The sequence below is a fragment of the Camarhynchus parvulus genome, chromosome 5 (assembly GCF_901933205.1).
Source record: "Camarhynchus parvulus chromosome 5, STF_HiC, whole genome shotgun sequence".
NCBI classification, from domain to species: domain Eukaryota; kingdom Metazoa; phylum Chordata; class Aves; order Passeriformes; family Thraupidae; genus Camarhynchus; species Camarhynchus parvulus.
The window spans coordinates 21,572,527-21,860,884 of NC_044575.1; the positions used below are offsets into that span (position 1 = coordinate 21,572,527).

Genomic DNA, 288,358 nt, shown 5'->3' on the forward strand with positions numbered 1-288,358 from the left:
ACACCTTGCCCTTTCCCCTCTCTAATGTTAAGATTTATAGGCTTCCTTTCCAACTGCTCGTCTTTCTTCCACTGAAGGAAAATAAAAACAGCAATAAATTTCCAAATTCAGTTGCCAAAACTAATTCATCATTTGAACATAGGCACCAGCTCTGATAAGATATGGACCTGCATCATTCAGCCTATTCCATGAATTTTTATTTAGTTACTGCTCTTACTCCATTGGGAAAAAAAGTTCTACTGAAGCCAGAAATTGGTGGGTCATTTTCCATCTAACAATTCCATATGTTACCTGCAGGCCCCATGTGACAGAGTTGTGGCTATTTGGGAGCACTGTTCTGTTACTCTGTATTTAGCTCCAAAACTCTGTATTTAGCTCCAAAATTTAGCTGCCTAAACTGACAGCCTAGTCACAGCTGAAAACCTAATCTGAGCTGGGAGGTGAGCCCTTCTGTGGCTGCTGAAGGGAGCCTCAGACCAGAGATCAGAGTCATTAGTGCAGGGCCCTTGGTACCTCTCTGCCCCTTGTCTGTGGAATCTAAGCGTGGGTGACTCCATTACACTCACCACACACTGTTACCCTGCCCTTTGATTAATGTCAGACTTGGCAGGTTCTTCCAGGTTTCAGCTCTTGAGTAAGATCTGGAATGTCTCTTGGGCTACACTTGTGGCAAACATATGTAGGGGTGTAGACCACATGTGTGGGGGTGATGGGGGGAAAAAAAATAGTGTGTGGAAACTTCTCTCTCTCCCCTCCACCCTCTTTGTCACCAATCCATTTCCATGGTTTAACATTTGTGATCTGAAGAATCTGTTCCACAGGCCCTATTTCTGGCTCATTCTGCAAGTTATTCTGTTTAACAGGCCTTGCCAAAAGTGGTTGATGATAGCATGAGGAGAAGTCTAATGGCTTTCAGCTACACTATGAAACCCCTGCTACAGAGCTGACATTAAGTGAAATTATTGCTGAAACAGAACGTTCTTATCTCCTTCAGTGGAACCTGTTCTTACTGAGGTGTGATATCCTTCCCTCAGTGGCAGTGCATGCCATTAAACTGTTGAACATCTTCCTGATTTATGGGATTATCTGGCAAATGTTTTTGCTTTGCTGAGTGTACTGGAGATGGGCTCTTTCCACTTCACTGAGCTAACTAACTAACTTCACTGAACTTCACTGATCCCAGGTTTCTAGTTTGGGGTGGGTTTGGTGTTTTTTTGTTTTGTTTTTTATTTGGGGGTTGCACTGTAGGTGGCTTGGAGCTAGGCACCTCAGGTAAAGTGTTGCTCATATTGCCTGTGATGCCTGAGATGAGGTGAAAAAAGCTGTTTCCAGCACTATCAAAAAATGATTGCAAGGAGACTCCATAATTTCTTGAGGAAAGCAGGCTGCTGGCAATGCTGGTTAAAACTGGGGAAATCTGTGAGAAGGTCGTGAAAATTAATTGCTGGGAAGCAGAAAGGTAGGAATGGGGACAAGGTCACACAAGCACTGCTAATGTCTGATATCCCTGGCTCCTGAGAGCTTAGGTGCTCCTACTGGAACTCCAATGGGCAGTTTCAGTGCCAATACCTGAGGTGGAAGTGGGCAACCCTATGTCCAAGGAGAGCAATTCTGCTGCTCTGGTAGGGTCTCGATCTAATCTCTTCACTGCTGACCCATGAAAGGGCAGAAAACTGGAGCTTTTCTTCTGAGATCCTTACCAGACTGCAATTCTGATTAGCTGTGGCTGGGCAAGAATGCCAGGCTTCATTAGAAATCTCATCCTTTTGAAATTCCCCAGGAGCCAAGCAAGGATAAAAGGAGCATCTACCAAACAGGGGACAATAATGAGCATGTAGGCTGCTGGCAACAACAGGCTGAGTGAGGTACATCCTGGTGCTGCTCCCTAATATTCTCCATTAACAGCCCACAGGCATCCTGGGGAAGGAAATACAGCAGACCAAAGGCCAGGGAACAGACAAAACAGGAAAGGTACAAGCATTCAAGACCCCTTGCAAATGAATCTGATTTATTAAAATGTATCCCACCTTCAGTCAGAAGCTTTATCAGGTGCCCTCCTGACCCTTTGTCCTTCTGTCTCTCTGCTTTAAGCCTGTTGTCTAGTTGGGAGTTCTGCCTTGGCATTTGTAACCATCTCATTTTATCAAAATCTCATCTCATTTTAACAAAATTGCTTGTTCTTTGACTAGATCCTTTTCTCATGCCCCTTCAATTTGAGCCAGCTGAATTTTGCTTGGTCTCCAGTAACTATTTCTTTTTCTGCTGTCAGTGAGTATGGGAATGGAGGAGTTTGCCTTCTTTTTGTCATTTCTCTAACTCCTTCCAAGCAGCTGGAATTTATTTTAATAAAGCTCATTTCAGTGGAGCCTGGAGCCATAATACATGAGGCTGTGATCTCAGACGAGCTCATAAATTAAGAAGGGTCAGCTCTGGTCGCTGCATGCATAGGAGCCCTCCAAGGACACCCTGTGTGCTGCTCAGCCCGTGCCAAGGCTGCAGCGCCTGCCAGGCTGTGCCTGCCCAGGAGGCTGTCTCCTCTGGAATGCTGTCTCTGGCCACTGCCAAATGTTTCAGAGGGAGATACCCGATCCCTGCATTGGGTGGGTTGTTCTGAACTGATCTTAAGATCCTTCTAGACCTTTGTGGCACGAAGCTGCTGGTCTGCTGTCTCCTGTGTGCAAGGGTAGCTGGGGGCACTGGGCTCTGGCTGCTCACACAGCGCCTGGGCCACTTGCTGACAGTTGTAAAAAAGGTGCTCCTGCAGGCTGCTCTGCTGCCAGCCCCACCCCAAACTTCTCTGAATGGCTTGAAGGGTGAATGCACCACAGAGGTATCTTCACTTTGTGAGGGAAGGAGCCAACTTGAACATACCCTTGGCAGTTTTCCCCCTGAAGCTAGGTAATAACTGTGTGTTTTTACATGCAAAAGATATATAGTCTTGTCATAAAGACTCCAAAGGACAGTCACCTCTGCTGTTATGCTTTCCCAGAAATTACAACTTATTTAAATAAGAAAGAACTTTTCTTGTTGAACTTGCAATTGTTGGTTCACATTATGTCTCTGACAGAAAGACTGAAATGCCTGTCTGCTTGCCTCCTCCACTTATTAAATGCTTTTCTGTGTGTAAATCCCTATATTCAGCAATTATGTCACCTCTAAAACTTCTCTTCTGTAGGCTGAATTAATTGGATAGAATAAGCCTGACATTTGAAGTCTTGTTTTTCAGTTCTTGGGTCCCTACTACAGATAGCCCTGCTCAGCGATAAAGCCTGTGAGCTTTGATATCCAGCAGCGTGTTTTTAATTCAGATTACAATAAAATCCACTGATTAGCAGTAAAATAATCCTTTAGGCAACATTTGACAGTGGTTTTTCTTCATCAGTGAACCTACTAATTTAACCTTTCCCCTCCCAAGTTGAGGAAACTCCCAAAAATACTAAGCATATTTTCCTGTTAACATTTAACAGCTTTTCTAATACCCTGATCTTGACTTAGTGTTTAAAGCAACTATGAGACGTGGTCTCTGTTTTCTGGAATAGCACAATGTGGAAAGAGAGGCCCTCAAAGAGCAGGAAGGCCTCCAGGTCAGGAACTTTCAAAAGCTGTCCTGTGACCTTCCCACTACAGAGGGATGTACCAAGCTCAGGAGAACCCTCTTCCCTTTTTTTATAGTCCCTGGTGGTGTTGAGTGAGATAGAACTATTTGTTTTCCTTCTCTTGTTTTTCTAGTCCCTTTTCCTCTTGCCATAGTGTGCTACTTCACCAGCCATGGAGTCAGAGTTTGCACAAAGATATTATTCACCAGAAGATTAAATTTGTACCACTGCTTTGCTTCCCACTTCTCTTTCTTGGTGCCTTTTCTTTTGCATAGTTTCAAGACTATCTCAAAACTTTGGAAGAAACAAGCTAGAGTCAAATGCTGTTTGAGCAGGCATTAGGTGGGTTTTTCCACTCACAAAATTGATAACATTTCTCATTTCTGACAAGATATTAATTTTGTGACTCCCTTCAGGTTTTTTTCCTCAGCCTAGAAATCTGCTATTTGTCTGGAGTGCCGAGTGTTTCAGTTTTTATTGCTTTGAATGTGAAACACATCAATAACAGACAGGGAGATGCTAATCTCCAAGTCTCACTTGACTTTAAGTTTGTTTGGTGTCTGAATCTGAGTCTGCAAAGGGACTGTGACGAAAGAGTGTTAATTAATGCTTGTCACTAATTAGCTTCCTCACCTTCTCAGTGTCTGTCTGTGCCATCACCTGAGAAATATTGCCTGCATGGTGTCACAGGAGTGGCAGATATTCTGAATCTGGATACCAGTGCTGATGTACACTCCTCAAGTCCTATCTGGACAATGATAAGGACTCAGCCGGGTGGTTTTGCTTGAGAATGACTGGATATACTCTGTAAGGCTGTGTTTTGTTTTCTTCCTGCAGCAAAGATACTCTTCAGCATCCAGCCTGCATTTAGTTATTATCTTTCCCAGGGTCAGTGTCCAAGAGAGTATTGCAATATGTCTTTGTATTTTGTGATGTTGGTATCAGTAGGCTGTCCCTGATTTCAGGTGTTCTACAGGAGCTTTCTTAGTAGCTATTAGGTGTCCTGGATGAGCATGCTGAAGTGGCAGAGACTGTTATGCTGCTTATAAGGTTGATGCAGGAGAAAGGTATACTGAGTTGAGTCAAACCAAATGGAGAGTGGGAGGAAGTTGAGTCAGAGACTCAAAACGTGCATCAAGAAGGAAACTTCACACATTTTTCTCTTTCACTTTAGCAGAAACAAATAGAATTCTGTAATGACCTCAGATGTGTTGTGTGAATGGGTGTGGATGTGGGTGACTCTATGAGTGTCTCCATAACATGCTACAGATGTTTTTCTGTTTGCTTACTTGTTCTAGACATTTTGTTCAGTTCAGCTTTGTATTGTTTTGCAGACTGTTATAAAATAACTCATCCTCAGGCACTGGGCACTAGTTGGTGGAGGTATAGCATCCACTCATTTCACATTTACCACCTCCTGAGGTTAGGAAGAGCTGCCTTCCTGTGCCAGAGTGCACCAACAGGCTCTGCAACACTCCCTGCCCCTAGGAAGGGTTTTAGCTGCCTGTGCCCAGGACAGGGCTGCTGTGTGCAGCTGTAACCTGGGGTGAGATGCTGTGAAACAAGCTGTGTGAGATCTGTGTGGAGCCTTGGCAGGGTCCCCCCTGGAGAGGCCTGGGAGGGTGATGAGAGGCACTGTTAAGCTCAGGCCCCTTGTCCTTACTGCAGCAATGTTGCAGATATGCCTGACCACGTTCCTACCCCCTGGTCCCTGACCTGGTGACTGGAGTTCACAGCCTGGCTTGAGAGCTGCCTTGCCTTTGTGGACTTGTGTGGCAACTGCTGGCCTGGGTCCAGCCCTGATTAGAGCCACTGGACATGCTCTGCTGCCCTGCTGCCACCCTCAGCCCTTGCAGAGCAGCCCCTCCTGCTGCTCTGACACCTTGCATCTGGCAAAGCTACAGGGAGATATGCAGGGCCTCCCAAGCTTGTACTAATAAAACCAACATCCCTCACCACAGTGTAGTTTTGGAATGCATCCAAGAGGTTAAAGGCTTCATTTGGAATACTGATCACCTCCTTTGCACTAAGGCAAGCTTTTTTGGTGGTGTTCAAGCTTCCAGGGAAAGAAAAACCCTACATAAGAGATGGAGGGAGACATTTGAAAGACAAGATTGGCTTTTCGTACGTAATATCACAACCTCAAAGTCCACTAGCTAGCACGTGATTTATTTCAAAATAGTTCCACGTGATAAAGTATTTTGAGAGGTCATATGTGCCTTTTGTGGGATTGTTTAAATGTATTGGGTTTATGGAAAGTCAGTTAACAGCAGTCCCAGCCTCAATGCATTAATGAGTGACGCAAACTGTACAATAGGTACAGCATCTCACAGTGTTCTGCACATGTATTCACAGGGTTCTACACACAGAGTGTTTTAAAATAGAGCCTCCTTATGGTTTTTATTTCCAAATAACACTGACAGCACTTCAGAGATCTTGCAGTTCATGTGAGAGAAGCCTTCCAGTAAAAAATAGGAATTGCTCTGGTTGTCTTTCATGTCAACTGGCCAAACTTACCACAGCTTTAGAAAAGTAGTTTTCAGCTGCTTCTCTTTTTCTGACCAAAGCGACTGAAAACAGAGGCTGAAAGAAAAGCATCTTACAGGCCACTGTAGGAGACTGAGGGAGGCCATGTGAGGAGGGATTTTCTGACTGTGATTCACTTTTTTGCTTCCAAAACCCTTGTCATATTCTGCATTCCACCTAATCCCCCAGATTCCAATGCCAGCACCACTGGGGCAATCTGTGTGTCTTTTTCCAATCAGCTAATGGGGTAGCTTCCTACCTGGGGATGACTGACTCCTGCTGCTCAGAGATTCTCTTGACAGTTCCCACCACACTGACTGAATGGACTTTGCTTGGAGTAACCGGCCCTGACTTCTAAGATGAAGCAGGTAAGGAAGGAGGAATACAGCAAATGATCTGATTCCTGACTTTCCCACATGTAAGTGTCCTAAACTGTGGGAAAAACTCATCCACGCTTCTTGAAGCCTCCACAATCTCTGCTTTATGTCCTCTTTCAAGGCAGAACCGACAGGAACTAAGTGAGACAACAATCAGCCTGTATGCTTAATTAGTGCAATTTCCCTCGAGTGGCCTGCTGCTTCTAGGCATAGATATAATCTGCTGTGCATGACATCCATATCATTGATATTTGGAATAAAAGGTGGGAAAATATCTCCTTTTTCTGTGTGTTATCTCATCCATTCCTCATTGGTCACTGGGGGTGTCCTATACAGTCAAAAGAGGACTGAGGGATAGTACTGATGGGAGCTCAAAGGCACAGCCTAATGTATCTTGCCAAAATAAGTACCTGGGGAAAGGCACAGAACTACTTCTGTCTCTGTAGCCCGCCTTCCATGCTGCAGAATCCGGGTGAGTGGTTCTGTGTGACTGCAATTGTAAGGTCCATGCCTGTATCTACAAGGAAGTTTTAAATACCAAGAACATGAACCTGGGAGAAGCTTGAAGTTCCATACGGATGTGGCAGGACCAGCAACTCAAGAAGCAGTTGGAAGTGCATCACTGAAGAAGAAAGTTTATGTAGTGAGTATTGAATTTGTTTAACGCGGCAAACAGACACACAGTATGAAATCAGGCACTTGAGCTGCCTCCCAGTTCACCAAACCCACTGGTTTTACTGTATCCACACTACTACAGACCCTCAGCTGTCCCCCTGGGCAGCAGAAGAAGTCAGCAGAGTGTGGACATGGACGTTCCCTGCCTGGTGCCTCCTTGCTGTGGCCTTGCAACACAGGACTATGTGTCAAAGGCCTTGGGTATTTCCTTGCTTTTCCCTAGCTCCTCTTGAAAAGCTGGCACCCACTGAGCTTTGCCCAATGACTGCAGTACACAGCTATAATTTGTTTTCTGATAATCTCCTTCTTAGCCATTGGGCCATTAAAGAGCGGAGTTATCTACCTGTGGTCCATTATTCTACATGCCTCAAGAGAACTTGTTTGGATAAGGCCTTGAGTCTTATCCACAACCTGGGATGTTCCTGCCCATGGCAGGGCAGGTGAGACTAGAGGATCTTTGAGGTCCATTCCAGCCTCTTAACACTCTATGGTTCTATGATTGTTGAAATTATTTTTCCATGCCATATTCTGGTCCCTTTCTACAAGAAAATCACACTAAGCTTTGTCATCTTTGAGTCTAGGGGTCTGGGATCTAAGCAGCTGAGATTGATCCTGCTCCTATAAATTAGCTCTTTGGCCAATGCTCAGGAGAGCCTATGTGGAGGGATAGAATGTAAGAAAATAAAGATAGTGCAGAAGGCAGTCTCACACCTGAGGAGCTGCAGCTGTACTAATCACCAAAGATTAGGAACAGGCCTGCCCTTAATAGGCCACAGCTGTGTCCAATAAGAAGACAAGCGCTACAAAAGCGTGGGTTAGCTGGGTGAGGAGAGAGATGGAGTTTGTTGGCTGTGCTGTGAGGAGCTGCATGTAAGAAATCACCAAGAAGGTATGGAAGCTTTGCAAATAAGACAACAAGTCCAGTTCATACAGTTTAGCTGCATTTGGACAAGGGGAGGTGAGGAAGGTAGCTCAGCTCATCCTGACTCCCACGTGAGTAGTTTGTTGTGGTTCTACACATCCAGCTACTACTGTCAGAAATGGCAAATTCTATAATATGGTGTCAATTGCTCCACTTTTTTTCTTATCTAGTTGCTTTATTCCTAGCCGCATTTCAAATACATGGTTTCTTAAACTCTGCTCCTACTTCTTAATTACTGCCATTCCTGTTTCAGGGAGTAACCTGCATTGTCATAAGGAACTGTTGAAAACTCCAGGGGAAGATTAATCACAACATTAATTTAGAAACCAGTAAAATATAAGTGATAGTATTGCTTCCCCTGGGGCTGAGGAAGAGTTAACAGTTTGAAGACAGTCAAACACTGATTCTAAATGGGGCTGCAGCCCTTTCAGAATCAACTGTTCTTTTTTGATAGGTTTTTGAATGGAAGGACTTAAAGAGGCTTCTAAGTAGCAATTTGGAGGGTAAGTATTAACTAATGGTTGATACTTTATTACAGTGCTAGAGGGCACTGTACTGTTGAAGGTACTGTTTATGGATCAAATATAATAGCTAGGAGCTAGACAGTTTAATGGCTTGAGATTCCTTTGCACGCTTTGTTAAAAAGACATGTTAATCCTGACAGTGTTGTAACTCATAATAATTGCACTCCCCCTGTCGCAGACATTGTCTCTGTTAAATTCTTTGTTGTCCTGACCCTATGCACTCCTTTCTTCTGAAAATGTGCAAGAAAATGTAAAGTTCTGCCATTCTGGATAGAAAAACATTCTGCATGCCGTTTGCAGTGTTGCAAATATCTGTATGTGGCTCAGGCCACGTGAATTCTGCATTTGCTTGTCTTAGTACAACTTGGGCAGCAGCCCTCCATGAGAATGGCCTTCTATCCAGTTAAATCAGCTTTTGAGTTGATAGATAAGGATGCAATGCACTTCTAACTGCTGTCAGTTCAGATAAACACAACTTAAAGCCCTTTTTACAGAATGCCTCCCGTTGCCTTAGAACACTATCAGAAAGCTGGTGTCCATCTCTGTGACTCTAAACAGTTCTCACCTTGTGCACTTCGGTGTTACGTGTTTCTCTGGGAAAATTGTTTCATCTCTGCTGCTGGACTTTTAAATTGAAAATAGGAAATAGTGACACTATCTTAAAATTCATACCTCATCTACAAAGTTCTTTTTGAAAGTTTTGTTCACGCTTCTTTCCCTCTAAGATGTGTTTTCATAAACAAAACATTCATACATTTGTCTAAAATATTAAAATAGTTTTGTTTGTAGATTAGAATTCAATTTCAAAGTTAAACAGGAATACTCACTTTTTAAAGTTTGTCTGTTTTTTTCTCTTATTCTTGCTTTCATTTTTTCTTACTAAAAAGAGAAAAAAAAGGAAGTTGGGGGTTTTACCTGCTTTTTAGAAGTATTTGTAATTATCAAATTTTCTACAAGTATTTATTTTTTTGAAAACCCAATTTCTAAGTTTTTACTTAGAAATTTATTTTAAAGTAACTTGACTAGTTCTCTTTCTGAACTTCAGTCAGTGTTATCGTCTAAGTTCTTCCTGTATAATCAAAACATGAGGAAAAGTATGTTATTGCTGTTTCTGGCCATCACCAAAAATATCAGTCCCAGACAGTGATATCATGACAGCAAAGCAAAACCTTGAATGATGAACAGTCTGTGCTTTTACATGGTCCCAAACAGAAATACACACAGTCAGCAGACCCATGAAATCTACTGTCCAGAAGATTTGTTGCAATGGTTGGAAGTGTCTTAGGAAAGAGTTTTCTGGTGGCAAGTGTGTTGTGGGTTTGGTCTTGGGTCACTGCCCAAGTGCACTGAAGGGACAGCATGAAACTAAAGGTCAGGGAGACCCAAAGCTGTGAGGGTAAGCACCAACAGGGTAGCTGTTCCTATAAAAATAATAACTTTTATTGCCATTTTCTTTTATCCTTTTCTTTTCCAAATTGTGTGTATTAACTCAGAAGAAAGAAGATCACACTAAACACCTGAACTGTCTTCAGTGGCCTTTCCTACCTTTCAGAAAACGACTTTTTCTTCACCTTGCATGACTGTGCCTGCAAATCCCATCTTGTGCATTCCCAGGAGCCTGTTTACAGTGCAATTTCTGCTTGGCAATGAACTGCTATTTTTTTCTGCTTCCCCTCCCATCCCCCTGCTCATGTTTTAAGCAGCTGTGAGGTGGGCTGATCCTTCTCAGGAAAAAATCTAGCTGCTGGTCTGTCAAAGGAAGAGAATGAGCTCTACACACTGCTCTGCATCCCATGGTCCTTTCTTCTTTCCTTTTCCCATTCATCTCAGCTTACTGTTTTACTTCCCTGCTGCCACCTTAGAAACTATCATGCTCTCTCATTTTATTCTCTCCTCACCCATCTTCGTGAGTTGAAGACATCAGAATCATGAAGGAAATTTTTCCAAGTCCAAATAATTGTTTTGAGAAGTGACTGGTAATTTTTTACATATTGGGTTTTTCTAGGGAGATACTTTACAAATATGCTGGGTTTGATTAAAATGGCAGGTCATATCAGAAAAGTGAGAAAGGCACCAGCACTGTCTGACATTTACCTGGAAGGCAGACAAGGAACTTGAAGGTGGATTTACAACATTTAAGGAAGTTTCTTCCAAGTCCTATGCATCTCCCTCTCTAAAATACAAGTAATGTCAATGATTCCCACATATTAGAAAATGGTTTTTTCCTTACTAGCTGTTGCACATCTGTGATTAGTTTATAAGGGTTTCATTTTGGTCCTAGCTCCTTATCCTACAGTATGCTGAAGTGTTTGAGTTGTTTTGTTTTGTGACACTGCCAGCAGCTACAATCTTTATCCACAAAATCTTTCTTGTAGGAGTTCTTGCCATTCTGTTTTGCAGTGGATGGCACAGTCTTGGGTGCTACAAGAACTTGCAAAACTAGTGGACTAAGACAAGGAAGATGAAGATTGGTGCTCATTAAAAAGCCTCAGGTAACAGTGACTGCAAATGCTCCTCATTAAGGAATATGTGTTCCTGGATGTCTGGCTTACTCAGCCCCCTTACAGCACAGTTGTGTGCTCCTGGGTGCCATTTCAGTGCTATGATTTACCCTTTTCTCAAAATGTAGATTAATAATGGGATGCTGGCCAGCACACAGCGAAGCAGGCTAATGGCTGAGAGTGGGAAATAGCCAATTAAAGGATCAAAGTCAGGGAAATTAAGCCTTGAGAGGAAAGGGCACAAATAGGGTGGGGTTGGGAAGAGCAGGGTAGTGGTGGCCCTCAGGGGACACACCAGAGTAGGAAATGGGACCAAAATCAAAGCAGCTGAGGGCAGAATGCAATTGCTGTCCCTTGTAGGAATGGTCTTGAAAGGGAGAGAAGCAGCACAGGAAGAGAGAAACGGAAAAGCTGTGTAATATGTGCACCAATTTTTGAGAATTGTTTAGCTCCTACACCCTCAGGGGCACTCCTGGTGAGCTGGGCTGTGCACACAGAGCTTCCCGTGTGGTTCAGCACCTGCATTAGGTGCCTGCAAGCTCCTGCTTCCCTTCTTGGCGCTGCTCCACTTCCCCTTACTCTCTTTAGTTGCTGCTGGTGCCTGGATCCCTCCCTCACATGGTTCCTCCCTGTCATCTCACCTCTGCTTTTGAAGTAATGCTTACAAACGTCCTTACTGATATTCCCCTGCTTTTGACAAGCTGGATCCTTCATTTTAAAGCCTTAACTATTTAGGTATGACCCTCCTAAACTAAATCAGCTATTTTCAACCTGGCTCAGCATGGCAATGAGAGCATTCCCACTTTGGACTAGAGGGAGCCTACACTTACCCTGCTGAAGCCAACATGAGGTGGCTTGAACAGCACTGAAATAGGACATTCCAAAGAATGTGCTCATATTGTGCACAGAGTCAAGTTACCCGAGAGACACTTCTGTTGTAAAAGGGTTTTTATGGAAAATTAGATGTTTACAAAACAGGGAAAGTACTGAAATATTTGTTTGGGTTGATTATCCCCCCCTGAATCATTTAAATGGCAATATGCAAAGCAAAGTAATTTTTCTTGTATGTCACACTGTTTCATTAAGGCACTAACAGAAGACACTTGATCTAGAAATTAAGATAAGTTGCTTCAATCAGTACTAAGTAGCAGGTGCCCTTAGTGATTAAATGTAATAGAGTATTTCCATTATTCTATTAAGCTTTATGTCAGCAGTTGTCATAGTTCCTCTCATATACTGAAATACTGTAAAAACACGTTCAGAACAACATTTTGAGATCTTGGAATGAATGCTTTCTGAGAGTGTGGACGAATAGGATTTTCTTCATGTGGAAAATTTACTAAATTTGTGTTGGATCTATAGCAGATTAAAAAACAGGAACCAAAATATTTTCTTTTCCTGTGAAGGATGAAATATTAGGCTTAACAATACAGTATATTTCTGACATGGTGTAGGGGTTGTTTTGTTCTTTATTTGCTATATTTGTGAAGAACATAGAAGTACCTTTCTCTGAGGAGTACCTTTCCCTGCTCTTTGGTGCTTCTCACTTGTATTGAGGGTGTTGGGGATAAAACTAAACCTATTACCCAGCAAGACAGTTTATTACTTAGGTTGGAAAAGACCTCTAAGACTACCAAGTGCAACCCAGTCCTGCCAAATCCACCACTAAGCAATTTCCTTCAGTGCCACACCTGCTAAATGCCTCTAGGAGTGGAAACTCAGCCACTTTTCTGGGCAGCCTGTTCCAATGCTCGATAATCCATCAGGGAAGACATTTTTCTTGTTGTCCAGTCTAATCCAAGTACAGGGAGACAATCACTGCCCTGGTGCTGCTGGCCACACTGTTGCTGATCCAGGCCAGGATGCCATTGGCCTTCTTGGCCACCTGGGCACTGCTGGCTCATGTTCAGCTGCTGTCAGGCAGCCTTCCAACCCTGCTTCCCCAGACTGTAGCACTGCATGGGGTTGTGACCCACGGGCAGGACCTGACACTGGGCCTTGTTGAGCTGCACACAGTTGGCCTCAGTCTGTGGATCCAGCCTACCCTGATCTCTCTGCAGAGCTTTCCTCTCCTCCAGCGATCAACACTCCCGCACAGCTTGGAGTGATTTGTGAACTGAGGGTACACTCAATGCCCTTATCCAGGTTGTTGATAAAGACATTAAACAGGACTGGTCACACCACTGTGACTGGATGGTGTAACTCCAGGCACCACCTCTCTATGGGCCTGGCCATCCAAAGAGATTTGTACCCAGTGAACAGTGCAACCATCCAAGTCCTAAGCAGCCCGTTTCTCCAGGAGAATCCTATGGGAAATGGTGTCAAAGGCTTTACTGAAGTCCAGGCAGACAACATCCACAGCCTTTCCCTCTCCTTTTAGAGGGTCACCTTGGAACACCAAGTAAGTCAAGCAGGACCTGCCTTAGAGCAGCAGATGCAGAAAGGGAAAAGCAATAGAAAAAAATACTTGAATGATGAGTGGGGAAGTACCCTGGGCTTTTAGCTGCCATTTAAATTTAAATATGCACTGCAAAGAAATAAATAGACCAAACGAGTCTACAGAGTGCTTTGGTGATGTGCAGCCTGAGACATTCATAGCAACATGTCTTTGCAAATGCCTGTGGTGTGGCTTCCTGTGGCCAGCCACTGGGAGTGAGTGGCCTCCACACACACTCCTCTGTAATGCTTTGTGCGGAACAAAATGCAGCTGTAAACAATACCCTGAGCTGCGTTGTTGAGGCAACACCAAGGGGGCTCATACCTGGTGCACTGAGCTCCCTCAGCCCTCTGAGTCACATATTGTCTATATTTGGTACTGACAATGTCTTTTCAGGAGATATATTATATTACAGAACCTGACAACTGTAGAATTCCAAGTCTGACCATCTTGTGAGTTAATAATGGACTTTTTTTTCTCAAGGTAACAGGAAGGGAGGCATAGGCAATAACTTATCTACTTAATTGAAATCTGAGGAGTTCTGGTTTTATTTCTGTCAGCACAATCCCAGGGAAGTCAATCATATGGAACCAAGTGTGCAATTTAATTCTAAAGTGTTTGTTATATTCAGGATGACTGTGTCCACATGGGATGGGATCCTACTAATTCAAACTGAAACAATTTAATTTCTTTCTCAGCTGAACTTTAACTGATTTAAAAAAACATATTTTTCCAGACAACTGGTGCAAGACAGGTGAGGTAGCAATTGTGTAGGAAACAGGGGTGGGATATATACACTCCCCCACAGCCTTCTTGAGAAGTGGGAGAGAAGGGGGAAAGGTTTGTGATAAGACATGAAACTCATTTTGATTCATCTGCCATCAAAACAGTAATGTGATTCTGTTAATTTAGATAAATATCTAAGGGCCTGGTTCTACTCTGGCTTACATCAACTGTTTATTATACTAATGTGTAATACATATACGTGGCCAATTCTGAGATAACAGCTGTATTTCAGTGTCCATTCTGGCCGAATTAATGTTTAGAGAAACATGCTATTTTCTCAGAAATGTTACTGAAAGAAAGAAATCCACAGGTCAGGAAAAATGGGATTTTTTAAAAAAATGTTTCTCATATCTCCAGCTAGGCCATGCTGGCTGAATTCAAATGGACTGAAGGGATCCTAACTGCTGTTCCACATATTCAAAACAGAAAAGCAAATTCAGCAGTCATTTGATGGCAGGAATAAGTTCATATTCCCTTTCCCATACTCCCTCTAAGAAGGCTGGTCCTCCGTCAAGAAATGCCTGACTGGGTTAAACAATTCCCTGGCTGTGGTCAGGACAGAGATCATTGACTGAGATATAGATACCTAAACTGCTGGTTTTGCAAGGGATTATTTTGTATCAGCTGAAGGACTTTGAATTTGTCTTTCTTGAAGCTCCAATAAGTCCCTCTTGATTCATTATTCTGGCTTGCCAATGTGCCTTTGAATAATAACCCTGTCCTCTAACACTGAAATTTGGTACCATCCACAAACTTGCCGAGGTGCACTCTGTCCCTGAAGTCCGTCTTATTAACATAGACAGCACCTGACATCAAAAAACATTGTTCCCCATATTGATCCCTAGGGACAACCAGTCACCAGGCACAACCTTTTGAGCCCAGACATTCCTTCTGTTTTTCCCTTCATTGTCTATCTATTCAAAGAAAATGTCATCAGTTTGACTATGAGGATACCATGGAGACCATGTCAAAGATATTTCCGTACTTAAGCTAAAACAGTATTCACCACTGTCCTCTCATCCACAAGTAAAACATATAATTTGCTAAAATAGTGGTCCATTCATGACAAAATCGAGTCCTTGGGGAAAAGCAGTGCTGAGCATGTTCCCAGTGTTCCCTGGCTTCTGCCTTCCCTCCAGAGGTCTCCCATGTATGAGATCAGTTCCAGCATATAACTTCATTCTTCCAGTGCCCAAAGCCATACACTAGTTTCCCATGCAGAACTCAGCTTCCTCATGCTTTGCTTCCCTTATTAGCAGGAAGGAAGGATGCCAAGAACGTGTGTCCCAGACCACAGTCACATGTAGGAAGTTTCGTTTTGGTCTCACTTGATAGCATTTTGTTTCCTTTGAGTCTCTGTGCATAAAGTGAAGATGATAATGTTTCAGTGAGCAAAGCATAAATGCTCTGTGTCAACCTGATAATCCCATCTTATTTTGCACACTCAGCTAGGGATGTTTGTTTCCCTCCCTCCCTCCTTCCCTTTGTCTCCTAGCATCCTGCTAAGTGTCTCTTCCATTTTTCTCTAATGTACTAATCAGTGTGATCTTTACAGAACACATTCAATTATCATTATTGCTAAGGTGTCTGGATGTGCTGATGAAGTTCATGATGCTGCTATAGCAGGTTGTATCCAAGCATGCTTTACCCAGAGGTTTTTTAGCTAAGTAAGACAAAATCAGAGCAGTGAAGCAATTCGCACAATATTGTTTAAATCAGGTGCAGAACCAGGATCCACAGATTTAAAATCTGTTTGATCACCTGCAAGATCACAGTTTCTGTAAATCCATGTGGTGGTTGTCCACATGTCTGGATTGCTTGTCCAGGTGACAGAATGTTTTTTATATTCCTTTAATCCTATTTCCATGTCCCAAAGTTATTCAACTCTTCCCAACATCTTCCAAACATAAGGTGATATAATTCACCTCAGAAGAGCACAGGACTTGTGTAAATAAATCTTAATCCCTGTTCTTCCAGCAATTTCTAGAACCCAGGTCCTATGCATACCAAGTCTGACCTTGGAGTCCTTTTGTTTGCCTTCTCAGTCTTCTGTGCTGTGATTCAGTGCTATGAATCTCCATGCTATAAATACCATATTCATCCTCTGGTCTCAGGAAAAGCTGATGCTGAAAATGTATGGAGCCTCTTGTGTTTGGCAGACCAATTCCTCCACTACCTGCAGAAGAATGACTTCTCTTGTTGGTCTTGCCAGTACATTTTTCTTCCCTTCCAAAATTTAAATTACTATATTCTGCCAAAATTTCCTTCAAGTAAAATCAAAAGTATTCATGGTACAGTGTGATGAATCACTGGAGCTTTTTGCTGAGGTGTGCCCTCTGGGTATCTTCCTATAATCCCTACAAAATCACCCTGGATGTGGCAATAAAAGCAGCCTGCATTCAGCCACTGAACTGGTGTCCATGGAACCCTGAGTAAGGGGAGCTGGAGTGCTGGTGCTGAATGTGTACCCTGAGTTATGGGTTTGGCTTCTGTAGGACCTGGAGGTGGATCCTGGCTGAAGAAAAAATGACCCAGGAACATGTCTCTGCTGCTACCACAACCTTCATGGGCAGGAAAACAAAAGTGAGCAGGAGACCAGGCTGGCCTTGAAATGCTGAGCAGGGCTTTTGGAAGGAAAGGAGAGAATAAGATGCTTGGGTTGTTTAAACAGCTGCAATGAATCAGCAGCTCTCTTTCCCCAGTCCTCCCCTTGCTGCACAGCAGCCCCTGCTATGCCAAGGAAAACAAAGCAATCCCAAAAAGTGCAATCTACCACAGCACAGCCGAATCATGCTGCAGGACAGAGCCAGCCCTTAAACTAGAGACTAAGAGAAGAGAGGTTTTCAAATGAGGCCTAACAAGAACTGCAAAGACTTGTTGCAGGAGCAAAGGAGAACAGGAGGAAGAATAGAAAAGAAAATACAGAAAAGGAAAGGGCCAAACTTGGCTTTGCTGTAAGCAGAGCCAGCTGGGCTAATCACAATGAAAGTTCTTTTCAGCTGTGGCAGGGTGAGATGTGCTGCTGCTGTCACCTGTAACTCATGGTTCCTGGCATAGCCGGTCAGCACCACCAGCTAACAAAGGTGCTGCTAACCAGCAGAGCAGCTTCTTGTTCTGAGTCTGTACAGCTCTCTGGGAACTTAGAGCCTACGGAACCATATCCAGACCACAGCCAGAAAGTTTGAGACTTTGTAAGAACCACATTTGTCGTGGAGAGAGCTCGGGGGCTGCTGTCACACGGGGATCAAGGCAATGTTTTAAGGACAACCCCAAGTATGAGGGTCCATAGGAAATCTGCATGAGAAGCAGGTGAGTGAAAATTGCTCCCACTCAACATGCAGCAGCATTCAGGTCATTGCTACAAGGCATCCAATCCTCACCTGCCCCCCTGCAGCCGCCGGGCTGAGCTCTGTGCCTGGCTGCAGCTGGAGCTGTTCGGCCAGTGCCCATTTAAGGATAGTTACTGCAGGGAGTGCAGTCACTGACTTTGTAATTGCTCAGCTGATGCTGTAATGGTCTCTCTGAGGATTCAGCCCAGCAACAGTAATGATACAGCTGGCCTGTCTTGCCTGATGGGATCATTTCCACTTTATTATAACTGTGATTTTCAGCTCAATAATTCCCGAGTATTTTTAGACCCTTTGAGATGAAAAAGAAAATGTGCTGAATTTACAATGTTAGCTTTTTGTTCTTGTTGTTTATTTTGCTTTGTTTTTTGTTTCCTCTTAACTAGTGACCAGAAGAAAAATAATTTTCTAAGGAAAGTCAGGCAGGGGCTGCCCACCTGAGCTTTCTTCCTGCTCCCTTTCCCAAAAAGAAGGGAACTCTTAGTAAGCTGTGGAAAGAGATCAGTGGAAGGGCTCATTTTGGGATGAACTGGGGGCCAAGGCATAAAATGAAGAGGATTTTCAGCTAAGACTGCCTTCCATTCTCTTGTCTTATGGAAAAAAATCTTCCGAGAGAAGTGAGGTGAGCTTCACTTGTCTATTTAAAATTAGACCATAAGAATCTCTGACCAGAAAATCTCAGCAAACAGAGTCCTAGTTGTCAGCACCAGCACCCATCCTTGTCAGCCTCCAGTTGCTAGAATCACAATAGCTCTGTCCTTCCTCCAGGCCATTTGTGTCCCATGAGCCCCCAAAAGCAAAGGTGAGCTGTTGTCCTTTGGCAGCTCCCAGGACATTTCTTCCTTCTGGCACACATCAGGGTACCACAGCTCTAAACTGTTTTTCTTACACCTGCTTGATGTGGGATAAAGCCATGGCCTGTTACACCTCGGGGAGGAGGATACAACTGTGAAAGCTGCTTCTCCTTTGTTATGTATGGATCGGCAAGGGATATCCTGTCAATTGTCATTTCTGTGAACGTCTGCTTCATGTTCTGGTATTAAAGCTCAGAGCCTCAGGCATTTATTGGATTTTGTTTAAATGCTTTATTGGATTTTATGAACCTCAGATACACCAGACAGAGCATAGGAGACATGTCATGGTGCTATCCACAATAACCAATTAAAATCCCAGCCATGTTTTAACTCCATTTTCAGTAAACTATGGAGACACAACCCTCTTCTCTATAGGGTGAACAGAGATCTCATTAACTACATTTAATTGAGAGTGGCAGCTAGTGGATTTTATACATTAGGGAGCACTTCTGTAGACATTGGATCTTTCAAATGCATACACTGAAAAATTATAATGAATCCCATGATCGATAAAGAATCATCTTTCTTGTTTCCAGTGTGGTTTCAGTTCCAAGGTTACTTGAATAGATGAGTTTCAGTTAATAAAATTCACATTTTCTTCACCTTAAAATATTTTTTACAAACTGACTCCAATTCCTTTCTTTTGGCATCATCTTTTATCAGCTGAGCCTTCAAAATAACTGAAAAAATTTCTCTTTCTCATCTGCTTCATTTTGAGGATTTCAAAGCTCTTAGGATCTGCAGACAAGATTCTTTTTAAGTGTCTGATATGTATGATATTGTGTCTGTGTTAAAGAAAGATTAAGGGAAAGTGAGGTTAGGTGTTTCCCAGTGTGGCACACACAAGGGCAGTGGTTAAGCTGTAAACTGAGCTGTGAAGCCCCAGGACTCGTGTACAGCACTAATAACGACTTGTCTTTCCTGCATAATTCATTAGAGATTCCAGAGAAGGTGTGTGAGCTTCTTCACGTTATTGAGTGAGAGAACACAGCAAGAATGTCATTTGAGGTCAGTGATCCACTGACTGCAATGAAAAAGTTGCAGGAAGAGCGGCCATATGTGTGCTCATATGGAGACATATGCACACACCCCATACACCCGCTGACGTGCCTTCCCCTACCTTACTGTGACTCAGCCAAAGTAATTCCTTGGGTCACCTTCCCTTGAAAACTGTATGAGCGGGAAACAATGCAAGAAGAGAGTGTATTAGAGACTGTTTGAGATGGTGCAGCCTTTCTTCAATGGACTGTGCTGACCCACTTAATTCTGTGAGAGGCAATCATTGCTTCGGTCATTTCATGCATGGTCTTTAGAGAATCATTCACCACTGTAGGTCAGCTTCATCCTGTGAGTTATCTCTTCTTATGGATGTTCATTCCCTTTTGAGTGTGGTAGCTTTGTAAAGGTAGTTGCACACCTCCTTCAGGACTTTCTAAGCCCCATTTTGATGTATGTGCAGAGTTTTTTAAACATCTGCTTTTTGACTGAAATGCTTCAGGCTTGGTGTCTGTTTGAAGCTTAATTGTTTTGGAAAGTTTGAAGAAATTCTTTTCTTCTGGTCTTTTTTGTTGCTGTTTTTGGTTTTGGGTTTTTTTAGGTCATGAGAAAATGAATGTCTGCTTGAGAGTCTAGTAATAGTAATAACAGTATTCCACTGGGGACGTGCAGGTAGCAGATTCCCTCTAGCAGGGGAAGGATTGGGAACAGCAGAGCCAAATTGCTCCTTCTACCTCTCTTCCTGGTCCTCTGTGTCCTCACTGACTTCCCACCTCGGAGCAGTGACAGGAGGGGCATTTTGTGCTTAGGAAAGCTGGGGCCAGAGGGGCTCCCTGGCAGGAGAGAGGTGTGAAGTAGCTGCCAGGTTCTCATGCCTCAGCTCAGTGCCTAATTGTTTGCGTAGCTTTGCCTTTCCCAGTGATCTTCCCCGTGTCCTGTGCTCCTCATGTGGTTTCCATTAAGGTCAGGGTGTGGGGGAAGGGAAGCATGTGAATTACTGCAGTATTTACTCTCACTTATCATTCCGAAGCTCGGAGTGCTCTGAACTACAGAAGCTGCACAGGCAATGCACAGAGGCAGCGTTGGGTGTTAACTGCATCGATTGAAAGGCAGGAATCTGCCTCTTCCATCCCTTCAAAAGGCCCTGACCATCTCCTTTTTCTGCAAGCTGCGCAGCAATGACTCTAAGGTGCCTGAGGACCAGATCCTCCATCCACCTGAAGGGAACATGACAATCCGAACAAATAATAAGCAAGGGTACAATTTCCAGGTGGGAGGAATCTCTGCAGACTGCCAGCAGAACTGGCATGAGCTCATCCAAAACAGCTCTGATCTCCCTGTCTCCCCTCTGTGTGTGCTCTGGGGCTGGCCTAAGGACTGAACTGTTCAGTGGATTTCTTCCTGAGAGATGAATCTCCTGGTAATCATGGAATCTCTCAGAGTATCTCAGTTGTCACTCGGCCCCATCTTTTGCATAATATTAATGTCTTTCTTGCCTTTACTTCATACAACACTCACTTAAAATTACTTTCAGGTAGCTCAAGTAGGTTTTCTTTGCCCCACTTTTCCCTTTCTCCTTTCTGTGGGTGAGTATTCCTTGCCTTTAATGCCCATGGTGTGGGTCACTGCCAGAGCAAATTGGCAACTGGCACTGTGGGCCTGCCAACTGGTCACTGCCTTTGTGCTGGAAGTGCTGCAACTGCTGGAGGTGGGAGGATAGTCAGTCCTCTCTTGGGATGGGGTCTGATGATCCTCTTCTTAGAGGTGGTTCCCAACCATGTGCCTCTCCAGGTATTTTGAATACTCTTTTGCTAAGCAGAGTTCAGACTGGAAAGGGTGCTGGATATAGGTCAGAGACGCAGAGCAGCTTGATACTGACAGATGTTAAGAACACAAAAGCTTGAAAGGGAGATGGTTTCAGCCTGGCAGATCCTGGTTGGGTTTGCCTAGACAAACTCCCCATCCTCCTCGTGCTTAGTTTTTACTTTGATGGAAGAAAGGGCAGCATAATATGTATGAAGCAATTTTCCTTCTGTTACCTGGATAAGTTTCTTTCTGGGGGAGGTTCAACAACTTGCAGGAGAGAAAAAACTGCCCAGTGTAAAGATGGCAACAAGGAGGGTAAAGTAGATGAACTGGGAGCTCTTCTCTTTGCCAGAGACACCTGAAGAAGTGGTCCAGTCTCTGTGTATGGTACAAGCCTCTGTAACACAGAGGGGTTGCTCCTAAAGAGCGAATTGTGTCTCCCTCCTGCATTCTTGGGCAATGGTTACAATGGAGCAATTCATAAACTGGACTATCTCTGCCCAGGCCAGGAAGAGGGAACAAAAATCAAGGAGTGGAAGGCAGAAAAGGTCAATTTGTAGTATCTGTACAGGTTAGAAATGAATCATGAGGCAGACATAGCTCCAGCAGTAGCCTATGTATTGACTGCTTTATATCATGAACTTCACCTTGTACTGGCAGGAATATCCTGACATTTTCTTTGGAACAGTTATGGAAGTCTTCACACTCTAGGGCTAGAGTGATGCAGTGTTCTTTGTACAAAGATTAACATAGAAGCTATTGACAAAAATGGCAGCAAGCCCAGAGCAAATTGGTGCTCTGGGTCTGGAGTGCATCTGGGACTTGGCACATCAGTGCTTGTATCCATGAGGCTGGTGTGTGCCAGGGTACCACTGATGGTGGGGTCACAAGTGGCTGCATCACTGGGACTAGATTGTACCTGTAGGTGGCAAAGCCAGCTGCAAGCTGAAGTGAACTGTCAGTGTTTTCAGCCTATTCATGGTGCTGGTTTCCAACTGGACGGATTTCATGTTAACATTTTTGCAGAACTATGATCCTCAGTGCAATAGCACCCACATGTCTTTTATGTTCTGTGAAAATGACTGTATGTGTAAAAACCAATCAGCTGTAAATAACTTCAGCTGTGAAGGAATGCAGGTGGGTCTCCAACAGGCAGAAAGGATAGTACAAAGTACAGGAGGGATAGAAGCCAGGATGTCTAGGTCCCAGTTTCAGATCCGATTGTGCTATTTCTCTGTTTTTTCAAGTAAAGATGCCTGCATGCGTCTCTAATAGTTGTAGAACATCAGTCATACAAAAAAAAATTATTGCTAAAACTACATTGTTCAGTGAAAATCTGGTTTTAGTTAACATTATAGCTCTGCAAAGCAATCTAATGAAAAAAACTAATAGTCACATTGGGCTAGTGATGCCTGGCTTTCTGCAATTCTCTCAAAATTGACAAGGTTCTCTGATGTGTGATAACAGGTAAGTAGCTCTCAAAGGTGTTCTCATGGTGGGAGCATTTATAACAGTGTTTTCTCCCACAAAGTCTCTGGTATCTCCTAAGTCCCAAGCTCACACTGCAATTTTATTCAGCACAGGATAGATGCACTTGGCAGGGTTTCTCTCCTACACCCAGACACTGATTTTTTTTTTCTGAACTTCCATAAGCTGCATAGTATGGGGACAAAACCCCCTCTTCAATTTGGCTTAAACTGGCCAGCAGAATCAAAGTTTTGCTGGGATGGTAAATGGACAAAAGGATAACTGTGTTTCTTAATCCTTGTTTCCTTAGTAAACCAGGCTAAAAACAACTTTGAATGAAAAATTCCAGCCAGCTCCAGTCACTACTTGGCATACCATCAAAAGCTGTTCTGCTGTAGAGAAACAGGACTTCATGGCTTCATGAAGCTTAAAGAATACACTGAAGCCATTTCTGTTGTATAGACTATATTGTCTCAGATTCACATTTTTCAGGGTCATCAACAGAATAAAAAGACAATACCTGATAACAGGTTTTTTTTCTGGGAATATTTCTGAGTCTTTATTAGTGTGCTGGGAGGAAGGTGGGAGGGGATGAAGGGTGCAATTTTATGGTTTTTAATATTCCTGGACACATAGAAAGACACCTGCAATTTGTTAGCAAGTCAGTAAAGGTAGACTAGAAATTTTGACCTTTTCAGTAACATTAGGAATTAAACCCATAGCTAAGCACAGCTTATGGGGAGGATGTGGTGATGGTTTGTCATGGACTGGCCTGTGCCTTTCAGCATGAGATTCTGCAGAAACCCCAAATTCCCCACAAGGCAGTAAAGCCCCGTGCGTGTCTCACACATGATGCATTTTCCTCTCGCATCTCCCGATGAAGATTTGTTTGGTGAAGGAGAATCTCAGGGATGAGGCATTTGCTTGCAGGTCCAAGCTTTTGTAGGAAAGAGCTGCTTGCACGTCATTAGTTTGTGGTGAGCTAAGCCTCATGGTATCCCAATCCTTGTCCAGGAACCACTTGATACAAAGATGGGATCATTTTGTTATTCACCAAAGCTTTTTGTATGTCTTCTTGCAAATGAAGGCAGAGTCAGTGCCCTGTAAGGGACAGTCTGGCACTACCCCAAGCCTAGGCACCCTGACTAAACACTGATTTGGCCAAGAGGGTCCGAGGTGGCTGTTTCAGAGAGTGTGTGGCAGCCTCTTCCCAGCACCTCTGAGCAGCACCAGACAGGCAGACTGCAGGCAACCAGGGCTCTAGCAGGGATGGAAGATTGGTGGCTTGTAGAGAATCAATTACATGCACTCATAGTTGCTGTTTGCAGGGGGTAGGCATGCTTGGAAAGATCCTACAACATATTCCTACTTCAGAAAAATAGAAAGGCTTTATACTTAGGTGATTCTGTGGCAGGCCTTTGATTTCTGACTGAAACACTTCACTAAGTCTTTTGTCTGTTGTGGGTGCTGAGATTTTCAAGGATAATGAACCTTTCAGTGAATTTAGAGATCATCATTATAAGACATAGATCTGTAGAGCATACTTTGCTATACAAAATATACACTGTCTGTAAGCAGATGCCAGGCAGGTTTCTCACAACCTGACCTTCACTACCACATGCTGCACAGAAGTTTGTGTGACCCTTCTCAGGTGTTGAAAGCTGAATCAACTGTTGTAGGGCACTCAAAGTTTGTGAGATTTTTCAGCATGTTTTTTGTGATAATATTTTAAGCTTTTAAGTTTTTAAAGTTTTTTATAGAATTAGGAAATCTATCCACATTTTTTGTTTAAGGGACTCCTACCTGCCTATTTCATCCAGTAGGACTCATACTTCAATTATCCTGGGAGGAAATGCTAACTATTTTATTCATTCCTTTTTTGGAAGAAATGCACTCTCACTGGAATTCAGCCTATACACAATTTCTCTGAATCGTGATTTGGGAATTTTCTTGTGTGAGGTTCCTGTATTATAAATTTGCTTGAAAAAGAAATGAGGATTAAATATAGCCAGTGAGAATTAAAGACTTTGGACAGAGTTAAATATAATGTTTTTCTGAATTTCCAAAATGTTCCTGAAAGCATTTCAAGCCTTTCAAATGCAACTTTAATATGTCAGTCCAGGAGAAATACAGTAGTTAGGTCATAGGCTGCCTTACACACTGTTCAAAGCAAAGGAAAGGTGTCTTTCTCTGTGTTTTAGAGACACTGCACATGGGCTGAAGCAGAGTCTGAATTCACCAGCCATCAGGAACTGAAGTTTTAAGCCTCCTGTTTCCAAACCTAAGATGTAATGAAAATTCAGCAGACAGGGAGGTAGTGGAAGTGTGAAATATCATTTCACCTCTGCAGCTTTGGGATTAGGCTTTGACAAGTTCATGGCAGGAGAGTTTGTTTATCTGATCCTCTCAAAGCGTCCTGCTGCTGCAGACTCCCCCACAGACTTACTCACACTGTTTTGCTACAGTCAGTAACTTTTAGTCCACTGAGACTTTGGACTGGAACAGAAACAAAAGAGCTCAGGACTGAATCTGAATCGAGACAAGATTGGTGTGGGGTGCAGGAAGTCCAGTCCAAGGGCAGGGTCCGTCTGTGGGCACTGGCTGAGCTGAGGCACAGGGTGCAGTGGGCTCTGAACTGGAGCAGAGAAAGTTGTAAGGACCCAAGCTGAGCTGCAGAACAGAACCAGTCTCTGTTTCAGCTGGTTTCAGACCACACTGAAACCACCCTTTCCTTTCATTCATTTGCAATGATGCAAGGTTTTAAATGTGAGTGCAGGGTGCCCCAGCTCCTGGATAGACTTACAGCAGACAGTGGCTCAGCCTCTGCATGTGATTTACAGTATTCTGGGCCAAGAAACAGCTGGTTTGCTGTTTGGATGTTAATCTGATGTCTTGGTCATCTGAGGGTTTTGTGTGTGGTTGTCTGCAAGGCTCAGTCTTTAAACTATGGCCACAGCTTGTGCAGCCACTGCCATCTTTCCTTGGTTCAGTTCCCTGCTGCTTCCTCCAAGCCTTCTTCAGCAATCCTGTGATGGACACCTCAGGCAATCTCATTGCTCTCAACCTTTTTTGCTCCATTAGGATAAATATTCCTCTAAAGGCACTTCCTTCAGAGGAGCCTTCTCCTCTGCAGTTGCCCTCAGCACTTGCTAAGTCTTCCCTCCTCACACAGGACTTCCTTTTCTATCATTTCCTTTATTTGGGGGGACAGCTGGACAACTCCAGCTGTTTCCCGCCATGAGCACTTTGGGAAATGAGGTGATAACCTCAGCCCTTTGGAGCCTTGAGGTTAGCTGGGGGAGGGTTGCAGGTTAAATTAACAGTCTGCAAAATATTTGAGGTTAAGGGCAGAGAGGCTGAGAACCAGTGAAATTTTCCATCTCACCTGGCTGTGTCCCTCTCCCCCTGTGCTGCTTGTCAAGCTTCAAAGGAGCACAGCTTGCCTGCTTTTTTCCAATTATTTTAATCCTTTGGTAGTGTTAGAAGGGGAAGCTTCTAATTAAAGTGGGGCTTTGCACCTGAGTAATCCTTTAAGGGCCAGCAGGATGCACTGTCAGAGGGGCAGCACATTCTGGGGGAAGGCAATACTGAGAGATGGACTTGCTCAGGTGCAAGACTTCTGGATTTCTCTTAGAGCACCAGTAATAAGGGAAGGGTCTGAAGCGTTACTAGCTGGATAGGATATGCAAGTTAAAAGAAGTTTCTTTCCCTGTGGACGTCCAAAGTGGAAATAATGTGAATCTGATCCACACTTAGAACAGACAAAGAGCATTCAACAGTCCATATTAGGGCTTTGGGCCTTCTGCTTAGACTCTTCTTTTGTATGCTAAGAGGTAGTGATTAGCACAATTCAAAGACAATCATGATGAGGGTGAAATAAGTAGTTTTGGAATACACCTTTTATATATCTAAGATGTCACCAAAAGCAGAGGAAGAAGGTGACTTATTGTGTGTTTTGCAGTTTCTGACAGCTGTCAGAAATGTATTTCATCTTCTGGAAGTGTAAGGGATAGCATCATCTGTCAGGTGATACCCTGCAGCTCCTCGATATGCAATGTCATTTCTGGAGTGCTGGGAGGTCTGGAAGGAGTCTGGTATGACCTGACCTCATACTCTGCCCCATTTTAAGGTCATGACCACTGTGCCACTGCTCTCAGGGGGCAGATACTGTGGCAGCATTTTATGATCCTTGATGCCTTGAGCAATAGCCACCCCATCTGTCCAGGCTGTTCTTCTTTTGGGAGGCACATGACTCGTGCTGTCAAGAATCTGCCTGGAGCAACATCAGACAGGCTGGAAGTGGCCTGCTTTCTCCATGACTAAGGGCACATGTGAGGGAAGACTACTCTGGTTACTTACTTGTCAAAAAAAACTTAACAGGTGGCAGTATCCAAATGTCCTTTATGAGCACAGTGAATGACATGACAGGGGTTTTCTTGTGACCTGTCTATCAATGGGTTGCTACTTTGAAATGGTCAGTGAGAGGTAACTGAGAAACAAACCACCTGACTGACACTCGCTATGTAGGGAAATTAGATAGCAGGCTGCAAATTAATCTTTCCTGTTCTTTGGCTTTCTGGATTGTTCCTCAATAAAAATTAAGGGGAGAACAAGCCTGTCTGCCACATCATCCCTCCTACTCCATTTTTTTTGAGGATCTGGGGTAAGTGTTTGTGTTCATAAAACAGAATAATGAGGGTTTAGGAATGATGCCAGCCATGATCCTGTGGAACTGCAACACAGTACTGCTGAATGCCCCCCACAACAATCTGAAACAGATTGTGAGTGTATGAGTTGTTAATGGCCCTATGACTAGGAGCCTGCCTTTGAGTTCAAGCACTACTTGTTTATTTGCAACTGGAAGTTCCCAAGGTGTTGGTTGCCACAGACATGAGAGAAGAAAGACACAGGCTGGTGAATCCAGGCCCACAAAAAATGGGAGCAGAGAGGGTTTTACTGTATCATTGAGAAAGATCCTGCCTTAATTGATGACTCTGCTTCTTTGAGGCCAGCATTATCATTATGTGAATGCAGTCTAGTTCATATTTTTGCCAGTAACATAAGAATTTGTTAATGAGGGTGATCAGCAGGAGGCAGGACAGCTGAGGAGATTGGGAAGTTTTTATTTGTAACTTGCCATTTCAAATCCAGTTCAGCTCAGCAGTGACTAGTGGTTATTAGTGTCTTATATTTCTTGGTAGGCCCTGCATGAAATAAATTAGCAAATCCTTCATTCAGTTGCCCCTCAGAAAAACATCATCCATAGCTGACACTAATTAGATGCCTCATGGTAGTCTTGCAGGGACAGCAAAAACTGATAGAGACCATGCTCTGATTTTCCCTTGAGTTATCAACACCTTCAGGGACAGGGTCCTTGCAGGTCAGGTTGGGTGTAGAATGGTGACCTGAGCAGTAGTCTGGAAGAGCTTATCCTGATGTAGAGTTAAATGAGATTTAGATTTCCCATGCTGCAGTGAGACTAGCACTGCTTGTAATACACCAAAGGTTTTGTTTGGCTAGAGAGCTGGCAAGAGGTGCAGCCACCTACTGCTGGTGCCAGCTCTCTGGGAGTCTCTTAATCCAGGAGTAAGTATGTAGATGGTGAGCATCTCTTTCTTCTCCAGGAACCCAGCTGGCTCAAAGTCTCAGCCAGACCAAAGGACCTCTAAATATTTGTTCCATAAATGAGAGTTACGTGATTTCCAAAGGAGATGAGGATTTCCTATAAGGGCACACAAGTACAAACTCAGAGGCTGATAAGAATGCTGCCAGGTTTTGGTTCTTGGAGATTACTCAATGAAACATGGGAGAGTCCTTCACCTAATAACTGAAAAGGTGGAAGTTTGGAATTAGCTACCAGCAAGTGAAGACCATTCATTTTTTTGCCTTACAGACACATTTCTCCTCCTGCTTTACCTTGGTGGCTTGCTTATTTCTTTAGTGTCTTTACAGTGCCACTGTGGGATCCCTTGGAAAGTGTCCCACTTACACACCTTTTCCCTAGGATATGAGTCCCTGGGGAAGGCTTCCTGCAGACTGTTTGCTTAGGCACCTGTGTGCTATAATGTATGTCTAATTGAAATTGCATTAATGGTATGATTCCATTACAGCTGAGCAAGATGCTTGCTGCAAGAACACTCCCAGTGGGCCTTGAATCAGCTGCAATAGATAATTCATAAAGTGCTGTGGATCCGCTCAAAGCTCCAGTGTTAAGTACAGGAGACACAGGGCTATTCATTATTAACACGACATTATGCTTTTTGCTCAGCAAAAAGTCTGGGTCTGGGTTGAGCTGGGCTCTGTTGAAGGTGAGGTTTGGGACTCTCAGTCTGACCAAGCTATTCCTCAGACACTGCCTCTAAGTCTATGACAGCTTTTGAATTCTCTTTGAAAGGTAACTCAACTCTGCTCTGCCATGGTATTCTAAGTATTTTGTGGCGTTCTTTAGATTCTCTTGCTTCTCATTGTAATTTTTAAGAAAAAAGCCAGCACCTGCTTTGAGGTAGCCTGATGCACAGCAGCATGTCAGGCTGCTCTGAACACAGCCTCCAGGTACTGCACACCTCAGTTTCTCTCCTCACTTCCACATTCCTGCATGTATTTCCTAGTCTGCATCCTCCAGAAGCTTTTGCTATCACATAGACTGCCACTGTTCTTACAGCTAGAAAAGGGTGGAGAGAGGAATGGGGTTTTTGCTATGACAGTAGGGTAGTGAAAGGGTGTTTACCTTAGCAGTGACTATTTGGACTGAACTACGGTCCCACACTATCAAAGTGTCCCAGTGGGAGCAGGGCAAAAAGAAGAGGTGAAAGAAAGAGGATGCCATCTGCTTCTGAATCCTCAGCTTCCTGTTCCTCTTGCTGTCATTCTTTCTCCCCAGAGTCTGATGTCATCCATGCCTGGTCAACACTGCTCTCTTCGGCAGCTCCCCTGCCTGAAGCAGAGCCCCAGCTTCCCTTTGTGGGAAGTTCAAAAACACAGTCACAGGCAGCACTTGCTAAAGAGTCAGAGAGTGTGAAAGGGAGAGAGATGAAAAAAAAGCACTAGAGGCAAATTTGCCTCACTGTGTCTTGCATCCCTTCTCTCCAGAACTCTGTAAGTGTGCCTGTCCCCCTGCATTTTCTGTTATTATTCATTCTAGTGTCCTGTTCTTCAAGACAGCACTGGCAGGAGCTCTTCATGTGGATGTACTTTATTGAAGTGTATAAAGGTATATTAGCAACAAGAGCTGCTTCAATTTGGAAATTAAAACAAAATTCTGTGAAAAAAGGACTTTCCAAAAAAGCTTTGCATGCCTTGTGAGGGTGTTCTGGGTTAACCCTCTTCTCAATAGACTCTAGAAAACATTACATGTTTTAATCTTCTAAAGACAAGAATATTCTTTGCAAAATTCTCACCCTCTTGAGCTCTTTGTAATTAGCTGTACTAGCAAGTCATTAGCAATTATTTTTAAACAAAACTTGAAGTCAGAAGTGGAGAATCAACATGACCTTCTGATTCTCCATTCATCTCTCCACTCCACTCCACATGTGTAGTCAGAGCTACCACCAATGTTTTTAGTAATATTTTAATTTTAACTGTGTATTTGTGAGGAGAAGAAGGGAGGTTCTTTTGGCACTGAGTCTTCCAAGTCTACACAGAGCTTTGGGTATCTTGGCAGGAAGATGTGCATTTTTAAGGGGTCACAGATTGAAATTGTCAGCAGACAATTTGCCCTCTAAAAGAAGAAACTTAGAAAAAAGCTTTGAGGCTTTTAAAATGACTTTTTCTTTATAAATAGAATGAAAGTACAGGCTTCAGAGCTTGAGAGCTGAGATCAGACACACACCAGGAAGCATGGCCTTTTCAGTTATTTATTGAGTTGCATTTTTCATTTGTAGTGCTTGATAGTTGCTCTTTATGAACTTCTTGCTCTCCTCCTACTGTCTCTTCTTCATCTGCCCTTTACACAGCTTGAATACTTGTGGGAGCAGCTGGATTAACAGCTCTAGAAACTTGTAGAGAGAAGGGAACGTGTACATTTGATGGCTCCAGCAGCTGAGAGTCTGATGCAAACTCCACTAGAAGTCAAGGAAAAGAGGAAAGAATTGAAGTAGGGTCAGAGGAGCGCAGTGCATACCAGGTCTATCAAGACATACACCTGCATCTGCAGAACCCTCTCTGCTGGCCTCCTGACTCCCTCAGGAGGTCACTAGGGAGTATGGCTCTATCTCTGTTATATTGGCTGTCTGATGTTGTCTGATGCTTGGCTGGCCAGTTGGCTGCTTATCACTTTGGATTTTTTTTAAGGTAATTGGTGTCTTTTGGCTTTCTGCTTTGGTTCTTCACATAATCTATCAACACCAGTGGACTGAGCAGCAAAAAAATCTCTAAGAAGATCAGTGTGGCCTTCCCTTACCACCTGTCCTTGAAAGAAGCCCAGATAGGCTGCTATGAGCACAAACAGGTTTAGAGGCACTTTCACTCCTCCTGCTGAATTGGTCTTGTTTCCTCTCTCCCATCAAGGCATTAACACGAACCAACAGGGAAAGAAAGACAGAGGTTTCACTGTGGATCTGTCTGCAGCCAGAATCCCACCCTGGGAAAATGTCAAACAGCAAAACTGTTTGTCTTCCATTAGATCAAAAGCTGTAACTTCCAGTGGCTCAACTTGAAATATGCCATCCAAATGCCTTTCTTTGAGGTTTGTTTTTTTGTTTGTTTGGTTGGTTGGTTTGTTTATGAAGCAGACTTGTCCAAGAGGCTCAAAGTTGCCATGAGTTTCCTGTCAGGGCTGCTGCTACACAGCTGGGATCCTAGCAGTTCTGGTTGCTCTAGCTCAATCAGGGCTCCTAGGCTTCCAGGCTTCCTGCCAGGAAAATCTTTAATATCCCAGCTGGAGCTAGGTTTGCCAGGCTCTCAGTTCTGCCCACTGATCAGGTAGACTGGAGAACCTGTGAGGAAGCAGGCAGATTTCTGCCAGAAAATTCAATTAAGCAAGTACATTCCCATGAAATAGTTTGATTCTGTTAAACTGGCATTTTTCTAATGGAAAACTGTTCTATCTGAGAGCTTATGTCCAGCTTTGCTCATTAGTGCATCCATCCATGAACAAAAGGTAGGTTGTGCTGGAGACAATAATTGAAATGCTTAAATCCCTTCCATCAAGAGCAGAACAGAGTAACACTTCAGTGTCTGGTTACACATTTTACCAGTTTAATTTTTTCTGCAGATATTAAATCTTACAAGACGCCTGTTAGACAGGGATTAGTGTTCCCATTAGCAGAGACAGGACTGAGATAGGGCAAGGAATAACTTGGTCTTTATAGAGAGTCAGTGGAAACTCTGCAGAAACATCCAGTCCTGACTGAGTGTTTTTAGAAAAAGAGTCCTTTTCTTTTAAAGGTTCTTCAGGAAGACTTCTCAGGGCACTAAGATTTTTGTGGGGTTTTTTTTTTTTTTTTTTTGGTTTTTTTTTTTGACGTGGTATTCAGAAAGAGTCTTGCCTCATTCCCTTTACTCAGGGCTGAAATTGTCACACACTTTCCATGTGAATCACATTTCCATAGTGACTCTCTTGTCTGATTCTCTCAGCTGCCTCTGTCATTGTTTGCTGTCTTTACACCCTCCAGTGGAACTGGATCACACACATTTCTTGTGATAGGCCCAGGGCAAGAATTAGAATGAGAAACAAGAAAGATTGAGCACTAGCTCCTGTTGACATCCCACTCAGCCCTTCTATCACTGGCTGATTTAAGTGCTTCTTGTTGGTAACTACTGCTTTACACATTACAACTTTGAGAGGTTTCTTAATCCATTTCATCCTGATTGATGGAACATTGCATATGAAGTGGATGCAAGACATGGGAAAAAGGGCATATGAGAAGGGCCTCAAACTAAGTTGCATGTGTGTAATGAAACTGGATTTATTCTACTGCTCACATTTTGTGCTGCACCAGTTAACAGTGACATATTGATTCCTCACTGGTGCAGAGAACTGAGAGATTTGAGTGTTAAAAGCATCAAGACTCAGCAACGTTGAAGATATAATTTACCAGGCTCAAAGGTAAAAGGCAAACTCTTCCCTGGGACTGCAAGCAGAGATGAAGAGTGGGACAGCTTCATGATTTCACACCTTGTGATTTTTACATCGATGCAAGCTGCTACCATTCTTACTTAGCATCACCTTACAGTCACTTTGCACCTGATGTAAATGACTGCTGACAACTGATAGTCACACCAGCCATCCAAGTATGAGGTTAGTAAGAGTGTGTAGGCAAGTAACAAAAGATTCCCTTTGTTTTCTCCTGTCTGGAGGAGAGCAGAAGATGGACAGAGACACTTCATCTGCAAATAAAATCAGCCTCACTGAACATTTGCTATTGCTCCTTGAGGACAAAAATCAAAATGGGTTCTGGTGAGAATGATGTTGATTATTTCTAATTAGGATTTATTTGCTAGTTACAAACACACTACTAGAAATCAAGGCATTTAGTTTGGTACAATTGCATTTTAATTTTGCCTTGCTGCATTTCAAGTGCACTTTAAGTGGCATATAGGTTCTCAGTTAGGTTGAATTTCCTAAATAGGATATATCAGCTCAATGCTTTTTAGCAACAAAGCAAAGTTCCTGTTTAGGGAACAGGACTCAGCAACATGTTCATCATGTTCATAAAGCTTTATTATTCCTTCTAGAGAGAAGGGATAACCTTCCTTCCCACTTGCTGCTGTTCTTGTACCAAAAGCTGAACAGAAATGTTTTGCCACTTTTTTTTTTTTTTTTTTGCTTTTCCCTTTTCCTGCTTACTTTCTTGGGGACTTGCTTTATAAACAATAATATAATAGGGCTGTGAGGCCTTATACACACAGAGATTGGTCCCAGGGAAGACTATCTCCTCCATATGGCAGCATATGTTTCTGTGCATTTCCTGATAGAGCAGCCCTCTCCCTGTGGCATTTAAGTATGGTATAATTAGCTGTGTACAGCAGCAGAGTGTTGATAAGGTTTTGCTGGAAGAGTGCCATCAGCGTGCCTGTTCTCGCTGTTGGTTGCCGTCAGTAACGCTGTCTGCAGAGAACACTCACTGCAGATCTGTGGGCTGCTCCTGCACACCCTGAGCTCTTCCATGATTTTATCATTAGTGCTGCCTAGAGAGCACTCCTTTGAGTTTTGGATGTTTAACAGGAGAGAGGTTCTGGCCTGTTTGTTTAGCTGTGTATCTTCTTGATTGCAGTTTGACAGGATTAAGCCCAACTGCAGATTGGCATCACGACTGGTCTAGTCCCTGTTCCAACATACTTGCTCCCTGTTCTCTCCCAGCTTCTCTTGGCAGTACAAGAGTTGGGGAAAAAGGAAAAGTGAAAAAAATCCAGGAATATTTCTCCTTAAAAAGTTCAGTCCCTTGCAGCTCCCTGCTTTCCCTACAATCAAATCTTCCTGTCTTTTTGCCATTCATGCAGACAGAAAGCAGGGATTGTGGAGGACCATGCAATAACTACCCAGAGTGAGATATAAAAATAAGATACATGTATGTGAAAATAAGCCTCTCTCAGAGAGTACCCAAAAGCAGAGATTCAAAGAAGAATGCAGAAAATGTAGGGTCACCAATCATGACTAGGGCAGGGCAATTTCCATTTTCCTGTAAGCAATTATAGCTTGGTTTATAGGATTAGAACGTCTTTATCCATTTTCTGCTGCTTACAATAACCTTGCATGTCCCATTATCCATGGAAGCATCCTGTTCTGAGTACTCTCAATCTGTTGACTTCTGTGATAATTGTAGGAGTCAATCCCAACAGCTAATAGTATGATGGTCAAAATATTTTCTGATCATAAATGTACTGCTTTTGGCTTCCTGTTACTCAATCTGTAAAATTCCCTTCTGTGCTTACACATTGCTCAGCTTTCAGCAAAGCTGCTGAGGCATGTCTGTGGCTTTGTGAAGAAGGAGGCAAAGAGTCACTCCTGAGTTCTGACCCCACAGGTCTCTGCGGCAGAGCACTGTGAGTTCCCCTGTTTATTCACTTACCAGTAGCCCTGAATGCTGTGGCTGTGCTCCTCCTGAACCCAAGCTTATTCACAGCTTTGACGCCTCAGAGTGCTGTGCTCTCATTTTTTCAGCTCCAAGGCCATCATGCAAGGTGTGGGCTGGGTGTCCCCATGCCCATGGGGCATTGATATCCTGCTGGTGGTCATGACAGACAGCCAAACAGCACCAGCTCCTCAGCTGAATGCTCTTTAGCAACAGAAGTAATGTCAGCTCTTCTATTCTGCAGATAGTAGGACTGTATCATTTCACACACAGCCACAGCAGGCACCCTGCTCAACAGACATTCTTGTGCACTACATTGTCATTGAATAATGCAGATGGATTTTCAAAAGTAACAAAGGAGCCAGAACTCTGGTCTGGGAAAGGAGTTCTCTCTATTACCCTGCCTTCACTTGAAATATGTCAGGGCCTCCAAAAGAAAGCTAAAGACCCACACTGGTGGTTTCAACTCAGAAGGGCTTACTGAGGCTGAGGAAAGGAAGATTGAGTCCTTGAGGACCATGTAAAATCTATGCAAAAGGTGTTTCATTATGCAAAGTGATACAGATTTTAGAACAGAGTCCTTAAATGTATTTTGCTGAGGTACTGGTGAAAAAGACAACAGCAGCTCTTGTGTCTGTATGTGTACTGGAAGAGGCTTTTTTTGTGCTATGAGTTTTCTTGTGAGTTTAAAACAACCTGTACATCACACTAGAGCTTGATACTCCAAATAGCCTAGATAGTATATGGAAGGAGAGTGGCAGGGAGCATATGCCCACTTCTCTGTTTTATTTGTAGTCTAATCCTGGGGGAAGCATTTATTTTGACACCTTGCTTGGCTTGAATTTGGAGAAGCTATCAGGTCAAATGGGTGCAGTATTTCAGTTTGTTCTCTGTTTGTTAACATCATCTGAATAAATCAGCACCCAGGAAGAGCAAGTCTTATTGAATATTTTGTCTGTAGATGTAGATAAATTTGGCCTGACCTTTTGTGGTTTTGCAGTATTAATAATGGTTTCTTCTTTGCTGTGTGTGCAAATGTGAGTCTGACTGCTTCTGTGTTCTCTGTGGTAGGTACATTTGCTGGCGTTGTGTGTTAATCCTAGAGTTTCTGCAATTTTTTTCACTTTATTCCCCAGCCCTTTTGTAACTCTAGAAATTGAGAAAATTAACTTTTAGACAAAGTATGGCTGCAGCCTTTATAACAACAGAACAGAAAAAATGATTGAAAAGTATAAGATACTTCATTTTCTCAGAGGTTGTCAGCTCCTCAGAAAACCCCAGGGGTGCATAAAATTCTGCCTTTTGCTAGCAAAATCACTAAAGAGATGCCTGGGATTTGTGAAGCCATAAGAAAAAAACAGTGTTTTGGGGATTTCTGCCGTGACATGGACTGGGAAAGCTCAGGAAAGGCAAGGTCAAGTCCTCCATGTGTGCTGTGGCTGTGAGGCAGGAATGCTGGCCTTTCTGGAGCAGTTGGAAAAGCAGTCTGTGTCCCAGCTCCCACTCTCACTTGTGTTAGTCTGGGCTGCTGGTGTTGAACAGCCACGAGTGCCCAGGCACATTCCTCTTCCCTGTCCACTTGTCCAGCACTCTCCTCCCCACAGAGCCTTGCCCCAGAGTGCAGCTGGGCTCCCTCTGAGGCACGGTCCCTGGGCACACCATGGCAGGCACAGAGGTACAAAGAGATTTCCGGCCTTTCTGACCTGCACTCTTGGCAGGAAATACAGTGGGGGGAAAGATAAAAACAACAAGAGAGCAAGTGAGGTTTTCGCAAGCCAGGGTTTCTCTGCCTTGAATTGGTGCAGATAGAAGAATGGGAGGAAGCAGCCTTTGAGGGCTGCTGGAGAGGCAGGCTGCTATTAATAACCTTGTTTATGTGATCCCAAGGCATTGTTACAGGAATTTCTGTAGGCTGCAAGTTTCTGCTCTTGTTGCTTAGGATTTACCCACCTCAAGTTTTGACTTTACTCCAAGCAGAGAAATTTTAGACAGCACTTCTTTGGAAGAGGCTGTCTTTATCTCCCCTTTCCCCTACAACCTTTGGTGTCCTCTAAATAGGCATGAAAATCCTCACATTGCCTCATACTTAAACCTAAAAGAGCTTCCCTTTTTAGCCCCAGTCCCAGCTGAGAAGATTCCCTCCTTTCCACTGCAGAGCAAAGAATGTTGGCATGGAATTGCAAAGCCTTTCCGTGCCAGCTCTTCCCTCACCTGTGCTATTTGCAGGCAGGGTTTCCTTTGAGCCCTCCCTATTTGTTCCCACCATAGCAAGCACTCAGAAAGGAATTGTGGTTGTTTGTTCCACATCCTTGTGAACTGCCATTGTTTGAAGCAGCCTTTGGACAAAGGCTTGGAGAGTTAAAAAAGAACATTCTGCCAAGTAATTTTTGGTAGTGCAGTAGAGATGGAAAGAGCTGCTTTTAGGTAGTGATAGTGTTTAGTGGGATATATTCTAAAGTATTGAGTTTGGGCCCTCTTTAGCCCTCTCAAAACAAGGCATCTGTGATAAACTACCCTGCTATAGCTTTATTTCCCTTTTTCTGCTCTTTGCCCTTCTCAGAACAGTGACATATTCTGCTATTCTGTTATATTTCACTGATGATTATGCTATATGCAAAAAAAATTCCATGATACACCACAGGGATGTTCTAAGCAAGTAACAGGGCGTCTCCAAATCACAGTTCCTGAGGAGTCTGTGAGTATCCCTTAGATCTGCTGCTATCAGACCAATCCTTTCACACCAGAGCAAGAGGAGTTTTAACCCTTCCCAGGAAGTGACTGAGGGGATGCAGAGGTGCACAGCTGTACTTGAAATGAGCATTTGAATTTGGTAAGAGGTCTGTCATCTTCAAGTTGCTGCTGAAGAATTTTGAACATAGTTGAATGAGTTGGAAAAGACATTTACTTTGGTGCTGCTAGGATGGGAGAGCTCTTCTGCAGGGCTTGGATTTTTTTAAATCTTTGCTTTATATTTTATTGAGATACTTTCTGTATTAAATGGGCAGCTGCATTTATTCAGACATGCAGCTTCCAGGAGAGGTCCCACAGTCACAGGAGTTTCTCTCTGCATTAAGATATCTATGTTTAAAGCTAGGCCATCTCAGCAACTTTTAGAGAAATATACTGTATAATTTAACAGAAAACAGAAATGTCACAAAACAAAGAACTATGGTATGAGAGAGAAAGGAAGGAGAGAATATTAAGAAAATCCTTTAAAATAGTACATTTTCCCCCGATTGAACTAGAGGAAAAGCACTACAGTATGCTCATAGCCCCAGCAACTATGTAAATTTGTGCCACTTTGAGGTCTGCTGGCAGCAGCTTCTTTTCAGTTTTGAAAAACTCAGAGATCCAAAGGCTGACCCAGCTGTTAGAGAATGGAGGCAGGAGCATGTTTATAGGACAAACATGCTATATTAAGTGCAAGTGTTGTCTGGTGACCAGGCTTGTACCTCTGGCTTGGTGTAATTTGAAAGGTGAAGTCCAGGCAATGTGGACTGCAGCCAGACCTACAAAGTCAGAATCATCTGCTAAAGCAATTTTTTTTTTTGCCATGTGCCTTCAGCTGCAGCCAATGTGAAAGATTTTCAAAGGAAGATAAACATGTCTGACTGCTGCCCTTGACTCAGTGTAGTGAGTGGGTGGCAGATATCTTAGGAATTCCTCCATGGTGATACTTAAGATTATTTTAGAGTGCACCTGTAAAGATCTGGGATATCAGAAGTCTCATGTGTGTCCTCTCATGTGCCTCCTAGGAATCCCCCACATCCTAAAGGAATTGCCTGTCTGAAAGGTTTACAAAAGAGCCCTTCCCCTACAGCCTCTGCAGGCCTCAGCCAGAGCAACGTTCTGCTGGGGGTGTGCTCTGTGTCTGGGCCCACAGGGAACCTCTAGGAAAATCCTGCCTTCCCCTGCTAGTAATGAATGAGTGCTGGAGGCACTTTCCTGTATGCATTGATGCCATGTCCTTTGAAGCTGCAGTTCCCACAGTGCATAAAGGCTGTATCCCTCCCTTTGATGCCAAATGAAGGCTAGGGTCACTGTATTTGACCTCAGTAACTCAAGGTTTGAAATGGAACAAAAAAGAGTCAGTAACCACTCGAAGTGGCCCGTGAGGTTTTATCTTGTGTAATGTAATACTCCATGACAAGAGCTTTGACTGCTGCCAGAGGAAAGAGTGTGACATACGACACAGGCAATCTCAGTTCTTCACAACCCACAACTGGGGCAAGCATAACTAGAGAGACTCAGAGATAAACAACTCCCCTTATCCCATCTGTAAATCCCTTCAATGTGATGAAATTGCCACTACAGGTCCAGTAGCAGAATGTGCAAAGCCATCTGGCAAAATGAAAATGAGTGGGATTTTCTCCTTTGTGCAAAGAAAATGCCTGTGCACCAAATTCCACAGTGTTTCCAAACTGTTTTACATGGGAGAGGGCTGTAAAGGGCTCCTTCTCCAGCTGAAGGTCTACTAACTAGCAGTGCTGACTTTCATTTCTTGAATAAATCATTCTCATCTGGGTGATGATGCTTCCCTGGACTGTGGCATGATGCCATCTCATTTTCCATAAGCCAGCCTGCAAACACAAAGGCTCTGGATTGCTGGCCAAGTGTTCAACAAGGAGAAAATCAGCAGTCTAATGTTGAAATTATTGATATGATTTTAAAGCAGTCTTGTAAATACAGTGGAATTAGTCCTGTCATCTCAGTCAGAGCAATCAAAAGAGTCATTAAAGTTTAATAAAGTTGAGTGATTCATCTTCTGCTGTAATATTTTCAAAAAATTATCCTACTTAAGGTTTAAGCTCCTTGATAGTGTAGAATCTAGGCAAATGTGAGAAGGGCTGAGAAACCCTGAATGCAGTGTTACCTCCTGCTACCTATTGCCTTCTAAACTTTGTACCTTTTATTCCTACTAATAATGTTTTGCTGTGCTGAGAGATACAAGCTTGTTCTTGGTGAACATGTTCAAGAAGCTGCAAAACCCAGATGAGTGCTTGGCCTAAATAGTCTAGGAACTCACCTCTGCCACCCCCCCATCACACCAAGCCCCCTTGTACCCTCCTGGTGGCAACCATCCAATGCCCAGGATTCCTGGGGAACACAGCAGCCTGGTCACATGCAAATGCAAAGCAGGTGCTGCCCAGAGCCCTGCAGGTGTGGAAGCCAGCCCAGGGACGCCTACAGCCTGGGAGAGGATAGAGCTGTACACCTCAGCTCTCTGCTACAGCAGATGGCAACAGCCACTGTTGTGGTATGTTCCATGGTTAGATGTTTCCAGAGCCTCAGGCTGCTGCTTTACTTGGCTGAATTCCTCTTTGTGAATGTTTGCTTTTGAAAGAGATTTATTTAGAAAGGGGAAAATATGGCACAGATAACTGTAGTCACCAGAAGAAAGGAGTTTAAAGGCAGGTCCTTATTTCCATCAACAATAAAAAGACTCAGCGGGTTAGCTATTATATCTGTGTATTAAATAAAGGCATTCTCTGTGAGCAGGGCAGCTGATAGACACTCATTAAGCTGTAGTGACTAATTGACTTACAATTGTTTCACCAAACCCTAAAAAAAGGCTTGCAAACTGCCACACCTTCCTTTCCCTGGCCTAAAAGGAAGGGCTAAGACATCGATTTATCAGAGACAGGAAAAACAGCCCTGGCTAAAACCTGAGTTTAAAAGCATGCCTTAGATCACAACTAGGCTTTTCAGCTTTTTCTCAACCCAAATAGGAATTGAGTTCATACAAAATTTTGGTCATGGGGTCAAAATGTACTTTCCAAGTTTTTCTCTCTGTGTTATACATAATCCTTGGTGATGGGTCACTAGAAAATGTCCCCATATCTATTTTGCTCTAATGGAGTCTTCCTCCAGAAGAAATCCCATGTGCTTTTTTTGTGCCCAGGCTGAAATTACATTTGTTCTAAGATGGGCTTTTTAACAGTGGAAATCTTTGCTGTTTGCTAAGAAATGGCACCAGGCATCTTGATAAAGACTGGACAGCTTATCTTGTTCCTCAGCACCCCAGAGTAAGCAAGATTCAGGCACATGCCCAGACCCTGGAGTACAAATCAGCATTGCAGTAATGACTCCAGCTACTTTGATAATGATTGTAACACACAAGGGCTAAGAAGTGACTGAAGAGGAGGTGGAGTGGCTTGTTCAGACCCCATCTCAGCCATTCTGCTGTCTGCTGTCACTGAGGCACCAGCCTGGCTGGGTATGATTAACCACTTAGAGCTCTTTCTTCACGCTGATGGGAAGTGATTCCGAGCTGCATTTCTCCCCTTTGAGTGAAGTGGAGAAAGTGTGTGGAGAAAACAGGCACCGCCTTGTTGTATTTCCTGATGGCTCCACAAAAATGGAACTGCCTGTGAAAAATGTTCTACCAAGAATGAGGGAGGATTTGGCTTCAAATCACCCTGGTAAGGTGCTTTAAATCCCTAAACTAGATGGTCAGATATATCTGGCTTAACCATGGCAGTCAGAGACCCATATATGAGGTGTCTTTCTTTGAGAACTGTGCATCCGCTCTGCTTTTCCAGGATTATCTGGTATTGTATTGGACTGATAATGCAGGAAAAACACCATGCTCTTACATGGGCCATGAGCTTGACCCTTAGCTAGAGAATTTTGTTTTCCACCAGGGAGATGGCATCTTTCCAGGTAGAATGGAAAATCCCTTTCTGGGGAAAACTTGTTCCTCAAATGTCGGACCTTTGTGTTAGGACAGAATTAAGACACATCCATGCAGCTCACACAGAAATTAAGCAGCACTGAATTGCAGTTATCTTGCTTTCTAATGGTGAATTACATTTGGGCTTGAAAAGCACTGCTTTCAGTGAAAATGGAAGTCTGTTAAGGCCGCCTCTGGACACATGCATTTCTGTATTCCCAGTGCCTAAATGTTTGCCATTTCCCACATGGGCATGCTGACATGGCATTAACTTTCTGCAAACAGTCCCTGAAATGGCAGTCTGGGGACATTCAGCAAAAGGCTTAGTCTGGGTTATGGAACTGAGTGTGCTGTGCTCTGCTGCTTGAATCAGCAAGAGAAAGGTTTAGGTCCATTGTCCCCACACAATTATTTTTTTTCACTTTGTGCAACACATGATTTTGGCAACTATATGCAAAGTAAAAGCTTTCCAGAGCAGTTTTAGGGTTTTATCTTTATTTTCAAATGTAGGGGGAAAAAAAAAACAACAAGCAGCTGAGGATGGTAGTCCAAGATTAAAACTTAGGATCAGCTTCTCAGTTCTTATTCTGTAAGGGGATTTGCTGGGTAGCTTGTACCCTTGTACCTTAATTTTCTCCTAGCAGCTCCCATAGTTCTAACTTTGATGCTGCCCCAGCATATTTTGCTTTCTTGTCTCTCACCAGGAGGCAGAACATTTTGTCAAATGGAGTTTGGTTTTTTTACCTCCATTGAGGGATGGGTAGAAAATGCAGAGTTGGAAGATTCAGCAGGAACAGCAGGCACCAAGCCTTTTCCTCCCTGATAAGCACCATGAAAAGGAAGTAATCTTGACCCCATAGAAGAATGGCTGCATCATGAAAACTGCCTGGAAATCCTTGGCCAAGCAGCAGCAGCAGCAGCAAGGAAGCATAGATACATTCTTGCTGTTCACTCAGAACTCCTCCCCATATGTTCAACCGGCTTTTTGAAAAAGCAGACACAGCTCTGTGCGATGCTTGAAAATTTACCCATACAATTCCACAAGAACAGAGACAATTGTACTTGGAATTGCAGGCCCAATATTTGTGTTCCAGGAATAGATGAGAAGAGAGAGTGCTCCCCATCCCTGCCTCTTCCTGTATCCTTAGCTTCCATATAGTGGTGTCTGTTTATTTGATACAATCCAGAAAATGTAAACAGTTGGTTTAAAATTAGATAGAAAACCTCTAGGGGGATGATGAAATAGAAACATCGTAGATGGCTGCACTTATGATATATGTTCACTTAGTAAAAGAGGCACAAAGATGAATGCAGTGGCTTGTTTATCACTCACTAAGTGTATGTGAACAACTTGATGAAGTGACATGAGCACGATGTGCCCCTTGCCAGCAGTCAGCTGAGAATGCATCCGCCAGTGTCTCTGCCCAATTGAATGGAGGTTGGAAGTAGATGATCTTCTTTAAGGTCCTGTCCCAACCAAATGGTTGTATGATTCAATAACTTTGGGAAATTAATTTATTGACAATTAAAATTTAAATTTAATTATTAATTTTGGTAGTGGAAGGCAAAAAATACCAAACATTAAAACAACAGCTTCATCTGCTCTTGTTCAGGCTCATCTTCACTCTTTCAGTGAAGAAACTGAAGAAGCTGGTCCTGGGACTGAAGTGATGTCTTGGTCATGAGGTTTTTGTGTGGGTTTTTTTCTCCATCCACTAACCACACCAGAGCCACCCTTGCTGGTTGCTAGGTGATATTTTCATTATGTGGAGTCATCATTTTGTGTGAGAAGTGGCCTGAGCAGTGAACCTTTGAGAGTAAAAGCACAGGAAGCTGTGTGCAAGAGATGATAAATCCAGGGAAGCGAAGTAGGGTGGAGACAAGAGGAATATGCAGTATCATGAAGGGAATGATGACTGGCAAACTTTTCCCAAATTGCCTGTTAGCAGATGTGTAGGATGAACACAGGTGTTTGGATATACTGAAGAAGAAGATTGAAGATTTACTGACATCTGAACCTTGGATCCCTGGTGGGTATGGTTATCCTCTTACCCTTCTTCAATACCACTTCCTTTTAGCCTGTTTTCAATCCACCCCTCCAAACCTATCACGTCCCTGTAACCACCATGATTTCCTTGTCATGCTGTATCCCTGTCAGTCTTATCTCTTGGCTGGTGCTTCAGCTATAAGATAAGATCTTTGGGGTAAGAGGACATTAGTTTTATCAGTGTAATGCAGGGAAGGTGGCACAATCCACAGTTTAAGACTTCCAGAGGATGCAGCACTATAAAGACAAGACTGAATCCAAGCTTCCTGTCATTCTGCATCCCCATATCCACTCATTGGGGTCTACCACTCTAGTCCCAAAAAGCTTGTCATCTTCAGCTGAAAATTCACAAAATCCAAATGTAGTTCCTAAATTGAAAGCTCATGGCAGAGCAGCACTAAGAAAGCAGCCTGCTGAGCTGTGACTGTGCAGATAATGAGGGAAGTGAACCTGGCCCCTTTGTAGCTCCCTTATGCTCTTCTTCCATCCAAACCCAAAAAACGTAATGGCATGTTTGTGGCAAGGAAGTAGTAAATTACTTTTTTTTCCACCCTGAGCTACAAGCTGCAGCAATCAGACCCCTGGGAATTCAGATTTCTTCTCCAACTCAACTGGAAGGATTAATGCAGCAGACTTGAGGGGGTTCCGCTTCAAATCCCAGCTCCCTTGCCTGCCTAATTACTTCCATGTGTATTTGTGCAAGGCTGCATGTTGTCTGGGGTCTGCAGGTGGCACAGTGACCTTTGGGCTATAGGTGAGCTTTCCATACCTTGCCATATGTTTCACAAATGAGCCAAGCAGTGAGAAACCAATTGTAAGCATCCACGGCCCAGCAATCTCTCTCTGTACAGTGACTGATGGGTTCTGTTCCTCTACCCACACTTCTCCTTTATGCTTTCTCCAGCTGTGAAAGAAGAAGAAATTTCTGGCCTTAGTTTATAATGTTTAATTAAAAAGAAAACTTTTATGCAAAGATAGCTTGTTTCTACAGCTTTGATGTTGGTGCCTGTGGGAAATACATGAGTTGGAACTGCATTCTGGGAAACAAAATGCAAATGAGCAGCTTCAAGCATTCTTGTGAGTTTTTCAAATCTCAGAATCCAAAGAGCCAGATCAATATATTTTTCCAGTGAATTCAGTTGTGCTGGTGCGCTTGTACTACTGATAGTACTGCTTTCTTCAGCTTTCTGAAAGGCCTTTCCAGAGGTCTCCTCAGCTATATTTTAGTTTGTCCTCAGTGAGGCAGCTGCACTCCTGTGTGTGTGCTCTGTAGGGAATGTTGTGTTTGTGGGGAAAAAGAAGCAGCAGTGGGTGGAATTCTGCCCATAAGTACTCCTAGGGATTACCCTGTCCCTGGGGAAGCATCTAGCTTTGCCATAATTTCCAGTTGTTCCTTACTTATGATGGGGTTGGGTAGTGCAACAGAAATTTCTGTTTGGTTTTTGCCCTTTTTCATCTTTGGGAAGTCTGACAGAGGGAAAAAAAAATAAAATGTGAACATCTATTTAAGAGAATATGGAAAACCTGTCAAGGGCTTTTGGGGCAAAGGAAGTGCTTCAAAATAATGGTTCATCTCAGAAGTTTGGAGTGCTGGCTACTGATTCCAGTGGGACAATTCGCATCTGCCACACAGGGATATGAATGTTATGCCTTTTAGACAGCCTGGAATAGAAAACGTGATAACTTCTAATTTATGTTTCTCAGCAGTTTCTTCAAATATATTCTGCTAAGATTTCTAGCCTAGCTGCACAGGATTTCTCTGTTCAGTTTTGTAAGACTCACCTAAGGCATGTTTTATACATGAAAACAGATATATAAAGGCTGTATAAAGGGAAGATGTTCACTGCCTTGACTCTTCCTGGAATTAATAGCAGCCCCTGGTTTGCCTCCTTCCTGCTGTAAGATTGCCTCCAGGTGGGAGAGGGCTGAATGAGGAGGACTGCCCAGTAGGTCAGAGAGACTGCCCTCAGTGGGCATTGCCACAGGAGACGGCTCAAGTGTCCAGCTCAGTGAATGGCCACATGGAGGAAGTTTTTGGGATGGGCTGTGCTAAGAAAGATAGATTTTTTTTCTTAGTGTCTCTGCAGCCTCGATGGCTACCTAGTTGCTCAGCCCTGATTTGAAACTCCTCTGTATGTCACTGGTCCTACAGCCTAACTCTGGAACGTGTCCTCAGTGTACCACCCAAGAGCTGTCTTCAGGCAAATCACCATTCCCCAGATCTGATGGCAGCGCTCTTTTAGCCCTCTCACACCTGCACTGGCTCTGATTCTCTTCTGCCAGGCTTTGCCTGGGAGCCACCCAAGGAAGGCTGCCCAATATGTGCTGCCTGACTAAAGCTGTTCTCCATCTGTGTCCCAAGAAAAAGGGCATCTCTGCTGGGGACTGCTGGGTAGGGACAGCTCCCAGCTTCCCTCTGCGTCCATGTCCTGTCAGCTAGCTGGGATTGTGCCTGGTCTCTTCTGGCTAAGAGAAGGTGGAGCATGGGAGATGTGTCTGAATAGGTATCAGGGAATTTCTGACAACCTCGATTCAATGCTTGGTGTTAGAGGAGGGTTCCCAAACAGGTCTGTGCTGTTTATGATGGCTGTAACGGAGGCAGCATCTGTGTCTGTGCCAATCTGCCACCAAAGAAAACTCCCTTCTCCTCATCACAGCTGGGTTCTTCTTCTGAACAAGTCAGATGGGGACTGCCACTTTGATGTGGGATTTCTTTTTGCTGACATGCATCCTAGGACAGATGTAGCTGACCAGTGGGCCCTCAGAAATGGAAGCACTGACAACTTCCCTGTGATATAAAGGAAAAATCTTCACATATGGAGTGCTGAAGTGATTCAGAGCCTTCCAGTCAAGGTGCTGTGCTTTCTGCTCTGGTGATTTACATAAGTGCTTTAGGTAGTGGAGTTTGTCCAGACTGCATGTGACAGTATACTGCATCACCACTGTGCATGGGGAAAATGGAATGAGTCAAGGTTGCACAAGCTTTCTTCCTAGGATTTCAGCTGAGGCATTCTTCCCCTTTCCTTTAGAGCTCAGCAGTGGAGACAGTGAGAAAACTGGCCCCAAAAGCACTGTGGAGCCCCTGTAATGGTCTGTTTGATGCAGGCCCAAATCAGTGATATGCTCTGCTCTGCAGGGTGTCAGGCTCCCCACTCCCTTGAGGACCAGATGGGATCCTAACGATGCCCTGATTGTGTTTGTGGGCAGGCTGAACTGGAGGGAACAAGCACAGAGAAAGGACAGGGTCTGACTAGATTAGGTCTGTTTCAACCCATTTGTTTTCAAATGCACCATGTTTGGTTTGGGCCATGTGGGGTTTGTTTGATAAAGGAAGAACCATCCTAATTGAATTCGCTGGGTCAGTGGCAGTTCACCCGAGGGGGAGGGCAAGGACTCTGCTGGAGGGATCTGCTATTAGACAGGAAACTGCACGAGCTTGGCTTTTCATCCTGGCAAAACTCATGGGTCTTATCCCCCAGTGAGCCTCACGTAACAGTGGGAAGCCCAAGACCGCAGAGACTCACTGCATTACAAAGGCCTTTGCCTGATGCAGGAGGATAAAATGAGCTCAGGTTGAGCCTCTGAACTGCTAGTCCAGTTTTGGTCATGAGGAAAGGACCAAAGCTGGCTGAAGAATGCTCCTTAGGCATTTCAGGGCCAGTCCCTTCCCCTTGCAAACCTTAACAAAAGGAGTCTGGGGAGCAGCAGCAGCTCCCCTTCCAGACTCCCTTAGCACAAAGGCTCTGTATGCCTGCACTAGTTGTGAAGAGTGAGGAAGTAAATGGAAAAAAATCAGGCAAATAGGGAAGAACAAAATAATTTGTCTCTACCACAGGCTGGAGATGGGATTAGTATGACTAAAAGCAACAAGTGATGCAAATCATTATTTAAAAACCCAAACAAATGAGAATAGCATCTTTCATTTATCTGCTGGAAATTGCCACAGGCTATGTTCAAAGGCAAAATCTATAGCTCTGCGTGTGCATTCTAGTGGGGAATATTCCATCTGCCCCAGTAACCTTTCTTAATAGTCCCCACTGGCTTCAGGGGAGGCTGGCAGTGTTCACTGAGCACAGCTCTTGTCTGATGTGATTGCCCTACAAATGGGAGGCGAGTGGAGAAGCAACGGGGAGTCCCTAATTACTTCCACAGAATATAAATCCATGATGGTTTTGACAGCTTCTGGAGCTGAGGGCAGTATCCCACTGCCTGGCACACCTCATGTCAGAGAACAGCTGGCTGTAGTCCCACCTTCATCAACAGCACCATCAACACCCCAGGAGGAAAGGGCAAAGCAGGAACATGTGAACAGCGTGACACTTGATGGAGAAATTGCCTATTAGCTATAGCAGTTCTGACCTTATGGATCCTGAGGCTCTGACAGTACCCAAATTGCAGTGAATAGCTCTGCCTTTCCTACTTGGCCTGTGATTTGTGCTCAGTACCTAATGCTCCTGTGAAAGACATGGCCTCACACGTGTTGAGAGGCTGCCTTGTTATTGTACTATCACACTTGAATGTGAAGATGTTGGTCACCCATTCCTGAGGACTCAGCCTCATTAAAGTGGTGGATAAAATTATTCTTCAGGACAAATCCTGGAAAATGGCATGTCACAAGTCTGTACTCCTTTTCCTCCTCTACAACTGCCCGTTATAGTCATCCTGCTAAAGGAAACAAGCTTTAATGAACACGCCTGATTGATGAGGAAACCTATTGTGAACAGAGCAACAACATTTCCTCCTGCCTGCTTTGGGAGCTGCTACATCTTCCTCAGGTACACTGGCATATTCCAGTGCAAATATACAGGTAGCAATAAATTGCTTTGCTGTAGTTTTATCTTGAATTCAAGTAATATGTTATGACAAAGCATTTGTGTCACCTAATGGTGCCTGCAAGGCATTGTTGAGACAAAACTGCAGTGTTATAGAATCATAGAATGGTTTGGGTTGGAAGGGACATTAAAGATCATCTCATTCCAACCCTGCTGCCATGGGCAGGGATGCCTCCCACTAGACCAGGTTGCTCAAAGCCCCATCCCACCTGGTGTTGAACACTTCAATATGTGCAGCAAATGTAGCTGTATGTAGCAGGCCAGTATTTATCACAGAATCATAGAATTGCTTAAGATGGAAAAGCCTTTTAAGATCATCATGTCCAAACAAGGCAGCAGCATCAGGCTGGTACCTCCTGTTTGGAGGGCACTTCAGTGCTGTCTCTAGGAGCAGCAGTTGTTTCCAGGTGATAGGATCAATGGTTGCTAGAATGTGAGATCAGAGTGCTACAGGAAGAGAGTCTTACCATTGTTCTGAGAAAATTATTTTAGTGACATATACTCTCCAGATACAAACAAGAATGCTCATGTCATTCATGTACGTGACTGATTTGTTGCTTTGTTCCTGTAATAAAGGATTATTGCTAAATTCACTGACCAAAATTATACTGAACTACTGAACCCATGTAGCTTCTTGAATATGTATATAAATCTCATTCAGAATCACAGAGTTTGGGCACATCTCTAATGTAGTGGAGTTGCTTTAGTCTTCACTGAAATGCGGTTTTCTTTGAGCAAATCACAGTAGACCAGCAAAGCAGTGTTAAATGACACTCTGGCAGGAAGTAAAGAGGATAATATTTCACTGAAGGAAAATTGCAGGAAGTCAGTAGAATGTCTGTTATCTTAGCTGGAGCTGGCATTTGGCCTGGTTACTAAAGATAACACCTTTTTTTCCCTCCAAGACTTGTCACTTGCTGCTTTATGACCAAGTATCTTGATTTACATCTCACTCAGAACACCTCCAGCTGCAGAGCCTCACCAGTGCCTGGGGGTGACTCCAGGCTTCTCCACAGCAAACAGAAAGTTGAATTTTTCAGCCCCCAAGATGAGGGACTGGTGTAAATCTGCTGTTTCCACAGGCAAGAGAAAAGTAGCAGGAATGAGTGCAACCAAAATTGCAGGCTGAAGAGGTGAGCACGGGGGAACTGGGATGGCTACAACCACTACTGCCAGACACCTGAGAGAGATCAGGTAGGTGACTACTGCATCTGCTCTGAATAACACTGACTTCTGTCTGAGCATCCACAGCCACAACCAGCCTGCCTTTGCAGAGCTCCCACAGAGACTAAGCAGGCACCATGGTGTCCCTGAGCACACTGCTGTCCTAGGCAACTCTGTGTTTTCTTATTTCTGTGACTGGCATCATGGTCAAGTTGTGAATTCTTATCTGGCACAAAAGAAGAAAATCACGTTTGACTCATAGCAGTTGTTGAGATCTGGATTTATTTTCCAAGGCCTAGTCAAAGGTAGAAGCTCATTGATTTCCAGGATCTAATGGGACTGCTATCCCCAAAGGATGAGTACAAAATGTGCACAATTATCAGCTGGATGCTTCTGATAATTTTTAGCAAGGACAGTAAATAGTTAATTTTCTAAATTGTTGATTATGGAAGGAGGTGTATTTTGTGAAATGCACACTGCCTGTCATGCTGAGCACTAAGCAAATACCACTCTTGGTTCATAAATGGTTGATGGGTTACCAGGAAAAGTTACTTGTCAAGGGACATGCATTTACTCTACAGCTTGGAAAGTAAAAAGGTTATATCTCCAACTGATGTTCTTGTAAATCAATTTGTGACCAAGTCCCTGCTGACTCTGACAGGCTGTGATGTGAACCTACAGCTTCTATTGGTGGCTGAAGGAAGTTGTTTCATTTCTATCACAAAAGTCTCTACTGACCTTGACAGCAACTGATCTTTGATGACTGATAACAAAGAGTTTAGAAGTAGATGCTTTTCTGTTTGTGTATTTTTGTTCACGCTCTCTTCTGAACTCTTTTCCTCATTTCCTTGAACTTCTCTCTCTCTGTGCTGCCAAAACGTCATGTGTGCATCTGGGAGGCTTTCCAGCTTGCAATTGCAGAAGTGGGTCAGTCCTCATCCGTGCACATTTACAGTCTTTAGCAGATGCCCAGGCACTCAGCACAGCACTGGGACAACTTAAGCAGTGCTGTCATAGCCTGTTGCTCTCAGAGGTTCACAGTATTGCCAGCCAGCATTAACTCTTACATTTGTTCTCTCTGACTGTCTGTCTACAGAAAGAGATCTTGTAATGATCGCCCAGCTAAGGATGAATTATTAATTTGAGATGCTGAAGGAGATTTGTGTCAGAGCCCAGCTTTGGATGGGTGACTTGCACAGAGCTTAAAAGCATCTCTAGCTCATCCCACTGCCTCATTCTGCATTCTGTGCCATTTCTCTCACTGCCTCAGGGCAGAACGCTTCAGAAAGTTGGAGTGGGAATATTTTTATTCATCCTGTTACATGAAGTTAATCTCGTGTAGCAAAGCAGCTGTGTAATGTTTTGTATTAAATCTCATGTCTTCCCTTGGGTATGATTAAAATTCAGGTGAAGGGTTTCTTTAATTTTATTTTATTTCCCCCCTCCCAGGGTTCTCAAGGGGCCATTAGGCTTCATTCTTAATAGCTTGCCGTCCCCTTGCCTCTGCTCGTCCTGCTGCACACACAACTGCACTTGTCTGACTGATGAAGGGTGAAGGCTCTTTAGTGGCTTGTGCACATGCTGCACATTAGTGAAGACATTTCTAGCTCAGGTGAAGGGATGGCTGCTCCCTGGCATGTGGAATAAAGCCTTGGTTGGCAAATTCTCTATTTGCTTGATTATAGCCCTGAAACATGGCAAATCCCAGTTGGAAGGAGACCAGCTGCTCTACCAATACCCTGGGCTTCCCAAAACTATTGCTTAATTTCAGTGGCTGGTTCCAAGAAAGGCAGAGTTCCCATTCTCATCCTTTCTAGCATGTCATTATTTTTGTTTGCAACAGAGGGATTTGCCCCCATTTGTCAGTTCAAAGAGGAAAATCTCTTCTGACTTTTTGTGACCCCCATTCCTCTACTATCTCTCTGCTTTGTGTCTTTACCTGTAGAACCAAAATGAGACTATCTGGAAGACAACATAGAGACCTGATTATGAGGGAGGGTTATCACAGGGATACACAGGGGAAAGTAAAGAGTTAAAGAGCTTCAGAGAACACAACAGGGCTGGAGATACTGAGAGAAAATGAGCCTAGAGAAGTGGAGATGAAAGCAGGAGAGTGAGATGCACTGAAAAGGAGGAAGATAGAAATGTACAGACTGGGTTGTATACTGCACAGAAGGAGCTAACCTGAGGGCTTGCGCCACTTGTTCCACTCTGCACCTCTTCTAGAGCAACTGGAATCATCTTAAAAGCAGTGCTGCAGAAGTGGTTTGGGCAAACTCCTGTTTCCCTCTAAATTCCCTAGTCTTGACTCAGCCGTACAGGATTTCAGGAAAATCCAGATAACAATTTCTTCTTAAAGACTTTAACTTTCACAGCCCCATCTGCAATTTGGTATCACAGCCAGGAGGATCAGAAAGTGCCAAAACATGGCATGAAATGTTGCATAGAGGGCCTGGTTACATCAAGAGTGAAGTGCAGGATGCTTTAGAGCCTTTGCCAGGCTTTCAACAATTCTCAGGTTTCAAGGGCTTGGTGGATTCAACCTTTTAGTGGACTGTAGGTCTACAGGACTAATCTTGATAATCTTTCAAACAGAATCTGGATTCTGAGTCCTTCACTGAGGGTAGCTCAGAATACAGAAATCAAGAAGATGGTTCTTTCCTCTGGCTTTGTAAGCTTTTGTGATGTATGTACAATAAGTTAAATGCGGTAGGTGGCTAAGGGCTACTTAGCTAAAGAGCATGTGTCCTTGGCATTGTTTCATTGAAATCAGTCCAGTAAAATCAGGGGTGATATTGGCTCCAACATTTATAAATCCATAGTTTATCTCTTCCTGATAGGAAACAGCAGCTAATAACTCACAATGTTGTTTAAAACATTTGTAGCAGGAATCAGTCATATAAGTGACTCCCATAGTTCCAACCTGTGTTCCATGGTGGTCTACAAAAATCCACATTTTAAAGCTGCAAAATAGCATTATTTGTATAGCAGTTGTTCTGACTAATGAATGCCTAGCCAATGAAAGGATTTTCATCTTCAGATAAAGAAAACTCACACTTGAAGCAACTGACAGAGGTGCAATCAAGTTTGGATCACAGGTTAGGAGCCCTAAATTCTAATAAATCTAATCCTACTGCCCACTTGGCAAAATCACTGCATATTCCTGGCATTCATGTACTCTCACTTGTAAAAACGGAAGGCTGATTAATTAGTGCCTGGTGAAGGGTTCACAAGGACCATTAATTTTATGACTACATTTTTAAAAATAACTGATCTTGCCCTAGTACCAAGTCAGCCTCAGTCCCGCTATCGAGCATTCAGGAATTCCACAGCTCCCATACCCCGCATGGCTGCTCTGTTCACTTACCAGTTCCCTTTTGTTGACAGAAGATCAGGGCTGCCTTATGCACAAATGCACAAAAGGACTCTTGAGATCGAGGAAAAAAGAAGCAAAACTTGTGCAGTTTTGTTCCTGCCCTCACTGTGTGTGTGCTTGGAAGGGGTGTGAATGACAAGTGAAAAGAGGTCTGCAGAGAAGTACTATCTTTTATTATAGAAAGTAGCATATCTGAGAAAAACAACAGAAGCCTCAGGAAACAAAAGAAAGCTGTGTAGTTTTTGACAGCTATCCCAATGAGGTTATAGTAGTATCACCGTCCCATCATTGCTTTGTGGTCTTGTCAGGATATGTCATCTCCATTTGTCACTAGAGATCAGTTCAGATCTGGAAAGCTACATCCCACTTAGGGCATGGAATGTGATCATGAAAAATTCTGGGATCATGTGTGATGTCCAGCAACCTTCACACCATGAAAATTGACTGTCACCACTCCAAGTCATGCATTTCACAGCCTTTCTGAAATCATTTTACACAGCCATGAACATCCATCCTGGTGTTTAGGCATCGGGCAGTCCAATTTTCTGGATGTAATAATGTTCTATTTTGTGTGATAGTGGGAAAAACATTAGGTCCTTCCATGGCCAAGGTCATCATTTCAGCAGTCTCCCAGCTAACCTGGTAGTGCCCATATAAACTGATCTCTGCAGAATGGGGATCAGTTTTGCTGCAGAACCCCATGCTACCTCCTTCCACCTGAGGAGGGGAATGCCTGCTTTGGAGTTCTGATGATGTGCTGTTTTATTTTTCTCCTTAACCATGCTACATGTGCTTCAGCAGAATTTACTTGGATAGGACCTTCTCCCAGTTCCAGGGGAGCTATCACCACTTTTCTGGCTGGGGATCCCTTTCTACATATAGACATTGGAATCCTTTTTTTCAGCTGGCTCTCTGGAGGGAGTCATTTGGGGAGAAGGGAAGCAGTGAAATAGTTTGATGAATGGCATTGTCTTACATCCCCCAGGAGGATTCCATATGTTTTTAGCAGATGTTTAACATGTTATGGCAACACAACTGGCTGTGTCGAAACAAATTGCAGGGTGACCATCTAACTGTTGTCAGAAGTGAAGTTTTCAACACTTCCAGCTCCCCCCTGGCAGTTACTGCTGCTTTCTGTGGATACCTGTGAACTACATACCACATTTTTGAAAGGAAAATTGTGAAGAACTTTAACTGTCCAACAAGGTGTTATTTAATTGGAACATCTCAAGGAACAATAAACCCTGAAGCTATTTTTGTTAGTTTACCTATATTTTTTTCTTTTTTAAAGGAGAAAAGTGGTTTGTAAAATCTTATGAGAATAAAAATATCTTCACGATTTTAGTGTCATCTGGAGCTTTAAAAATGCATTTGAGCCTCCTCCCTTTGTGTTATAAGAGAAATGCAAATGCCAAGAAGAGTCAAAACATTTGAGGATAGATATTTGTATGAGTAAGGAATTTGTCTGTGATCCAGGATCTCCCAGCTCGTGTCCAGGAGCTGACACAGACCTCTAGTACTTCTTCAGCATTTACTCTTCCTTCAATTTCCTGTTTGTAAATGGGGATGACTGTTCCTCTGTGTTTGTGTCTCTTGCCATATTTAAACATGTAAAGAATTGCAATTCCTGGTACAATGGGGATCTCCATTTTGCTTTTTCTTAGTGAAAATTACTAAAAAGTCTGTGAGAAACAGTTTCCATAAGGTTTCAAGGAGTACAGGAAAATCTCAGCTGCACATTTCAGAGGAAATGCGAATGCTGATAATTTTCTCAAAATATACATAGTTGGAAATCTTGATGTTTTGGTTTAATCTCCATTTTAGAAAACTTCTAGGGAAAAAAACCCCGACCAAACAGGGCACAGGATATTTTCTGTTGGTTTTTTTTTTTTTCCCCAGTGATTTACAGCTTTACCTGCTGTTAGCTGTGGAAATGGCTGTCATCTTAAATATATTCATTTTGCCTTTAAAGTATCTCTTCAATGCTACAGATTAAAATTATTACAAAGAATTCTCTTAATTGAGATTTTTCTGGGCAGAGTCCAAGGGTTTGTTCAGTCATTGCTGCTACAGTTTTGGGTTTAGGCACTGCTGCCAGTTCCTTTGTGTAATCTTACAACTTCAAAGACGAGGAAAGAGGGAGGTGAGCATGAAAGCTTTTAGGAAAATTATGTCTACCTATTTGAGTATCTCAGTGAGCATAACGTGTTGTTTATGGGTTGGATAATCTTAAGAATAGCATGTCTCTTGCCCTGGAAGCTTGCTTCCAATCTTGTGGTCTGTGGGTCAGAAAGACATGAGGAGGTGATATGTGAAATAATGACAAAACATGATTTTTCACTTCAGAAAAACATGCATGTATGTTCCCATGTGATCAAGTGAATATGAAAACAAAGCTGGGAAAAATAAATCTGTAAATGAATATTCAAAATGTAGCTTAGTTCTTGATTTAAGAAACAAAAACAAAAACAAAAACAAAAACAAAAACAACATGGCAAAGGGAGGGCCTGTGATTTTTTTTTTTCTCCAAAATGTTAGCTGTTGCTTGGATGAAAATGATTGGGATATGCTGATATTGACAAAGAAACCAACTCATAAACAATTTAGATTGAGTTTTCCCAGCTGAGCCTGGGAAAGCAAAACTGGGTTGAAAAATACACTGGCAAGTTTTTAATTATGATTTTAATAATGAAGCTTGAACAAACCTCTCGCTACCAGTACATCAACTGCCCCCTCATGCTGTTTTCCCAAGCCTGATGGAGGGGTCCTGGAAAAGCAGTCTGATGGCAGATGAGAGAACATACTGATCAGTCAGCATCATAAGTGCTTGACATTTCGGAAAAACAAGATCTCTTACTTTGCTGTCTTCATCTGGGAGCAGGTGATCAGGTTCAGACAGTCAGTTTGTCATCCTAAGCTCTTTATGGCTGAGACCTTGTTTGTTTTGTGCTCTCAGAAGTGCCATTCAGTTTCATGGCAGAGTTAATAACACTGTGTGATTTCTACTGAGCACAGATTGCTCCTGGAATGTGCTATGGTTATCTGGAAATAGATTGGCATTCAGGTTCCAGCATGCAGATGCCAGAGAGTTTCCTTCTGCCCATCTGTCTAGGCAATGAGCTGGGCTGTGTGTCAGTCCAGCTCTAGGAATCACAGCCAAGCTGGATCAGGGTTGTATTACTGCTTTATCTGCCTTCACAGCAAATTGAGAAAGGCATTAGTAGAAATACTGAGAGAATAATAGGAAAAGAAAGAGAACAGTCTGAAGGCAGAGGAAGCAGGAGGAAAGCTGGGGAGGCCAGGGAAGGAAGGAACAGGGAAATTGTGAAGTTGAGAAATAAGATGTGAAGCACAGAGAAGAAAGCTTTCATAAGTAATAGGTGAGTTCTGTGGAGTGAAATTTATCTCAAAATCCATACAGTTACAGTTACAGTTCTATGAGGAACCTGCCATAATTTGTTCATGGTTTTCCAATATTGCAATTTCTGCTGCTGAGAACTCAAGCCTATCAGAAGTGTAACAGAGAGGCTGTTTGGATTCTGATACATGTGATGTAATATTCAAGGGACAGATCCTTCAGACAGTGGGAGGGCTGCAGCTCCAGGCCCTTCTGAAATGGGAGAAAGTGGCTTTAGTGTTCTGGGCTAAACCATGGAACTCTTTGCTTGTTCTGATTTCAAGTCAATAACCTATTTACCAGAAAACAAGTAAAACAGCCCTCTCACATGTTGATCTGTCATAAAATTGGCTTTGAGGTTGCTGTTATGCTTTAAGTTCACAGAGGATATACTATGTTCTTTACACATAACTAAGAATGTAAACCCTAGCTTTAAATGCAAAACTCAGTTCAGTGCTGGCTGGGATTCACAAAGCAATTCCTTCATGACGGTGAAAGCACTGTGAACTCGGGAAGCTAATTTTCAATAGTGGCCCCTTAAATTGCACAGTTGAGCATGTAAGAGCACTATTGTGTCTATGCTAGCATGTGGAAGATTTGAAAGCTGGGGTCACATATAGTTGACTTTTGTTCATTTACAAAACAGTTTCATAGAATCAGGATGGAAAACAGAAAACACATACAAGCCTTTGGATACATCACCCTGCACTTTTTTTCCCCCCAAAATATCAGAATAATGATGTCACTGGAGAGGAAAGGGGTGGCAGTTGTTGGAAAAAATGCCAAGAGTGTCCCTGGTGAGGAGAGGATCTTGTCTGTAGAATCTGGGGCTGTTTAAAATGGTGGTGTTTCCATCAGGACTAAGCCCAGCCAGTTTACTGGAAACCCTCCACATGAGATCTGAGCATTAGGCCCTAAAACAAAGGTAAGTGTTGGGCAGCCGGACAGATGCACACACTCTTTCATGTTTTATGCACTGGTACAGCAAAATTGCTTGGCATGTGAGGTCCTGCAGCAGTCCTAGACAGTGCAGGGGTACATGTGTGAGATTGTTACAGAGGGTGCAGAGGGAGGACCAATGGACCCAATTTGGCAGGTCTGTAGAGCAAAAATGTAATCTTTGCTTGAAAGAGCTATGATCTGCTGCTTAAGGGGCATGACAAGCCAGCCTCCTGGAAAATAGCACTGTGAGTCCTTTGCAAAGGAATCAAATAAGGAACAAGGCTATTACCTCGTGTCACACTGTGTCTAATAAAGAAATGGAAATCCCCTACTCTGCCACAAAGACCAAGCAGAGCTAGGATCATGCTGTGTGACACAAATAAATGAATAGCAAAACAGAAATGGAAAAACATGGGCCCGAACATTACAAGAAAATATCAGACCCTGAAATGATTGCCTGTCTTAAGCAATAGACTATAACAAAACATACGCTTCAAATACAGTCTGGTTGTGTAATCTAGTTTTGCCATAACACAGAAATAGATTTGGGACCATAACTGTTACATTCTATGTGTATCTCCCTATTTCTATTTCACATTAGGAAATAAAAGAAAGCCACTGCCAACAAGTATCTGCACCTGGGGAGCCTTGTAACTGTTCATTACCAGATATATGGGGCATTAGCAGAGATTACGCAGGGATGCTGGCACATCTATTTTTCCTTTGCATTGCACTGTTAGACATTCCTGCTGTCTCTTGTTCTTCTACTAAGCTTTGAGGGTCCAAATCTGCATCCCCCATCTTGCAAAGCATCATGAAATAAGCAGGACTTCTTATCAGCACCAGGACACATCTGTATATGACTTCCATGATCTGGCCCTTGTCGGATTGTTCTCTCTGTTGTTATGTAAGAACGTAATGTCCAATTTACCAAAGTCCAGTTTACTAATCCTGAGCTATTGATTGTTATTGAGAGTAACAGCGTTACTTCTGCACTCTTTTTACTCTCTCAGTTTCTTTTGCTCCAACCCAGTAAGGACTTTCTAAGTATTAGGAACAGTGGAGAGTAGTTTTCCTAGGGGATAATTGAAATGAACCCCCTTGTGGATTCCCTTGTCAGATGCTGTTGGACTTGAAATACAGTCACTCTATGTGCAAGAGCAGTAAAAATGATGACCTCTTCTAGACAGTTATCTATTTCTATGGAATTTGTAGCTGTCAAATGCTATTGAATTTTTTTGACAGGCTCAGAAGTTATTGGTACACACACACAGCACACACCACACAATGCACAAGCCTTATTTCCTTAGGCTTTTCCCATGTTGCAAACATGGGCTCTTCCTTTGGTTTGGTATGCATTTTGGAAAGGCTTCCCAGTCCCTCAGCGTCATCCTTTGAAGTTTCTCCAGCAGATCTTTGAAGGCATTTCAGCAGCTCTCACTGAGGTACCGGTACACGAGTGACCTCTCTCCCACCTCCCAGGTCTTCTCCTTTTGCGTCCCGAGAATCCCCCCGGTGCATCAGAAGCCCATTGGATGTTACCGGGGTCACCCCGCAGAAGAGGAGCAGGCAGCACTCCTTCCCAGCGGTGCCTGCTGCCAGCTCAGCGGGCTCAGGGCTGCTCTCGGGTCCCAGGTTAAGCTGCCCCTGGGCCGGAATTCCTGCACCCCGAGCGGCCGAGGCACGGTACGGGAGGGACGAGTCACCCCAGGCTGCCCTTGGCGGCTGCTGCCGAGGGCACCCGGGAAGTTTTCTGGCCAGGGAGAAGGCAGGCGAGAGGCACGGGCGGGAGCGGCGGAGCGCGGGCAGGGGCGCGCCCCGCCGGAGGGGCCGGGGGGCCGGGGCCGGGCCGGGCCGGGCGGGGGGCGGAGGAGGGGCACGGCCGGGAGGTGGAGCCGGCTGCGCTGGCGGCTCCGGCGCTCCGCGGCTGCCGGGCACGGGGCGCGCACGGCAGTGGGAGCCCAGCGCTGCCGGGAGCCGCCGCCGCTCGGTCCGGCCAGTCCGTGCCCGGAGCCGCCGCCGCGGGAACCGCCGCCGCAGCCGCCAGGTAACGGGCGGGGCTCCCCTCTCGCTGCCCGCGGCCCCGGTGCCGCTCCGGCTCGGCGCCCACCGCCCTGCCGTGCCCCGGGGCGCTCGGGGGTGCCACGGGGGGCTGCTCGCCCATCCCGGCGCTGCGCTGTTCCCTCGGGGAGGGGAGGATGTGCGGGAGAGCCGTGACTCCCGGGGGTGCTGGGCGTGCAAGTTTGTGGGGCTGAGAAGCCAGCCCAGCCCGCCCGCCAGCACCCGCCGGCACGGGAGCCGGGGGAGGGCGCCCCGGCTGCCCCAGCCAGCTGAACTCGCCCCGCTGGTAACACCTCTCCGGGGTAGGGCCTCGGGAGCGTTTTGGGGAGCCTCAGAGCCTGTCCTCGGTGTTTCTGTGTTCCGCTGCCTCCGCCCGGCACCCCTCCCTCCGGGATCTCTCTTACGGTCAAGACGAGCGGAGGAGCCGGGGAGCGCGGAGCTGTGCCCGGAGCGCCCTGCGCTGCGTCTGTCGCGGGCTGGGGTGTGCCACCGCCCCCGAAATTCGGATGAGGAAGGTGGGACGGTTCCTCGTGTTTTTTACTTCAGCCCGGGCTGTGAGGAATTTTCTCTTTCACACTTTGCTGATCTTCCATCCCGCTAGCCTGGGTCAATGCCCGCTCTTTAATAGAGATTTGTAGCTGCAGCAACATGTTAGCGAGGTACCACATGGGGATTTGGTATGCTGAACTGGGCACTTCAAGTTTTATCGTAACTTTTGTATTTAAAGGTTATAGTGAGTGAGTAAATAGCATTTTCATGTGGGTTGTACTTGGGTGGTTTTCTGTGAAGTATGTTTGATAATAATAATTTTTTTTTCTCTAGAATTTCTCTCAGCAATTAGTAAGCTCGGCCTGATTAGTGCTTGTATTTCTGTAATAAGAGCAAATTTGGACGCAGTTAATAGACCCTAGGCACATAATTCACTGAATAGCCAGTGGCTACCAAAGCTGGTTGGGCAGAAATGTGCTGGAGAAGGCTGTGTGCCTGACAGGGTATATTCTAAGTTTGACCACGGGCTCGCCTTGGACTTCTGCTAGTGGGTAAAAAGTTTGAGTTGTTAAAGAGTTGTCTTAATTCAACAGGATGTATGTAAGTGTTTGATGGATTCTACCAGTAAAATGCTTATTTTGATACTCAGTGGTTTTGTAAGGACCAGTAGTTGTTCCGTCACAAAAGTAAAGAAACAGAGCAAACGGTAGGGATGTCATTTGAAGAAATGGGTACTTTCTTCTTTTATTTTTTTTTTTGTAATTTGGGGGGAATCTTACAAATTCGACTGTGTAGCATAATGTAAATATCCGCTTCTTTATCATCTGCTTTCACTGAAGTATTTTTATAGTATGTTAAAATGATTCGAATGTTTGACCCTCCTTGGAAGGCAGTTAATGTTTCTGTATTTGTTGTGGCCGAGGTACAGCTTTTGTTGGCGCAAGCTAAAATACCATGTGATACAGTTGCCACGAATTCAAGCGTAGCGGGGTGAGGAGAAAGGAAGAGCTTTAACTTCTCTGAGATGTTGCGACTGCCAGCAAAATCCACACCAGATCTCCACCCTTTCTGCAAGGCAGAGCTGTGCCGCAGATCGCTCGGCTCCCCGCGCTGTGCGCTGTTTAAGCCTGTGAGATGCGCAGGTGAGCGCGGAGTGGCTCCTTGGGGAAGGGGCGGACGGCGGAGCCCGCGGGAGCCGCGATCAGCGGGGCTGGGCCGGGCCAGGCTGGGAAGGGCTCGGGTGGGTGATGCTGAGGCTTTCCACGAGAGGGCTTTCTCGCTGTGCCGTGTCAGCCCGGCCGCCCCTCCGCTCGCTCTTCCGCACGGAGGAGCAGGATGGGCTCGGGGGTGGTTTGCGCTCGCAGGGTGTTTCAGATTTCCTTTGTAAATTATGGGGAAATCCCTTTATTGCCCCTGAGGTGTAAGGATAAGACATCCTGGGAAGAACACCAGTCTTCAGTTTCCAGGCCCCTTAAAACTCCCAACAAGTTAATTTCCCCACAGTGGAAACCGAGAAGAGGCTGAGTATGCTTCTCACAAAAGAGGAGAGGAGTGTTTGCATCCTCGTCGCAGATGATGGCAACGAAGTACTCTATCCTGCCGTGATCTCATTTTTGGCTGCTTTAACTTCTATTCTACTTCTCGGGGTGGGGCTGGGTGAAAGGGAAGCGGGAATCATTGTGTGAGTGAGAAAATGCTATCTGTAAGTCCTTTGCCAAGTTGTCTGTGTGTTAGTTCAAATAATTTCACACGCACAGGGTTGCAGGTCTGTTTTAAAAGGCAGAAACTGTGTCTGTAACTAGTAATAATATTGCAGTTCATAAAACATGAGAAACATCTGTTACTGTGACTTCAATTTGTTTCTCTCTCCTTGGAATAACCGAGTTGACAGCTCAGTCAGGTTTAATGTCCTGTTCTAAACCTTTGGTCGTGTGTCCCACGGCTAATTGCGACTCACAGAATCAATAAACCCAGCTCCTGCCTCTCTGCAGCGCCTCAGCGGGGGAGCGGGAAGGGCTTCAAATCACAGCAGCAGACTGCGGGGGACAAATACGGGTTTTTGCAAAGCTAGGCCTGTCATGTGCCCTTGCCTCTTTCAGTGCAGCAGAGCTGGCTGGGGTCTCACTGTTAGGGCTGAGCAAGTGAGGGAGATGGTCTGCACTGCTGTAGGGGCAGTATTTTCCCTCATAGCACCTTTTGTCTTGCCTTAATCTATCCCAGGTTGAATACTGTAGGCAGTTGAAGCAGAGCCATCTCATGCTTTGATGTGTGTTTATTGGCTTTAGCATCTCATTCCCATGCCATGTTGTTTTTTTGGTTTTTTTTAAAGTTGTGTTGCTCTCTTTCCACCCTACCTCCCCAAACAAAAAGAATTAGAACAGAGGCAAAATGTGAATGAAGTGACTTAGTATTTTTTGTGAATGGGTTTTCTTGCATTGCCCCTGCCTTCCTTGCTGCCTTCTGTAAGATCATTTCATAATTAAAATATTATGACTGTGCTTATGGTAGCCCTTCACTCGTGGCAAGGATCCTAATTTGACGTCAATGAAAAAAATAGTAGTTTCTGGCATAAGGGCAGATGACATTTCATCAGCTAGTGCATGCCCATTTTTTTCAAACCACAGTGCTAAGACCATATGGACAGATAATGAGTTTAAGCTGATAAACAGCTTACAGATTTGCCCAACTAAAGGACTTTCTTCCTAGAAAACACATTTTCCTTTAAAATAAATAATGAAGTTCCTGTGTTTTTATTTAATTATCTTGAGTCCTGTCTGTTCTCACCAGGCTGCAGGAAAACAGGCACAACTGCTCTGGGGACAGAAGCTACTGGATTTATGGGCCTGTAGGTCTTAGCGGAGAGGAAGGACTTGAAAAGAAAAGTTCAGATGCTACAAAATTGAGGCCTAAGGGGCCTGAGGTATCTAAAAGAAGCAGATGGTGGTCCAAGTTGTATCTAGAGAGTTTCCTGGGGTAGTGCATAGTTCTTGACATCTTGAAGATGAGTCATTGCATGAGGTACTAGTAGGTCTGAGGTCTGTTTGGGAGTTATAATTAAAACAGATGGATATCTATACTCCTTGCTAACCCTGTGAGGCTGCTGGAGCAGTCTTTGTCTGGGAATACTCTTGCAAGACAATCCCTGCTTTTACTTTCTCAAGAATTTTTTACTCATTTCAGTACGATTTGTTTGTTTGTTTAAATTAATAATTGACATCAACAAAATAGATCCATTTTTCTTGGTTTTTATAGGGGGAAAACCCCACAAGTGGTACAGTGAGAGTTCAAAGTACCTTGTTTTGGGAAGGGGTGGTCTTTAGTTGTCACTTTAAAATCATGACTCAAAAGCAAGCAGTGTATTTGCATGAGAGGGCAAACCCCGTGTGTTTCTCCCTCAAGAGGCATAGAAATGAGCTGTTTCACATCTGAACCTGCTCATTCCCTTTTAAGCTGTTTCTTATGTGTTCTCTCCTTTTCTTCTTCTTTTTTTCCCCCTGGAAATAATTATTAATTTTAATTGGAAGTGGCAAATGAAGGAAGAAAATAGTTGCACAGAAAAATCAGTACAGACAACTCCATTCTTTCTCATGCTCCTTATTCCTTCTAAAACTTTAATGTTTTGTGTTGTTCTTTCCCTTCACACTGTCCACTTCTCAGCACTGGGAACATGATTGGGCTTTAATTGTGTTTCATTTGAGGATATATGCCAGATGGCCAGAGCTTAGCTTTCAGATGGTCACTGCTGCCTCATTGGTAACTGATGTGGCAGCCAGGTTCTGTTTGGTCCTACCTTAGCTCATGACTGCACAGTTCAGCATTCCACTTGTGTCCATTCCTTCCCCTACACCTACATTTCTTATTTTCTTTTCACTGTTCTTTCAGTCTTGAGCTTCCAAACTGGTGAGTGAGTTAAGCCATCCCCTGGGAGTTTCAGGGGATTCAGGTGAATTCAGTGCCTACCAAACAGTCCATGGGTCTCCTCCCCACCCACCCTCTTGTCTTGGAGCATTTAACAGCTGCTTTGCTGTTTATCATTTTTGCATTGGTAAATATCTGTCATGGGCTAATGCAGTGTAAATCTTCTGAGACTGAAAGAAGTGGCTATAGGAAGGCAGTGTGTTGATCTTTTGGTGTTAACCACACCATCTGCTAAACCAGTTTGTTAGCATGTTTTTATTTATTTTTGCACAGATAAAATTTAAAGAAACAAGCTATTATAAAGATGTTTTACTCTTACAATGGGATTTGCTTCTGCACCTCTGCCACCTTCTGTTCTTTACCAATGGGCTGCCCTTCACTGGTCTTCCTCAGAGCTAGAGGCAGAGAGTCTCACCATCCTGGTGAGCTGTGTATGGGCAGGGTGTTTTGGATTTGGATTGCCTCTGCAGGTGTCTTGATACCAGAAGCTCTGGGTGACCAAGTGCCTAATCTGAATGCTTCTTTTCTGGTGGATTGATATGCAGCAAATATATGACAATTGGGAGTAGTCATGTGGTGTCAATTTATCCCCACCAAGTTAATTTCAAAGAAAGCCATAACCAGTATCTTGTCATTGTCCTCAGAAGTGTTGGAAGTGGGATTCCGACTGCCTGGGTTTTTAGCAAGGATCTTTTTTCTGCACAGGAATCGTCCTGACTGTGTAGCCCTTCCAAAAAGGGCTCCAATGACTAATAAGTCTCTGGTGGTTCTTGTGTTTTGGGCTTTATTTACTTACTACTATCAGGATCTTCCCTTTGCTATGTGTTGACTAAATAAATCTGGTCTAAAATGGATTTCCTGTTTCTTGAGAAATAAATTAAAATCACTGTAGAAGAGTCCATTTTTAAACTCAAATGGAGTTCAGATTTTTTTAGACCAGTCTATCACTTCAAGCAGAAAGAGAGGATGCTTTTTGATGAAATAAGTAGTGCTGAAACTGAATCTCATCTGTGTGCTTGATATGACTTGGTTATCAAATGCTGCATTATTATGTGAATTAGGGTTTAGATCTGAGTTTGCTAAGTAGTTCAGCTTCTGATTGACCGTCTTTAGCTCATCTCTATTCCTGCTTTTCTTGCCCTCATTTAGTTGGTGCATGGCTGTGCTAGAGAAGGACTTTGTTGGGTCATCTGTGGTGCCAGTGTGATCTGGAGTTTGCCCTGATTACTTTCCTGGAAGCAGTATAACCAGTACCCTCCTTACTGCTGTTGCTGTGGTGTTACTGTCAGGAAATAAACCTTAGAGTGGTTGTTGGTTCCAGGGAAGTGGAACCAAACCAAACTGCTAATGTGAAAAGTTGTGTAGTACAGCAGAGTTAATAACAGCTCTTATATTTTCTCAGGCTCCTCACTTGAGCTGTAAACAGCTTTAAACACATCTTATGCCATCCCAGATGTCTGGAAAGCCCACAAGACAGAGCACTGGAATGGGGTATGGGACTGTATGGTGACTTGTTCACTGGGTCAGTGGCATGGCTTGGCAGGGGCTCAGGAGCTTCGAGGCCCTGATTGCAGCTCTGGTTCTGTGTATTGTGCATGATTACTGTACTGACTGTTTCTGCAGCTCTGTGCTGCTCCTGAGGCTCAACACTGAAATTGTAATGCTAGCAGCTTTCCTTTCATGGCCCAATGCCCAGTTTGAAGAAGGGTGATTTTGGTCATGTTGCTAGACGTACGTATTTATGGCCCTGTTTCATCTGTTGAATTTAATCTGTTGGGGTATTTTTAACATTATTATGGAAACAGTTACTATATTTACTCCTTACAGAAAGCTCAGTGTAAGACAGTCTATGAGGAGAGTGTTCTAGAGTAATAAATATTGCACTAAATTATGGTGTCTACACTTCTTCAGGAAAAATGGCCCAAATGAACTGACTGGCATTTTGCCTGTTCTGAGACATGGACCTCACAGGGCACTGAACTGGAACACTCTCTGCTGGGAAAGCAATGATAGAGTTTGTTCTTGGCACATCTCATTTTCTTGTGGAGTGAAAATAAACCAGATCTTCTTGTACAGAGAGATCTTGTGCCTGTACTGGACTGCTTTCTCAGGCCTGCTGAGAACATGTTTCCCATGGAAGTCTTTGGGACGGGTGGGCATCTTTCAGATGAAGTCCTCAAAACCTGTTGCCAGTATAAATGAGACAATGGGATTTCCACTGAATGGAAATCAGTGGATTTTGGAGTGGGAGTCACTGTCACTGTTGATGTGTTTATTTCTGTGTTCATTTGAAACCAGAATGTGTTTTAATGTTGGTCTTGCTGATAAAAATTGATGGAGCTTAATGGTGATAATGATGTCTTGGGTACAACATGGACATGTTTGAGATATGATGGCAAATAAAGGATTGAATGTCTCAGAATATCATTGAGAGGGGTGAACTTTAGATATGATGTATTTTTAAACTGCTGACTGCCCCTTTTTCCTGTTAATGTCAGAGGGGATTCTCAAAGCTGCTTATGTTGAGGCGCTTATTTTGTGTTGATCAACAAAACTTTTCTTTCTGATGGGAATATGGCATGTAACACGAATATTCTAGAGTTACACTAAGCTGTTTTTCAGAATAAGTTACAGGAAAAACTGAGAGATAATTCTGGAAGTGCTTGAGGCACAATGCTGGAAGCACCGAAAGATCTCTTCGCTTTGGTAGCCTGAGAGTTGACAATGTAATACCTTGCTGATGTGACAAATCACTCTGGGTTCATAGCATTGGAAAAAACCTGCAAAACTGATAAGGATTTCAGCTTACAGTGATGCTTTGTTAATTAAGAACTGGTTTTCTTCTTTTAAATGTTAAGGGAAACATCAGTCAGGAACAGCATTCTGATGCGATTAAGAAAGAAAAAACAGAGAAGACACAGAACAAAAGAAAAAAATCTAGTTAATCCAGCCAGTCTCTTGGAAGTCTTATTCTATCTCCTCACTGTGCTGAAGGGAGCAGAAGGTTTCAGGCTTTGCAGTTTGTGTTCATATTTTGATACTGCAGTGGGGAAGGTTTGGCAGGAGAAGAGTCAGAGTTAGTTTAAAAACATTAATTTTCTTTGTTAATGCTGCTGCAGATAGTTCCAAGTTTCAGTTTATAGAGGATTTCTTACAGTATTTCTGTAATATGATGCTCTTTGGGAAGTGCTTTGAAGCTCTGCACTAGCCTTGGGGAGCAGAGGGCTTTGGGAGGGGGGTTGGACTCTCGCTCCCAAGCGCTATCACGGATTTTAGTGCTCAGAACTGAGGTGGGTGAATGCCAGCATTCCTAACATCAGCCTGCTGTAGACACTCCTTAGCTGTGGGAAAGTTGCGTTGCTTTTCTGAGCATCTGTTTCACCAGCTGTGAAAATGAAGACAGCACCCTCAGCACTGGGTATGATGAACATTCTTGTTAGCTAATCTTGCTAAAGTGCATTGGAACTGTGAAGCGTTGTGGGTTGTTGTTTGAAAGTGTGAAGGTTTAAAATGGTGTAAGCCATGAGCTTGCATCTTTGTTAGGGAAGAGAAGTATCAGCTGGGAGACCTTTGGCAACAGGCAAAAACGGTTTGTGGAAAAGAGGAGAAATTTGCCTTTAATGCAGGGACATGAGTAAGAATTATGCCTCATTCTAACCACTTACACAAAATCTAAATAGATTTATTTGGAGCTTTTTAAAGCACCTGTCCAGGGCTGGATTTTTCCCTAACACCTTTTGCTATTTTTGCAGCCCCCCCCTCTCCTCCACACACTTGCTTTTTATGATCAAAGCTCCATCCTTTAAAGATATGCCAATGCCTTGTAATAACGCTGAGAAGGTCCCCTATGGACAGCAGTTCTGATTAGACACTGAAGAATTCTTTAATTCTCTTCATACTTATTAATGTTAGGAACATTGTGCTGATAAAAAGTGTAGCTTTTCTTCCCATTGCTGTTACTACTTTTTCTTTGGCTCCCCTCCTCCCCAGACACTGCACTTATTCTTTAAGCTTTCACATTTTCTTGTCTTGTATAAACTTGGTTCCTTGGTTCTTGCTTTCAATTCATTCTTTTATCTTCTACAGCACTCAATGAATGCTTAAAAATAATAAATATTAATAATAGGGCCCTTTGAACCAGCAGGTTCTTTGCAGCTTAAACTCACCTTTCCCTGCTGCTTATCCCCTATTAGAAGTTGCTATAATCTGCAGATTGTAGCTGTAATAAGTTCTGAAGCAGTGGCTGGGTTTGTGACAAGCGTAGGATTATAGCTCCAGGTGGGGAAGTGGCAGCAGGAACAGAGAACCTCAAAGGCACAAATATGTTGTTCCAGTTGAAATATTCTTAGCAATAAAGGAAGAGAAGCCAACAAAATTTAGTGTGGGAATAGAGCTATTTATCTAGGTTTCCATGGAGTGTCAGTGACCTATATAGGGTAATCCTGTACTGCACATAAAAAAATGCTGTGTTTAGAAATAGAAAAACATTCTTTCTGGAGGACACAGTTTAAGAAGACTGCACCTTTGGAGATTCTTTCAAGCCATTTCATAGGAAGTGTCTTAAATCAGCAAGACAAACTATGGCATACATCTGTGGTATTACTGTGTTTGCTTTGAATTCCTTGTAGAGACAGGTTTACTACTCCTTTGAGCTACAGAAGAAAAAGATGCTGTCTGCCCCTGGTGAGCAAAATTGACCACATCATGTACAGCCCAGGCTCCAAAGCTTTTGCCACACACACAGAGGCACATGCTTTTTTTGATATCAGCAACATTTTTACAGTCCCAGACTAAGGAATGAATAAAGTAAACATGAACAGAGAGCGTAAGGTTTTCCCACCATACCTCCTTCCCTCTGTTTAACAATGCAAGCTGCTGGAGTAGAAGAGAAAGACCGAATCCTGAGCTGGCAGGGCAAATTTCATTAAGCTTTATTTGCTTCTTCTACACCGTGTTGCAGTGGAGACTCCCCTGCTCAGGGGAGACAAGCTGTTCCTGAGCAGAACCTCTGCTGGGTGGGCTGCTTCCAGGCTTATGTCTTCAGCAGAAACCACACTGGTCACTGCTTGCGGCTAGGACTTGCTAGGAGTCTTCAAGGAAACAATTTGCCTGCAGAAGATGCTGATTTACTGAAACCATTACTGCTTTGTGGGAAAGGATTGGTCTCCACTCAGTTCTCCTTGGGTGAATTTCTTGCATATAGGATAGAATTTCTTAGTCAAAACAGACAGGAGCCAAGTGGTTTGGGGTTTTCACCTATGCTGTCACAAATCCAAAACAGGGTCCTGAAAGCAGTTTTCCTACATGCCAGAAATACCAATCCTAACCACAGAACTGCTGTTCTAGAGCATATGTGTTTATGTATGAAGGATTCCAAGGTCTATTCCAAGTTTTCGTCCCTATGTGAAAAAAAAAAATAAAAAATTTCAAGTTTCAAAAAATGTGGTTCCCTCCAAAAACTGAGTTCCTATCCAGATGTCCTTGTGTCTTCTTCAGTGGTCTTACTGTCTTTCCTCACTGGTTCTGCAGGTTTTGTCTCTCCTGGATGTGCTCTTATGGAGTGGAGCAAAGAATCCCTGGAGACCCTGGCAAAGCAATCAGCTTGTCAGTGACAGGGGGGGGAAGACTGACCCTGAAGCACTGCTGGTGTATTTTGTCAGGGTCAAGGCTGTACAAGGATATATAACTCCTAAACCACTGCTGCCTCTGAGGAATATTATTAGAGAATCAACTTGAGCAGCCAAGGAAAATAGAGCTGAACACTGCTGCTATGTTTGGGCCATTGTTATTGGGCAGGGTAGGAAAAATAATGCTTGGGGCAAGAGAGGAGCTTTTTGGAACAGCATGAAACACTCTTGTGCTGATCTGATTGCAGTGAGCCCAGCAAAGGCAAGGCTAGCACATGGTTTCAGTAATAGGCCTCTTTCTTCCAATTTCTTCTTGCCTTGTGTTTTATAGAGAGGAGGAGAAAATAGTCCTGTCTTGATCCTTTCTTAATTCTCCTAGGAGAGTAAGGAGATAACAGGAAGAAAGTCAAGAGGAGATCTCAGCTGAGCTGGGTGTGTGCTTAGCAAGGGTGTTTGTTCTCTGTGGTTGTGCTCTGTTCCACCAACGACCTGAGCCTGGTTATTCCAGGGCAGCTCAGCTCCCCAAACCATGATGTGCTCTGTGCTGCTTGGCTGCCAAGGGGACCTTTCAGGGGACCCCTCTTTTATAAAAGGCGGGATTGCAAAGCTGAGGTGCACACTCCAGTTCTGATTATATGGGAATGCTACTCTGCCTTTACTTTGTATTTTGTTCTTGCCATTTTTAGAAAAGGGAGGGGAAAAGGCTGAAGGTTGAAGCTTCATCGTTGCGTAGAGAAAGACAAAACACTCCTCTTAAAGGCAAAAAATTCCAAGCCCTTGCTGTGTACTTGAGGTTTAAATAATGGAAGTTTCCTGTTTCAGGGAAGTCAAATTCATCCTCAGATGGCCTCCACTAACCTGTTTTAAGAGGACTTGTGTTCACCTTGTGGTGGATGAGGAGTCTGAGCTTGCCCTTTTGGTTTCACCCCTTCTTTTCATTCAAGTTAAATGAGGAGGCATAAGGTGTGTTTACAGCAGCACACAGGAGCAGCAGTGGAAGGCCTGACCTGGTAGAAATCAGAACCAGGATTACCATACAGCTTTTTTTGGATGCAGCATAGCATTTGGATCCACAACATCCTGCTCTGGAAATCATATAATGTCAAAGCAGTCCTGGATGTGAGATGAGCTCCACTGTCTGTCTGCAGAGATGCAGACCCCAGATACAGAGTGTTTGAAAGAATAAATTAAAACACCATAAGCCTTGCTTTTATGGTTGGGTTTTGGTTGTTTGGTTTTTTTGGGTTTTATTTTTTTTTGGTCACAATACTTATCTTAAAATATAAGATAACAATAATATCTTAATAAGTTTTCGCAAAAAATTGACCTAAGAATATATTTCTCTTAAATTAATCAAGTCTAAGACCTCTAGGGCTGAAATGACAGCAGATTTTTGGTCTTGCTTTTGGTTACAGTCATCAAAGGAACCTTTAAAGGAACCTCTAGGAGGCTGATTGCTAAGACTCCACAGATCCCCAGGAAGACAAAGGTAAGCTGATACCTTTCTTCAGAGCCTTCACCTGTGAACCTGTTCTCTCAATGACAGCTGTAATATGAGGCCTTTTTAAGGACTGCACCTTTTGCCCTATAAAGTCACTTTGCATCTTCTAATCACAGAATGACCTGACTACTTTGCATCCATTTCACGCCTAAATTCTGCCCATTTTTTAAGTAGGCCTAAAATATTGGGAAAAGCAAGCTATTGATGTAAGACTTCACTCTTTTCCTCTGAATCAGGGATGATGAATTGAAAAAAAATAGGTTAGTCTGAAAATAGTTCCAGCAAGCTGAGATCTTAGATGTATGATTGAGCCACACTCTACATTTGTCCTGTTGAAATACAGTCAGGCTGCACTAGGATAGTGTTGTAAGGGGTTTGCCATAACACAGAGCAGGGCTGCATGCTCCAGCCATTCCCTGAGACTGGCTTGCAAAATACTTTTTGCGGCTGGAGCTGTATTCTTGTGGACTTCAATGTCATCGTCTAGGACTTTCATTGAAAGCTGAAAGAGCCCAAGAGAAGCCATGTAGGGGATCTGTTTCCCTTAACATCCTACAGGACTACATCTGTAGACTGTGCTTTAACAAGAAGCTACAATCTTCACCTGTAATCCTTGATTCTCTGTGGAGTGCAACAGTGTGGAGTCGGACCAAACACTGATTTTTTTTAATGGAATATGATTAAATGTAAGACTGCTTGAATCTGGCTGTCTTGTAGGTTCATAGGTAACTCTTCATAGACAAGATCTGTTTCTTCCTTTCCCCTTTCTGCTCTGCTATACCTGAGCTTTATTCCTCGAGATGAATTCTGCCTAAAGTGAAGCAGAGATTTGTCCAGATACACTATTGTCTAGCAAGGAGGTGGTGAAACAGATGCAGTTGTTGGAACTGATGATAAGGTAATTTTCTCACCCTTCCAAAAACTGCAAATGCGTTTGAAAGGGGATTTGCAGTGCTGGTAGCATTTGGTGTTGTGTGTGCACCCTGAGATAGAGATCGGAGATTGGCTGCTGGATAATGAAGCAGAGCACTCTGCCTGCAGGAACAGATTGGGCAGGCATCTGAACTATCCTGGACTGGCCCACCAGAATGAGTCAGTTGCTCAGAATTTTTCTGGCAGATGCAGCCTCTCTGTTTCATGTCACAGCAATTATCTACCACTTGTTTATTGAGTGTCTGTGTGGTCCACATTATCTGAACCTCTCACAGTTGCAAATGGCTTGTATCCTTGTAGCACCTTTTTGAGGCAGAGAATTCCCATTTTACTGATGTAAGTGAAATCTAAATAACTTGCTGAGGGTATTATGGGAAACCTGTAACACACTAGAAAATAACAGAATAACACCTATCCAAATTTTTCTCCTAGGAAAAATAGCTCATGTTTAAAAAATTGGGAGGGAGTATTTCCTGTGTCATAAGAAGAGTTTTCTCAGCTAGGTTTATCCCTAACAAATGACTTGCTCTGCTGTGCTCTTGGAGCTAAATGTCCTAAGTAACTCAGTGATATGTTTGAAAGGCCTTTCTTCTTTTTGCCGTGTTAATTGTGCTTTTACTAGATTTGAATAGGACAATTTTTTCTCTGTAAACGAAGCTCAATTTGTGAGGTGTTTGGAATTTTTTTGCAGGAGGCAAGGCTTGGTTGATTGGTTTTTTCTCATAGAAAATAAAGATCTTCTGAAGTTTTAAGGAAAGAATAGAGTTAGGGGTGGGGAAATTTTTTCCTCAGCCAAAATAGTCAATATTTCATGGTTTGGGATATGCACTAGAGTGTGGGAGACTAAAGGTGGTGGCCCTGAGATCTCAACCTTCTTTTCCTAATAGTACTGCAGTGCATTCACTGCTACTCTTTCTTTCTTTGGAATGTCGACTTCATGCCTGTTAAATTTCCTTAGAAGTGTGCAGAGCTTCATAACAAGCATTTTCCTTTGAACAGACTGGTTTTTCAGACTGATTTCCCCCCAAAAAAGTGTTTGGGAAGAGCATATTATCAGGCCTAATAGCCCTTAACAAGTTAGTGACTCCTTGAGTCCTATACTTTAGTGGTATCTGAGGAGTGACGTGGTCCTGCAGCATCTGCCTGTTTTCACTGCAACAAACCTAATCAAAGCCACAGAGTGAGATGGCCTCTTTCCCTGCCCCGAGGCACTCCCGGGTGCTTCCTTGAGAAAGCAATTTGCTTTGGAGTTATTAAAACAGCACATGCTGTAAAAAAAAATAACATCCCAGGCACAGGTGGGGAGCTGCTGAGTATTAATGCCAGTTGTGCAGTTCAAAATCACAGCTTTGTTCTCGAGATTTTTTAACACTATTAAAAAATTCAGCCTTGATCTTGATGAGAGCTCGAGTCCCTGAGCTTGAGTGGAATCAGGGTCAAGGTTTTTAATTTGTTCATTCCTCAGAGATGCCGAGCACCTTCTGTGGCAGCTGAAATTAGTGGGAGCTGTGTGTGCTCAGCATTTTGGAAGGAAAACAGCGTGTGCATGTTTTGTGAGCTGTGATGTACAGAAGCCAGGATCTCTAGGGGTTTGCAGTATCTAATAAGATGCCCCCTACAGCTGTTTCTTAATGAAGCCCCAGACACCTTACATGGCTTCTGCTGAACTTCAGGACTCTGCTTTTCTTGAGCATATATGAGACTTCTAGCCTGGCAACTCCTTGGAGCTTTCTATTAAGGTATTAAGGGGAGGAAAACCAGTTGGTTGCCTCAAGCTGAAGAGGAAATGCTAGACTTGAAGGATTATCTCAGTGCAATGAATTTTAAAGACTTTTTGCTATACATGTGTGGAAAGCTATCAAAATGCTAATGGTTCTGCTGTCTTTTTTAACCCTTTCAATATATGGAGCTGATGGAGAGGAAGTGAGAATGATGATATTCGACTGTAAAAGGACGGTTCAGTCAGAAATTAAGTTTTAAGTAGCTTTTCATCTGTTAGCCATTTCTCCCAGCAATAAGGAGGACTGATGCATCCATCATCTGGATAGACCAATTCTGTATGAACAGTTGAGCCCATCCACAGGGTGTGGTGTAGGCCAGGTACTCCCTGCAACCAGCACCCTACCGGAAAGGCTGAAGAGCTCACATTGGTGCCCCTCCTGCCCCCTCGCCAGACATGTGGGACATGCCTGCAGTGCCAAGGACACCTCTGTTGTGGGGGAGGTCTGTGCCTACCACAGCAACTCATCCAGTCATGCACATTCCTGAGGGCCCTGGGACAGGATGGATTTATGTCCTCCCTGCACAGATGGAGCACGAGTGTCCCACAGTGGCACAGGATACTGTGTTTCACCAAGGAGACTCTGATTCTCCTGGGTGCCTTGCCTCACCATCCTAAGCCAGGGAGGACTCGGGCTCCAGGTGGACATACAGGATGGGAATGTTTTCTCCATGGCTGCCCTGAGCTGGGCAGCAAGGCTGTCTAAGGTACTGAGCAGGTGCTGTGTTTGCAGTGGCTCTGCAGTGCTGGGGCTGCTCTGCTGCTGCTGCTGCCCTGAGTGACTGGGCTGGTTAGGTCTGTGCAGGAGCTGCTGTTCCATTTATTTAGGTTTTTGGCTGAAGTTTTTGACCTGTTAGGAATACCTCATTCAACTCTACAGAGATTCTGTTAAAGTTCTGCTTTGGAACCAAGTAAATACTTGGCTAGCCAATGATATAAATGGCTGAAACTGTGCATTATTAGACTCATGAGACTCAGTCATTCCTTTAGCCGTCTCACAAATATTTTAGAGCAATGGATCTGTCTGTGCTTATCTTTTTAATCAGGACTAGTCAGGCAATTTTAGCCCTCAGGAGAGCCCAAATCACAGAGCTGCAGGGCTATCTAGGCCATTAAGCTTATGGCTTTCAGGTTTCTGTGAACCTGTAATGTTATTTGTTTATTATTTTTAAGGGATATTTACTGTTAAATAAGAGGTGCCAGCTTATTTCAAATCTTCAAAGCATCAATCTTTTCCATTTTGCAGCTGAAGTGTTTGCTCCTGGGGGCAGGAGCACGGGCAGGCAGTATGGAAAGGATTGGTGCAGGGATTTGTTTGGGCTTGGGACAAGGAAGACACTTGATGGAGCAAGGTAAAGAGAGAAGATAGCCCTGAGACACTGTGGAATGGGCTTTTCCTTTCTCATTTGCCATGAGTTTGTTGAGGTGTCATATAGGTTGGGGCATCCTAAAATAGATTGGATAGGACATTTGGGAAGCCAGCTTTAGGGAAAGCTGTTTTAACGTGGATTGTTCTAAATAATATGAAGATATGGCTGGTGCATGGTGCACTAAGCATCATGTTGATCATGGTTTCCTGTTTGGCTTTCAGCAAATTTATTACTTTAGTCAGTGTGTGTGTGAGAAGAAATAGATATTCAGCCCATCCCCTTGTATTTTTCCCCATCATAGACAGTTACAATTCACTTGCCAATCTCATGTATATTAAAAGGCTGTTTTCAGTGGACTCTTTTTTCTTTAATTCTTACATTTCTCAGTGGGTGGCTTTAGAAATTGCAAACAATAGATTTTTTTATGAGAAATGATTCCCCCTGAAATTTTTGTGATCATTGGGAAAAAAAATCTCTACCTTTTCCTAATTCTTATTTCTCACAAAAAGTGCTTTTTGCTTAATCTTGAAAATTTAAGGTTGCATGAATAAACAGGTGTCTCTTAATGTGTCCATAGTTGGTTTGCAGACATGAATTTTAAACCGTGCAACTTTGCATTTTCCATTTGGGTTTTCATGTGTGTGAAGAGAAGGGAGCTTGAGCTGTATTCTTCCACCACAATCCCTACTTGCATGCTACAAGATGAAGGTGTTGGCGGTGGGAAAAGCAGGATTTACAGTGGAGTGCAAGTATATGGCATGTCAATGTCACTTCTGTGATTAAGTGTGCAGGTAATCCCTGCAGATTAAATGCTAAGTACCAATGCAAAACAAAATCCTCTACTATGTCTGAAGGAATGTGCCATGCAGAGTCAGGCTTTTGGATGAGGCTGTGAAGCAGGTTGCTGGACCAGCCGAAGGGGCAGTGGGATATGCAGGCATGGTCTGTGAAGGGTATTTATTGGAAGGGAACAGGTCACCCCCTTTGATAGATGGCTTCTGCCTTTTTTTTTCTTTTACATGCCTGCCTAGTTCTGAAACCATAATTCTCCTTTGTTTTGACTGCATGAGCAAAGAAGGGATGGGGAAGGGCTGGTTAACAGCAACCACAGTCTTGATCTTGCAAGTTGCCATCTTTCAGAAGTTGGCTGTGGATTCTCTGCATGTACTAGTCTATGTTTCTGAGGTGAGAAGAGTTGTAGGAGATGCAACCATGACAGTAAACAGGCAAAGTTCCCTATTTGCTCATACTGGACATATCTGTGCTCTCCTCTCAGAGAAACTGACATGGTTTAAAGCACTGGAGTTGTGCTTTGAAAGATTTCAATCTTCAGTGTAGCAATAATTATTTCCACCAAGAGTCTTTGTGTTTCCAGATTCCCAAGACTGAAGACACCTTACCCCAGGACATGTAGCAGCATGATGGGTAGAACACCTTCTGGGAAAGAGAAAGTTCTCATTTCAAATATTGGCTTGTACTTTAGGCAAAAAGTCTGTACAAACCAGTCTGCAGTATTCCAGAAGCCAGGCACTCAGTCAAATTTCTTGTTGGATGAGCTGTGGTTGTTGTCCATGTGTGTGGTCTTAGCCCATGGCAAATGAAAGATAATGCAATTCAACTAAGCTCTATCATTGCTAAATTAAATTACCTCACATCATCTTCAGAGGATGAGCATGCACATGGAGAGTTACCAGAGCTCAGCTGATGCCCAGCCTACTGTTACTGCAGTGCACCACAACTTTATTGGGATCTCCACTGGAGAGTCCCTTTGGGCAAGCAACAAGTAATAGCCACCTGCAAGGAGAAGGAATTACAGCTGAGCCTTCACTTGGAGAATATAGTCCCTAAATCTCATCACATTTTTAGTTTGGGAAATTCAGGAGTTTTTTTTTTTTAAAGCTGATGGAAAGAGAGGTTTTCACCAATTACTGTACTTACTAAAAAAAAAAATTTTTGTTGTTGGCTCCCTTGCCTGTCCTTTTGCTTGTAACAGGCAGTGGTGCCAAATACATTTTTTGTTCTCTGGGGAATGTTTTTCCTGAAAGATTTCTTTCATCTGCAGTGAATTCCTGTGCTTTAAACACAGGAAATATTAATTTTTTTTCCAAATATCTGTGAGAACTTTGTAAATGAATTGAAATTGTCCCATTTGATAGCAGATGAAGCAGCAGTCTGTCCTCAGTTTCAGTTGCTTTGTCTCTGAGATCAGTATTCCTTGTCTAGGAATACCAAGAGGCACTGAATGATCTGACCTTGCTATGGATGATCCAGCAAGCTTGGCAGCCTGGAAATGTGTCCAGTTTGGCTGCCAAAATGGGATTTGAAAGGGAATTGCTGTAAAGTGATGTTAGAAAGGACACAGGAATAGCCACTGTGGCTCCTTGGCCTTTACACTAGTGTCCTGGTTTAGGGCAAATTTGGGAGGAAACTTCCAAAGGGGTTCCTCTAGAAAGCAGATGCAAGTGACCCCTCCCCCAGCTGGTTTGGGAAAAGATTTCCTTGGAGAAAAATGGGAAAAAACCTGTTTATTTAACGGGCAAAGCATTCAGCAGCACAAAAACAAAACAAACAAAAAAAGGACAATATTAAACAATAAAACCTCTTGCCAACCTAAAGAGATGACAAGCTCAGAAAGTGCCCTTGGTGGGCTGTAGCTCAGCTCACTCAGTCTGCTATCAGGTGTGAGCTGCTGGTGCTCTTCTGGGTGTTCTGTCCAGGGCAGGTTTAAACAGTTCCAAGAAAAAAGACAACCACAGTCCAGGGAAATTCTCTGCCTCAGCTAGCTAAAAACTAACTAAAAGCAAAGGACAGCTCTGTCCTGCTGTCTGTCCATGCTACAGACAGCACAGTCCAGGAGCAGGATGCAGGGAGCAAGTGCAGTTTCTGATAATAAGCTCCGCACTTCTTCCCCAGCTTTGCTCTCAGAACCAGTCTCAAAGGTGCAAAACTTATTTCTGGGCTAAACAGATGAATGGGGATACAAGCATCATAAAGACACCCCAGGACAGCTAGGAAGAGACAACTTTAGCAAGAGCCTCTGTAGCCAGTCTGTGAGCTCAGCCTCAGGAGACGATGGCAGGCGATGCCTTTGTTCTGGTGGGCCCCGCCTTGGTCTGACCTGACACCCTGGGGCTCGTGGTGTGAGGGTGGCAAGGTGGGCTGTGCCAGCTGCAGAACCTCTAAGAGGAGAGAGGAACAAGGGCTTGCTCAGGGGAAATGCCGAGTCTCTTGGCCCAGAAACTTATCCTGGCAGTGACCCTGATCATGGTGATGACGGGCAGTGCTTTCTGCAGGCCCAGTGGTTGTCATGCGATGGTTTGGTACTGGTGGGGTGATGCTGGCAGCACCACTGCACCTTGATTATGGAGTCAGGGTCACAGGTGCTTCTGTGTCCTTGTGACCTGCTTGTTCATCCTGTTTTCTTCCAAGCCAGGACTGAAATCTCCTGTTATTGACTGATAAAAGCTTTTCTGCTGAAAATTTCCCATTCATGCAATCTCTCAGAAATCATCCCAGTGTGACAAACTCTTTGTAGCTCCAGTCTCTCTTTTGCTGTGATTTTCTGTAAACCAGGGGTGGAATGTGTTTCTTAAACATACATGAAGTTTAGCATCTGTTGTTGGTGACACAGATCATTGCACATGGAAGAATGAACGTGCAAGTTCATGTACAGCCGGCTTTCGCTGCACAATGAAGATGTGGGTAAATGGGAATTAGGATTAATACTGGATTTAAGATTCTCATAGCTGGCTGGTAAAAGCCTAATCTCCTCAAAGGCTGCAGGCAGGCTGGCAGCATTCAGCTCAAGGCCAATGTTGTTTGCAAGACCTGAAAGAAATTGAATTTTGATTCTTAGAGCACTTTAATCGTAGCCTTTCAAGATAGGGATGGGAAGAGCATATACTATCTCAAATGCAGCCTTTTAATTTCTTTAATGTATGACAGTCACCTAGGCTTCTAGGTCTGATGGATGTTTGACAGTAATATTTTTCATTTCTTTTTGTAAAAGCTTAGGGATTCTGACTGATTTTAGAAATGTATAAATTGCATTCTGAAAGTTGATATACCAAAGTCTGTATAGGCAGAGCGAGATAAATCCAAGCAGGGCAGCAAACACTTCCCAGTTTAAAGTGTTAGGAGTGCTAAATCTCTTTCAGGTAAGCAGGCTCAGGAGACCATAGAAGTGTGGAGCTCCCGGGTGTGATGTGGTCAGCTCAGTCCAGGCTGCTTTGTCTTTTGCTGTGGTAGAGATGACTGGTGAGAAATGCATTGCTGAGTCTGTGCAGGTCCTAAAATGAATCACTACATTTGACATTAAGGCCCATGTTGAAAAATAACATGTTTTAACGTGTTCATGTTTCTCCTGTTTATTGTGGCTGCAATTTTTCTGTGTGCCTAGTCTGTTCTGAAAGTCAGACATTAAGTTATCCAAATAACTTGTTTTTCAGTTAAATCTTAACATAGATTTTATGTAGGCTTTGTCCTGCATTGTCAAACAGGACAGAGGTGTGTAAAGTTTGCCTGTATAGCTACTTCTGATTCCTTGTTCCCAGCTTTCTCTTTGATAGCAGTTTTGATTGGCTCTGCTAGTGAAAGCCTGGCGAAGTGTGTCTGCTTTCCCTTTGTTTTAAATCAACAGCCCATCCTGTGGATGGGTCCCCTTTATGGGGGGTATCAAAGATCTCTTCAGTATGATCATGGATGCCCCTGTCAGTCAAAAGGGCTTTGAGCCACTGAGGATGGAAGGAGCAGAGACACATTGACAAGATTTGAGTGGAAAGCTTGTGGAGTGCTGCTGATACAATTCAATGCTGCTAACAAGAATGACTTTTCTGCAGATGATGCCGAAACATGGTGAAGTGCCTTTAACTACACCTGGATCCAGTCTTATCAATTTGTTTTTTCTCAAGCCTACATATTCAAACTCCACCTAGATAGATTTCTTTGGATTGCTTCTCTTTCCTTCTATGCTGGTCCTCCTTGCTTAGGCTGCTTTTCCTCTCACTGTTGCCTTGTGCAGAACCTGTTATCAAATAATCCTATTACTCTTTTCAGTAATCTCTAAAACACTTACCATCAAGCAGGAGATTTTTTCTGAGGTATGAAGTTTCCTTGCATACCTTAAGTCACCTGGCTCTCAGCATGTGAAATTGAGAAGTGCACTGAAGGTTGTTCCTTCCAAGGCTCAAGGGCCCACATGATGACCTGATTAAAATTTGAAAGACAGTGACTTTATTTAATTTAATAATGCGTGTCTCTGCCCCCATTGTTCTCAGAGTTAAAGGGAGCATCTCAACCATCAGGCCAGCTGGAATTCAGGTCTCTACTGGGGCTCTCAAGTCCCTAAAAGCACAAACTGGTTGAGGTCGTGTTGATGGGAAAATTTCTGCTCTGTGTTGTAACAGCCAGGAAGGTCTTTGGTCTTTCAGTTCTACTCCCTTTACTCTTCAACAGAGATTAGTAGTAAGGAGCAGTGAATAGAGAGGGAACCTGGGCAAGCCTGGCATCCAGCAGCAAAGGTCAGTAGAGATGCCTGACCTCTACCAGCACAAGAAGGTTTATTTCAGTCGGCAAAAATCATCCAGCTTTTGCTGACTGTAAGAGACCTTATCCCTCTGCAGAAGTCAAACAACTTGGTTTAAAGCATGCAACCATTCATGGAAGTGCCTTGTGAGCATCTTAAAACTGTTGTTTTGTTCAGTGTTATAGCTGGTTGGGAGGTTTGGTCTGTGGTGTTTCTGGAGTGTGGTGGGAGTTGGCAAAAACTGCTTGGAACAGCAGTGTGTAATGAGACAGTGCCATGCTGGGTGAAGCTCAGGGATTTTTAAGCCTATAAAAATTCAGGAGAACATGCATTAATGCTATTGCTTGTTGTTGTGCCTCTAGCAAGCAGATAGGGAGCTATTGAACCTCTCTGAATAGAACTAAGGGTGAGGGGGAATATCTGATAACTTCAGTTTGCATCAGTTGTACAAATTACTTGGAGGAGAGCAAGCACAGGCATAGCACTTAAAAAAAGAAACAAACAACAACCAAACCAAACAAAAAAATCAAACCAACAGGAACAACAAAGCCCTCTTGACACATGTCAGTGTGTGTCTACCAAAAGGATACAGGTTTTCATGCTGGCTGAAATATGCAAGGGGGAAAAAAGTGCCGTGTATGTTAGGCACTATTTGAAGTCAATGAATTTTTGATTGCTGTTTTGGCCAAAGTCTTGGCATTATAAAAAAGCAGTTGTGCTGGTAGAGGTGAATGGGTGTGAATAAACTTGTGTCTTGTTCCTGGTACCTTAGAAGGCCCAGTGATAGAAATGCACCTTAGACTCCACAGCAGCAATTTCCTATTATCCACCAAGGAGTGCCCTCTGGCTCAGCACTGAGACTGGCAGAGGCCCTTTACCAGCGCTGAAGCTGCACCTCGAAGCTAAATCTGCTCGGAGCAGATCTCACTGCTGATGCTGTGCTTTTCAAAGCGTTTGCAGCCTTGCCTCTGGAAAGCCAGCCAGCATCACCAGGGCTTGTGCTGCTCCATCACTTTTTCTTTCAAATTCCCCAGCTGTGGCCAGGAATGCACAGCCCCTGCACCCTGCCAGCCCGGTGTTTTGTTGCAGATGAATGTGGTGGGACGATCTGTAAACACTGCTGTGTGTTCTGATGGTGAATGTTTGCAAGCTGTTTGTACAGCGTTACTCATTTATCCCCCCAGCCCCTCCAAGACCAGCCTCTGCTTTATCACTCGCGATAAGCTGGTGTGTGATCTGAGGCAGAGCCACCAGCCAGAACCGAAGGCAGGCAGGAGTCCCGAGTGCATAGTTTGGGGGCAGGTCGGTTTCTTTCCTGATAAGCCCGAGCCTCTTGCGGCAGTACAGTGCACACTCCTTTTAAACTGTGATCATAATCCTCTTTGCAGCCGGTGCTGCTATCCCCACAGGAAGCATTAGCAATATCACAAAGTGCGGAGACTTCATTGTTTTCCCCTAATCTGCAAAGGGAACTAAGACAAGACAGAGGAAACTTTAACCTATTCTATGCCTCAGTGGCAAATAATTAGTTTCTTACTGAGTGAGAAAACGGGGGAAGCCTCTTAGTTCAGATAAAGTAAGCACAAGGCTCGCAGGCTTATCTTGCTCTGTGGAATTCGGGAAAGGACATGTCCTTGAATTCGCCTGTCTGCCGTGCCCGGATTTTGTATTTGGGAGTAATGAGTCTATTAGAGCTGCCCTAAGTGATTGCAGAGTATGAGACACCTCTTGCCAGGAAATGCAGTAGCCATGCTTTTGTTTAAGGACCTGAACAAAAGGCTCTGGATGCTTAATAATGTGCAAATTTGGGTGGGTGGGATATGGAGAAGGTTAATAGGGCAGGCTAACAGAGGAGGAGCTGAGTTTGAGAGAGGAGGAGAAGAATGCTGAAGACATGGCAGCAGAGAGAAGCAAAACAGGAAAGGCAGCCCCTTTTTGCCATGTTAAAGTTAACTTAGTCCCCACTGAGATTTTTGGGGTAAGTGTAAGCTGTATCTGATGAAATAATATTTTCAGCCATGGCTGTGTGAGAGGTCACAGGGCAGCTCCGAGGGCAGTCGGTGTGCAAGGCTGAGTGCTGTGTACGTGCTGTCCAGACACTGACCCATCACAAGGTGTGACTGGCTGTGAGGGTGCTTTTGTGGGTGGGGATTCACTTTGGGCCCATGCTTTATCTTTGCAGAACTCATCTTAGCAAGCTGCCTGTCATGAAATTTTTCTTGTTGTGCGTGGGTCTGAGGCTGGGCTGTGCTTTTATTGAAAAGGAAAAGCTGAAGTGGGGGGAGTTGCCCTGGCCTGGCATGGCAGGCGCAGATCTGTAATGGTGAGTGGTTTGCTTGCATATGTGCTGCCTCTGTGAAAGTCCTTTAATCCAAAAGATGACAAGAGCAAAGGAACAAAAGAAAACACTCTCAAAAATAACATGAGATAAGGATCTGGAGAATTTGCTTTTTATTTTGCTCATGAGTCCCTGGAGACTTCTTCTTTTAAGGGAAGAAATGCAGCTTTCAAGGTCGAGCTTTTTTTTTTAATATGCTCCCCCAACCCCTCCCACCCCTCCCTTTTTCTTCAGACTTCAAAGGCAGTCAGCTGAGAGCTTCTTAGGAATGTTACATCTGTTCAGAGTAAACGTGGATTGGTGGAAATTCTTCCTCTAAAGTGTCTGAAATTTGTACACAAATTTTCTTGAGATTGTGGTAAACAAAACACAACCTCAGTGGGGTCAGAGCTGAGTGATGTGCAGTGGTGAAAGGTGGAAGTCCAGCAAGTGAGAGTAGTGTTCTGCAGAGGCATTTAATTTAGACACAAGTGTGGTTTTTTTTCTTGATGCCTTAATAGAAAACAGTTTAATGTCTGTTCCTTTTAATAAAATTGTTTCAGAAATTGAAACTGTACAAATGGACAGAAATGTGAACGAATGCTTGGCCACTCCTCCTCAACCCCCTAGCTTGTGCTAGCTGTGTACCTGCTGGCATACCTGCCTTATCAGTTTGCTTTCAGTCTTCATCTGTGTATCAAAGAGTGAAATCAAAATTTTGCTTTTTGTGTCTAGTGCTTGGTCCTTCACCGGCTGATCCAAAACCTACTGGCAGTGGAGGGGCCTTAGATCAGGGACTTGATATGACACAGAAAATGTCACTAAGCCTGGAGGATACAGCAGGTGGGTGTAGGAACTGGACTTAGTTTAACACTGCTTTGCCTGTTATGGATGGGAATTTATTGCTGATTTTGATGAAAGCTGATGAGTGGCATTGCTGGGAACGTTTGGAAATCCTCTCCACAGTAGGACTTATGGACACGCTCAGGTCCCAGACAGCCTTGTGCATAACTGCCTCTTCACATCACAAAAGTGTAACTGAACTGTAAATGGTTTTCACACCAATTATTTCTCTCTTGTTTTTGAATAGAACCAGGAGGGGGGTTGTTTATCCCATTTCCCTGGTGCAGCTGAAACTCAGAGCAGCAAGCCTGTGCTGAAGCTGTTGTTTCCTCTGCGTGTTTCCCATAAGGAGGCCAAGGAGTGTGAGATTTGTGATTCAGTGTGGGGCTTTGTCACATGCTTACCCAGGCTGAAGATGATAGAAATCTTGGTGCTATCTCACTTCAGGTTGGGTAAGTATATTATGTTTGTTGCTTTTGTGGGATTTTCTTTTAAATGAGGCTTCTTAAATGAAGAGCAGCAATATTTAAGCTTGTGTGTAAATAAGCAGAGAACTCTGGCTTCATCTTGTCTAATCTGTTTAACCTTCATCAACCCAAATATTTACTCTAGGCACTGAATATCCAGGCAGTGTAACTCTGATGCTAAAACTCATGCCCTGAGAATGCTGTAGATTGACTAATCCTGCAGAATTCCCCAAATCCCTGTCTGTATAAATAAACTTCCTATATGAAGGATTATAACTAAATGCCTTGAATTCAGATTCAAGCAAAGCAGAAGTACAGCAGTTGGCCCATTTCTTCTGCTGCTTACTTATGTATTTTTATAAGGTTATTCACCTCAGTCTAAATAGATGTGTAAAGAGAACTGCAAATACTGAAGCATGATGCTGTCATATACTGCGTGAGGAAAATTTAACCCTCTGCCTTTTATCAGTTTTCAGATCACCATCAGCTTGATTTACCCAGATTGTTGAAATTGTTATTCCTTTTGGGTATGGCATGTCTGGTGAATCCGTGGGGGGTTTTTTTGGTCTTTGACCTCTTCCTGCAACTGTGCAATGTAAAGTGTTCATTAAACAGTACCAGCTCCGTTGCTGAGGGTGTCCCCACCCCTCCACAGGCACATTCCCGCAGCTGCAGAGCAGAGCCTGCAGCATCCGGATTTACCGGCCTTAAAGCTGACATCTCAGGGCTGCTGTGCCGTGCCCACTGCACGCAATACTTACAAGACCCCTGTGTGAACCTCTTGGTATAGGCATGGTGCAGGCAACCTTCTGAGCAGCTAGGCTTCTGTCCTGTTACTGTATTAATTATCTGTCTTTGTGAGATTAAAGTGCGGACTGATTTGGGATCCTTATCTTGGAGAAGTTCTGTTAATATCCCACCATGTTGCCCTGTCTGTTACTGTTCATTGTTCCAGATGTGTGAAGGCAATAAACACTCTGGGGACAGGAGTTAATTTGGCTATTTTAAATGGAATAATTAAAAAAAAATGAGATCAAGTTACAGAAGTACAATCAAAACTGGTCATGGAGGATTTCACAACAGTATTGGTCATTAGGTTCATGAGAAGCTAATTTGTACTTTCTAAGAATTTTGAGAGTAGACTTGAAAAAATTAAATAACACAAGAGCCAACAGGATGAACTTGTTCTCTATTGGCAGGGAAGGGTCTCAGCCTATTTTACTCTGTTTTTTGCTTACAAGATTCTAACAGTTGGAAGCTAGAGAGGACAAATTGCTCAGCTGCTGCAATATCAGGAATATGTTTAGCCTGGAACCTGTGCTGTTCATGGTCAATGTGTCCCAAAAGATAATTCTCTTTGCTGGAAAAGGACTAGCAGGGGAAGAATTTCACCTCACTTTACTTGCCAACAGGCTCCACAGGGAAATTCCTTCCCTGTCCCATGCTGGGTTAGTCAGAATTTAACAGTGTATCTGGGTAAGAATCACTGCAGTTAGGCCACTAATCTCATTTCTGTCCTCAGATAAGATTGTTATCAGAGTAATTGTCTGTTTGCTCCCCCTTCCGAGTCCAATCAGAGTGGATTGTACCAGTACCTCCTGGGGCAGAGGAACTTGGATGTTGATTACTCTCAAAAGAAAGAGAAAATCCTCAGTCTATATTTAATGTAAACTTCAGTTTTGTTAGATGTTCACAGGAGAATCATGTGGAAATAACTTGCTCAGACGCGTCTTGTGCTTTTCACAGCAATATATTTGTTCTGGTTTAGAGCCCAAGTTTAGTCAGGCAAGTGCATGTAGTGCATGATGTGGTGAGTTTTTCAATAGATAATGCTGTGCACCAGCAAAACTGGTATTTTCTCAAGCCCTGGGACAGAGCAAGTTCATGTCTGCAGAGAATGCATACTCTTAGGTGCTGCAGCCAGCAAATAAATCTGAACAATTAGCTTTTCCCCTTATTTCAAAGCAAATTGCAGGAGTGGGTGGATTTTGCTGGTGGGTATAAAGGAGACTCAAAGATATTAACTTTTCATATATTCTTCAAGTTGGGACTAGAACTTGTCTCTTGATGTGCTTACCTGAGGAAATGTGCTGTTTGGTCTCTCTGTAGGAGTGAGCAAACCAAATTTATACATTTCTAAAATCAATCAGCACCCCAGTGAGATACAGAAATGCAGCACTCCAGTGAGATACAGAAATGGTGTGTGCTGCCCATGGTACAGGGTGAGAAAACTGAGATGCAGATGGACCATGGGCTGCTATGGGAGCTGCCAAAGCAGAGCTGTGTAGATAAGGTCTGTGCCAGAGCCACACTGCTAGTGAGTGCTCCTGATTTCTGGTCTGGATTGCCATCTCCCAGCTCCAATCACCAGTGCTGCAGGGAAAACAAGACGTGGACCTGCCCTTAGTGGTGTTGCTGCTGTAGAGATGTCTGGCTTGATCAGACCTGTGTCTCTGGATGGTTTGAAGAATCTCTAGAGCTTTTGAGTGTGATACCTAAAGCAAGCTCAAAGGGTAAGGGTATGCGACTGAGGAGAATGCTCAGAGCTGCTGAACTTGCATGGCTTGTGTGTGAGAACCCCTGAAACTGTCTGATTCAATCAGGTTTAAAGGATGTTGAGTGAAGCAGGTTCTTTCAGGCACAGGCAAATGTCATTTTGGGGACTTTGAATTTGGTACGGCCACAACTGCATCTAGCCTAATGTGTGCTTAGTGTGGATATTCCCTGGAAGTTTTATTGCATACTTTGCTGCTTCCTGCTCCATTAGACTTCAAAACACTAATTGCAGTGGTAGTTTCACGGCTACAGTGTCCCTTTCAGCAGAAACTGTAACCAGTGTCCATTTGCTGGATGACTTAACTGATGTTGCACTCCTTTGTACAAAGAGAAACAGACTTGCAGAAAGAGAGGAAGAGAGATAAAATGAGATGGAGAGCTGTTTTTACCTTTGCCTATATTGCACTGAAGAGATGCCAGAGACAGTGTTTAGAAAAGTGCTTCTGGAACTGGAAGTAATACAGTGACATCAGGACAACCAGTAAACAGAGCCTTGGATGTGTAGGATGCTGTGGCCATCCTACTGCCTCCAGAACTCGAGTTTGCATGTCCACACAAAGCTGCAATATTGACTTACTTGGACCTAGCTGTGGTGTGTTTGACTTGGCCCTGCTGAACATGCCACAGACATCAGTGTCCAGCAGTAGAGCTTGTGGTCTTGAGGGCCCCTTTGTATGATTTGTGGCCTCATGCGATGGAATTTTTTTTTTTACCCTTTTTCCATTACATGTGTTGCTTATGTTTTTTTTGTTTTTGTTGTTGTTTTTTGTTTTGCAGTTATGCTTCGTTTTTTCACTTGAAGCATATTTTTGGCACCCCTTGGTCCTTTAATGGGCTCTCATGTTATCAGACACCACAGCTCTACATACATTAGCTGTGCTTTGTTATCTGGATTTCTTTGTGAGCCATTCATATTCCAGGATCTTGTCTCCAGCTGTTCTTCCTCTGTAATGATCCTGAGGAGAGAGTTGTAATTTACTCAGCTACTTCTGCTGGCAGAGCACTCCAGAGCCATCCCTGATTGGATGCATCTCTGCCCATGTTGTGGTGCTGTGGGTGAAGTTGCACATTAAGGAGCTGTTGGCTGATTTATGAAAAGCATGCTTTTGGAGGCTGGGAGCAGATTTCTCTGGAGGGCTGCAGTCCCTGCCTGCTCCCTTTCTCCAGCCTTAGCCCTGTGCAGTGCCCACAGCTCAGGGTATAACCCTGTGTCTGCTCCCTCCCCTCCCTCAGCTCATGCCTCCATCTGCCCTCTTTAATGCTACCCTTCCCTCTGGCACCCACTGTTCTGCTTATTCAGTCCAGAGTAATGATTTTTGATGCCATAACTTTAAATATCTGTCTATAGCCCCTTCGTGCTGGACCTTGGACTGACCCACCAGTTTTCAGAGTGGGGAATCACAGTTACTCTTTAGCAAAATCACAAGGCTGGTCTTAGAATCCTTTAAGGTACCTGCCCCTGTCTAATCTGGGCATTCTATAAGGGGGTCTACCCTGAAAATTTATGGAAGTACTTCATTAAACCAAACACTAGCAAAATAAGTGGAGCATGAACCTGTCTTAAGTTACTACTATGGCTTCTGTCAGCTACCATAAAAAGCTTTTCTAGACTCTATTAACAAGAGATGTCACTGAGCTGTCAGGCCCAGACTGTCAGCCTGGTCTTGCCATGCTCAGGAGTACAGGATGTGACTGAGGAGTTCCTCTGTCGGAGTTGATCTGAGGACAGCTCTCTCCCTTGACGCCTCCAACTGCTATGCTGCCTTTCAGTAGCAGTTGGAGATGCTGAGATAGTTGAGAATTCACCATAAAAAAGCTCTACTTAGCTATAAGAATAGGCATGCACAGTGTGAATAGGGGTAACAAGTCTTGATAAGCAGGAGTTTTAAGAGAGATTACATAGAGAGATTTATTGTTGAGTCCAACAACAAATCCATGTGGGAAGCACGGTATGAAAGAGCAGAAAATAAAAGAATAAGAAGAAATATTTTACTTGTAACCTCTTAGATATGTTGCAGGGAGATTTGTCTCGTTTTGTATGGGTCTTCATTTATCTATGATAATGATCTCTATTTGGTTGGGTTAATCCTCAGAGGATCTGTGAGAACTATGGACAAACTTTATATGCATACACACCATTTCAGTTAAGATGGCTCCAGCTTGGAACTTGGTAGAACTACAGCTGATTTCAGTGAGAGCTGCAGAAGGCACTAGCCTGCTTTTGACAGAGAACTTCACAAGACATTATTTTGTGTAGGTGGGCACTTGAGTCCTACAGCACACTTCCCTCACAGAAGTTGCCTTTTCCCCTTAAAGCATAAAGGTCAGGAGAGAGGAAATACATTTCTAACTAATTACAGGGAGGCATCAACAGCACATGGGAAAATACAGGGAACAGAAAACGGTTCAGGTGATCTGGGGAGTCAGGATTCCTTTGAAGGGAAGCCAAATGTGAACTTTCTGGTTACAACGTGTCATGGTCTTTCCAGGGCAGAGTTTCTAGCCTTGCTTCCTATTAAGCACATCATGTTGTGAATATTTAAGGCTGGCTTGTGCCTTTGGGTGTTTCTCAAATGGCAGATGCTAAAGAACCCTCCTTTCTTCTGTTGAATACTAGAAAGGGGCCCAGTTTATCTTGTTATTCAAGTTTTATTTCTCTTCCATTGCTTGCAGCAGTTTAGGTCTGTTAGTAGTATCACACCAGTGGTGGATCACAGCACTGGCAATATTTGAAGCCCCACAGTTCACAGTTTGTCCCTAGTGAATGTCTTGTCCACTTGAGCTCTGTTCCAAGAGAATTGTGGCAGAGAAAGTCTAAATGGAGCCCTGTCTTCCTCCTGTATCCTTCTGCAGGGATCATGATTGCTGCCATTATAATTAGTACTGCTCCATAGGTTAAACACCATACCTAGAAGTTTCAAGTGATGCTCTGACTTCTCAGAGATAAGAGTGCTGGCAAAACATGGCTATGGGTCCCAAAAGCATCCATCTTTGCCTTGGACACAGTTTGTAGGAGAATTCTTCAGTAGTAGGGAGAAGACTGATGCTCTGCCAGACTTCTGAATTAGAAATGCTGGACTAGAAGTTCCCCAAGAACCTTTCAGTAAGGTCCTTGATTCCTCCAGTAATTTCTGTGCTCTGTTTCAGATTTGTACCTGAACAAAGACTTTGTTCCCCCCATTCAATTGTAAAAATTGGCAGCTCCATTCTTGATGGCTTTTTGCTTCATTTTTGCTGCTGCTTCCCATCAGCAACAGCAGTAAAGTGCCATGGGGTGAAAATCAACACTAATTTGGGAGTTAGATTGCCTGTGTAATAAGCTTTCTGTTATTCTTTGGCAGGAGCAACAGCTAATATAAATTTTTTACTGTCACTTCTGCATGGGCCATGTACCAGCGTCAAAGTTAATCCCTCAAAATTATGTTCCATTATAAATCTCTCTTCACAGATGAAGTGAGTGCAATTAGGCAGAGAGGTCCATTACCAAACAAAAAAAGCTCTGAAGGGCAAAAAAAGTCTCCCAGTGCATCACAAAATGATGTAACACCTTGTCAGTGACCTCCAGAAAACAGAAGCTCCTTGGCCACAGTGTTCTTAGGGCTTGTTTGGCAGTGAAAATATGTTCTGAGTTGACCAGAACTGAGTCCCACCTTTTTGTAAATACCAGGTGTAGAATCTTAAGAGGAATTTGAAGCAATTCGTGTCAGTTTTCTTTTATTTCTTTTCTTCCAGTAACACACAGAATGTTTAATGTTGTTATTCCTACCTGAGCCCTGGGAATTCAGAAAAGATCATCAAGACCTGAGCAATAGGCTGAAAAAATCCCCAGCATATTTAATTGGAGATTATTCTTTTGATGTTTGGGTTGATTTTGAGGTTTGTTTTTTATCAGGTTACTCTTGGGTAACCCTCTGTATACAGAACAACTTCCCTGCTTTCATGAATGTCAAAGACTCTCAAGGTTTAAATATACTGGTGTGGTTAAATCACTTTCATTTTTTAAGTTTCATGTTGAATTCTTTTTCATTAGAGAAAATGAAAATATCCCTTTACTGTAACTTTCTGAATACTCTGGGCAGGGCTGTACCATGTTGGACTTCTTACACCCAATTTAGAAACCCAGCCTAAAATTTGTGTCTGCTGAAAGATCCTTCTTTGCCCTTTTTATAAGGAGATAATAAGTGCCTTAGTTCCTGGGGGTGAGGTTTTTCTCTTTTTTTTTCTCTTTTTTTTCCTCTTTTTTTTTTCTCTTGATTTCCTTTTTTTCTCTCTCTCTTTTTTCCCCTTTTCTCTCTTTTTTTTCTTTTTTCTCCTTTTTCTCTTTTTTATCTTTTTTCTTTTTTCTCTCTTTTCCCCTTTTTTCCTCTTTTTTTCTTTTTTCTCCTTTTTATCCTCTTTTTTCTCTTTTTTCTCTTTTTTCTTTTTTCAATTTTTTTTTTTTTTTTCCTTTTTTTCTCTTTTTTCCCTCTTTTTTTCTCCTTTTTCCTCTTTTTTTCCTCTTTTTTCCTCTTTTTTCTCTTATTTTTATTTTTTTTCCTTTTTTTGTTTGTGTTTTCTTTGTTTTTCTTTTTTTTGTTTGGTTTTGGGGGATTTTGTTTGTTTGTTTTTTATTTTGATTATTTGTTTGGGTTTTGTGTTGTTTGGTTGGTTTTTGGTTTGTTTGGGTTTTTTTTGGGTTTTTTTGGTGGGTTTTTTTGAGTTTTTTTTTGTTGTTGTTGTTTTTTTGTTTTTTGTTTTTTTTGTTTTCCCTTCTGGAATAATCCTTAAATATATTAAATTAAGATCCATTTCTATTCTTAGGGAACACAAGCTCTCTTAGTTCCTGATTGGTTTTTCTTGGAGTGCTGAGCAAATGCTATCAAGTTTACATTGAGAATGGCACTGGCTGTGCAGAGAAGTGAGAAGTTTGTTCCAAGGTATGGTAGGGAGAGTGCCCTATTAAAAGTCCCACGTGTGTGTGGCTACATGTATTGAGTATTATCTACCCTTTTCTAAGTGTGAAGCTTCAGAGACACATCTGCTATAAAGTAATTCAACTTAACTTTACTCAAACTCAAAATCAAAGACAATGGTAATATTTTGCTTTACTTTCTGTTCACTGCAAACATTCTGAAAGGTTTTTACTTTGAGCAATATCTAGTATTTCAGTTTGAATTTGATAGAATTTATTTCAGAAAATCTGCAAAAATGTCTCTCTGCTTACATGGCAGTCAAACACGAGTTACAATGCTGAGACATGGATGAGGTAGACATGAGAAGCTGCATCCAGTTTTTGTCATAAAAAGCTCAACACAATAATCTGATTTGCCAGAGAAAGCCCTTTTATTTTGTTCATATCTGGCCTGTTGAGCAAATGTGGGAAATAAATTTATAAATGAGAATGGCTTGCACATGAAGTACTTACTATTCTGCATATCAGTCATCCATCATCTTGTTAAATTCAAGCGTACTAAAGGTTTGCTTGGTGTGCTCTTGGCTCCGTTCTATCCTCTTCCATGGCAAGAGGATATGTGTGTCCTCCTCTTAATTTACATAACCTTCAGAGGCTCAAGTCTCCTTCAGGCTGCTGTGTTCTCTGAACTAGGCAAGAAATCATCACTGATCCTTCTTGAGAATCCAGTGGCTGCTCACTCCAAAAAAGCCTCCTTGACTCCTCTTGCTGTGTTTTGTCAAGTACCAGGGGGAGCTTGCAGCATATGATTACAGCCTGCATATGCTGTTCTTCTTCATTTTGCCTATGAGTTTTCTCAAAGCGTTTTCTCCAAGCATGCTAAAATGTCTAAAGAAAGGGTCAAAGTTCTTTGTATATTAGAGTAAAATTGGGTTGATGTTCCTTTTCTGTTAGAGTAAAACAGGGCTGAGGTCACCACCCAGTTCTTACCGTTGTCAATTATGACTTACTGCATCTTTTGTCAGCTACATGTGAGAAAAGTGTAGGGAAACTAACTGGGGTTTTTGTAGTTGATAAAATCTCCAACTGTGGCACTGAACTACAGAGTAAAAAGCTGACTAACAATGCACTGACGTCAGGCTGCCTTGATGTGACTGAGAGAGTTTTTGTCTGCGAAGACAAATACTGGAATAAATCACTAACTGGGTTTTAACAACTGTGGTGGTTTTGGCCTCGTTTCTGAACTTGGAGATAGACAAAGGATTGCAACACAGCATCTCATTTTCAATCTGTTTTGACCAACCAGCCACAGGGTCCTGTATGTGCTGGGAGTCTACCAAGACACAGATCTTGACAAGGTCCAAACCGATTAATTACAGTTGATGGCTGATGCTGGAATATGGAATATGTCAATCACAGGAATGGTTTCCTCCTGCTGCTGTCCAGAACAACTCCAGGCTGGTATTTGGGGTGGCAGAGAGAGTTCAGCTGCCTTCCACACCAGACAGCTTGAGTGGTGAATAGCTTTTGTACACAGAATCCATCATCTCTCATGAGGGATGTGACTGTGAAGTAGCTGACTTCTGAAAACAAGCTTTCTGCAGATACTTTTTTCCACCCAACAACAAAGGTCTTGTTTGGGAATGCTTTTTGGCTGCAGTCTTTGTGACCCCCCTGGGAAATGCACTGTGCATTTGACTTGCACTCACCAAAGGAAAAAGTGAAAGTAACACAGCTGTAGTGATTTACTATGAAGTTTTGAGGCTAATTGCCTCATATGTTTAATTAATAACTGACACATTCTGTCCCTCAAAGAGCTTGGAGAACTTCCATCTGGACTCCTAGTGATTACAGCCTGGAAGCCATCCCTGTAATTAAGGAGCAGGCTATAGGAGGCCTGTTCCCATTATGGGCAATTATTGTGCTTGCTACTTTTCCCCTCCTTTCTTACAAAAGGACTCAGAAAATAGGGCTCAAAGACTAATCTGACATAAAACCCTGACTAAAGGGGTGCTTTGTGCTACCCCATGGTAGAATGATGGGTTATGTTTTGGTGCCAGCACTCTTTTTTCCAACAGGCTGTCGGGGGACAGGTTCTCCAGAGAGCAAAATGTGTCTTACACCAAACTGAAGGACATCCTGGTCAATATTAACTGCCAGTGCAAGAAGATGATTTTTGCAAAGAACCAGGCAACTGCGTATTTCTACTGTTACTTCTCTATCTCTCCTTCCCAACTTTAGACTTCCACTGGATTTGACAGCTGCTCATCTGCAGACTCTGGCTAGCTCAGGAGCCCTCAGAGTAGAGGATGCTGTGTCTTTAAGCCTTCCATACAGTGCTGAAATGTTATGACAGAGCATCTCACAGGGGGATGCGGTTTCCATGGCAACCCCACACTGTAAGATAAGCAAACTGGATTATTTTTTTTCCTGAGAGGTTCAAGAGCAAGGAAGGAATGAGGCGATCTGTCAGCAGGCAAGACTTGAAAAGAGGAAACCATGTTCATTAATCCTGTAGCCCTGGCTGCTTTGTGTTTTAATTAGAGAATGTTATTATGGCAGAAAGCATGGGTGCCTCACCCTGTTATGGGGTTTTGAGGACTTTTTTGTTTGTTTCTCTTTTTGTATCTCCAATTAATAAAGGGCGGGGGGCGGGGTGGCTGTGGGGAACGAGGAGGAACGAAGATTTACTAAGGCATAAAATGAACTTCTGAAATAAAGAGCCTCAGGATCCCTTTTCCAGAGCTTGTATCCCAAGCCAGATATAGGAGGTAGTGGGAATGAATCTACTGTTCTCAAACTGAGAGTACATCTTAAATTTTTTTTTCTGTCTTGCTGCTGTGTTTAGCAAAAATGAAAATCCCCCATACCCTTACATCCTGCACATGTAACCATGTGAGTGTGAAGTAAAGTAGGGGAGTTGTGACTAGTTGTTGTCTTCCACAGTCTGCCCAGAGGCGTCATACCTCAGAGCTATACTGCCTTCCCCTGCCTTGGTTTTGGGGTAGCTGATAACTTTGGGATCACTAGTTACCCCTACATGAGAAATCCTCCACTTCCCAAATGTTGCCACTTGTGAGAATGCAGGGCACTGTGCATGCTGAGAGATGTAAGGACAAGGAGGGGCAATGCTTCAGCCCATCCTGAGAAGGCAAGCTCCCACACAAGCTGCAATGGCATCTTAGTAATCAGATAATATCTTGATAGCAGCTAGTGCACCAGCTGGGTAGGAAACTGTGCTGGTCTTGTACATGTGCTGTGCGTAGGAGTTTATTATGGAAAATATTTTGACAACCTTTATTATTTTCAAACACTTGTATGTGTCACCAGAAAATTAGAGTTAAAGTAAATGTTAACCCAACAGCAGTCTTGTCTGCATACTTTCCATGTCCATCCCTTATGGAGTACTCCCTGCTCCTTTGCAGGGAATAAGAGCCCACTATAAATCTTCATGTGTAATGAAAAGAAAGTTATTCCAATCCTTTGAGAAAGCAATATACCAAGAGCATTCATTTCTACTTTCCTATAAGCAGCAGTATCCCAGTCTGGTTTTGAGGGGCTGGTGCTTACAAGGAATTCTTGTAAATGCAGTTCTCCCTACTTTCCTGTCAACGTCTTCTTCAATGTCCTTGAAGAGTTCAGCGAAACAAGGTGCAGAATCAAGAGGGCCAAAGAGCTTCAGAACCATTGTTCTGGATTTAAGTAGCTCCTACCCAAAATAATTTTCTCCTATGGGAATGATCCATGTAGCAGGAACAGTTGTTAGCAAATTCTGAAGTTGTGAGCCAAGCAAATGTGATACCTTGTGTGGGAGTTTAGGGCTAGGGCAGAATGATACTTAGACCTTTGTTGAACGAGCCATCAAATGCTCTAATTGACAATTAGCAGGGTTACAGGCAGCTTAATTTCTTTGGAGACTGCTCTCTTTATTCCTTTTTTCTGGCTGCATAGATAACCTCAACACTTTGGTGTTGATATCAGCTTTATTTGATGTTTTGAGCTAAGCTGCCCAGAGATGACTTTTTGGTTGGACTAATAAAGAAACTGCTTCTGACAGCTTAGGTCAGTCGTACTTCACTGCCAGCCAGCACCAAGTGGCAGGCTGGGTTTCTGATCCTGGTGGCTGGGGCAGAGTTGGCTAGCACAGCTTTCTCTGCCCCTCACCCCTCCTCTCAGGACCTGCTGGGCCTGCCGGTGCCTTACCAGAAGAACCCCTCGCACATCTGCTGCCTAAAGGGGGCTTCTCAATTCACACCGCTCTGTGGTCCTCATAATTTGCCTTGGCCTGAGTGTTGCTAAACCCTTGAACATTGCTTGGGTTTGTTGTCCCTTGAGGCACTGCCAGATCTGAATCACTGCCAAACAAAATTATTCCACCTGCTTCTTGGCTCTAAGCATTTAATGACCCAAGCCCAGCAGAGTTTTGTTCAGAGAAGAGAAATAATTGCGGTGCTGCACTGGTTCCCAGCAGAGCTAGCGGTGTCCATGTCACCTGGTGAGCTGTGGAGTGAAGGAGTAGCTGCATGCCTTGTTTCTGATGGGAATATTGCTAGGACTGACTCTCCTGGGCCTGCCCCAGCCTTTTTGGTCAAAATTAGTGCCCCTGAGTTTATGGTGGAAGGGAGCAGCTGGAGAGTATTAGGCTCTGCTCCAAGTATGATTTTGAGCAGGCCAATGCCTCACAGCTAAAGCCAGAGGTTTTAACCAATTATTTGCTGACTCATCACTTCTCCTGGTTTCTTTCCCACACCATTTTAATGCCACACCCCTCTTCCTAGAGATAATGCATTACTTCTGCATTTCAGTAGCTCATTCTTGGATAATTCTTCTAGCTAGTTCTGTTTCATACTCATATCTTCTTTCAGTTTTTCCCAGCACCCCAGAGGCACCCAGAAACTGAACTTTTGATGATCCAGATGTATCCTTTCCAACTCAGTATATTCTATGATTCTAAAGTAGATAGATTTCTGACCATGATTGAAACACAGTATCTTTTAAATCAACTAATGTTATCCATCCAAGCTTTTTCTTCCTTGACCTGCTTGCCAGCCAGAATTCCTTAAACAAACTCTTCAGGAAAAATGCAGGTCCTTAAATTCTTAAGCCCTTCTTTCTTACCTTCTGCTGGTGGTCCTGAATTAAGTGTGTGTACCTGCACACCCTAAGGAGCATAGTGCTGTTTTAGGGTCTATCACAGCTGACTTGGAGAAATTTTACTTGCTACTATTTGCATGCTATCTTAACCTGGAAGTCATTTAGACTTAGAAACACAGAGTTCTGCTTCTATGAATAAAGAACTGTCTCCAAGAGGCTCATTAGTGGGGCTGCTGGCAGGCACTACCCTGGGTACACAGAGACCAAGCACGTGGTTGCAGAGTGGAAGTGCAGGGATTTCTGGGCAGCCAGAGACCTCTGAGCTCTGTTCAGATGCTCTCTGTACCATCTTCAGTTTCCCTGGCTGGTAAAAGCATTGCTAAGAGAGAATACACATAAGATATTGTAATCCTGGTGCAGTAAGGGAATGCACAGTCTTGAAGCAAACTTTTCCTTTGTATATTTTGTATTTAATTTCAACACGTGCCATGCTGGTGCATCCTATTTACATTCAGGTCTGTTTTAGACATCCGGCATAATTCAAGAACACTGTAGTTCTGAATGTATGCAATGAAAGTATTTTCATACTCTTTTCTACAAAATAATCCTCGGGTCTGCAGTTTGCCAGTTTGTGGTAGCTTCAAGGCTCTTCCTAGAGTACAGAAGTTTTTGAAAAAGGAAAAATGTCTGGCAGTTGTATTTATGTTCTACAAGTCCTTATAATAAAAGAGCACTAATTTCTTTTAAACCTCTCCAAGCAATTTCTCCAAAAACTTCCCTGTCCACAACAGTTTGTTGAAGCTCATGTGAATGTATCTGTGCTCTTTAACAACACACTGAAGAAATATTTTGGTGCTAGGACAAGCCAGGACCACAAATTAAATTAGATGAAAACAACTAGGTTGATATGTTTCATGACATAAATGAAAGCTGCTTTGGAAAAAACAGAGGGGCAGTATTCTTTCTGGATAAGGCCTCAGCATGAAAACATGAACAGCAAATGAGTTTATTATTGAAGACATGTACATCAAAGCCAACTTGACTGAGAAACTTTTTGGCCTAACCTACAGTTGTTGTCTTTGCTATTATTAAACGTCATGTGTTGGTGAGCAGCTAAGAAACCAGGATATTTTCCCATCTAGAGTTTTTAAAATCTGATGTAAATAGTCTTGGTTTCAAAACCCCCTTGATGTTTGCATTAAGCCTGTATGACTTCAGTGAACCCCAGACCTCAGGCTGGCCTCTGCCTGGGGTGGTTTTCACTCTTACAGGGTGATGGTGCAGAGCCACAGAAAGTGGGGAGGCACCAGCTGGAGGAGAGAATGACCTCAGGGTCTTTGGATTGTAGGTTAGAGAAAAAGAAATAGAGCATTTCCCTAAGACAAATATTTTCTTTTGACTATTCCAGTTGATGGCATTTGTAGGGGGAAAAGGCTTTCTTCAGACAGAGTGGAGACCAAGCGTTTGTCTCTATTGGCCTCTTACTAACATCAGACTGTGGAAGTCTTTGAGACAAGTTTATTTTCTGCAATTCAAAATAATTAAATAAAGTCAGGAACTGATCTCGATTTCTCTGCCGCTAGAGCCTGTCTATGACCTGGACAGAGGTTTTAGATTTAGAAAAATTCTGAGACCTTTTTTTCTCAAAAACTGTTCAACTTGAATTTCTATATCTTTGGGAGGTGCAGTGAGGAAGGGAGTCAGCCCAGTTTCACGCACATTCATTGATTACAGCACTGTAGGGCTCAGCTCTTCCCAGACGTCTAAAATCATTGTAAGTAATTGAGTTAAAGTCAGAATTTATCATACTTAGTTAGCCCAGATCTAATCGTTCTTTCCAGAATTGTTTGCTGAATCGCTTGGCATGTCTAACCTTATCGGCCCCGTTAACTTCTTATCCCCATTTGACAAATCTAATCTGTCTTTACTTCTGCAAGGAGAGAGACAGGAATCATTAGAGACTTCTGTGTCTTGCTGCGTAGCCTGCCAACAGGCATCCCAGAAATGATTGAGAAGATGCTTGCAGCTGCTGGAGAAGATTTGGAAAGATTTAAGGCTTAATGGGCATGGAAAGTAGGGTTTCTTGTCAAGATGGTTGACTCATTTACTCATTTTTATCTATTTTAAAAACAGAAAGTCTGCCAAAGTTAACAAATGTCAGCAGTCAGATTGCTACACCGAGCCTAGGGTGAAGGGTATAGATGGTGTTTTGTGCATTTCACAACCCACGCCATTGTATCTTGCTTGAGACACTTTCCTCTAAGCTTATAAAATCACTCTCAGCTCTAGTTATTTTCTGAGAGTATGACTGAACCACTTTACAGGAAAACACTTGCAGTGTTGTGCCTGAGTTGCACACTGGGGACCTGAGATTTCCCTCCCTCACGAAGCAGAAGTGACACCACCAAAGCAAACGGAGCCACAGGGTTGTGAAACTGAAGTCAGCTAGCAGAAATCCAGCCTATATTCTCTAGTGTATGCTCATTGCTGGCTATTTTTGCTAGGAGAAATTTTTGTGAAAAGGAGGGCAGGGAGGAGATAGGAATATGCAAGGCCAGAAAGATGTTCTTTGAGGATTTTAAGGAGTTTGCAAGCCCATGCTGAAGACCTAATGTCTTCCACAACTGGGAGAAGAAGCTGAATGTCCTCATCCCCTGTGTGTTTGTGTGCATAATTTTACATAATTCATGTTCTGATACATAATGCTGTCATTCGCCACCCTGGCTTCTGGTGTGCTTGGCTCAGCTCAGTAAGTTGGAGGATGTTGTTACACTCAGATGGAAAGGAGGCTCATCTTCTGCGCACACTTGGCACCTTTAGGGGATAGCTGTCCATGCACTGGGTGTGATGATCAGTAAGTGCTTGATTTGCTACACTGCCAGTTGGGACTCTAACTTTCTGTGTGCTTCAGGCTGCTCAGAAAGGCGAGGGCTTAATGACTGGTTTGGATTTTCCAAAGGGATGTTTGCCCGGATGTGAGCATTTCCCCCGAGATCGCTCGCTCACAATGGAGCTCTGCGTCAGCGCTGGGGCTGGAGGCCCCGGGGATGGAGCTTGGCCAGCAGTGCTCGGCCCTTCCCTGCGTGACTTGGCATCCAGAGACAGTGCCTGCACCCAAATGTAAACCTGAAATCACAATCTGAATGTAGCCTTGAGTTCAGCTCTGTCCTGGGCTGCTGACTCTGCTGGTGGCTGTCCTCTCTCAGGCAGCTGTGGCTTGGCTCAGGCAGCACCCTCTGGTATTGCCTCTGCGGAGATATGGGTGGGGCAGAGGGCCAGAAGTCTCTTCTTTTGCTGCCTAGAAGAGTGTAGAAATAGGGAATACAGTGTATACCTGCTCAACTACTGCCTGTCTCCCCTTTGACTGCACCTATGGAGTGTGCCAGGGCTGGGCTATGTCTCTTTTTAACTTTTAAATTGACAATTTCACACTGGTGCGATGTCACATTGATGTGGCTGCCCACAGCCTCCAAAGGGCACACTCTTCTTCCAGAAGATGCTGATGAGGGTAAGAGCTACTCTCCCCAGCCTCTCTAAAGTCCCTGGCAGCACCCATGGTGCTTGTGCTAGGAGAGCAGGCAACAAACTCAACTCAGTTCTGCCTAAGCTGGCTAGGTAAAGTGGCATAGAGCTATAGGAGGGACAGGGCAGTTTTTCAAATTCAGAGGCAACATATGGGATGAAAGAGAGAAGAGAAAGAAGGAATTGCCCATGGAGTAAAGCCAGTGTCTTGTGAGAGAGTAAAAACTTCAGGCTTTTTGAACTTCATCCAGTCTGTCTCTTTTCCTTGATCTGGGCTCTCCTTTACATATTTGAACAAAGACCAAAGGGGGATAGAAATCTCCTTGCATTGCAGGATACTTTCTTTTTAGTTACTCTGCTATCCCTTTCTGCTCTCCATGAAATAAAGTCATTAGATGTTTTGCCTCAGAAACGGAGGAATTCAATATGTGGTGTTTACAGTCAAGTTGATTCAGCATAGCTGTTAGCTACTCCTGAATGATTCCCACAGAATGGGAAAAACTGCTGGCAAAAAGAGCATTTGTGTTCAGGGGCAACAGGAAGTTGTTTGCATTCCGACAGCACCATATTGATGGGTGTTTGTAGCTGTGGTCTGGGCATCCAAAAATTATATCCATAAAGGATAGATATGCTTGTTAGAACCAAGGAAGTGATGGAGAAAATTGTAGCAATGTAGTCAGCTGCTGTGGCTGCATACATGGTTGGATCTCTGCTTCCTCTAGCTCCCTTAAGTGGGAATTGCAGCAGGTTTCCTTTCAGTAATGTTTAAAGCACTTCCCTCGGGGTAGATTTCCCCTTGCGTTCATTCTTGTGTACACATTATCACAGACTTAACATCTTGGAGAATAAAACCAGTTCTGTTTATTCCTATCTACCCTATCAGATGAAGGCTTTAGCTCATCCTCATCTGTGGCCAAGAAGAGAGAAGTTTGCTTTTGCAGCATGGCTTGGCACTGGTGTGGCTCACAAAGTGGAGCAAGTCACTCAATTGCTGGCTGCCATGGGGGACTGACCTGGCTCGTGGGTGTCAGTCAGGTAGGAGGCTGCAGCTCAGCACACACAGGCTTGGCACATCAAGGTGTGAGAAATGCTACTCACTTCCAAAAATTTAGAAAGGTTTATTAAAACCTGTGTTTATCAAAAACACAAGGGAAGACTGAATAGAGAAAATGTTACAGTGCCGGGAGCAAAGGACCTTTCTCACCATGTGCTCACCCACACAAAGGATGTTTCGACTTTTAGCCCCTCTCGAAGTTCTGTCTGTTGACTCCTTCTTCTCTGTCCAGTGGTGGAGTGTACTTCCTTAAATCTTGACTGGAGGTCAGATGTTGCCATAGCAGCAAGCTGACCCTCCCAAATGTCCCAAATCCAGGCTGTCCCCTGATAACAACACAAGGGTGGGTAAAACATGTCTATAAAACTTCTCTTAACATATATACAGGATATTTGCCTTCTAATTGTGAGAGTCAACCATTGCATTACTCATCTATGACAAAGGTCACTACCTTGGCTAAGTCAGCACAAAGTTTCTTTCCATTTACCTTATCCTATCCCCATAAATTAAGATACATTTGCAACTAAATCTACCAAGTTTGGAGTGCCTCATGGCAGCCCTGCAGAGGGTTTCCTGTCTCTGCTTTTGTAGCAATCACATTAAAACCAGCACCTCCTTACCAAGTGAGAATCCGAATGCTTCGAGCTCTGCTGGCTCCTCATAAGCTGTGATCTGTTAGCTCCAAATATTCTTTGAACACTATCTTCTTCAAAGCTGCTTTTCAGGTAGAGTGAGTTGAAAACCAGGAGAGATTACCAGGGGGTGTTTTTTTCCTCTCTCATTTTGAGAGGAAGTATGAATTCAAAATGTTTTGACCAGCTTTGTTTTCATAAAAGAGTCCCTAAATGTAGCTGTGTTCTCTTTAGTATAAGAAAGGTAAAAAGGAGGCAGTGCTTTGACAGTTATCTATCTGCTGATTGCCACGTGTACCAAGTGTCAGGGTGAGATTGATGGCCTTAGAAAATAAATCCACAGAGGCAGGAAGAGTACCTTCCTTTGCTTTTTTACAATGCTAAGTGTGTGTATTGTCTGTGCTGAGCCAGTGCTGAATAATAATGAGTGACTACAGTTAGAGTCTAAGCTAAGGGAAGCCAGGCCTCCAGCCAGCCTGGGGTTAGGAGCTCTGCTGATTATTCAGTTTGGGCCAGCAATATGCATTTTGCCTAAATGCCTGAGTCTTTTCTTCCCAATTATTTCGTGGTCTAGGAGGATACACTCTTTTCTGTGGAATTTCTATGAAGTCAAAGTGTTAAAATCTAAAACCTGTAAGATTAGTGTTTAAATGCTTTGAGCATGTTTGTTTGTTTGTTTGTTTGTTTTGTTTTTAATCTGAGAAGAACTTTTGGCTAGAAAATATGTTAGACCTGTGATTGAAAAAAAAAAGGCCATCACTAAAACAAGCAAATAACCTCTCCTCCTTCCAACTTGCTTTGTTTTGAAGGGGGTGGAGTGTGACAGGATTTTCTGTTCGACATCTGAAAATCAGAAACTGAAGGTTTCTTGCAAAGTCTTCTTTCCTGTCAGCCTAGGCCTCTGTTTTTCTAGCCCACACTAGTCCTGCTGTTGTGCCTGTGTCTTATAATAGTGCTCATCTGGTCCATCTCTTGGGTGCCGGTGAATTTGCATCCTGTCATCCAAAGAGGTGACTAAGGTAAGGACGTTCTAATCCCACCTCTCAGATCTCATTTTAGACATCCTTGAAAATGGATCTCTGGCAGTCCAGGATCTGACTGGAGTGGATGGAGGAAAAGGATCAGTGATTCTGCCTAATCCAGCTCAAAACTCCTGAGAGCACCCCATAAAAATGATACCCTGGCTGCTTTTGAAGTCTATTCCCTACTCAAAGCAAGGATTTGTCCATGGTGCCCACTGTCAAGTAGAGAGCTGGAATTCTGACTCTGTATCCCTGAATTACTCTGTTTCATGGCTACTTGGGGTTTTGTTAGGTATCAGCTCTTTATTATCAGTGTTTCATTTTGGAAAGAGGATTGGCTCCCTGAAATACAAGGCTCCTGTTTCCTTTGGGGAAGGGTGCTTGGTAGGTCTCCATGTGGTGGCAGGTGGGTTTTGGCAGCCTGTTTTCCATTCAGATGCTTATGATTTTGAGCAGGTTCATAGCTGCTCTTTGTAAAATCTTCTTCTTATTAGGTTAAAGCACTTCAGAGTTTCAGGACCTGCTCTCTTCTTCTCTTATCCCTTATTTCTTTTCCTCCCCAAGCAGCTCCTGGTGTCTCTGCACTGTGCTGAATGAGCCCTGTTGCTCTTGCCTGCGCCTGGGTGCTGCACATGTTATCAGCACAAAAGCCTCTGGATGGAAGAGCCCCAAGGAGAACAAGCTGGAGCAAAGATGTGGTGGGAATGTTTTGCTGGAAAACCCAGCTGGGTCATTTGGCTTATCCTTGCTTGGGGGACTGAGGTGGCTGCTTCTATTCCTTACCTTGTTGATATCTAATGAGAATTTTTGCTGCTTTGGTTCAAAGGGGAGGCCACTGTTCTGAGAGTTTCCTGACTCGGGCAGAACAAGCTGTGCTTGCACATCTGCTGGGTGCTGTTTTAGCATGGAAAAACAGGAGACAAAAAACACCTACCTTTTGTTAAGAATGCAATGTAATATTTAGAATTTCCTCTTCCATCTTATTTCGAGGATTTTATTAGCTTATAGGAGTTGTGGTGCCCATTGAAGTTTGGAAATAAGGTATTATGTTCTGAAAATATAATATTTTGCTCTAAAGTCAGTGTGGATAAAACACAGAACTTAGAAATAAATTTTTGAGAGCTGAATTTCTAGTGGGAAAGGAATTATTTTTGCTTGCTTGCTAGCTGTTTCTGCTGGACTAGGAAGACAAATTAAGGTGAGACTAGACCAGCAGAGCTGCAGTGGGAGGAAATGAGAAGACCCTCTTTGATCCCAAATGCTCAATCAAGAAGCATTTGCCAGCAATGTCAAATGAGATTTGTCAAGTCCTAGGTAGAGGCCAGCGGGGCCTAGAACTGAACAAAAGGAAGAGGTTTCATACTATAAATTTGGTTTCAACATATTCAGAGTTAATCTTCCTTTACCTACATAATATGAAGGTTATTAACCTGACTGCAAATGGACCTACTGGGGAGTTAAGTGTCACGTGGACAGGATTAGTACATTTTGAAAAGAATTTGTGCTGGTGACTGTAACATAATAAATGTAATAAGTGCCTCTTTAGATCTTCTGTAAGTGGTAAAGAATCATTGATCACCCTGTGGGATGGGGGCTGGGGAGCTTGTTTTTGATGTTTTAGTTCCAAGTCAGAAATGAGAGCTCAGAGTTGTTGATGAAAAGAGCACATAAATTTGTTATTATTATCATTATTATTATTCATTTTTCTGTCTTAAAGAGACCGAGAGGGAGTTGGTGCCAAGGGGTGAGAAATAAATCATTAGCATCTTCACATTTGCACTGCAGATTAATCTGGGGAAATGAGGCTAGTAGTTTTTAAGCCTCTTGCATATTTGCTAGGTGAACTATTTAACTTGATCTCTCCTTTTACATTTTTTTTCTAACCAGAGAGTTTTCCATGTACAGATTTAAAAGGTCACAAGGTTAAGCAGAAATCAGAAGCTGATTTATTGCATAAGTACCCTTAGCGGGCATTTTGGCCAATGCTGTATTAAAGTTTGTTTTAAATTAGGCTATTTTTTTCCTTCCACTGAAAGATGTGATTTGGGTTTTTTTTATATTCCTGCTCCACTCACTTTGTGCTCACTTTGCTGAACCTGACAAGGTTCTCAGTGCAAGAATGATTTTCTGATTGTTTCCAAGTAAATGTCCAGCTCAGAGGGCTGGTGGTGGCAATTCTGACATTATTTTATGCTGCCCTCAGTATTCACACTTGATTTCTCCTGCTGGTCAGTATGTAACAGGGAAATCTTGGAGCTGCAGGAGCGGATGGCAGCTCTGAGCAAGGCTGTGCTGTGCAAGGCAAAGGAAAGTGGTGGCTGTAGCAATACAACACAAAGTGAAAGCTTTACATCTTTAATGGAGACATAAAAAAGAGATCTGACTGCTTGTGAGCACTGGAGATCCCCTAACATGTGTTCCAAAGCAGGAGTCTTAGCCAGAGTATTGGAAGTAATTAGTCAGTCTGCCTGCATTCCTTCTGCAGCCTCAATTAATTATGAGGCTCTTGCTAACTTCTGGATAAAACCATTCTGTAATGGTGTTAGAGGATGTTAACCAGCTGCCACCTTCAGTTTCCATTGATGCTTTATAAATATACTGTACAAAGGACTTGAAAGCAAGCCCTCTTGCTTGTGAGTGCCAGCTCAGCTCCTGCTGATCTCTTCCTTCTTGAGCACTTGGTCTAAGAGGAGGAAGACACAATTCTACCTGTACTGGTAGCAAATACAAATGCTACAGCAAGAAAATGCTTTGGTATGCTTCAAGGGGGAAGCTGTTGCTTTTAGTGTTTCATCCTTTATTGACTGAAATATGAACACAGGCCGGCAGAGACATGTAAGCAGATTCAGTGGGAAGAGCTGTACTGCAACACAACTATCAGTGTCAGTATCTTGGATAAGGGTGACAGGGAAAGTAGGTTGGATCTTTTATTAGGTCTATTGATACTGTTGGGGGAGGTGGTCTTTTAAACATGAAAATGTGGTTTCTCATATCTGAAATAGAAGCATCAGGCTTTGAAACTAAATAAGTACATGTTGAGAACACTTTACCCAAGTTTAGCAAAATTATGTTAATCACTTAGACCATCTGCTGGAGAAAATGTAGTTGTGAAGCCAGGATAGGTTAGTGGCACATTAGTGAGAGAGGAGATAATAAAATTGTTTGTTTCTCTACGACAGAGTAAAGTTTTTGAGAATTACTTGCTTTTCCTGGTGGTGTTACAGTTCCTTTTTAGAAGTAAGAAAGATGTTTTATTCATTTTTAAAAGATAAATTTTCTGCGGGGCTCCAAAATTGTGCTGTATTGGCTTGGTGTTCTCATGACAGCAAAGTTTCTCAGTTTAGCAGGAGGATGAGGTTAGGATCTTCCTTGCTTGTAGCCCTGCCTGGGCTGGGAAATCTCCAAGGGTTCCTGGGCAAATTCTGCCCAGCCTCTGTGGCTGGAGGGTGCAAAACAGCTACACTGCTACTTTATCCTGAGAGGCAGGAGGGCAAGAATTGTACAGAAAAGAGTTAAAGTCAGTCACCCCAAGAAGTGTGGCTGGTTCTTAATGGCCTGCTGCCTGAACTTTTCAGCCTGACAGCATCTCTCCTCCTTAAACACATTGTGAAATGTTGAAAAATGATTTGGACATCTTTATGACAGTGGCATTTGCTCAGGAGGAGCTGTCTGTTTGTTTAAATACAGCCCCAAAGGAGGTGCTTGTTTTCCTAGGATTTCCTCTAACTGCTGACCCAAACAGGAGAAGAGAGTGTCCAGGGAAGGGACATCACTGAAGCCTGGCTGCGTGCTGGCAGAAGTGTGATTAATCTTGACTAGACAACTGTGCCAGAGCCTCTTCCAAAGTGCTGGACTGCAAACCAAACACATACTTGTGATGACTCTCCTGTCCTTTTCAATTACTTTGTCTCTCTCTCAATTCCAAATGCATCAGTCTTGTTTGAAGGCTTCGTTATACCCCACTGATGTGCTAATGTGAGTTGTAATCTGTCCTTGTTACAACATTTACTGCCAGTAAAGCTGATGTGGACAAGGAGAGGTACAATTGCAGGGAAAAGCAGTATTTAGCAAAAAGTAACCATTTACTTGAGTTGCCCTCCTGCTTTTTGGGAGGTATCAAGATACACCTGAGAGCAAGTTCTTCATCTGATCTAGTACTTGACTTGAAGGGAGCAGTATGAGTGTTTGAGACCACTTGGAAAACATACAGGAAATACAACAAGTCTCATGGTTTTTAATATTTCCCCAAATGTGTAATTCATAGAAGGCTATGGAGATATGTTGCACTGCTGAGGTGTAACAAGTAGGGATCTGAACTTTTTAGGAGGGGCAGGTGGTAGAACCCCAAATGAATGAAGATACATGATGCTATACAAAATCCCAAAACCCTCAAATTGTGTGGGAGGGAAGATGCTTCTGCCCGTCTGCTGCTCTGCTTTCTGTGATTTAGCAAACTGGGTTATTTAGTCAATGTGATTCATTCCTCTCAGACCATCCACTGCACTGCTCCTAATTTCAGGTCAAGAGGAAGGAAGCAAAGGCTTCTGTGTGAAACAAAGGATGTCACGTACTGATTTCCATTGTTACAGCAGTAGAGGAACTGGTGCAATAACCAAACAAAGATCAAATGAAATTCAAAATTGATGAGAGAAGCAGAATGATAAAATAATTTTAAAATGTTGCAAAATCTCTGCAGCAATGTTGGCTCCTGCCATTTATTACTGAGGTTAAGGAAACCTAGTGTTTTTACAAGATCTGTGGCTCCAAGAATTCTCCTTCAGAATAAGACCCTTCTAAAACTGTATTTCCTTTTTCTCCTGGAGTAGATGTCATTAAGTTGAACAGGGCCAGCTTTCCTTGTATTCCATAACCTGCTGTTTTCCTCATGAACTGGGAGGCTCATGAATTTTCCATCAGGAACTGCTGCCATGAACTTGGGGTACTGAGGCTTGTTGGTGACTGCTTGCTGCCTCTCCATGCAGTATTGTTGTAAATTCAACAAATAATTGATTTAGCAGTGCAAGAAGGTCACCAATCCTCTTTTTATAGCTGTCATGTACAGCTTGAGATCCCTGTTCTGCAGCTTTTAGCTCTTGGAAAATACCCTGCTAGGAGGGCTTGTGGTCTTTTTTTTCCCAACTGCACAGTGGTGGCAAATCAGGTGCTTTAAATTTTTAAAGGATTAAAGAGGGCTGTGCTGAGTATTGAATCACAGGTCATTGCTCTTCTCCAAATCAGAGAATGAAATTGTTATCTGGTATGGTCACCTGCAGGAATGAAATTGAATAATGACATTAGTACATTCAAGTACAGATTCATTGACGTCAGATTTTGCTCAAATTTGGTGAGAGCGAATCAGATTACTCAGCCATCAAGTTTCATCATCGTGTCTCCATCACACACTAATGGCTTATGCCTTGGGGATCAGCAGAATTATAACTAAGGGTATTATTCTAATGCACCTGATTGGTTATAGAATATAATACAAGAAAGAAAATGCCTTTTCAACCCCTGGTATAATTACTTATGTCTTTTCATGATGAATCATAAATGCTCTTTTGATATCTACACAATAATTTGTAGGAATTTTAAAATACATTTTTATGTGAGTTCTTCTATTGACAAATTGTCTACAAATAACTTACTGACTTTTCAACTGCACAACTTATTTGAAATTATTCATAGATTGCTTCTTGGTTTGCTGATTGTTTACAGGCAATTCCTTCTTAGTATTCAGTGGCTGGTATTCAAGTGTTCAGCTTCCAGCTGCACGATTCAGTTCGTATTTTGACACACAGGTCACACAATAGTATTTCTGCTCCCTGACTAAATGCGTATAATTCATAGGATCTAGCTTCTTGCACGAATATTTGCATTGAATTACAAAATTCTTATTCTGAAGCCATTCTTTAGCACTTGATTATCAGCAGAAACTGAAACAATCCTTTTTAATCTTATTTACAGAGTATTTATGGAAATGCTAATGCACAGTGGACATTACCATAAATGAACAAATTTGCTGTAAAGCTTCAGCTATGCACTCAGCTGCATTTTTATTAATTGCACTGTCTTTGCCCATCTTCTTTCTAGGATGTCAAAATATTAATCATCTAAATATTTATTTTTTGGCACATGTGAAATTAAGTAGTTTTATGAAAAATTTATACATTTATATTGTTTAGTTATAAACATTTCCTGTGGAAACTGCATATAGTGACCTCCACCCTCAGTGATGGTTGCAGAGTGCCGTATATGTGCCCTTCCATCTGATTTTGCAAGACTTTTCCTGTTACATGTTGCTAGAACTCCACAGTCCTGTTTAAAAGCACAATACCATGAATATAAAATCAATAGACAAATAAAATCCAACACTAACTGGACCAGCCAGAGCCATTAAATGAGCAGTAGCCAGCTGCTCTTATGGATCCCAATCTTTGGTTTGTGGTCCCACAGATCCCTTTTTCCTCTGCTGTCCCCAACTGCCCCTTGCTCTGTAGAGATAAAATGATTGCAAATGTGGAGACATTTCAGTCCAAGGATTTCACTGGAAAGCAGAGAGCATGTTTGAAATTTTTGTACACATTTCTAAAATAACATTGAGAAACATGCCCTTCTGCTGTTCAGAGATAAAGGAAAACTGCCCTCGAAGAACTAAGGTGTTCAAAATAAAAATTATCATTGCTGTTTCTTAGTATGGTCCACGCACCATTTTGAAAACACTACTACTATTTTTCTTCACATATTAAAATAACCACAGTGCAAGGCATTTGGCCTCTCTGGATTCTGTTTGCTGTGTTTCCCTACACCTCTCACTGGTCCCTGGGGGTCAGGAGGGTGTTTATTACAAATGAATGTTTAATGTCTGCCTTGGAAAGCTTCTTGTCTGGCTTGGAATTTCTGGTTGCAATGGAGAAGGGCCCTGTGGAGCATTATATGGGTCCTGAGAGTAGCTCCTGCATCTTGTTATTGCTTTTAGTGAGGGCTTCCTTGTTGTACTGGTTGGCAGCTCATTTGGCAGAGCTGACACCAATTGTTTTGTTTGACCTTCTCTGTTTCCAGTTAACCCCTGGTACAGGAGTCCACTGCAGTGAGAGTGAGCTGTGGAGACAGGACAGCCAAAGGAGATCCCTGACTCAGCTGCGCTGGGTTCCAGCAGGACACTGTTCAAAGGAGACACTGAGAAAGCAAAGCCCAAAGTGATCCAAATACTTCCTCCACCTCTCTTGCTCCTGAGGTGAGGCCCAGGAGGGAAAGAAGCCTTTAGCTGTAGACACTTGTGCTGTAGCATGGCTCTGACTGCTTTTACCTGGATGGCAGCTGTGCCTGAACCTTAGCTTTCCTTCCCACCTGCCTTTAATTTAAGTGCAGCTGGTTTCTGCTGTAGCTAGGAGATGGAGTGTTCTGAATGCTCTAGTAGCATGTAAAAACTCTGGCAAGCTCCCTCTGAGGTGTACTTAGGTGAGGGATCTGCATGCTACACCTCTCCTTACTGTCTTGAGACTGACATGCTTGTGCCTTGGAGGAGCTGTCTGGTAATTTGCCCGGATGGGCTGGAGCTGTGCAAGTGTTGAGAAAGCTCTCAAAGGCTGTAAATCTTGATTGCGACATCCATAGGTGTGAAAGAGCAAGGTTTCACAGCTGCCCAAGGCTTTGTCTTTTCTCCCAGTTGCTGCGCTCACTTTCCATGCTCCAAATAGCATTTTTCTGATAGAAAGCTCCTCCATGCTCCTAGCTTGAGCTCTGTGCTACCTTGCCAGCTGGTAGCTAGACATTACAGCTGACTTAAGTAATCACAATTATAAGCAACAGCTTTCCCCTGGTGAGTCAAAGGGAAGAAAAGTTTCCCCATGCAGGAGCTCTCTTTGGCATCTTGCAGCCAAGAGCTGCTTTCTGAGGGCCTTTAAACACCTAACTCCACCCAAAATGAAATACAGCTGTCTGTCCAGAGCAGCTGTCTTAGGAGCTATACCACAGCTCATCTGGAAGCCTTTTTGTGTGCTTGTGTGGCCCAAGAGACCAAGACAAATAATGCAGGAAAGGGTTTTTGTGCAGTTGTTTCCTTGTCATGCTTTCCTGATGGCAATGCCTACCTAATTAGTTGGGATGTTGTCCCCTCTAGATTCTTGTGGAATGCTGCAGTTAAAAGCTAAGGACTAGTAAAAGCTCTTGTTGCCAATTGTAAGGCCAATAGGCTTATATTAGTTCAAACTGTCTTTGCCAAACTGTTTTACAACTTGTGTTAGTCTTTTCTTTTTCCCTGTCTCTCAGTTTCACTGTTTCTAGGCTGGTACAAAACGCTGAATTGCAGATGTGCCCTTTATTGAAGTGCTGAAAAAAAATTGAAGCTGAAATTATAGAAAAAAGCACAGGGGAAGGTCAGGCAAAAGATAAGGCCGTGGTTATTTTCAAGACGTACCTTTCCAAGCAGCTCTGTAATAGAAAAACAGAATGCAGAGTCTTGGTTGGAAGAAATAGCCCTGGGTCCCACTTGTATGGAGGGAAACGTGAGAGTCAGAACCCTGCTCTATTGTTCAGGCTGGTAAAAAGTTGCATTTTGGTTTCCACAGACTATTACATGACCAGGCTTGGTAAGACAGGCATATCAGCATGTGCAGCATTTTAGGAATACTTCTAAAATTGTGGGCTAATGAGCAAGGCAGAAGTCCCACCATTCATGTCAGTGACATCTAAAGTTTTGAGAGTGGGACAGATTCTTTTGGTTTCATCTGAAACACTTCCAGAGGGCCAGGTTTTTCAGAAACAGTTAAGTATTTCTTGCCTCAGGAGGCTTGAACACCCAGACCCAGTCATTTGTACTGATGCATCCCCAAACCACTGACCACTTCTAAAACTTTGTGAAGCTAGCCTCTATACATCTGTTTGGGATATGTTTATGGTCCTATTGCAGACAGTGTTTTGCCCTCAATTTCAATGGAATTATAGTTTCCCTTGGCATCCCTCCTTCTCTTGTATTCAAGGCTCAGAATTGCTCCTTCTCTAATTGCCTGAGTCCTCCAAAAGGGTGTTCACTGACAATACAGTGTTTTTAGAACAGAAATCATTGTCTCATTTTAATAAGTGTATTAATAGTTGGGAAAGCTAGAGAAAGATGTTTCTTTGCTGACACACTGTGACAGTGAGCCAAAGAGCTTGATTTCTGCAGCTCCAGAGGGGTGGCATCCCATTTCTCCAGTTCTGGGGGATCCTTTGGGACTCATCCAGAGTTGTTGCAGAATCTTCAGAGTATTGTGCCATATAACAACAACAATTGTCCTTGATCTAAACTGCATGAGCAATTCCACACTTGCAACTTCCATTATGCTAGACTGGTTTTGATTACTAGCTCTTTAAACAGCTGAATGAGAGAACAGTAGAGAAAAACAGTGGGATGGGTTGGGAGGAAAGTTGGTGATGAAAAACATTTGCAAATATGGAAGATGCCCTTGTAATCAAAGCTGGTATGAGTCCTTAAAAGCACCATCAGCAGAAAATACCAGCAAGAAATTAAAATCTGCCTTCTCCCTAGTCAGTCCATTCTGATGTGCTATAATTCTCTGAATGCCATGCAACACAAAATGGCTGTAAGGTGCTCAAACAATCGAGCCTTAGCTAAAGAAACAATTACCTCATCCCTATGTTTCTAACATGTGCTGGAGTTGCTAATACACCTACTGATAGCCATGTTTCTTTTGGACCATTGAAAAGTTTTGAAGTTTTGATCATTTTTAACACTGAATTCCAGGAAAAAATGCTGTCAGATTTGTTCTTTCATGAACGATTGCTGGTCAGAAAGATTGTTGTATTTGTTTTGGGGTTTGGGTTTTTTTTGTTGTTGTTTTTGTTGTGGTTTTTTTTGTGAGGTTTCGTTTGGTTGGGTTTTTTTAGGGTTTTTTTGAGTTTTTTTGGTTGGGCTTTTTTTTGTTGGTTTGGTTTTGTTTTTTTTTTTTAATGTACAGAGAGTAGAAAGGAAAAAGAAAAACACAGCTCTTATGAAAACTTTTAGTTTTTGTTTTCTGGGAGAGGAATAGAATGGATGGATGTCTTTGCCTGGTGTTCACTTAGAGTTCTTTATCTTGCACAACTCTTTGTTTGGCTGATTCTGTATGTTCTTCATTCCTCCCAGTTACAGGAAGGAATTTCTGTCTGTATCTGATTCTTGGTACTTGAAAATCTAGTGGTTATTTCTGGAGGGCTCAGGTCTGCCTTTCCTCAGTTTTGTGCCATGGACAGCCCTGTTGTTCAATGACAACATGATTTCCATCCTAGCCAGTTAAACTGTACTACCATGGGTGGTGTGTGACTTTGCTGGCTTGCATGTTCCAAGGAAGTTTATTCACTGGTAATTTTTAAAGTTGCTCTAATTTGATTTATGGGGGTGTATTTGCACTGTATTCTTCCATGATAGCCTTTATTCAGAAGAAAAGTTCAGTAATTCGCAGGGATCAATATTTTATTGTGGCTTGCTTGTACCTGTGCCCAGCCAGAGCCACCCCAGACTCCAGGAAGAAGCAGTTAAGAACAGCACAAATTTGGACTGAGGTGATGCAGAAATGATGTAACGTGTGGGCAAGGAGACCTGACCTGCTCAGTGGGGAATACACAGAAGGATTTGAGAGGAGAGGGTGGTTTCCTCCATGTCTCGGAAAATCAACTTTCTTTTCTCTTCGCACTCAGCAATTTGATTTCATGTGCTCTTCACCAGTTTCATTACTTCGAAAGACCAAAACCTTTGAACCATGAGCTGGATGTTGGGAACATGATGAAAATGCCAAGATGTGCTACAGAATGGCTTTGTTGCTGTGGTCAGAGGATTTAGGTGGAGTAGCAGGCACTGGAATGGAATTTTGCAAGATTTAACTCTTCGTTTCAAGAGGATAATGGAACAAGATTGCATGTCCTTTTCCATAACTGACTGTGGCTTTCTCTTTGGCCTTTATCACTTGATTATTGGGTTTTGTGTACTTTTTCCTCTTGAAATACTCCTGCTAAGCCCTTTAAAATTATTGTGTGTTTCAAGAAAAACAATCAGGACTTAAGAGACATTTTTTTGGGAGTGGGGGAATCTGGAGTTTGTTTAAAGAAAGGGGATCTGAAGAAGATAAAACAGAGATGTCAGTTATGCAGAACTAATGACACATTCCAAAGGAGAGTTGAAGAGCTATACAACTCCATGAAGTGCTCCATTCTCTAGTAGCTTTTTCACTGGGAAATCTTTTGAAGGACCAGAATCACACACACATATATTATACATAAAACTCTGTAATACATGAAAGTCTATTTGAATCTAACACTGCATGAGGAAGCCCATGGCATTCTCATGGAGCAAGCAAACTACACTAAATTCCCTAGGCAGGAATCAAAGCCTTTCCAAACTAACCTCATTACCAGCAGATGTTTGAATTGCTATAATAGACATACACCCTTGCTGCACATACAGTGTGTGCTGCCTTGGATGTCTGGGGTTTTTTCTCCCCTTAGATGCTCCTGTAATTCTGGGAATATCCTGCCCAAAATTTTCAATGTTCCTTCCCAGGTGAATCTGAGGAAAAAGCTACAACAGATAGATGAGAGCCTTTAAAAAGTAGGAGAGAAAACTGCCAGATTGTAGAGCTAATAGAGTAACAGCTTGAGTGTGAAAACCCAAGTGCTGTGCTGCAGTATCCCAGGGATCAGCCAGCCCTTTATTCAAGGAAAGAGGAGAGAGCTGCAATAGCAAACCTAAATTAACAATTCAGGCTGACAGAAAGCATCATTTCTGAGTCAAACAAGAAAAAAACTTGAAAAACAGTTAGATTGACTGTTGTTTATGCACTACAGATATTTCAAACTCAAGAAAAACTGAGGAAGTACTGATGGTTGTTAAATGATGGTTTAAAATTATTTGAAGTAGCTATTAATATTGCAAATGCTTCTGTTAGGCAACCTGCTTCCTTGGGGCAGGTAATTTAATTCTATTGCTCAGAAGTGCAGTTGGTTTCTTCTTCCAATAGGTTTAGGGCACAGAGGGCATTTGAATTAATGAGAGGCAGACATAGTGGGGAAATACTCCATTATCCTTAGCCTTTGGTAAGTCTGGCTAATTAGTGAAACACTTGAAAGAGATGTCTTTCATTTCCATGCAGTTTCAAAATATTTTTTTCATCTGGTAGGGTTATCATGTGTGTTGACTGTTAACACATGGGTAATATATGAACCATCTACCTTGGAAGTACCTGCACTAGAGTGGTTCTGAGTTGGTAAGTTGAAAGCCCCATGATTAGGTATATCAAAAAACTTCACAAAACTGCACCTGCCAGCGCTTGTTCATTTAAGGGGATGGGGGGGTTGTGCTTTGGCCTCTTTGGGGCAATATTTGGGTGCCAGCTAAGAATTCCTTGTGATTATTTACATCAGAATTCCTAAATCTCCTCCCCATGAAAATGAGAAGCATTAGTAGCCCATCACCTTTGTTTTTAAGAGTGAACTTTACAAGCTGTAAAAGGAACAAATTTGAGTGAAAAACAGGAGAGCAGGAAAGGAAGATACAGTGATCTCCACGCTGGAGGAATAAGCTTCAAGACTGAAGATGTTTTCTTCCCAGTTCATCCACTGGCTTCTTGCCGGATCTTTACTGCCAATGTCTCTCTGGATTTCTGCTTCCCATCTGTAACAAGGGAAATACAATTTTTTCCCTGCTTTTTATTTGTTTAGTCAGCTAGCTTTTAGGGCAGGGAGCCCTTTTATGCTGCGCACAGTAAGAAGCTTGGTTCTGTGGGACCAAGGGATATCACCTCTTGTGATATGAGCAGTAACAAAGGGGCAGGAAGATGTGCAAAGGCATGTTTGGGAAAGATGGCCAGTAGTTCACTTTTTTTTCCCCCTTTCTCTTTTGGGGGGAGGGGACAAATTCCTTCACCTTAGTTGCCAGGGAAGTTAAAGTATTTCCAAAATGTAACTTTGAATAGTTTGCTGCAGTTCAGCATGGTGGTAGGATCCCCAGTAGCAGTGGTTGCCATGAATATGATTGCCATTCTTGTCATTGATCCCAGATCAGGTAGTTTTTCCATTTCAGGGTATGGGAAAAAAAACCCTGTATTATTTTGTTAGCATTAAGTAGTAATTGTGAGTGTTAACAGCTGAGCAGCCAGCAATGTTGATGGGGAAACTCCTGGGTGTGGGGCTCAGTGCAGTGCTGTGGGTAGAGGTGGTGGATTTGGCCAGTGTCTGATCATGTCATATGATGTGCACCCAGATGTGTGCTGGCTGTTCCCCACAGCATGTTGAAGAACTCTCTCACATACTTGACATATCTAAACTCAGGTTTCAGAGGTGAGTCAGATTAACCTGAGGCATTGGATGTTGTGACTTACAGTCTCCCTGGCCAGAGTTTCTGTGGGAAAAAATTATTGTGCAGGTAGATATGTACCTTTAATTTTCAGACATTGTCACAAGACCGTTTTCAGCAGGGCAAAATTTATTTTGCCCATAGTCTGGTCTGTAACTGGAGTTGCATCTGGTGCTCCTGGGAATGCCAAATCTCACATCTCATCTGAAATGCCAATGAGCCCATATGAAGCTGTTAATGTTTGTGTGAGGTTTTTTAGTCCTCATTACCAACCTGATAGAAAGATAATTCCTCAGCTGTTTTTCCAACCTGTGGGATTTTAGCCACTTAATTAATTTTCTTTCTTGTTAAGAAAAATCTCTTTATGCAACATGGAGCTGCACTTGACTTGCTTTTCAGAGACCCTTCTCATGTCTGTGTCAAAGGCACAGAGGCCCCAGAAATGGGAGGGTGAGCCCTAGGGGCAACATGCTTGTGGAGGCTGAGCTTGGAAATGCTGCCTTGCATGCTAAGGGCAGGCTCCTGGAGGGGAGTTAAATCTACACAGTGGAGGGGATCCTGGTTCCTTCCCTGCTCCCATCTTTTGCTACCACTCAGCAATAAAATGGAAGCTAGTGACATGACCAAAGGATAACAGACCATTTGCTGAATGCCTGCTGAGTTTAAAATGCCAGCCTACACCACCCTCCCCAACCCTTCAGCATGTCAGCAAGCTGTCTGTGTAAATAAATACACATATCAAACAATAAGCAGACACCTTTTTAACATGCACTGTTTCAGGCTGAGATACTCAGTTCTGGTGCAGCTCATCTCAACATCTGTCAAGCTAATGCCAACTCCACAGCTCCCTTTCACCTATATTTAATGCACAAAGATTTGTGTTGTGTTAAGTAATGAGGAATTGGTTTGCTTTACATCTGTTTTGGTGTTATTTCTGATGCATAAAATGTTAAATGGGAATGCTTTGTGTTCCTCCTGATGTCTGTGTCAGTGTGTAGTACAAACTCTCGTTGCTTATGCTTGATTAAGTGGCTGTGTGTGGCTGTGATAATGTGTGTGGTTGTACAAGTATACAAGGAAGAAAAAAAAGTAATTTGCAAAACATACCACTGGGGCCCCAAAGCATAGAAACATTGAGGTGGGGAGAAAGCTGTGACGAGGGTTAGATTTAAAAGAAAACTTTTTTTTTAGAAACTAAATTCCAGTAGTCATGCCCCTTAAATCAAACTCAGGAGCCACAGAGTCTAAAGCCTCAAGGGTGTGGGGCTGCGTGCAGTGCTGTGGGAGCAGCACCCTTGAGCTGCCAGTCCAGGTCAGGTCATGTCTAATCCAGGGTCTTGTCTCTGATAGCAGCCAGTGCTGATTGGGGAGAATGTGAGACTGGGGCAACAACCGGGAGAAATTCCACACTGAGCTTTTGTTTATTTTTGTTTTCATATTAAAAATGCATTGAGCCCAGATGATCCATAGACCTCTATTGAAAATTCACCTGCAGGCTAGAGGAGTGTTGGATGCTCTAGTGCTGCTGTCCATCTCTGTCCCTCCACATCAACCTTGGAGAAGAAGCCCGCTTTTTATTTCCTTAATTCACATTTCTCGCATGCTACTGCTTTTACTCTGGTGAGATACTAAGGAATCACATTTTTTTAAAAAATAAAACCAGCCAGACTCTTTATGCATGAAACAAGTGTTTAAGACAGCTCTCTATCAGACTTTTTGGAGTCTGCTGAGAGAAAGGAGAGTATTCCTGCTGCCCGAGACACTTTCAATTGGATTAAACAAAGCAGAGGGTAGAGGAGAGGCATGATCCTCCACAGGAGAGGAAGATTTATATGACCTGATATATCTTGTGTTTCTTAATGTTCCTTGAATAGAGATGATTGAAATCTTCTCATCTGAGCAAGCACACACAGAAGACAAAATACATTATTAGTGACCCTAAATATAGTATAGCTTCTGCTTCTGATCACAGTGGTGCATCAACTAGAATAGTAATAGGGGATGAATGAGGCTTGCTTACATGGATAGACCTGTTCTTCCATAATGGAAAGGGAAAATTGCTACTAAAGGTGCCATTGAATCAAAATTTTGATGACTCTTGGTATGCCTGCCTGAGCCACTTTCCATGTTGTGGTTTCAGATCACTTTACAAACTTGAATAAACTTTCCCCCTCACTGTCTCCAAAGGCTGGGAATTAGTATTCAATACCTTATGTCTGAAAGGACTAGGACTGTGTGTAACAGGATATGTTTTTGTTAGGCAGCAGGCACTTTGTCCTGTGCAGAAGCATATGGATGTGCATTTTCTGCATACAAGCACTTCACAAATATTTGCCCTTCCCCTTCGAAGAAACCAGGATGTGGCTGGTATGTGTGTATTTGAAACGCCAGGTTGTACAGAGCAGAGGAGTTCTGTAAACAAATACCCATGGGAGGATGAACCACCCTGAAAGTGCTGAAAGAGTCCACTGGAGACACAGGCATGGAGAACATCTGCCCAAGTACCATTTGGTGGGCCCTTGCTCTGCTCATTAGACCATGATGACCCTCTATTGCATGTAAGAAGAATGTCAGGGTGCAGAGCACTCCTCACCAATGCCCCTGTGTTCCCACTAAAGCCTCTCTCTCATCCTGGACAAGTGTGAAATAACACCTTTGTGCTGGGGAGCAGGGAGCTGCTGGACAGAGGGCCGATACCCTGTGCGGGGGAGGAATTTCCTTTCATGTGGTCTGCTGTGACATTAGCACTTTCCAGCTGGCTTGCAGGTGGCTTTGAAAAACCTGGATTGACAAATGGCAGTTCAGCTCAGTATGGCTGTCATCGTCAGACAGCATGACAGAAATGGGGAGCTTGACATGTCCTGCTGCAGCCCTGTCTCAGGGAGGAGTTTCTGTGACAAGACCCTCTCTCCCAGCTTTTCATCTCGATCCTGAAGGAGGTGCTAAGTGTTGTGTGATGCAGAGGGGTCAGAGATGCTACCTGATGTTTCACATGGACAGTTGGTGTTGGCCCTGAGATCTGGAAAGGCTGGGTAGGGCAGAGGATTTGGGCTTCAAAAGAAAGCAAATCAACAAGATGGACTAGAGAGGAGAGAATTAATATCATGAAATGGATTTACATGGCGCCATCTTCATATCTGAACTGAAGCTGTCAGGGAGAATGAGATCCAGACTCGCTGCTGTTCTCCAGAGAGGAGCTGCTATGGAAGGATTGCTCAGTTAAAGTGATGGCCCCACCTCTGTGCCCCGTGTCTGGCTGATTTCTGCAAGTAGAAAACAGATGCAATCTGGCATGATCCCTTCTCCTCTCCCACAGGCCTTTCATGCTGTTCTGCAGGCTCTGATTTACCTTCTTTTGCTTGCCTTATTGCTTTCGCCCCTGTTGGTATCTTCCTCCCACCCTTACCTGCCTCTTAACTCCATCACCTTTTTTTGATCCTCAATCATTTCTGGCTCCCTGCATTCAGAATAAGTGGTACTTTGGTGTCTATCCAGTAGGTGAACAGATGTGTGCATGTTTGTTGCCTACAATACAGAAAGGGGGTGTGTGTGTTAAACACTTAACTACCTATGTTTTATCACACACCACTCCATCCTCTGCTCTGGAACTTGCCTCCTGGGGACTCGCAGCATCTCTTCCTGGGCATGACTCTCCTCTGCTGTGCAGAGCAGTAAGAGGGGAAGATGCAGAGCAACTGTGTTGCTTCCTCCTTATTCTGCTAGAAATAGTCCTGTCCTCCTATTGCCTTCCAGTCAAAGCCCTTTTCTGGTCAGCCTTATGAACTGGAAAGTAAGGAAGAAGATTTTGCTTTTAGTCCTGACCTTGATAGGGTCTTCATGGTCATTGGGAGATGCTTCCCCTCATTTCCTTCAGGTGTACAAGAAAGAATTGGTCTTTCCCAAGCAGGAGAAAGTAAAACAAGGTGGCAGCCTTCTCCTCAGGTCCAGTATGTGTCTTATGTATTTTCTTTGCTGTTTCTGACAGGTTGACCAGCCTTGATCACAGTGTTAGAGACCTGAAGCAAGGATCCTGACAGATGCATATTCAGTACAGCCTGACTTCTTGAGGAGAACAAGCATTTCCCTGAAAGTCTGTCCCCTCAAAGCAGCACACAGGTAAGGCAGACAGTGCTTCTGATGCTCAGGCTCACTTGCACTAGATTGAGCAAATTACTTTTTCCATTCATTTGGCTCAAAAAGGGCTTTGTCACCACTGCCTGCCACGTCTGCAGGGATGAAAGCTTACGATGTATTTACAGCATGGGGAACGTTTCTCAGCAAAAATGTACTTTCAGAGGATCAAGACTGCCCATATGGTTGAGATAAATATAGGTTAAAAGCTTGGGAGGAATGTGCTGAAAAAAGAAAAATTTGACATATGAGGTATTAATAAAGCAATACTTAGATTTTGTATTCTAAAATAATTTTGTATAGAAAATACTTTAATTTAAACAGAAACCTTTTTAAGAAAAAGGAATAAAGGAATGTGTGTTGTGGAGAAGGCGTTTAGTAAGAAATTAATTTAATAATGTTGTTTTCAACACGGAAAGATGTATCAGGTCATCTGTAAGTGGAAAAAAACAAACACAAAAGCCTTGCAGTTCTAATTGCTATGACTCATGGAAACCAGATCTAGAAAAAATGAGGCCCTTTAGTCCAAACTCTTAATCCCCTACTAGTATGTAACATCGTTCCCAGCAGCGTCTACCAGCCCTGATTTAAATGATGGGATTTTCCCTTGTCCCCTTGGGATACTATTGCACAGACTAATAGAATTAATCTGCTTACTTCTCTTTCAACCCCTGACCGCTGCAGATGCAATTAGTAGTAGGTGATGGGGGGATTCTGTTTCCTAGGCTGTATTTTGAAGGCTTAGGGCTGTATTGTGTTAAACCAGACGTCAGTTGCAAGCGTGTTTGCATGAGTGTGGCTTATCTGTCAGTACTCATTACAGCCCCATAAACGTCTCTGAACTACATTTCTCAGACTTAGGAGCTTTTCTACAGTCGTAATTCAGGATCTGATAAGGTACAGACTAATGTATTTGAATGCCTGTGAGAAAGATAACATGATTGGGAGCTAAAGTGAAATGCAAAGTCATATGCTGCCTGTGCTAGAGACTCGAAGAGGCAATTTACTTCTGTGCTTCTGGAGCATTCTCTGGTCTCTTTGGCTTTTCTCCCAGACAATTTGGTAGGATGAAATTCCTTTTTGCTGTGTGTGGTGCTGCTGGAGGTACTACTTCACCTTTCCATCTGTGAATTTCAGGCTTGTCTTAGATGAATGGTGTGGGCTTCTTCTAATGTTTACTGAAAGGTTACAGTTAAATAATCAGATACAATCAAATAAATTTGAGATGGAAAACCATAGCTGGTTGTATTTAGTTAATACAAAGTAGAGAATCTTTCTGTGACATTTCACCTGGGTTTTCTTCCTCATATTGGGAAAAGTTTTATTAGGGAGAACAGTTCGTTTCTAAGGCAGATGAATGCTGGAATGCAGATGATTTGGTTACACCTGGAGAGTACAGCAACACCTGAGCTGTACAAATTCCTTGTGGGGATTCATCCACTTCCAAAGTGATTTAAAACCAACATCCTAATAAAAAAAGCAACTGCAATATAATTGCCATTGGATGTTTGAATGAGGCTTCAATGTGAAATGGAGCCTGGGGGTCTTGAAAAACTGGGCATGTGCCAGCCTTCCACATGGGCTCTGTCCTCTGGCACTAAAGGAGGAGGTTACAGTCCCGTTCCTCCTCCCTCTCAATAAATCCTGGCTCTAACATGCCATAGCTTTTCTGGAGTATTTCTTCAAACAGAAAGCCTAAATATAATCTTAGCCACTTAGCCACTGGTGCAATCTTTCATTATCAAGATAAGTTAATTAAACTTATTAAAATCTGACTAAGTTGCCTGTGTTTGTCAGATACAAAATTCTTAAACACTGAAGATTTTAAAGCTTTGATATGCTCAATGAGTCCTGCTCTAATTTTCCCATTGTTTTTAATTACTTGAAACTCTTTTCCAGTTTGGCGCTTGGCTGCTTCACGTGGTTTCATAATGTGCTTTAAAGCATGGAGAGGTGGAGCCTAAAGCCGGGGGTAATGATCCGTGGCACTCTGGATCATCTGCAGCTTATGTTCCCTGTCCCTGCTTTGCCAGGCAAGCTTTGTTCCAGTGAAAGTGTCAGTAAGCCCAAGGCAGATAGGCATTGCTCCTCCTCTCCCCTTCGCTTTTTCTTTACCCTGAAAGTTTATCTTGTGCTCGCCTTTTAAAAGCTTTGCATTAGCTGGGGGGCCGTGAAGTAAAAGGCATGCTTTAAATACAGATGCTGGTGATAGTCCTTTCAAAAGCTACATTTCTCAAGTTGGGAGCTATTGACCCCTTTCAGTGCAGTCATAAAGAAATTCAAGAGGAAATGGAGGGTGAGGGCCAGCGGGGAATATATATATATAATTTTTTTCCCCCAAGTCTTCTTCTTACTCCACCCCTGCCAATGGGATACCAGTGGCCATATAAGGAAAATGGCATAATGTTACATTCTTTCTAAGAAATCGATTTCTTGCAGTTACTTTTTCTTCCCCCCTCACTGAAAGTTGTTCTGTTTTGATGCAAGCTCTAGGCAAAAGGAAAGTGGTTGCCCATGCTACACATGGTATAGCATCTTGGGCTGTGCAAAAGATTTACTTTGTCTCTGTTATCTCAGTTCAGGTGATGAGGCAAAGCAGCAAAATGGCAAAAGATGAGGTCCAGCTACTATGACCGGAGGAGAGGATGTTGCATTTTCCTGCATCTTGAACTCAGTAATAATGAGTAATAATGATGTTTGTTTTCTTGCCTTCTTTTTCTTGCTTAAGAGGATGCTCAGGCCATGGGCCAGGCAGAGAGCACCCCTCTGCATCCCTTTTCATTCACAATCTCCCTTCATATTCATACATGTTTGCAGCTGAAGTGCTGAGTGAGTGGCATGCACCGGTCTGGGCCAGCAGCTTGCTCTCTGTTGGATGGCCAAGCCCACTGCTGGGGATGAACACAGCCTGATATCCCAGCAGGCAGGTGAAATGCTTGAGCCAGCAGGAAGCCAGGCTGCAAGCAGCAGTGTTTTGGGGATGAAGTTCTGTGGGTAGCAGGGGTCAGTCTAAACATGCACCAGCTCAGGGAAAGGACTCCTGAAGTTTGGGATTTTTTCCTGGTGCAACTGTCACTTGTTGATGAACAGAAGCTGCCTGCTTCTGACTTCAAACACATCCACTTACCAACTTCTACAAAGGAACAGCTGGAGCAACATGAGCACAAAAAAGGCCGAGTCCCCTGACTCCAGAAAGCAGAGGCAGAGCCTGGAGTGGGAAAAGCATAGGTTTGGGAGCTGGGAAAAAGATAAATCTTGGAGAGGAATGAGTGTGTCTTGTGCATGTGAGCATAAGATTTGGTCACTCTTCCTTTTGCATCCTCTTGTAACCTCTTGAATTGAAATGCAGTTTTTACTTGTGCTTTGTATGGTTGCTATCACTTCTGGTTCCTTGTGAAGCTCTGCTGATTGTCCCCATAAAAATCTGTTCAACAACTGATAACGTTGCAAACTTGTTAAAAATTTAAGCAGAAAAACCCAACTCCTTCTTAGAATGAAGAAGCAACAAATTTTGGGGTTCATTTACCACAATTATGTCACAATACTCAATATGTGTTTTGCTGAGGTGTGATTACAGAAGTGGAAAAAGGGAAAGTAGTTTCTATAAACACATTTTTGGGCAGAATATTAATAGTTCAATATTATTATGATGATTATCAGCATGTGCAGTGAAAATATACACTTTTTTTCCTTATTAAAATGTTGAACAGTTTGACAACTTCTAAAGAAACTGCAATTTTGTGAGAATGGAGTAAGGAATTTTTAAAGGTTCAGAATTTTTATATAAGCCTGTAAATGGAGGCTGCATTGACCAAAAGAATTGGATATCATACTGAGAAAGTTCTAATTTTCTTTAATTTTTCTTTTGACTGTGAATTAAATTGTTTGGAGAAGCTGTGCTCTCCAATACCTACAAAATTAGTCTCCAAGAGAATCTTCCTCTATCCTAAATTGTATTTATACTAGAAATAAAACTGGGGAAACCTTCTGGGCTTTACTTTACTCTGGGCTTGTTTTAGCAGGGGAATGAGCTCACTCAGCTTTTTCTTCACGAAAGGCAATTTGGTGCCCCCTAAATGCTGTCCACGGTGGTATTAAGAGGAGCTATCACAGCGAGCGGTGTGGAACGATGCGATGCCCCATGTGCTCAGTTCTCAAATTACCAGTGAAGCGGCAAATGGCTTCTGACATGTACATGGCTGGCATGGGATGTCTGAGTTAGCTCTGCACAGATAAATGGGATGCTCCTGGCCCGGCAGCCGTTGTTCCAAGCTCCCTGCAAGCTCCCAGGCCAGGTGTTTTGGTGGCAGCCTGCTCGCACTGTAACTGTCCCAGGAGCTGCAGGGGCTGATGTTTGCTGTGTGCGCTAACTGGGAGAGAGAAGCGTCGAGGGTGAGTGCCAGGTCAGCCATGCATCCCGAGCACCTTCTCTGAGCAGCAGACTTGTGATCTCAGCTGGGATAGAGGGAGGTTTCAGCTCTTCTGCTGCAGGAGGCGCTCATCTGGCTGTAAGTGGCTGCTGACAGCGTGGCACGGGTTTGCCACTTCTGTCTCTAATGGCTCTAGAGGACTCAAATGTCGCTACAGCTGATTCTGCCAGCAGTGGGTTGACCTTTTGGGAGGTATTGTCCCAGGGACTTGGAGCTAATCCTTCTGATGCTAACCATGGGGCATGTGGGGACTGGTTTGGGCTATGCTGTTTCCCTATGAAGTTGGGATCTTGTGTAACATGGAAACGACCATGATGGAAGAAGAAAGAAATTGTCATTAGAAATATATCTCTAACAGCTCCTGTCACTTACATTGAATGCTTGTTTGACTAACTCTATCATGGGTAAAGTGCTTTGTCAAGGGAAAATGAGGTCTACTCAATGTGACAGGACAGGAAAGCAGAGCTGCCTTTCATTGTTGTGCCATGTCCTGGGTGAGTGGCTGAGATAGGGTGTCCCTGAGAACAGCAGTGAAGGCTTTGCATTGCTTATTTTGAGACCTACAAAAGTACAGTCACTTTTGATTTATGCATTTTGAAAATTATTGAGTAAAGCTGGGGACTTAATTTAAAAGCTGCTAGAACGATTCGCTCACTGTAGAGACTTCTCAGGAAACAGATACATAAGAGGGGTATGTGTGCATGTATTTGAAGCTTTATTCTTGGGCTTGTAAGTAAGAGCTGGGATCAGTGAAAGGTGATAACTACTAAAATCAGTAATAAGGATAGTATTACACTCTAAGTAGTGAAGTGGTTTTGGGGAATTTTGCATTCAATTATTAGCTCTGTGCCTAGACTGCACACTGACAGTGGGAAGTAGCTTGATTCCTCTCTGCCTTCCTTCCTCATCTATATAAAGATGGTAAAATAGCTGATAAGATTTTTCTTGTAGGAGATGTATTTTCTTTTGTGTAGAAACCAGCTTTGTGGAACTTTGCATTCCTCTTCATAGAAATCTGATGATGAAAATGTTTTACTTCTAGAAGGTTTGTCTTCCTATTTTCCCCTGTTGTTCTTCCTTTCTGTGACAAAACAGGAATGGGAAGAAAAAATTAAAGAACTAATCCAGAAATTCCCTTTCCTCCCTTGTAAAACTGCATATCAAAAAAAATCTATTCTATTCTTACATTAAAAAGACAATAAATTGAAAACTAGTTGATTTTTAAACTTGCAGAGCATGCAAAAGGTTATTATTACTATCAAGTGCCCTGACCTGTTTTAAAGCTGAGGTTTCTTTCTTGCTTGCATTGATGCATCTATTTAGTCAAAATCTTGAGAGCTCTTTTGAGACAGGAGCCTACACACGGGTCAGCTGCTGGCCAGGCTTGTGCACCGTAAAGATAATGATAATCTAATGCCTGGTTTGTCCTTTGTAAGATGACTCATGTTCCAGTTTCCTTCTAATGGATGGGAGTTGCATCCTTGGCAGACATTACATTTGTTGGCAGCTGTTGGCAGATAAAAAAATAGGAGCAGCCTTGGACATGCTTGTGCTGGACATTCAGGGCTGTTCTCCTCAGAAGCAAGGGTCAGCAGAGCTAAGGTAGAGAGGACAGGCTTTTGTGGCTGGATGAGATGGAGGCAGTTATAAAGGCAGTGCTCTGTCTGTATTTTAGCTTCCAGTGCCCAGCACATGGAGGTCTTGAGCTGAACATGTCTGCAGCTGTTCCTGTCCCAAAAACAGGGAGTAGAGCACACATGAGTGGACCAATACCTCCAGCAGCATGTGCAAATATAAATGAATTTCAAAGAAGTATGTTTAAGACACATAAATTTGCTTTTTAAACATCTGTGAAAGGTTTATTTTCAAATGCCCAATCACTAACGAGGTGCTAATTTTCAGATGGACTTGTAGCACTGTCTTGGCATTTTAAAGTATCTAGGAGCACTAACAGGCTTAGTCCCTCCCTGAAGCATGGCGGGAGCCAGCCCCTGAGATCAGGAGGGTAGCAGGAAGCTTTTCCTGTGAACTGGCCTTGTGTAACTGCCACCTTGAACTCTTTCTGGCACTTTTCCCCGGTGACTGTTAATGACAGAATATTAGAGTTTGTGGCTATCCAACCCAATGGTTTCCCCATGCTCTGCAGCAGGGTTATCACACGGGCATTATTGCTGCTGTCTGGGTAACTCTTTCTGGTGCTAGAGAGAAAGATGGACACCCAGTGCAGTACAGAGGACATGTTTGGCAAGGCAGAATTTGTCACTGACTCCTCAAACTGACCTGGACCATTTATAACATTTCTGGCTGCAATGCATATCCAAGAGTACATTCCAAGAAAGCTAAAAATAATATCCTCAGCCTTAACTTATTTCTCCCACAAGGATTCAGTTAACAAGAAGGAAAGAGTTTGTTCTTTTTACCCCCATGCAAAACACTCAGCTCTCAGAATGGAGCTATAAGTTTATCACAATTATTGGCCTGTGAGTTGGATTCATGTATGGATCACGTTACTGGAAAGTGTAATTATTTGCCAGGATTGCCTTTGCTTTTCCATTTCCCTTTCCATCTCCCAGTTCTGTATGTTATCTGGTAGCAGCACTGAAGGCCAAAGTCTCTCTGAACTGATTGGAACCAGGAGTTGGCATTCTGCTGTTCTGGGTCCTTCTGCCAAAAGCCAGTGTTCACGGTAAAGACTGTAAGTGCAGACTACTCACATGAGCACAATTTATGGTTGTTTAAAATACCTGAAGATCAGTACAGCAAAGCTCTGGTTCTCCTGGAGACTTAGTGTGACCACAGGGTGGAAAAAGTTGTGTATATTCCACAAATCATCTCAGGAAATGTGGATAAGTGATGGTGACTTCTAAAAAGCAGTGATGAAATGTTTTCTGTTTTTTGTTTTGTTTTTTGTTTCAAGATGTAGTTGGAAAGAACTAATTTGGAAAAGTGCAAATTAGCTAAATGTAAATCCAGATGTTTAGGACTAGCAATATAAATCCCCAGGGGTACTCAGTAGTCCTGAATGTTAGGTGTACAAAGCCAATCCCAAAGTGCTGCGTGAGCTCCTTGGGATCTTGGTCTTTTGCTCTGTGTTATTTTCTATTGGTCAGTAGTAATGACAATTGATGAAAAGTCTAGTGTTATGATGGTTCTTTTCCTGTGAATAGAAAATCAGCTGTGCATATCAAGTGTGTGAATCACATCTCTAGTAGGCCATTTTTATGAAAGACAAAAACTGCACAAACTTTTATATCCAAGAATCTTCACAGAGACCGTGATCTTCATAAAATCAAGTTAAAATTAAGTAAATAGATTCAGTCAATAGTAGGGCTACATATATATCTATATATTTGTTAACATTAAAATATTTACTTCCAGATTTTTTAATGCAATATATTTTTTTGTTTAGAAATGCCGAGCTGATCTTTTTAATATCGAAAAATGAAACCTACATCTTCCTATTAAAATTAGATCCAAACATTTTATAAAAAGAGACTTTGTGTGGTGTTTTGTTTGGGGTAGTTGGTGGTTTTTAAGCTAGAAAATGTAAAAAAATAAAATTTCATCTTAGATTCAACAAAACTTTGGGCAATTAATGGGAAGGAATACCTTTGTATTGTTTTTGTTTTAGAACAAAACAAAAAGAATTAGAAGAAGAAATCTTTACCAGTTCAAACTGAAGCAATTCTTCCCATCTGATTTGGCCTTTTTTTTTTTTTTTCTTTTTGTCATCCAAACAACAGAGTCTTTTGATCATCTTGCTATGTTCTTTCTGGGTATACTGATGCAGAGTCATTTTCGTTTGGTTAGGTTTTTTTTTAAATATAAAATTTCTTTTTGTGCCCCATTTCTGAAAGGGTTTGGGGCTTGTCTGGCAGGCATTACTCTTATTTCTGCTGATGAGTCGCTTTTGCCACTCTTAGTGGCAGGGAGACTGCTCTAGGTTTTCCAGTTCCTATTTTTTCATACACCTGTGAATTACTGAATACTCTCAGCTGCAGGTCAAGGAATAAAGCATGAATACTCGTTGTTATCATTAAATGTTTTCTTTGCTAATTCTCTTTTATTGTGTCCCAGTGACTTGCAGCTGAGGATTAAAATAACTGCCTTCAGCACCAGCAGTAGGCTCTGTTTGGAACCTCCAAAGGGCATTGTTTATCTTCCCTGTATCCCTTGTACTGAGCCTGCCCAGGATGAGCAGCTCACCCCTCCTCATTCCAAGTGGTTCTGTTACTGAGGAATGTTGGACAGATACCATTACACACATAGTAGAAGTGCCCCCAGATTTGGGGTTTGAGCTTGATTTAAAGGGGAGGAGGATGGAAGGGGAAGGGAATGTTTGTTTTTTGTCAGGAGAAACCCTGACAGTAGTGCTTTGCAGAACAGTTTTAAATACACTCCTCAGGCAGGGAGGTCTGTGGGTGCAGGCGAGCTGTTCAAGTGTTTCCATGCAGTGCTCAGGGCTTCCATCCCAGGCACGTACTTCATTATTGCTTCAGGGAAAGGCATTCTGGGAGTCATCAATCAGCATCACTCTGGGCTTCTTCTCAATCAGAGCTCCTCTGATGTGTCTTTCAATGCTGTTCATTTTGTTTTTAATTTCTGAATGAGGGATCGATTTGCAGAAAACAGCACCAGGCAGAAGAGTTGGTTTTGCAGTGGGTGAAAGCATCTGGAGTATTTTCTCCAGAGCACTTAAATGGGTATTTTAAGTTGTAGGTCCTCAAGAAGACAGTGGTGGCAGTTCTTTGCTGAAGTGTGCTCTGAAGATCTCAGTGGTTTCCTAACAAAAGATTAAGTTGTCTCCTTGGATCTTTGCTGTCACCTCTGATCTGGAGCACTTCTTGTCTCAGAAAGGACCCCTGTGCTTCAGCTTTACAGTGGTGCCATATCACTGTCCTGCCCCTTATTTATCCTTCTGTCCCTCCATTTACCATACCTCCAGATTCTTTGCTGCAACTCTTCTTGCTTTTGCTGAGGCAGTGTTGCAAAATGGACATTTGGGAAGGGAAAAGCTGTAAAAAAGATTTACGTGATTCAAGATAGTCTTTATGTACATAAGACTTTGGGGGGAAAAGCTTATCTGATTTAAAAGATAGAAAGTTTTGCCCTTCCTCTGTCAGTGGATGAACTCAGATTGAAATCCAGGACACCTACCTGGTACACAGATCCCACCTCACCCTTCTGACTTAAGCAAATTGCTGTAACATTGGTGTAGCTGGCTGGGAAGCCCCACCCTGTACTGGAAAGGATGGGAATTACATGCCCTGAGTTTATCTCCTCGAGGACATCTGTACAAAGTGCACTTAGGCCATTATTTTCTGATGTCCCATGCCATTGCCCACAAAGGAGAAAAGAAGAACTATACTTATTTTTCCCCAAAGTTCAACTGGAGTTGAAGGGAGGTAGTTCTTTACCTCCCTTAATGAGTAACTTTATACTGTGCTGTCTCCTACAATAACAGCTGTCAGTGCTAGAAGGAAAATTAGCTATTTGCCAAGACAGTGAGGCTGTAAAAGTTGGTAAGAGAGAAGGAAAGCTATGGGCAAGGAGCTGATATTGCAGCAGGAGTCATGAGAATTCCCAAGCTCTGAAGAGTGCTCCTGATTTTATCTTTTCATACAGCTCTGGGGGTAGTGTTTTTTAATGTTTCTAGTTATGGTGAATGAAAGTAAAAATCCTGACTGGATAGTGTATTAGTACTGTGGTGATGAGGAAGGTTAGGCTACCTGTTGTGTTTGCTGTGCAGTGTTGTTGTGTCACAAATTATGTTTATGGCTAAGAACCTCAAATGCTGACACAGAATCAAGTAAGGTAGGAAAGGGCTATTGTGACCCCTTTTTCATCCTAGACACAAAGTTTCTTTGAATTAATCCTGGTTTGCATCAGAGTATCTTCATGCAGCAATTTGTCATACCTTTTTTATTCATGACCGTTCTTCCCTGTATATCACAATTACATAATGTCCATATGGCAGGTTGAAGAATTGTTTGAGAGGCAGCTGAACACTACAGAAGCTCTCTGAGCATATTTCCAGTTCTTTTTCAAATAGCTTCATCCTCTGCAGTTCATGTTTTGAATATCAGTGGCCTATAGATTTTCTGAGAATTGAAGATGCTTGGGGACCAGGTTTGTCTGTAACTTTCTTAGTTCATGTTGTTCTTTGGTCTTTCCTCAAATACGAAATCTCCATCAGACTGTCCCAGTCTCTGTCAACATCAGCTGAAGCTGGAGGCTGAGCGGAACAGTGCATGATGAGTAAAGCTGCCCAAGGCACTGTGTACGAAATCTGAATGCCACTGGAGTCGGTGTACATACTCCCACATATCTCTCTGGCCCAGAAGTTTATCCCTTTGCCGATAAAGAACTTCTTGTGAATATAAGGATTGATGAATCATCTGTTCTCAGCTGATCTTTTCCTCCCACAAACCCTCTCTGAAGCCTGGTAATGTGGGTGCATGTCCATTAATCATGATACTGGTAGGGTCAAAACATGGCTCCAGGAATTGAGACTGCTGCCAATAAGGTGGCTAGTAAATCTGCAAAATTCCTGCAGCAGGAAGAGGTGTACCTAGGTGAGAACATACAGAGCCCTGAGAAAGAAAGGAGGATGTCACAGTAAGTGTTGCACCTTCCCAGTGAGCAGTGCTGGGGGACTAGGCAGGCCCAGGGAGACCAGGCAGCCCCAGGGAGACTTTGGAACATGCTTTCATTGACAGAAAGTAGTTTGGCAACCGGTTTTACTCTCTGCCTTTATTCTTTAAAACTGTAAAAGCTCCTTCTATCCCACACTCCATGAAGTCTGGGGAGGTACCTGTCCCAGTTTCTCCTGTTGTGCATTGCAGAGGTTTGCAGAGCCTCAGGGGTTGCCTGTTGCCTGGATACAGGGCAGTCCTGCATCTCAGCCCCCCAGCCAGCCCTGCGAAAGCAGAGGTCGTGGGGGGAGAGGTGAGCAAAGTAATCCCTGTGCACTTGGAAGCAGGAGCACAAAGTCCACCTGATGCAGTCTGTAAGCTCAGAGCTTCCTTTTACTTTGCTCCTGTTATTATTATTTATCATTATTATTGATAGGAGGAAAGTGCAGCCCAGCTGCTCGGCGCAGAGATCTGAGGGCTCCCGCAGGGTGAAGCGCTTGGTGCCACTTAGCAAAGCAGTCACTGTGCTGTCTCTGGCGTGTGCACTTTATTTCACATGCTTGTTCTGAGCCTCCTGCTGTTGCTCACACTACAGCTGCTGACAAGTAGCCTCCCTGTCAACATGGAATCACAGCCTGTGACTTGAGACCCTGTGAGTATAATACGAAGAAGGCACTGACTGCTGAATATTTAAAAATAAATTATTTAATTTTAAACATGAAAATGCTCTTTGCAGTTCATACACATCAGTGCTTGGCGACAGTGACTGGCCAAGTCATGCATTATTCTTGTGTTCAGAGTGGACTATGCTGACTGTAGGGCAAAAACCTTCTCTCTCCTTTGCTGAGCACATGAAGGCTTATTGATAGAAGGATGACCTGTTGTACAGTACATGGGTAAATGTCTATAAACTTCACTGACTGAGAGTAGTCAAAAATAATTTTTAAGCTCAGCTAGTTTAAATTTGGGCTATTTCATATTGCAATGGGTTTTGCTGTATACATCTGTAGAGCATTGTGCTATTTCAAACAGCACTTAGGAACTGTGTCAGTAGTGGTAATTAACCTTTAGACTGGGAGAGCATGAAAGATGTCAAATAATGGATCAGGGTCCTCTTGCTCAAAGTACAGTCAATTTCCATGACAGGAATACTACCTGATCTATGAATATGTACATTCAGCTTTAATATGTGAAAACAAATTAGTGTAATGAAGTGTGTGTGGCAGGGAGATGAGCACCTGAGCAAAGTCACATGAAAGTTTGACTCATCTTCATTGCTGAAGGAGGATAGCACCATACTTTGAAGTAATATTAGAAACAAAACTGTTAGAAGTCTGAAAACCTGAAGGGTTTCAAGACAAATGGTAGAAGGTCAGAAAATGTGGAGCAGTTTTTCCTAGGTCTTTAGAAAATCTTATTTATGAAGGTATTTGCATCTCTGCAAAATGAGTGCAAATGATTGACGACACAAGCGCATTGTTCTGAGGTTGCAGTCCACACTTTGTGTTTCTATTTACACATGTATGAAGGGTGTCAGAGGATGAGAGATGGGGCTCACTGAGATTGCTTACGAGGCAACTGTTGAAAAGCTGGGCTGAAGGTGAATGTGCTTTGTCTTGGCTCTGTGTGTGTGTATAAATATAGATATATATACATACATACATATATATGTATGCAAATATGCACACAAAGCCACTGATTGTCAGTAAATAGCTATTCACAGAAGGCTGGTGCCTATTGTAAGTAGAAATGAGAAACCCTTTTCTCTCTACTGAAGGTGAAGTTAGACATTAAATTGCTACACTTTGGTACAGGGGTTTTGTCATTTGAATTATTTATTGCTCTCTTCCTCCCACCTTCATAAATAAATTTCTTATGTGTTTTACCAGATTATTTACTTCGGTAAACCAAGTGTGTACTGACCAGGGGTATCAATAAAATTCCATCTCCTAATCAAATTTTAGTATTAATATCCCAACAACCTGTTGGATTAAGCACTTTACACCATATAAATATTTCGGTTTAAAATGGAAACTACACCCCTTTCTCCTCCCTGATTTCTATTTTTAGAAGTAGAGAAAATATGTGAAAGGCCTGTGTAATATCTGGAAAATTGAAATGGGAGGAGTGAATGTTCACTCTGGTTCCTGCTGAAATGGAGAGTGGATTAACAATTTTGGGAACCATATTAGTATCAATTAATTTAAAAAAACAGTGACCAGAATGGAGGTTGAAATTCTTACCTCTGTACACAGATCTATGTGACTGACAAGGCTGGGCTGAACACCAGTTTTGTTGAGAGTGCAAGGAATTATCACTACTCAACTACCTCTACTGGGGGGAAAAAAAACCACAGATCACAACATATAGGAGGACAAATAGTTACAGAACTGAAAGAAATTCTGATTGAAAAATTGTTTGAAAGTTCCAAACCAGACTTCGGTATGGCACACCACCTCTTCTTCCAGCCAAATGACAGTAGTAACTGGAAAAGAAATTAAATTGTACATGTGCAGTATTGAAACATTGGATTTAAAATAAAACTGCCAAAACAAAACATAAATAAAAAAACTCAAACCCGATTTCAAGTTTTGTTTTAAATAAGTGTTGGGAGTTTTTTTCCCACAGTATAGGCAGGCAGGTCCAAAATCTATAAAAACTTGTAGTCTAGTCTCAGATTTTTTGTTTAGTGAATCAGGGTACAGTCTCCACTAAAGAGTTCACCATTGCATTGAGCTTTAAATCCTTTGGGCAACTAAAAATAAGAAATTTTTTCAGGCAGCGCCAAAAGAAGCATAATTATTTTTCTAAGGTTAAACAATTAACCTCTCCTTCTAAATTTAGCACCATCCAAAACTGAAAACTTAAACTAATGAAAGGGAAATGGTACAGGATTAGTAAACTGCTGTCCTTCCCTCCAGCTGTGGGACATCAAAGATGTATAAACCTTCATGTTCTGTTGCTTTATTGAAAATTCTCTTGTATCCTTCTGAGTGATGTGGAAGGGATGGGATGTTACAGCTGTGTTTTGACAGAGCCTCAGTGCATTTTGCTGCTCTTTCATGACATTGCAGAAGTTTCTTTTGTCCCTTATTGATTTTTATTGTTGTTCTTTTGAGACAATTCTCCTGAAAACAAAAAGTCTTGGTTGCCTTCAGTGTGACTTATGTGGCAATGATGAGTTTGCAGCAGAGATATCATGTGCATACATTTGGAGTTGTCTTAACTGAATTAATTTTTTTAATGAGTATGACAATGTATCAGCCTAACAGTCACCCTCAGATCACTGATTAGAGGAAAATAATTAGGATTGAATGATAAATTTAAATTCAACTGCAATTTACAGGAGTGTTTGTTTAAAGAAGAGCCAACAAAAAGAATTTTGGCCCTGAGGATCATCAGGAAAAAGCCTCTTTATGTATTACAGCCACGTAGCAACCAACTCCAGAGATGAATTGCTGGAAGTGACATGTCTGATTTATTGCCCACTGCAGCTTTAAGAGTGTTTGCAAACTGAAGTGTTATGGTTAGGATGATTATTATTGGGGTTTATTTTATTTTAGAGAGAGGAAGAAAATAAATATATCTTTGTGGCTCCTGGATGTAGATGACTTTTGGTCCTTAAGCCAGCCTGGGCTGCAGGCTGTCATGTGCCTTTTCCCTGCAAAGGGAGCTGAGGCTGGGCAGTGGGAGGAGAGCCCCAGCACTGACCCCACTGCAGTGGGACAGCAAAGGGGCTGCACAGACACGGGGCTTTGCCAGAGACAGGCAGATCTGGTAGGGCAAAAAATGACACTGTTACCCTGGTGTGAAGTTCTGAGGGGATACTTGGGCTCCATGCCCCTGGAGAAATGTTCTGCTTTGTCTGGTATATCAGTAGGTCTGCAGCTGGTTTTGTTTCTGCTTCTTATAGCATGGATTTGTCAGTGCATTGGAGTTGGAATATAACTCTCAGTGTCTGGTCAGAGTGGCCTGTAGAAGATGCTAAGATCTAACTAGTTAGTTCTTTTATATACTACTCACTGTATTATTATTGTTCATCCTAAATTCCCCAAATGCTTCCTAACTTGTACACAATGGAATTCCAAGTGGTGTTTTAAGCAAGGACAGTACCAGACTTGAAAGATAAGGAACTTTAATCTCTGTAGCACATTGCAACATCTGTAAGTTAGGGTTGTGCAGAAAAGGTGTGTTCTATTTAATCTAATTTTAGCTCAATAGCCTGGCTAGTAGGTTGCTAGATCTCAAATTAGAAAATGCATCTCAGAAATTGTGTTTTCACCTTCTGGCTAAGCTGTCTTATAGAAATTATTCAGTTCAAACCTTTTTCTATTGTTTCTGTTTGTGCTGAGAAAAAAGAAAAGAAAAAATCCAGAGAGAGCAAATTCCTTCAGACATGATTCATCTCTTTGTGCTACCTGTATTGCCAACGTGGGTTTGTGCTTTGCAGAGACCTGGATAAAATCAACTGGATATCCAACATAATCAGAGAACATTCTCACTAAGTTAAGTAATAATGAAGAGGAGATGAACTATCCTCTCACTTTTCTTGAAACCCTCCTATTTTAATATCCTTCTCATCCTGCTGGCAAGATGCTGAAGCAGCACCAGCCATCCAGTTAAAACACAGAGTAGTCAGATGTTTCAATCAACTCAGATTTCCTTGAACACTTACTCAACATTCACTGCAACTCTTATAAAATTGTCTAGACAAGTCATTGCTTAGGATTCCAGCTCATTTTGTAGCAGCTGCTTTACAACATTCTGATTTTAAAATACAATTTTACAAGTGTTAATTTTACTGACTGCATTTTCTTTTTCATTGTGCATTTCTACATGCCAAAAGTATGAGCAGGCTGGAAAAGGGACCAGTGTTGTAACAGGTAATACAGAGCTCTGGCCATTCTTGGTTCTGCTACTGTTAAATATATTTCCTCTGTTTTGGGTGATTGCATATCATAATGCATATCATGAATATTCAAAATATATTGAAAGCAACTCATTATTTGGGAATAAACATTCTGTGTTTGGTCAGATTGCCTATAGCTAAACTATTTGCTGGTCCTATATCTCTGGAAAAGAATATTCTGTGTTCCTTTTCTGAGAAAAGTTGTGTGGATACAGCAAAGTATCTCTGGTAAATCAGACCTGGCCAAGAAAATGGGAAGGTTTTTACCCTACTGACACTTTCCTCTTTCACAAAGTTTCTTAGTCTGAGGATCCAGCAGTGAAGTGGGGGCTTCAATGCAAGTCATGGATGTGTTGTCAGAGGAAAGTGGGTGAAATGTGGAACCAGAAGAGGAGGGATGTGGTACAGGGACTGAGTGCCACAAAAAGAGCAATGTGAGGGTGCCAGAGTAGGACCTGTCCTGGGGATTGTGGGAGATCCTCCCCTTGTTAGAAGTGCTGAGAAAGTTGTGGCAAAGGGGGATGCATCAGAAAGGTGGCTGGCTCTGATGCCATTGCAGAGAGCCAGCACGCCTCAGATAGTGCCTTCTGTGCTTCATATCCCCTGCTTTCCTGAACAGTAACTTCCCCGTGCTCCCCCCACAAACCTATGAAGAAAAATGGAGGGGAAAAATTATTTATTTAAAGTCTAATACTTTAAATAAGCCTGCATGCCTAGTAGAAGAAAACCCTCCCTAAACATGATGAAAAATAAATCCCCCTGAGTCCTCAGCATCCTGCTTGAGTCACTAATTCCCCAGGACAGAAAACAAAGCAGGCAAAAAAAGTTTGTTTTCACATAGCAAAGTCAAAACATTTCCAGTTCTGATTTAAGATGAGTCGTGGGAGCCTTCTCCTCTTTAATGCAACATGGGGCCAGTATAGGTGAGTTGATAAATATACAAATTGATTTTTTTCCTCACCCTATAGAGAGCACCTATTCCTTTCTGTGGGACTCATGTCTGCATGTGTTTTTTTTCTGGAGCTGCCCCAAAGTGCAGGGGGTCAGTGACAGCCAGCACTGGGGCACAGGGAGGGTTCAGATGCCTGAGTCACATTTTCCACAAGCACAGCCCCTCATCTGGCTCCAGCAGCCAGCTCCAGTGGGACGTAGTCCTGGTCCTTCTTCCCTTCCGGCCTGCACAGGCTGTCCCATCACTCCTCTTCTGATGCTTTTTGCCTCCTTGAGACATCTCTGGCAATGACTTCAATATCCTAAGGATACAAATAGTATCTGCAGCTCCTGAGGGAAAGAGCAGAGTACTCCCCTGCTTCCCTGAGGCTTTATAAATACATTCTCAACTAAAGGTAGTTTATAAATCTACTCAGCCACAGAATTGCACATGTTTGATGAATATTCTCCACTTATGATGGGATAGGAGAGCAGAGAGCAAGACTTTGTGCTAGCAAATGGCCCCTGGCTGGAAGCAGTCTGCCAACACTTTTTCTATGAACTACTGCTCAGGGCTTGACCCAGAAGCACAATAGAAGGTGCATGATTATAGCTGTTCTGATTAGGGCTGATAATTGTTCTGTTCTCATTCATAAATGTAATGGTTTGTTAATAACGTCTGATTTGGGAATATAGTATAGTCCATCAACTAAAGGTGGCATAATGACATTAATAAGGGTAATTGAGGTGCTTCTATGATCTGCTTGCTCTTTGGTTTGTTAATTAGAAATTACTTTTCTTAATATATGACAGAAATAATATTACTTTCCTGTGAAGCCTGGGCATCTTGAAGGAAAAAGGGATGTGTCAGTCTGTGCTGTTAGTATGTTGCTGGACTATCTGTAGGGTGGTGAGCATAGGGACATGAACCACCCTAATACGTGTCAGGTATTGTTTGTCTGTGTTTATATTTTGTATAAATAACAGCATGTGCTGTTACTTATGGCTGCACGTGTCTCTTGCTGCAAGACTGGGTGTGTAAAGCTGTCTGGGATCCGTGGATTGATTAAAGAGCTGTTACAGGAGGAAATGGAAATGAGAGACAGACAGGCTGCTGAGCATTTAACCCTGGAGAAGAACCTTGGCATTTCATCTTCTATCAACGTTTGCCTGTAACTACTATTAGCATTAATTATGGAGATACTTATTGAACACCCTGTTAGCCCTAATTAGAGCTAATGGAAGATATGTGTGGATGTTAACAGGACACGAGACAACCAGGCTTCCATTTCTAAGGTTAAATATTCAGTAGCTCCCTCTTAGACATTACCAACATCCTATAATCATGCAGTCAGACTCAGAACAGTTTCTCCTGTCTTTTTTTTTTCTCTCTCTCTCCAATTACGGCCACCTTACACTATTTTTGCTTAAATTAAAGAGTGAACAACAATGTGGCAGTGACCCCAGTTACCTTTACTAATGTAATTATGCTACCTCTCCTGTATTCATAGTGCACCTCAGAATCAGTCTTTATTAGCAAACCATTTGTTGCCCCTTTTACTCTCCTTTTAATGAATGCTAGTAGAGGCACTTAAGTGGAGCTGAAAGGACTTGGCTTTGTTCTGAACAGAGACCTTGTGACAAAGAGCTCAGGGCCTGAGTGCTTGAGTAGGTCATGCAATATCCAAGGCCTGTAAAGCTCCTATCACTGTGCTATTGTTTGAAGCTGTAAACACCTTCTCCTTGCACCCAGGACCTTTGGTATTTTGAAAACCAGCGTTGCTGAAGAATTGAGGCTGCAAAATGTAGAGGTTGTCTCATTACCCTGCTGTTGTGAATGATGGCACTTCCCTGCTGCTAATCTCTGCCCAGCAGGTCAGTATCCTCATGGAAACTGTCTTTTCAGAACTGACTTGGAAACCTGACTCGGTAACTCTCCCTGAGAGCCCTGAGCCTGCCTTGGGTGGTGTCACATTCATTAGGGTAGGGTCTGCTCCTCTGCAGTCCATTTCCTTTGCCATGGACAAATGTGGTGATCTCAGGTAGTGTACTAGGCAAAAAGTGCATTTTTTTCCAGACAATCTATTATATAGTTCTAGGGTTGCCAGTGCAGTGCCACTTGAATGCTGCATAGTTGCAATCCTATTACCTACAACCTGTAGCTCCCAGGTGCTTGCTGGCTGGAGCCATCTAGGAAGAAGTTCCTATCACTAGGTTGACTGAATATGCTATCAACTGATTTGGAAAATAACATTAGAGCTTTGAGAAGAGAAAGGATAAGTCGTGGTGTGTCCTTGACAAAAAATATCCCATCCTTCCCTGGTGTATTGCATAATACTAAAAATAAACACAAAAGTATGTACATATCTCTCTCCTTCTGAACTACAGATACTACATTTCTCAGTTAACCAGTAAGAATGCCAGTGGCTGCCTTCCTGCAGGATGGTGCCCTGAAAAAGGTACATTGGATAGATGCCAGTGTAAGGCATCCTGAACATGCTTTGGAAGTTCTTTTGTTCACTCTTTACAAGGTCACTTGGGTTTCAGTAGAGCTTAATGTTCTAAGGAAACATGTCACAGGTATTAATGGGTGCAGTGTGTTCTTAAGAGAAAAGCCATAAAGCAGGGTTACCCCAGCTTTCCAGCTTGGTGGCTTTCTCACTTTTGATACATGAAATATATCTGAAGCAGTTCCAAGGATAAGCTGGGCCAAGACATCTGTGCTTGGCCCAGGTGCCACATTTGCCCTTTTGCAGAAAGTGCCCATTGTGAGTGCTGGCTGAGGATCCCACCACTCACACCTGGGGCTCAGACAAAGCACCTGACTTCTGGGGCTGAGTGGGAAGTTGGTCTCCACTCATGTTCATCTGGAGGATGAGCTGGGGAAAGGTTAGTAGATTTTGATTTTAGCTATTTTTGGTGTATTTTCTTAATGTTTCTATCTATTTTTCCAATTGTGTAGTTACAAGAGCCTGTTTCACTTTGTGGTGGTCACAGAATCTGTTCAGCTTTGTAGTTAATGCCACTTTCTTTAATATGTAAAGAAATGTGTTCACAGGTCAGACCTACATGGACTTTTTTTAGTGGCCATGTAAAGCCTAAAGTGCCTCTATTTAAAACAGGGCATCAAAAAGGCTTTGGTAAAAGGCTGATGGTATTTTTCTTCAGAGTTTGGAGTAAGCTTATTGATTTAGGAGCTCTTGTACATTGTATGAAGTGGACAGATGCTAAGAAACCATATGCTATGTTATGCAGGGTTGCTAATTAAACTCTTAGCTGCACAGTTAAAGTGGAAATATCCCTACTACAATATGGCTTAGTCCGGTTTTTGGGAAAGAATAATTTTTTTCTGGTGTACCTCCATTTAGATCTTTTAACAAAAAGGATAGATACATCATCTTTAAAAAGGATAAAAGCACTCACATTATAAAGTCTCTATTAAATTCCTCACTAAGCCTTTAGGTACAGTAGGAAAGAAACTGATGCTGTAAAGGGAACAGAGTCATGACATATCATTTTATTTCAGCTAGAAAAATGTGTCCTTGCTTGGAGCAGAAGCTGCTTCCCTGATGAGGCCGTGGTCTGCTTGTGTGGTTGGGAAAATGAAACACAGTCTGACTGGAGATATTGTCAAACCCATCGAGGTTAAGCACCCTTTGCCCCAGGCGAATTCCCTTGTTTATATGCGTCACTACAGCTAGGCTGGAAAATTCAGGTCTCCAAGCAAAGCTGGGGTAGTAACCACAGGTGGTAACTTAAAGCTGCCTTCATGAACTAAATCCTGCATTTTCAATCCTTAAGAAAATGAATGTGTAAAGTAAATTCCTTCCTATCTTGCCTATGACTCATATAAATGTATCATACTTCTTGAAGCAGATAGTTAAAGTCTCCAGCCAAAACCTTGCACATCTGTGCCTTAATTAAAATCAGTTTATTTTGTAGGTTAGTAGTTTATACCATACCCATCAGTGTAATATTTTTTTTTATTAAATGGCTGAATGAGATCTGACATTACAGGAATATCCTATCCTAGAATGAATTAAAAAAAATCTTTGGACCAAATAATGGTCCAGCTGAAAGGACTAATTTCAGATTCACTGAGCCAAAAGCAAAGTTTAAGTAGTGACAAAATCATTATTCTGGGTGTTTGGTATAGATTTAGCAGTATTTCATTGATTTACAGAAATGAATTCCCTGGGTTGGTACTTATCAGAAAGATATCCTGGCTTTTACTCCAAAATGCTTTGGAGTCACCTAATTTATTTGTAATCTTCCCAGGATAGCAGGGAAAGCTGCAGATAAGTATTAGCTGAGACACCTGAGCAGTGTGACCCTGGCATAATGGAAAGATAGCATATTACATGAGATGTCATCTCACCAACAAAATGAATTTTAGGAGCTGGTATTTCATACAGGATACATAAAGTGCTTAAATGGAAGCTTACTTGGCACTCGCTTTTGTTCTCTCATTCTTTTTGACTCACAGATTTGTCTGGATACTTCTGAGCAAAATCAGATTTTCTAAATGACAACTCCTATGCAAAAATCAGATGACAAAAAAGATTAATATGGTATGAGATATGGTAATGATACATGGCTAACAGTGTCAACACCATGCATTGCAGAAGAGAGGGAAACTTAGGAAGTAAAAGGTAAAATAGAGCCGCTCATAATTTGAAGCAGTGGAATGGATGAGGAAGAGAAATACAGACAAGCCTCTGCTTGGAGAAGAGGAAGGGGGACAGTCCAGTCAGTCAGGGCAAGGTGAGCCCATGCTTGTTTCAGCAGCTACAAAACTTTGGGGAAAGGCTGCACATCTCTGCGTGCTCACTCTTTGGGGTTCAAAGGGCTGAAAGGGGAAAACTTGGCTGTGCTGATGGGGAGTGCTCAGCTTCAATGAGTTGCAGCATTTAAACAGCAAAACTGGTGAAGGACAAACCGAGTCAAAGCTATTCTGCAGGGTTTTCCATAGCGGGCCAGCATCATCACCTGCTTTCCCCTGGCCCATAGGGAGTGTGCAGGCTCAGAAAAGGAGCTCAGTCTATCAAAATGAGAGATCCCTAAGCACATCCCCTGCCTCTCATATTTCTCTGTGCATCTCTGGTACTTCATCTTCCATCTCATCAGAGTCACACTGCACTCACCTCTAGAGCACCTGGGTGCACAGCTTGAAAGGACGGAGGTTAAGAATGGGCTCAGAGCTGGAGGAGGCTGGTGCAAATAAACAGAAATACTGGAAGGCCAATTTACATTCATGCATCCTGTGTTCAGATTAATATGCTTCATCCAAAAGATGTAAGAACAAATCTGTTTTTTCAAGCCATGCAAGTAGCTGACCCCTTACTGGGGGAAGTTTTGCACTGCAGCTTTTTTGCTATGAGACTATTGGAAGTTCCTGCTTCAAATTCCTGATTGACACTGTGCTGACTGGAAAAATTTAGTTCCTGAGGTACTTCTGAAGGGACTACATTTTCCAAAAATGTCCCCACATCCAGTCCCCATGCCTTATTAGTAACTGGGGCTTCCAGGACTGATCCTTGATCCCAAATGCCCTGAAGACTCTCCCATCTCTGCTGGCCCCCTGGAAGAGCTGGTTCACACCGTTGTCCATGGGGAACAGCAGGGAGGGTGATGTGTGCCTGTGGTGCTGAACATGGCATTTCAAAGTGCATTGAGTTGGCAGTGACCCTGCAGATTGTAACCAGGATGCTCTTCCCCTCCAATTCACAACCCTTATGATCCAACCTCTCACTCTCTGGGGGCCCTGGTGCTGCTGGTTGGCGTGGGACCTCAGCTGTGTTGTGGACAGTGTCCACTTTTAAGATTACAAAGCTTGCTGTATCTTCAGAAGATCATTCACTTGGGGTTCTCCCAATGAGAAATTTCCTGGTGTGACCTGTAGAGGAAACTTTAAGGGGTTGGCTGTTTGAGGGCTGCAGGAGAGCATTTTTGGAGATACCAGCTCTAAATGTATATTTCTACAGTTTTGAGCACATTGTTGAGAGGAATGTGGAGTACAAACCATCTGACATTTTGTGGTCCATATGAAGGACCCCACCTGGGGTTTTTGTACTTGAACAGTTTTAAAAGATACTAGCAGTCACTCAAAATACTTGTTTTCATCTAAAAATGACAATATTTTGAATACTGTCTTCTGGGTACATTTTTTCCTGTTTTCAGTAGAGGCAGCCTGGCACTCTCATAGGATACTGAACTAAATCTCTGAAACCCCATGGGTGACAGATAAGTGTTGCTGTTAATTATCCTAAATACAGGGGGTGGGGGAGGATGAGGAACACCAGCTTGAAATGACTTGGTAATGTCTGTGAGATTCTGTGAGAGATGGTAGCAGAACTGAAATATAAAAGTGGTTTGAGCACTAGACAGGAGACCACAGAAGCTGCCCAGGACACTTGCTGGGTATCCTGAAGCAAAGCCACATCAGCTTTATAAAGGACACAGCTTCATAAAGGGCTTTCAGACTAATGTGGAAAGCAATCTAAGGCTTAAATGGTATTAATGTTCTGATGCAAGGTGGTTTGTGCATCAGACATGAGGAATGGCAACCACAAATCTTGTAATGAAATTTGTCATAAAATTTATTGTCAAATGTATTTTCATGGCACGACTCCACAATGTTTTCAGAAAGATTCTTCTCCCTGCGCTGACTGCAGGGATGGCAGAAGAAGCTGTTAAATGCTGTGTTTCTTGAGACAACTTTTCTTGTCTTTAATGCAGAGCAACTCTGCAGTCTGCCTAGGAGATTGTCCCCAAAGGCTTGTCTCTCTGTGCTCAGAATAGCTAAAACATCCTGTTGTTTCCTATGTTTTCTCAGCCTTAATCTAGGCTGCTTTGGCTCTTTGCTCTGCAAACCTCATTTTGGTGCTTTTAAATATGGGGGTTTTAGCTGAAATGCAGCATTTATTTCAAATTGCATGCTGATCAAGAAAAGAGACATAGAAAGGAGCCATAGCAAAATGTGGGTATAGTGAGCTCCAGCCACTGAAAACTGGTGTGATTTTGCCTCCAGAATTCAGCCCAGTCCTGACTGATGTGGAAGTTAGCCTGTGGAGTCCTGTTCCTCATAAAAGATCTGGTTTTGCTCTCCCTAAGAAGGTTGCCTAGACTTTCAAAACCAGAATTGCCCAGCTGGGTCAGAGTGTGTTTGTGCTTGTTTTGGGTGGGAAGAGGAAGATACTCATCAGTCCATCTACAAATTGTTTTTGTACTGATTTAAGGCCATGGGATCAGCTTGTGCCTTCATCATTCACTGACCCATTTGTAATTGTTCCAGCCCTTCTGATTTGAATTAGAAAAGGTTTCATGTCTTTAGTTTCTAAGTCCTGACTTCCAGTGGGTAAAATAGAAGTGAAGGCTGAGTAAAGCAACCAGAGTATTTCCATAGTTATATTTGCTGCTTCAGTTTTGAGAGAGTCCTTAGGATGCCCTGTGAGTGCATGCCAGTTTTTATGTGTAGGTTTAGTTTTAGTTTAGGTTTAGTTTTTATGTTCCAAGTTTTGCCCCAGGCTATACCCAGGGCTCTTGCAAGCCATGCTGGCAGTGAAGTTTCCAGTGCTGCTCTCATGTGTTATTTAGGTTACAATAGAGCTAAAAACCTACTTCACAATCAGAGACTCAATCCTTTCCCCCCAAAGCTCACAAACCTTAAAACAAAGAGTGCCTGGGGAGACTCTCTGGCACTGTATTAAATATCTTTGACGAGAAAAGGTTTCTTACAATTGTGGCCTTCCTAATAGGCACTGTGGGTAGTATCAACACAAAGATATCTGTATTACATAGTTTGACCTGCTTTAACCTCAGTCAGTCTCCTGGAGATTTAGAAAATATCTGTTCCATACAAAGGTCTTGGCTTTCAGGCAAAGTAGAAGCAGTTTGTTTAGAGTCCCAGCTTTGTGAGAGGAGACGTTATGCTTTTTGTGAGTGAAAGTCACCCCACTGAGGTTGTCTGAAAGCCTCTGGATCCATGTCATCAGCACGTAAGCTGCTGATTTTGTTTGCAAAAATAAATTACTCCCCAAATCTCTCCACTTAAGACTTTTACATATGCACTGTGCTGAGGGTATAGGGATATTTTGAGAAAGAGGGTATATTGTTCATAATATTTTCTTTAGGGGAAAAAAGGTACAGTCTTCAAACTTTTAGTTGTTGTGGAATGCTTGATAAAATCTAAATGAAAACTAGAACCCCAACTTTGCAGGTTTTTACATCCTTTAATTCCCTTTCCCCTGCCCCCCTTGGAGAAGTTTAAGTCTGTCAGCAATATAAGTGGGATTTAGATCAACCTCAGAGCAGTTAAGTGGTAAGGAGATTTCCATAAGGTTATTTGGTTCCCCTCCGACATGTGGAAGGGTGAGGTCATGGAGGGGGAAGTGTTATAGGGGCGATGGAAGCGAGTTGCCCCATACTGGCGCTTCAGCAAGGTAAAGCTCCTGCCTCCTCAGGTCTCCCCAACCTATGTTGCCCTTGTTGCCCATTTTTCCTGCAGTGTGACAGCTCCAGACCGCAGGGTGGAGTGTGCAGCCATGTCTCAGGGCTGTGTGCCCCACACCGTGCTCGTGGCAGGGCCCTGGTGGGTGCAGCAGGACCCTTGGTGAGCGCTGCACGCAGGGCTGTTGGTGCTGCCTCAGAACGCGGCTGCCAGTGGACGCGGTTTCACTGGGTTTCATTCACCTCTTATTTCTTAATTTCTGCGAGAGCAGAAGCCACTTGCCTGGGCTGAAGGGCTGCCAGGCTCCCTGTGTCTGATGCTGGGAGAGGTGGCTGTGTTGCTATGGCACTGGAGGTGTCTCCAAACCCCACTGCTCTGGCAGCTGAGCCGGCTCCCAGCAGCATGTCCTAATTGCGGCTGTGCAGCAACAAAACAAATATTCGGAGATTTCCATAAAGGCTGTAATCAAAGGAGCATCCCTTGCTTTTTAATATGTGCTGAATGGGTTCATTTGTAAGCTTATTACGACTTCAGAGAGAGAAGCTATTAGGATGATCATTAGCTGCCTGTGCAAATAACAAGGAAAACCGTGGCATGTTGCAGAATAACCCCCTTTTAAAGGTCTGCACTTTCAAATGCATTAACAATAAGCAGCCATGCTGTCTTTCATGTTTACCATGACATGAGTAAGGACAAAAGAGAAAGGATAAGGGGACAGTGAACTACATGCTTTCAAAATACGTTCAGATGGAGAGAAAAATGAGGTATTAAGAGAGCAGCAAACTCACTAGCATGACATTGTGTGTATTGATGCAGTGTCTGTTATCCATTGGGAAAGCAAAAGCAGCTGGGAGCCAGCCTTTGAGTCTTGGCTCATATCTCACTTGGTCCCTGTACTCCTGTCATCTATGTATGAATTGTGCTTGGGGTCTTTTGTGTGCCTGGAACCTGATGGTTGCTGGAGCACTTAGATTATATGTCTTATGGAGGAGGAGAGAACATTTAGAAACTCATATGCCAAGATCATGGGATTTATTAACTTATTTATTTTCCTGCAGAACATCTGAAGCCCTTTCATGGGCTGCGGCCATGGTTCACTGAAATGATGGTTAATCTGAAATCAAAAATATGTGTGGTAAAAGATGTTGAGTGGTTGGGTGTTCATACCTTAATTGGGGCAGGTGTGGTTTAGATCAGTCACATTTACCTTTCAAACCACATTAGCTGCAATTTTATGTGCTAGAGTAAGTTAAAGGTGCTGATTACAGTGAAACTCAGTTTAGATTTGCACATGAAATATTTATGAGATATGTATCAGTTTGACTATAAGCAGGGTAACTTAGACTTCAGTCTGCCTCTCCTTCCTAGGCCATTTCTCATGTCTTTTGCTGAGTTCATGTCTTCTTGCACATATCACACCTATGCATGTATTTCCTACAATATCCTCTTGTGCTTAGAATCCATAACACTTTGGGATGCATTATTATTCTTCTCATTAAAAACATTTAACAGATGACCAGAAGCAGATAAATAATGTCACTTCTTAGATTTCTAGAAATATTATTTTCTGGATTATTTACTATTATTGAGATCCCTCATTTAAGATCTGCTTTTCTTACAGGCTTTTTTTCCTAATCTTTGCTTTTCTAGACTGACTAAACCTGACTAAACTGACTGTTTTGTTTTTATATCTGAGTAGGCTGTTACCTTGAACAGAGAATTTGCTAGCTTTCTGGGGTTTGGGGGGTTTCTGTCTGAATTTCGTTTAGTGGGGGGGTTTGTTTGGGTCTTGTTGTTGTTGTGGTTTTGGTTTTTTGGGGTTTTTTTTGCGGTTTTTTTTTGTACAATAGTTAATGCATTCAAAGTTCTGTTTGGGATTTCCTTTTAAAAAGGAATTAAAGTTATTACTTCCCCAATCAGATGATCCTAAATAGTGGGTTAATTTTTCCACACCTCTGCCTTATGAGAAAACACCGAGAATAAACACAACCAAAAAAAAGGTAACCTATTGATCTGCAACTCTGTTCTGCGTTAAAACAGATGATACAAGAGACTTTGAATTCCCTTGCCCATGGCCCCTTACCTCTGCCTCTGCTCAGACAGTCATGGCTTCTCTTTCCTGCTAAGGACATCAGCATCATCATCTTTCTGATAGGACAGAATAAGCCCTATGGCTTATAGTAATCCTTTTTGGTACCATCCTTACTTTAAAATATTTTTTCTCCTCTGCCTTATTTCCCTGAAGTCCACAAGTATTGGGAAAATTCTTAAAATATTGAAAATCATGGTCTGAGGAGGACAAGGTTGCCACAGCAACTGTCCAGTGCTCCTGAGATTTATTCCTGCATCTCTCAAAACCTTCACGAATGCCACAAACTGCTGAGGCACTTGCTGCAAACAAAGCAGGGCTATAGAAAAGGAGAACAGAAAAGAGCACTGAGGAGCCAGTTGTTGCAAAGGTGAGATGTGGCAGGCTCAGGGGAAACGTGGCAGGCATTTGGACTCTGTGTTAAATCCCCTCAGTGTCTGCAATGCTGTGCAAGTGCACGGAGTGCTCCAACACGTGACAGTACCTGACATGACAGTGGGTAATGTCACTTGGCCTGTGTCGCAACTCCATGATCCACTCAGGAGGGTGACATTGATTCCATCCGGAAGTGAAATACTTTCAGAAAGAGGAGGTTAAAGTTAGCTGCCTCCCTTTGGGTTTGCTAAGTAACAGATTTCTGGGACAGAAGATGCCTGACAAAGAGCCCTGCTTGTCAGCCAGAAGTGATCATCTTTTTCATGGGTTTGGGACTGGTCTCAGTATGGACTAATGAGCAGAGAGCTATATTGGGGGTCAGGAGGTTTAGCACATCCATTCCCCTTTTAGCCCTGGTTTTCTCATCTAATAAACAAAACTGTTGTTATATTATCAGTGTATATAATCTCTGGGTCATCTGTTTAGAAAGGCAGGCAATCGGTACCATATGGTTCCATCGTACTGCAGTTCATACAAGGGAAAATCCACCTGTGAGCTATCTGAGGGCTTTTTTTAAAGGACTAGAACTCAAAAGAATTGCAGGCTATCAGATGTTTTGGTTCTGTATGCAGGATCTTCTTTTCTGAGGCAGCTGGTTCCTGTGTGTGAGAAGCTGTATGGAAGAGCCAGATGTGATTACCTATGGAACTTTCCTTGGGAAGGGGCCAAAGTGAGCAAGCAGTTTATGTTTTGAACGGTGCAGTGTGCACATTTGCACCAGCTGAAATGGAGTGGTCTGTGGCCTGAAGCCATTCTGGCACTTCAAACACATAATCTAGCACTTTTTGAAACATTACAGCATTTAGAATTGGTTCTGCTCTGGGACTTCTGAATTTCCATTCTGAAAGTCTGTGCACATGTGGGAGATTTTACCTCCATATGATCTCACGTATTCTATGGACACATTGTGCAAAGTTGCAAATATAAAACAGAGGGTAAGAGTTGTATTAGTAGCTATGTTGCAAAGTTCGTGTTATTTATTTGAAAATTTAGAGGAGTTCAGTCCAGCCCTCTTTGTCCTCCTGTGCGAGACTGATGTGCTCTTACACACACAGGCTTTTGGTGGCAGAAATGTGCTTTTGTTAACAGCAATCAGGATGAGATGAGACCCAGTTGCTCTGCTTGTGTAGGAAACTTGGGGTAGTTTTGGAGGCAGCTCCGATTCATTTAAACACTGTCACAAGCCTCATATGCTCTTAGTGTTATCAAAGCCAATCAGGTTGCTGTTTGCAGGTATAAGATGCCCCTAAGGGCTTTGCTCACTCAACTGTACTGAGGAATTAAATGCTCTGAGGCAGTGCAACAGGCTCATTCACTCCAGTGTTGCAAGGCAAGGCAGTCATGGCTGGTAAATGGGCCCACATTACAGTGACATTAGCATTTTAATGCAACTAAAGAGGAGGTAGATTGACTCTAATTTAGTATCCAGTTGCACGGCCTTGTGCAGGTCCCCTCATGGCTGCTCCACAGGGGCCGATTACAGTTACACAGTGCACTTTGGGATCTAATTGGATTTACATGAAGTAATGTAGTTGTGTCATAGCAACGATTCTGCTGCACAAGTGCTATGAGATTCCAGAACAAACAGTTATCTATGTAGGAGCAATAGTTACAGGGTAACACATGGGCCTGACAGCTTGTGCCAAGGTCCAGCTCTAAATCAAAAAGTGTTTCACCTCTTTTCTGAAGCCACTGCAAGGGAATGAAATTATTCTGATCCAGCTTCCAGAGAGATGTTTCTCCTCACCTTTCACTGTGAAAGCACTGACCTGACACAGAGATCTAGCAAGACATGACTTCTGGATCAGAAGTCATGATCCAGCCATGGATCATGGGGCTGGCATGTGTTTAAGTGTATCTTGACCCTGCAAATGTATTGAACACAGGAGACTGGCAGAAGCTAGAAGCCCTTGTGACACACAACAGTTTTAAGGGGTTCATTCTAGTCAACAAGCTGGATTTCTCACAAAGGCAGGCCTTGCGTCTTCATCCTGCGCACTCCATTAATTTCTTGTTTCACTTGCTGCCTGTTGTCTGTTTCAACCCCTCTCTGTCCCATCCCTCTTTGCTCTGGAGCTCCAGCTGCCTTTCTTGCAGCCTGACACCAGCAGGCGGCACATGTTTATCTGCTTTTCCTTTATCAAAGCCGGTCCTTGACGGGCTGCAATGTGAATGTGAAGAGAAGCCAATGCGCAGCAAGGAGAGCTGATGTGGTGGCTGTGGACAATGTGCCAGCCACAGCTGGCCAGCCCAAGGATGAGGCTTAGTCTCAGCTGTTGCTCCTGCTCCCACTGTGTTTCCCCAGAGACTGTAATTAAAGGCATCAGCTTGCTGGAGTCACAATTAGGCATGGTGGGTTTGCCCTTTGTGCAATTCTCCCTAATGACAAAATCGTAGCTATTAACCAAAGAGAATCTGTTTGGCAGGGACTTCCTCCCCTTTAAGGCAACAGAGTCAGGTGGAACATGGCTGCTGCTTGGCACTAAATGCAGTCTTTCATCCCTTCTGACACAGTACCTGCTGGTACCTACTGAAGCATTTAAACTCTTCTTCTCTGGGGTGCTGTAATTTCTTTAAAATATTGTGACTTATAATGGATAAAAAAATAAAACTCCTCTCCCACGCAGACCTCTGAGGGCTCGTAGGAATGTAATTATATGCACACACAGTAGGAGTAGGAATCCTATCATTCTGGCTATTTTCTTAATGATAGGTTTATATAGCACAGTGTCATCTCTGCTTTAAAGTTAGAACCATCTTCTCTTGGCAGCATCTATCCCAAGAAAGTGGCATCACAGGACAGGACAGCCAAAGAAATTGTCTCTCAATCACACTTGCAGAGCACAGGATGAAGCTTCCCTACACAGCACAGAAATAGATAAAAAGGTCAGCGTGGGCACTGGGCTCTGACTGCCAAACAGGGGCTCTCTGCTGTGAGGCACTGTCCCTTGTCCTAGATGTTCCCTCTCTTCAGACCTGCTGAACCTGCTGCAGCCACCTCCCAGGCAGTCCCACAGCACCCTGTGAACTTTGACACTGGTGGAAAAGCTGTACTGATTGGGAGCAGCCCTTGTACCCAGCACTGTGAAGTAGGGCAGCTCAGCCCCAGCTTGGCTCATGCCTCCAGCACTTCCCAGCAGAGACAGGTAGATTGGCAAGAGATGTTTGTACCCTCTAGATTTCCAAGGGAAAGCCATCCCTGTCCTTCATCTAGTGATGTAGGTTTACAGTGAGAGAGGAAGGACATTAAATGTGAGGCATTAATGCAAAACAAAAGGTCTATGAATATTCATTGTATGTTTTATATTGTAATAGTTTCAGCCACCTTGAAACTCCTTGTTTGCTTCCTGCCAACAACAAATGATAGACTTTTACTCACAGAAGTCTTAATGGCAGGCAATTTTCAAAGGCACATTTACTAATGTTTGTGGGAAACAGATGTTAAATGCACCCACTCCCAGAAATCATGATGAAATGCTGGCTCTGAGAAAGCAGGGAGAGACCCAGGTGACTTATCTGGTGCCTCACAGGGAAGCAGCAGCTCCAGCAAAGCTGCAAGTGTGCCAAAACCATGTTTGAAGGATGAATGAGTGTTACATTGCTGAGCCCTATGTGAATATTGGACTCATGGCAAGGGGTGCTCTCTGAAGAGTGAAAGACTGCTCCTTCCCCACAGGCCCTGCAGTACAGAGTTGGGGCTGTGTCAGATGTGTGGAAAAAGCAGTGTAGGAGCGGGTGCCCTGAGAAAGCAAGAGTGAATCATGTGTGCCTTGCACATTAGCCTGTAGTCTCACCTCACCTTTGCCTAGTCAAAGGCTCTCTTTAGCGTTGCGTGGGCAGAAATTAAAACTTACTGAGAAAACTGTGATTGTGACCTTGAAGACAGTGGCAGTCTGCACCTGAGTCCCTCTGCCTGCACCTATATATCTAATACTTCTGGGTGACCAGGGCTATGGCTTTGCTGTTCCTCTGTTGCTGCTTCCCAGACAGTGACAGTGAGGCAGAGGGAGAGGAAATAGTTTGCTCAACTTGGCGTGACAGCTGGCTGGAAGAACGAGGGATAGCACCCAACATTTACACTGCTGCTCCTAATGGCTGGGCTTCCCAAAGATGCATTCCATCTTCCTTCCTGTCTTTTCCATTTTCCCAGTAAATGGGCTGTAAAGTCACAGCAGATTAAAGTTTGTCTAAACCTCCTATAAAATATTGAAGATGCAGCTGGTATTAATCTAGTCCTCTTGTGGTATGAAGTGCAGGTGTAAGGGGACTATACATTTACATGTGGTCTGTGGGCATTTAAAACGTCCCCAAAGATTGATACAGAGATTCTGAGGAATTGGATCCCTCACTGGGTATTAAAAGCTCTTAATTAGTGCTAATGTACACCAAATTAAGGTAGCAATTAGACTGAGCACTTTCATCAGGATGGTGTGTTTTAATAAATTGCGTATTTAACATGACTGCATTTTATTGACTTCAGTAATTGTGTATTTTTCTCTTACAGGACAAGCTTGGATAGAAGGAGATACATGGGACACACAGACAATTAAACACTGAACAGACGCTGTGCTTCAAGTCCCAATATTAGTAAAGGTGAGTGCTGTTAATAGCTTGCTCTTTCTGAATGCCAGGTACTTTCTCTGTATCTCTGTTGGAGCAGCTTAAGTGTGGCTATGGTGTGCTGGAGGCAATAAGAAATACACAGCTCATCTGCCACTGTGTCACCACTGAAGTACTGCAGAAAGTCATCCTTCCTTATGAAACTCCTTATGAAACTGCCCCTAATCTCTGTTGCATTTAGAGGAGCAGAGTGTGAGAAAATAATGCTCTGAGAGGATTTTCTGGAAGGCCCTTCCTGTTAGGTATGTTCTTTTAGGAGATCCCACCACTTTGGTGTAGAGTTGAATGCTGCTTGCAGGTAGTGAACAAAGAAATCTTCTTATGGGAGGCGTACTTGGGAAGGAAGGCAAGCATGCTGAGCCGAGTCTCCATGCCTGCAAGCCAAAGGATGGCCTGCCACACTGCTGGGGAGGGGACACCATGGAGCAACGCCAAGGGGTGGTGATCCTTTGCCACTGGCGCAGCTTAGAGCTTCAGGGATTTTTCCAGGAACACCTTCTCTGGGACAGCCTCTAGAAATCAATACATTTACTTGAAAGAGACTCTAGTCCATGTTTTCTAATACCTTTAAAGGCTACCTGGCACTGGTTCTGGAGAACTTCAAACACATCTGCTTTTAGTTGGTGCATAGTGTATGGCTACAAATGTAGGTGTGAGTAGGCATCATTTCCTGCTCCAGCCACAGGCTAATGTCTAATGTTCTGTAGGAAGTACTGCAGAACTGGTTCTGACATTTTAGACGAAGCAACAGTTCAGCATCAGTTCAGTGGACAAGTTCTTCATGCATGTTGACAGCAAAGAGATATTTATGTTGAGAGAAGATATACACAGATCATGTGATAGAAGAGCAGTGACTGAAAAAGTGATTTGCATGAGGGCAAGAGAACCTGTAGACATCTCTCTCAATCTCAGTTATTCAGTGTTTTCCATCAAGTATTTGAGATGGAATGAGACTGTGATGAGCAATCTGTCTGAATTTCTATACTGAAACACAAATTGTCTGCAGTAGCCTATTAGGGATGGGCAAGGAAAATGGTTCACACACTTGGTTTCAGTAAAGGGTAGGAGTGACAAAATACAGAAGATGTGAGGATTGAGACTGGTGAAGATTAAGTGCTCCTGAGAGCTCTGACATACTGGCACATGCATGAGATGCTCTTGTCCCATTTGCCACAAGGTAACTCAGACACATCTTGGGCAGCTGTTTTGAGTAGTCTTTTTACCAAGGAAAGTCATCAAACATTGGAAGAGGTGTCCAGGGAGATGGGGAGTCTCAGTCCTTGGAGATATTCATAATTTAATTAATGTGACCCTAAGCGCATGCTCTAACTTTGAAGTTGGATCAGATTTGGAACTGGCCCAGGTTGGAGGCAGTGGGTGCTTGTACTCAGTGAAATCCAGAAGTCCGGTCCAACCTAAGTTTTTCAGTGATTCCATCTTCAAAGCAAAGGTAAAGAAGCAATCTAAGTGAATCCATGGGTTTCAATCCAGTGTTAAAGGAGTATGGGGGTTGAGGGAAATGTTAGTGGCAGCAAAGAGAAAAATTGGAGGCCTTTTGGAGGGGTGTGGTTGGGCAGCTGCCTTTAGAAATGTGAAGTTCAAGGCAGCTGCAAGGCATGCAAAGCAAATGACAAAAGGAAGGAAGTGGCTGGAGAACAAAAAAATGCATTGCCTTAAAAACTAGACTTTATTCCTAACTGATTACAGCAGCTGGGCTGTGTTTCCTGGCTACATTGCTGGAGACTTTTAGCCTCCCCATCCCTTTCCAAGATAAAATTAATGGGGGATACAGGGGAGAGAGAAATGTAGAATAATGTGCCTTAGAAAAAGCTGAACATTTATAGCTACATTTCAGACAAAAACAAATGCATCTCATGTGTCTCACAGGTCTGAGATGGGACAAGCCAGGGAGAGCATCTGTCAGCCTCTGTCTTCTGCAGTTCTGACTGTTCATGTTTGCTTAGCTTTAAATGTCTCCTGCAAAGAACTTAATCTCTCACATATCTGGGGCCTGAAGGAGAGGAGTAAAGGTATTTTTAAAAGGTAGATTAGAACATAGGCATTCAGTTCTTATCACACTTTTATCAGTGTGTAGTAGGAGTAACTCAGATAATTTGCTCTTTGTGTGTATGGCTTAAAAAGAAAAGTAGAATGAAAGCCCATCTCTGTGAGTCAAGACTGTCCTTTACTGTCAGTTATTTTAGCCATGGAGCCTGTCATCAGGGACTCCAGGTACCTTCAGCTAATTAGCAAATCTAATTGGAGGCTTGCATTGAGTTCTTCTGATGTGGAAACTGATATGGTTTGTTCTTGGCTTTACCAGCCCAGACATCACTATTGCCCCTGAGCTCCATTCGCTCATCCTGAGTGGAAGAAGTTTGGAATCTGAAAGCCTCAGTGGATGTAGTCTTGATCTGAAGCACAGCATAATGAGAAGTGTAGTGGATTCAGGAGTTACAAATCTGAGCCCAGTACCACTGCTGGGGACAATTTCTTTCCCAAGCAAAGAAGAAGGGAGCCCTTGTTTGTCAAAGCTGAGTGTGCACGTGTTTATGCTACTCCCAGGTTTTTGTAACTGACTGGTTCTTCTGGACAGTGAAGTTTCCAGGATCTGATTGCTCATCGGATTTAAAATCTCCCTTCCCTTCTTATGTCTGGAAAATATTTTAACATATTGAGTGGATGGGCAGGCAGGAGAGATGCAAACAATCATAGCCTATGTTTGTCTTTGAAAATAAAAGTAAACTTGTATTCAGCTCATGTAAATTGGAGCAGTCCCAAGGGAGCTTGCTCACCTTACAGAGGAAGCAGTCCCAGACATGGAAAGGAAAGTAAGGCAGGAACGTGATTTATCAACACTACAAAGCAGCAAGACAGTGTTAGGTTTAGGAGCTGCTGCTTCTTGGACCACAGGCATTGTTTTTCATGTCAGTGACTGTAGTGGGGTGTGTGAATTATGCATAGTGTCACAACAAGGCTAAACTGTTTTGGGTTTTCTTCTTTTTTTTTTTTAACAAAGTCTACTATAATATGGATCACATAGGTGGGTGGTTAAGGCAGCAGGACTTTGAAATTTCTGAGATAACTTTAAGACTTTGGCTAATTTACCAAGATTTAGCCATTCTATGTTTCACTGGAGCATGTATTTTTAGTGTGGTGATGGGAACATCTAGGTGACACTAATTGTGGGACTCTTGAAATCCCAGTACTCCGTTGATTTGTCTGTATTTTCATATCACTCTCTAGTGTCCAAGTCACAGTGGAGCTGAAGGCTCACCTTTCCCACTAAAGGTGGGAAAGAAGAATTTCCCTGCCCAGCTCCTTAGCCTTCTGGACTTCAAGAACCCCTTTTCTCTGTCAGATTTGCAGACATGGCTTTAAACAGTGTCAGGAAGTTGTGGGCATTTCCTACATGCCCACATCTGAGCTCTGTGCCCTACCCCATCTCCTGTAGTCACCATCTTGTCATTGAATTTCTCTGGGAAGAACAATTATGTACCAGGGGTATAAGAAAATAAACTTTTTAAAGAAAAAACATTGTCCTCATTCTCAGGTTTAGATTCAGGTTTGTGTTTCTCCAGAAGCAATTCCTCTAGCAAAGAGAGTTCCCTGGGCAGTACCCAGCCAGCAGAGGCATACTGCTGTCCTGCCCCAGGTACAGGCAGCTGTAGAAGGAAAGCAGCCCACATGAGCTTCTGTGAAATGCCATTTGTGTCTCAGCCTTTCAGCTTTTTCACAAAGAAGGAATTGATTTGATTTTAATCAAGTGAAAGCAGTATACCCAACACACACTGTGTAACAAAAACCTGGCTCTTACCTCAGGCAGCCCCATGCTGGGAGCTCTGCCTGCCATGGATTATCTCTGCTCTTTGGCTAAAGCAGAGCAGTGCCTATGGTCACAGAGGAAAGCATCTTGTGAGGCTCTAGAGCACTCACAGATTTTGTAGTTTAACAAAAACAATGGAGTGAAAGGCAGTTTTATTTCTGGCCTGGAGAAAATCTTGGATAATTTCAGTTTTTTATTTTAAGTGAATTAAATGGACTTTGCTAACATAGCATATCATTAGATGCACGTCTGTTAGGAAATGGCGTTTGCAGTGGAGAAAGGGAATGAGATGCATTAAGAAGCATGTGGGCTTTGGGAAGGCTCCTCTGGGGAGCCAAGCAAACCTGTGTCTCTGTGTTTGCAAATGTATGGCTCCATCTGTGCACAGTGCCATGACTGTGTTGTTTCAGTGGAAGTTTTACTATTTCATGTATTTATTTGTCTGTCCCTCTAGGGTACTTAGTGATGTACTGGCATATTTGGACACATAGTCCCTTCATTACATAAACAGCAAGCAGGAACTTTCCTCCAGTGTAGCCTCACCTGGTGAGGATTTATTCCAACAGAAGCACTGGCCAAGGAGTTTGTTGTCTAAATCAGACACTGAGTTTCAGAACTGGTTAAGATTGCTTAGCATTTTTTTCTGGCCTCAAAAGCTTTCCAACATTGATCCATGGGTTCTTCTAGCAAAGGACCTGTGTAGGGTGGGGCATAGAGCAGCAGGATCTCCCTGGTACAGGAACATCTCACACTGGATGGCAAGCAGGTGCTGTGCCCAGGCTGAGTAACCATGTACGGATGTCTTCCTTGGGCCCTGCCATGTCCTTGCACTGCTGTCATTCCAAGCCCAAGTGTCTACAAGCTTCCCTGAAGCTGTTGTCCATGTTTGTGTGGTGTTCATTCTGTAGAGGAAGACTGTATGAAGATAGCTGTCCCAAATGTCTTTGTGTGTCTTCTAACTGGGCACAGCTTGTTCTGGCTCCTGTTTCAATATGACCTTTTCTCAGTGTGAAATAGACAGGTACATTTAGTGATTCTCAGACTTGACAAGCTTTAAGGAGCGGGGGGAAAAAATTCTTCACGTGTAGAGGCATATTTTTTCCCCAGTATCTCAGTCTGCAAGTAAAGATAGACCTTTGGTCTCCTGCAACCTTCCCCTTCACTTCTGTGTTCGCCTTCAGACCTTAAAGAATGCAAAGGCACCAGGCAGCAATCATTATCTCTTACTAGCCTGTACTGTGTAACCCCTTCAGGTAAGAAAAGAGCTCTTCTCTATAATGAACTCCACAGGGTCTTGGGGGAAATACAAATAGATTGGAGATAGGATTGTGTCATTCCAATAAAAATGAGCATGCTAAGAAAGCGTTGTTGTTTTGCAGGAGGAATTGGACAAAGGACCTTGAAGACCATGGAGGGAGACTGTCTGAGCTGCATGAAATACCTGATGTTTCTTTTCAATTTCTTTATATTTGTAAGTATTTGGAATTTGCTTTCTTTTCTGGATCCCCATTTCCAGCAGCCTGCTGTTGCCCAGCAGGATAGCTATAGTGTGGTAAAGATGCCACAATAAAGAATATGCCCTCTGTTGTGCACTAGCAATCACTGAGTGTTTTGCAGCATCCAAAGATGCCCAAACATTCAGCAAGGCAGCACAGTGGTCACTGTTGTCTGAGTTATTGCTGTCCTTGACGGGGGAAACCACAGGGAAAGCTGTAACTAATGATGCACATAGTTCATCCTTGAATGGCAGAAGAAAGTGTTCTCTAGTCCTGGGTGCCCTGCTGAGGTTTTCACTCAGGACCAGTAATTTCCCTACCACATGTGGAGTCATTCTTAGCTGTTTTTGTTTTTGAAAGGAAGGGCGGGAGTGCCCAGCCACCCTGGCCTCTGTGGCAGGTATGGTTCACGTGAGCCCCTTCACTGTCCTCTACAGATGTGGCAGCAGACCATGACTGTCTTTCCGCAGTACAGAGGGAGCAAACAGTTGGTAGAGTGACGTGTCAAGAAAGAAAGGTGCTTTTGCTGTAAATGATTCATTTATTGAGCAAGAGATACTAAGAGCAGCATGTCAGAAGTCACCTGCACAGCATGCTTTTGCAGAAATACAAATTCCCCAAATCAACGTCTTTGATCAAAAGATAGCAATGAATCCAGTTTTTCTGCAGCAGTTGTTTTGTGTTGACCTGTCTCCCTCTCTCTCCTGTCCTCGTGCTGTGACAGCTGGGAGGAGCATGCCTGCTGGGACTCGGAATCTGGGTCATTGTGGATCCCACAGGTTTTCGAGAGATAGTGGCTGCCAACCCCCTGCTCTTCACGGGAGCGTACATCATGCTGGCCATGGGAGCAATGCTCTTCCTGCTGGGCTTCCTGGGCTGCTGTGGTGCCATCCGTGAGAACAAATGCCTCCTGCTCTTTGTAAGTGCCCTTGCAGTTTCTGTTGGCCTCTTGGTGCTTCGTAGGGGTGACTGGATAGATGATGCTGGGATAAGCACATGGGTGTCTGCTGTTGTAGCCATTATTCCTTCACATGATAAGTAGGCCTAGGATACTTTTACACACTGCTTCTAATACAGATAATTTGCTTTTTCACCTATATAGATTTGAGCCTAGTTTGGGAATGTATTTTAATCCTTTTAAGCTTTCATTCTAATTGACCCCATTTGGTTCAGTCTTTTTCTACATCTATAAAGTGACCAAAATTAGTCCTTTCTTGGCTACTCAAAACCCACTGTTCCACTTGTAGATTCATTCCTTGGGGGTTCACAACAAAGGAGGAAGCACTAGGGCACAGCCCCTGTGCAAGGGAGCCCCCCATGCCAGCAGAAATGCCCAGCCCAGAACTGCATCACAGCAGTCATTGCTGTTATTGCTGTTCTCAATAGCTGGTCACTCCCTGATATAGCCTCCTCTGCTCCTAAAATTAACCAGATTTGACTGGAAGGCATTGCCAGTTAAGTATTGAAAGACTGAAAGACAGAGACCAAAGACCATTAGTTTTCTTTTCAGTTTCCTTTTTTTTTTTTTTTTTTTTTTTTTTTGGTGAAATTTGATCTTTAGTTTCTCCCAATGGATCTGGTGGCACTTTGGGTTTGTTATGGGTTTTGGTTTGGTTTTTTTTTCTTTTCTAAAAATCTCGGTCTTACTGTATTTTGTTAGGCTTGTGTCTTGGTCATGCACAGCTGCTTCATGGTTCAGAAAAGGCTCGTCTCTAACTTTAAACAGGACAGGAAAGTCCTCTTTCTTGACTGCAAATCCATCCTTTCCTAGAGATGAGCATGTCTTCACTGAGATAAATTCTCTCTGCCCCTTGGCTCCTACCTGCCTTGAGTTCATAGCCTGCAAATGAGAGCCCTTTTGGGGAAGCCACTCTGGGTTTGATTTCTAGTGATTCATCTCAGAAGTAAATCAGAAAAACAAATGTATCACCTGCCAAGCCTGTGGAGATCTGCCCACAGGAACCTAATAAAATGGAAAGGATGAGGCCCAATGAGCCTGAAGTTACTTCAAAGCCTGTCCTTGTCAGATTAAGAAACTAAAAGTGAAGTTTGATGAGAAATGTTGCTGTAAGTGAAGAGGAGAGTAATATTTTCAGTCTGTTGCACAGAGACTGGTGACCTGGCTGGAAAAAGGGAGCTCTGGGCCATGTTCTTTCCTGATATACCAGCTTTTACAGTTTTGAATGTTTCTCCATGTATTTTAGTTATACTCCAGTACACTCAGTTTTGTGGTTATTACTTTTCTTACTCCTAGAGGTAGTTCTGAGCCCTGCTGCTTTATTTATTTTCCTTCATTATTATTTTATTTTGAACAAAATGTGAGAAAAATATGAGCTGGAAGTAATGCCCCAGACTAGGAGAAACTCTAAAAGTAATTACTGGATAAGGAATTATTGTTCTATTTTGATCAGTCAGATTTTCGAGGGCTTTTTGTATCAACACCAACTTAGCTAAACAGCCAGCCATCTCATGTTCAGCAGTATGAAGCACTTGGATGAGGACCTGGGAGAAGAAATATGTTTCTAACTTCTTTTTTGGGGCCACACCAGCTGACGTCAAAATCAGCCAATCTTAAAACACCTGTGAAACCCAAAGTCTGATAGGAGTAAGTTTTAGACACTGAATAGACAAAAGACTGTATGCCAGAGAGACTGGGAACACTTGCAAAACAGAGAGTGTAAGTCTTCATGGGGGTGGTACCTGGGGAGAAGTTGCTAGATCAAATCAAGTCCACTTACAAAGTTGTTAAAGAATTGATGAGCCAGAGAGCTGCTTGAGTGAGATTTCAGTGATGCATAATGTATGCCTGAAGCTTTTAGTCCAAATGTAAACAGAAGATAGAAGGGACAAGAGAGATGCGTGTTCTCTAGGTTCTGGTTTCAATGTTTGCAAGGACTTTTATTTTCATTAAGCTGCTTGTATTTTGGTAAAAAGTAACCCCATCACATGGAACCTAACATGTTGCATTAAGCACAAGGTTGTGGGGTGTTTCTAGATTTCCTGGCATTTGGACCTGGCTCACAAAAATAAAAAGGCACAAACAGTGGCCTGTAAATCAGACATTGAATGACTTGTGCTGAAGGTCCTCTGACTGCAAAACAACACTGTAAAATCAGAATCCAAAGTACTATTGAATGTACAACATTGTGTACCAAGGGACTGAATTCAGCTTTGTTAAAAGAAGAGCCCATGTTAGCTTCATTTGGCTTAGTTTCAAATGCAGACATCCTGTTTTGCACTCCTGTAAAATGGATGTAGTAGCCCCTCGAATTTCTCAGCATGAGAATGCAGGTCCAGGTCCTTTGAGTTAAAGACAGTTGATGCTTTTTTGGAATAGCAGTTCTGAAACTGGAACATTGGACGAGTTATGAAAAATAAACATGAAGCATTAATTTGTGGAAACTTCTGTTAGACCACTTCTGTAAAAGCTCCTGTAACCATCACTTGGAGCTGAGGCAAAATTTTTGACCAGTATGAGAGATTCCATTTCTTAGGATGTTCACTTTGGATGTGAGGAGTATCCATGTTCAAATGTCAAGAATCAAGCCTGAATTTGAATGTGAGGTTATTGTGCCCTATGCATTAACCAGCTGGCTCCTTTGTGCTCTCACATATCAGTAATCAATTTAATTTTTGGAAGGAAAACATTTTAAGCAGATTTTGACCCTTCAAATGCAGAATGGGAGCAAGTTCTGAAACACTGATGATCCATCTTTTTCTCATCAACCCTAACGGCTGCTTGTGAGTTTTTTCCTACTGTAACTTACAAATCTGTAATGCAGAGTGCACAATATAAGTGTAAATCAGTTTGGGAATGATAATGAAGCTTATCACAGATAATCTGGGAATGACTGCTTCCACTTCTGCACAGACCTGTGCTGGAGCTTGGGTGAACATGTTCCTTGCAGTAATCAGTAAATGAAATGCAATTAGCAGGGTGATGGGATTAATCACTTGATCACCACCTTAGACCTTAGTGACTATGCTGAGATCTCTTGATGGATGATGATGTGAATTTGCAAAGCGTCTTTCATTCTCATCACTTGTTCTTTGCCCTCCTGTGGTGAAATTAAAACAGTCTCTGAGCAGGGAAAAAAAGAAGCTACACAGAAAACTCCAGCATTAAGAATAAATTAGAGTGTTAACTAGTTCAGTAAAATCAAGCAACAGCATGCTGTTAAAACCCAAAATCTCTGCTCGTCTGACTTTTCTTGCTTTGTCATTTGAGCCCAGGCTCCTTTTCTTTTTTTTCCACTGCAGAAGAAGGAAGACAAATGTGATAGGGTGGTGCATGCGCTTTTCCAGTGGGGAAAAATCACTTAAAGCTCTGATAATTGACAACAAAACAACATTTTGCCTATTCCAAGCAGATAGTTTGAATTCTTTCTCCATTATTGAAGTGCACAATGCACAGCCTTTCAGACAGTGTTTATAAATAATTGCTTGGGGATCACAATAGTACTTCTGGCCCTGTCTGCCTGTTTTCTGTTTCAGAAAGACCTTCTATAAACTTCTCTCACACACACACAAAAATCCAGACTTCTCTTGTGTTTATTTTTACTTGTTGCTTCATCTATCTTCACTGGTAACATGTACCAAGTTTATTACCCTCGACATGATGTGGTCTTACAGGGTTCTCCTTCACTTTTGCCTTTCTCACAGAATGGCAAAATCTGAGTTAATGTCTTAACATTTACTCAGTTCTGTAAAATAATGTCAAAGTCTATGGGCAAATTCTTGGCCAGTTTGAATTTTAGACAGGCTGATTTAAATGGTAATTTCTCTTTATGGCAATAAGAATGTAAAAAATGTCCACCTAGTTCAGACTTATGGTTACTCAAGACCATGATTTTCTCTACAAGAATAAATGCCATTTTGAGAGAGAATATGAATCTATCCACTTTCTGCTCTGTTCCTATAGCTATTCCTCAGCACCAACATTCATTGTTTTAAGGATGTTAAATGGCACATCCCTGTTTGTTCTTTTTACTGGTTCGTAATGATTGAAGCAGCATCAAATTAGCACAAGTCATCAGTGTCACTGAGAATTGGTCACAAAAGCAGGCAGAATCTGAAGGGGACGCCCACAGGAGTCCCATCACTCATCCTGGGCTAGAAACACTCCCAAGTACCAGAGTGTTCTGGGTAGACAAGGTCCCAGGAACAGCACCCTCCCAGCAGCATGTCCCCGTCTCTGGGGATGAGACCTCTGAAGTGCATCTGATGTACTTCTCTGGGGTGGGGGGGTGAAGGTACAGTGGATCACCCGGGCTTGGTAACCTCATCTAAACAAGGTGCCTTTGGCAAGACTGAAAACCAAACTTTTAGATTGAAGCAGCAGAAGGTTGCAAAGACAACAGGATGAAATATAGTTCCAGCTTAGACTGGACAGCCATGTGCCTCTCTGTTTTGCTTTCCTTCCCTTTTTGTAAAATTATGATGACATAAGTGTAAAGAGTTTCACTTCAACCTGGAGGCCTGTTTCCCTTTTACTATCTTTTAAAGTACAGGCTGTGCTTTCTGTCAAGTCTGCAGCATGCCCTTATCTTAAGGATGTGAATACGCACACTTTGGATACCATACGAGACAGGGATGATATTTGCATAACCAAATTAAGTTACTGTGGTGTGTTATCAACTTTCTGTAGAGGTCCTGCGTGGTTAGTACTTCACTCAGCACAACCCCATTGTGCGTGGGGGATATTAACCAAGGCTAATTTTGTCCTGAAATGAAAACAGTCCGTTTTAGGTCACAGGTATAAATATTTGAGGTATATCCCACTTCCTCCTTCCACACAACGTAAGCTGTGATTATTTTAGAGTAAAACTGTGTTGTTTGTATTGCAACCAGGGGTGAGTGTGTGCATTGACATGTGATACCTGCACTTGTGTCTGGACAGCATAACCTCTGTGAGCATGTCCACAATTATATTACTTTTCCATCAAAGCAGGCTTTACTGTTTTAACCTGGCGCAGGTTTATCAGGGGATGCTATGGGTTCTGTAACCTTATACACTTTTACTCATTAGAACCAGGCAAAAGTGTCACGAGCTCCCATGTCCTGTGATGAGGTCAGACAGAGAATGTGTGTGCTTCAAGTGACTCTCTCATACAGTTTCTTAATTGTCAAGGCGAAAAAAAAGTTTCCTCAGTTATTTTTTCCATCTCTTGGTGATTAGTAAAACTCTGTATTCCTACTACCTATTGCAGACATTTAATGCTACGTTTGTGGTTTTTATCTTCTCTCTTCCAGTTCTTCATGTTTATTTTGTTAATCTTCCTGGCGGAGCTTTCAGCTGCAATCCTGGCTTTTATATTCAGAGAAAATGTAAGTATCTGATGGTGGGCAATCTCTGGACCCCAGTGGGGTTATACACAGCTGGAGCAGAGTGTTAGACAGTGGCTGATTTGTCTGTACAGTGGCTGTTTCAAATATCAGCAAACCTCGTTCATTACTAGCCTGTCTGCAGAACTGCCAGCACGTCAGGGAATGCTAACTAACCTGGCTGGTGCAGGAAGGAGAGTTTATGGTGACACACTTATCCCTGAAGTTTTTAGTGTCTTTTAAAGTCTTCCTGACTCTCTTGCAGCCAAACCAGCTGCACACTCCATCAGAGAGAAGTTTTATCATAAAGTCACACTGTGATTAAAAGCAACTATTTTCCTTTTTCAATATAATATGGATGTAATATTAATTGCTGAAAACTCCTGTTTTCCAGACAGAGCTGATGCTTGCTCTGCAGTGCAAAGAAATCTCTTATGAATCTTCTAATCATATTCATTCTTGATCTTCCGTGTTCTGCTGCTCACCAGACTCCTACCAATGTTGCTTGTAAGATATCCCCTCTGACCTGCCCTAAGCAAATCCCACCCCACTTATTGCCCTGCTTAGATTTGTCCTTCTCTCCAAAGCTTCATATGATGTAGCCTTTCTCTATTCTTCTGCAATGAATATTGCTATATGGCCATCATCCCTGCCCTGGACTAGTGGTAAACTTCTATTACAGTAGTAATAACCACAGTCTCATTTCTTTCTCTAAACAGCAAAGGTCTGTGGATATTTTTTTCATGTTCACACATATGCAAAGGAGAGCCTGACTGAAGTAGGTCCATCCTTCTTGGAATGATGGCTGTGAAAAAACATTGGCTGGCAGAGGTGGTCACTAGTGACTGTTAGTATTTATTTTGCTTATTTTGCCCCTGCCAGTAGCAAGAGAACATACAGCACATTTGCTGTACTGAGTGTGAGAGAAATGTGGCAGGAGCAAAGAAGGGCCATGTATAATGATGATTTTCTTAAAGCAGTATATGCTTCTAATTGTATTCATTTTTGATAGAAAAAAATCAAAACTTAGGAAGCTCACAGCAAGAGAGTGTGGTATTTGTATAGTAGATGGGCTTGGGAGGAGGTAGTGAGAGGACTTTCTTCTATTTCTGAGTTGGTGGTCTTTTGTCTTTACCTCAGATCTGAAGGCAGCGGGGAAGAGATGGCACTCTGCACATAGAATGGGTACTCCATTCCAGTTCAGGCTTTGAGAGCATGCCCTTATAGAAACACCTTTAAACATATTGCAGTATGGGGGGTCTGGTGGTCATTACAGCTCTGCTGTTGGGCGGTTTTAGAGAATTCCTTTGTGACAGAGACGGAACACGGTCCCTGGGGAGCAGGGGCTGGGTGAGCAGCTCCCAGCTGATGGCTCCTACCTCCCCCCTTCTCTGTGGGAAACTGGTAAAAGGTACAAGAAACTGCCCAGGCTTGCTGCAAGTCCTGGGATTGTCCTCTTCTATTACAGCTTGCTTCTGGGCAAAGCATTGGTACCTTCCACTCCCATGGGAGCCACAGGACATTAAGATCATGTTATCTTGCAAGATAAGGTCACAGTGGTTATTCTAGACTTCTGTGGCATCTGGCAGTGTTTTGTGAGATAAGACTTGAAGGGGAACAAACTTCTATCTTTCTTGAGCTTGTCTCCTTGTTTGTAGCACCAGCTTCCCACTCTGTCAGAATGATTGACAGGAAGGGCTTAAATGAGAAGGAATGAAGAACGTCAGATCCCAGCATAGCTGGAGATGGCTCTATGCAGAAGTCAAACTTGATCTGCGAGTTCTTGTGGTTTGTTCTCTCCTCAGAGAGAAAAAATATACCCTTGTTTTGGTGTTGCTGTATATTGTGGTGGTAGGTTGTCTGACTTGGAAGCTGCTTGTGGCCAATTTTGCTGTCACTTCTGAGTTAGGGTGAGCTATATGGATGTACAGAGGTGGTCTTTCATTGATCCCATGGTGGGAAGAATACTTCACAGTAGCAATTTAAGGTCAAGATCAGATTTGCTTTTCTCTTTCTTGCGAAATATATTACTTTCAGGGCATGTGATGGCAAATGCACACTTAGCCAATTTAAATTTCTTCAAAGCTTACCAAGAAGGATTCTGTGATGGTTGCTGCACCAGTCCTTATGGCTGTGGCCTCTCTGGGTGTGTAAAATGAGACAAAAGACACTTTATCTGTTTGCTTTACAGATAATGTTCAGTGCAGCTTTCTCTTGTATAGTTTTACACTCAAACCAGCTCCCAAACACTCAATGGGGTTAAATTATTAACAGCTAAGGGAGTGAGAGAAATCAAGAGACAAAAATAAGGGAGAAAAGAGATGTTTTCTGCTGAAATTTGACATGAGAGGAAGACTTAGTGAAACAGAGCGAGGTGGTGGGGTAGGTGAAGGTGGTGTTCACAAAGGTGAACTACTGTGATCTGCAAATCCAGCTGCACTTCCAAAGAGCTATTTAAAAACAGTCTCTGAAGAAGAAGTCTGCTGTTAATTAGCTAGGTTATTACCAGAGTTTATCTTCCTTAGAAAAGGAGGTTTTGGGGGTGGAGAACCCTTTATCATCTAGAAGATTCTCCATAAAATAATGACTTCTGTGAACACTAGAGAGAGACTCTGAAAGAGCAATAGGAATTGCTCTTTATATGCCATTGAGAGGTCTAGATGGGAAAAACCTTGGAGGGATATTTGATTCTTAGTGAACTGTCTTAGCAAGCAAGAAAGCAGGATGGTATGGAACAGAAGAGTCCAGTGGCAGACTTCGGGTGGAGTCCAGATGTTTGAATTTTTAGCTCCAGTTCTAACACCTAATAAGAAAGCCACCTTGGATTCTAGTGCCTCTATGTCCTCAGACATAAGGCAAAAGCTAAAGAATGTGAACCTTCCTCAGCTGAGCAGACAGAGGTGTCTCAGATGGAAGGCATGGTAGGAGTGGGAAGTGCAGCACTGGTGACTGCACTTCCATGCCCTGTACTGTACCAGACCCAGCAGAATGCTCCAGGCCAATGTAGATGGGCAGGAGTGTGTCCTGTTCCCCAAGCAGACACCACGAAGGCAGCTTCTTGCACAGCATTCAGTATCCTTGAGCACAGCACAGCATGAGGAGGCTGTGACCTTCCTGGGCAGTGCCAGCATGCCTCTGTTGTGCAGAAATGCCCTCCTTTTTCTAAACCCCTTTTATCTGGCTGCACTAATCCCAGCAAAGCTATTTTCTGACCAGTGTGACAAAGCAGTCTTACTTCATTCACTGCCATGTAAATGTGCTGCACTGGAGGCACCCCGCCCAAAACACAGCTGAACAGCTCCTTATTGTTCATGGCTGTGGCTGCCACAACTGTGTTGTCAAAGCCTGTGTGAAGCTCTAGTTTTATCAGTAGGTCCTTTACTCCCTTCCAAATGGTTCTTGCCATAAAAGTCCAATGTGCACCAATCTCAGCAGGGCCAGTACTTGTTTCAGCTAGAGGAGGGCCCTGGGCATGGCAATAGGTCTGTCTTATTTCATCCTCCTTTGTCAGCAATTTTTTAAAACAGGAATTTTTTTATTTTTGGCCCCATTCTTCTGAACTTGAGATGCTCAGGATAAGCAGTTTAAGACCAACAAAATGGAATCAGTTATTTTCCTGGCAAATGTACTCTTCCAGCACTAGGCTTTGTTTTAGGCCAAGTGTTGTAAAAATCACACACAAACTCTGAACAATTTCCTCTGGGATTGCTGCTGTCAAAATAAAGGTTTCACTTTATATTTAAATTACTCTTTTGTTTTATACCCCAACAAAGGCAGCTGGCTGGGATTATTACCAGCAGTAATATCAGTTTCAAAGTGTGTGCTTCAGGAACAGATGAGCATCAAAAAAATGTGCTGCTGTCTGCAGGGTTGGGTGCTGCATGGATAAAGTGCTCAGAGAAAGGGAAGGAAAGGAGGACACTGAGGACATATTTCAGCATCTTCTAACCTCACCTTCCTTCAGTGCACCAAATTCCCAAAAATGCCATGTCCTCTGGTATTTTAATATTCAAAAGCAAAAAAAAAAAGTTAATATCTGTGCCGAAAAAGTAATTTAGGAATTAAATTATATAACTAATTAAAGGTAGTGAGATTGAGCTAATTCAAGTATTTCTGACAAAATTTTACCCAGTAGTGATGTAGTAATTACATTTGGCCTTTGTTTGTATTTGTAAAAGAGAAGCCAATATTAGGTGGTATTCAGGGTCTTTTTAAAAGTCACTACAGTGGGTTTTTTGTCCTTAAATTTTGTAATACAAATGAAACAGTTTTGTGCTTGTGCTTTTGTGCCCACCCATAGAGCTCATACATATGTATGTGTATGTGAGATATTTCACGTTGCATATCAAGAACCTGAAACCAGCTTGTAGCAGTCTCTGTTACTGTGTCAGCAGTGTGGTATGAACAACAGGGGGGAATAGAAAGGGTATTTTTCAGGCAGCTTAATTCCTGATCCTACAAATATGCAACATCACAGCAGTGCTGTTGCCAGCCAAGTCCAGCCCCCTTCACTGTGGCTTTTGCAGTGGCAGAAGATTTTGTCTGTGTGGATCACAAATGACAAGACATTTTGGAGAAGGGACCACACAAGTCCAGATCTATTGGGAATGTGAAAGAGGATTTCTTGAAGTTTTTGTCCTGAAGTGACAGAAAGGCAACAAGATTGAACTGGGATGTTCAGTTTAACATGATTATTAGGATTGTATGTTCACTATTTCTCCAGAGACTCATCCTAAGTAAATGTAATTTCAAGGTGTCTAACTTCTCGAGAAGACTCTGGAACAAATTGTTTGTGCATTTAAGCTGTTTTACTGTAAATATAGACAGGAGTAAATGAAATTCCAATAATTTATATTGTTGACTTTCGGAAAAATGTTTACATTATCTAAAGAGGTTTTTTTTTTCTTCATGTATACAGGTTAGTTTAGATAATCAAAAGCATTGTCAAGCAAATAGCATTTTTTTCTGATTCATAAGATGACTTGACTAGTTCCTATTAATGAATTTTTTTACTTTACAATTTCTATAAAGTTCCATGTTAAGGCTTCATTCTGCTTTCTCACATATTGAAGTAAATTCAGAGCAGTTCCCCTATTGTTAGTAGGAAGTTAACTGGTTTGACTGAAAAGTAGAGGGGAAAATCAAGCTTTGCTTGCAGACCTCATGAAGCACAGCAATTCAAAATACAGTTTGGATGTGGATTTGACAATCTTTCTAAAATCTGGTTCAGGCCTGTTTCAATTTATTAAATACTTTCAAACAGTGCTGAAAATTAAAAAAACAAAACAACAACAACAAAAACCCCAAGAAAAACAAAAACCAACCAACATTTAAGTGTAAACATTATTTTAGAAGTACAGTTATAGTTTAGTCCCTGACTTTAATGAGTGACAGTTGTATTCAACAGGTACCCTTCACCCTCTACATAGATATGTCTCAGCCAATGGCTTTTTACATGTTTCTTCTATGAAGTTTGCAAAAAAAAAACCACAAAAAAACAAAGAACACCCATCATTCAGAGAAGGGAGCTTTGGGAAATGTTTGAGAAAGGTCTTGGCAATAGCCTTTACATTTCCACCTGTCTGTGCATTTCAGCTGACCAGAGAGTTCTTCACCAAGGAGCTGAAGAAGCACTACCAGAGGAACAATGACACGGACATCTTCTCTTCCACCTGGAACTCTGTTATGATCACAGTGAGTCAGACCACACCAGTCCCATTCTGCCCGTGGTCAGACAACAACACTGCTCAGCCCACACCCTCAGCTCTCCCAGGGTCAGCCTGCTTCAAGCATCCTGTTGTGTCCAGCCTAGCACCAGGGCTTGTGGTTGAAGGGAGGTGAGACTTTGGCTGGCAGTCAGTCTTTCTCAAATGGAGCTGCCACCAGTCCTGAGAGAGACACTCCTAGTGACTACACTGGGGTCACCTGATTTGCCGAAGCCTGAGGCATTGGAGTACTCTGTTTTCAAATATTGGGCACAGAGAGCAGTGGAGGTGTCTGCAACTGGGTATCACTGCATTTGCTCTGGGCCTTTCACCTTGCAGGCTGCTTTGAAATTATTCCCAGCCAACAGCAGCCAAAAGCTGGCATTAACTTGTGTTTTGTAGTTAACAGCAGCTTAGGCAGGAGTGTGCCTAATGATGTATTTTCACTACAGAAATATTAGCTATCAAAACTGACTTTGCTATTACACCCCTAATTGGGCAGGTTACAGGTCGACTGTCATTGGAACTGCAGTTGTTATTACCTACCACAAGGAATTCAATGTGTGTGTGTGTACACATGTGTTAGTGCTCTGTACACCCCATGGTGTATACCTTCAGGAGTGAAAAGCAAGATGTCAGCTTCTGCAGATGAAAAGTCAATTTTAATCTTAAAAGGAAAGGATGATTGCTGCCCTTCATGCTGATTCAGGACTTTAATAAAGACATTTCCTTTTGCTGACTGAAAGGAGACAGAGTCAGAGTATGACTTGAATCCTTAAAAAGCATCTGACTGGAATCCTAAAGAGGGACCTTACTCAAATCACCTAGCAGTGCCTTTGAGCAGCAACAATCCTGGCCATTAGCTATGGGGAGAAAGGGTGATTGGGAGCCTGGATTGTACTGCTGGGTGATCTCAAGCAAGTCATTCTGGATATGCCCCAAAGCCCTGTGTAGTTTGCAGCAATATTCCCAGTAGCACCTTAGAATCTACAGTATGACACAGAAACACTGGGACTTCATAAAGCTTCAATGAAACAGAAGCTCCAAGGAACAAACACAACCCACTTCTTTGGAAGCAATGGCTGTTTTGTCCCTGCTTTGACTAAAACTTTGATCCCTACAGGAAAAAGTATTAGATTTCTCAAGTCTGCTTTGAGGGAAAAGTGTCAATTCTGTCTTCCTTTCTTCTCTGTGCCTCTCTCCAGTTTGCCTGCTGTGGAGTGAACGGACCAGAAGATTTTGAAGATATTCGTCACCTTCCATATTCCTCTTTGGAAAAGGCAACACCGGAGGCTTGCTGCCAGCGAGAGCTCCAGAGCCGGGAGGGGATGTTTGTCAACAAGGAAGCTTGTCTAGAAGGCATTGAGAGATTTCAGAACCGGCAGGTAAGGGAGGCCAAACACTAGGAGAAGGAGCTTCACAGTGGGCAGAGATGACTGTAGTGGTCTTGGGTAGCTGGTGAATCTGGCAGGTCCTGACTGTACCTCACATCCTAATTATACTGCTGACACCTTTTCAAGTGATGGCATATGGCTGATTTTGAAAATCTCCTTTCATTGCATACACTGCTAAGTCCATTTGTGCTGTATCATCAGAAATACAAATATTTTCCTAAGGGATTGAGAGGTAAGGTGGAAATTTAGATCCAGTTCTGTTGTGTTTACGAAGGTTAGAACTATCTCTGAGAAGTTAATTAGCAAGCCAGCACAGGTCAGGTAGGATGGGATGGAGTTGGCTCTTACTGGCTGCAGGAATGGTTCCAATTTAGTTCACAAAGACTCCTAATCAATATATACAATCAAAATATCAAGGGTTAAACAGCCACAGAAAACCATGTCTGTTTTCTAAGGAAGAGAATATTGGAAAGCTGCTTTTCTCTGCTTCTTTACTCTTTACTGCAGAAAAAAAGCATTTCATATAGCTGTCTTCCAGTACCTGCAGGGAGCCTACAAGAAAGCTGGAGAGACTTTTTACAAGGGCATGTAATGATAGGCCAAGGAGGAATTGCCTTAAACTGAAAGAGTGTAGTTTTAGTCTAGATATTACAGAAGAAATTATTGACTGTGAGGGTGGTAAGATGCGGAGAAAGGTTGTCCAGAGAAGTTGTGGATGCCTCATCACTAGAAGTGTTCATGGCCAGGTTGGATGGGGCTTTGAGCATCCTGGTCTAGTGGCAGTGGTTTGACTGTAGCAGAGGGGTTGGAACTAGGTGATCTTTAAGGTTCTGCCCAACCCAGACTATTCTATAGTTCTAATCTATGATTCTTTTGCCAGGCTTCTCTACTTGGCAATTTTTTGCAATACTGGACTATGACAATACAGTTCATCCTATTGATGCAGGGTCAAGTTTCCTTCCAATGTCACCAAGATGTGATGTTTAAGAAATTTCCAGCAAAGCTCCTGATTGTGTTCACCTCAGCATTAGTTAAACCAAATGAGCTCTGGACTGACCATATGTACAAGCCTTCTTCTCCCTCCAGACTAGGCAGTGGTCCTCTTTTCAGCACTTAAGAGCAGATTGAGAAAGAAAGGAAAGGATTTTGGAAGCAGCATCTGAACTGTTCCCTGACTGGCAGCTGGAAATGGTTGGCAAAGGCACTCTGGGTGAGAGATCATAGCAGACAGCACCATGCTGCTTCTGCCAGGTCTGATTGCTGGGAATAGCTGGGGAGGAGAGAGATGACAGACAGCAGGGAGGGAAAGAGAAATGCATTGTGAGAAAGGGGGTTAAAGTTTTCCCTGAGTGGTAATGCTGAAGCTTACCATTTCCATTGAAAGGGAAGGCTTCCTGCAAGCCCATGTCACCAGAGTGTTGGTGGAAGAAGCTGCGTACACAGCAGGTGTCATCAAGCACAGAGTGGTGCACTTTGTAAAACAGGAGAGACAATCCCAAGCAACGGAGAGCTGAATTTTGAGGCATTGCTGGAGCAAAGGCAAGCTCTTGGGCCACCATGCTGGTAGGACAGTGCTGACACATTTGTGGTCACTGAGCAGAGCATGCTGAAGGCTGGGTTAAGGTTGGAGGTCTGGCAAGCACACAAATATTTGTTGCTGAGCTGGATGCTTTTCTCTGAAGATTTGGCTGAAACATGGCTGGAAGAAAGCTGATGCTGAGTGGTCTCATGTTGACAAGAGCATGGTTTTAACAGCTCAATTACTGCCCCAGCAGTCTGAGTTCCCTGGGGTGGCCTCATGAATGGATCTTCTCCATGCCCTCCATCACTATCCACCAGTTGTGCCTCACTCTCAGTGAGCAGGGTGTGGCATGGACACAGGTACATAACTACTGTGTGCTGTCTTTGCACTTCCAAGACTTTGGTGGAAGGGAAAAAAACAGGTGATAGAAATATCCTAGCAGTATAGATAGGATTAAAATGTATTATGTGTGAAGTATATTCTCAGTGGAGAGGAATCTGCTTTTCATATTGGACAAACTCCAATCTGCTTTTCTCTTTATGTTTGCAGATTTTTTTTTTCTTTATGTTTGCAGACATTTCCCAATGGGTTGAAATTTTAGGCTGGGAAAACTGAGGCCAGGGTAAGCTGGTGATTTCCAGAAATATCCTGAAAACTTTGCAAGAAGATCTACCTGCTGTTAATTGTATTAGCAACCATAAATTTAATTAAGGGTGGTGGTGGCTATGCTTCATAAATGGAATAATTGCCATAGTGCATGGCCCTGAGTTCCTAATGAAATTCTTCTTCTATAGCAAGATCAGCAGGTGTTCAGCTAGCCTCTTTAGGGGGAAACACAGAGAAAAGGTCCTGGATTGGTAAAGAGCTGCTGGCTGTGAGAGATCAATCAAGATTTTCCTGCCTTGGCTTTAAATAAATAATCCTTTTCTCTAGCTAGTCTGGGATGTCTGTCACCTGCAGTGAGTGTCCTTCTCTCTGTGCTTAGTCTCTGCCCTTTGCAGATGGAGTTCCTCTCTGTGCTGCTCCTCTCTGGCCTGGAGGAACTCACAGTCCTCATGGTCAGGAAGGGGTGTGAACCACTCCCAGCCCACTACAGCAACACCTTCCTCTTCCCCTGCACTGTCCCGTGGACCTCTGCCTCCTGTACCGTGGGGCTGGGTGAGGTGGTGAGAGGGGGCTGTGCTTGCGGTGCCTGGTCTGAGGGCACCTCATGTCCTAGCGAGGGCTCTGCTGTGAGAACACCACAGTGTGCTGCTCAGGTGTATCTCACCATGTTTTGTCTTCCCTAGGGCTGCTACACCGTGATCCTGAACTCCTTTGAGACGTACGTGTACCTGGCAGGAGCCCTTGCCATCGGAGTGCTGGCTATTGAGGTACTGACTGTTGTGTGACTGGAACAAAGCAGTGTCAGTAAGGTGCCAGCAGCAAGGCAAACAGGCAGCTGCTCCCCCTCGCCAGGGAAAGCTGCTCTGGCAAAGTGCAAGCAGGCTATCAGCTTGTGGGTTTAATTGCCTGGAAAGAGGCTCCCTGAGCCTTTGACACAAAGGGCAGGGAAATAACGGGTGCCACACGCCCGCAGTGCCACCTTGTGCTGGGCCTGCACAGAGCTCGTGCCCTGCCACGCTGGCCAGAGCAGCTTTGGGGACCCGCCGCTCTCCACAGGGCCCTGCACAGTCACTGCTCCCACTGCCACAGTGCCCAGCCAGCTGACTAATCTGTCACTTGGTTAATGTGTTCAAACCCTGCCTGCGCTTTAAAACCTGTTTAGAGACTGAAAAGATGGGCTCCAGAGCACTTTCATTGTCCTGCATTAGTACCCACTTCTTTGGTGATGTCTCTGGGGAACAGACATCCACCAGACATGGTTTTAGCCCAGAAATTATGTCCCTGTGGCATTGCAGGGAAAGGCTGGGTACTTTAAAAGCCCCCCATCTTGGGCAAAGGAGAGAGATCTGGGCAGAGGTGCAGCAGCCTCCCACAAAGGCTGTACTGTGCCCATGCCAGGCAGTAGCAGAGATGTGCAGAGCAGGGACTGTGGATCCCGTGCCCCTGTGGCACCAAGGGCAGTTTGGGAATGAAGTCAGGCTGCTGCTGTAGCCACTAACAGTTTGAGGGGGAGGGAGGGGCAGAGGAGTTTTGCCACAGCCTCCCATGGGTGGTAAGGGTCCCCCCCTCTGCATCATTGACTGCTGGGTAGGAGGAAGTAATGGGGGGGGGTCCCAGGGCCATGGAGGGCTTTGCTGATCTTATGGAAGATGCATCTGACATTTATGGTTCTCTGTTTTGTTTCTGCCCTCCTCTTCCCCCTCCTCTTCCCAGCTGTTTGCCATGATCTTCGCTATGTGTCTCTTTCGAGGGATCCAGTAAGAAGTGGCCCATGAACCACAATGTTCCCCACAAGCTCAGAAGAAAGAAGGAAAATCTGAAGAAACAAAACCTGAAAACGCCCAAAAAAACTTTATTTTTTTTAACAAAATGGGACAGGGATAAAAAAAATAAAAAGAAAAAAAGAGGGTTGTAATATATGAATGACCAAAAGGATTGTACTTCAGGGGCTGGAACTTTGAGGTGATGTGCACTACACTGTACACCGGACCCTTGCCCAGAGCCACCCACAGCAACCATGGAGCAGGAGCCCAGAGCCGCCGATTGCACTAGAGACGGATGAAGCTGGTGGGGTGAGGGAGGAGGAGCACAGCCGCCTCTCACACCAGGCTGAGCCTACATTCACCACTTCATTGTGCTTTAGACAACAAAGGACCCAAGAACAGACATGCAGGGGCTGCATAAGGCAACAGATTGGCCTTGACTGTCCAGGTGGGTTTGAAACAAGCAGTGGTGGCTTGTCTAAGTAGGTGTAGTCAACATTTGCGTGATTCTGGCTTTAATTTCCAGACACAGCATGAAAACGCTCATTCTTCAGTGGAAGCTTTGTCCCTGTCATGTGAAACTTGTCAGAGATGTCAAGCACTTCAGTGAGGCTGGCTTTTCTCTGGAACTCCAAGCAGGGGCAGTGTGATCTAACTTAGCAATGGGACTCAGCTAAGGCTGGCTGAGGGTCGAGAGTTTGGTGCCTACCTTTCTGTTTTTACTAAGATTTATTGTTCACTGTTGTGAAAGAGACCAAATGGTTCCCTGCTGTGTTCCCATCTCCTGGGGAAAAGAATGACTGTGGTCAAGCATCATTGATACTGCTGCCTTCCTGAGAAGGGAAGATATACTGTTTAAATCTTGTCAGCCTTTGCCTTTCCTCTGATACTTGCAAAAAAATGGTTTGTGGTGCTCTGTTAGCATAAATATTTGCAGTGATTCCTGCATGTTTTTCCAGCCTTAAGGGGAGGTCCAGACATAGTGCTGGATTGAAGAGGCTGAAGTTTGTCAACCACTCCCATGCTGTTTTCCTGAACCAGTCTGGTGGAATAATTTCTGGTCAGAAAATTTCCCCTGAGATTCTCCCATGGGCTCATGATGAAAGTAATCAAGTCAGAATTTAGTTGATAGTGTTTCCTCCCTTGAGATAGTTTGGTATTTAACTAATATGTCACCTGCTCAATCATTTGGAAGTGAACCTGAGAAAGATGGCTGGGACTGGACCTTGGTCAGAGGTGATGCTGGAGCTACTGAGACCCCAGGCAGGATCCAAGAACACCCTGTGTGCAGCCACACTGCTCCATCTGCTACTATGGTCATGGATATTGACTTGGACAGGTGACTGGTTTCTCATCTGGAATCATCAATCCCTGATGCCTTAATTGTTCATCTGGTCACTTACTCCCTGACCCCAAACTCATTTTACCTGGGGAATGACAGATGGGGATGTGGTTTCTTGTTTAGATTAGGTCTTTTTACAGATTTTATAGGCTCAGATTATGGGAGCACTTTTATATAGACTCAAGCCAGCTCCTCTGAAAACTGTAATCTCTGGAAGGAAGGAGCAGAGCATTAAACTTTGTGCCCAGGTTTTGCAGCAGCAGCACGTTCATCCTCTGGCTGTTGCCTTAGACCCCTGGGGCAGTGTCCCTTGAGCTCTCCCAGTGGCAGTGCACAGACTACAGGCAAGGAAGGAAAGGAGCAGAAAGCTGGGGCCACAATAGACAAAGATTATAACTAAGTATCGAGGTTGGAGAATCAGGATACTAGGGAACAGGAAGGAGGCATTAGGAGCTTTTCCAAGCTTCATTTGAGAACAATTTATGCAATGGCAAGAGAGGGCTGGGCAGGTAGAGCTGCAGCCCCCCCATGCTGCAGTCAGCATATTCCAGCAACAAAATATGTTGCCAGGGCTGCTGAGCAGCATCAGATGTTGCATTAAACCTTCTGGAAATCTGTTCAGAACTATTTCCCTCTGGACTTCCTTGTAATGAGGCATTTTAGCATTAATCTCTGGTCTGTTGTTTAATAAAGAAAAACAGTTTTGTTAGCCAAAACCCAGCAGTATTTGTCCTGGACAGCAGGTGCTGCACTTAAGATAAGAAAAATCTGTTCCATCTACCAGTCTTGTAGGGAATGGGCTGAGCAGAAAGCAAGCTTATCTGTTCTCCTTCTGCCTCAGGAGCTGGTGTCAGCGACTGTTCTGGGACAGCAATTCCCAGGGAAGGAACAAAACTGTCAGCAGAGTTGGTAATTTGGCTGGAGGTGATCGAAAGAAGCAGAACTGCCTCCCCCAGTCTCCAGTTTCTTCCTTTCCCCTCAGTTTATTATGTAGAGTTCTCAGGTCAGAGCCTGGCTGGCAAAGATCCTCATTTGTGCATGGTGGGTGGCTGAAGGGGAAAAAAGCCTTAAAGCCTTTTTCTGCCACCAGTAGCATGGGGGAAAAAACCTGAAAAAACCTGTTAGAGCTGGGGGAACCAGACCAAAGCAGCCAGAGCACTAAGTACTAAATATACATGCCTGAAATAAGATCGTGGCTGGCTTGTTTCTCTTAGGCTTTTCTAATTCTGTACTCATTGCTTTGTCTGTTTTTAGCTTTCTTGCTTTCCCTCTCTCCCTAATGGTAGTCCCCTGTATCTTCAAAAGGATCTCTTCTTCATCTGTTATTCTGGGCTGTGCACAGCTGTTTCTCCTCTCCTACCTTTTCTGATCCCCCACTGCTCTTTGCTGTGTGAAGACTTCAAATCCTCTCTGCAGGCTGCCTCACGTGCCACTGGGAACACAGCTCAAAAGGCCAGGCAGCAACTCCAAACAAGAACTGGAGATAGCTGTAAAGATACATGCAAGTCTGAGAGGATCTGTAGCAGTCGGTAACATGCAGAAGGAATTGCCTTGGGGGAATTTAATGAACAAGCAAGCCCAGAAAGCAGACTCCCACTGTACGGCAAAGCATGTAAATTTGTTGGTTTTGTCCCTTGGTTTTGTGGCTGTCCCCTCTGTGGTACAGTAGTTATCAGAACTGTAGGCAGTTGTATTTTTGTATTTGTTTTTAACAACTCTGGTGAGTATTTTGGGGGCCAGGGGCTCAAGCCGAAGTCACTGCTGGCTGGAGAACTCTCGGCAGGCTGGAGAGCAGAAGGAGCTGCCATCTCCTTTGCTGTAGCACTGTGACCATGGCCCAAGCACCTTGGAGGGAGTAGTAGAGACTAGACTGGGCCAGCCCCCAGCCCCTCTCAGCATCCCTGCCTCATGGTTGCTATTTAATGCTCCAATGACTGTCACAAATGCCTGGGAAAAGGGCTGGGTGTGAAATAATGTTTGAAATATATTTTAAAAAAATGTAAATGTTCTTTTTATTAGATAGTGGAGCTAATTTATCCTGTATTCCCTACTGTAATGTTTTTTATATTGAAAGGAAATTTTTTTTTTGTAATATAAACCAGAACACAAGCCTGAAGCACTCTCTGCACGGTTTTTGTGTGCATTTCTTAAAAAAACCCCAAAAATAAAAGAAAGATATTGTGACAGTGAAGTGAAACAGCTTTAATTTTCACTATTTGCTTGGTGTTAAGTACAGTCACTTTCTTACCAAAGGAGAAATAAACTCAGGTACAGCAGCTAAAATGAGGTATAAATTGAAGTGTCCCATTCTCCCCTGCACCACCACCCCCCACCCACACCCTCCCAAGTAAAAACCCTTGACCAGAAAAGAGGCCAGCTTAGGACAGACAGAGCCTCTCCTATGTCACCAGCTCCAGTTTGCCAGATATTGGTTAGATGCAAGTAAGATGATGTAGGGAGTTATGTGAACAATGAGTTTTCTTCACCCTCCAAAGTGAGGGCTCTGTGAATGCAACGGTTGGGGTCCATCCCTGGCAGAGAAAGGGGGTCAGCTTTAAGTCCTGGCCTGTGCCTGCTTGGAGTACAATTCTCTGGGGAACAGACCCTCAGTCCTGCACAGCATTGTACAAATGCAGGAAGTTCCACTGCACTCTCCCTTGGGAGATGACATCGGTCCAAGGCTCTCTCACAATGTCTCTAACAGATAAGGAAGCTGAGGCTTGTGGAGATGGAGATTTTTGTCAGCAGATCAGTAGCCGAGCCTGAAGTGACACCTCAGGATTTTTGATCTCAAATTATGTTCTGAACTGCCACCTGCAGCTGTGATGTCAGTACTTCCATTCTTGGAGACGCAGTTCTGCACAAAGCTGTGGCATCTCCCTGCCTTTCTCCCCATCCACAACAGAGTGAAAACAACCAGGTGCAGCTGGTTTCTGGCAGTGCTGCAGCTGCTCTGCCTGGCCTCCGTCCTCAAGCCACCCTGAGCAACTCCCTCCTAGGCCTCACCTGCTATGCCCTCACCACCTCCAGTGGGCCTGGCAATGTTTCTCCTGCAGCACCTTGCTGCTGAGAAGGGACACGCCAGGAACCACAACTTAGTTGTAGAGGAGGCGTAGAGCTCTGTGTTTTCTACATGGTCCACTTAGAGCAAGACGGAGAAAGAAGCATCAAAACAATCCAACTTCATGTCTCCACTTTCAGGACTAGGTACCAACTAGCATGAAATCTTTTAAGTGACCACTCCCCCAGGCTTTGCTCTATGTTAGAGCAAAAAAAGCCATTGACCAGCAAAGCTAGAAGTGGCTGACTGTTACAAGTTTTGCAGAAGCAGCTGCTAATCAGGGAACCAGAGAAATCTAATCTAATCTTACCTTATTTAAAGCTACCCTGGAGAGCTGTAACTGCTTCCCCCATCCTCATACCTGATCTAACCATCAAGAAGTCCTTGGAGTACTGCTCTCACATAGTGCAGTAACTCATTTCTCTCACCTATGGGATGACATTTTAAGGTACACTAATCAGACCCGAGTCATAACTAAGTTCATGGGACCTGTGGCCAACACAGATGGGAGGCAGCATGAAGAAGACCCCCCAATTCCTTCTCCTGTAAGACTGCTTTTGCTGTGGTAGGTTTTACTTGTCTGTCCTAGAAACATAATTTCCCACCCCCCCAAAAACCAACCATCAATCTGTGTATACATTCATGTGACACCCCAAAACACAAAGAATCAAGCTTCACGTACCTATACCCACAACTACAGCCAAAGTGCCACACTGAGGCCATTGCAGCTGCCCATGCAGGTGATGCACAGGGGGAGAGCAACAGCCATAGCATGCCATGCTCCAACTCCTGCACGCTGCTCCACTTAGTCTAATTTCTGATCCTCTCCAACCTGCATTTGATCATTATCTGCCTCACAGGGAAAGGATTGCCTCTTAGACCCCAATTCTTCCATCTGAACAGGAACACTCCTCTTAATTAAAAGCTTTAGTTGCTCAGTATCATTTCTGGATGTGCTGAAAGCAGCTTGACAAGCTGTGTATTGTGAGGCTCCAGAATTTAGCCTGCTGTTGGATGTTGCCTCTCCATTTGATTTACTTATTAAGCAAAAAAACTAAGTTACAGTTGTGATGTTTCCTGATTTAACAATTCCCAATATTCTTATGTGTCAGACTTTTTGCATGGCCAGTAAGTACAATGCACACAGTGTCCCAAGCTTATGCAGCTGCTTCTAAATGCCAAAAGCACTAACACAACATACAATAACTACCCACTACCTTTTTCTAACTCTACTAAGATATTAAACAGCAATAGCTGTAGATCCCAGTCTTACCAGTGGCTTGAGGACTGTTGTTCACACAAGCAGTCCTGTTTGTGTAGAAATCTTTCTACTGGGATTTTGGAACATCAGCTATATTCCAGGGTGTGCTTTGATCCAGTCAACAGTAGTGCATGAGTAACAAGTCCATATCCTGTACATAGACCTTCTGGCTTTAGTCCCATGGAGAATAAAAAATGCTGCCTCAAGCTGTGGACAGGGATAATCCACAAGGAAAGCACTAGGAAGCAGGGCAGGCAATGCTGTTAAGTCCAGGAGATGTTGGAGAAATTGGCTAGTGAGTACTAAAGCACATTCAGTCTGTCCTTGCCATCATATGCTCTGCTCCTTGCTGTTCTTCATCTCAGTTAAATATTAAATATCTTAATGCTACAAACTTTGGTCCTCTCTTCTCAAGGTCAGAAGAGATATGATGCAGATATTAGCAGAGTTGGAACACAATCTCCCACAGCCAGGGCCCATATCTAGAGGCTATTCACTGACCCAAGCATCTATGCAGATGCTCTTACTGTTACAGTCCTCTGCTCTTACCAGCACTAACCACAACAGCACTCCAGCTCCTGCTCAACTAAAGCATCAGATAAAGCTACTGCACACCCACCACTGCTACTACCATCAGTAAAGCTTCAACTGTAGGAAGTGTTCTGAGGTGAAGGGGACAGGACCCCAGCCTAGAAACTTCATGAAACACCCCAAATGAGGGGATGTCTTTGTGCTCAATCGGCTATTTCCAATAGCTTCCTTCACTTCTCACATCTTGTAATTCAAGTTGCTCCACTGTTCCCAGTGCTGTCCCTGCAGAGGGAACAACGCGGGTTCTCCCTCTTCTTTTGCTGTATCTCCGGCCAAGCCCTACACAGCATCTGGCGCAAAACTATGAACTACACAAAAATGCACCTCTGGCAGAGAGGAAAGAAGAGCTGTTTGCAAAGCACTGAACTTGACCCCATCCAGCTCCTGGCTACCTGGACAGTCAGTACTTGCTAAAAGGGGAAAGGGCTGTAAACCAGGGGAGGTGCCAGGCTTACCAAGTAGAGTAGCTGGATCCTGGACAGGTTGTCTTACTGCCCTGTCTCCTCAGGGATTTGGTTTCAACATGCTGGCCTTATTTTGTGCTTTGTTCCAGTGGGTTCAGAGCCTGTGATCCCATCAGCCAGTACCCCCTAGAAAACTGGCTTTTTTCCCTGAGCCTGCCAGGCCCACACACTTCCCTGAGCCTTCCTCCCCACTGTTCCTCACCTCCTGCAGAGGGGCTGGGGGGTCCCACTGATGTTGCTCCCCCCATTTCACCTGGCAATGCCACCAGCACTGGGTTACACACTGATTCATGCCGGTAAAGAAATAAACTACTTTAGAACCAAAAGGGACTAACAAAAAAAAAAAAAATTATAATGCAAAATTACCGACACAAACTCCCCCCTCCCACCTTTCCCATAACAAAAAAGCCCAGGAACTAGACTTTCTTGGGACGACGTCCAACTTGGTAATAATAATAAATGCTGATGAGGATGAAGAGGGCTCGGCTGACCAGGAGGAGCACAGCACCTGTGGCTATCCGGCTACTCTCAACCAGGGAGACAGTGGTAACTAGAGAAGAAGGAGAGAGACAAGGCAGAGGTTGGTGATGCAAAAGCAAAAGGAGACAAATAGCACAATGCTGTTTGCTGCTGCCCTCTAACGCAGAGCTTTGGCAGGAACTGCTGAGCCTTGTGAGCACAGGAGCTTTCAGCATAGGCTCGTTCACACGCACAGTGAACCCATGGCAGAGGCTCTTCACTAGCTTCTTGTCGCAGCCTTGAGGCTTGCCATGGACCCCTGAGCTCTCCCTTACAGAAACCCTGCTTTCAAGGCAGCCCCACATTCAGGCAGCCTGAAACAGCCACTCAAGCAGATGTGAGTTTCCATTATGCTCAGGCATTAATCTGGGAGTCACATCCTCCTGAGTTTGCTTTGTGGCTTGAACAGTGCTGATAAACATTTAGGAGCATCTAAATATGCACAGCCACACACATCGCCTCTATTGAACACCTCTCTTTTCTGGCCACCAACACATAGCTCGTATCTAAACCAGCTACACAATGAGCTACCGAGACACACACACAAGAACCCCCTGCATTGTTAAATATAGATAAGCTCCCTAGAAACAAGCTAAATGCTATGCTCTGTTTGGGTAACACTAAACATCCCCCTTTTTAGTGTAAGTTGCTAAAATCTTTTCTTGTTAGACCCTGCATCCAGGCAGCCTGCTCCAGCAATGACCTGTGCTGGCTGTGAAACCCAGGACATTCACAGGGAGAAAAATTAATGAATTGTCAGAGGGTGATGTTCAAGGAGCAGCTCAGGGCAGAGGGTATTCCATGGGGGAGAACAAAGGCTAGCAGCTGGCAGGGAAGGTGCTCCACCACTGCCCTGCCCACCATCCATCCCCGCTTCCCATCACACAGAGTCCTCACACCCTCCTCCTCCTCATGCTGGCTGGCCCGCGGGCACTCACCCAGGAACTGCACGGCAAAGTAGCAGGCCTCGGCCAGCAGGCTCCAGCGGATGATGGCCTTCTCGGCGGTGTACAGGGCGTTCCACATGATGAGCGCGATGCCTGCGGGCAGAGCGGGGCGCGCTGCCCGAGGGCCGGGACAGCGGCCAGGCCGCGCTTCCCGCCCGCCCCGCGCGGTGCCGCTGCAGGACGCGGCTCGGGCCCCTGTCCCTTCCCACACCGCATCTCCAGCTCCCCGCGCCTCCTTGTCCTTCGCCTGGCTCCTCTTGGGCACTTCCCGGGATACCGCCGCCTTCCCACGTCCCCAGCTGCTCCCACGGAGCCCCAGCCGCGGCCCAGCACCCCTCCCCGGGCTCCCCTGCAGGCCCCTTTGCTGGGGCACATGGGGTGATTCCCAAGGGATTCGGAGCATGCACAGCCCTTCTTACCCTACCTGCAGCACGCCTGAATCCCTGCTAGGAAAACGCAGCGGTAGCCAAGCTTTTCAAAATACCCCTCAGCAATTTCTTTGCTAACAGCAGATGCTCTGCTCTCCAGCTGCAGCAGGTGTCCGGCTGGGCACGGACTTTGTCCCCTGCTGCCGTTTTGGCCACCTGTCCCTTTACTCTGTGGGGCAGCAGCATTCCCAGTACAGTGGTACGGCACTCACTGAGGAGGGCTCCTCCATAGAGCCGGATAGGAGTCTTGCTGCTCACGGATTCCTCCTCAAAGATGGCATCGAAGAGCTGGTCAGGGAAAGCGAGGGCCTGGCAGAGGCGAGAGAGAGACTCAGCAACCTGAACTGGCCACCAAAACATGTCCTCTTGGGCAGCAGCGCTCCAGCATCAGGCGCTTGTGGGATTGGAGCCGCTGGCCAGGAAACTGGCAATTAAGGAGGCGCAGAAATATCACCATGTCAACTATCGGCTGCATGGCTGGTTTTTGTGACCAAGGCTGCCATTCCTTGGTTTATGGGCCCTGCTAATGAAACCAGACTCGCAATGGGAACAAACTGCCATGGACACTGTTGGCAAAGCCCATTACTGAGACACAGTGAGGGCAAAGGCCTCACAGGACAAAGCAGTAGGAGCTGCTGGAGGCAGGGGAGGAACAGAAATGCCAGGGACTGAAGGGCCATGCTGAGGCACCCCTTTAGCAGTCAGGAGCTGGTTCTTGCCTGGATCACATCCCTCACTCACCATGACAGCGACCCCGGAAAACATGATGGCGGAAACAAGCTGCCAGACCCTGCATGAGAAGGAAAACAGAGGACGCAGCATGAGCTTGGAGATGACCCCATCACTCATACTTCACAAAGCATTTCTGGCTGCCTGCTCCTTCATCAGCCTTCATCCTTCCCCCATGCACAAGCAAGATAGCCAGAAACCTCCCATGGAAGGATTCAGCTTTCCACATCCTGCTAGCTCCAGCCTCAACACGCAGACCAGCCTTGCTGGTGAGACAGAGCCAGAATCCCCCTCACCCAAGCAAAGGAGAGAAGTGACCCTGCCAAGAGGATGGTGCAGAGCAGGGTCCCTGCAGGACACACCACTCTGTCACACAGTAGAACAGGAGCTCCTTCAGCCGAGCACAGCCCTTGTAGTTCTCCGCACATGCAATGAGACAAGACCTTGAGGGCCTCAGGCTCATTAATGGGAGGGAAGAATGCAGAGTTGGTCTGGTTCCACAGCCTGCAAGAAGCCCCTGCAGGGAGCAGTGATGCTGGCACAGCAGCTGATTTGGTGTTAGAAACCAATTTGGTGTTAGAAACCAGAGCTGGCAGGGATGCTGTGGCCAAGGGGCCTCAGATGACCTAGCTCCAAGGTGATCAATACCTTACCTCAGTCCCAGTGGTTCCCGGACTGCAAACTTGATTTCATTTCCCAATACTTGGCTAATCTGAAATTCAAATGAAAGGCACAAGCTAAGCAGATCCTTCCCCAGTCTTTAGGCAGTACTCAGCAGCCCAAAACCATATCTCTAATCCCATGTGGGAGTTTATCTCAGAGGGCTGGAAAGAGGAGGACAAAGGATTCAGTTGTGACTCGTTGGTCGCAATGCCCGGCTTGATTTCCATAAGGAGCTGCAGCCTCTACTGCTCCCTCACTGGGATCAGCCACCTGCAGCATGCAGCTGGGAAAAGGTCAACACTAACTCCTGTTTCCTCTTACTTGTGGAAGAAAGGAACTGACTCCTCACACACATCACCTGCATGTCCCATCCTGATGGAGCACAGGCTCCTGCAGAGCCCTCAGGATGTCACAGTATCTGTCTTGCTGTCATGTGCACACTGCCCAGAGCTGTTCATGTTCATATGAACATGCTCACAATGCCTGGCTGTAACTACCCCAAACCACATGGATGGGCAAACCCTGGTTTGCCCAGCAGATGGTCCCATTTCCACCATTACTGCACTTGGGCTTCCCTCTCTACTGGCCTCACCTTAGAGCGATGGACCTCGCCGTCATCATCCTCCCCACCGACGCCCAGGATCTTGCGTGTCTTCAGCCTGCTCACCAGGTCGGTCTGGCTGTGCTTCTTCATCAGCGGCGGGGGCTGCTTCGCCGCCATGGTGCTGGCCCTGCCCCACCAGCCCTTGGCTGCCAGGGGCACAGGGAGGCTGCAGGAAGCGGCTCCGCTGGGAAAAATAAAACAACCGCCGCCACAAGGTCTTCCTGTTAGGCCAGCAGATGGCTCCTCATCCTTGCGGGGCAGGGAGCCCTGGCAACGAGGCCGGCCCCAGTTACAGGTGGCTCATCTCAGAATGATCCTGCTGTCTCCAGGATCTGCCATGGGAGGGGAAAGAAAAAACTCAGAGCAGAGTGGCTTTAGCATGCACGTTTAGTTAGAAATGCTTTTGACCTACAAACCATAATCTTGTCTATCCCAGCATGAGGCAATGCCCAATAGTACCTCTTTGCTGTTTTTAAGATTAGGGGAATTAAGTGTGTCTCAGATTAGAGGAATTAAAATCATTAAGTAATGCTTGGCCTTTTTTCTTTTCCCATTCAATCATCACATTCTTAATACATCACATTCTTCAGCTGCCATTTCAGGTCAAACCCCAAACAAGTATCAGTTATTTATTTGTGCGTCCCCCCACTCACATGCTGCAGCCCCCAGGCTGTGCCAGAACAACATTATCAGCCCCTGAGCAGAAGAAGCCAGGGACATGATTTTCCCTGAAGACACTCACTTTGCTTTCAGGGAAATGATGGAAATTAGAAACTACAAATACTATCTGGGATAAGTAAATACAGGCAACGAGACTTGAAAAAGATAGCTTCTGCCCTGACATGTGTGTAAAGCTACAGGGTATTGAGTCCCATGAAATCACTGTCTCATCCCACAAACATAAAACCCTGCAAACCTCAGTTCAGAAAGCCATTTCTGCCAGTTTGTCATCATTTTATTTTGGCTCAGCTGAACACAAAAACATTTTTCCATTTGCCACTTGGCCCTTCCAGAGACCCACAGAAATTTCCCCCAGGCACCAAGCACAGCTAATCCAGCCCAAGCAAGTGTAGGGCTCATGCCCCAGCTGAGCCTTCCCAGAGCTGCCCCAGGAGGAGACAATTCATGCTGATGTCTAAATATTTCATGAGTCTTTGGAGAGTAATAAAATGAGGTACAATTATTTTGGCACTGTGCATGCAAATGTTGTGCCAGTGCTTTGCAAGGGATTTCCCTCTCAAAGGAAAACCCTTCCCTGTGGTTGTTCAGACAAGAACAGCCAGTCCAGTCTGCAAGTGCCCAACATCACTCTTTCTTTAAGGCAAAGTTAAGAGGTCTTGCTGGGATAGTGCAAAAGGTGAGCCCCATGACCAAGGGTTTAATAAGATCCTTTCAGCAGAACCAGGCAAAATGCTTTTCAGTGAGCCAGTTGAGCTACCCAGTGCTTTGGAGATACTTCTTTTGGATTGTAGCAGGGCTTGTTTGGTCATGGGGTTTTGCTCTTATTCCACTGAATAACTAAGCCCAGGTTCCTGGAAAGGCAGCACAAAGCCAGACGCAGCAGTCAGGATTTAGAAATATTTCAGAATTGGAACAGTGGAAAACACCACCACAGCAGGAAGGTAGAAGCTGTATACTCAGGCCTACCTTTGAGCACAAGGCAGGAAGCACAAATGGTAGCTGACAGTAGAAAAGTTTGAAAAATTTATCATGCCTGGGGTTTGCCAACCTAAATTGTCACAATAAATTGTGTGTATTCAAATCTAGATAATCTGCACACAAAATCCAGGCCAAAGACAGAGCGATGTGTCTAAAAGAAAAGCTCAACCTCTTTAACTAGCTACAGTTTTTGCACATTTTTCTGCTCCTGGCTGACCCAGACTAACAAGGTTGGATGCTGGGTGGTTTCCCAACAGAAGTGCTGAATCCAGAGAAGACATGTTGCTGTGGTATTTCTAGTCCAGCATTTTCTGATCAAAGCCATCCATTCCAATCATGAAGCAACAGTCTTGTGGTGAATGCTCTCTCTCTCTCACTCTGAGGCCATCCCACATCTCTGAAGTTAGGAGAAAAGTCTGGCAGAGGGCCTGAGCAGGAGCATCCTACTGGCTCTCCTCAGGGATAAGAGACCTGAGGCTTTCTGGTCGTGACAGGACTTGGGGTGCTGAGTGTGCTGGCCATGCCATCCTGGTACTGCTGGATCTTTCCTTGTTTCTTGCTACGGGAAGCTTGATGGCTGCACCTCCTGCTCTGGCCTCATGGTCAGAAATGCCAGAGGAAGGGAAGAGGAGAGGGAGGAGAGGGAGGAGAGGGAGGAGAGGGAGGAGAGGGAGGAGAGGGAGGAGAGGGAGGAGAGGGAGGAAGAAAGAAAAAGTAATAGATAATTTCTCCTGAGAGCAAGAAGCAAAGAAAGGTGGGACTCCATGACTCACCAGTGAAGACTGCACTGAATAGCTTTGTGATTATAGAGGCAGTTTAGCAACTGGCTCAAGGCCAAAAGATCAAAATTTGCCTTCATCATTTGTCTCGCCAGTTGCTTTCAGGGCAGGAGTTGGTGGAAATTTATCCACATCATCATTAACACTGCTCTCCCATTAAGAGTTTCCACTAATTTGTGGTAAGCCACTGGCCAAGAGCTGGGACAACACAGGCCAGAGACAAATGCCAATAAAACAATCTGGTGCATAAAGCCACACTCCTACAGCACAGCTAAGGCACGGTCCATAGCCAGTCCCACATCTCATTACCCCCTGGTCCAGAGACAGAGCCAGCCTAACGGATGCTGAATATTAATGGCTAACGAGCTAATGAATGCAATTAGTGCTAATTCAGTGACATTCAGAGAGAAGATGCTGAGGATTTGAAAACATTATACTTACATTAATGTATCCTGACACACTGGCAGTTTAGAGGATCATTTCTATTAGCCTGTAAGTTTGCAAAGGGAAACCTCCACCTCCTCTTTCTCCTGCGAGTCTCTCCTCCTTAATCCTTTTTTCAAGCATCCCAGGCACTGTGCAGATCAGCCACCATAAACAGGCAATTCCTACTCCCTGCCACAGCTCTCTGTGATGGGCAGTGCCTATGTGCAGCTGAAAGAGGGTTTCTTCTTCCTAGATCCCTTTTCTTTGCAAGCTTCTTTCAGTGTCAGCTCTCTTGCTCAGCTGTTTAGCATACTGCATTCAGTTTTGATAGCTACTGCTTAGTGGTGCAAAGAAACCCCACTGGTGCCACACCAACGATAGCTCAATCTCTCCCACCTCCACAGCTCTTCCCACAACGTCTCCGCTTCCCTGCCAGCGTCTGGAGAGGCGAGCTCCGCAGCGTGGGAGAGAGGAGACTCAACTGCACACGCCACGGCGCTGCAGCAGCCAGAGCTGTGCACCCACCGCACTGTGCGGAGCCAGACCCTGCTCCGGCAGCACCCGGAGCTCACTGCCTACAGCTCCTGCCAGCCAGAGCCTGACTGCTCGTGGGTGGAAGCTGCCTGCCTGAGAGGACACAGCTCCCCAGGGCCCTGGGAGCAGGGATGCTGCCTACTGCTAAGCTGGATGGCACTGTCATCCACAGTGCAGCCTTTTACCTGACAAAGCAGTGGTGCTTGAATTAAAGAGGTGGCACTACAGAACTTCTCACTCCAAGGGTTTGACGGCACTTCCAATCTGCAGGCAGACGAAGAGAGTATGAAACTAGAGCCAAGCTGGGACGACGAAATGTTTATACATATTAGCTGGACACAGTTTGTTCAGCTCTATCACATTCAGGCCAGGGAGAGGATTCTTGCTCTCCTGTTTTAGAGTTCCCAAGTCAGTACGTCCAAGACAACTCAACATCTTGAGTCTGCTTTGATTTGTTATGCCTAAGAATTATCCAAGAAGGTGCAGTGGATGTCTGCACTGGATGTGGATGTCAAGCCTAACAGGGCACTTGCCATGCCTACACTTGCCTTGCCATCTTCTACAGACCACAGGCTGAGAACCAATACTAAGTAGGAAGCAGAGGCAGTGTCCCTTTCCAACACTGGAGTTCTCTGGGAGCAATCTGGCAGAGCCCAGGTGAGTTCCCCAGCACTGCAGCAGCACAAGGATATGTACATATGAGAGGGGCATCCACCATGGCCACTGTGCTGTACTGGCCCTCATAAATGGGCTGATGCCCACAGCATTTCTCTTGCAAGGGCCCAGCAGCTGTAATGGATTTGTCCAGCCCTTCTGGTGTTCCTCCAGGCTGTGTCAGTTCTGTCTCTTTGCTGCTGAGGACAGTGCCAGGTCCACAGCAGCTGCTCTGGACCCCGTAGCTCATCAGCCACAGAGCTGTTGAGAAAGCCTGGGCTCAAATACATGCGCACAGTAAAGAGGAGAGGCAGTGGAAACACAGGTGGACTAAGGACAGGATCCACAGACCTACCAAGTACCTTGGTCCTTGCAAACATTGCACTGTTTCCTAATCCCATGGGACCCAAGACTCCTTTTTTCCCACCACACATGAAGGTTTAGTTTGCTCACTTTTATGTTCTTAAAATGTGTTCATAAACAACCTCAGACACTTCAGGACTCTGAAATCCTGAGGCATGAGGTAAATTCTCTGTGTCTAACCCAAAAACATACCTGAGAGTCACAAAACATCTTTGTGCATCCTATCTAACTGGCCTAGCAAGAGTTTCCCCTGGAAGCCCATGGTGCAGCAGACCCTGAGCCAGAACTCCCCATGTCCCATGTAACTACCAAAATATAGCTATTTTCATCCTGTATTTCTGCAACTGCACATCCCAAGCCCACAGTGACCAAACCAGCTCCCTGCCTAGATTTCTATCAAGCATGGAGATTTAGACTATTAGAACCTCTCTACCACCAGCCGGCTGGGAATTAAACTTGATCAAGCCAAAAATAACCTGATGCTCAGGCAGTAAAAACAATTAGCACTCAGCCACCACAGCGGCAGAATGCGGCGGTTGCTCCCGCTCTGTCTGGCACAGTCTGTACCCCTAAGCAACAGGGAGACTTCAGATTTCTCACCTGCAACAAGCCAGGTGCACAGGACTCTGTTCCCACATAAACACCAGCCCTTTCAGCACAGAAGGCTCTTTGCAGTACCAGCAGGAAGCACGTCTTGACAGAGGCTCATCCCCAGCCCTGCCACAGCCCCTTAAACAACTCTAAAAGGCACAGGGAGCTGCTTCCTTAGGCAACTCTGAAAGGCACAGGGAGACTGCGTCATCCCTAGAGAATACCTACAAGTCTGGGCAGTAGATTGCCCGCCCCTAAATTATGAAAATGCAAAGTAAGATCCTTAGGTCAAAGGACATCTTTAATGGTGTGTCCCAACCATCTCCCAAACCATCTGCAATGCACCAAGGGCCTCAGGTACATCTAAAGCTCACCCTTCAGGCTGAGCACATCTCATGGCCAGACACCATTGGATGGGCTCTCCAAAGCTGTTTGTGAGAGGTGCAGAGCTGCCCATGACCACAAAGCCTCCATTGCAAGGCAGTGGCACCCAGTGCCTACAGCAGCTCTGGCAACCTCAAATGTAATGGATATGGTCAGCATCACCCCTCAACAGGGGACAAGGAGTCCTCTGCAGCCTGCTGGGGAGGAAACAGTTACCTTGTGTTGCTTACTCAGTCACCACTTCTTGCAAAAAAGGACATCCAAAGGGGCTCAGCCTTTTCCATGCATCCTCTCCTCCGTCTGCTTCAGGGTTGCTTTAGCCCAAGCAGGCTCAGCCCCTGCACCCTCCTGCACACTGTTCCTCTGCAGCCCCTGGGTGCAGCAGCTCCTGCCCCCAAGCTCCCCGTGGCTGTACAAACATTCTGCCCCAAAAAGAGCCACTATTGGCTATATCCCACAGCATCTGGGAGGTACGGCCCATCTCCAGGATTTTATTGCCCATAGGTTTCAAATTTCCTTTTGCAGAGAGCGCAGGAAAGTTTGTGTCGCAGGATGTGTTATACAGCAATCAAAACCTGTAAAGTGCTCAGTTCCCCCAGAACAGGATAAAAAAAACCCTGTTGCTCTACTAGTTTCTCAAATGGGAGCTATAATTAAACACAGCAACCTCGCTCCTGCTGGCCTGCCAAGCACCACCTGCAGCAGCTCGCTGACCCCTCCGTGCAAGCCTGGGCAGCACCTCAGGGGAGAAATGCTTGTCTGCCTCTCACAGCAGCTGGCAGGGCAGCCTGTGACATGCTGCATGTGCTCGGGCTCTCCAGGGGTGCCCAGCTGGACACCTGGCCCCACCGTGGCCCCTCTGTATGGGCTCAGGGGGCTGCTGCCACAGGGGACAAACAGGCTTCACCCTTCAGCTACCACACACATGCACTCACACCCCACGTGCAAGCCTGGCCACACTACCCTGCCTTCTCAAGCAGCCCATCCCTGGCTGCTGAGGTGCGTTTTGGCTGCAAATACAAAGACGCAAGGTACAAGCACAACAGTACAACAGCTGCTTCAGCAGCTCTCATCTGTGTTACTTACATGAAGTCCACCCCCCTGCATCATCCTCCTCTCTGCCACTGAGGCTCTCAGCCCAGCCAGCCACAGCAATCCATCACCTCAAAGCTGCCCTTGCTCTCCCCAAAGGCTCTGGCTGCCATTTCCCCACCCAGCCCCCTGCTGTCTCAACAGATGGCGACAACCAAGCAGTTAAGTTTCCCAGGAAGCTGGGAGGATGGAGAGAGAGATGGGGAAGTAGGACATATTAGGATCAGGTACTGTTTTTCTTTAAAGGCATTGAAAGAGGAGAATTCTTCTTTGATTCCCAGCTGCCTTAGACAGGTGTTTGTGAGAGGCAGCCCCAGAAGCTTAAGAGGCCATCTGTCCTGCAGACGATTTCTACAGGGAAACATTAGAAGGAAAAATAAAACCCATATGCACACACACAGAAACACACACAAAAAAACCCCAACCCACCCAAGTAAAATCAACTCTCCCTACTGAAAAAGAGCAGCTTAAAAAGCTAGGAAAGCCCTTCAACTAAACAGGGTAATACAAGTCAGTTTTACAGAAACTGTGATGCAACTGCATTTCATCTCCTCTGCCTTGCACCTGAGGTATAGCAGAGGCTCAAAGGAACTCTATGGAAAGACCTTGGGAGGAGCAGTGAGGAGTCCATACACAAGGTGCTAATCCACAACACCGCTGGATGCTGAACCTTCACAGTAACACGGAGCCTCTTGGCACTTCTTTTCCTGACAACCTGAGACCTCCCCAAATTTTCTTTCTACTGTGCCCCCAAGCACCTGACAAGACTTTCATAAATGCTGCGGGAAGCCAATGCTCTTTATTCTTGACAATTCCCTGCACCTCCATCCTTTTCCAGAACACAAAAGAAAATTGTTAAGAAACTACAATTTGGGACATTAAGTTCCCTGAGCCACATACAGGCACAACATCCATCTGTATACTGTCACTGAAATAGTGATTGCAAAGCCATTTTCGATGAATTCCCTCCCCAAAGACAATAATCTACACCTCCAGCAACATTAGTTCTCTATCTGCAATCCTGGAACTTACTCAGCACAATGCAACCACTGCGATTTAAACACTCTCAACATGTCTACAACCATGAAATGGAAGATGAAATGAGTCTGTTCCGCTCCAGAACCGCAAAAGCAGATTCCCAACCAGTTTCATGGACCAATTTGCAACCCCAACCTGACAACAACTCCTGCAGGACACCCCAACAGCATCAGATTATTTTATTCCATTTGTGTAGAAAACAAAGAGTTTCTCATCTCCATAGTCTGTCGTGATATGACCAGATGTGCAGTCTAGGCAAACACAATAGGGAGGAAAAAGGGCAGACGAATAAATTTGCATTAATCAGGAAGACTGCCTTTTGGTCTAGCCAGGATATTTCCTGAGTCCCAGGCACATAGGCACTCATAGGACTCAGAGCTCTCATTGCACAAGCAATACAGCTTCCTTCCATGACACAGAAGTTCTGTAGATCAGGTCTGATATGAAATGGCCCAAGCGACTATCAGTCAACAGCTGAGTTGTTGACAACCCTGTTATAGAGCATTTCCCATATGCATGGTTACATCTGCATCCCGGATAAAATAATAAAAGTTTACTATTTATATAAATACATGTAATTTATAAACAATATGTTATATATTAATAAAGCAAATATAAATGTACATATATATACACATATAAATATATGTATTTGTACAGGAAGGTATGTATATAAATATATATTATATACACACACAAATAAGAGACATGGGTTGATTTGTGTGGACTTACTTTGGGTCCCCCTGCACGATCTCTTGACTGGTTAGTAAAGAGAATTCAGACTACCAGACCAACCATGTATGTTGGCATTCACCTGTATTTTGGTCTCAAGGGTGAGAGGAGCAGCTTGTCCCAGACTCCTTCCTGGGAGATGTCATCTAGAGTCTCAACTCCTGCTTCTAGGTCAACCATTTACGGCCCCAAAGACTGATACCACCTGTGACCTCTCAGCCCTGGACTACCACCTACACACCACTTGGACCTATCACTGCAGCATGGGAACACCTTCTCACATCTCCCCTAAATAATTTGCCAACATTTCCTGTTCATTCACACACAATTAGAGCTCTGGGTTTATTGCTCCCTCACAGCTTCTTAGACATTAAATAAGCCCAGACATGCAGACAGGCTCGGGGAGTTGCTTAGCAAAAACACGATGGAGAAGGCCTCCCAACAAAACACATACTTCAGCTACTTGATAGCCCATCCCAACTTGGCAAAAATCTCCCTCTGACACCTTAGCAGTTTCTATAGCAACAGGTTACTGCTAAAAATGTCAGATGCAAAATTCCCCATGTTGGGCAAACAGGAGCTAGGAGGACAGATTTAGAAGAGGAAAACTTCTAAATAGCTGCTGCCAGAGCTAGCACAAGCTCTGCTAATTCACAAGTTGGTGGTGAAACAACTTGAAAGAAACTTCTAGCAACGCACTAGAGGGGGAACAGGTGGTGCACGGGGACACGTCTGTGGAGCACCGTTCCACAGCATCCCTCAGAATGAGGAGGAGCCACAAGTATCCCCCTCTCCTGCAATGAGGCACTTGAAAGTGAAACCAGCTGTTTTTAGGAACAGAACTACAGCACAGCGTGCAGAATAGGAAACCTGAAAGCCAAACTATTAGATTATAGGTTTGGCAGTACTGCTGCTCCTTCCATAAAAATGAAGACTGGGTCATTAAACCTCTGAGAGCTTAGTTTTCCCAGATGCATATGAAAAGTAAATCTACCACTGATTATACAGCTCGTGCACAGCAGGTTAGACATCTTACAAACAACAGCCCAGCCACTGTACCCCACCAGTGCCAGGTCGTGACATCTCAGTGGGCACTATGGACTCCTCAGTAGCACTTAGTTCATTACACACAACATGTTAGAAGCAGAAATGCCCTTACTGGCCTGACTAACAACCAATTTAGCATGAAATTGATTTTTTCTTTCTGTCTTCATTCACTGCTGGTGGGAGAAAGCACTGTGGAAAGCTTGGGGTGAACCTCACATGGATACTGCCTTTATGCACACCAGAAACTCTCAGAAGATTCTCGTGGTCACATTAAACCCAGATGCAGAAAAATCAAAGCAGCCACAGCTCAGCAGAGAGCCGCGTAGGGGAGGAAGGCGGAAGGAAGCCCACCACACTAACAACAAGTGACTTTATTTGCCAGTGTGGTTCTCAAGTCAGAGGCTTGAAGAACTCACAGGCTTTCCCTACGAACACAGCACCCACCCCTCTGGAACTCACCCACCCGACTTTGCTTTTATGCACTGCTGAGTCAGGGGAAAACTGCATGCAGCCATGTATGTGGATGTGCACGTGTTTGTTTATGCATGAGCTGTCAAGCCCCCAGTTATGCACAGATCAACAAGGCTCTTTGAATTCCCAACTGTGAAGTGCGTGACATTTAATCTGAGCCTTTCTTTCAGATTTCATATCGTGCATTATCAACAATGGCTATTCAGCACACAAGTACCCTTTAGAAAGCTTTCATCAATAAAAGGAACTCATATAAAGGAGACTGAAAGAGACAATGTCTCTGATGCATGACAGGTTCTCCAGCTTCCACAAAAGACCAGCGTATGTGTACTGTGAACAGCACACACAGAGTCAATCTGTGCCCAGCCCAGAGTAAAAGCACTTCATGGGTGGAGAGAATGAAGTTTGGAAGCATCAGCTATAACCTGAATCTGTGCATCTCCTCACCTCCCTCTTTTAGGCTCCCTCGGAAATAGGCAGGGTGAGCCAGCCCCCAGAGGTGTCCATTCTAGGACAAGATGCATCATCACCTGCAATGGTTCACCTCTTTCCATATACCACAGGAGGAGCCTGGATGATGAGCAAGACTAGCTTTTGATTGCTTTTATATGGATGGACAAGATCAACATCCTTGCAGAGAACTTTTCACTACCTGATCCTAGGCAAACCCTGTATGCCTTTTGCCTTACACTTTGGGATTATGAAAAAACTGGACAACAACATGCCAGAAGGGGTATGGAGATGCTGTGTCCTATAGCCACAGCCACAAAGAACCCACATCAGCCTAAGGAATTAAAGCAAGATTTCTCTTTTCATAGCAAAAACGAGGCAAAGGGGTGGACACCAGTATGTGGCACGAACAGCCTGGGTGATAAAGGATATCTTGAGAACCGAAAGGTCCTGCAGGAGCTCTCTCTCCATCTTGCCTGGCACATGCAAGAGAAGTCTTAGGAAAAAAAATGTTAAAGGTAGTACTGACTAGTTCTTCTCCCTACTTTTGTTTGATTCCTCTATCCCCAGGGACAAGGAGGCAACAGAGAGATTCAGGCAGCCAAATGATAGCAGCATCAGTGCTGACAAATCAAGGTTTCAAGTAACCATGGAAAACACAGCATTGCCAGATGTCCCATCTCTACTATCAAAGGTTGTTTAAGGACCTTCCCTTCTTTTTCAGTTTTAAATCTCAGACATTTGGGTACAACAAGTTCCTGTAATATCAGGATCATCCATCAGGACTGTCTGTGTGTGTGTATACACACACGTTGCTTTCCTACTGTGCTTGTGTATATATACATCTGTCTACAAACATACAGCACAGCTCCCACTTAGAAGAGCTCATGACATAGAAGTGTCATGTTTTAGTCAACACCTTCCCTTGTAATGTCATTTCCATGCAGCCAGGGCTCTGGGGGTTTCAGGTTGGCCTCTTCTCCCCCATGTCCTTTGACTAATGACAGGCACTTGGTTTGCATGGTGATGTGATGCAGGGAGTAAATTGGCTGGAGGGGATAAGCTCAACTGCTTTATTATTCCTCCATCCATCAACCCTCAATGCATCCTGCTTGTCCAGAGATTTAAATGGTGGACGTTGTCACAGTTCATGGAAGGGACTGGAAGAATTCCTGATGGGTTTTTGCCAGCAGACAAGGCAAGAACACCCCAAGGAGAAAACAGTTGCACTGGGCAAAGCAGTAGGGCAGGAGGGTGGAAGGATGCACCATAAGTGCCTGCTGTTCAGAAGCACACCAGATCTCTGGTTAGCACTTACAGAGACTCCACCAGCAATGCTGATATTAAAGTCAGCTAAATTTTACTCTTACTTCACCATGAAAACAACCTGGGAAAACATAGACCAATGGTCTTAATTCTTTGGTCCTGTTCAGTGCAACCTTTGACTCCTGGTAGATTTCTGCTTTCTGTGGAGTAATGTTTGGATACTCTTTATTGCTATTGAGCAGCTTCTACATAAACTTTTCTTCCTAGGCCACAAAGAAAATGTTGGGGAAAAGCCAATACCACCCAGCTCCCCTGGATTCAGTGTTGTGGTTTTTGAATTTCCCTCTCCGTCTACAAGGAGGCAGCTCATTTTTATGCCTACTTGGAATACGCCAAACATCTACTGTGAATGGCATGCCAGGCAGCTAAAATTAAATGTCCAACAGAAAGACTAAGAGGGACTTCAAACCATGGACCTGTAAGATATCTTGTTCTTCAGAAAATAGCCTGCTTCCTGGAGCTCTGGCTAAGACTGGCAATACAGCCCTCCACTTCCACCACACAGTCCTTCCTGAGGACTCCATAAAACATGGCAAAGTGTCTGCACCCAGGCTGTGCTCCAGCATTGCCCACTCATCTCTCACAGCTTTGCAGCTACACAGTATGGGGCACCAGTGAGGCTGCTGCCTGGCTGGGTGCATGCCACACACAGCAAGGCAGGGCCAGACCGCCAGGAAGGCTGAACTAAAGGCACCTTCTTGGCTGTCAGGAAGGATTGGAATCACAGATGTCCTTGGGAAACTGCCTGCTCTTTGTCACATCTATCTCCATCTAAAGCAGCCCTAGCTGGAAGCCCAGAAAGAAACTGCAGCAACCAACAAGGGCTGGGATTATTTTAGGGCTCAGCAGTGGAATTCCTGGAACGTCTGTTGGCTGAAAGAGCCTCTGAAGTCTTTATATGACCACAAGCATCCAACACCAGAGGTTTGTGTTTCACTCATAAGGTGGCGCTACTACAAAAAGTGCTTTTGCTGCCATCATGGGTTACTGAATGAACAGGTACTCAGACAAAAACACCATCTGACTCACCCATGGAGTTTCCTGAAGACTTGTGGGTTTTCTCTGCAGGTCTCTTTTTTGGCTGCTGACACAGACTCAAACTGTTTACTTTCTCAACCCAGGCAGGATACAGCTAAAAACAAGAGGGTTGCAAGCCTTTGTGTGCTGCTCTGCCTGCACCTGCCCCTCTGGGCCACGCAGTCAAAGTGCTGCTGCCTAATTTTAGCACCAAAAGGAGGGATTCTTCCCTCTCTGGTTTGCAGCAGCAGGCAGCTGCAGAGGGGACTGTATTAATAAGGCTTCTGTGTGGCTTCCACTAGCCTCAGGAGCCTTGTTCCTCTGGAGAACAGAACGCCCGAGTGCCCGGCGTAGCTCGGTGTGGCCTCAGGGCTATTGCCAGCAAGCATAAGTGATTGTCAGCTCTTAGTGATATTCAGCTCAGGATTTCAGCTGCCTGCTTGGTGCAATTAGCCCAGGCCGAGAGGCACAGTGGACAAGAGAGAGGGAAGAGGCGACGGAGGTTCCGCAGAGATGTCTTTATTGATGCGAAGGGTCCGGTCTGCACTCGTTCCAACAAGTGGGCTAAAATGTGCCCCTTTTATAGGTTTTAGGAGGACTGAGATTTGGACCAATGGCAAGGGGTTAAAGTCCTAACCTATAGGGTTACAGGGATATGCTCTAGGGTGGGGGTGAGGAAGTAAAATGCTGATTCAGTTCCTCCAGGGAGCCCTGGTTGTGTCCATAGGGACTGCTACAGGACTGCACGCTAATCTGCCTCTAAAATACAGAACCCCTTCACAGAAATAATTAGGTCGCCAGTGTTATCTGATACTCCCCTATGCACATCTCCCGCTACACCAACTTATCCTATAATGCCACTCCTCAGGAGACTGGACTAGTGAACCACGGATTTATTCCTAACTGCTTTTCTCCCCATGCTCTCCTCCATGCCTTTGACTTAAATTATGTTAATCCAAATCCCTAACAAAAACATCTAGGAAACTCTGCATCAATGGAGCTAGCTACCAGTCCCTATGCTTAGGCTTCTGATTTTGGCCCCTTAGGCTCAAAAAGTAAGCACACAGTTCCCCCTTAGGTTCAGAAAGTGAGCACACAGCTCCTGACCACCAACATAAGCAGAAGCCGCTCAACCTTCAGCACTAGACCCAACTACAATGGTTTTGATAATTTCCCTGTTTTGGTGATGGATCTCTCCTCCCTAAAATGACAGCAGCAGTCAGTATAAATCTGGAGCAGAGCTTTCTTACAGACTCTGGTCCTTGATTTTGCCCTGTAAGATGAGCTGGGTAAGGGTCCAACCAAAGTCTGGTATAAATGAGTCAGGTACTGCCTAGGCAAGGGCTTCCCCATCAAAACCAGAGCGCAAATATGCTCAGTAAGTTCTTACTTTGCATACAGAGGGACAGAAAGACATTTACAGATTTAGGTAATTGGAGCATACACCCACTGCTCAGAATGCAGATGAGAGACTTATGCACATTGTGAAAGCCAGAAGGAAAGCTTGCTACTGGGGTTTCACCAGAGGCCTGGGAGGCAGAGCTGTGGAGCCAGCACTGTGTGGTGGGCTTTCCAGTAAAACCCTGTGCACATCCAAGCCTCTTGTCCATCTGTCATCTGGAGTCAGCCACACTGTGGGTCAGCACCACAGATGGGCACCGAAACACATGGAGATGCACTAAGCCTTGCAGATGACACAGCTTCACAAACAGAATAAGGCCAAGAAGGCCAGAGAGTTATTTATCATTTGTAAATTATCAAGACTGTCTTTGGTTATAGTTGGATTTCTTTCTTAACATCTTTTAGCATCTTGAACAAGAACTTTTTGAACATAGAGTGAACTCATGCTAGCCTGCAATCTCCAGGACAGCACCAAACCCATGTTTTCCAAGGGAAGGCAGAAAGCAATGCGAACAGGGAACACCTGGTCGCCTCTTAAGTGTTATTTTTCCTGCTCTGGAAAAAATCCAAATGTATTTTGTGGCCAGCATTGAGTCCTTTCCTCCCAAGACTTATTTTCACATTCCTACATCAAAAATACAAAACCCAGAAGATCTACATTCTATAAATAATGTCCCAATAGTGCCAAGGTCACCAAACCCTTCCCTCTGGCACCAGGCCAGAAGTCAAACATAAACAATCTCAACATCTATCTGGTTCACGTGTGCTTTTATCCTGTGCCAAGGGAAAGCTTGTAGCCAAAAACGTAGCACTAAGAAGACAGACACCCCCACCTCACGCACAGCACCACCCAGGTCAACATGCAGCCTCCTGGGCAGCCCGGTGGGAAGGCAGCCAATCCCGCCTGCGTCAGAGGGACATACACTTTGTGTTCTAATGGCATTTAGCAGTTTTCACTAGAAATTTGGGGGCTTACTGGGTGAGGACCAAGCATACACTTCGCACAGAACATTTCATGATCCAAACAGCTCAAACTGATATTTGTAACCAGCCTGTGGTACCATCCCTGCCAGCCCCTACTATTCAACATGGTGACCTTCAGAGAGCTGCAGGACAAGTGAACACCAGCTGCATATGTACTCCTGGCATTTTGCACGCTTCAGCACTCAATGCTCAATGAGAACAATAGGAAAACATTTCCCTTTGGATCACACCCCAGCTTCCAAGCAGCTCAAAATGAACTGAAAACCTCAGGGGAGAGCATATCTGTGGCTTGTTCTCCAATGGCCACCCCAAGCCTCACCTTGCTATGCATCTCTGGAGATGCTCTTGTGTTCATACATTAACAATAAAACCTCTACAAAACTACTACAATAAAAACTACAGGCCCACAAGCAGAAAAAAGGACCAACTTCTCTTGAGACTGTAGAACAGAACTCACCTTCTCAGCCTCCTGGTTGGGACAACCACCTACCCAGGGATCTCCCTTCAGCTTGCTCTGCTTTACAGTTGAAGAACAAGAACACACACATACTAAAGCAACCACGTCCCCCCTTTTCTCAGCTGCCATCAGTATCCAGCCCCTTGCTGCTAAGGGCACCAGGACACCACAGGTTCATGGTGTCCCTCACACTCTGTTCTGCACTCATCAGGTGCATATTTATGCAACCTAGCTGAGACAAGGCTAGGGCTAGTTGAGGTGCTTTCATGCTGAGTCTTAAGACCTTGTTTATTTTGGGGTTTTGCCAAAACCCTTCTTAGGAGATTTCCTCCCTGGGCAGACTCCCCTGCTTGAACTGTAACTACTATTTATTTGTTTAAAAATCACTTTCCTCATCCACAGGCCCTGAATGCCATTATTCAGCAGACTGCTCTACTGCAGACAGAGTTACTGAACAAGTTATTTATGCCAAGTCCAGAATAGCCAGTGCTCTTGCATACTCTGTAGTTTCTCATGGCTCAGCTGTGCTCGTGGTACCCTAATGTCAACAAGGCTTTGGTTGCTGCTGGCATTTGTAACTTTCAGCCTTTGCAGACTGAGGGGATTAAATGGTACCCATTTAATTATTAGCAGCCCTGATTCTCAGGCAACTGCAAGAGGGTCAGGTTCCTTGCTCAGGTAAGAAAAAGGCTGACTGAACTCCAGCTCCAAGCAGCGCTGAGGCAGGGCAAGGAGCAGGTGCTGAATAAGGCGCTGCTTCTTGCTCAACCTGGTTTACTCAGCGGAAGCTGAACTCAACAGAGAAGCCTAATAGCTGCTGCTCTAGACAAAGCAGTGCACCTGCCCAGATGGGACAGCCAGACCCTGTAAGAGGCACAGCAGACCGCTCAGCACACAGGAATGTGCAAGCTCTGGCGGGAATGCAGAGCCCGCTGAGGGCTGGCTTTCCTCACCTTCCTCTGTGATGGCCGAGGGTCTGTCCCGGCTCCCTCCCGCATCGCTGCTCCCGTCCCCTGCCCCTCTCCCTCTCTGCCCCCCAGGGACCTCGCCGTCCACCACGGCCAAGCCCTCCGCGCGGCCAGGGCTCCCCAGCACATCCACGGGATTGCATCCCACAGGGAGCACAGCTGTGCTAGCTTCCCTCATCCCAGCCCCACGCAACGCTCAGCCACCGAGGCTGACCCCATAGCCTGTGCAGTGGCCAGGACTCATTCTCCCCTTTCAGGCACCTGAAGTACTCATCGGGACCGTGGTTCTCCGGTAACGCTTCCCGAATGGGCAGAAAAGAACGGAGCACTTCCAGGAAAGAAGTGACATCGGACCCCTGCCTCTGAGTCGAATAACAGCCAGGAGAAAGCCCTCGCCACAAAGCCAAGGGACCGCCTGCGCGTCACCTCGGCACGGCTGCTGTCCCTCCAACGCTCGGAGCAACCTGCCACCCTCCCACCAGGATGCAACGCTCCACCACCTCTTCCTCCACCCATCCTACTCGGACCGGGCACGGTCCCATCGCAGCCAGCACAAGGGCTGATCCGTCTCCTTAAGCCCCTGTCCGTCCGTCGGTCGGTGGGTCCATCCGACTGCGAGGGGACAGCGGGGCCAGCTGCCAGCACCGGGCTCCCGCGGGGCGCAGCGCCGGCGTCCGCACTCCCGTTCCCCGGGACCCCGAGGGGCGGCGGGGAAAGTCGCGGCGCGGGGGGACGCGCACAGCACTCACCGCCCTAGCGCAGGTCCCGGCGGCGGGGGACAGTCCCGAAGGCTCGGCTCGGCTGCCCCATGAGCACAGCGGTCCGGGGACTGCCGCGGCGCCGCGCAGCCCGCAGGCGGCCAGACTGAGCCCGGCCCCCGCGCGGCGCCGCCTTTACCGCGCCCGCCCGCCCCGCCCGCGCCGGCCCACGGCGGGCGGGACCCGCCACCGCCACCGCCACCGCCACCGCCCGACGGGGTGGCCCCGCCGCCCGGCCTCGCTCCGGAGCGCTGGGTTACCTGCGGGCTGCGCTAGGTCACCTGCGGGCTGCGCTGGGTCCTGTGTGCCTTCTGTGCAGGTTACGCCTGGGCCACCTGTGACCGCATCTTGGCGCGTGCGGACAAAGAGCGGCGTCCCGGGGCCGGGTTGCTGCGAGGGAAGGAGGGGCGGGGGTATCCATGGAAATAATCCCATGGGAGAAAGAAAAGGCTCCTGTCCCACCCGGCCCATCGGGGAGCTGCCGGAGGGGGTCCCATCGCTTCATGTCCGACGGGTTGGAGCTACCGAGGGTTCGCAGCGAGACTGTACCAGTCCTTCCCTGCGATACAAGTGGGGCCTCGATCGTGCTGCTCACGACCGCGTGGTTTCGAGGACTGCTTTACGATTCCCTGAGAGGCAAAAAGGAATAAACGTGGGCGCAGGGGAACAGGCACAGTTTTTCCAGGTGGAGTGGAACAGGGGAAGAGCCTGGCTGCAGAGAAAGCTGGAGGGCCAGCTCCCACAGCCAGCCTGGCCAGAGCCTGCCCTGGGGCGAGCCTCACATCGCCGGGTCCCTCTGGGAGGATGCTCGGAGACCAAGTCGGGCGTGCCGGCAATCTAATGTTGCAGTTGTCTCAGAGCCCCTAAGATTGTAACGGGAGAGAATGACAGCGTGGTAAAGGGCATCAGCAGGGGCTATTAGACACAGGGGGGTGGCAAAGGAGATGGCGGCAGCTCTGTCCCTATGCTGATGCAACCCCTTTTTCCAAGGGAGGTTTCTGGTGCGTTCATTTGACCCAGCTCGTTTCACGGGACCAGTTTGAAGGTACAGAGGAGGACGATGCCTGTGTGAGGGAAAGGGAGAGGGAAGTACAGAGAGTGGGATTGCGTGGGAACCTTTGAACTCACTTTAACCCCATGGATAAACCCTAATGGAGAACCGCATCCTCAAACATACAATGTGATGAGGTCATCGCAAACACAAGGGCGTCCTTTGAGAAACTGAAGGCTCATCCACTGGGAACCGGGCTGAAATGTACCATTTCACAGAGGCCAAGAAATGGATCCTTGGGAAACAGAACATTTCTTCAGAGGGAATATCTGACATTTCAGTAGCTGGTTTTGCTGCTTAACAGGGGGGGAAATGCTGATTTTTTTTAATTATTTTTTTTTAATCCAAGTTCTAAAACAACTTCAGCCCTCCCTTGGCACGATTCAAACATTTTACTGTGATAAAGTTCAAAATTTTCAGTGTGATTGTGCCAGAACATGTACAAGAGATGAAATATTATACATACTCCATCTGGGCTTTGTGGCATTGAAATATGATAATGAAATACAAAAGCACACAGAGCAAAATGGGAAAGCACAGCCGAAACAATCACATTTTACATTATTGAGATGAAATAACTATGATATTGTCAAACAAGAAAAGTCAAAATATGTCATGCTGGCTTTTTTTAAAGAGAAATTTGCATTCAAAGAGATCTCTCAAAATTGTTTCAAAGAAGTAATGAGCAGTTTTCTGAGGATAGCTCAGGCTGCTGCATCAGGGTGAGAATTTCAGAAGTAGTAAACATTTATTTTCAATGTTCGTCATTCAAACAATTGTGTCATCTGATGTCACAAGGAACTATGGGGTTATTTCTGGCACATATAAATGTGCTTTTGAAAATAGTACCCTTCGCCAAGATTTGAATTCATAAACAAGAGCCAGAAGCCTTCTGCAGCAACTGCATTGTTTGAGACTGCCTAGATCACCCACCCACCCACCTTTTATTAATTCAGAAGCCTGGTCAAGCCTTTGTCCTCCCTGCTGGGTGTTTCAATGGCAAGACAACTGCCACAGGATGTGCTTTCAGCTCTGCCCCTCTCCCCTCTCTCTTTGATGCTGTTTGCTCAGAGCAGATCGTCACAGCATTAACCCTGGTCTGTGTGACCACATTTGATAAGTAACCTCAGACTCTGAGGCGCATTTTTTTCCTGGCTTCCCCAGCAACAGGCAGATGGATGGGTGCAGGCAGATCTCTCCTGACTCCTTGCAGGCAGGCGTGGGGTGCAGCACAGCTCGCAGGGGGGTCAGCGGCTCTCTGCAGCAGCAGGCACTTGTGAGAAGATGTACAAAAGGCAGCAGCTGGTCTGCGGGAGCTTTCACCTGCACCACGCTGCTGCACTACACGGGCCCAGGCAGGCTTTGGTTTCCCTCCCAGCAGCTTTAGTAAGTGCGCAATCAAAGCCTCGCTGAAGCGGCTCTAGCAGGCACCAGTGGCCTGGGGCTGACATTGACGTGCAGCCTTGTTCCGCAGGACCAAGGAAATCAAGTGGCTCAGAGTCACCAGCTCGCTGTGCCCCAGGAGCTTTGGCTGAGGCACTTAATCAGGCAGGAGAGAGGCAAGGATGGAAAACCAGCTCCAAGCAGGACCGGGGGGAAGAAGCAAACCAGAGTGGAGAGGGGAGCAGGGAGAGGGCTGCGTCTGACCCTGGATCCTGCACAATCCAACCAGAGCCTGGTGTTTGAACAAAAGGGGGAAAAAAGTAAAGGAAAAATTTGTGAACTATCTTTAAGGGATGTCCTGTGCTTGATAAGAGTCCATGGACAGAGACAGTGGCTCACAGAGAGTGGGACACGGAGAGATGGGGGCTCAGAGGCCCCAGGCAGCAGTGGGGAAGGGAAAGGTTGGTCCAGAGTCCCTCCCAAGCAGTGCTCATGAATATCTGCTGGAGGAGCATCTGTAAAGGAGAAGGGTCTAGCAGCCTCCCCCGCTGCGGGGGAGAAAGCCTTTTGTGTAGATCAAAGGCACGGCAGAGCCCTGTTTTCCATAGTCCTGGGCTGGAGAAACACCAGCCTGCATTCTGCGTCTCCAAATAGGACAGTTTGTTAAACATGATGCCTCTGAAATGTGCTAAGGCAGCTACACCAGTAGGATTTGTTATATGCAGTGCTGAACACATTAAAATACATTCTGAGAGGATGCAAGGCAGGCTGGAGCACAGAGATTTGGTTCTGTTAGACTGAGTGTGGAGCAAGCCACTGCAATGCTGATGGGGGAGCATTTGGTTTTTCCTTAGGCAATACTGAGTCTTATTTTTCTTCCAGGTCAGCTGGAACCTTGGAGGGGGCAGATAAAGCCGGTGGGTGGCACTGCCCCCAGCTCTTCCCTAGGGGGCCTGGCTCCTTCTGTCATCTTCTCTGGGAGAGCCAAGTCTGGGAATAACCGTGAGGGGTATGAGTGGGTGTGTCCTGTAGGTAATGCATGGAGAGGCAAGAGAGAGAGAGCAGGCTGCTGTGAGGGGCCAGAGCTGGCAGCAGTGGGGTGGGCTGCCTCCTCAGATACCCTCTCCTGCACCCCAGCAAATGAAGGTGGTCCCTGCCCAAGGGGCTGGAGGCTGGAGCCATCTTCAAGCAAGCCCCCTGCCTGCACAGCACCGGACGGGTGCAGACCTACTTTACTTAGCTCTGTTGCAAGGTGTTGGGTGGGAAGGACTTGGAGAGCACAGCGGGTCCCTCTGAGCCTGGGGAAGGGAGGCAGCAGGCTGGCATAGAGCAGGCAGCTGCCTGCAACTTTGAAACAGCCAAAATAATCAATACCCTGTAATATTGATTATAAATACCTCTGGGTTTTTTTTGTTGGCACTTCTCACAGCTCTGGCCACCTGTGCCCTAGTGTCCTCCAGGTGTGACCCCAGCTCTGCAGGTCCTGCAAGGTAGCATGTTCCATTTGGGCTAGGATCACTTCTCCTGAGAGGAACTAATTCTGCTCCTAGGGCTGGGCTGGGGCATGAAGATGATGACAGGAAACTTTCTTTACCAGGAACAAGACACAAGCTGTTTTCAGAGCAAGGCAGACTTTTTGTGTTGGAAGGGTAGCACAGAGATCTGATGCAGGGTTTGTGTCCCCAGGCTGCTCTTTGAGGGTGCTGCATATTCAGATGGACAGGCTTTCAAGAGAAAAAAGTCTGTTGTGAAAATTGTGTTTTCTGATCTGTGAAAAGTGACAAGGCCTAGAAAGAGGAAAAGTAGGTTCTATATTGGCACAAACTTTTTGCTCTTCTTTCAAGGAAATCTCAAAAACTTGTTTCTGGTCAAGGCATTTTGATTCAGGGCCTGCAAGTGGTTGCATTTGAATCTCTGTCTTTTAAATAATTTTGTGTATACACAATTAAGCAGAAAAATTATCATTGGAATACAAACTTAAAAAACAATATCTGGACATTTTCTCTAAAGCAGAGTAAGACATACTTAATGTCTTTGATGAAATAGCATTTTTTAGGAGGAAAAAAACCCACCAAAACCCCATAACAAACTAAAACACAAAAATTAAAGTGAAAAAGCTACTCCCAGAATGTCATCTGAAGGAGCCAGAGGGAGCCTTGTGTGTACCCAGTGTCACTGGAAGGGGCTCCAGCTCTTGCACAAGACTCCTGCAGAAGCTTTGCTATCTCAGCAGGTTGGGCACAGACTCCATCCCCTGTAAAAGAAGGTCACATTGGAGCAGAGCAAGATTTTTTTCCCTCTTTTTCAAAATGGCCTCCCACACCATTTTGGCTTGCCACCCTTATTTTTCAGAATTCTGCAATGTTTTTTTGCATATAGCTGCTTTTACCCCCAGCTGCTCACCTCAGCAACTGGGCTCCTCTGAGCATCCATGAGAATCCTCTTTTCAGTCCTTTTATTCTGCGTCTGAGATTGTTTTGTTGTCCCTACAGTATGTTGAGATAGTTGCTGACTTCAATTTTCACCCTTTGGGTTGTCATTTTCTCACACTTGCAAATACTTCCTACAGTTTCCTTTGAGAGATGCTACAGAAAATGTGCTGAGTGGTAAATTTATAAGCTATAAGATCAGGGAGGATGGTTAGACTATGTAGTTCAAGCTCTTCTACCCATGACAGCTTCTTGAGTTTCATAGCCATAACATACTTTGCAGAAGAGCAGTCAGGACTAGCGTTTACCCTAAAGCTGCTTTGCAGTAGTTACCTTCCTGAACACTGGAGGACTAGAGCCTGTGTTGACCCTGTGTCTCAACCCACAGGTCACCTTGCTTTCCCCCACACAGCCTTCCAGAAGGCATATGGCTGGCAGGGGCAAAAGCCATCCTGTTGTGCACATCCTACAGGCAGCACCTTGAAACCAGCAGCAAGTCTGCAGGGTGGGCACAAAAACCTCGTACAACAGGCAGTCGAGTGCCTCTCCCCTTCCAGAAACATGTTGTGATGTTTGATCAGCCTTGTGGGAAAAACATACCTAACTTTGCATTGGGGTTTGCTTGGCATCCATCTCTGGTGACCAGAGGTTTCTTACTGATGGCTTCAAGGACATGGCACATCTGGAAGCAAAGGGTGACACACTCTCCTCAGCAGTGCTGGGCTTGTGGTGGTGATGCCAATACATGGAGCAGTTGTGTTGGCCAATGTATAATTTGAAGCTGTTGCACCTCAAAGTTTCTCGATGTGTTTTTTTGTTTGTTTGTTTGTTTGGTGGTTTTTTGGGTTTTTTTTGGTGTGGGGTTTTTTTTTGTTTTTTGTTTGGTTTTGTTTGTTTGTTTGTTTGTTTGTTTGTTTTTTTTTGCCAGCTATCATCATCCTTAACCCCAGGAGTAGCAGGTTTATGGCTTCTGTATCTAAAGGTCTTACATTCAGTTTTCACAGGGAGCTGCTTTGGAAGCATGCATATTTTACATCTCCTATTAATACATGAGACACCACAGGGTCATCTCCTGGATTAACATTCCGCATTTGTCTCAAGCCTCCCACCCTGGGTAATTTACCTCCCAAACCCTCCTTGGTGCTCAGCAGATGCAAAGCAGCCTGATTTGCTGCAAGAAAAATGAACAAGCCATGTGTGGATATGAGAGAAGTGTGAATCTTGAATGGAGGGAGTTGGGTTTTGAGAGTTGACTGTTAGAGTGTGGCAGCGCTAAGAGTCAGCAGATATCATCCCAGCAGGCTTTGTTGCCTGCTGGCAGTCCCAGGTGCTGTGCCAGTGATAGCAGTGCAGTGATTATACCTGGGATTAGATTTCCACATGACTGCCACTTGTAAATGGTCCATGATTATACCTTGTGCTGTGGTTCTTGTGGTAGTGAGCAGTGCAGACAGGTGAGCAGTGGGCTGTGCTGGGGGGGCTGCAGCTCCTGCCCCTCTATTTCCCTCATGGCCAGAGCCCTGCAGCCACCTCTGGCTCCTGACCCACTGCTGGAGCCCGCAATGGCTTTATGGGGACTGTGGCTGCTGCAAGGCAGGAAAAGGAATCTGCCATCCTCTCTCCCCGGTGGGAAATGGCAGCAGGGAGAGGTGTGAGCTGCACTCGGTGGGGGGGGGAGCCTGCAGCCCCTCTGACATCCTTGGCACCTGCTGTGCATTTCCTTGGGGAAAGCAAAGCTGAGGGAGAGCTGCCCACGGGAAAAGAGCTGCCTGTGCTTTGTGCTCAGGTACAGGCAAAGGTGAGACAGATGACACCGGCAAGCTGCCTGTCCTCTGATTGCTGAGAGGAGCCTGTCTCACACCCTACTGAGTGAGTATGCTGGCCAAAAACAGGAGGGATGGAGCAGTGGGAAATGGGAAGAGGGCTATGGAGACCAGTGTTGCAAAAGTGTCAGAACTAATGGGACAAAGTGGGATTTCCCCTAAACCTGGGCACCACACTGGGATCTGGTAATGATCTTGCCCCCATCTGGAAGGCTGTGAATGTTTCTGAGGGGCTGCAACAGTAGAAGCTATAGAAGGAACATGCAGAAACAAAGACAGAACTCCCTCTCAGCTCTGTCCTCTTTGATCTGAGCTGGAAAATTAGTGACTAAGCCTTGTTTGGAGCCCTTTCTTCCAAGGTCAGCTGTGCTGTCAGTTGCAGCCATTGCATTCTCTTACTGCAGAGTGGCTGTGCTGCCATGCCAATGAAACCAGGAGTAAGAAGCTTCTCTCCCTGCCTGGACACCCCCATCCATCTCTCAGCCATTTGCTGCTGAGGGTTTCTAGCAGGGAGGGAAAGCTCAGGTGCCGTCTCAGTGGTGGTGTTTTCAAACCACAGAGGTAGGGAAGAGGGGCTGCCAGCAGTCACGAGCCCAAGCTGCACCCAAGGCCAGCCCCAGTGCTCCCCACACCAGTGCCTAGCACACCCAGCAGCCTGTGCCCTTCATCCTGGATACTCCCAGTCCCTTTTCCTCATTAAAGTAAGCTGATTTAGCTAATGATTACAAAATCCTGTGAGAAGGATGGGTAGGTAATCAACATCAGATGTTGGGGTAGGCACTACAGCAGTTTTCCACAGACAAGTATGAGGCTGCCTGAGCTTTTCCCTTCTGAATTCTTGCTTCTGGTTGTTTGTTGCTTTTCTTTTTTTCTATTCTCACCTTGTGGACTGAGATTTCCTTGGCTTAATCTCTGACAGAATGTGAGATGCTTCTCCTTTGTGTTAGTTGATTTGCACTGCCAAAGTTCCAGATCAGAAGGATGGGAGAAAGATGCCTTCTCCTTTCTGAAAGGACATTGTCTCTTTTCACAAAGCAGGGAAGCAAGGTGCTGCTGGGGCCTGGTATGTATGCATAGTGCAGATGGAATGTGTGTTCCCCACTTCCCAACAACAGTTAAGCAGCAATTTACTTTTTAAGATGCAAGGTAAAGACTTCAGAGCTTGTTGGTACAAGGCTGAGAACAAAAGATTGCAAGAAGACTGAACCAAGTGGCACTGCCAAGCAGAGGCATTTTAAGAAGCTGTCTCTCATTTTGCCAGAGTACTTTTCCCAAAAAGGCAGGACACCAGCCCAGGTCCTGATAACCAGCCCTCCAACGAGTGACCCCACTACAGCCTCCCTGTAATTCTGCATGGCCCCTTTCTGGAACAGCTCCCAGATCTACTAGTTTTCATCTTTTTGCTAAAGAGTAAGTGTATCCGCAGGATCCAGACCAAGTGCATGCCTCATCTTTGAATCCCAGGGTGCTGGTGACTGAGTAGGGGCTCTGTGCCTCCCACTGGGGTTGACAAGGATGGAGGGAAACACCCATGTGCTCTAACTACAGTTCACCAGCCAGAGAAGCTGTGATGCCCAGGGTGTCCTCCCAAGGAGGGAGGAGGCAAAGCCCCTTGGCAGAGCCTCACAACAGGCTTTCCCCCTGCGACCTTAAATGACTGCACGCAGCGTTTGTAGTGCTGCCCGCTGTTCCCTGCGTGCGCGGCGAGGGCTTTGTAATTAATTTATACGAGATGCACAGCCAACCGTACTTGCACAGCATACTACAGATTAAATTCAACATCAAAGAGCAGCTGGGAATGTTTCTTGGCATATATAGGCCACCTAGTTTAACATTTCAGCTGTTCCTGTAGTTAACTGCTTCAGCCCCTGGACAAAGCCAGGCAGCTGCCAACAGCTGGAAGGCTCCAGCTGAATGGGCAGAGCATCCACCAGTGACCTCTTTGCCTACGTGGCACTATCAGAGCCACAGCCATGCAGGACAACACCCTGCATGACCACAAAGGTGAATATTCAAAGCAGGAACCTCACTAGAGCTGTGGCTGCTGGTTTGCTGCAGGTGTGGCTCCCCTGGTCAGCAGCTGTGCCCTTCTCAGAGGCACTCATGTCACTGGTTGTGATCTCTGCCACAGCAGTGCTGCTGCCCAGCAAGCCCCTGCACTCTGCTGAGTTTTTGGTTGGTCACACCAGAAGACCATTGCTGTGTGCCTCTAGTTCTCCCAGCCTGGATACCAGTGCAGCCAAAGCAGGGTTTGCAGACCCTCACCCAGAGCATGCCCACCTCATCTCCTCATCTTGAAAGCTCAAATTCAGGGCTTCCTGCAGGCGACCCTAAAGTTTTCAGTGGGGTCACCTTCCAGGACAGTCACTACTCCACCACTGCCACTGCAGCAGCACCTCAGAGGAACAGTCTCTGCCAGAGGTGGGTGCCACCTCCTCAGCCACCACTGCTGGTGTGCAGCTTCCTGGCCTGTAGCCATTTGCTCTGGGCTATGTAGCTCCTCTCTCCCAGGTTCTCACTGACACCAAACTCACTCACTCCCAGAAGAAACTAGAATGTGTTCATACACCAGTGACAGGTTTCCTCCTGATGTTAGTGGTTTATTTGACAAAAGCATAGAAAAAATTCATAAACAGTGAACTAAAGCCAAGCTTTTTCAGTAACTTCACTGTGGGAAACAGAGCACCTTTGCTCGTTGGAAGCCAGGATTTACACAAAAACTAAATTACTCTTCGTGTCCCTTGCTGTCTGCAGTGCACTGGAGCACCTCCCTGCAAGCAAAATGGTGCTTGTTAGGGGTAGGCTGCAACAGGCTGTCCTGCACCTGACTGTAGTATCAGCAGGAAAGGTTCTTTTAGGGAAAACACAACGAGTTCCTAGGAAATAAACTGTCCCTGCACCCTGCCATATCCTACTGAGTCAATGTGAGCAGGGCAGTGAGGAGCCACAGGCACCCACAGAAAGCTGCCCACAAGGAATCTGATCCAGGAGGAACCAAAAGAAGGGAAAAGCACATGATAAGAAAAGTGGGAGCTGCTCGAGGTCAGCAGGATCCAGGGCAGGTCCTGTGCAGCACCACCCTGAGAGTCTGCTGTGTGTGCGGCACGTGATGGGGACACAGCACAGTGGCATTCAGCCAGTCCCTTGGGAAGCAGAGCTGTGACTGGCTGCCCACAGCCAGGTGCCAGGATTTGCAGGGTCCCACGCCCCTGCTTTGCATCAGGCTGAGGTCAGGCAGTGCTGGCTGTGCCAGCTCCCTCTTTCCCTGCTGGCTGGGAGTGGTCAGCAGCACTATGGCAGAGAACGTTGTAGCTTGGCACCTTGTGGTCACCAAAATGAGGGTGAGTGAGTGGTATGAGCTCAGTCAGGGTACACAAGGGAAAGCTTAAAAGAGACAAAACATTTATGTAGATCTGCCCTGTGACAGAGCAGGGACAAAATTAAATTCCTCAACCCTTGGTTGTTGGGGTTGGCATTGAATGAGAGGCAGGATCTGATCTTCACACCAAAGGGACAGAGAACTTGGTTCTTCTTCAGTCACTCCTTCCTCTTTCACTGGTAGCCTGGAGGGCCACTTGGGTGTTTTTGTCACCAGGATGCTGGCCTGCCCTCTGCCCTGGCCATGGGGCGTCCTGCCTGACCTGTTGTTCTCTGATGTGGGTAGCTGAGAGCACTTGGTAGCTCATGGTGGGGCCCTGAGGACACCTTTCCCTCGGGAAGCAGGGCCTTGGTGACCATCTAGCGGAATGGGAATGTTCCACTGCCAGCTAGTTATATAAACACAACACTTGGCATCTTTGCATATATGCTTTTAATGCCATGAGTGCCTTTGCCAACTCCCACATTTTCCAGTGTGCTGAGTTCTGTTCTCAGTATATTTTGCCAATTTACTAAACATGTTTTCAGTCCCATTAGGGTAAATAGAAAGCTTCCTGCATCTGGCCTCTTCATGTCTCCGGGCGCTCTGACAGCTCCCCTCATGCCAGAAGTGAGGCCAGTTCCCAATGCAGCTGTTCCTGGAGCCTGTTCTCCTCTCAGGGAGCAAGGATAAATAGCAGCATTTCATAGAAGCACGGTGAAGGGAAATGCACCCCTTAAAAGTGGGATTCAAAGTCATGGATAGGTTTGGGGAGAAGAAACTTTGAAGGACTGAACAAGAATTAATGCAGATTCTTCATCTGTAAGTGAAACAGACTTTGTCCCATCCCTGTTTGTCCCTTCATTAGTGATGTGCAGACACCTCTGAAGCAGCAGGTGTTACCAGTAAATGAAGCTGTCCATCACAGCTCTGGACCAAAACTGCAGCTTCCTCTGTGCCAAGAGCCAGTCCCAAGCCCATGACCCACTTCCATGCTAACAGGGGACACAGTAGGATGCTGTCTCTAGAGAGTGCTTCTGCCTAAGAGGTTTTAACCTGAAGTGATATAGGAAGTAAACAAACAGCACAAGTCACCTTGCTTTCTAATAATCAAAATTAAGCTTTAAATGCAAAGCAATAGTAATAACAATAGGCAGGTTTGAAATAAGGCTTAGATGTGACCATGTTTCCATCACCCTCTTCCTGAAAATTCTATCCATAGCCAAAAAGGGTCAGTGTTATCAGGAGGTACTCCATCACAAGAGGCCGTCTCTGACAATGGCTGTTGTTCAAGATGAGGTCCAGCTCTCACTTCTAGTCTTGACCTCCGGCAGACTTGGCCTGAATTTTAAGCATATTTTTATTCCCCACACAAAGAGCCAGAGAAGTTAAACCTTGTATCAGCTGGCAGCAGGCCCACCGCAAACAGCTTTTCTTTTCAGATCTGGGTCAGCCCCTAGGCCAGGCAGAGCTTGGACATAGTCAAGGGGTGGCCAGATCTCTAGGGGGCCAGGCAGGGCAAGGCCCCAGCTTCACACACTGCTCCAGTGTATCCTTGTCATCAGAGGTGCCTCTGACTCTTCTCCAATATTTACCTTGAGAATGAGATGCAAACTGGCCTCAGCCCACACTTCCTGATGAAATTACAATGACAGTTTTCCAGAGTGTAAAATATTGTTTCCCTGGGCACTGGGAGATGAATAAAGCCAGGTAGCCAAGGAGACAAATGGCATGAAATTAAAAAAAACAAAAAACCAGCACTATCAGACAGGTGAGAGCCTACTTTATAGAAAATACTGGTAGCTACTTTGAGTGCAATTAATAGTTTAGAGCTTTACCTTTGTGGGAAGGACATACGGGGAAAAATATGTTCATCATTTCAATTCAACTTTACTTATTACAAATGTGAATTGTGTTTGGGCATGGATCTACCAAGGCTGTGCACTTCCAAAGAACATTTTAAGTAAGTAGAAGCCAATGAATGCTTAGTAGATTTTCTAGGGTCACATCTGACAAATCTCACTCCTTTTATTAAGAAAAGTCTTTCTGGGGAAATAAAAAAGTACACAATCACACTGGATTCCTGAAGCCCAAAGTTATTTGTTCTGGTGACTTCAGCACAGACTAGTGGAAGCACATTAGCTTGGCATTGAGGAACCTAAACCTATGCCCATATCTTTTTAACCCTTGTATTGTCTCAGGTAATTTTCTGAGAGCTTCTTTACCTACTTTGTGCATGCATACAGAGCTCTTTTTGATTATACAAATCATTTCCTCAGCATGCTTTATTACAGCGAAACAGCCTTGCACTTCCTTATTCAGCAGAAACAGCTCTTGCAAACAGCCCAAACACCTTCCCTTGGCAAAACTCCACACCTGCGTAGCTCTCACTTATCAACAGAGATTTCCTTTGCCCTTTTTGGGTAGCAGCATGTCAGGAGACGTGCAGCCAGGTCTGCACTGTGACAGCAGCAGCCCTGCCACGAGCAGTGCCCTGTTCCAGTGTTACTGATGCTGTGTGGTGTCGCCCACAGCCTCCATGGCTGGCTGCAGAGTGTCCCCTCCCCACAGAAAGGCTGTTGCAGGGTACGCGGGGCACTAAGGTAACCTTAAAAACATACCCACAGCAAAAGCCCCTACCTGGAGATCTCAGCCTGAGACACCCCCAGATGTAAACAAGACAGGCTTTGGGATAATTGTACCAACACTTCATCCACTTGAGCAAGCAGAGTTTTGGAGACAGGAGCCCAGCAACAGCACTAACATTGAGGCTGCTGTTCAGGGCAGCTCCCGAGAGACATTCCTGCTCTCACTAAAGGATGATTTAAGAAGGAGTGTACAAGTGCATACAGAGGGCACAGAAGGACATGTGCCCCTCCCAAAGCTCTACATTCAATTTTGCAGTTTTGTTTTCCCCTCATCTTTTAGTGGGTTTTAACAATACCTGTACATAAGCCTTTAGGTGGACTTGTACCAGTCAAATGACCCCTCTGGTTACAAAAACATCTTTGCTTAATTGGCCAAAAAGCCTTTAGGTTCTCAAGAGAGCCTTTGTCTGTGTTTTAACAAACAGCAGTCACCATGGCATTTTAAGCTATCTAAGGAAATGTGTATCTTAAGGTAAAAAATGAGTGTTTGAACTGGCTTTGTGAGCATTTGTGAGCATTTGCTGTCTCACATTCTTCTGCACAATGTGCCCAGCATAAACGGTGGGCTCCAGTTTCGAAGACATGAGCTCATTAGGGCTGATCTCCTGGTGCAAGTGACTGCCACGCTCCCCAAGGGGACAGCCAGGAGAGTGACAATGAATTAGCTAAAGCCTGCCTACTTTAATCCTATAAAAGGAGTCTAGGAGGGGTTTAATGAGATCTAAGCTCGCAGGTGTTGTTTTTCCATGGCGTGTTGCTTTTGGTGGTGTGGTATCCCAGCATGACAGACCCCCACTGCTGCCACCCTGGCAGAACAGGCTGTAGGGCTGTCCCCTAGGACAAACCACCAAAAACAGCCTTTTGCTCAAACTAACCTGAGGACAAAGTGCCATTGTACGGACTGGATGGCTCCAGCACCCCTGGAGCTGGGCTCATCTTGGAGTCAAACCAAGCAAGGATGTGGCCAGAGCACATCTCTGGAGCTAGAGCAGAAAGGAGGGGAACAGGGACAGGCAGGGGAGCGAGGAGGGACTTTTTTCTCAGGGTGTGGAACAGCTGGATTTTCTCTGCTGCGCCTGAAACTGTCTCCTGGAGAAACCAGGGCTTGTGGCAAAACCCAGGTGGTGTAGCTGGGCTTGGGTATGATCCAGGGTGTTCACTTTGGGGGAAAAGAAGACTGTTTTTTTCTAAGGAAACAGAGAGTGGGAGACAGGAAGAACAATATAAAACAGCTTGAATTCCAATGGGTCCTTGACTTTTAGAAATAGCATAGGTTACATGAGGTTTTTTCACAGAAGACGAGAGAGAAAACCAATTTCATTCCACTTGTAGTGAGGCATAAGATTATATGGGACTAAATATATGTGTGGGCAGTTTATTAGCAAATGGAACTGAGCAGAGAAGGTAAACAAACAATCTTGTTTTAGGGAGACTTTGTCATTATATCACTGGTCACAGGCTCCCCAGGGAAGGCAGGCAAGCCTCTAATTGGACTTATGCTGCAATCAGCAGCTGGCAATGATCCCTGCTCAAGTGTAGGAGAATTGTGAAATTTGGCTTGCTTGAAAAAACGTGCCATTTTGCCTAGTGATGCCAACATCTATGTGTTTGCAAGTATTTGCTGAGAATTGGTTACCTTGTGGCCAGTGGGACTGCTGCCACAGCTGGGTGGGTCACTGGGTACAGAGGGCTCAGAGAGCTGAACTGGGCAGAATCCTATCCCTATAAAGTTAAAAAAATAATGGCTCAGTTTCCAGGCAGTTCATTTGCTGGCAAAAGAGTGCAAAGGAAACACTAATTTCTGCAGGGCTGGTGCTTCAGCCACTTGGGCTACACTGTCACGCAAGTGACTCCATCCCAGGGGCTGCACCCCTATGTGGAAGTGAGAAGGATGGAGGAAGGCAGCCTTAATTTTACAAAATGTAGGCTACCGGGGAGGTTTACTTTTGGGATTGTTTTTTTCTTTGTTTTCAGGCATTTAGCCATTGGTTAAAGTGCTCTGACTGGGAGAATGACTTTCCAGACATTTCCCTCTCCACTCCTCTGCAGACCAGCCCTGTGGTGACAGGGACACCCATGTGGCTCATGAGCCACTTCTGAGCATCAATGCCTTGCTCCAGCAAAGTAGGCACACTTTCTTTGTTTTAAAAAGTGTATTCATACATCCCAATATGATTTTGATTTTTTCCACCAAAATGTAACTGTGGTCAAAATTCTGCATGTGACTCTTTATGAGCCCTTTTCCTCTGGCAAATCCACTGCCCATCCCACCATCTCCATTGTACATTTAGTAATTTCGTTATTCCTTCCTAAGGATACTACTTTGTACTTGTCTTTATTAAAGTGTCTCCTGTTATTTTCAGACCATTTCTTAAACTTATCAAGAGCACTTTGAATTCTAATCTTATCAAATGTGCCTGCAGTCCCTCCCAGATTAATGCCACCTGCAAATTTAATAAGCTTGTTCTCATTCCATCATCTGAGCCATTAATGAAAACATTGAATAACATCTGCTACAGGAATGATCACTGCAAAATCTCAACTGATGAATCATTCCAACTTGACAATTAAATGTGAGCAGTTTTAAGCTACCCTTATACTCAGTCTATAGAAACTGCCTTTGGGCCATGCTGCCCTAAATTGTTTATGAGTATGTCATGTAAATCCAATGTCATAAACCTTACTGAAGACACATGACATTGACTGCTTGCTCCTGCCTCATCCACAAACCCTATTAACGTGTCAGGAAAGAAATTGGATCGGCTTGATATAACCTATTCTTGACATATTCCTATTAACTTAAAAGTTTCTCAGCCTTATTATCTAGGTGCTTCAAAAAAATTCTTCAATTATTTGTTTTAGGATTTTTTCCAGAAATAGTTCAGCTCATGGCTTTATAATTTTCTGACTTCAGTCACTCCCTCCCTTTATTCAAATGAAACTCTTCTTCTCTGCCTGGGAGCAGGATTTGCAAAAGCTCTCCACGGTGGCCATTATCTTCAGAGAGCTGCCTTAGGTCAATGTTTGCTTTGGGCTTTTGAAAAATCTCTTCTCCATCTGCACAAAAGACTATTAAAACCAGGGGAAATGTTGTTCCTGCACTGCCTCTTTCTTTAATACTACACATTTTTGGGATACAGGAAGACTTTACCCCTTCCCTATTGCTCTAGCAGGAACAGAGATGTTCCGCTGCAAGGGCAGCAAGCCCACTCATTCACCCACCGCTGTGTTCGGAATGTGTGAGCACATTGGCAGGCTCACCAGCTGCGCTCAGGTTCCGCAGAAGCCCATTAAGCTGATTTTAGAATTACTTTCTTATCACCTAGCTTCTTCTAAAGAGAGCTCCGATGCTGAGAATTAGTAATGGATGATGCCATTTGCATCTTTCAGGAGGACAATGAGAGAAGAATTAACGGCACAGCGATACTGCCAGGTATTATGATGCTAATTTTTCAAATAAAGGGTCAGAGGGCTTCAGGCAGTTATGAAAGGAGGTCTCTCTGTTCTCCCCCGACCTCCCACTCCCCACTGCATTTTAATTGGCGGTGGAAGCAGAGTACAGGTCGGTGCTGGGGAACACTGGGAAGAAGCAGCAGGCAGATGTGCCCAGTGGAGAGGTGAGCCTGCTATGTGCATGTGTCCATCCAAACCCTCTCATGACAGATGTACTTGAGGAAAACTGGTTTGCATGAGGAGCCTCGACCATGTGTGAGCAATTGTCCGGACGCCCGGCTGAAAGGAAAGCGCCATCAGCCAGCGCGGCTCAGGCACAGCAGCTGAGCAGCTCTGGGCTCAGACACTGAAAAGCCCCCGGCATATGGGGCGGGCAGCCTCTCCTTTTAACCCCTCCTCAGCCCGACAGATTGGGACATGAAAGGGAGTCGCTGTTGCAGACTGAATTGCCGGAGCAGGCGGTAACTGCCGGCAGCTGTGGGAAGGGATAACCAATCCCTCAGGAGACTTTGCCCCTTGCTGCTGGTGACACTTCAGGTGGTATGGGGGCATGGAGGTACCACCTCACTGCCGGGCATTCCTGCTGCTGTGCCCGCAGGGACGGGCTTTTCTGCCCCTCTTCTCCAGGTGGGCTTCTTTGGCTTGGCATAAGTTATTTGCAAGTGGATAAGAGAGGGAATTGTAGTGTCTGAACTTGTAGCAGAGTTCCACCCCCTTCTCCAAACTCCTGGGGGCAGCAAGGAGAGCAGCAGCCATGGGATTGTAGTGAATAGTGGGCATTTCTTTGCCATGGTAGAGCTTGATACCCACTCTTCACCGGGTAGCAAGGGTGTGTCTCCATCAACGCTGGTGTAGGTGAAACTGGTCATCTGGGAGGGCTGGATACAGAATGAGAAAGGACTGTGCAGGCAGTAAAGTGGAAAAGGAAAACTGAGTTTGGAGAGGCAGGATGGGTTCAGGGGAAGGTCTGACAAGGTGCAAAACTGGGCAAAGCTGGGGGGTCCATACGGACCTGAGAAGCAGGGGCTGGAGGAGAAACCCACCAAAAAGTGGGCAACAGAGGTCAGCAGGATGTGGGGAGGGGGGAAAGATGGGGGACAAACATTGTGTTGTTTGGAATTAAGCCTTTGGAATACCTTTGTGTTATCCCATCTAGCTTCCAGTGTTGCCCATGAAAGCCTTACCCTGTGGCATTGCAGCACCATCAGTGTCTGCTGGAGGGAGTCACTTTCTAGCAGGATTTGCAATTACTGCTGCTGAAAAATGGATTTTCTGCACTCAACTAAAGCCTTATTAAGTTGATATGAATCCGATCCAATAAATGATTCCAAATTAAGTTGGGCAACAGCCTGTGAATGAAAAGTCCAGTTAATGAGGGAGTATTGTATCCAGAGGGTGAGGGGTGGGTGGAGGAGGGGGCTGTGCCATGCACAACGGTCTCTCAGTGTCATATTCTGCACAGAGGGGATTTTTATTTATTTGTCTCCTTTTCATTCTGGGATGACACAAAGGAGGAGAAAATAACTCCTTTTCTACTCCAAACTGGAAATCAATGTTGCAGCTGTGCAAGCAGCACCCACCCTGATTTGCCTGAGAGAAAAGCCCCAGTTAAATGAGGGGAGGCTCCCAGCAGCCAACAAATTATATTACGGGGAAGAAAGATTCAAGCCTCTCTTGTCTGATGCCGGTTCATTTACTGAGCAGCATTAACCCTTCTGTCTGCTGCTTTGTTGGTTGGCTTGGAGATATGCCCAGGCAGGCTCCCTGTGTGAGCCTGTAGTGACCCCACCCCCAGGAGAGCTTCCCCTCATGGGCTGTAGGGTCACCCATAACCTCTGAATAACCCCAGCATCTGCCACTCTGCCTCATTAGGGTCTGCGAGTTAACGCTGTATGGCCGGCTCACATGTGCCCTATACTGGTAATTAGCTTTCCAAGGGGAGGGCTGGGACCAGCCGAGAGGGAAAGAAGATTCATTACTAGCAGTGGGGAGGGAAGGGCTTTCTTTCCATTGCTAACCATGCTGGCTTCCCATAGGATCTGCCTTTAAAATCTTATTTTTGGTTTTCTTTTTCTGAGCGGAAAGCTGAACCATTGAGATAATTTGTCTCCTGACGCTTTCAGCTCTGCCTTTGCCGTGCAATGGGGTATGAGACACTTAAGGATTTTTTTGGATGAATCAGTAGACCCTGGTATTTCTGCAGGGGAAAGTGTAAGCAAGGTGAATGTTTCTGACAGGTAGATAGCAGCTCCAAGCTGAGAATACAGAGATGTGGGCTCCTGGGCTAGACAACCTCCCACATCTCAGAAAAAAACCTCCAAGAACTGGACAAGGAAGAAAGAAAAAGAGTTAAAAAGTGAACTAAAAATAGAAACAACAGAAGTGCTTACAAATGAAAATAAGTGAGGATATTCTGCGGTTTAAAAAAATGAACGAGGATATTGAGAAGTAAAGCACAGAGAGGCATACATTAGGGAAATAAACAAAATGAGTCAGGGTTAAAAATAGGTAAATACTGAGAGCAAGCAATGTTTAACATTTACTGACTGCAAGAGCAGGAAGGAATTCAGACCCAAGCAGCAATAAAGTAAGAGCATTTCAGGCAGAGCAATCTCCTGCCACCCCCCCACCCCACTGCCTCCCAGCTAAGCAGCTTTAGCTGCAGAATGAGGCAATCAATGACTTGAAAACATGCAAGAAAGAGGAAATGAAAGTGGCCTAATGAGATGAAGGATCAAGCACAGTTGGACTTGAACTTAAATGTTACTTAAATTAATAAGATACATCCAACTCCGATGTCAGACCCTAACATTTTTGTTCTCCATTTTATTCTCCTTGGAGGGTAGTTACACAAATCAGTGTAAGGGTAATGGATTACAAGTCCACGGTCCTCCAGTGGCTGAGATGCTGTGCTGCTCCCTCCTTCCCCCCAGGCTGCCTCTAAGCTGGTTGTGTCCCAAGAGGTTCTCCCGGACTGTGAGTAGTTCAGAGCTCTTCCTCTTTGTCTGTGCACTCTCCAAGCTGCAAGTGGAATCCTGAGAATTACTGAAACAGGCAAACATGTCCTCTTGGATTGGGGAATGCAATTACATAGCTGCATAAAATGAGGAGGATTAATGCTCGTATTTGAAACAGGGAAAAGCACAATAACAGGACTGAATTCAAGAAAATTGCCCTGATTTTTGATTTATGAAAGAAAGAATAGCATTTTTCATCTGCCACTCACTTTAGGGATCCTGAGCCTTCTGTTCTGTATTGTCTGTGAGGGATTAAAAAGCCTTTCCATGATATTGAAGATTATTTTCCTTCTTTAAACAGAACTGAAAAAGAAATAAAATCCAGGTGCACCTTTTCTTACAAGAATAGAGTAGGGCACGTTGAGATAGTCTCTGCTATGATTTATATACACCAGTCATGTCTGAGGGGGTGTATGAATAATACCTGCCTTGAAAAGGTTGTGGCACATCCACCTCTCTTGTTATTATTGATCCCAAGGGCAGAAAGGTTTTGTTATTCATTTCTTTAGTATCATAGCCTCTGGCTCAAGGATTGGCTTCAGGCAGGGACAGTGCAAGGCAAGGTTGTGATCCCTGAAGGAGGGACCTCTATGATAACCCCAGGCCGCTCATCCAGCTGGGTCCAGAAAAAACCTCTCAGTGCATTACAAGCCTTAAAACACCCTGTGACAGATTAGGACCTTCATTGTGCCGGACCAACTTCCTCATGTGTGACAGACAGATTATTTTATTGGTAGAAAGCATCTAGAGAACCCCAAAAGAGAAGCCCCTTATCACCAGTAGACCATTATAACACACCAGAGGAGATTGCTTGTTCCTTCTGATTACCACCAGTTTAAGCACCTAGTGAAACAGTGAATCAAACAAAAACTTAATATCTACGTGTGGCCTAATCCTTCTAAGGACATGGAAGTGAAGGATCAGATGAAAATCAGAGTTTGTTCCTGGCTGTCATGGTTACAGACCCAACAGTCCAGCAAGGACTGGGGAAACTCAGCTGCACCAGCTCCTTAACAAGCCCATGGTATGCAGCACCTTACAGCAATTGCCCACCATGCTGCCAAACATGGCCTATGCCCCCAAAATAACACTAGAATCACAGGCAGGTGCAGGAGTGTTCTAGAAACACCAAAAGAAGTACATCTAAATACCTGTTGTTGCTATCCTTCCAACCCTTTATACCAATGCTTTCCCCACAAAACCAGAGTGACAGGAAAGAGGTGTTCAGGCAAGGCTCCCCTTAATTTCCCCCCAGCCTGCACTGAAGGACACATTTTGTTTTAAGAGGTCCAGATTATTCTGACCATGACAGGTGGTCTTGCAGCAGCACGGCGTATTCTCCATGTCGTGAAAATCATCATAGAGGGGCACAGTCGTTCTCCAGCACAAGAAGATGGGATTGATTATCTGCCAGGAATATTATGTGAGTTTTCTTAAAGTGACAGAATAATCCCCATTTTCAAGTCATTTAGTCACAGGCCACTGAATATTTTCCCCTGAGTCCAGGCCATGGTGCCAGGCCAGGTGATGACTGTCATTGCTGTATCCACCAAGGTGATTACTGAGTAATGCCGTGAGCTGCCTGATCTGGCTCATGGTAATAAGCTCCCCGTGGTACAGAACACCTTGATAGGTACAGCCCCTCAAGGCCAATGAGTGCTTCCAAGGTATCTGTTAAAAAGCTTAAAATCCTGCAAATCTGATGGCATGGTTCCCTTCCCAAGAAACGTTTGATGACACAAAGTCATTATTCTCATTGACTGTCATCTCACTGCTCTTTTTTAACCCTAAGGGAATTTGTAACACCCCAGCTGGAAGCCATGGGGTTGGCTGTTTTTTTACAATACAGAGAAGTGCAATACTGAGGTGGAGAGAAAGTGAAAGAGGAGCTGAATGCTGTACAAACATAGGTCCAGTTGTTTTGAGATCCCTGCTGCCCTGCAAAAGAGCAGCACATTGTGAGCTGTACTGGGGTGATGTGTTTTCCATAAATTGCTGTACTTCTTTGACTTATGCTTTTGGGGTCATCCAGAAACCCTGCTAGAGACAACAAAACAGAAGGTCCATAGAAAACTAAAAGATTAGGCAAGACTGTGTGACCCCATTAAGATGTTTTTTCCCCTTCTTTCTGGGCTCTAGATCATCCTAACTCCACTCTCATGCAGTGTGAGAAAGCAGCTTTTTCCCAGGCCTTTGGAGAATATGGGCTTGGAAAGAAAACCAAGTGTAAGTAAGGGTGTCTTTGCACAGGCTGGTTGGGATTCAAAAGCTGATGTCAATGTTTGTCTTGAATTTGGCTGCATTTCCCAGACTGCTGGTGAGTAGTCCGGCATGGTCTCTGCCTTGGCAGAGTGTTTAGAGGGAAGGATATGATCTTTAGAGGGAAGGAGATGATCTGGCTTTGTTTCACAGAGATATGACCCAGGCCACCCGGCTCAGCCATTCTGAGGCTCTTTTGCACCCTGTACTGAACATGCAGAGACTGTCACAGGCCAAGAAAGTGGCTCCACCATCCAGCCCCAACACTGCTGCTGCAATCCCTGCAGGTTGTTCACTCCTGGGGATGCAGCCCCGCTGTATCTGAGGAGAAGGAACACCAGGACCCTTCTCATGGCTGCTTTCCACTCTCTTTACCAGGCAGTGCCAGTCTGAAACCAGTGATTCTGTTAGGGAAAGGAATAGAGAGAGTGTGGTCAAATACTTGAATAAGGCAGAGGACACAGACCAAGTAGATTTTGGTTTCAGTATCACCTTAGCCAAAAATTTGCCATGCAACACGTTGTCAGTTGCATAATTAGTAAGGAGGAGGTTCAAACAGGATCCTTGCTATTTCCCATCTTGACAAAAAGCCCTCACCAGAACCATGTCCTCAGTTGATCATTGCTTCCTGTCCTGGCAATTTGCTGCTCCCACACCATATCATCATTCCAGGGCCAAGGAAGGGGTATTTTGCCCACCTTCGCTCCCAAGCTGAGGAATGCCCTGTGCAGCCGGCTTGTGCTTGATTGCTTGAGTCAGTTTGATAGTTCATCTCCCATCCTTGTCATAGAATCTTGTTGTTGCTATGCCTCTTATATTTGTGTTTGTTTTCCTGGAGTCGCTGCCTTCATTGCCAGTTTCTGTTGGCTACACAAATCTGCTCTGTTGGCTGCCAGATCCCATTTTGGTCCCCACACAAATGCCAGGGAAGAAGTCTGTGCAGCTGCTGTCCCTTTGGACTCACCTGCCACCCCCTGGAGCCAGAGCCACACCTGGCAATGCAATGGGTGCAGTCAGCCAGCCTCTGCCCAGGCATGGCACACACCACACACAGTGGGAAACCCCACTCCAAGCGCCTTCATCCATCAACACCTGCACAGGAGCTTAAAACAACCAGCCATAGTCAGAGCCAGAGATAAAGATGATTCAGCCTTTTGCAGACATCTGAAGTGTGAAATTGGGATGATCTTTTCCCATATGTGAAGCAATGAGCAAGAGCATTTGTGGAGGGAGAGGTAGTACCTGTCACGAGCATCACTCCTACAGATGGGAGAAAACAGCAATCTTTTGCAGGGAGCCTTAAAATTTGAACTCAGATCTAAAAGGCATGTTCATGAGTATCTATTTCTATTATTAACAGAGATGTCAGGGGATGACAATTCATTTCGATGGGTCGGGCTTTTTTCTGGGGAGGGGGGAAGTACAGACTGTAAAATTATTATAACCTGTCCTTTCTGTCATCATCAATGTGCCAAACCACAGTATGTCTGGGTAGCTCCACATAAACACTGCTGAGTCAATCCAGAGATCATATTTGGTCTCTAACAAGTCTGTCTCATTTTCTAATTTTGTGACATAAGCTGGAGTGATGCAGAAGTGGGAAGCAAATATAATGAGTATATAAACAAAACAGGGAATATGAGTCAGTTCCAGCATTCAAGTCACCAAAAACAAGGCACTTACTCTCAGGACTGTGCCTTAGGGTTGAGCAAGCTTTGGTGGGCCCTGTGCTGGGGATATGGCTGGTAGAGAAGAACATCTGGGAACTTGCATGTTGGTCCAAACAGCAGTGGGCTCAGGCCAATGTGACATCTTTAAGGCTCTTTGCCCTGCAGCCATTTGTGCCTACTCTATGGAAAGAAGGACAAGAAATTCATCACCTTATCGAAATGTACCACTGGCTTTTCTTTTTTCCTCCTCCCACAAAATACTCTTTGTGGAACATGTAGTCATGAGCCTCACTAATTGGCTTCGTCTCGAGGATAAAGATTTCCTTTCTGGAACCAGTCAGAAAATATACTCCTGTATTTGCTTCTCTAATTTGGAAAAATGACCTTTCCCTTTTCTCAAATTTTTGAGGATGAAAGTTTTCCTACCTAGTCTTGAGGTTTAACATCTTTCAAAGGCTCTTTCTTCTAAAATGTTATAGGACATTTTAATTAAGAGGAGATAATAATCCAGTAAGAACTAAAGCCGGATCCCACTCTCATCTTCAGACCAGCTAATGACTAGCCGCCCCCTTTTGTTCATGCCTGCAGGAAGGAAGCCCCAGTGTCTGGAAACTGGCAGACCTGAGGCCCTGAGCTCACAGTAGTGAGAGCATCCTTGGCAAAGTAATCTCATTTTCTTGGCTTCCTACTGAAAATTGCAGCCAAAACTTTTAAATATTGTTGCTGCTTGGCTGGTTCTTCTCCCTGACACTTCATTGTCCTTTTCTTCTTGTGGTGATCTTTGGTTATGTTTTGGGGTTTTTTCTGGGAGAAATTCTCTCTTGATAGTTGTTACTATTGCAAAAATTCCTCAATAACAATTTTTTCTCTAGAGAACTGATCAGGGCAGGTTAATTGGTGTTATTTGTGCAGGCCTGCATATAAAATGCTTGCCATGCCTTGACCCTTTTGAATGATTACAGCTAGAGGTGCACAGATTATTCTTTAACAGCTGCACACAAATTCAAATTTGATTAGAAAAAGATGATTCCAGGAATTTTTCTCATTCAGACACTGGTGACAGTCCTCTAATTTGTACAAGAAATGGGATAATTTTGTATTAATTTGCTGGTTCTTAATTATATAAAGCCTGAATCTGCTATCAGATATAAACCACAAAGCTGAGTGGGTCAGAAGTGTAAATCTGATTGTGCAGGGAAACAGCATATTTAATGGCTTGCAGACAAGTAACTAGCATGTCCAAATCCCAGCATGGTTATCAAACATGAAGCCTTTAATACAGGAACATTTTGTCCGCTCCCTGCCTTGAGGAATGTAAAAAGGCATTTGTATGAGTCTTCATCCCATCCCAAAGCCAAGGGCTGCCCTCTGGTTTTCCTGGGTTCAGGACAGCAAGTCTCATTCAGCGCCAGGAGCAGAGAAAGAAAAGCTGAATATTATCTATCATTTCACTGCCTGTATGCTTTGTGGCCTCAATGTCAGAAAGCCCATTTAAAGAAGCACATGGGGATCTCTTGCCCATCACTGCCACCCTTGAGACATTGTAGAGCTTTATTGCAGAGGAGTCCAAGCAGACATTGAGCCTATCAGCTGCTTCCCCTTGGCTCAGTATACAATTCGTTCATACTGTTCTTTTATTAGTTTGTGGCTGATCCTATCTCTCCACTGAACAGTGCTTCTTTGGTATGAAATTGCTGTCAGCACTGACAGTTAGAATTACCATCCTCCCTTATTTTGGTTATTTGTATTACTCCACAATTTATTCACCTGTCATGGTTTCCTGATAGGGTATTCATCTCTGTTTTTTGTAAGTCTGCCTATCTTCAGTCCTTTCCCACATTCATCACAACTTATCTTAAGCCAGACTTGAAATCTGTGATGGAACTTGAAACACTTATTTGAAGTCACTTTAATTGTGTTGGTCTGATTCCAAAGGAAAAGAATTAGAAATAAAAAACCCCACACCAAACCCCAGAGCTCACAAAATTCCTCAGGTAGTTAGAATTTGAAAGCTAAGCAATCAGAATAACTAACACAGGTGTGTCTGACAAAAGTCAGATTGACTCTGTCTGGTGTAGCCCTACATTGCAAAGGGTTAAAAATACACATTCTTGAGTCTAGTGCAAGGCATTCTAGGCAGAGACACTGGCCAGTCCTCCCTCTACTCCAAGGAGGCCGTGTTGTCGTGTTGCACAGGGATATGGAGACTAGCAGAGCTATCCAAGGATGAGGGTGAAGAACAGGGTGGGGCTCTTGCAGACCAGGGTGCTCCACGATCCTGCTCTTCCATTTCTCTCTCTTTGCAAAACTGTGTGAAAAATTAGTTTGAAAGTGCTAAGAGAGGCAAAGAGAAAATTACCCAGGTGGCAAGAAATTAAGAGAAACATGAGGAGAAGAAAAAGCTAGACATGCACAACCTGAATTGTGCACTGTAGAATGATTGCTCAGGGTGAGGAGAGAGACTTGATGGGAGAGATGGGAGTGTATAAACACTTCACAACAGCAGCACTGAAGGAGGGAATTAGCTACACATACAGAAGACAGTAAAACAAAATTAAAGTACTGATGCTGAAGAGATTGATTTTGCATGTTTCCACTGCCAGACTCCCCAGGAGCAGGACAGCAGGACATGTCCCACCAGCCTGTACAGTGTGAAGTGCAAAGGGCCAGCATAGCCCTGAGAAGCTCCTGGCAGCTCGCCTTGCTGGCAGTGCCTCTGGCTCAATTGCTGACTGGGAGCCATTGGAGGCACAGGGACAATCTCACAATAATTGCATTCTGAGTCGCAGGGAAAGCTGCTTTCCTCTCAATAAACCTGTGTGCAGCTGAGTGTAAACAAAGGTAAAGGAGATTATCTGCCTCCAGTTTAGGGAATACAGAGTAAATGGGCTCCTTGTATCTACTCAACAGGTCAGTTTATCCACGTTTCATTTACTACTACACCCTTTAAAACAGACTAGTGGGGCTCCCTAGGACATGCCCTGGAACTCTGCCCAGGGAAGACCAATCCATCCATCATTTATCTGCAACACCACATGGGGATTCTGCCTTAGCCTGACTTGGTGCATCTGCCTCAAACAAATCCAGCAGTAGCCCAAGTAATTCTTTTCTTTCCCTTTGTCAAATAAACACGCTCCAACGTCAATGCTGCAAGTAAACTCCAAGCCACAAAGATTGTATCAGGACCATCATCTGCACCAGAGAGTAGCCTTATTTGTAAATCAGCTTGACAATTCTATTAAACCCTTGCTTGCAGTCAGAGATGTTTCCTAGAAAATCACGAGAGCATCAGTAACTGACCATTGTCTGTGCCCTGCTCACGTGCTGAGATGGCCCCTTGGTGTGGATGGAATTGGGTGCAATAAAAGCAGGGCACAGAGTAGCAGCTGACACCTGTCCTGGGGAACAGAGGGAAGGCGAGGGGTGAAGCCCCCTGAGCCACACTCACTGCTCCACTGGAGGGCTCCCAGCTGAGCCGTGGAACAAGGGGATGCCTGTGAGCCACAGCATGGCTGAAACCTCCCTGTGCCAGACCAAAACAGTGATAAAGTGCTTCAGTAATCTCTCAGCATCTTCTGTGAATAAGGGCGTGTCAATACATGACTCAAGCCACTCTCAATCCCCCCGGCATGGTTTTATTAGCATTTATTGCATACACAGAAAAATGCAATTCAATTCATCAGAGAAAAAAAGGATGACATTGATGAGATGCATTTATGATTGGAATTAGTCAGATAGTTACTTGTAGGCAAGACATGTTTTAGTGTTTACACATAAATATTAGTGATTTGGGTTTGATTTTGTTTTGAGGGGATAAAAAAGTCACCCTTTTTTTCCACTCTGGTGAGATCCCCACCTGGAGTGCTGCACCCAGCTCTAGGGTCCTCAGTACAGAACAACTTGGACCTGTTGGATTGAATCCAGGGGAGGGCTATGAAGATGATCAGATGATGGAGCAACTTTGCTGTGAGGACAGGTTGAGAGAACTGGGATTGTTCAGCCTGGAGAGGAGAGGGCTCCAGTTAGACTTTATCCAAGCTTTCCAGTACCTAATAAGGACTACAAGAAAGAAGAGGACAAAGATTATTTGCAGGGCCTGTTGTGGTAGGACAATAACCAGTGGTTTTAAATTGAAAGAGAATCAATTTAGATTAGATATAAGGGTGAAGTTTTTTACAATTAGGGTCGTGAAACACTAGAACAAGTTGGTCATAGAGGTGGTGAGTGACTTCTCCCTGGAAACATTCAAGGTTGGATGGGGCTCTGAGCCACCTGATTTTAGTTGATGTCCCTGCTTGTTGCACAGAGCAATAGGGACATTTCAAGGTCTGTACCAACCCAAATAATTCCCATTATTCTATGATTCTCATGAACACCAAAAATCACTGGTTTCCTCTGAAAGCAGATCCTCTCTCTCTCTACATCTTTGACATTTAAAAAGTGTGTACCAAATTCTGTATGTCAAACATCTGCATCCACTGAATGGGGAATTTTGTCCCTGGAAAATGCAGAAGTGTTTCCCTTCAGCTGGCAGGGGAACATTTCAGCCCCATAGCTGCTCACAGGAAAGCAAAGACAGGTCTGCAAGCAAGACTGTGGCCCCTCCTTTTTCAGCTTATGTATTAATGGCAGTGCAGAGCTGCTCTTCACAGTAACAAAAACTTCTGGAACTTCAGAGCAGGGTTTATATCATATAAAAAATCCCAAGTGATCTTTCATGGCAGTTTTGATACATTGCTGCATCAGGTACATCCTATTACCAGACAAGCATGCAGGTAGGAAAAAGACTTTTTTTTGTGCCTTTCCTTGCTTTGTCTTCATCTAAGTGGTCAGTGACAGACATGTGCTCAAGCTGTATTTAATGAGACTGATCTTTGACTCATCTTGCTTCCCTGGAAAGTTCCTTCCCCATCCCCAAAGCTCTAGGGGCGAGAGGTAACAAACCGTAGCCAGTCTGCTGCTAAACGGCAGCTGATTTCCACCAGACAGTCCTATTCATACCCTGATTGTATGGGGATTTTTATCCTTTGAATTAGAGTCTGCTCTGAATAAGCAATGGAAAATGTTGCAAGAATAGATCATTTACTGTTTCCCCTTTGTCAAAAACTGCCACATGGGGGACAGAGAAGTTAAAAGTAGCAGCAAATTACTCAAAATGTTTGAACAAGAATTACAAGATGTGCCCAGATAATGATATATCTTTTGGTTTGCGGTCTTATTCAGCTCTAGAGCATTAAAATGAGCCTTCTGTGGTGCTTTCCATTTTGGGATGGGCCTCTGTCGGCATGCTGATGAGCCCAGGCCTGCTGTGCTCCACCACAGGGGCCTTGATCATCCTCACCCTGATCTAACCATCTCAGCTCTGGCTGGGGCCACAGGGCATGGAGAAAGAGCCTGGGGATTGTTTTGGTTGGAACAAAGATGGTATGGAGTGTGTTCTCTCATGATTATTATTATTCTCAGTCATGTGTTAGAGATCTGACAGCCAGATCTGATGTTATCTAGTCTGAACCACTTGCACAAAGAACAGATTTTTTCCTCTTTGATATGAATGAATTTTAACCCCTGAGGGATCTGGAATTGGCTCAGGAAAAAAAAAAAAAGGAGCAATATCAGAACAGGTGCCATTACAATTAAGATGAATCTCCAGAGGGAGAGAGGAAGATTATACACTCCTACAGATAGGGAATGGGACAAGGACTTTTATATAAATTTAAGGCAGTTAAGAAAAGTGAGCTACAGTCCCACGTTGTTGCTTTAAACAGAGATTCAGCCTGATCCTTCTCCACAGATGTTTGGCATAAAATGAAATTTGTGTGAAAATAAACTTGCATGCCCATGTGCGCATTCATCTGTGTGTGCACAGAGACAGAGTTTCAGCTCTGTTCAGCTCCAGATCAGCCCCTTCATGCCTAAACCACATCCTCACCCTGTGCTTCCACAGCCTTGAAAGGCCTGTGATAAATGATGGAGAGTCATACAAGGGCTCTAACACCGAAGCATTTACCATCTGGCAATTACTGTTCCGTTGCTGCTCTACAAAGTTCCAGGTGTGAACACATCAGAGGCAAGTGTACCACTGTGCAAAAAGAGACCCTCTCTCACCAACTTTCATGATCACTTGTTCCAGGAAGGCAGCAAGCTTGCATGGCTTCCCAGAACATAAAAGGTTTGGGACTGTTGATGGATGCCCAGGAGCTGTTTCACCCTAAGGGAGTGGCTGTACCCCTTCCCATCTTGTGCAGCACTTTTTGATGTTTATTCTGAGCAGAAACCATGCTCCTGATCCAAAGACACAGAGTGCTGGTCCTCTTTAGTAATAGTGACTTCATTGGTTTGTTTTGTTTTCTCAAATGGACTCATGAGGCTGCTAGCCCTTCCCTCACTGTACATGGCATCTGACAGGACCAGGCCCTGAACTAAGAGCTCTCTCCAGCTGAGGCTTTCTGCTTGCCCTGAATCCTGCTTTCCTTTAGCTGATGCTGGTTTCTGTTCACAACAGAGGAGTTGTTTCCTGTGCAGGAGACCCTAGTGGCAGCCCTGTAGTTCTGTGTATCTCCCTTTTTTTGTTATCTCTGAACTTCTGATCTGTATGTTCCAAGCCTGCAACTTCAGTGCAAATATGGCTGAAATAATCTGCTGTCAGGGTAAGCTGTACCATATGTATTAGATGGACTGTACCAGTGCATCTAATACAGTTCTTGCCTTGTTCTACTGATGATCCCCTTTTTGTGGGTGATAGGGGAAAAGGGCTGTACAAATGGTACCAGCACAGAGCAACCATTTTGCATTTCACATGTATCACACAGCTTTATTTTGCTTTCACTTTTCAGCTGTTATCACAGCATTTATGGAGGAAAGGAAATGTGTGGATGATTTGTGGAGGAATAAAATGTGCCTTGAATAGTTATGTGGGTTTCCAGTGACTGGGGAGCTGTCAAGAAGTCTATTACATGCTGCATGTGAAGTTCTGTAGGGCAGTCAGGTGTAAGTTTTGCCACTGAGATAGGGCTAGGGGCGCTTGGTACACTGCCAAGGTGTGCAGGGTTTGTGTGGCAAGGTTTGGGCAGTGGCAGGCCTTCAGGTTGCCTTCTGCTGCCAGAAACTTCCCTCATGTCCAGAAGATATGACACCAGCTGGCCAAGGCTGAACCTATCAGCAATGGTGGTAGTGCCTCTGGATAGCAGAGTTAAGAAGGGAACAAAAACCTGTGCAATTGGAACTGTAGCAGGGGAGAGGAGCGAGACTGTGTAAGAGGAACGGCCCTGCAAACACCAAGGTCAGTGCAGAAGGAGGGGCAGGAGATGCTCCAGGCACTGGGGCAGAGATTCTGTAGCCCATGGAGCAGCCCATGGAGGTCCATTGTGGAGCAGACATTTTTAATGTCTTATTACCCCACTCTAATTTAATTGGTAATAAATTAAATTAGTTTCCCCACGTTGAGTCAGTTTTGCCAGTGATGGTAACTGGTGAGTGATCTCTCCCTGTCCTTATCTTGCCCCACAAGCCTTTTGTTTTATTTTCTCTTGACTGTGCAGCTGAGGAGAGGAATGATAGAGCAGTTGTGGTGAGAACCTGGCATCCAGCTGGGTCAACCCACCACAAAAGGCTCTTTGAACTTCATCTTTTAAAAAAAGGTATATGGGGCCTTATGATGCTGATGTATTTGTAACAAAGCAGCCTGAAACCAGTATGGTGTAAGGAAGCATACAATGTCAAGGCTGCATTTAAAACATAGGGTTTGCAATGCTATTCCAGTTACTTTGCATGTCTCAGTCTGGGGACATATCTCTCCATGTCAGTCAGCACTTCTGACCCATGGGCCAACTCACGGACTTCATGCAGGGATGTTCAAGGAGACCAGGAAGAAGTGAATATATGAAACAGGAAAGTGTGAGACTGCAGGTTTCAGTCACTACAGAACCTCTTGCTTTCTAAAATGTGTGATGGATTATGAGAAAGGTACAGTTCAACCCAGTGGGGAAAATATGTGCAAATCATTTGTAATGACTAAGACTTACTTGGGTTGTTTAGTCTTCTCTCCCTTGACTGTGTAGTATAATGTATTTTTAAATTTTGTTTGGTTTTGTAGGCAAACAGTATTCCCAGCTTTCTCTTTTAAAATCACCTTGGGCCAATAACAACTCCCTGGAAATTAAGTTGTTTTACTGAGGCTGCTCCAAAAAGCCCACACTGCTCCAGTGTGTTGCTTCTGATATCGGCGTTTTGTGACTAAATCGAAAGCTTCTCGTTCACAAACAACTGGGCACACAGCTCTGACAGTCCCATTCACAGCTCTCCATGCCAGAGCAACCATCCTGAGTGCTCAGAGAAAGCAAATCCCATCAGGACAAAACCAGGCCAAGGGAAGTTAATTTAAATGAATATTCAAGAGGCATTTTTTGGCAGTAGCAGCCTGTCTTTATTCAAAGGTGAAAGGCTAATTGAAGACGATTAGCTTCAAAAAGCCTTGCCTTACACTGGCATTGCTGGGCCTTTTTTACCACCCCTGCACCACTTTGTGCACCATTCACTTTCATCACTTTTGTACATAAAAGCAGCTACACGAGTCAAGATAAAAGCCCACTTAATGCTGCCACCCTTCCAGCAACTTTAGCAGGAATTCAGAGGAAATATGTGCAGGAGAAGCCCAAGCTCACAAGGCAGCAGCTTTTAGCCTCATGTAATTTAAACTGCAGGGACTTCCAGTGCTAGAGGTTGAACACAAATTATTACATTTAATTGCCATTGCTATTTAATTGCTGTTGGTATTCCCACAATGGAAATGGCTTTTATCTTTTAAATAATTTGTGCTTTTGATCAGAACGATGCCCAGTGGCAATGAATTTTGAAGTTTAGTTACTATATGGCATTTGTGCATTTTTCTCATCATTGAGAGAATATAGAATCAGAGAACTATTTAGGTCAGAAGGGATGTGTGTAGATTGTCTATCCAATTGTGCACTGGAAGCAGAGCCAGCTTGGACCAGGGTACTTGGGCTGCCTGGTTCCATATGAGCTTTGAACAGTTCCAGGGGTGAGGATGGATTTTAGCAATTCCCAAGGCAAGTCTTTCCTCTTCAAAAACCGTGGTTGTTCCTCCTTGTTTTACCATTTATATCTAACAGGATGAACAACAGAAATGCTGGTTTGTGGTTCTCAGATCACACCTTCAGTTCTGGTTTTGGAAATGGTGCCCTGGTTCCCACACTCTGTTCTTTTATCATCAAAGCAATAATTCTTCAGTAATACAGCAGGAAAATAAACAGCCTTTTCACATAGTGGCAAGAAAGTAAATAGATAATTTATGAAATAAAGTGTTTTGAAAAGCAGATCTAGACCTCTGTCACACTGTAATCAAGGTGTTTATCACAGTATTAAAGCATACCTATGTGGCAAACTCATTATCATTAGGTTACACTGAGTAGAGCAATGTGTACATCCATAGCATAACAAATTAACAGAGGCACTGCCAGGTCTCTGAGCAGTGAATTCCATGTGATTTCACCCAAAGACCTCCATCAACATCAGATGTGTTATAGGAATGCACATGAGCACCAGAGAACGGAATCAAAAAGAATCAAAAAATGGGGATAATTGCTGCCTTTTTTGTGAGGCAGATTGCATTTCAGAAAGAGTACAGAGAAAAAAGAAGAGCTCTATTTAGATAAGGCTAATAATACTCTTCCTGGATTTTGGGCAGGAATGCAAGCATGCACCCTGTTCCATAGATCATAAGCGTTTTTGTTATTAATAATGCATTCCAAATTTTTTTGAAAGGACTTCACTGAGCTTGTGTGTACATAAAAGACTATCTAGATACAGGGAATATATTATTCTAGGGATGACATGTCCAACTGTGCAAAAATAATTAGTGTAGGGCATGAAACCTGGTTTCTGTCATCTAGATGGATGCTACATGACCAAGGTGTTGGATCTGCTCCATGCTATTCACCTGTACTGGATGACATAGCAGGTTCTTATGTTTCAGAGTTTGGATTATTTCTTCATGAGCAGTGACACCGTAGGGGTACAGAAAGACCTGTTTGGGTTGTCCTGTAACTGATCTGAACACCAGAAGAAATGAAATGTGCTGTACTGGAATGGCATCACTGAAGTGCTTCTGCTAACTGGATGCAGTGCCTTCAAAAGATAGTCATCCCTGAATGGCTTTGTTTATTATAAGAACTCTCTGGGGATGTGTCTTGGACAATTGTCCATAAATGCTGGACAGAAACCTATCTCACACTTTCATGCATGAAATGCAGTTTGGTAGGGCAGACAAAACGAGCAGAAATATCAATTTCCCTGCCTCTAAAGGTAGAGTGGCTGAGCAAGATGGAAAGGTGAGATCATTGCTCTGGGTAAGATCAGGCAAGGCAGCCTGTCACAGCTGATGGCCATCTCCAGCTCGCTCCCTCTAGCTCATGCAATGCCTGCTGTTCCTTCTCCCACTTCCACATCACCAGCACTTGGCATTGCAGTCCAGAAGTGACAAGCTGGTAGCACAGAGGCAGGTGTGGATGCTCTGAAAGCTGTAGCTGCAAAACTGTGCCAATGTGGCTCAGGGCCCAGAGCTGTTTTCTCCTGAGCTGAAGAGCAGAGAAATCTGACGGCCCTCCCAGTGGCTGAGAATTTCAGTACGAGAAAGGATATGGAAACTCTCTCGTAAAAGAGTCTGTTTCATCTTTCCCAGAGGTGACATGAACCTCACATAAATGGGAAGAATCAAACTTTGCAGCAAGGTATAGCATAAGCACCCCTGTGGGCAGGGGCTCATTCAGGAGGTACCTGGCGAGTCCCCCCTTGGTGAGGAGTCACGGTCAGTGCATCCCAGTGCATCCCAGTGCTGCTGCTCTCTCTGAGCCTGCGGTGCACTCACAGCTGGCAGAGTCCTCAGGGGGCTCTACAAAGCCATCAGTGGTCCCTAAAAGCTTTGGGCGGAGCTGGGGGAGAAAAGAGGTGCTGAATTTGCAGTGAAAAGCAGAGTAACTCACAAGGTCACAGCTGTACCTGCTCCACCATATGCTTGTGCTTGCAGCCAAGGAATATCCGTGTTGGAAAGAACCTCTACACCCAAGGGATTCAGTGGGACATTTCCCTGCTATTGGTGCTGTTAACCCCAGTGACCACAGCTGCATGGCCAAGTATAAAATCTGTGGGTGTCCCAGTGTGGTATAAAGTTGACAAGACTAAAGATGAGGTGGTTTACATTGATTTTTATGGGGTGAGTGACCAAACCCTGTGCAGACAAGAATGCTGCAGGGTAGAGCAGTGGTTGAGGAGAGTAGGGCCATCTGACCCATGAAAGTCTGAGGTTAGATTATCAGTGTTAAGTAGTGACAGCTCTTCTAGAGGGAGAGGACTGTCTGAGAAAATTCAGCCCCAAAATGCCAAATTTCCCCTGTCTCAGTGGGACATGTTGTACTACTGGTAAAAGACAAGATATGATGATCAGATTGCATTACAAAATACTCCTTGCTAGCCCCTCAGAGACAAGGAAAAAAGCCTACCAGGCTATCCTGGTTCCCCAGGTTCTGTGCAAGTGAGAACTTTCATCACTATGTCTGGGCTTCATATTAGAAGTCCTCATTTAAATTAATGTAGAGAAGGAATTGCTGGTTGTCATCACTGACAAAGACAGATAACCTCTAAAGCTATTATTTGTATCAAATACCATCAGTGGTTAATAATGTTGTTTTTTTCTGTCTGAGACACTGAGTAGCAGACTGCAATATTTAACAAGATACAGCTAATTGAGCAGCACAGTCTGTATAAAGCTTAAATGCTTTCAGAAACAAAAATGAAATTATATTGGCATCTAAATTTGGCTTAATTACCTTATCAGTAGCTAATATTAGCCACAGTGCTTCTAATAGATAAAATCCTGTGTTAGTACCAAGAAATAAGATCATCTTGCAACTGAGTCTCTGCTGCAATGTGTGTTTTCACTGAGGTGCAAGATATGTAGCTGCCACCAAGATAAAATAATGAGAATTTTGTTCAATTACAGCAAAGAGTATTCTGGCTCACAGAAATATATATAGATGAAACAGAAACAGCATGGAAAATTAACCATGAACAGACAGGAGAAATGGGGTTTTAATTCAATTATTCAGAAGAAGTCCAGTTGCTTTTCTAAAACTTATCTTTTACTTAAGCAGGAGTTATTACCCTCACTACAGCCATAAATGAATAAAAGTCCTTCTTATGAAAGTCAAACTGGGCAATGGCATAAATTTAGAGATTCTAAAACATGCTTCATTTTAATACTGGTGGATCAGAGGTCATGCCTGTATTATTCAAGTTTCTCTTGGTTTTGCACATTCCACTCATCTCTCACCTGCCTTGTGGGATGGGTTTATGGTGGGAACTGCTGGAAGCCATGCTGTGTGTGTGGGATGATGCTCCACAGCTGTGCTACCATTCCCAGAAATGAATGTATGGAGTCCACAGGGGACTATGGCCCTAGAGAACTCAGCTCCTGGTGGCATAGCTCTGGCTGCCCCTGGCTCTCAGCAATGCTTCAGGGGTCAGCACAAACAACCTGCAGCAAGCTATTGTAAAATAAATGGCCCAGGTGAATCTTCTGCCTTTACTCTCTGTTAGTGATTATCTGATGTCCTAGTACAGAACAGTTTATGTCTCTCCCAGATTCTTGTAGTTTTCCAGCTGCAAATTGAACCTTTGCCATAGTACTTGAGAGTATCCTCTTCTGTACAACACACATTCCCTCCTTGGGTTCTGCAGAGCTCCTGGATTAAATCCTGAGTCTCACAAGCTGACTGTGTGCAAAATTACATTTTTTTCCTGGGTTTTGAATTTACTGAATATCATCTTCACTGAACATCTTATTTTTCTTCTAGAAGATAGCATTAAGGATTTACTGTTTCTAGCCTGTTCATATTTTATGCAGCATGTCCTTACAGGTTTTCTCTACAAACTAGACAGGTTCTCTCTTTTCAATCTGTCTTCCTATGAAAGTTTCCCTATGCCTCTAACCACTTTTCATCCTTCTCTTCCATTACTCTACATCACAGCAGAAAACAGCCTTAGCCTAATTAAGGCTGAAAGTGCTCTTCTGATTTGTAACTGAATTTTTCAAAGGCTCAGAAATGCATGTTTATGAATTCAGCCCCACAGATTTGTCATGAATCACAGAGACACAGGACAGTGCTGCAAGTCCATGCATACAGTCATTAGAGACAGGGGTCATGAGATCCAGGCCCTCTCTGAAAAAAAGGGTTCTGATTTCCTAAAAAAAGGAGATAAGACCCTTATCTCTTTTCCTCCAAAAATGTCAGGAATGGCAGGTCATCTTCCCCTGGAGGTGCTCCTGGAAGGATGCATGCCATGCTTCCAAGGCTGACAAAGACCTGGTTGCTGCTGCATGGAAGGCAAAGGGCACCACTGGGACGCAGGATCATGTGCAGGAGGAAGAGCAGTGTTTTCCTGGTGCTGACTCCTCCACCCTCTAGTGCTTCACAGAGAAGACCAGGGTTTGAGGTGGCACAGGCAGGTTTCTGCTGGGGGAGAGCAGAGAGCAGCAGACACCAGGAAAGTGTCTCAGTGCCCACCCAGGGCACTCAGCACCCACCAGCTGCCTGCAGAACTGCCCACAACAGCCTTCCCTCTTCTCCTCTGGGTGTGTTGGGTCTGGAGCAGGATGAGATGTGCTCCCACCCTCAGCCTTGCTAGCAGGAAGGGTTTTGGGCAGGGCTGTGCTGAGCAGCCACCACGTAACTCAGTGAAGCAAGACTGGACAAGCTTGATTTTAAAAACTGCATTGATCAGCCCTGCCTTGGCAGGGGTCTGCACGCCAGTGCTCACCTCAGCATGGCACAGGACTGCAGTGTGATGTTCACTGGTGCTATGAAGTGTCTCACACCAGCACAGAGCTGACAGCAGGTGTTAGGAAAGCCAGAGGCAGCAGGTTATTTTGGGAGCTGTGTCCATCTCCCAGTGCCATCATGGTGAGCGGGAGGTGGTGCGCTAGCACAGCCATTGAGGTGCCAGTCTGTTGTTGAAGACTTCAGGGGGCTTTTTAACCTTCTGCTACTCAAACCATTACAAAAACCATTTTTTGTTAGCTGTGTTGGAAGAGCAGAACTGGAAATAAACTTGCCTTCAGCAGATGCTGGTGTGAAAATGAGGAATGTATGAGATGTCAAAGCAGGAGTGAGGAGATGCTGGGGGTATCTGTGGTTTATACTAATCTCCATAAAAATGAAATCAGTCTGGTAAGTCAGAAAAGAGCATGTTGAAGTCCTTGCCTCTTTTTTCCTTTGCTCAAATAGAAAAATCTCTCCTCACTCCTATATGAAATGGTTTAAGTATTTTCTGTGATGTGACATTTCTACTCAAGTTGTAACAAAGGACATTCTGTAATAGCCAGTCCTTGTTGCTTTTGATACATACCACTTGCAGGGGAACTATTCATTGATTTATTTATGTTTTTTTCCTCTGAAGAACAGGAGGAAGAATGGCAAATTTTCCCTTTCTCTCCCTCTCCCCGCTTTCAGCCACAATAATGACAAATCCCGAGGTACAAGGAAACTCATCAAGACCAACTCAGCTAATATTTGTGTTTATTCTTTGACTCAGAGTGAAAGGCTTTCATTTAGAAATAATTTCATATATGGTACTGAATAAAGAGAACTCCTCACATCTGCCCTTTGCCGGAATGGTTTCTTTGTCCTGGGATGCTGTGGTTTGTACTTTCTTGGAAAAACTGGGGTGTATTTCCTCTCAGAGCAAAAGATTATAACATCTATTGTGAGAAACTGTCTGGGGGACCATCACAAGCAGTAGCAGCAGTTTGTAGCTGTTGGGGCCCTCAGCAGAAGAAGCTGTGGTAGCTGTACATGTTACACAGTGGGGATCTAAAAAATACCAGTGCACAAAGCAGGGCTGTGTTGGGTCACTCATTAGCAAGGCAATACCAAGAACATGAGGATATTTCTTCTACATGTCCCTTGTCACACTGAACCAGGTTGCCACATGCTTGTCTCTGCAAGCTTGGTGGCTGCCAGCCCCACTGAAACCTACTGGGTGGGGGAACAAGGAATGGGAACTCAGAAATATGAACTTGCTGCCTGTTACTGCAGGTGAGAAGGATTTTCATAGTTACCTTAGTTGCATAAGACAAATAGACCTACATGGAGTTAGGTCACTTCTGTCACTGTTAAGAAAGAACAACAAAGACAAATTTTAACAACATTTATAAATTTCTGCTGGGTTTCTCCCACCACCTTGGGGTACATGCTTTCTGATCAAAGGTGTTTTTTTCCAACAAAGTGGGGAGCTTTGCTGTGGTTTGTTGTGGCTGGTGTGGGAGTTTTTAACAACCTTGTGTAACCTGCTGTGTTTCTGGCACAAGAGCACATTCTGTGTCACAGGAGCTGTACTTCAGGAAGCCTGAAGAAGGGTCACCTATTTCAGGGTGTATAGATTTCTGCTATCACTCCATACACCTGACTTCTGTGCCTAGATGCAGTACTGCCTAGCTACATCATGTCCACCAAATTATTTCATCTCCCTTCTACCTTCTGCAGTTAGACAGGAAGTTATTTAGCTCAAGACCTCCTGCTTCCTATGCATAAAGTATTTCGAATACCTGCAGAGAAAATTACAATCAAGAATATATATTAAATTAGAGATAAAATACTTCCCCTGTCACACAGAAGTTGCATGGTGTAGTTGTAAAACAAGATCCTGGAAACAGTTAATTGCGTTATAGTGAATAACTGCCTTCACTTTAATGTTGATCTCTTTCCTCCCTGGGGCTTAGGAATTATTTTTCCCTTCTTGCGAGAGTTATTGTAACCTGTCCTCTTCCACATGAAAAGGTGAAGTGGCTCCAGCCTCAGACAGAAAGGCTGTGGACCCATGGCCCTTTCCAGCTGTGCCCATGCACAATGGGCTGCTCTGTCCTCTTTACTCCAGTTGACAACCTTTCCCATTCTTCTTCTCCAGCATCTCCTGTCTATTTTGATCAAACCAAGCCTGCCTCTTCCTTTTCCTTTAATTGTGCTGAAAAAATGAAAAGCATTTGGCTGGGAAATGTTTCCTTATAAAGTCAAAAATATGTTTCATAAGCAATACTGAGTTTTTGGCTTCCTGCAGAAAGATCCTGGACAAGATCCTTTTCTCCTGTCTGTCCCCTTAGAGGTGACCTGAGGGTAAGGTGCTGCACATGATTTACCCAAGAGTGAGCCACTTCACTTTTCTCTCACCTAGTGACTGATTCACAACAAGAATTTGAGAAAGGATCATTTTACACAGCACATGTCTAGCGCCGTAGGTCAGCACCACATTTGACAAATTCCCGTCTCCTCCTCTCCTCTTCAAATAAATTTCATTTTAAGATTTTCTATAAACGACACATGGCTGCCTAGTGAAGGGAGGTAATTAGAGTTGTCTCTTTAGGACATTCTCAGATTTCTTCTTTGTCACTGGAATTGTGTCCATGTGAAGATCAGGAAAGGGTGCCTTGATGTCCAGTGTTAGTGTGTCCCAAGGGTTATTTTTAGAACTTGTTTGCTTTTGAGGTTATTTTGCTGGGGAACTGAGACCATAATATTAATAATGTATTCCTGAAAGAGTAGTTAGAATAGAATTAGGAGATGAACTTCTTGCTATCATAGTCACTCCCATCACTCCAGTCCAAGCTCTCAATCGTCTTTGCCGTAGTGGATGTCACAGGATGCTTTTTGTTGGTGGGGACTTTGAAAGGTCATCTGAGCTGACCTCCCCCACGAAGGCACAGATGTCTTCACAGTTAGATCAGGCCACCAGGGCTGTGTCCAGCTCAGTTGTGACTCTCTCCAAGGGTGGAAATACTGCAGGCTCCTGGGGCACCCTTTCCAGTGCATGAGCACTTTTACAGGGCAGTCAAAAGAGACTTCGGGCCTTTGGGATGGTTGGTAAGGCAATCTGTAGCACAGGTTATTTTTTCCTCTCTCCTTCCAGTTGTGGGCAGTGACTTTGGAAAAAGATGGACCCAGTCTATTAATACACTCTATTAATGGACCCACTCTATTAATACACATTAATAAATCTCTGTGGCAGGTGTTGCTGCCAAAGAGCTTGTGAAACCTCATGGGACCCCACCTGGAGTGCTGCAGCCGGGCACAGGAAAGACGTAGGACGGTTGGAAGGTGGACAGAGTAGGATCATGGTGGTGATTCAAGGACTGGAGCACCTCTCCTGTAAAGACAGGCTGAGAGAGCAGGGGTTGTTCCTCCTGGAGAAGAGAAGGCTCTAGGGAGACTTTATTGCAGCCTTTCAGTACCTAAAGGGGACTCTTAAAAAAGATGGGGACAGACTTTTTGCAGGGTGTGTACTGATAGGACAAGAGGTTATGGTTTTAAACTAAAAGAGACTAAGTTTACGTCAGATATAAGGAAAACCATTTTAACAATGAAGGCGGTGAAACACTGTCACAGGTTGCCCAGAGAGGTGCCACATGCTTGGGAACATTCAAGGCCAGGTTGGATGGGGCTCTGAGAAACCTGACCTAGTTGAAAATGTCCCTGCTCATGGCAGGGCGATTGGACTGGATGACCTTTAAGGGTCCCTTCCTATCCAAACTATTCTATGATACTATGATATAGGGAGGGATATTTTTTCCTTATATGCAACCAAAATTTCCCTTTTTGCAATTTGTCTTCCTTGTTTCTTATGTTCTTATCCAGAAAGGAGGCTGGCTCTGTCTTGCTGCATGAGTTAGCTACAGTCAGCAGTGAGAAACATCCTGAGGCTACAGCAGCCCAACTTCCTCAATATTTTCTTGCACATCATGCATGGCAGCCTGCCAGTGTCCCCTCAGATGGATCTGCTTTAGCTCAAACACACAGTGTTTGATTTCAGTGTTCCCTGATTTGGGAATAGCTGTTCACACATCATCTGATCTGGAAGCTCAGCTGGAGAAGGATGCAAATCTGTCCCTCTGGGTGTGTTTTCCTAACTTGCAATTTTAAGAGAGTACCTGTGACCCTTGAATATCTGTGCCAGTATTTGAGAATTGTTGCCTGGAGCACCTGAGACTTGTTCAAGGACCTGTGTCTATCCTCAGTTATTTATAGTAAAATCAGATATTACCTCCCCCTGGAAGTGTGGTGTCAGGACAATAACAAGTTAACCGTTTTTCAGGGATGACACTGGGCCACATTATTTTTGACAGTGCTAGAAGGTGGACAACAGTGGGGTATGAGTAAAATCTGCAGAGAAAAAGTGTAAGAATAAACGTGCAATACTTTTCTATGATCTTTGTCCTCCTGGACATTTTTGCCTGAAGAACTATTCACCAGTGCTTGGATTACTGTCCGGAAAATGCTTCCATCACGTGCTGTCAGTGTAGCCATCCAGGCAATGGCAGCAATACCTGACAGATGGTGAGATCCACTGAAAAAATGGTTTTCCACATGCAAAAAGGAATAAACAGAGGAGTGTGACAACTTGCTGAAATGGAAACTAGCTGGAGAAGACAAACCAGGAGGAAAGGCTAACCTGCCTGTGAACCAAGAGCTAAAGGAGAAGCACCAGGATGGCTTAGAGAGAAAGCATGCACCTGCACAGCAAGAAGGAGCAGGGGGCCTCTGTCTTCCCTGTTGTAATCAAGTGGTTTGAGAAAGTCCAGACTGTGCACTGGGGCTTCAGCCACCCTCCACAGCCAGTGCAATGGTAGTTAGGGGCAGGAGTGAGGCAAGTGGAGGCAGAGAGAAGGAAGGCTCTTCCTGCCCCGGGTGACAGCAATGCTCCCAGAGGGCAGGCAGAGCCCCTGCTGCCAAAAACAAGTTGAAGGAGAAGAGGGAAATTCCCCAAGGGCTTTTCCGATCCACTGGTGACCCACTGCACTTGATAGCCATGCTGGGTAAGGTGTACCCTGCCCAAAACTGTAATTGGGAAAAGAATCATAGAATCATAAAATGGTTTGGGTGGGGAGGCGAGCTTGAGGATCATCTAGTTCCAAGCCCCCTGCCATGGGCTGACCTTCAATGGACCAGGTTGCTCAGAGGCCCATGCAGCCTGGCCTGAGCCTCATCCAGTCTGGCCTTCAAAAGGAGAAATGAATGAAAGTTTCTCTATGGTTTATGAAGCAATCACAATGAAAACCAAGCACATATTTCTGTTTGTGCCATCCTGTGTCTCTTTGCCCTCCCCAACAGTGCTTACCAAAAGAAGGTTACTTGCCTTTCCCTGTAAAATAACCTTGGGGTTATATTTTGCCTTGAATTAGATGACATAATGAAGGAATCATCTCTCTAGCACAGCCTATTTCCCTTCATGCATCTGAGGATTTCCTGCTGGCTGGGGTTGCATTTCCCTGTTTTGTTTGTTCTGTATAAATGTGCAGTTTTATGGCATAGGGTTATTTCTGCCAGAAGAAGACATCTCTTCTGCAGGACAGCATTTGTAGCTGTCATTTGGGAGAACCTTTGTGAGCCTTCATTAGGGCTCATAAAGACATCTACATGGCACTAAACACACATTATCAGTTATACTGCTTCTGGATCTTCCCCTTCCTTCCCCAGATTGGTCCCTACCTTCTGCACACAGGTTTTATATAAACTGCATTTCCATCTGCTTGGCTTTGTGGCCATGTGTCAGATTCCCTTTCCCGTGCTGAGTTACTGTAGCTCTCCACTTAGCCCATACACACATCCTGCCTCTTTGTTCTCCATAAGTAAACAACAACAACAAAAAAGAGGCCTCTGATCCATTGACACACCCTCAAATATTTTACAATTTTTCATTGAAACAAACCCCTGCAATTTCCAAACATTTTCTGTAAATCCAAAAATGCCACCACAAATATTGCTTCATCTACATAGAAATGTTGTGACAACATCAAATAAGAATAGATTTGATCTTTCCCAGACCAGGAAACAGAGTGATGGCCCATTTGGCTTCTCTCTTTTCTCTACAATTTGTAGGCAAAGGAGACAGAAGGGCCTGGAGATGTTGTTTGCTCACTGTGAGATGTGTTTATTCACTGTTAGTTGATAGATAATTAAGTTAGCTCTGTTTCTCTGCTTCTTCCCTGGGAACTGCCCTGGGAGGTGCTGAGAAAGCTCATATGCTTCAGAGACACAGACAGCCCTGCTAGCAAGAAATTTATCTCCCAGCAAGACTGTTCAAGTCAAACAAAAATTTCCATGCAGACTGGACAAACTCCCCTGAGTGATGTACCAACAAACCATCAAAACCAGAGCACTGTGCTGTGGGAGAGTAGCACCAAACCCCAGAGCCACAGAGGGGAAAGAAGCAGAGCTCCATCCATGCTGTCAGTCAGTTCTGGGGGCAAAAGATGCACTTGGTTGTCTCCCTGTGAGTTAGGAGGTGGCCTCATGCCACCAAAATCCCCTCCAGTACATCCCAGTGTCATCCAAACAGGATAGGGTGCACTGGTGGGTACGATGCCAGTGGAGACTATCACATGTGCTTTTCTGAGAGTCACCTTCCCCTACTGCTGTGCTGGGAGGGCTGTGAGGATGACACAGCTGTCTACCCCCTTCCTTCTCTCCCACAAATATTCTTTATTTAAAGCATCTCCCACATATAAGTTTATTTTAACAATTCTTGTATTAGCAATCACGTGTTTACACTGCACTCCTGTTTCACTGGCACTTGAAGAAATGTTAACCATTGCTCCTACCACCAGCTTGTGGAGGGGTGAGCTCTAATACAGGCTTTTTGCCATTTCCCCCCTTGAGGAGCACTGCACAGCTCTCCCCACCTGCCCCAGGCTCTCACACAGGAACCAGGTGTTGGCCAGCTGGCAGTGAGTGGGAGAAATCTCAGCACACAGTGATGCTGAGCACAAACCCCACACAAACAGGAACCCAGTGCTGAGCATCACCACTGTGGCACCAGAGGAGGAGAGTGGCAGATAAACTGTTGTGTGTCTCCCTCCAACAATTCATCCAGGATTATATCACCTTCCAAATCTGATGCAAAGGAAGCACATTGCTGATGGCAGGATATTAGTTCTGTGGATATGCACATTATGAGTTGGCCATATGTGGTGTGAAACCACCTGCCATTCCTTGCTCTGGGAATGAGATCATTAAAAAAAGGGGTGGAGAGAGAGGAAAAGTATATTTCCCGCAGACATAGCACTGCCTTTCTAAGCGTACCAGATGTGTATATCCTGCAGAGAGTCTACAACAGACACATAACTAAGCCTCCTAACACGAGGTTAAAGAGCAAAAAGCCCAGCTTTCCCCATTTTTGGGATCAAAGAGGCAGGGAGGGTTTCTCAGCTCACTCCCTTCCAAGCAGCTTCGTGGTCATGTCACTGGGAGAGCCATAGCCATGCTGAGGAAAAATGAGGGATGTGGTGATCACTGAGATGATCAGATAACAAGGCTACTGAAGCCTTTTCCATATCCCCTGCCTATCTCATCCCTTCTCTCAGTGCTCCAGTTTGTGTTGACAGTGAGCAGGTGTTTTTGATAATAAACCCAGCAGATTTTTCTGTATTATTTAGCATTAAAGAGTGGGCAGCAGCAGCCTGCCTGGGAAGAGCTGTTCCATGCTCTACCCCTATGGCAGCCCCCAGAGAGTGGGCAGGGCCACCCTGAGCAGAAGGACCCCCCCACCTTGTCCCCAACAGAGCCTTTATTTGTTCCCCACTGCCTTTCCTGCTCCAGTCTTGCCTTCTGTTGCTGTGGGTGCTCCAAACAAACCTGGGCACTTGCTCCAGTCACTAGGACTGCCTGTGTCTCTTCCAGCTGGTTTATTTTTGCTTTCTTTATCCCTGCCAAGAGGAGGGAGCCTGTGGTGCTTTTGAGCTGTGCTCCAAGAAGCTGCTAAACATCAGGAATCTGGGCTCTTGGGGCTGCCTTGGGAAGGCATTCTTGGGGTACAGGCAGCATGATTCAGGTAGGTATCTCCAGGCACTTACCCTGCTCTGGAGCATGGAGCCACTTGTGGCCAAGGAATCCCTGCCCAGCAGGAGTCATTGCTCCTGAATCACTTCTGCAGGGGAGCAGCCCAGCCTTGGCTGCCCTTGCCATCACTGCTGCAATGTACTTTTTCTCTCACTGAAGGGCTAAAGGAGGGTGTTTAGCTACTTCCTTCCCTGTTCACAAGCACATGTCCTCTGGGGGCTGGCATCTAGCTGTGCCTTGCTGATCCCATAGAAACAAGATGATGGTCTCTGTTCAGCTTCCAACACATCACACAATCTGCTCTGTCCTGGTAATTAATTCATGGCAGTGAGAGCTTCTGCACTGCCATTCTCCTAAGTTTGCAGTTGGGCCCCTTTGAGGCAGCTACAGACAGCCTCCAGGTCCTCATCACCCACACACATCTGTCTCACAAGCCTGCTTTGCAATGGACAAACTGAGGGGCAGACTGGAGCCACCACCACAATGTTCTGTCTGACTGAGAGCAGTTTACTTGTCATCACAGAGCAAGGGCTGAGCTTTTCCAGCCTGAGCCAAGTCCCAACCACTTAGTGAATGTCATCAAAGGCATCTGCAAACTGGAGATCTGCAAACTGGAGATCTGCAAACCTGCGCCTGCATGACATGGTCTGCACCTCTGAGGGTGCTGGTCCTGCATCCAAAGGCTTCCTGCTTCCTTTGCTGGCAGTCACTGCTGCAAAACCAGCCTGGTACAAGCTGGAAGAGCTGGGGGCTGTGCTGGCTTGTGTAGGAGCTGGCTGGTTAGAAAGGGGGTGAGCAAAGTGGGTTTTTCCACTGCCAACCTACATGGAAAATATTTAAAACAGAGAAAGAAAACCCCAAACCACAAACCAGACTGAAAGGAAACAACATGCCCAACAAGGTGGGCTGTTTTGTTTCTTTTTTTTAAGAAATTGAAACTGTACAAATTCAAGAAGGTTGTGCTTTTCACATTTTTTCAGTGTAAACTGGCTACATCAGCTAACAATTCCTTCTGTGTGACTTGTCACATTTTCCTGCCTTTTCCTTTATGCTGTACCATGCCACTTCAAATTGCTGATACCACATCTCAGCCATATGAAGAAAAGACACACTTTTTTTTCAGTAGGTTTGTATTTCTCATGTACCTGGTTTCTTTCCTGTTCTAGGGAAAAATAGTTTGTTTAAACTTCAGCATTATGAAATAATCCATTACATGGTAGAGGAGATTGCCTCCCAACTGCATTTGGAAACAGAAAGTGATTCTATAATGTGTAAGCAAAAGCCTCATCCTGTTGTAATCTGCTTTACCAGTCCTGTGCCTATAGGTTGCAGAAATGAAGAAATGTAAATATTTGAAGGAGAACGGGGATGCAGAATCTTGGGCTAGAGGTGCAGCTTTCCCAAGGGATTTCCTGCTACATCTTCCCTATCTGAGAGCAGAGAGTGTTCTGTCTCTGGCCATGTTCACACCTCTCTGGCCCACCCAGATCCACTCACCTTCCCTGGCAAGGGCAGCTCCCAGGGCTCCCCTGGAAGTGGCAGCAGACCCCAGGGGTGCTGGGCAGCTGTGCCCTTACCCCTCTGTATGTGTGCATGGTTTGGGGTGAGCTCGGCTGCTGCCCCACGGCTGCCCAAGGCCCAGGCAGCCCTGAGCCCTCCCCACTCTGCAGCTGGGCACTGCCCTTAGCACTGCCTGCCACCCTCTCCAAAACTCAGGCTCCATTCACCCCCTGCTCCTCTGCAGTGCCTGCCTCTCAGAGCAAGCAGCAAAAGCCTGTGAGATGGGGTTTTCCCAAATACTGAGCTTGCATGGCTGCATTTTCTGCTGCTGCCCCTTGGAGAGGCCACGGCAGAGCCGCTTCTCCAGAGAGCGCCATTTCAGTCCATCAGAGTGAACAGGGTCACCAGGGCATCACTGGGCTGGTTTGAAAGGAAAGCAAGAAGGGAGCATTCCCCCTGCCGGCTGGGCTGGACACTTTCTCTCTTTTCCAGCTGCACCAATCTTTCCATGGCGAGAAGGCCCTGTCTGGGGCCCATGTGCCACTTTCCAGGTTTGGCCATCACCTCTCCAAAGAGTAGAGCCCTCCTCCAGGCTGCTGTGGATGGCTGTACTGCTCCAGTGGTGCCTGCCAGCCCTACCAAGGAGTCAGCAGTGCTGGGAGTTCTGAGGGAAGCTGATTATGCTCTTATTTATTTAGATAAATGTTAAGTAGGCTTGCAGCTGGGGAGAAATGGATGCTGCCTACTGCACAGGCAGTGTCTCTTGCCTCTGATTTAAGAAAAGCCCTGGAGGACTGAAGGGATAAATATATTTCTTTGACCTAACTCTTCCTCCAAGAACAGTGTGACAAGTGGGTGGTGATTTGGCCATGACTTATCATGGGACATTTGTGCACAGGACTTGGATACATCTACCAATAAAAGGAGCTGGCTCGTCATCATTTTGACCTTAAGGCTTTCCTAACCAGTTCCCTCATTAATAGACCCTGTTACTGGGAGAAAACCCTGTGCAGGTAGGCAGCAGTGTTTTAAAAAATTGCTTGTCTAATGAGACCCAAAGGATGTCATGGCAATAGCAGCAGCAATCCTGGACATGGATTCAGACCTGAAATATTAAATCCCTTTGATGCTCATGGTTCAGCAGTCAGCACAGTGAATAAATGTTTGTGCCCAGAGCAATGGAAAGGGATGGGGCTGTGATTCATCATGGCAGCACAGAAGTCTCTGGGAAGCTCCATTTGGCCTCCTCATACCCCCCCACCTGAATCTTTCTGGTCTAAGCACTGATGCTGTCAACTCAGTTTAAATTTAAAATACTTCTGTGCTTCTTTTCAGTAAGGGGCCACTTGTGCTAGAGGCTGGCAGGCAGCACATAAAAGGCTGCCTGGGAAGGAAAGGGTGGAGGAGAGGAAGTGTGGCAGGCTCTATTGATGTAACAGAGGCTTCCTGGGCAGCTCTGTCTCCTGGCAAGGTCTTGCAGTAGGTGGGAGTCCAAAAGAAGCTGAAGGAAGAAAATAAGCAGGTGAGTCAGTAGGCACACGGACACTTGGACACAGAGACAGTAAAAGCACAGAGCACTCAGGGACATCTCTCTCCTCCTGCTCTCTCAGCCTGTGACTCTGACACATCAGTACAGCATTACTGGAGGGTATTTTTCTCCTATACTGTTAAACACCTGCTGTGGATTGTTTGATCCACATCTTCTGTGGGTCACTGGAAGAGGCCTGATAATCACAGGAGCAAATAGGGAGCTATTCCCAGTAGGACACTCAAGCAAATTGCAGTGTTGACATGCTGCTCACCAAGGAATTGCTCAGGAGCCTCAGGGGAGGAACCAAAACCAGACAAGATGTACCACGAAAATTCAAGGACCTTGTACACGTTTTGGGCATGGTGAGGTCATGTGCAGGGACCACACCATGACATACGATGTCTTCACCAGCCTTGTGGGTAGTTTAGTTTCAAGATGTCACCTGTTACTAAAACAGGGGGTTCTCCTGCATTTTGGCTTGATGTCATATTGATAATTGGGAACCAGAGGTACTCTGTGACTCTCAAAGGTCTGAATGAGACAGCTTGATCTATCATTCTCCTCCTTACCTCTTTTGCTTCTGGATCCTCAGATTTCACCTGGACAAGTGACAAGTCTCTTCTGTGGACATAGGGTGTCAGGCAAGTAAATCATCAGTTTGCTCATCTTTCACCACAAACTGACAGCACTGCTTGTGTGGCAGCCTGGGGGATGGAGGTTTCTGGAACAGCAGCAGCTTGCCTCCCATCATGTGTATGAAGTCATGAACAAAAATGTGAGGGCTTTTTCAAAATGAAAATTCCCCCAGAAAGAGAAATATTGGCAAATGCATTTTTTTTTCTAGCATGACAAATTGGACATGTCCAAGCTCTGATCTTGGGATGTGATCTGGGAGTGAATGAATGTATGTCAGAGCAGGATGTGTGATGCACCAGGTTTACAGGCCATGAGTTGTGGCTGCAGGGCTCCTGTGGGCTAAATTTCCCAGGTGAGGCCATGAATATGAATGAGTCAGTCCCTGGAGCCCTGGAAAAAGTTGAAGGTGACCTTGCAGGCACAAAGGACAAAGTGTACTGCCTGCCATTCTGGAGCCTGCTGTTTTGGTACTCCCAGCTTAGTTCGAAGCACAGACTGCCAGAGAGCTGGCAAGAACTTCTCACATAGCACTTCCCAGAGTCAGTTTTAGACTCAGAAAAAGTGAAATAAAGATGATAAGATCTGCTGTCTGCCCTGTTGAGGATCAAAGTCCAACCATGTTCCAACAAGCCTTTCTAATTTTCACAGCTCTGCAGTATCAGAGATGCTTTTCTAAAGCAAACTACTGAACTGTGCCCAGTGCAACCCACTGCCTGATGTGCAAAGTGGATGAAGTAAATGCATATTACATTTCATTCTGTTTGTAATTAACATGACATTTTATGGTAAGTGAAACTAATTGTCTCCAAAGATATTAGATATGTGAAACATAGTTGACAGTTTAATGTGGTAGGACATAAAATTGGTGCATTAGAGCAGGCTAGAGAGGTTTTGATGAACTGATGCCCTTATCCAGTCTGGCAGTAGCTAGGACATGTAAGCATATAAACAAATACCTTGCTCTTGTGGGCAGATGCTCCCTCCTGAGATGGTTTAGAGAGACAATTTCCCACTGACAATATTATACAACAAGGCAGAGATGCTACATGCTAGCATCTAAGCATGTAGGATTTGCAGCTAAGTTGTGCTACCTAGAGCTACCTGCACATGTTTTTGCCCTTTCTCAGCTGTTTCACAAGCAGGTTGCCAATACAGTCATTCATCACCTGAGTTACTTCCCCTCTACAGCAGCATAGCCTGCTCCTGCTCTACTGCGTCATATACTGCAGTGTTGAATGCACTGAAATGGGGAATCTGAGTGTCCCACTTACGACTTCTTGCACTACAGCAAGCAACACTGAAAAGTTCTTTAAGATCCACCAGCCACTCAGTATTTGGCTTTTTATTATTAAGATCTCTGACAGAAGAACAAATTGCATTGTTCACATGAATAATCTCTCCCATAAGGAAGCTCTTTGAACAGTGGAGACACAACGAGTGCTGTAATTATAGAAACTGCAAACAACCCAATCACATCAGATCATTAAATGAAACAATTGTGGTTAAATGACAGAGTTGTGTACAGGTGCCTATACCTCAGCATCTACTGAGCATGTCTTTTCCAGAGCTGTTTGAGGTGTTGGAGTCCTGCTTCACTCAGCTTGCACCCAATACCATGTTACATGGACCTCAGATCCCATAAATTGACGTTTACAGGGTCTGTCCAGCATGAAGATCAACACAAGATAACCTTGCAGAGATTTATGCACCTTCTTAGTTGGATTTTGCTGGCTGATAGGAATTAAAGGAGCACAGCACTGCTGTTATTTGGGCCTAATTATATAATTTCAAACTGGAGTAGGTGTTCAATGTGCAGCCTCTCCACACCTTGACCATATATTTTAGAGTTATGCCAGATAACTCTGACAAGTTCTTTTTAGGAACTTTCTGTTCCCAGCCCCAAACCCATATCACCTTGTCTCTATCAGGCATTGGGATATCCATTGTCTCCTTGTATATGTTTGTTTCCAGAGTAAACTGATAAATCATAAGAAGTAGGGAACAGAAGCTCCCATCCATTTAGAGATACTAAATTTGATGCTACCCATCTGTTTGCTCAGAAGAAGCAGGTTTCATGGGTTATTTGCAGCCCATGAGGATATAGGATTTGCTGAGACCTGGGACAGGCATTATTTTTACCTGAAATTGCAGAACTGTGACAGGCAGAACACCATGAGCAGAGCGGAGGATTAAGTAGTTCATTTGTCAGGAACTTGAGCAAGTTTGGCACAGGAATAGGACTCAGCTTTGGGAACCTACTGGAAAAAATGTTTTACTCTGAAGCTTTTTGAGTTGGAGTAACTAGCTACAAAAGTGAGGAGCAGAAGTGCCTTGCAGTGAGACCACAGTCTAGAGAGATAGACCAGAGTCTAAATAGAGTAACTGTTTCATTAGGCCTTGCACTGCAGTAAGGGCAATGTAATTTTTTTTAAATTTATTTTATTTTAATGCTTGCCCATTGCTAGGGGTGACTCGAGGGAATGGCAAGCTATCATCTTTCCTTTCTGCTGGGAGCAGTGACTGAAAGGGGGCTAATGCTCCTCTCCCACTGCTCAGTGCTCTGATGCAAGACCAGAGATCCCCAGGGGCCTGCAGGCTGCTCTCCCACTAATCAGTGAGACCATTTTCTGAGGCATAAATCCCACTGCAAGGTCATCATAAAGCATCTCCAGATTCTAAAGTAGCCAGTTTCCAGTACTGAGGATGATCAATTTTGCATTCACTGTCGGCCTCATAGGACCTCAGGGTACTCTCTGGGCTGGCTGCTCCTGTAGAAAATCTCTGGGGTTTGAATGCATGCTTCATACATATGTACAAAGATAACAGCTGCTTTTCCCAGGCTTTCTTCCTCTCTTTTGTCTGTGTAAAATTATCTATCTTCCTGAAGAACTGCAACAAGGAAGAAAATGGCAAATTTAAGTTTCCTTCACATTTTTTAACCTCAGCATAATATAACTTCCACCAGTGCCTGCTGTGCAGTTGTGAATCTCCTTGATGTGTGTCCTCTGAGTCATGTTAGTTCTTTTGGGATGAATAGAGGAGAATACAGAATTTATACTAATGTGGCCAGGAAATGGGAAAATAATCAATTTCATTTCTAGTTCTCAGATTTTTCCCTGCTCCCTACACAACCAGGAAGGGCTATCCTTTAGACCACACGTTCATGGGGTATGGATGCTGTTCAGATGCAGGCAACAGGGACAGGCAGAGATAAGGGCAGTGAGAAAAGACAGCCCAGCAACAGCTTTCAGAAAGAGTAGATTTATTTGCAGCATTAGTGTAACACCAGTGGGGAAGATAACTTTTTCTGCAATTCTTAAATCTACTCACCTCCTGCCTTGGAAGAAACATCTCAAAGCAGAGGATATGTCCTGCTTTCTCTCACAAACCCAGATGGAAATGCCTGTTCTGGTTTGACAAGGCAGGATGTGTCCCTGCTTTGGATTGCTGGCCACCAAACTCTCTCTGCCTGGGTTAACAGATGGGGCTCTGAGACAATAATTTATTGCTCTTATTTATTCTGAGCTAAATTTGAATGAGCCATCTTTACATAAAAACAAAACTTTGTACTTTGTCCTCTCAACTGCTGCTCTTCAGCATAAAGCCAGGCAATAACACTGCAGTGAGTAGAGCTCACTCAAGCTTTAACTTTGCATAAATCAACAAATCTATAAGGGCCAAGGCTGGCAGCAGACCCAAGGTTTCTCAGTATGTGGCTCTCCTTTGCCGTTTCCTGCCATTTGGAAAACCTTTTAGCTTCTTCCCTGGTTACAGATATCTCACAGATTTAGGCTCAGGCTCCAGCAAATTGTTCCCTTCTCCCAGCAGCTGTAGTAAGTGAAGGTTTCCTCAGCAGCAGCCAGCACAAGAGCTTGTTTTATAATCCAGCATTAACTCCAGCAGTCACAGTGCTGTGCAGGAAGACATCCAGCCTGGAGCAGCTCATGTCTCTTAAATTAACTTGCCTCCTGGCTCTCCTCCTTCCTTGCCTGGTCTCTGTGCTTTGCTTTCACTGTTTTTGTACTCCTGTCCCCAGCCCAAGATGCTCTTTCTTGTCAATGTGTGTGTTTCAGTTTCGGTTCAGCATTAGGCACGCTCTGTTTGTCACTGGGGAAGCCTTTGCAGGACGGGTTGCTTCATTTAGAGGAGTCTCCTGGGAGACAGAGATGAGATTTTTTTTTTTTGCTTTCAATATCAAAACCAGCACCACTTGTGCTTTAATTATGTGAAAGCAAGCTGGTGAAGAATTTGATACTGACAGATCACAGTTGAAGCCTGCCAGCTTGGGGCAGGTTCCCATTCCAGGCAGAGAAAGCAGTTCTCCTCAGGTATTTGCCTTTTTTCACCTTTCTCAGTGAGCTTAGTTGTGAGCTGTATGTATTAAATACATGTATATGACAGAGTCACACACACACACACACACACACACACACACACACAGACAATGTAGCAACATTAGCATCACCAACCAAAAGAACATGAATATCTAGAGACATGTGGTATTCAACACATTAAAATTCTGATTTGTGGAAGACAGGTTTGGGGCACTGGGTTGTCTAAATATGAAACCTATTTAAAGTTTTTTGAAACTTTTGAATTCATCTCCTTGGTAGTGGACAGAACGCTGCAAACAGCTCCATGAAGAGCCCCTTTCTTTACTTCTCTCTCCACAAAATCTTCAGCAGACCACCAGGACATCCCCAGCCAGAACATGAGCTTTGGCTGCTCTCAGCTTAGGCCTCTCAGCTAGAGGCTTCTGAAGACCAGTAATATTCCTACCTGAATTTCTTTTTTTCTCCTTTTCTGCTTCACAGTGACACAAGGAAGAGTGTGACGATATAAGCAATGAATGAGAAAAAATAGGTCTTCCCAAAACATCCCAAATAATTCTTCAAGAACACCCCAGACAGGGATGGGACTACAATTAACAGAGGATATAGTTTTCCTCTGGGAAGGCCCAGCCTAGACAAGGATGGCAAACGGAATGTCTGCAGAGGGTTCTGTGCTAGCTCTGTGCTAAGCCAAGGCTAGCATGGGCTGACAGCTGGCACCTATCAGCCTGACCCATGTTAGCCTTTCTCAGATACATATCAGGGGCTGCTTTCAGTTCCCCAAGCACCTGGGTTATATTTACGCAGCTGCATTTTGCCTCTGAATGGGTTTATTTGGAGAAAATCTTGTTTTCTAAACTCCCATAGATTGCAAATGCCTGCAGAGAGCAGCTTGCCCAGTACCCTGGCAGCTTTGCCTGTACCTGCAGCAGAGCCCAAAGCTCCTGGCAATGCTTCCTGCAGTGGGCAGGCAGATGAGACCAGTGGGTGCTGGAACCACCACACTGCTTGATGACACTGTGTAGTGCCACCAGCAGGAAATTATAGACCCTGCCACTTACTCAGAATTTTTAAAAGGATTAAATTTTTGCATGGATAGGATTTGCATATGAAATGATACTCACTAGGAAATAATTATGAGATAAGGCCATCATTGTGCTTCAAGGCGAGGCTGATTTCCATCTGCATCAGAAATCACTGCCTTCCCACTCTTAGAAACACACTCTGGTGGGTAAGGTGGTGCTTCTGTCCCTGGTCATTGAGACAGAGATGAAGATCCTGATCCAGTAAGACCTTTGGCCTGTCTTTAAATAGAAGATATATTATGTGAGGCTCCAGTGCTTTCCTCTGGTTTGGAGGTGAGTACAGCATTAGGTAGTTTTGCATGGTCTCCAGGCTCCCATGGTGTCAGGGCATCTACCCCCTCTACCACAGACAGCTGGTGCATAAAGAGATAACCCAGGCTGAAGGGCCTAGCAAGGTGTCATCCTGTGCCAAAAGGGCTCAGGCCCCAGCTAAGGATCAGCACCTTAGTCTGGAGAGCTGAGTGAGAAGAGAAATGTTCTTGACTGAAAGACACTGTTTCATAAACTATAAAAGACACACAAGTTATCACAGAGGCAGAAGCCTTCTACACACACACCCTGGAAGCATGGGAGACTTCTCCCTGGAGTTTGGACACAAACCCATGGTCACATCTCTGGGAATTGAGGGAAAGGATCTCCATGTGTGCCCCACCAACCCCTGAATCCTAAGTTATACTATTTCTTCACTAGCTGTAACATTAATAGGTACCTTTAACCCAATGTTGTAGTCTCTTTTTGTCCTTACTCCTGTGTAGTATCAGTTTGTTTGAAGTCTTATGTCTGTTAGTTTTATGTCTCTTAAATAAATAATTCATTCTATAATGGACCAAATCAGCCATTATTAAAGAAAATGAGTGTGTTTTGGGGGGCTGGCCACCTCAATAAAGCCCCTCCCAGGCACACAGAAAGCTCTGGAGACAGGAATGAGCCACAGACTCCTTGGCTGTGCCAGTAAAGCCCACCCTGCTGGAACGTGGCTTTTTCTCTATCCCATCATGAAAAACTTTCAGGAGGGGTTGTCCAACATAAAATTTCTTCTATTACAGAACACCAAGTTTCCTCATTTTTTTCCAGCTAGCAGAACAAAAAAGACAGGGCAAGAAGAACATAACCCAGCTGTGAGTATATTTAGAGGTGGCAAAGAGCTTCTCTGCAAGAAGTGGACATGGAAACATTACTCAGCCTGCTGGGAAGAGCACTTCAGCATTGTTACCTTGTTTGCACACTGAGCTCCTGGCAGGGCTTTTAGACCGGGGCTCTAAAGAAAACAAGCAAACCTCATAGTGTCTCAGCTGAAGTGTAACAACACCTTTAATAGACCAGAGAAAATTGTTTTGATCTAGCTAGTTTCCTGTAAACCCAGAATATTTGGAGATCTTTTTCTGAAAATAATTGCTTGGAAGTAAAGGAGTATTTGTAGATGTATATTTATGTACCTGTGTGGGGGAGATTGGAGATTGGAGAACTGGTGTGCATACAGGTGCACCACCCCTCCGCAGTGGCTCTTGTACAGGGGTATGAGAAGCCCCGGGTGACTCGCAGCCACTGTGGCTGGCTCTGCATCCCAGCCCTGCACCACAGCCTGGTTCACCAGGGAGAGGGCTCAGCCATAGCTCACCCTGGCTAGTCAAAGAACTCAAAATGGTTTTCATGAGCTGGCCTTGTTTGCAAAACTCCCAGAAACACTCTGCAGGAACAGTATTAGCTAGGAAGTTAGAAAGGAGAAATACTTACAGCCTCCTGCAGGTGAAATGGCATAAAAATACATGTAACGGCAATGCTGTCATAGTTCATAACCAGTATAGTGAGATATTGATACCTGAACAGTCACAGCGCTGTGATTAAGAATCCTTTTGTCTCCTACAGCCAACAAAAATGTATTAGCAAAGGAAACACACAGGTAATGCCATTATGCAGCAAAGCAATTAAATAACACCCTTCAAAAGCAGAGCAGTCTCAGTGCCTCCTGGCATGCAGACTCCTGCTCCCAGCCACCCTCTCCTCCAGAGCAGCAGGTACCTGCAGGCTCTGCTTTCCCTTGGGAAATGCCAGGCACTGGGGAGATTTCCTGTTCCCTCCAGAGGGCAAACAGGAGAGGCAAGGCCCCCTCTCCGCAGCCTGACTCTTCTGTTTCAGAGGGCAGAGACATTGAAATGCAGCAAGCCAGGCCCTCTGGATCCACTTTGGCAAATGCATTCACACTTCTGGCACTGCGGTGCCACCAGGGACTGACTTTGCCATGCTCACCCCGAGGCAGAGCCAGCCACTGAGAATGACTGATCTCTTGCCTGTCCTTGCTAATGATGGAATGATAGCCAGCTCGATGACTGCATTGATCAGCATTCCCACTTTGATCCCCTTTAGGATCAGAGCCCTGGATGTCTTGGGCAGGCACAGCTTCTAGCTGCACCTCTTGGTGATATGCCTTTCCCTTCAGGCTCCAGTATCATGCAGGAAGAACATAAAAAGCCTCCAGCTTCTCCCTGGCAGAGGGCTATTGCCTGCCTCTCTCTTGATTCCCAAGATAGCAGCTACCAATGGCTCCCTGGAACAAAGATCTCCACATGTGCTTGCAATGAGCTCTCAAAACAGCACAGATGATGGGGACATGGGACCAAAGAAACAAAACCTTTTTAGTTCCACTTGTGTGTTTGCAAATGATTGAAAAACAGACTCAAAAGAATGCCCAATTCAGCAAAACTTTGAATGGCATGGAATGAGCAATTTCTGGCACAGGCTGTGAATTCCAGGTCTGATTCATGCAAACTTGGAAAAACACTGTACAATGAGAGCTAGGGAAGGCAAGAGAGCATCACACTGGGCAGTGAGCTGAACAGCAGGGCTAGTTCTTTCGGGTGCTTCACCTCTGCTTTGCAGAAACATCAGCTCAGCAATGCTGCCTAAATGTGCGTGGTGGCTGCCTTGCCTTTCTATTGCAGATCTGATCTGGGCCTTTTCCACAAGGTGCAATTTAGGTAGAAAATGTTTCCAGTTTTTGTGCTAGTGGCAACATGAGAAGCAAATCAATATGGAATTTGGTCCAAATAATTAATTTAGCAATAATAAAAAAAGAAAAGAGTATCACTTCTCATTTGCAGCAGAGCCATTACCATGACAATGCAGTGAGAGAGGCAGAGGGGTAGAATAGCCCTGCAAGGCAAAGTGGATCTCTCTCCCTGAGGAGCTTCCCAGCCAGTGAGGGAGTATGCAGATGTGCAGAGAACATGAGACCTGGCTCCCAGCAGGGTGGTTTGGACCATGGTGTCAGCAGCCCTGCTCCTCTCTCTGCCACAACTTTTTGGTGATCCTAAGCTGCAAGGATTGGATCCCTGGTCTGCCAAGGGGTGAGTGTCAGGGGATGTGTGGTCAATCTTGTGGTCATCGGGATGGGAACATTTTTTCTCCCAGCATATTGTTCCTGTTCAGAGACCATCAGAACAAGGCCAGGTAAAATTTGCATTCCTCTTAATGAGAAGATAAGATTTTAGGGAGACCTGGCTCAGGATCTCGTGCCACAGAGAGAATTACCTTGTAGCACTGAGAACGAAGTGCCACGTATGACTTCTTCACATAGTTAAGATTTTGCTGTCAGTAGGGATCTGCCAACAAGCAGTCTGAAAAGAAGTAAAATGGTTAGGATGTCTTTAAAAGAAGAGCAGATCACAGCTTGGCACGAAGCTACTTTTGTTGGCAGTGCATAATTGATGTGAAATAAATTACAAGCCAAAAACCAGAGAAATCAGCCTGTTCTTTAGGGCACTGCCTCTAATGGGGGTTGAACACTTTCTATTTCTGGCTGAATTATTCTGATGTGTGAAGCATGACAGATTGAATTGCTGCCCAGCGTCTTATTCGGTTTATTTACTAAAAGGCAAAAAGCATGGGAAGACAAGATAATCATACCCAAAGTCTGCCTACCCCTCCCCACTGTCTCCCTCACCTGACAGTGCAGAGGAAAGAATAATTTTATTAGAGATCCATGAGAGAGGTATGAGAGGCCCTTGGCAGATGGGCTGTCACGCTGTGCCACTGTGCCATTGCCAGCAGATTGCCTGCGGCTGTCCCAGAGGCTGGTGGCCCTCGCAGAGGGGTGGGGACAGGAAAAGCCCCCTACCCTGTGGTGGGATCCAGGAGGCACAGCCAGGACACTGATGCTCTGCCCTGCTCAGAGACTGGGTCTTCAACACTCTTGGGTAGAACTTGCTGTGCAGTCATCTTTGGGGGAGGCAGACAGCAGGGAGGGGGCTGGGAGAATGCCAGCTTTTCTTCTTTTTCTTATCTTTGAGAGACAATTCAGATTAAATCCCTTCTAACAGAGACTGCTCCTCTACCCACATCTCCCCATCTGGAGAGTCCCCAGGCATTTCAGATGCATCCTCACAGCCACGCTCTGCCTATGAAATTACATCTGGATGTGAACCCAGAGATGCCAAAATGGGGAAATATGCTTATTAAAAACATATTTATTACTTTAAAGGAGTCCTCAAGCAGCAATGTTATTAAGCTGCAATATTGCTGTTTGCTCCCTCTTGCCTGTAGTCCTCTTTCAGAAGTTTAAAAAGAACATTTCTTTCCCTACCAGTTTTCTCTTTTGGTTTAACTAAACATGTAATGGTTAGTATGTTTCCATTCATGACTGCACTGTTTTTGAGGAATTCAGCACTGTGATAGGAAAGGTACTTGTGCAAACTCTCAAGTGATGGTCTCACAGAGTTTTGTTCCAGGCTGTACCGAAATGAGTTCCTTAAGTTGAAAAGAAGGGATGGTGTTTTTTCTGCTCCATTTAGAACATCTCTAACAGCTTCCCAAGAGACACTCCTGGTAAGGCAGGTCACCCAATCTATGCTTTAATGCACAGATGGAGTGCAACAGGACCTGCTGTGTGTGTGTGTGTGTCACCTGTCACAAGAGTGGCAGCCCCAGTCTCTGCTGCACCTCCCCAGCAGAGACGGAGGCAGCAAACAGGACTGTGCATCTGTGCAACCTGCAGCACAGCAGGAAAAGAGCAGGAAAAAGTCTGACCCACAGGAAAATGCTGGATGTTTTTTGAAACTATTGAAAAATGTTTTAAAATAGTTCATCTCCACTGAAGGCTTGCGCTTTTGCGCTGTTTTGACCCCATCTCTCACACAGTTACTGGAATTCTGTTGTCAGCCTGTGTTCCTGTCTCAGGGAGACGAATCAATTACCAGCGTAACTGAGTTTTCTTCAGTTCTGGGGTTTATGGGCTCAGATCTGTCATTTCATTCCAGCTATGCCCAGCACAGAATTCAAGCCAGCATGATTTTGGATGAAAGCTAGAAAACAAAGCTGGCTTTTTCCTCTAGCTGTCCTTCAGACCCTGATCCCCTAGCAGATCTCAGGTTGCACTCACTCTATCCTAAGCCAAAACAAATATAATTAAAAACATTGACCACATAATGAACCAGAAAGAGTAAAGATCTTAACTCTGGCTTGCCCATACCTGAGATAAATGCTTTAAGAACTGGGCTGTCTGGATGCTTCTGTAAAATTTACAAGTCCTGGCTGTTGGTGGTGTGTTTGGGGGAGCAAGTGATGTCATGGTTTTGGTTTTTTGTTTTTGTTTGGGTTTTTGGGGTTTTTTGGTTGGTTGGTTGGTTGTGATTTTTTATTTTGATTTTTGTTTTAATCTTTAAAGAGCTCTGCATTTGATCCTTTGTAAAAATCCTTGCTTTCTGATCAGCTCTAGTGAATAAATCGGATTTCTTCACTATTAAGTTGCAAGAAAAACACAAAAGAGCAAAAAAAAAAGGAAAGGTTAAGGTGAGCTGTGAAAAGTAGCAATGTTTTTTGTTTAAAGAGCCCATCTACATCAGTGGATTTGGCATTTCTGGTAACTTTTATTAACCTAAAGTTTAGAAATGTAAATTTAGAAGCCTATGTTCTAACATTTTGCCCAGCCTGTGTTGGGAATATTCACATTTGTTTCAAGCCATGTCACCCTGACATGACATCAGAGTGCCAGAAGATAACTTGGGAGGAAATGTACTTCCAAGGATCATCTCATCCAAAGCAGGGCAAACTCATGTGGGGTTACTTGCCCTTTGTTCTGCCAAGTTGTGAATATTTCCAGGGATGGAGATTTCACAACTATTTCAACAAGCCAACCTGTTCCAGTGCTGGACTACTGACTACTCTCCTGAAATGACCGCAACAAGAGCTGTGCACTCATCTCCAAAACTCAGCTCCTGTGTTCTGTACGGAAGCCCTGCGTTGAGGATCCAGCCTCCTGCTTCCTCCCAGGACTCAGGAGGATCAAGTTCCAGGAGACTGACATTAAAACACCACCAAGCAGGTATCTCAGGTGGGTACAGAAGAGGAGGTCCCAGTCCACTGGGGACCTCTCAAGGTGTGTATGGGGTGGATGTGCTGGTTTCCTCGCTCCCTGCCCAGCCCCGGAGCTGGTGGAGCTGACTCAGAATCAGGGGCTCTGTGTGTCCCACTGCCAGAGGGGCTCTGTGTTTGGCAGACACAGAGAGACCTCTGCCTACAGCCAGTTCCACCAGCAGATTTCTGGTTTTTTAAAATTTCCTGTGATCCTTCTTCCATTCAGATCAGCTTCCTCTATCAGCAGAGAGTGGAAAGCAGCTAAGGAACACTATTTTGAATTAAGCAAAAGAAAAGTGGGATGCTGCCAAGGGTTCAGGGCAAACCTGCCTTGATTACACTCTTAGCCAGCCCAGCCCATCTCCCAAGAATTTGTGGAAAAATGTAGCTGCAGAATACTGTCAGTGCCCACCACTTCAGTATGTCTAGCACAATTCAGGCCTCCAGCACAATGAAGAAGTAAACAAAAGTTGCTTAAAATACTGTGCTCTGGGTGGTCTTCATCTGTTCAGACAGAAGGCATCCAGCTAAGCAACCAAGAAAATGCCCTGAAATTGCATTTTGCATTGTTCTCTATTTATAGCTAAATATAAGGTCTGAGGGAGGAAATTCCCGAGAGATGCAATGGGTTTAGCAGTGGCAGCCCTTGTGCCTCATTTTAGCACTGTCACAGGCAAAGGCAGCTGATGAACCAGCCAGGGTCTCAGGATCATGAGGGCTCTTGAACAGTGTCTACAAGTATTTGGGCAGAACAAGAGGAGGAGATAATGCTTTGTGCCTCTAGCACAGGACAATGTCTTCCTCACTAACTGAAACTTCTGAGACCTTCAAAATCTGAAGTTGGGCACAATATAATCCATGTATTCATATTGCATCCCGTAGCCTATCTCAGCATTTGAGCTGAGAAATTGATTTGGGAACAGAAAGGGACCCCTGAGGGTCATTTTCCCAGCTCTGAGTTTCCACAGAATTCTGAATTCAGGCATACTGCCTGCAGAGCATCCAATGAACTCTGTTTCTGAAGGGGGAAAATAAACTGCTCTCTGTAGTTGTTGTCATACAGCTTTGTCTGTAAAGCTAGAGAGGCAAATCTTGAATCCTTTGAACAGATTTTTTGACTTAAACTTCCATTTCTATTACATGTTATTTTACCCAGATGGTGGATGACAAGGCAGTGTTGATAATGCAATTTAGACCTGCCATCTATCTCATCATTAATGTCTCCTAGTCTTTCTGATATATTTTAAGTATAGATCAAATAAATGCATATAAGCATGAAGCTAAAAGCACACAGAAGAAAAAAGTTCCACAAAATTATTCTACAACATTTCTGCAGAATCTGAATTAGTTCTGAGTGGAACTGCCATACTTGCAAGCAGTTTCATTCACTAGATTTATTGGTTGCATGTGCAAAACAGTGGGGCAGCAAGAGGAAGAAGAGGGCTATCCTATCTAGTTTGACTCTGTGAAAGACAAAATAGCTGTGGCTATCTGTCTAGATGTCTTTAATTTGGACAAAGCAAGATCAGACACAAACCTGACTCCTTTTATATTGATGTGCTATCATGTGGGCAGCCAGCCCTTGGGGAACTACTGTGCCACCACTTCCCAAAGCTCAGGGTCCAAGCCCTGAATTCAAGTTTTGAGGCTTCCCCCTCATCCCCCCCATTCTGGCACATGTAGACTTAAGATTATGTTTCAAGCTTGAGACCTATCTAAGAGGCTGAGTAGAGACAGCCAAAGATATTTCTCCAATGGTGACCTATGCTGCATTTTCATATGCTTTTTATGAGCCTGGAGGATTGCCCACATCCCAGAACAGCTGCCACTTCATACACCAGGAAATATTTCTTAATAATTTAACTCAGTTAATGCAGCTTTTGCAATAATTGAATGGTATAGCATAGGTATCCACCTGAAAATTATATCCACCATGGGTCCACCATTGTACAGTCTAATTGCTCATTAAAGGAAAGAACTGAAGAAAAGCAAGTGCCAGGGATTGGTGATTGTGAGCAGTCAGTGCACAGAGTGAAAAAAGATTGCTGTCACTGCAGATAAACAGCATTACTAATATCTTATTTCACACAACATGTGGTGAAGTCTGCTAGCAAATACAATTAAAGCCCACTCTCACCCTCTCCTTTACAATTTACCAATAGCATATGTTCTGGTCCTCAGTACCTGCACTGGTGATATTGATCATCCCATCAGTCCTCACAGGAGAGGCAGAGTTACCACTGGCTGAAACTAAGGGTTGTGCCACTGAAACCAGGGAGCAGCTTTGCCTCCCTTTTAAAAGGGGAACATTTCACCTTGTCTCTCTAAATTCCTGGTGGATTAATGGATGGATGGGCTTATCCCCCCCATGGATCAGCCTTTCAGAAACTTCAGTGATATAGTGCTTACAAGCCTCCTGCAAGACCAAAATGCCTCATCCTCTTTGGACATGGAAATGGGAACAGAAGGTCTGCAGAAAGTTTCAGAGCAGAAAGTGGAAGGCACCTGTTACCAGCATGGCATCCAGCCTCCTCCCAAAATGATGCCTGACCAAGATCACAAGGATAGCATCGTTAACAATATGTTCAAGCAATCTTAGCAGAAAAACATCTTGCACTGACAATATTGTTTGCTGAGCACTTTATTACTGCAATCCTGAGCATATTTAGAAAAGGTTTCCTGTCCCCTGACAGTTGAGCAGGCTCTAGTCTGCACCTGATTGTTGGAACAGTTCTTGTAACAGACTGAAGGGAAAAGAAAGCAATCAGAGGTGGTGGATCCTAAACAGATGTTACCCATCTGAAACTGAAATTGCTGGCAAGAAATCTGGCCAGCTTGCTAAGATAGGTGGTCAGGCTGAATTGCCCAGTGCCTTCTGGGTTTAAAATCTGACTCTATAATTATAGAGCAGAAAACAGTGTCTCTTTCAAAATCAACAACAGTCTGTTTCAAAATCATGTGATAAAATTAATTATTCTTTTTCGTATCTTTTCTGCCAGAGTCTAATAAGATTACTTGCCTGAGAAACTGCACAGGCACAGCCATGCAGGACCCCACATTTTATGGCACAATATGCACTCCAGTGGGCATTAGGGCTAGAGCCAAGCACTGTGATTGTTAATGCTGCCTTTACTTTTGCTGGACCTAAGAACTGGTCCAGCTCCAAGAAAAACAGACATGTCAGGGATCATTTGAATCCAGGTAAGAGACTGCTTTGACCTCCACTGCTCTATTTTCTGAAGCAAATGACAGCAGATTCCAAAGAGATTTTCTTTGATTGGTCTTGGTTCAGTCCTGTTCAGTCATATCTCTGCCTTGAGAAACCTCTCCCTGTGAAGCATTTCTTGCTTTATCACCTCAGTCTGTTGCTGTTGCTATGGCTCTCCCAAGGCCCGTTGTGATGCTTCACTCACATGCTCCCTCTCCTCCTTCCTGATGCACTGTAACTTGCCATGGTGCATTTCTCCCTCTACTTTCCTCGAGGCCAATGTTATCTTATGTTAATTTCTTTCATCTTTCTTTCAAGTTACCTGGCTCACTGATCTTTGCCAATGCTCCTCTCCAAGGAACATGAGGATTCATGTGTTTGCTGATGGTGCTATTATGAGCTGCTGTGAAATTTATTAGCTTTTTTTAAATCAAGACATAATTTTAATGATCAAATTTTTTTTATCAAAGCACCTTCCAAAATTAATGGTTGCAATCCCCTTGTCCATGCTTGGAGCAACCCAGACAGGGAGGAATTGCCCAGGCTGAGCAAGCAGCAAGCTGATATATGGTACCAATTTTTAAAGTTGCCTCCTTGCAGCTCCACCCCAGCTCACCGATTTGTGTCGCTTCCCACGCCTTGGCAGAATGCTCAGCACAGCCAAGCTGAGGCCTCATTAATCACCTGCTCAGCTGTTGCATTTTCCTGGATGTAAGGAGCTGCTTCAGCACATCTGATCTGCCTGGATTTAAAAATTATGTAGATGATCTCCTCATGCCCCTCCTTTACTCCCACATACACTTATTCCATGCTCTATTGTATCATCCCTCCTGATAGATGTTGTTAGGACTTACAGGGGAGCCTTGTTCTTAATACACTGGAACAGTTGTGCAGCTCTGAAAAGAACAAGAAAAAATGCTTGTTTTTGTGGGTGCTGTTTCACAAAAGCCCCTGAAATTGTTGCTCCTTCTGTGCATGTAGCCAAGATCCTAATGTCTCCTGAAGTTCAGCAAAACACTTGCCCCATCTGCAACCCACAGATGTGTCCAGATGACCCATCCTCTGTGTTCACAGGCTGCCAAAAACTGTTCATCATGAGGCAGTTCAGTATCTACTGGCAATTTAAAGAAGAGTCTTGCTTACTGCAACTGCTGTCTTTGACATTCCCAAAAATGTCATCTTGGGCCTCTCTTGCTGTGACTCTAATGGTAGGGCCCTTCTGTTGCATAAGAATGAGCTGCTTCTCTTCCTCATGCTGCCAAAAAGATCTTGCCCTTTAGGCAGCCATGCAGTAAACCCCTTCTATGTGTTCCCTCTAGGTTCAAGCAGAAGTTGGTGGGGTGAGGAGAAGGATATGGCCCCAGAGGGCTCCTGGAGCCCAGCACGGAATTTGTTTCAAGTTCTTCCCCTCTTCTCTCCTCCCATTGCTAGTTCTCAAAGGCTTTCAAATGCTCCAGGGCAGGAAGCTGAATTTAAGGAAAATTGAAATTAAGAAACTAAAGAAAACAGGGCTCCTCCGTGGTAACACACACTGAAGGTGCAGGCGGTCTTTTTTTCTAACTACAGTGAGTGCCATTCCTGTAATTATTTTATTCCCATTAAATACAGCATTTGCTGAGCCTGGAGGCTGTGCCTAGGTTGCTGTGATTATCCAGAGCCAGGCCCTGCTGAGCTCTCCAGCTGAAGCAAGGCCAGCATTGCATTGCTCCAGGTTGACAGGCCTGTGCCTGGCTGATGCCTCCCTGTGCAGGCTCCTGGCATAGGCAGGGCTGGCAGCAGGCTGCTGGGCTGCCAGGACTGCACCAGGAGCCTGGCCTGCTGTGATGCTGTGCTCCATGGGGCTGGGCAGCTGCTGGGGTGAGCCAGGGCTGCAGCAGAGGCCATGGGGCTCTCCTGGCTTAGGAGAGCAGAGACGTGAAGAGGAGCGGTGTGACAGGAGGGTGAGGCTGGTATCTGACTGAAACTTTCTCTGCACAGCACTGAAAAATGCAGGCAATCTCATGGGAATAGGGGTCCAAAAAGACAAGCACATGCCAGAAAGGAGATGAAGCAGAAGCAGCCTCCATTAATGTTTCCTCAAAGGGAGTGGGAGGATGGGTCCCCCAGGGCAGGTCCGAGTTGCCTTTCTCCAGGGAGATGCATTACTGCCTTCCAAAGCACCAAAGCCAAGGTTGCTGCCCACCCACCCATGGCTCACACTCTGCTCTGTGTGAGTGGAAAAAATTCCTCTGCTTTTTCTTAAATTTCCTGGGGCCTAGTAAGTCCCTACATCAGGGAACTTTGCCATTGGACAGGAGATTTCATTAAACAAGATCTCTCAGATCAGGGCACCCAGAGGGCACAGAACTACTGAGTACAAAAGAGGAGAAGCCTCAGCTCCAGAGGCTGTATGTGGGAAAGGAGGCCAGCCCCACTGAGATGGTATTTTCTACCCTTAATCAAACAAGAGAGAAGAGAAGAGAAGAGAAGAGAAGAGAAGAGAAGAGAAGAGAAGAGAAGAGAAGAGAAGAGAAGAGAAGAGAAGAGAAGAGAAGAGAAGAGAAGAGAAGAGAAGAGAAGAGAAGAGAAGAAGAGAAATTCATGCTTAATTCCCAGATGTTTAATTCCTCAAAAGTAATGGTGCCTATGAGGTTTGTCTGCCTCCTGCACAAGGCACCCTCTTGGTGCAGGAGTACCAAGGCTGAGCGCTCGGAAGCAGCAGCAGCACAGCCACCCTGGCCAGCCCTGCTGCAGCAGCCCTGCCCCTGATGGCATGGGCAGAACAGAGGGGGACATGGTCCTCTGGGAGGGAAAGAGATCAAACGCCTCAAGGATCAGCCTAGGGAAGCCAAAGTAATTGACCTGCATTCCTTGGAATGCAAACAAAAAAATGGAGGGCAGCAAAAGAGCAATTCCAAGCTAAGCTGCTGAGTCAGTTCTGGAAGGATTCACCTCCACAGGAGAGCTGGGCCAGAAAAAAATGTTTTGTTTTTTTTTTCTCTTGCAGCAGGTAGTGGCTAACATTTGCCAGCAAGAAGGCATCCTCCCAGATAATACTGCAGCCTGAATTCACACAGAGAGTGGAAGCCCAGCTGGGTGGTTTCCCTTCACAGCAGATTTTTTTAGAACATGGATATTTTTTCACCATTATCATCACTGTTTAGCAAATGCCAGATCTGCTGGAAAGCCTCACAGACAGTTTTGATTCACTCAGGGCCCAGCTCTGTTTCCCTAGCTTGAGGGACAGAAAATTCCATTTCTCCATCTGTTGGGCCCAGAAGGGCTTTCTTTTCTACAAAGAATATAGTTTCCCAACATTCAATTGCTTCACAAGGTTGAGGTGATGAGGATGAGGATGTCCCTGTTTCCCTATGGTCTGCTGCCAACACCTCAGACACATCTGGTTTTGTCTGATCCTAAAGTTGTAGGGGGATAGAACACAAGTAAATAAAGGTAGTATAGAAAGTAATCGTACCCCCTAAAGAGTTGCAGCTGAGCCAATTATTGAGGATTGGGAGCAGGCCTGATTTTAACAGGCCCCAGCTGTAGCAAATCAGATGGGTAAATAAAAGAGTGGATTGGTTGGTTGAGGGGAGCTGGAGTCAGTTGGCTCCTGTGAGGACAAGGAAGAGTCAGTGCCTAGAGGAGCTGCCTACAAGAAATATTGAGGTATGAAACTCTAGCAATATGGAACCTTTGCAATGTAATAACAATAGAACTCTTGCACTATGATGACAACATAAAGTTTCTGACTTTGGGGATGTTCCTGAGCTCCTTCCACCAGCGCCTCTCTCATCTGGTAAGACTTTCAAGTCGTCTATCTCTAATGTTTTTGCATCCACTAAGATTTGAAAGCATTTTCTGGACTCTAATTTATGAGGATCCCTTGTGGGTTGTTAAAATAAAAGAATATCTCAGTTCTTCCACAAAAAATTTTGTTCCGTGTCCCACCTCAATTTCAAAGAAATGAGGAGGCCAGCCCTGTCTGGTAGGTGCTGAAATTGATGCATAAAGACACACAATTATTTTCCTGAAACTACATTTCCAGGTCAAAAGCAGAGTCTGAGTCCTCTCAATCCTTTGGTCATGCACTGTTTTCCTGACCCCTACCCGCCCCAAGCTTTGGGGAATCTTCTCATTGCTCATGCTAGACATTGATACTCCTCCATTTCCTCACTCTGTGACAAATGGTGCTGATCTCTGGCACTACTCTTGCCCATGTCACACTTAAATTTGTCCCAGTACCAAGCCTGCTGTTTGCACAGGCCATTCATTAGGGATAAATAGAGCAGGGAGCAATGAATGTTGCTAACTGCTAATTACAGATCCAAATGGTCTTATGCTGCATGTGTGTGTCTGTTTATAGGGCAATTACACTGTAAATAGGATGCAATTAGAATGATCTGTGCTGGAGGGCTGCGCTTGTCTCTGGGTGCTGAACTGAATGGACTCCAATTGGGGATGCCATTTCCTTTCACTGGAGTTGCCCCCCAAATCCAGATATTGTCGGGTGCTTTAGCTTCAAGCCTGACCACTGAAGGCAATTTTCACAAGTTTGCTTTGTTCTGCTGCCCCTGTGGCAAACAGATGTCTCAGTAATGCACTGTTTCTACAAACTATCCCCTTGTCTTAATTTTCCTTCTGCTGTTTCTCTTCTTTTGGCTGGAGCATATGTACTACTCAGAAATATATCACAGCTTTGGGTCAGGGTCCTCCTAAACCAGGATTTTGATGGCAGCCTAAGCAGATGGTGAGTGATTAGGTGATGCTAGGTGTTCACACTTGTTCCCTGCATAAAATGAGTCTGAGTAACAGGTCTTGGTCAGGACAGGGAAAATCCACAGAATATAGCTGTTGTTTCACTGGAAATCTCATGGCAGTGAAAAGTGCTTTATTATCCTGGTCCTGCTTGATGGAATGGAAGAAGTTGTCTATTTCTACAGTGCTCAGCAGCAGGAGCTGCTTGTTGGTGCTCCAAAAAACTGCTTTGGTACAAAAGGTAACAAGAATAAAGTTGGCAGGGAGTGCTGGGAAGGAAGCATTCCCTGCTGCTGTTTTCTTTTCTCATGGTTCAGTGAGTAAACAAACCTCAAGTCCCCACAGTTGTCAGTGCAGCACTTTTTACCAGAACTGGCATCTTAAGCAATACAGATGATGTTGGGTCAATAAAATCTCTGCGAAGAATAGCTGTGCAAAGAGGGCTTTGGGCTTTCTGTAACATTTACCTGTGAGCTTCTCACATCCTGTCTACAGGGGTTATTCAAACAGGCACACTGTTGAATGCAAAACTCTTTTGGAAAGCAAAACTCAAATTCAAGTTGGACTTTGGATGCATCAAAAAAATGTGTCAGATGAACTCTGACTATGAAAACTTCCTGGCTGTTCCTGAGGTTGGATAAAATCATGATGCAGTCTGAAGGGTTTTTGTTTTCCGCTCTGAGCTTTTGCTGTATAAATCAGTATCCCAGTGTAGTTTCTAGCACAGTGGTACTACTGCTGGCAAACTGAGTGGCACTGACATTTGGAAAGCTAACTGTGACAAAAAAATAAAAAGTCAAGCATCAATAGTTTTCACCCACGGGTTTCTGGTTTCCCAGAGAAGTCTTTGGGTAGTTCAGTGCAGTCACTGTTCTTTCATTTCCTCCAGGAGGAGGAGGGCTTCCCAGTTTACAACATCCCTTGAGTCAAAACTAGCCTAGAAGGTCATTCAAAACAAAAATCAGAGCTTAAAAGGCCTTTAGGCAGGTCTATCCCTCACCTCTTTTTCCAGAAATGTGGAATTCATATCAACATGGGCAAAAGTGTGGTGGACATGCAGGTATTGCTACTTCTTGGGTACATTCATGCTCGCCAGGCAAAATGAGTTCAGAGTTTTAGGCTTTTCAACTTTATACCTTAAAATGTTAAAAAAATAAATCCATTTTTCCCTTGAACCTCTCACCATGCATGAAAGACCTCTGCTCAAGCAACCTGAATGTCCTTCCCTGCCAGTGGAAATGGGAGTGGGACAATGCTGTGCCCATTTCCTTGTGGTGATCTTGTGAAGGCTTCCACCTTTCCATCTCCCTTCATGGGAAAGCACATGGGAAGGTGAGCGGTCCCAGCCCTGGTAATGACTGTCAGACTGACCTGCATTTGGTCTGCTGAGGAAACAAAATGAAAATGTTTGGCAGGGTACACGTAGTCACAGAAAAATCCAAGACTGAAGCAAAACAGCTCTTCTGTGAGATATGTGAGTGGTGTCCACCTCATTTTTCATTGAAAAAATACCTGGATTCTGGAGACTTGTCCAAAACCATTTAAAACCCAGAGATGAGCTGCAGAGGTAAGAGGGGCAGGTTGGAGCAGAAAGAACTGCAGTATGTCTGTGACACTGTTTTCCTCTAAAAAGAGTTCATTCCCTACCATACATTCCTGATGCATTTATCTATTTCCCACAAATATTTGAAGAAAACACATAAAGTAAATCTGGTCTAGATAAAAATGTCATGCAGCTATTTGTGCAGGGCACATTCTCACAGCTCTTCCAAAAACCTTGGAAGGGGGTGTTGAGTGATGTGGACATCATGCTTGCCTGGGAAGAAAAACAACAGCACTCCCACATTCCCACAGTGCAAATATTTGAGAGTCATTAATTGCACAGTTAGAGACTGTCCGTGTTGAGAGTGTCCATGTCAATATGTTTGCAGGACCATTTGGCAAGCATTTAAAAACTGGGGGGGGAAACCTTTAAAATTAAATCCTGCCAGTAAATGGATCTTGTAAATTAGCTTAGGCTGTTCTAAGTCCATTCAGCTTCCTGAGTTTATGACACCAGGGGGGTAGGAAATGCCTAAGAGTTTCTCCATTTTGGAGATAACTTAAAGGATAGGGATTTGACAGGAAAGGGCTGAACACAGCCATCCTGAAAGTGAAGTCCTGCACAATGAACAAGGGCAGCAGCACTTGCACTGCAGATCAAGCCTCAGAGCCAGCTCTCTGAGTGAGAAAGGCAGTCCTGTGACACCAAGGAACAGCTGTGCCAGGGGCTCGCATCTGGATAGCAAAACCCTGTTTGGAAATGGCTGGTGGGAAACTCCCCCCAGCCAATATCACCTCTTCAAACTATCTTCTTACAGATTTTCCTTTGCCCTGGCACTGGTGCTGGCAATTGATCATGTCCTGTCTCTCAAGTGTTGGCCCTTTGATAATTTTAACTCTTTTAGCAGGTCTATAAATAGTCAAGCAGCTCTGTATTATAGAGGAAATTGTTTACAATCACTAGAAATAGAACGTGATATGAATATGAGTAGTGGTTTACCAGAAATGAGTAACTGTAACAGGCATCTTATGCCATCCTTGCTTTAGTTAAGCTAAGTGGAATATAGGTAATGGACAAATATTGGAGGTGAGAGAAAGAGATGAGTCGAGATTTTCCGTGAGAAAAATGTCAAAAGATCCAGCTTGCTGGCAAGTACCAGCAGACATACTCTTCACATTACTTAGACTAAGGTAAGATGACAGGAGCACACTTAATTAGATCATCTGGAGTTCAAAATTTAGTGTTACTTCTTAAGAACATAAAAAACAGTCTCACGTTAAGTCTGAGTCCCTCTGACTGATGTCCCAGTGGAGTTTCTCATCTGCAGTGTCTGATCCCTCTCTAAAACCTGCTTTCTGAGTTTAACCAAGACTTCCTTCTTTTACAAGTATTCGCTTTCATGTCTTTGCTTGTGATTATTTTTACCTTTTTTATTTTCACTGCTGAGCCACTCAGCCTCACTCTGCCCAGGTTCCCAGCAGCCCAGCCCATGAACTGGCTGTGTCACACGTGCCCTGCGTGCCCCTCGGCTCCTCTGAGTGCTCTGCTGTTGGACCATTCGCTGATCTTCCACTCACCCGCGTCCATCAAAGCCAGCTTTGCCGGAGGTGGACCACGTGAACTTCCCTGGCTTTCCAGCTAATGTCTGGGAGTTAACACATCTCTCCTCTTGAATGCCAACTTCCTTGAGGCAGGAGACAGTCTTTAAACACCGAGTCTGAGATGAGCACACAGCTGCATGTCTCTATTCATACAGACATGCCTGTCTGTCAGATACAGATAATTGGATATTTATCCATATATTTGCATGAGAAATCAGAGGAACTGTCTACAGAGAGAGAGCCCTTGCTTTTCAGGGGCTAGCTCAGATCCCTTCTGCCTTTAAAATGTCAGCCTCCAGTAGCTTCCCAGACAGTGACTCTGTACCCAGAGCAGTTACGGCCGCAGGTTTGAGCAAAAAGTTAATTATAAATAATAAAGAGAATAGAGGAAAGAACCCTGTGCTTTGTCTTTTTGTCACTAGGCAATTACTGCTCAGCTAATTTCAGAGATTTATGCTTTTTTTTTTTTCATTTAGCAATGTCTGACTGATTTCTCCTTCTGGAACCAGAGAGCATTATATACCACCTGTATTTACCTTTTATTTCAGGAGTCCTCTCTTAAACCTGGTGCTTTGTGGCTGCCTCTGGTACATATGTTTAATAAATATTTAAATTCTGTATGAACTTAATACTCTCTGCACTTAATCTTTTAAAATCATGTTGCTGTCTGAATGCCCCTCCCATGAAGTGCTGGTGCCAAAGTGCCTTATCTCCTCTGAAAGCTTTTTTGACTCCCAGCTGTACTCTCTCTTGTTCTTTAGCCAGGCTTTCAAAGTGACATATACAAATAACCAGCTGCTAGATATTTATGTGGAACATTAGCCCTGCAATTAAAGGAAGAGAAAAAGAAGCTCTGCTTTGGGGTCCTTCAGAGTTTCATTACTGCCTGTTCTACTCCATTACTGCATCTCTTTGAAAAGTGAACAGCATTAAGGGGCCCAGCTGCAAGCAGGTCCCATTGATCACCAGATGCCTAAGGAATTATCCATGCTAAATCAAACAAGTTAAGTCATACTGGAGGTTATAGGTGACTCCCCAGTCCTATCCACAGCTTCTTCCTTCTGGTCAAATGAGCATGCTGAAAATAAAGGTCCCAGGCTGCAGGAGCAGCCCATCCGCAGATGCAGAGGCTGCATTGTCCTCATCATCCTGCTAGCAGGTTACTTGCTATGTCATAGGCAGGAAAAGGGTGGACTGGTGGTGCCTTCTGGATAAAACTGATCCAAATCCAGACCGTCCTGCCATTTCAGCCTGTATCTGTCCTGAACAGGATTTATCCTGCCAAATTTCACTCCATGCTGCTGGAAACACTTTTTAAACGTTTATCAGTCAATCCTAAGTTCTTGTGAGCTCAGCAAACAGCGGCGGAAGGAATGAACTTTGAGGAGCAATTACTAGCAACAAAGTGCAGAGCGCAGAACATCATATATTCTGTCAAGTTACTAGATAAGACTGTTTTAAAGAAAAAGAATGTAATAATTAGGAGAGCTTTCAAGAATCTTGTGGTAACCATATTTGCTGTGAGGCTGTAGCTGAGGGCTCAGGAGTGAACATGTCTCTGAATAATGGCGTATGTTCTGATTTCACAGAAAGCTGTTGTGGTGGAGAGTGCCACTGCTCGGCTCAATACGCTGTCCCCAGCTGCTGAGCCACCAGATCTTCCCTCTCCCACCCAAAGGAGGCTTGGAAGGCTCAGTGAGGGTGGCCTTGTAGCTGTGAGGGGTTCATGGCACCCAGTCAGTGTCAGAAATGCAAATGGCACATTTCCTTAGGACACCAGACTTGAGGGTCTGCTACTGCTCGCTGTGGTTGACAGAGAAGGGAAGCCAGCACAGAGCTACATGTGGGGAGGGAAATGTTTTCCTTCCAACCTTCCAAATACAGCACTCCCATGATAATTTCATTGTTTCTCTTTCCCATAGGAGGAGAATGGATGATGTTGTTGTGCACAGAGTGAAAAATAAGTTTCCTGGTTTCTATTTCCAGTTCTGGATCTAGCTATCTGTCTGATCTCCAAACCAGATACTTATGCTGATCCATAGCACCTCATTTTATCTCTCTGTAAAGCAGGAGTGAAAAAGGGCTGCTCTGCAGGGGGACTGTGAGTACTCCCTTTACTGCTTTTAAAGCAGATTTTTATATCACTTTAAAACAATTATATCATTCATATATATATATATGTGAAAATAATTTAATTCTCATCAATTTATAATTTGTAAAGAGAGAGCTCATATGGCAAGCAAATACACTCAGCAATCCCCACACCTGCACTTGAGATCTCACATACTCTGATGGAATGCTGTCTGCCTAGATGGAGAAGTAGTTGGTGTTTGGACTCCAAGAGTTTTGCCATATGACCAGATTTAATTAAAATCTGCTTCTGCACATCAGGGTGGCCGTCCCCACCCTGCCAGCATCAGCCCAGGCCACAGTGCTGGTGGCAGAACTTGCTGAACAGCTCCTTGGCTTCCCTTCTTCCCTTGGTCCAGGGCCAGGACATCTCCCAAATGCCAGACAGCTGCTGAGGAGGTTCTTGCCTTGCAGCAAGGCTGGAAGTGCTAGCTGGACTGGCTGCTGAGCTGTGGATGGACAAGCAGAGCTGACAGCACAGCATCATGCTGCCTCATGAAAGCTGAGATATCTTGTGGGAACTCTTTGTATCACTTCTAAGAATAATGCAGATGGAGAAGGGTTTCTTGAGCAACTTTCTGATTTCACTATGTTTTGATTTTTGTGAACTACCTTGCTGTCTTTTCAAAAGGTTTTACCTAGCAATTCACTTTAATTTTGTGCACTTATAGAAAACCTCTGAGAGTTTGTTAAGAATGAATGAATGTGTTTTCAATCCATACTGTGATATGTGCTAAAATTATGGAGACACAGTATTTTTAAATTTTAAAATGTAATTATCAATTAGAACTATTTCTGTGTTAAAGTCAGAAAATTGAACTGGGCTGGGCTTTACCTTTTCACAATAATTTTTGAAAATACATTTTGCTCCATCTTGGCAGTCCAGATCTCCAGCCATAGCAGCTTCCTCTGTTCCGGGCAGCTCTGTCATCAACTGGTGGGGCTTTCAAAAGTGGGCTTTGAATGTGAGGGGGTAACAATCCCACAGGTTTTACTTCTGCCTGCCTGAGCTACCTTCCTGGCTGCAAAACATTCTGTGGTGCTTCCACATCCCCAGACCACTAGTCATTTAGTGGGACATGGAGAGATGAAATATCCAGATGAGAGTGTGGGGAAAAGATGAAGGAGTTTTTAACAAGTGAGTGTCAGGACAGAAATTGCTCTGTTTGGATTTCCTTCACTTTCTTTCAGAGCTGTTATCTCAAATTTGTGTGTAGAAGGCAAAGCTTCTAATTATACACTACAAAGAGTGCATTTTTTATAAATAGTACCAATTGTTCTGCTGGGACATTCTCATCTGAATCAGCTCCTCTACAGCTTTGCAGCCTGTCTTCCATGTACAAGGAGAATATTTTTACTAATAAAACCCAAGTGTATCATATATGACACAAAGGCTGAAGCAATACAATAGGATTTGGGATTTTGCAGCCAGCCAACAGCTGTGCCACCCTGAATTCACTTCAGTTCCCTGTAATTCTGCCCCTTTGTCACTCCTGAGTCCCCGGTACAAAGGCCTCTGGAACAGGGTTGTTACTGCCATGAGCAGTCTCACTGCACACGACTCTCTGCAAGGCCTCAGTGGGTAAAATTGCTCTGTTTCTTTCTCTGACAATTGTGCATAGGGCTCAGAAATCAGGCAGAAAGCCTGGCTGCACTGCAGTCTGTGTTAGTTACCCCCTCCCCATGGTCACCAGAGCATCACATCAGCCATGGGGCCCCAACCGTCCTGCCAGTGTGGGAGCCCATCTGCAGGCACTGAGCCACACTCCCTCCCTGAGAGACCATCCCAGCCTCCTGGGCAGCCACATCCCAGCTGGGCACTGCCACAGTGGGGCTTGCCTGCAAACAACCATGGCAAGAGACTGAGCGTGCACGAGAGGGGACACCAGCCCAGAGGCCACCCAGGACATGTGACCTCCCGTGTCCCTGCAGCTGCTGCACTGCCAGACACTGGCTGTGCCTCTGCAGCCGAGGGCAGAGGGGGATGGCCAGCCTGGGGCCAAGCCCATCACAAAGCAGCAGGTCCCCAGAGCTGCCCTGGAGAGCCCTGACTCTGCTGGAGAGCCGAATTACCCACTGATGCAGGCCAGTGTCAGAGGCTGTGTTTGTGCGGCAGTGAGTCTGTCATGGAGATGACATCTCCAGCGTGCTTGGGGCGAGCCATTCGCAGGCTGCTCAGTTTGTGACTGCAGCGCAGCCAGGAGCTGCGTTAAATTGCTCAATGTACTGAAACACCCGCCGCTCCCTGCATTATCCACTTGCCCCAGCACTAGAGCTGCCACCTTCTCAAAACAGTAATTTCATGAAGTGAATTGCCTTTCCATAATTATCTTTTTATGCAATTAGTATTTCCTCAGCAAATCGCAGATCTCTCTGCCTCCTCGATACGTAAAGCAACTAATGAGCCCCAGCTGCCAGCCGTGGCTGAATGAGTCACTCTGCTGGAGAAAAAGATATTGCCAGTGCATATTGTCCCCTTGTGCTGTCATTTGCCACTTGCTGCCTTGGTCTGAGGGACCTTGTCTGTCACTCCCACAATAGAACTGCAGCAGCCCTCCAAACCTGCCAGATCTGCATGTTCACAGGACTCAGTCCCATCTCCCTGCTCATCCTGACCATCACCTCTGCCTCAGCCATGACTCGTGAGAAAACACTGATGAAGCTCACTCCTTGACAAGAAATAGATGGAGAAGGTGCCTTCTATAAAATGTTAGCCCATTTGACTTCTCTAATGGAGTTTATGAAGTTCAGAGAGCTACTTCATGCCCCAAACATTATGAAATGAAAGCAGTTTTACAGCCTTCTTCATAGAAAACAAACTGAGACATCCCTGGGGCAATTTCTAGGTCATTTTTTAAACACATATGTCAACTTTTCAGTATGTATGTCCAAGAAATGTTTCAGAACATGCTTCCTTTCCATTCCTTTCACAGTCTACAAGAGTTAGCTTTGCTGAGCAAGGTCAAAAAGGCCTTTCTGAGCTCTCTCTGCCATGATATGTTGTTATCTTTCCATCTGACAGAGCTAATGTGGAAATATTTACAGTGTACAAATACTTGAAGTGCCTTCCTGCAATGAGTTTTATAAAGAAAATAATAGCACTGAATTTCTTTTGTTGCCATTTACCTGTCTGATTCTACAAGAAGTTGCTTTGAGTGTCCTTTTATCTCTACTGACTAAAGCGAAAGCTTTGCCATCAGTGTGTTGTTTGGTCTTTTTGTTCACTTGCTGTTTCTCCAAACAGAAAGAAATGTGGTTTGTTGGGGGCATATTTGGAGAGATGAAGGCTCCTGGCTTAGCTCAGTTGTGTACATATCTCAAGAGAGCTGGAAACCTGCAAGAAGCAGACAAGCACACTGTTTGGGCAGAAAAAGGACAGACAGCCCAAGTGGGATAAACAGAAGCATCAGAAGTCCTGGGGAAACAAAACAGGGAGTAGACAGTAAAGCAGGACAGAATGGAGACTAAGTGTGGATGGAGAATTTGGGTAAAGCATCACACAGACATTAGCAAAACCCAAGAATGAAATACAGCCAGGAGAGTTTGCCTGGATAGCAATTTAGCTGACAAGCAGAAGAAAATCCAGAACTAGGATAAATTAACAACAGAGGGGAAAAAAACACCCAAAATTCAAAAAACCCAGTAAAAATCCAAGTACTGATGATTCAAACTCCTTTACTGACTCAGTTTTGCATATTTTTTCCCCTAAGACTGTAGTGTTTCCTCTCCAGAGTAAAAATTGAAGAAAAACACATAAGGAGGTAGCAATGAGCAAGAGGCCCTCAAAATCTACTGAATCATGACATTCATGTGTTGTGTCTTTGATTTCTCACAAGAATGCTCCAGGTATGCCCAATTGTTAGTCTGAAGCTGTTAGCCATCATTTTAGGAGGTGAGCACAGAAATATCTGTGGATAATTTGTAGATTGTGTTTGTGCATGGAATTAGTGATGAGTCCAGTTACATTGTGGTTTCCCCATTCAGGAAGCTCTCCTACAGACTGCCTCCCTCCCTATAAAAAGTAGGGCTCAGGAGGCCTTGTGATGCCCTCCCCTGGATGTCTTTATTGCTGCCTATTGAACCAAAGACATGTGTAAGAAAGACACAGACCATACTTCAGCTTCCTCCTTTCCCCAGCATTGGAAAAGATCCAGAGAACAATATAGACTTCTACTTTCCACATGGCTCTTTCAGTAATGTTTCTTTTGGGAGGAGGGAAAATCAACCCACAATTATTATTTTTTAAAATCTTCCTCACGTGAGATCATGGATTTCTGACCTATATTGTGCTTGAGCAAAGAGCTCATTGAAGGGGAATTTTGCCTAGAGTAAGGAGTTCCAGTTTAAGTCTATTAATTATTAATTTATCTACTTATTTATTCAAAAGCTCAGGTGAAATGGGAATATCAGCTATTTTCCTTCCTCATGAATTAATTCTTTTGCCTGGGCTCATCTGGGTTTGTATATGTTCTTTCCCAAATAAACATGTCAAAAACTGTGTGTTTGTGGAGGGAGAGTGTCTGACTTTTTGTCAGGCAGGTCAGGGCCTGGTCACATTTACTCTTCTCACACACTGCTTTGTAGAACAAGCTGACAGATAAAATGAAATATTAGCTTCATTTCCTGCAGTTCCTTTTTTTTTTTTTTTAAGTTAAGGATGGAAGAGACTGAATTTAGAACAACAAACACCAAACCTACAGACATTCTGCCAGTCAAGAAAATCTTTCACTGCAGTGATTTACTAATTGGGAAGATGCTGTAGAAGATCCTCTTCCATCATGACAGTTCACCTAGATGCCTGTTCAGTTGCCAAGGTTTGGAGGATGCATCTGTGCCAGTCAGTGACAGTCTTGTGCCTTCCCAGCATATTCTGCCTCACCTGTGCTTCCAGTTACTTGATAACACAAACCAGCAGCAGCCCATAACCTTCCCTTTTGTGCTGGCCCTCCCATCATCTGCAGCAGGCTGCTGTGTGTCCTACAGCCACTGCAGGGAGGCAAGGCTGGGGCTGGGAAAACAAGCCTGCTCTGTGCTGCAGAGAACAGCCACAGAGAAAGAGCTCAGGAGGGACTGGGAACATGCACTGTGTGACACCTCTGTGAGCTCAGGGCTCCTGCAGAAAGAGCCTCTGCTGTGCCCCCTGCACTGAACAGGAGAAATGGCTGCTTCTGAGACAGGGCTTCAGGGACTGTTCCAAGCACACAAAATAAAATAAAATAAGACCTGCCAAGCACTCAGGTGGGATGTTCAGATGGAACATATTAATGTTTGGTAATTTAGACCCTCGAGATGCACAGACATTTCCTGGGATATGAGAAAGTTGTACTCTTGTACTGTTACTGCTACCCACCAATGAAGGAAGAGTAAGGAAACCTTCTGTATCTGACTGAGTGTAACTTGGTTTATTTGTGAGGCAGACAACCCAGCTCCAGGCTGCTGGCCTTCTGGGAATTGTGAGATTGCAGACATCAATGTAAATAACCTTCATCTCTCTCCTCCAAATAATTTCTGAAACATCATCTGGCATTTCAGCTCAGCATCACATATACTCCTTTTCTTTTTGTTGTTGTTCAGGAGGGAACAATTTAGAGCATAGACTTTTATTTGAGAGCACTATATTTCCCTTCCTGTGAATGTCTAGATATTGCTGCTGCATAAATACTTCCCCACGAGCTCTTTCTAGCAGCTTCTGGGATTAAGTTATTTCTTCTTCATGGGGGTTCCCATACTGAGGAAATAAATATGAGGTTTCTATCCAGAATCCTTTGCTTTTGCAGATGTTGCATTTTGCTCTTGCAGCTCAGAAGAGAGAAGACAAGAAAGCGTCCCTCTCTTTTACTGTGCTGCTGACAGAGCCAGCTCCTCTCTCTCCTCTCCCTGCAATGTCCTGCAATGTTCATTGACACCATGCCCCACCAACTGCTCCATAAATAAGCTCAATGTGTCTCCATGTTAGAAGAAAAAGGAAGAAACACATTCCTACACCAGGGGAGAGGGCAGCTACCAGCCAGAAAGCAACCTGGCAGCTCGGGCATCACCTCTGAGAAGTCTTCTTAGAAAGGACGCAAATTGTCCCACAAACCTTCTCCCAGCGAATTGGTCCAAACACTGCAGGGCAGGAGGTACAAATGCGGACAGGAAATGGAAAGAGAAATGCAAAGAGAAACAGAGGCTTTTGAAAAGGGAAACAGAATCTTGCAGAAGAGAAAGGAAAGGGTTACAAACATTCATGAAAGGAGGTAGGATCAAATGAAATACAACTAAAAAAAACAAAAAAACGAGAAAATTGGCACCTTTACTGACAACAGGAAAAGGCTCTGGGAGGAAATGAAGTGTAGTGCAAAGGACCAAAACATGCCAAAACTAACCTCAAAGACGCTACAAAATCAGGGGGAAAAAATCAATGAGGAAGATGCAGCTTTCATCGGGAAGATATGAGGGACATGGCATGGATACTAAATAATGAAAAAAAGCAACAAAAACAAACCAAACCAAACAAACCAACAAAAAAAAACCAAAAAAAAAAAAGAAAAAATTCTCCACCCAACTAAAAGCAGTAAAAAGGCAGGCCATATGCCATTAAGTGCAGGGACATACACCAAAGCTTGCCAAAATTGATCACCATTACACTGCTGGAAAAAGGAAAGAAGAACCTACAAACACTCTGGAATGGAGAAACCATCAAAGGAAATGCAATTAGAGGAGGAAAAAAAAAAACAATTGGGAAATTCAGTGACTACAAGAAAATGGAGTGGGATTATATCAGGTGCAGTGCAAAGGACGAAACCAGGCCACAACTAAGCTCACAGAGGCTGCAAAAGCACGGAAAAAAGTCAAATAGGAAGACACAACTTGGAGGGAAAGATATGACGGACAATGTTGCAGACATCTCTTTATGAAAAAATTTTCTTTAAGATTTTTCCTTCTGAGAAGCTGTGGCCTCAGAAACAGATGTAAACAATAACTTATCTGCTGCTATAAAATACAGCAGGACCATCTAGATCGGCCCATCTTATATGTTTATAGTTAAGAATCAATAAAAGAACGAATAAAAGGCCGAACTCTCTCAGAGAGAGTCCGAGAGAGCTGCCTTTGTTATCGTTTCTTTCTATTCTATTCTTAGATTACCCAGCTTCTAGAAACCACTCATTATATTTCTTTTTAGTATAGTTATAATATATATATATATCATAAAAAAATACATCAAACCGTCTGATCATAGAGTCAACTTTCTCGTCTCTTCCTCCATACCAGAACCCTTGTGACCACTGTCAGAAGACATGACATGGACACTTTAAAAATAAAATAAAAAAACAGAAAAACACCTTCCCCAAAATAAAAGCCATCTAAAGGTATGGCATGCCATCAAGTGCAGGGACATGCACCAAAGATTCCCCTATTGGTCCCCATTGAAATCGCAAGATTCCTTCTCCCTTCCCGAAAGGAAATTTCATTTCCTTTCAGGAAGGGAAAAGGAATCTTGCGACCCTGAAAAGAAAGGCTTACAAACACTCTGGAAAAGACATAGGATCAAATGAAATGCAATAGAAAAAAACCGAAAAAAACCAGAAAATCAGGAGATTTAGTGTCTTCAAAAAATGGTCTCTGAGGAAATAAGTTGCAGTGCAAAGGACCAAAACAGGCCAAAACTAAGTTCACAGATGCTGCAAAATCAGGAGAAAAAGTCAAGGAGGAAGACACAACATGGAGGGGAAGATATCAGGGACATGGCATGGATGCAAAAAAATAAAAAATAAAAAAAATTCTTCCCCAAAGTCAGGACCATGCAAACCAGGCCATATGCCATCAAGTGCAGGGACATGCACCAAAGCTTGCCCAAATTGATCCCCGCTGAAGGCCAAAACAGAAAACAAGGACATACAAACATTCTGGAATGCAGATACCATCAAAGGAATTGATATTGGAGGAGAAAAAAAAATTTGGGAAATTTAGTGACTACAAGAAAATGGACCAGGATAATATCCAGTGCAGTGCAAAGGACCAAAACAGGCCAAAACTAAGCTCACAGATGCTGCAAAATCAGGGGAAAAAGTCAAGGAGGAAGACACAACATGGAGGGGAAGATATCAGGGACATGGCATGGATACTTAAAAAAAAAAAAAAAGAAAAAGTAAAAAATCTCCCCCACAGTCAAAGCCATCTAAAGGCATGGCATGCCATCAAGTGCAGGGACATGCACCAAAGATTCCCCTATTGGTACCCATTGAAATCGCAAGATTCCTTTTCCCTTTCTGAAAGGAAATGAATCTTGTCGTAGAGAAAGTAAGTCCTACAAACACACCGGAGAGGAAATAGGATGAAATTAAATACAAGTGAGAAAAAGCCGAAAACAGAGAAAATTGGTACATTTATTGACAACAAGGAAAGGCTCCAGGAGGAAATGATGTGCAGTGCAAAAGAGCAAAGCATGCTAAAACTATCCTGACAGATGTTGCAAAATCAGGAGAAAAAATCAAGGAGGAAGACAGATCTTTGACGGGAATTCCCTTTCCCTTCCCGTAAGGTAGCATCAGGTAGCAGGAAACTCCACATGATCTCCCTTCAGTTTTGAAGAAAACCTGACTTCCTCCAGGTCTGAGTGCTGCACCTTCTGTCTGCTCATCTCAGCAGACTCCCCATATCTGCCTGTGTAGCTTCTTCCCCTCCCACCCACCTCTTCCCCACCTCTCTATATCCATGCCTTCTTTCACATCTGCAAACTCAGTTTCTCTCTTGGTCAGTGTGATATTTCACTCTGCTCAGAAATCCCCACTGAACCCAGAATGCAGTAATCAACGTGATGGAGCCACCCAGTCACAGAGCACATGGCCTGTAATAAACTGCAGATGACATAAGCACAAGCATGTCATCCATCTGAGTAGACGAGGCCCCTAATATCTGATGCAGGTCTGTGCTTCTGTGTTTTAACCCAAAGGTAGATGGCTAGAACATGTGAATGCTGGAATGCAGCTCCAGTTCAGACCTATTCTCATTTCTGCCACTGACAGCATTATATGTAAGTGTTTGGCTGAATAATTTTCAGCCCATCATTTCTTTTCATTTTGTTTTTCTTCCACACACTGCTGTTTGTGACTGCAGATATGTAAATGGTCAATAGGCATTTTTTTCCTCTCACTAATTGTGGGCTTGAAATGTTTAAACTAAATAATAATGACAAACAGAAGATGAATATTAAATCTCTTGTCTCTGGTATTATCTTCCAGGCAAGAAGTAACTCCTGCTAGATATATTCCCAGAGTTTTCGAACCTTTTCACCACATTATGCTCAAAGGTAGTATTGCTTGGGCTTTGGGGCTTTTGATGCAGTATTTTAGTTGTTAGTTTGTTGGGTTTTATTCTGAAGGGTCCATGTTTCATTCAGTAGGGTTTGGAGTGGAAAATGGGTTTGGAGTTTTCCTCACCACATCTAATGGATGCACATCTAATGGAAGGTGCATCTGTCCACAAGGCTGGATGCACCTTCCACAAACTAAATATAGAAAGTTTCTGGATGAAAATAAATTTCTTTCATGGCATTTAAAAAACACATTTAAGAGCTGTTCTCCATGTGTATGCATGCTTGTGTGCAAAGAGGCAGGGCAGAGGCCAGCAGGCAGAGCTGTGGCCCATGTCTGCACACCGTGGTCTGTGTGTGACCATGCGGGAAAGCAGACATGGGAGGGCAAGGGAGATTAGTTTGCTGCACATCAAGGGTCACTCTTGGTAGACAGGGGTTTTCAGACACAGGATTCAGTGTCAGCTACGGGGAGGGGGTAGCCAAGGAGAGGGGTGGTCTGCCTCTGGGGAACATCAGCAGCCCATGGGAAACTGGGCCCTGCCAGGGGCAGGGGGAGGTGCACCCTGGAGCAGAATGAGGTTTCCTCCCTCATGGCACTGGCTCCCAGCTTTGCTTCTGCAGCTTTGCCTTTAAGGAGAAGCTACAGGATTTCCCACAGCAACCTTTTTTAATAACAGGCAAAAAGAGCATCAGCTGCCCCTAAAGACACCAAAAGTAGGTCACATTGCAGGAAGAGTCTTCACATTTCACCGACCTCCCCTGTAACTCACTTGTGTTCTCACAACAACCATGGCCCAGTTCTGTCTCTTGTCCCAGCTCCCATTGCATCCCCTTACACCACACTCTGTCAGTGCTGCTGTGGGGGGAGTGAGGAGAGCCTCTCTCAGCGACCTTCTGCAGCCCCAGCAGTGAGGAGAGCCTCTTGCAGTGACCTTCTGCAGCAGTGAAGAGGAGCAGCCCCACAGCACCATCATTGCCACACAACATTTATGAAGGCAAGTTTTATTGTCTCTGCCAGAGGTGATGGCACTTGCCAAGGGAGGACAAATGGCAACTTGTAAGAAGGACACTTGCCCCAACCACCATCTGCCACTCCCTTACACGTCCACTTCCTTTTCCCCAGGGAAATATTGTACAGACACTGAAAATGCCGGAGTGGATGCAAGACCACACAAACAAGAGGGTGCCTTGTGCAGACACAAAGAAGCTTCTTGTGGTGGCTTTAAGAGCTCTTAGATGAATATATTATCACAAGGCTGTCAGGGCTTGATTTATTTTGGCTATCTGCCTGATGCTAAAAACACATACATCTGTGCCTGAAATCTCCACATGGTAAGATGTGATTGCGTTCACCTCTGATCTTATGGGAAAACGGATTGACTTCAAAAAAGAAACTCAAGGCAGAGCAGAGACTGCATCTCACAAACTCCCTCCCTCTAAACTGCAGTGGGAGGCAAGGGGCATAAGGGCACTGGCAAGCAGTCCCCTACATATACCCAGGGCCAATGGGGTTGTCAGCGTGGGTTGGAGGACACGTTTTTTTCTCAAAGTCCTTGCATGTGTGGGGCCCTCCTCTGCATTCAGCTCCTGATAGTAGAGCAGGGTAAGACCCCCGAGGTTCAGAGTCCATTATATATATTATATTTAGATCCATTATATTTTATGTGTTGACTGGGAATGGGAAAACCTCCATCTATATTCCCCAGAGAAAACTTATTGCATTGGCATAGAATCTCTTTTTGTCAGGGGATGAAAATGAAACAGCCCTAGGAGGCTCCTTCTGGATCATTTCCCTCAAAAGACAGAGGGAGATTCTTTCTTCCAGCTTATTTTTTCTGACACTCTTTCAGTTATACTTGAAGTCTGGCTTCCCACTTTATCCCTGTGATACCATCTCACAACCACACATCCAGCACTCATATGTTCCTCCCTAAATCTTCCCTGTATTCCCCTGCTTTCATGTTGTCATTCCCAGATGGAGGTTCCCATTCCATTCAACTGGATGTTCTCCCTCCTCCCCTACTGTCCCATAAGCTGAGGGATGCTATACTGGTGCTCAGACATAGCTTACACAAGCATTGTGACTTGGCTTCTCCTCATCTCATCTTGTATGTCTGTAAGAGGGAGAGCTGGGAAAGAAATGCTTTGTGGACCAGAGGCTTCTCTCTTAGCCTGTGTGATCTGCTCAGTACCATGGGATCCTGCAGACACACCACTTCTTTCTCATCACCTAATGTT

General features: G+C 44.3%; 2 protein-coding genes across 14 annotated transcripts; one reads left to right on the forward strand and one right to left on the reverse strand.

Moving 5' to 3' along the window:
• The first annotated feature begins 49,344 nt into the window (after positions 1-49,344).
• Positions 49,345-178,973, forward strand: TSPAN18 (tetraspanin 18). Of its 11 annotated transcripts, XM_030950311.1 has the most exons (12): positions 59,174-59,303; positions 70,767-70,840; positions 83,512-84,071; positions 120,167-120,297; positions 152,694-152,782; positions 158,015-158,106; positions 158,856-159,050; positions 164,384-164,458; positions 170,051-170,149; positions 171,366-171,545; positions 174,366-174,449; positions 175,396-178,973. In XM_030950311.1, exons 6-12 carry the CDS (start codon positions 158,044-158,046, stop codon positions 175,441-175,443), a joined length of 744 nt encoding a protein of 247 aa, XP_030806171.1. In that variant the 5' UTR covers positions 59,174-59,303; positions 70,767-70,840; positions 83,512-84,071; positions 120,167-120,297; positions 152,694-152,782; positions 158,015-158,043; the 3' UTR covers positions 175,444-178,973. The 11 variants fall into 11 exon arrangements, with proteins under 11 accessions (XP_030806169.1, XP_030806175.1, XP_030806176.1 ...); XM_030950309.1 differs by lacking the exons at positions 59,174-59,303; positions 83,512-84,071 and adding an exon at positions 49,345-49,571; XM_030950308.1 differs by lacking the exon at positions 83,512-84,071.
• On the reverse strand, positions 178,966-203,571 carry TP53I11 (tumor protein p53 inducible protein 11). 3 transcript variants are annotated; one of them, XM_030950320.1, is made up of 7 exons: positions 203,446-203,571; positions 186,043-186,386; positions 185,441-185,499; positions 184,800-184,848; positions 184,271-184,367; positions 183,622-183,723; positions 178,966-182,714 (listed from the first exon to the last, which is right to left on the reverse strand). In XM_030950320.1, exons 2-7 carry the CDS (start codon positions 186,169-186,171, stop codon positions 182,581-182,583), a joined length of 570 nt encoding a protein of 189 aa, XP_030806180.1. In that variant the 5' UTR covers positions 186,172-186,386; positions 203,446-203,571; the 3' UTR covers positions 178,966-182,580. The 3 variants fall into 3 exon arrangements, with proteins under 3 accessions (XP_030806180.1, XP_030806179.1, XP_030806181.1); XM_030950319.1 differs by lacking the exon at positions 203,446-203,571 and adding an exon at positions 203,177-203,314; XM_030950321.1 differs by lacking the exon at positions 203,446-203,571 and adding an exon at positions 198,630-201,242.
• Positions 203,572-288,358: the final 84,787 nt, after the last annotated feature.

Bases quoted from the DNA above. Each gene is read 5' to 3' on its own strand.
- TSPAN18 (XM_030950309.1), top strand. From the start codon at position 158,044: ATGGAGGGAGACTGTCTGAGCTGCATGAAATACCTGATGTTTCTTTTC. The intron at 159,051-164,383 runs GTAAGTGCCCTT...TCTCTCTTCCAG, and splicing joins ACAAATGCCTCCTGCTCTTT to TTCTTCATGTTTATTTTGTT. The intron at 170,150-171,365 runs GTGAGTCAGACC...GCCTCTCTCCAG, and splicing joins GGAACTCTGTTATGATCACA to TTTGCCTGCTGTGGAGTGAA.
- TP53I11 (XM_030950320.1), bottom strand. From the start codon at position 186,171: ATGGCGGCGAAGCAGCCCCCGCCGCTGATGAAGAAGCACAGCCAGACC. The intron at 184,849-185,440 runs GTAAGGTATTGA...CTTCTCATGCAG, and splicing joins CGGGAACCACTGGGACTGAG to GGTCTGGCAGCTTGTTTCCG. The intron at 184,368-184,799 runs GTGAGTGAGGGA...CGCCTCTGCCAG, and splicing joins TTTCCGGGGTCGCTGTCATG to GCCCTCGCTTTCCCTGACCA.